The sequence below is a fragment of the Notamacropus eugenii genome, chromosome 1 (genome assembly GCF_028372415.1).
Source record: "Notamacropus eugenii isolate mMacEug1 chromosome 1, mMacEug1.pri_v2, whole genome shotgun sequence".
Lineage (NCBI taxonomy): Eukaryota > Metazoa > Chordata > Mammalia > Diprotodontia > Macropodidae > Notamacropus > Notamacropus eugenii.
In genome coordinates, this window is record NC_092872.1 from 380,904,802 (window position 1) to 381,193,159 (window position 288,358).

Consider the following 288,358-nt stretch of genomic DNA (forward strand, 5'->3'; position numbering starts at 1 on the left):
AAAGAATTTACATTATTGTTCAACTGCTTTATAGTGACCTCACATACCCTACTATTTAGTGTATTTATGACCACATCCATTTATGTATTGCATCAGATAATAAAGATTTCCATTCATACTGGCCTTCTCATCTTTTTTGATGATTGTTCATATCCTGCCATGAGTTGACCATAGATCCACTTAACAAAATGGGACCATATATGCTTCTTCTAGTCATGAGGATATCTGTGGAAGACATAAACTGTTCATTGGTTAAACCTCCTCATGCTGTTGCTATAAGATCAACTTGACATTTCCAATCTTTTATTTCCATGATGAGATCCTACTGCATAATTCCTTTTCTTAATATATTATAACTAGTTTATAATTGCTACCTACCTTTCCCTCTTCTTTTATTGATCCTGAATTTCAAAATTTTGTAGATTATGGTGTTCAGTGACTCATAGTCATAAAACTGTTGGAAGAATATTGGTGGTAAAAAGATGGATTTTTGTTTCAGGGGGTAGGTTGATCACTTAAAGAACTTGGAAATTTCCTTAGGACAATTTATTTTGCCCTTCTTTAGGTCAATCATGGGCACAACTATCTGTCTTTTTCAATTTTTGCTCAAGATCTATGCATGGGTGGGGGGGACACAAAACTAAGATGGCAGTGTAAAGGAAGGGCCTTACCTAAGATCCCCAAATTCCCTTTCAAGCAACATTAAAACAATGCCTCAAAATGAATTCTGAAGCAGCATAACCAAAATAAATGGTTGAGTGAAACCATTTCTCTAGCCCAAGACAACTTAGAAAGTCAGCAGGAAAGATCTATCTCATTAGAGTAAGTGTGAAGCTCAGTCTAGCACAGACTATACAGGCCAGGATAAACAACTGAATTGGTAGCAACTGTAGTTTCTGGATAGATGGTAAGGGGGTCAGACAATTGCTAAGGAGGAGGTTACAGGGAACCCTTTGCTGGCACTGGAAGCAGGATCCTGTTTCATTACCCTTATGTGGTTCTGGATCACAACCCCAGGGTGAGAAGGAACAATGGCAGGAGTAGGGACTGTGGACATAGTTATGGGGCAGAAAGATTGACTGTGGTCATTAATAGCCCAGAGCACACATCTGGAAAGCAGTGAGTACACTTCTCCTTAGATCATACCATCTTAGAATATCTAAAAATGTATAGACCTACAGAACTAGCTCTAAAATAGCTACATTAAAACCCTGAAGCTTTGGACAGTGCTCTTGCAACTTCAGGGGCAGAGTCTAACTTTAACATAAAGTTAAAAGTCAAGAAACATATTTTTATATATGTCTTTGTGTATGTGGATAAATATGTGGATATAAATATATCCATGTTAAATTGTACTCTCGAGGGGTGGGCAGGAGGAAGGAATGGGGAAAAAAACAACAAAGTAAAAAGTGTACAGTCCAGGACAAAGGAAAATCTACAAGAAAGCAAAAATGCACAGCTTCCAACACAATGTGTAGTATTTAATATATAAGCTTTTTTGAAATGAAAATTAATGATATACATTTTGAATCCTCCCTTACATTCTGCAGTGCACATGGCATTTTTCTCTTTTCTCATTTTATATTTAAGTTACAATGTATTTCTTTTTCTTTTCCTATTATGTATTTAAGTTTTCATATTCAAATGTAAAATAAAAAAAAGAAATGCACTAGAAAAACGAGCAAACCTCAAAAAAAGAACCTGACCACGGAAAGTTATTATGTTGACAGGGAAGATCAAAACACAAACTCAGAAGAAAACACCAAAGTGAAAGGAACTACATGCAAAGCCTCAAAGAAAAAAAAATGTGAATTGGTCTCAGGCTCAAAAAGAATACACTCAAAATTAAAAAATCAAATAAGAGAAGTAGAGGAAATATTAGGAAAAGAGATGAGAGTGATGAAAAAACCATTAAAAAAGAGTCAATAGCTTGGTAAAGGCACAAAAAATACTGAAGGAAACAACATTTTAAGAACAGACTAGGCCAACGGTAAAAGAAGCACAAAACTTCACTGAAAAGAATCTGTTAGAAAGCAGAATTGGTCAAATGGAAAAAAAAAAAGTCTATAAAAATTCACCAAAGGCAGGAATTCATTTTTTTTTTAAAAAGCAGGATGGGATAAAGGGAAAAAAGAGGTATAAAAATTTACAGAAGAAAAGAAGAATTAGCTGAATGGAAAAGGTTCACAAAAGCTCTCTGAAGAAAATAATTCCTTAAAAAATAGATTGAACAGGTGGAAGATATTGACTTTGTGAAAGATCAAGAAACAGTAAAATAAAATCAAAGGAGTAAAAAATATAGAAGGAAATATCAAATATCACTTTGGAAGAATCACTGAGTTGGAAAATAGATTGAATAGAGATAATTTAAGAACTATTGAACTGCCTGAAAACCATGACCATAGAAGAACCTAGACATAATTTTTCAAGAAATTATCAAGGAAAACTGCTCTGATGTTATAGAACCAGAAGGTAAAATGTAAATGGAAAGAATTCCCCCCCCCCTACGCCTCCTGAAAGAAATCCCCAAATGAAAACTACAAGGAATATCCCTTGTCGTCAAATTCCAGAATTCCAGAATTCCCAGATCAAGGACAAAATACTTCCAGAACTGAAAGAGGAATAATTCAAATATCATGGAACCACAGTTAGGATGACACAAGATTTAGCATTTTGGACATTAAAAGATTACAAGGCTTGAAATGTGACATTCTGGGGGACAAGGGAGCTAGTATTACAACCAAAAATTACTTACTCAGAAAAGGTAAGTATAATCCTTTAGGGGTAAAAATGGATATTGAATGAAATAGAGGACTTTCAAACATTCCTGATGAAAAGACCAGAGTTGAATAGAAAATCTGACTTTCAAATACAAGACTCAAGAGAAGCATAAAAAAGCAAACAGGAAAGAGAAATCGTAAGGTATTCAGCAAGGTTAAACTGTTCTTATTCCTGCATGGTAGGATGATAATTGTAAGAACTTTGCTATTATTAAGGCAGTCAGGTGTCAACATGGACAAAGGACATGAGTATGAGTTGACTATGATGGAATGATAGCAAAAAACCCAAAATTAATGAGTGGGAAAGAGAGATGCATTGGGAGAAGTGGGGTAAGAGGTAGTATGGGGCAAATTTTGTCATGTAAAAGAGGCACAAAAGAACTTTTGGAGTAGAAGGGAAGATGGAGGGACGTGGGCAACACTTAAACCATGCTGTCATCAAAAATTGGTTTAAAGAGGGATTAATACACACTCAGTTGGATATAGATATCTATCGTAGCCTACAGGTAAGTAGGAGGGGATGGTTGATAAGAAAAGTGGTGGAAGATATAAATAAAGGTAGACTGGGGAAAGTAGTGGTCAGAAAAGAAGGGGCAGGGTGAAGGGAGAGAGAGGGAGAGATAGAGATAGATGGATAGATAGAGAGAGACAGACAGACAGAGAGACAGACAGACAGACAGACAGCAAGAGACAGAGAGAAGAAGAAATAGACAAAAAAGCAGAATAGAGGGAAATACACAGTAATCATAACTATCAAGGTGAATTGGATGAATTCACCCATAAAATGGTAGTGGATAGCAGAGTAAATGACACAGTCTAGAAAAAAGGGTGATATAAGCAAATCAGGGGACCATGGAGTAGTTTATCTGTCAGATCTATGGAAAAGGGAGGAACTTTGGATCAAATGAGAGATGGCATGATAGAATTTAAAATGGGTAACTTTGAATACGTTAAATTTAAAAAGTTTTTGTTTGTTTTTTTTTTTTTACAAAAACAAAACCAATGATGCCAAGATTAGAAGAAAAGTGGAAAATTGTGGACATTTTTTACAGCAAGTTTCCCTGACAAAGGCTTCCTTTCTCAAATATATAGAGAACTAAGTAAAATTTATAAGAATACAAGCTATTCCCCTTTGATAAATGGTCAAAAGATGTTAATAGGCAGTTTTAAGAAGAAGAAGAAATCAAAGCTATCTATAGTTATATAAAAATATTTTCTAAATAATTGTTGATTAGAGAAATTCAAAATAAAACAGCTCGGAGGCAGCACATCACAAATATCAGATTGGTCAATATAACAGAAAAGGAAAAGGACAAATGTTAAATACGGGGAAAATGGGATACCAGTGCTGTTTGGTGGAGTTGTGAACTGATCCAACCCTTCTAGAGAGCTGTTTGGAACTATGCCCTAAGGGCTATAAAATTGTGCATACCTTTTGATACAGCAATACCACTATTAGGTCTGTATTCTAAAGAGATAAAAATAAAAAAGATGTATATGTGCAAAAAATATTTATGGCAGATACTTTGTGGTGGCAAAGAACTGGAAACTGAGGGGATGCCTATCAAAATGGTAATGGCTGAACAAGTTGAGGTATATGACTGTGATGGAATACTATTGTGTCATAAAAGATGAGAGCAGGATACTTTCAGAAAAACCTGGACTTCCATGAATTGATGAAGAATGGTATAAGCAGAACCAGGAGACCATTGTACACAGCAGCAGCAATATTGTATGATGACAAATGATAAATGGCTTAGCTATTCTCAGTAGTGCAATGATTCAAGATAATTCAGGAGATATTATGAGAAAAAATACTATCCACCTCCAGTGAAAGAACTGGTGGAGCCTAAAAGCAGATCAAAGCATAGTTTTCCTTTACCTTTCTTGTTTCTTTTTGTTCTGTGTTTTCTTTCACAACATGACTAATATAGAAATGTTTTTCATGACTATATATATATGTATCTATATCTATATCCATATATATATGAAACCTACATCAAATTGCTTACCTTTTCAATGAGATAAAGGAGAGGGGAAGAAAGAAGAGAATTTGGAAATTACATTAAAAAAACAAGTTAAAATTGTTTTTACATGTAACTTGAAAAAATAGACTATTAAAATTTTCTTTTTTTATATCTATGAATGAGACACACTATGGTACAGTAAGAAAGGTAGTATATCTAGAACCAGAGGAATGAGGATAAAGTCCCTTGTTTCCCACTCATAGTCTGTATGATCTTGGATAAATACCTTAACTTCTCTGGGCTTCAATTCCTGAAGATGAAAGAGTTGTATCGCATAGCTTCTAAAGCAGAGATAACCCTTTTTGTGTCATGGTCCTCTTTGAAAGTCTTGTGATGCCTTTGAACTCCTTAGAATAAAGTTTTTAAATGTATAAAATAAAATATATGATTAATCACAGAGGATGCCAATTATATGGAAATACAGTTCTGTCTATATATGTCTATATATGTGTATGTATATATTACTACATATAACTAATTTATACACATACACAAATATATACACAGACATACACACACGTGTGTGTGTATATATATATGTGTGTGTATATATATATATACATACACACACACATAATTATAACTACCCTTGTAGTAATGTCCCTTCTACTCTAATACTAGAATCTTTTAGAGTTATATGTAGTTATTGTAGGATATAATGGACTCCATGGCTGGTGTCTAACTTATCGTTTCAGCATTAATTCAACCATATCCTCATTCAGGAATTGTTTTCCAGCCAAACTGAACAACTTGCTATTTTTCAATCTCATCCCATTATTTCCACCCTTTATGGTTTGTGCATATCTTCCTAAGTGTGAAACTCTCACTCTTTCTCCACATCTCTGCCCATTGAAATTTTTCCTTTTCTTAAAGTCCTGTGCCAGGTGCAGCCTGGACCATATGGTTTTTCCTGTTCTTCCCAGCTAGAGGAGATCAGTCCCTATCCGATTGCTCATCTCTGTTGTTGTGTTGCTGCTGGCAGTGGTGGGAGGGGGGGAACGACTAATTTCTTCCCACATTATTAAATTAAAGTAGTGAAAGACCACACAAAAAACCCACACACTGGATATTCTTTCTATAAACATGCAAATTAAAATTTTGGTGCCCATAGATAAAACTCCATTAGTCATTCACTATTTGCTCTGGGTACTAACTAATAATGACAGTAGCAAAGCAAATGGTAAAATAACTGATAGGTTGATCATATCAAGGCACTTGCATGATAGCAGGGAAACCTTGTTAGAGTAACTGTGCTTCAGGATCATAATAAGTGGCATGTACAAAGATGCTGCCCTGGGAAAATGGCATGTGATTCTGGACAAGTCAATTAAGTTATTTGTCTCAGTTTCCTCTTCTGTCCCTATGCCAACGAGGAGGGCAGGTGTGGGTCAGTCACATCCTAAACCTGATTTGATAACAGTAATTTAGAGAAGTGATTTTTCAGTGCTTTCATTTGCCAAACCTCAAGATGGAAAAATGCAAGTTGGTACTATAATAATTAGTCCATAATTAAAATAATAGCCTACCTAGTCTGAGATCAGCTTCTGCCAGTAAATACCTTTATGATACTGGCTGAATTAATTCCCCTCTTTGGATCTCGTTTCCTATAAAATGTGGGAATGTAGAAATAATTTCTAAACTTCTTCCAACTCAAATATTCACTATCCTGTGTTCTAAAATCCTTTCCAGTTCTGACACTCTTCTATGTTCTGAGGTCCTCTCTAGCTCAGTTTGTCTAATGTAAGATTTCTTTTAGTTCCAGTGTACTAAGGTCCTTTCTAACTGTGACATTCTGTGATCTAAGGTCCGTTGAATCTGATATGAAGATAGATATTCCTCAGTATTTTCTGTCCCAAAGTGCTGTTTTGGAACTCTCTTCTTCAAGGACTAATATTGGTTGAATTTGATTGAATTTATAGATAAATTGGATCATTGGAGCATAGATCATATGCTTTGATTAGTGCCATTAAATTTCTCAAGGTACTCTTATGTTCCATTTTATCCTCATGATGATCATAGGAGAAAGAGTAGGGAAGGGATGATTGTTTTGCCCTTTTGATAGATGATGAAACTGAGGGCCATAATGGTTAATGACTTGTTTAAAGGTATACATATAGTGGATGACTAAACTAAGATCAAAATTCAGATCTCTTATTTCACAAGTTAGGTGCTTTGTAATCAGTCAATAAGCATTTGTTAAGCACCAACCAGTGCCAGAGAGTGTGAGAAGACTTTGGAATAAAAAAAAAAAAAACACAAGAAAAACAATACCTACCCTTATGAAATTTAGATTCTAAATGGAGAGAGAAGATATGAACATATGGTACATACAAAGCTCACATCAGAAGGGAAGGCACTATGAGACAAAGGCTTGAGAAAAGGCCTATAGATCATAATGCCTGAGCTGAGTATTGAAGGAAATCAAGGACTTCAAGAAGTATTGCTAAGGAGGGAAATAAAATAATTCCAGTCTTGGTAGATAACCAGAAGAAAGAAGAGGGGTAGGAAATGAAGTATCATGTGTAAGAAATGGCAAGAAGTCCAGTATTTCTAGACCAAAGAATGTGTGTATTCTCTCTAATAAATAGAGAGAATGGAGAACTAGGAAAAGTCCAGGATGTAGAGAACTTTGAATGCTCAAAAGAGGTATTTATATTTGATCTACAGGTAATAGGGAGCCACTGGAGGTTGTTGAGTAATAGGGGTACCATGGCCATACCTGGTCTTTTAGGAAAATCTCTTTGGTAGTTGTATGGAGCATATACACGATGGAGGAGAGACTTGAAACAAAGAGATTAAACTGGAGGTTGAACAGAGTATTGGGCCTAAGTTCAATTTGGGCCTCAGAGACTTATTAGGTATATGACCCTAGGCAAGTCACTTAGCCTTTTTCTGTTTTAGTTTCCTCATCTGTAAAATGGAGTTTAAAATAGCACCTCCTTTTCAGGGTTCATGTGAGAATCATATGAGATAACATTTGTAAAGTGCTTTGCAAATCTTAAAAAATTATATTATTGATAGTATTTAGCTATTATTATGATGAAAACCTAGACTATGGTGCTGCTTATGTAAGCAGAGACAAAAGGACAAATGTGAGAAATGTGGACAAAAATGTGACAATATTTGGCAGCTAATTGGCTATGTGACATGAGTGAGTGATTAATTAAGGATGTCACTGAGGTTAATAGGGTAGGTGACTAGAAGGATGATGGTACTGATGACAGTATTACTGATGACAATAATGCAATACTTCAGAAAAGGGGTGGATTTTGGAGAAACGATAATAAACGAGTTCTATTTTGGACACGTTGAGTTTGGGATGCCTGTGAGACATCTAGCTGGAAAGGTCTATTAGGTGATTGGTGATGTGGGACTAGAACTTGGGAGGGAGGCCAGGACTGGATAGATATAGATCTTCCTCTTGACTCCTAGGAAATAGATTATACCTGTTTGCCTACTCCTGACAAACAGGGCTTCTGAAGTAGATGAACTACAACTGAGGTGAACTGATTGTCTTTAGTTTCTTCCCTGATCTCACTGAGTACAGGCCATACTATATGGAACTCAAACTGCTTCCTATTTCCCTTGAATTCTCAAGCAGTGACATTTTACCTTCACAAAAATCAATGGGCTAGACACAGGACAAAGAGAGGGATCCCTATGTGTCTGGAAATCCTAAATGCTCCCTATTGTGATCCATTACCAAGCCCTATGGTGAGAATAAGAGAATGGGAATGAGAAATAAAGATCAGAACTGGTCAGCACAGGAAATCTCCTTTGACTGCTCCCTCCTCTTAGATGTTCTCCTTGACTCTTCCTTTCTCACCCCTTCTAGCTTATCAGTTGCTAAGAACATTTAATTCTACCTCTACAACATCTCTCATTACTCTCATAATCTTTTTAAAGTACCACAGACAGTAGTTAACATATGTAAATGCTTCACAAACCCTAAAGCACTGTGTACATGCTAGCTAGCTAGCTAGTGGTGGTAGTAGTAGTAGTAGCAGCAGCAGCAGCAGCAGCAGCAGCAGCAGCAGTAGTAATAGTAGTTGTAGTAGTTCAGACTCTCATCATCTCTTACCTGGAATACTGCAACAGCCTCCTCAATGTTATCCTGGCTTCCAGTCTCTCCCATCTCCACTCCATGCTTCATACCACTGCCAAATTGATATTCATAGAATACTGTCCTGACTATGTCACTTACTTGCTAAAGAAGCTTCAGTGGCACTCTATTTCTTCTAGGATAGGACAGAGCCTCCTTTTCCTAGCATATAAAGTTCTCATTGTCTTTTCCCAACCTGTCTTTCCAAACCTATTTCACTTTAATCTTTCTTATATAGTTAATATTCCAGCAAAACTGGCCTACTTGTTTTTCCCTTTCCCCTCCCCACTGCCAGAAGTGGAGGAGACATTAGAGATCATGCAGTCTTGCCCTGGGCAGCTAGGTGGTGCAGCGGATAGAGCATAAGTCCTGAAGTCAGAAAGACATATCTTTGTGAGTTCAAATCTGGCCTCAGACATTTGCCAGTTATGTTACCATGGACAAGTCACGTAACCCTTTCTGTGTCATCTTCTTCATCTGTAAGATGAGTTGGAGAAGAAAATGGCAAACCACTCCAGTATCTTTGCGAAGAAAACAAAAAAATAGGGTCACAAAGAGTTGGCCATGACTGAAACAACTGAACAAGAAGTCTAGTCCTATCTCTTTACAGCTGGAAAAAATGAGGCCTAGAGAAAGAGACATATCCAAAGTCACATAGGTAGTCAGTAGTGTAGGAGACACTAGAAACCAAGTCTTCTGCATGGTTCAGTGCTAATATTGTTGTCCAGTGAAGTTTCAAACACGTTTTTGCATAAGCTGTGCTCTATGTCCTCCATTTTGTAGAAATAAAGGCATAATTTCTACAGGAGGCCTTTCCTAATCTTCTCAATTATTGGTGTCACTTTGTCTCCCACACCCCTACAAATGACTTTATATTTACTCAGTATATATTTTGAATAGAGACAGTTTTCATATTTGTCTTTGCACTAGTACCTACCCCAAGAGTTCAATAAATATTGGTTGAATTTTGCTGTTGAAAGAACTAAACTGAAAGATCCAGGAAGATAATTTCTTCTAAAACACTATTAGGGGAAAAGAACATGTGGTGGGCAAGGCCAGGAGAATCTGTGAAAAGCCCAGAAAGTGGGGTCAAGTTTGCTCAAGATCATTTCTGTTACCTTCAGCAATTTTGTCTGGGATTCCTTCTGATTATTTTTTGAGAAATTTCCATATTTTAACTTGTATTTCAGCAGCCATTCTGTGGTTCCTTGCTCTTTTTTCTAACAAATTCTTCTCAGTTTAATGCAGCTCTCGTATTTTCTCTTCTAGAGAATCAACTTTCCCTTTTTCTTCCTCTCTCTGCACTCCTCAAGTTTAATTATACCCTACCCCAAGGAGATTTAATCAGATTTCTGCTCTACTTTCAAATTTTCCCCTCATTATATTAGATTCTGGTTCATATTTGATATTGGATGAGGACCTTTAATTAGGGACCTGAAATGAAACAAGAGTTGTGAGAGTTTTGCATTTTGGAAAGAGCAGTGGATTTGTATTTAGAGGAGTTGGGTTCAAATTCTCAGTCTGGTTCTTGGCAACCTGTGTAACCTTGGTCAAGGTCATAACCTCTTTGGACCCTTGTTTATGACTCTGTAACATGAGGGAGTTGAAGTAGATGACCAAGGAAAGAAGGAAACAAACATATAGTGTCTACTGTGTGCCAAGCAACGTGCTAAGTACTTCACAAATGTTATCTCATTTGATCCTCACAGTAGTCATGGGAGATAGATGCTATTATTAACCTTATTTTAGAGCTGAGAAAACTGAGGCAGGTGAAGGTTAAATGACTTACTCAAGGTCACACAGCTAGTAAGTGTCTGAGGATGAATTTGAACTCACGTCTCCCTGACAGACTCAATACTTTGTCAACGTTATGTCACCTAGCTACCATTCTAACTCTCAATTTATAACCCTATGAACTCACATTTCTCTAGTGATTTGGGATTAACAGTATTTTATACCCAATTTTTTTATTTTGATCCCCCAAACCTGTCAGAATAAAACAGTGCAAGACTTACCCTCCCTCTTTTAAGGACTAAGGAAACTAATCCTAAAAGGAGAAAATAGTTTATTTAAAGTTGCAAAGTTAATTAATGACAAAGTTGTAACTAGAATTTCTGGCACCTGGAACAAATTCATTTCAACTGGGGTGGGGTTCTTTGGAACAACCATATGATCATTCCTTTATATGGTTCAAGTAGACTGGAGAGAGAAATGATGGAAGTCAAGGTGTTTGAAAGGATCATGAGTTTCAGGGGGGGTGAGACTCTGTATACATTAGGTAGTTAACTTACTGGGGAGGAGGGAGAGTGAACTGGAGAACCAGACATGATAATAATAAGGATCTGCATAAGATGGGAGTAAATTTGACAGAATAGATCAGAAAATTCCAAGCTCTCAAGATTTCTCCCCACAAAAGAAATAAAATAGCACCTTAGGGCCAACAAAATATGGGTAAAATAAATAAGAATAGGAGCACAACAGGTATCTTCCTGGGACAATTTGAGAAGATCAGAAGAAAAATCTCAGGATGAGGTTTGGGACACCTCCAAGCTAAGGCCAGTTTTAACAACAAATCCCAAGTCACTTAAACAATAAATGGCACACTCTAGGTTTAGTTAGTTTGAGAGGTTGCCTCAGGCCCATCCACAGGAGTTTTCACCTGGGATAGTGAGGGGAGTTAGACATCTGAGCCAGGGAAGATTGAGGGAACCTCTGTTGACAAGGAATGACAGACCTAGTTCTGCTGGGTAGAGCAAGGAGAGTAAAAAGGAAAGAATACATGCCTGCCCAGTGAGTGCAGAAATAGGGAGGCAGAGTGACCCTGGCTGTAGGCACTTACAGAAGTTTGGAGCTTTGGCCTTGGTTTCAGGCTATAGAAAAGAACTGAAGTTCTGAGGCAAGCAGTGCCATCTCCCATACTCCAGGGCTGGAGGTGATTACAAAAATTAACCTATTACCACAAAACAATGTACAGGCAAAGGCTACAGAATCCAACCACAGAAAGCTATTATGGGAATGTAGAAGATTGGCGTTCATCTTCAGAGGAGAATATTGGAGTAAAGAAACCCCCTTCTATGCCAAAGAGTAATGTCAAATGGTCACCTGACCAAAAAGAATTCATAGAAGATATTAGAAAAGATTTTAAAAATCACATGACAGTGATGAAGGAAAAATGAAAAATAGAAAAGAATAATCCAAGAAAAAACAAGAAGATCATGGAAGGAAAATAAACCAATTAGAAAAGGAAATACAGAATCTTATGAAGAAAGTGACACCTTAAGAATTAGAATTGGTAAAAGGCAAAGCCAGCAAAATCATAAGAGATCAAAAAATAATTTAACAAAATATAAATAATGAAAAAGTAGAAACAATATTTTTAGAAAATAGATCAAGAAGGGAAAGCATAAAAATAATCAAACTAACTGAAAGCTATGATCAAAAAATAAACTTGATACAATATACAAAAAATAATTTTAAAAAATTGTCCTGAAGCATTAGAACAAGGGGGGGGGGGGAGTAGAAATAGAAAAAAATCCATTGATAACCACTTAATAGAATCCTATGGGGAAAACTCATAGGAATATTACAGTAAAATTCTGAAATCACCAGCTCAAGGATAAAATATTAAAAGGAACAAGGATAAAACAAATTAAATATGATGGTGACACAATTAGAATCACACAAGACCTAACAGTGAAGACATTAAAGGACTGAAGGTCTTGGAACACTATATATTGAAGAGGAAAAGAACTGGGGCTCTAACTTAAAATATCATGCCCAGCAAAGTGTAGTATAATCCTGAATGATAAAAAGGACATTTGATCAACTGTCAGATTTTCAAGACTTTGTTAAAAAAAAACAAACAAGCCTGAACTTAATAGAAGATTTGACATACAAGAGCCAAGAAAAACATAAAGTACATACCAAAGCCTGATTATGAGAGATTCAATAGGGACAGACTGCTTACTTTTTATATATGTAAAATGTATGTCTAAGATTCTTCTTAATAATTGGGTAGCTCATAAGAAAGGTTGGGGGTGAACCTGAGTATGATATGATTTTAAAAAGCAAAACCACTTAGGAACAACTAAAAAGAGTAAGTATACAAATGAGGTGCAAGAGAAAGAATCAATAGAGAGGAATTAGATAGAAGAGGAGGGCTGGTAGTTCTGGTAACCTATTTTCCTCAGAAATGGGTTTAAGAGGGAACAATACATGTATATTTAGAAGAGTATAAAATTCTTCTAAATTCAGACATAATAAAATGGTAAGAAGATAAAGAGGGAGAAGACTAGGGAGGGATCTTTAGAGGTAAGGTGAGGTAATAGGTTTTGGGGGCCTATAGAATGTTTAGATTTATGGGAATGGGAGAATAGGGGAGGATGCTTGGAGGGGGTAGGCAAGTAATAATAGGGTAAAGTAGCAGGTAGAAATGAAGCAAAGGAGGTAGGAGGCACAGGAAACAAAAGATAGGGACAAAAATAAAAAAAAAACCAATGATCAGGAGTAGAATTTGTTTGGGAAAATGTATATCTATATGAGTATGTATATATAAGTATGTATATGTATATAGCTATAGAGAAATATAGCTGCACTTAATTGGGTGAGGGAACAGGAAAAAGAACAAAGTAGTAAAGTGCACAGCAGAGAACAAAAGAAAAATTATAAGGAAGCAAAGAAAAGATGGACAGCTCTCAACACAATGTATAGTATTTATCGAACAAGCTTTCTTGAAAAAAATTTTGTTCACTTATTTTGAATACTCTCTTATATTCTGCTACTATGAGCATGGCATGCTTTTTTCCTTTTCTTACTAAAGATAAGAAAATAAAAAAAACAAGATAGGGTTAATTTTATTTTTTAAATTGTATTTATTTAATTTATTTTGAGATTTTGACATTCATTTCCAGAAAATTTTGAGTTCTAATTTTTCTCCCCATCTCTCCCCTCCCTCTACCCCATAATTACTTGCATTCTGATTACCTCTTCCCTCAATGTGCCCTCTCTTCTATCACACCCCACTCTTCCCTTATTGCCATCTTCTCTCTTTTCTTGTAGGGCAAGATAAAGTTCTGTACCCCATTCTGTACCCCATTGTGTATTTCTAATTTCCCAGTTATATGCAATAATAATTCTGAACATTCATTTACAATATTTTGAATTCCAACTTCTCTCCCTCCCTCCCTCCCTACCCATCCCCACTGAGAAGGCGAGCAATTCAATACAGGCTATATATGTGTCATTTTGCAAAAGACTTCCATAATAATCATGTTGTGCAATACTAACTATATTGCCCTCTATCTTACCCTGTCCCCCCTTTTTTATTCTCTCATTTGACTTTGTCCCTTCCCAAAAGTGTTTGCTTCTAATTATTCCCTTCTCTTTTCCCTCCCTTTTATCATCCCCTCACCCTACTTGTCCCCTCCTCCCCTACTTTCTTGTAATGTAAGATAGATTTTCATACCAAATTTAGTGAGCATGTTATTCCTTCCTTAAGCCATATGTGAAGAGGGTAAGTTTCACTTTTCCCCTCTCACCTTCTTCATTTTCTCCTCCATTGAAAAAGATTTCTCTTATCTCTTTTAAGAGTTATAGCCTGCCCCATTCCATTTCTCCCTTTCTCCTCCCAGTATTTTCCTCCCTTACCTCTTAATTTTTATTTTATTTTTTTATGGATATCATCTCTTCTGATTCAATTCAACCTGTACTTTCTGTCTATGTGTGTGTGTGTGTGTGTGTGTGTGTGTGTGTGTGTATAATCCCTCCACCTACCCAAATACTGAGAAAAGTCTCAAGAGTTACAAATATTATCTTTCCATGTAGGAATGTAAACAGTTGAGCTTTAGAAAGTCTTTTATGATTTCTCTTTCCTGTTTACCTTTTCATGCTTCTCTTGATTCTTGTGTTTGAAAGTCAATTTTTCTATTCAGTTCTGGTCATTTCATCCTGAATGCTTGAAAATCCTCTATTTCATTGAATGACCATTTAATCCCTTGAAGAATTATACTCAGTTTTGCTGGGTAGGTGACTCTTGGTTTTAATCTCAGTTCCTCTGACTTCTGGAACATCCTATTCCTAGCCCTTTGGTCCTTAATGTAGAAGCTGCCAGATCCTGCGTTAACCTGATTGTATTTCCACAATACTCAAATTGTTTCTTTCTAGCTGCTTGTAATATATTCTCCTTGACCTGGGAACTCTGAAATTTGGCCACAGTATTTCTAGAAGTTTCTCTTTTTGAGTCTCTTTCGGGAGGTGATCAGTGGATTCTTTCAATGTTTATTTTGCCCTCTGGTTCTAGAGTAGCAGGGCAATTTTCCTTGATAATTTCATGGAAGATAATGTCTAGGCTCTTTTTTTGATCATGGCTTTCAGGTAGTCCCATAATTTTTGAATTGTCTCTCTTGGATCTGTTTTCCAGGTCAGTTGTTTTTCCAATGAGATGTTCCACATTATCTTCTATTTTTTCAAACTTTTGGTTTTGTTTTCTAACTTCTTGGTTTATCTCATAGTCATTAGTTTCCCTGAACTTGATTCTCTGTTTTAAAGAAGTATTTTGTTCAGTGAGCTTTTGAACCTTCTTTCCCATTTGGCTAATTCTGCTTTTTAAAGCCTCGCTCTCCTCATTGGCTTTTTGGACTTCTTTGTCCAATTGAGTTAGTCTCTTTTTAAAACTGTTATTTTCCTCAGCATTTTTTTGGTGCTCCTTTAGCAGGCTGCTGACACGGTTTTCAAGCTCTCCTATGGCCTGAGCCCATTTCATATTCATTCTGGAGGTACTGGAGGAAGAGGCTTTGACTTCTTCTGACAGTGTGCCTTGTTCTTCCTCATCAGTAAAGATGGAAGGAGACAACTGTTCACCTAGAAAGTAACCTTCTACAATCTTATTTTTTCCCTTCTTTTGGGCATTTTCCTAGCCAGTTACTTGACTTTTGAATCCTTTTTGAAGAGGAGGGTCCTAGTGCTCCTCCTCCCCCCAGGACCATGCTTAGGGCTGAGATTCAGATAAGCAGCTCAACTCCCGCAGGGGTTTTGGGTGGGGGCAGGGCCACCACTGAGGGCTGAGGTTCAGATTAGTTGCTCCATTCTGCCAGAGGCTTTAAGCTGAGCTGCCTGGCCAATGGACCCAGGCTGCTTTCGTGTAGCAGCCTGCCGCCTGCTACTGGCTGCTGCCACCACCTGGGGCCAGTGCTGGGGGAGTCCTGTTCCCATCTCTCCCAGCTGGGCAAGCCCTCCCACACTGGCTTTTGGAGCTTTCTTTGTCCCGTGTGGGTTGAGGGATCTGGGACCCTCCCTGCTGGGAATTCTGCCCTGGAGATCTGATCAGGTCCTGTTCCTCCCAGTGCTGGGTAACCTGGGCTGGGTGCCACTCCACTCAGTGTCCCATAAGATAGACCTTTCCTGTCAGCCTTCCAGGTTATTCGTTGGAAACCTATTTAACTCTGTTGTTCTGTGACTTCTGCTGCTCTAGAATTTGTTGAGAATCATTTCTTACAGGTATTTCATGGGCTGTGGGGGAAGTGCTAGAGTATACGCATCTTTCCACTCCACCATCTTGGCTCCATTGATGGGGTTAATTTTAGAGAAGAGAGGTGGATAGCAGAAAGAAATCAAAATGAAAGAATGAATGATTCATTTATTATTCATTTAATGAGCAAAGGGGTATATAGCATGTTCAGGGAGGACTAATGTTTCTGGCATGAGGGCTTGCTGAGCCCTTTTTAAGGCTGCTCATCCACATTTGGTCCACCATTCTCCCAATCCTCACTCATGGTTCCAAGAAGCTATGGCACCAAGAATCTATGGCACCCACAGTGGCCATCCTCTGGTATAACTCTTAACAGATGAGGTAAACTGGGTTAAGGGTAATTGACAGATCTCAGATCCATTGGTGAGTTAGAGAAATGTCTACCCTAACTTCACAAAGACTTCACCTAGTGGAATAGGCAGATGAGAACAATTTGTTCAAAGGGCCATGAAGGCAGATGAAGCAGGTGCTCTGAAGTGCTTAGAGCTTGGTCAGACAGTGAAGATACCCAGGCCATTCACTGCACCTGAGCCATTGCTAGTCATCTTGACTTTTATCTTGCCACTGGACTTTAATGACTCTGGAGGAGAAAGTGAGGCTGACAACTTTGTGTAACTCTGCCTCACTTAAATCCAATTCATTGCAAGTCAAGACATTACCTTATGATGTTACTGGTCCTCTTCAAAACTAAGGACAAACAATACCATGCAAAGAACTGTGTTAAGTATTGGGGATGTAAACAGAAAAGTAAACAACCCTTGCTTTTAAAGAGCTTCTAATGCAGAGAGACAACACACATGGCAAGTTTCAATTGATGGTCAGATGGACCTCTAGTCCTTCTGGACAGTGATAAAGCAGACTTTTCTTGTATTTAATTTCCACTGAGAGAGTCATGTCAGTGTCTGTGTCTGATCTTGAACCACCTGACAGCACCAACTACTTTGGTGGCAAGAACTTTTCTTTCTGTGTCTTTCATAGATGCAGCTATAATGCCTTCAGTAACAGTTTGCTGGGTTCATTTCCACAGATATTGCTTCCACAGATGATGACTGTGAGGACTGGGTTGGAAGCAGGACTAGTGATCTGGGAGGTGTTAACCACTTTGAGGCTCTGTGTGGTTCAGGCTAACTTTGGTGGCATTTAGTTGGAAGCTGTCACTGATGAAGATGAAGAAGGTGAGACAATGTAATTTTACCATGGATTCTGGTCACTAGTAACAACCTCTGTTCTACTTAAGAAAACCTTCACCTTAGAAGAGTCATTGAATAATTTCAAGGTTCCACTCAATTGCTTGACCACAAGATTTCCCCTCTATCATCTCTGACCTCCATTTGAACACCTGTAGTATTGAGAAGATCAGTATTTAACTGGATTGATTTTCTGTGAGTTGTCCTGAAATTGAAAACTAGAGTGATGAAAGGACTGGTCCAAGGACACACTCCCTAACTGGAAATTTGTTTCTTCCTGGATGATTGTCATTCATCCATAAGCAGCAGAAATGATCACATTACCCACACCCTTCTTCTCTGGTTACCTGGAGACTCAACCTAAAAGGGCCTCCACCAGCATGAAAAGGTTTCAGAGGGTATTTGCAAATGTAAATAAATGACCAGGCACGAGACTCTAACTGATCCCAGTGGGTCATTTAAATGGAAATATTTTGTTAACCACAGTGGCAGTCAGAGGTAAGAAGTGTGGTGTTTGCTTCAAAGAGAAGCAACTTTATCACTTTTCCAGGCAGAATCAAAAGTGAGAGGCATTCAGCATGCAGCCAGTTCACTAATATTCACTTCAACCAAGATTTGTTAAGCCAGCTTCATTTGAACCAGCCTTGACTTAGCTGTTCAGGGAGGAGGGGGTATGTGGAATATTAATAGCCAAAGATGATGTTTACATATAATTTTATAGCTTCATAGCAGTTTCACACTTATTATTTGATTCTCTGGCACAACCACCCCATGAAATGAATATAACAATATCCCTATTTCAAAGACAAAGCAAGGTCAGACAGAGGAAGATTGTATTTAGTGGCAGAGCCTAGCCTTGAACTCCTCTGGTCTTCTAACTACGCAGGCCATTCCTGTCTTACATGGAGACCCATTTGTCTCTGTGTAAATGAATAACATGGTCCCTCAATGAGCTCTTAAAATCTAGGTAGGGAGATAAGGCTAACACATGAGAGGCATTGTGTAGTGGATTTAGAGACAGAAGATAGAGGTTTGAATTCTTAACTGTGCCACATACTACCTTTGAGACCTTGGGAAAATTCTTTCTGAGATTCAGTTTGGCTTCTCTGAAAATGAAGAGGCTGAACTACATCAGGGTTTCCAAACCCTTTGGGGCAGCTAGTTGGTACAATGAAAAGATGGCAGGCCTGGAGTTAGGAAGACCTGTGTTCAAACCTGACCTCTGATACTTATTAGCTATGTGATCCTGAGCAAATCAGTTAACAATTCTTTGCCTCAGTTTCCTTATCTGTAAAATGGAGATAATAATGGCACCTGCCTCTCAGAGTTGTTTCAAACATCAAATGAGAAGAGCTTAGCACAATACCTGGTGCAATGTAAGCCCTATATAAATGTTTGATATTAGCTGTCCCTTGACATTAAGCAAATCTTTGATCATCAAATGAGATAATATTTATACAGTATTTAGCATAATTCCTGCCATATAGTAGATGCTTAATAAATGTTCCTTCCTTTCCTTTTTCCTACTTTTTCCAATATGAAAGAAAATAGACTCTAGAGTTCACTATATATATGTATATATATATACATATATATACACACATATAACATGTAAAATTAAAATAAAGAGATTAGTTAATTTCAATAGACTAATATAGTTATTTACCAAATGCACACCAGAGTCCCTTGAAAAGCTTCCCATATCATCCCAGAGTATGTGAACTTTTTGTGTAGAACCCCTTATCTATAAGTTTCCTTCAAGCTCTAAATCCAATTTATTTCTATGGTATAAAGATATTTCAGCAAGGGAGCATGTGACAAGTGCTTCTGGATTCCTCTAATACATTCAAGTCTACAAATGTCTTTCTACACAGCAACCTTGTGAAGAATATGCATATTCAACGACTGGGTTGAATAATGAGTGAGAGTCATAGGAACCCAGGGGAATGAGAGGTCACTGTGACCTTGAAAGGCTCCCTGGAGGTGGTGGGAATTGGGCCATACATCAAAGAATAGGCTGGATTTGTATGGGTGGAATGGAGGAGTTAAGAGTAGGGCATGAGCTCTCTTCTGTTCCCATAGTCTGTCACTTCAGAACAGAGAATAGACTGTGGTCTCATCAGAGTATCAGTTTCTATAAGTACATTGTTAGAAGACTTGCCAAGCTCCTGACATTCCAGTATCTTTATGAATCAGATAGTTTCTTTTATCCCATCAAAAAAAAAAAACAAAAAAAAAAGACAAAATATAAGATCTGAGGAAGTTGAAATGACAGAGGGGCAGAGGACAAATAAATGAGAAATGAGGATTGCTGGAGGACTAAGGCAACCATGGCTTTTCTGCAGCTGTTTCCAGAGCCCTCCTCTCCTTATAGACAGACAGAAAGACACATACATATACCTACCCACAGAAATCTGTTAATTTCTCTAAGGAACCCTCATACTCATGAAGGGGATTCAGGTGATAGGATTTGTGTTCCCTGGACCAGTACTTGAGTTACTGACTCCTGTACCCCCTCACACATTAGATAGGCCTGGGTTGACCAGAAGACAGTCTCTTCAGAGGTGAAGATCTTGTGAGAACTAGGTCATATGCTCCCTGTATTCATGCACTTAGAAAATAATGAATTAATGAAGCCATTATACCTTCAACCCTGGATTTCTTCAAGCAGAAGCTGAGTGACCATGAGAAGGAATATTGTAAAGTGGATTTCTGACTGGATATAGGCTGAGCAAGGTAACTTCTGAGGTTCTATCGACTCCTCCAGGCCTTTGCACATAGTAGGTGCTTAATCAATATCTGTGGAACTATTGTTTGTGAAATTTTCTCTGCTACTTTTGATACAAAACAAAGGCACCATCCAACACCAATATTCAGATTCAGGGCTTGTTCAAATAGAAATCCTCCACTTGCCTCGAATTTATAACCTGGATGGTATTTTGCAACTAATAGCCATGCCTATTTCCCATTTTGGTTAATGTGTGTAATATTAATTCCAAAGCAAATGGAAATCAATAACATTGTGTTTTTCCCATTGTGAAAATGAATGTGGCAGCATTTAAGGGAATCTCTCCCATACACAATTTAATTAACAGAAATATGACCAGCTCAAATTGAGCCTGGCCAAGTAGATCATGTGGTAAATGAAAGAATAGCCCATTAGGTGGAAATAGTCAAATGTTTTTTTTTTTTAAATCTACCCTTTTACTCCAAGTTCTGATTTCTTTGGATGTCAATTAACTGGTAGCCCTGAAATCCTCCTTTCATAAGAATTTATGATTAACTTAATTCTCAGTGAAGATATTCCTGACTCAGGGAATCTAGTACTTAGAGATCTGGAGCCTAGCACATTAAAACTGGAAATTATCTTGGAACATAGAAGATGAAAATGTCAGATTTCTGCCTCAGAATTTTTCAGGCAGTTAAGAAACATTTAAGTGAATTAATGTCATTTAGTTAAAATCTCTTTTTTTTTTTTTTCAGAGGGGAAGGAAAGACAATTGGAGTTAAGTGCCTTGCCCAAGGTCATACAGCTAGTACTTGTCAAGTGTCTCAGGTCATATTTGAACTCAGGTCCTCATGATTCTAGGGCCAGTTCTCTATTCACTGTGCCACCTAGTGGCCCCCCGGATCTCTTATTTTACAGGTGGTGTGCCTGAGGTCCGGAAAGAAGAAGTGACTTTTCCAAAGTAACAATCAGTTTTAGAACTGGGCTCAGAATCAAGGTCTCTGGGTGCTTTATCTAGTCTCCTTTTCCTTCTCATAAGAAGTGGAAGATTAATCAATAAATTATTAATACTATTAATAAACTGAAACTAATACAGTCCCCTACTTCAGACAGAGGAAACATTGCCCTGTAATTAACCATGCTATTACTATTATGATTTTAAGAGAGATGGCAGTGACCATTTATAAAAAGGAATATTCCAATGCAAGGCAAGATGGGCTTGGGATGACCCAGAGAGTTCTTCCAGAAGCTTAAAGGGCTATAAATGCTTGCTATAGAGCCATGATTTCATTGATTTTATGAGGCACCAAGGTATAATGGATAGAGTTCTGTACTTGTAGTCAGGAAGACCTGAATTGAAACCCTGCCCCAGACACTTAGTAGCTGTGTGACCCTGTGCAAATGTCTTAACCTCATTGAGCTTCAGTTTTCCTGTCTACATAATGGTGATAGTAAGAGTGCTCATATGAGAGGCAGCATGACATAATGGATAGAAAACTAGCCCTGAAGGTAGGAAGAACTGGGTTCAAGCCTAGTTTCTGAGATATGCTAGCTGTGTAATCCTGAGCAAGTAATTTACGCTCTCATTGTTCCAGGCCTATGGTGTCAGACTCAGGCCTATGGTGTCAAACTCAAATAGAAATGTGGGCCACCCAACCATACATAAGGATCTATGCACTACATATATTAACTTAGTTTTAAAATGTGATATTATCTCCATCTTATTATATTTTTGTTTATTTGTCAAATTATAATTACATTTAAACTCGTTTAATTAAATTTCAATCTGGTTTGGGTTGACCTCAGATGTGTGGCAGGCTATATTACATTCATGGATCACATGTTTGACACCTTTCTGCTTTAGGCAACTATCCCAGGTGGGGAACCTGTGGCCTTGAAGCCACATGTAGCCTTCTAGATCCTCAAGGGACCCCTTTTATTGAGGGGATTTGTTCTGTGAAATTTGAATTCAGTTAAAGGGCCACACTTGAGGATCTTTTGTTCTGTAAAGTGTGGATTCAATTCAAAGGCTACTCTTGAGGACTTACAGAGAGTCATATGTGGCCTCAAGGCCACAGGTTCTCCACTCCTGAAAACCTGTCTGTGGCCTCACATTCCTCATATTTAAAGTGGATTAGATAGCCTATAAATTCTCCCAGCTTGAAACCCAAGATCATAGGTTACAAGAATCCAGGTAAGTGTGTGTGCGTGTGTGTGTGTGTGTGTGAAGTTCTTTAGAAATCTTAAAGTTTGATGAGTTGTTAATGATTACTTTCATTACTGACGTGACTATATTGCAATCCCTTTCTTACCCCACATCCTTTGTATTTCTTCTTTGTGTGTGTCCTTATATGCTCCAGAGAATATTCATCCAGATTATCTTCTCTTTCTTTTAATTATGAATACTGGAAAAGCATTAGACTGTTCATCTACTGTTCTTTACAATCTCTTCCTGGCCAGTCCAACTTCTTGTCTGGTAATAAATGTCCTTGCTGATGCCTTTTGTGCTGTTTATCACACAAAAGACATCATTGATGATATGCTGAAGTCTGCTTCCACCCACCGTGGGTCACTAATTTGTTCTTTGGGTCATCTGCAATTTTGATTTTTCTGAGATCATGGCATTCCAGGATTCAGTCACAGAGCATCACTGGGGAAATATTGGTATTACAAAGGGATTTTGGTGCTAGACAACAGCACAGGGGTCATTTATAACTTCTCAAGTGCATTCCAGTCTGATGTCTTCCTAATTAATTCAGGGCCCAAACCATTGTTCAAGATACATATGCTGATAAACTCATTCAATGGGCTGCCCGTCCAACAGCATGACAGCCAATGTGCATTTTTCCTTTACTTTGCTTTTCTGGTATGAATGGTCTAGTTTTTTTCAAATGTCTATGGATCTCATTAAATAGCACTCCAGGAGTGATGCTATCAGCCTAATGTCATTAGCAAGGAAAAATACCTGGAAAATAACACTCATGATATTTAGAACTTACAAAGGCACATTCTCATGACACTTGCTAATTAATCTTGTATACAAGATAACGATGATGATGGGGACAATGAAGACATTATTGTTACATTCAGTAAGTCTAGGTCTTATTTATTCTACCTTCACAATGTGTCTCACATCTATCTCCTTATGGTCAACATTACATTATGATTAAGGTGATAGGGGTGGGGAGCCTATGCCTTCAAGACCTCATGTAGCCCTCTAGGTCCTCAAGTGTGGCCCTAGGTTCAAGGATTCACACTTGAGAACCTAGAGGGCTACATGTGGCCTCAAGACTGCAGACTCACCCCTAGTTTAGCACCTTAACTCTTTGCAGGAATATTTCAAGAACCTCCTAACTGTCTTACATCAAGTTTTGCCTCAGCTTTCCATCTTTCATAAAGCTGCCTATGTTATATTCCTAAAGCACAATTTTGACCATGACAGTCCTCTATCCAAGGAACCCCAGTGGCTCCCCAAATCAACTGGGATAAAAATACAAATTCTTCTATTTGAATTTTAAAGCCCTTCACAGCAGGCATAGTGTGCATCACTCTCCTTCACACTCTACATTCCAGCCAAACTGAAATACTTGCTGTTTTCTATGTGGGTTATTCCATCTTCCATTCCTATGTACAAGCAGTCAGTCCCCTATGTCTATAATGCTCTCCCTCTCTATCTCTGTCTCATGGAATACCTGACTCCTTACAAGGTTCAAGGTTACCCCAGATACTAACTTCCTATAGGAAACATATTCTGATTTTCCCATTTGCTAATATTTTCCTCCTAGATCTCTCTCTCTCTCTCTCTCTGCCTCTGTCTCTCTCTGTGTCTCTGTCTCTCTGTCTCTCTTTCTGTCTCTTTCTGTGTCTCTTTCCTTCTCTCTCTCCCTCTTCTTCTCCTTCTCTCTTTCCCTCTCCCTCTTCCTCCCTCCCCCCTCCCAGAGAAGGTTTATAAATCCTAAGTGATCCTTAATGTCTAGCCCATTGCCTTGTACATTACAGGTATTTAATAATGTTTGTTACTAGCAGCAGCTAGTAGGCATAGTAGGAGATAGAGTGCTGTCCCTGGAGTTTAAATCCTTCCTCAGATACTTAGAACATTTGCAATTCTGGAAGTGTCATTTAACCTCTCCTGGCTTCAATTTTCTCATCTATAAAATAAGGACAACAATATGTCCTCACAACAGAGTTGCTGTGAGGACCAAGTGAAAAAAAATATATATATATATGGCAACAACTGTTGTTGTTTATTTTGTTTTTCATAGAACATCTCCCAGAATGCATACTTGATGAATATTTGTTGAATTAAATTGAATTTTCTCCAATATTAGATCAGAAGCTAACACACATCTCAGCTTTTGACCTGAGTTATGCTTCATCATCTTCATTTTTTCTCTCTTCTTTATCTATGGATGTCATAAAATCAGAAGGAATTTGGGGAAGTTGGCTAAGAATGAACAGAATGTACCTAGTACGTATCTTGCTTTGTGGCATCTCAGCACACTGTCCATCAGTTGTTGTCTCCCTTCACTTGATACTCTACAAGTTGCCTTCTTGGGTTCCCTCCTTGCTTTGTGCCCTGGAGAAGAATTAGGGGGTATTCCTCCAGTATTCCACCATTTAAAATCATCTTGGAATAGGAGCTGAATGTTCGTTAAGAAGAGGTCAAATGCTGATATTCAAGGGCTTAATTGTATCTCAGAATGAGGAACTTTAAAAATCTTGGGTGATAAATGTGATTCTTTGCTCATCTCCCTGGTCCTGCAGAAAAGAATCAAAGACCCGTCAATAATCATTTTGTTCTTTAAGATGTCCTAAAACTGGAAAAAAAATAGAGCACAAGACATTTTTTTGCATTTAGAAAATGCTCTTATTTTGCTTTAAATCTAGATCTATGATGCCATCTGAGTAGGATTTTCCTAGAGTAGTCTAGATCAACACCATTTTATCTGTCCCTAGACTGAGTGACTTGTCTGAAAACAGGAGGAGAATCCAGTACTTGTTCAGGCTCATGGAAATAGTAGGAATCAGAGACAGGACATGAACCAAGAGTCCAAATCTCTCTATCATCCTATTCTCTCTATCATCTCAGCCCTCTATCCACTATTCCAGACTGCTTTCCTATACCACAGTATGTCTATTTTTATTACAGTAGAAGGAGCAAGGCCATGTGATCAGGAATAATTTTTCCTCTGAGATCCTCAGGTTTCTTGCTTATAAAATGTGGATAATCTTAATTGCTCTGCTAACCTCCTAGGGCTTTTTGTGAGGAAAGCACTTTGCAAAACTTAAAGCACAATAGAAAAGGGTTACTCATTATTAATATTGCCTATCTAGGGATATTTAACTGGCTTCCATTATTTTAGCACAGCAACCCTAGAAAGCATAAAAAGCTTCCCTATGAACACCAACACAACAAGAGTCAATTGTGGTCTTGACTGAGTACACAGGTAGAAAAGGCAGTCTGGTAGAAGGGGCTGCTGGGAAAGACTCACCCTAGCCTTGAGATACATCTTCACTATGGTGCCTGAAATTCCACCAGGAGAGTTTTATTCCTTCTTTGGGGCATCCATGGGCTTCTGGTGAAGACATTAGAGATATCTAACAGCAAGTGCCCAAAGAGAAGATGGTTAAATGTTGGAGATTTACTTTACCTATCAAAATGTGGAGCTACATGATAAAAAAAAATGTATCAATCTGAGAGTTAAGAGATTTGGTTTTTATTTCAGGTCCACTATTTATTTCCTCTGTGCCTGACTGGGCAAGGAACATAACCATTCTAACCCTCTGATTCCTCATTTGCTAAATGAGTTCAGTTTTGGCAGGAGGCAGGGTAGAAAGGTTAATGAAAAAGCAAGCAGTAGCATGGGGGAGTCAAAGGACCTGAGTATGACAGAAAGAAAAAATGGTGGGAAGAGAGAGAGACAGAGAGAGAAAGAGACACACAGAGACAGAGAAACAGAGAGACAGAGACACAGACAGAAAAACAGAGAAACAAAGAGACAGATAGACACAGACAGAGACAGAGAAACAGAGAGACACAGAGAGATAGTCAGAGACAGAGACAGCCAGAGAGAGAGCCACAGAGACATGGAGACACACACAGAGACAAAGAGGCAGAGACAGACAAAATGAGAGAAAGAGATAATAGATAAATCATAAAACCTCCTTTTGCCCCAATTTTCTCATCTGTGAAATGAAAAGGTTGGATTAAAAGGCCTCCAAGGTCTCTCTTAAATCTATATAATTCTATGACTTGACCTCCAACATCCCTTAGAGCTCTAACAGTCAATGTTCTAATGTCTCTGCATTCTTGCATTCTGAGTACCCCTGTAGCTCTATTCTAAGGTTTTTTCCAGTTCAAGCATCTTATTTACTGAAGGTCTTTTCCTCCTCTGACATTCCCTGATCCAAAGTCCCCATGAGCTCTAAATTGCTATATGCTAAAGTCACTTTAAACGTGGTTATTCTCTGGCTTTACTTTTCAATTTTGCCTGGGACTAGGCCTATAACATTTACCATTCCAGAAATACATGAGAGCATTTGAGAAATCAATTAGAACCTTTCACCACTTCCTGGCACTTCATGAGCCTCCTTTGCCAGAAACACTGTCAGGATGGACTCCTGTAGTGTATTTAACACAATAAGGCAACACATTACTCTGATAAACAGGGCAGGTTGATTACCAGCAGCATGAGAGCGGGGGTGGTGTCAGAATCTTTGGTCCAGACTGAAATATTAGTCTTTAATAAAGGTGCCTGTCTCAGGGCCAAGGAAACAATTTGCCCATAGTTTTATTTGACTCTGTGCTGGCCAATTTTGTTGTTAATAATACCATGTAAACGTATAGTGCAATGTGTTTCAAATATCTTTTCCTTGCTTCTTTAGATCAACCTAACAACCCTAAGGGATTGTAGGGCAGGGATTCTTCTCCCCATTTTACAGATGGCAGCTGAGGTTCAGAGAGGGAGAACAATTTGCCCAAATTAAAAACCTGGAACCTAGGTCTCTTGGCTCCCTTTTATTGCTCTTCTGACCACACTGAGTTGACTCTCTAAATAACTTTGGCACCTCCTAGGCAAGAGGTTGATACACTTTACAACTCAGAAGGGCAAGGAGGCAGGTAAAGAGGCAGTGTAGGAGAGTTGACAGAGGGCTGGCTGATCTTAGAGGGAGAAGATCTGAATACTTGTCCTGATCCTGTGACTAATTAAACTGTCTGAGATCCAGCAAGTTATTTCCATTCTCTGACCCTTAGGGACTTCATTTACAAACTGAAATGTAATGCTGCTACATTATCTACCTCATAGGGTCATTTTAAAGGAATGCTTATTGTTCCAGAGCTGTGATTTCAGCAATGCAGAAGATGATAGGTGGCCATGCTCTTCTGATGCAAGATATGGATCCAGCAACCTACATGGAACTCATAGTTTTAGAGATGCCTTGACCACTAAATCCCATGACTTTCCCATGGTCAGAGGCTTGAATTAGGTCCAGGTCTTTCTGACTCTAAGGATGGTCTTCTGCTATGCTGCCTGTGAAGGAAAAAAATTGGATTAGATCTGTAATTCACTGACAGGAAATTCCTTGTATGTGAGGAAACTCCCTCTATGAATGAAGATTAGTAATAGCCCTATAGTTTCTGGGCATTACTTTGGGGCACTGAGAGGTTAAGGAACTTAGCCATTGTCATGCAGCCATGACTTAAACCAAAGTCATCTGACCTCTGAGGTCAGAACTCAATTAACTCTTCCACGCTGCTTAGAGTTTTTGAAATCTGAACTATATGAGGAGTCCTCTACTAAAGTCCACCACTAACACCTCATTGTGTTTTAGAGGTGATCCGAGGTTCTTTTTGTTTCTTTAAAAATTATTTTAAGAATTCTGAACTTAGCAGAGACCAAATAACATGAACCTTTCTAAATCCATAGTGGAACAGAAAAAGAAGCTTATACAGGAAACTGCAGGTCTCTCTTATGTACCCTTTAGGTTTATTTTTTAATATAATAAATTTAACTTGTAACTTCCAGAGTTGTCCTGCTTGGAGGTTGATCCTGGGTTCTTGATGATCTAATCAGTTCTAAGTGCTGGTAGGTCTCACTGGACTGGGAAGATTCTAAGTTTAGTCTCACTGATAGACTATTTTCTGAGGAGTGGTTGAACTCATTTTGGAACCAGAAGGTTCTTCATAAGCTGACAATATTTATTTTTGTTTTTGGCATCTTGTCAAGAGTATTAAGGAAAACCTTGGTCTGTGTTGGTCATATAGCACCCACATCAGTGTAGTCTTGAAACACTGAATCAATGGAGCTCTGAGAGACTATAGGAAGTTATACAACACAAATGGCATGTCTGTATTGGTTGTACTGGATCTGAAAAGTTGCTTTCCAGTTTTCAGGTCCCTTTTTAGATATGGACAAGGTGGTATCTCCTGCCCCACCCCAAATTGGGGAATGTCATTGCCTCTTCTAAGTATTCCATCAGAACATGTGATAAGGATAGAGAACTGTGTTCCTAATGGTTTTCAAAGCTCCATAGTCACATATGAGTGTTAGCTACTCATATCTTTTCTTCAGTGAATAACACTATTGCTTCAGTCAGGGAAGTCAAAGACTAGGTTGACAAATGAAGAGCACTTCAGAAGTCTAGGGGAATAGTCTCATCCAAAGGGAATTCCAGAAGTTGGAAATCAATAAACAATTTGAATTGATTCAGGAATCCTGAATCACCTCCTCCACCTATCCAGGAAAAAATGTCTAAAGGACTCTGGGTTCTATTCAGGCCTTCAAATATTAAAACAGTTATGAGGACCCTGGCTAGGATGGCTAGCTGTTCAAAGAGCTGAGCTCATTGTTGACCAAGCTTCAGATTCTCTACCCTCTCCTGCCTTGAAATAAAAGGCAGCCATGCTGTTGCATGATGTATGTTCCTATAATAACATCCCATGCCTCAAAGGCAGGATGAACATGTGACAGGAATTAGAGTAATTTCTGGGAAAGGGGGAAAATAACTCTGACAGTAGAAAGGGAAAGAAAGATAAGTTTCCAGAAAAAAGAAGATTTAATCAAAGAGCCAGACCAGTGTGTTACACAGATGACTGAAGGGTACCAATATCTAAGAGACTGAGATGGAAAGGTAGCTTGGGTACAGATCACAGTTTAAAGGCAAAAAAATGTGTTGTTTGTTTTTGAATAATTTTCCAATTACATGTAAAAACAATTTTAAACATTCATTTAAAAAATCGAGTTTCAAATTCAGTCCCACCCTCCTCAACCCCCTCATTGAAAAGATAATCAATTTGAAATAAATTACACATATGCAGTGATGCAAAACACATTTCCATATTGATCATGTTGTGACAGATCAAAACAATCCAAGAAAAATAAAGGGAAAAAAGGATTTGTTTTAATCTACATTTAGAGTTTATCAGTTCTTTCTCTGGAGTGGATAGCATTTTTCATCATATCTTCAGAATTATCTTGGATCATTGTATTGTTGAGAAAAGCTGTCATGCACAGTTGATCATCATACAATATTGCTGTTGCAGTATACAGTGTTCTCCTGGTTCTGCTCACAACACTGCATCAATTAATGTGAGTCCAAGTTTTTCTGGAAGCATCCTGTTTGTCATCTCTTATAGTACAATAACATTTCATCCCAATCATATGACACAGTTTGTTTAGCCATTCCCCATTTGAAGGTTATCCCCTCAACTTCTAGTGCTTTGCCACCACAAGAAGAACTACTCTAAATATTTTTTTACATATAGGTCTCTTTACTTTTTTTATGTTTTCAGGTTAAAGATCTAGTAATAGTATTAATGGGTAAAAAGGTATGCATGGTTTCATAGCCTTTTGGGTAGAGTTCCAAATTACTCTCTAGAATGTTTGATCAGTTCACAACTCCAATAACAGTGCTTTAGTGTTTCATTTTTCTTGTACCCCCTCCAACATTTGTCACTTTCCTTTTCTGTCATATTAATCAGATGGGTGTGATGTGGTATCTCAGAATTGTTGTAATTAGAATTTATTTTATCCGTAGTGATTTAGAGTATTTTTGTTAACTATAGATAACTTTGATTTCTTCTGAAAACTGTCTATGACCATTTATCAATAGGGGAATGACATGTATTCTTATAAATTTGACTCATTTCTTCATATATTTGAGAAATGAGGCTTTTATTCAAGGAATTTCTAAAGCCAAGGAAATTTGCTGAAGTTCAGGGCTTCTTAAACTTTTTCTGCTCCTGACCCCTTTCCTTTTCAGCAGTTCCTTGGCGTTGCATGGCCTGAAGGTATGCACAGTGCAAAATGAGCATGCTTTACATTTAGAATTAAGGCTACTATGAAGTTACCCAATGCAATATGAGCAAGCACCATCAGAAACCCCTCAGATTCCTCCCTACCCCACCCTGTATGGGTTGGCAACTCACAGGTTAAGAAGCACTAGGAAGGTAGGGGTCTGAAATGTACAGAGTATAGGGAGCTTGTGCTTTCCCCAGATGCTTTCCATTTGTTTCTCTCACCACATGTGTAAGAAAAGTTACCAAATTTTGCCATTTCTATCTCAACAATATCTTTTTGGTAGTTGCCCTTTTCTTTACTCAAACAACTGTCATCTTGGTTCAGGCCTTCATCATGTCTCACCTAGATTATTGCTATGGTCTCCCTAATTGGCCTCTCTGTCTCAATTCTCTTTTCAGATTATCCTCACACTGTTGCCAACATGATTTTTCTTAAGTTCAGATGTGACCCTGCCAAAATGAAAATTACTTATGGATAAGGATTGTCTCATTTGTTGTATTTATATCTAGCTCTAGAAGCTAACACAGTGCCTGGCACATGCAGGAGGCTTTTAATACATGATGGTTGATTGATTGACACAGATACCCTTGATCAGGAATTCAGGATGCCAAACACTTGTCTTTTGACTCCAGATAAGGGAGAAGTCTGTTATAGATAAGGAATTGGGGCTGGTTTCAAGAAGGAAGTAAGATTTGCGATGGGTCTTGAAGGATGGGTATATATCAACAGGTAGATTATAGAATTATAAAAGGATAGTTTTACACTGAGGATTTGGGAGGTCATCTAGTGCAACTTCCTCATTTTATAGATGAGTTAACTAAGGCCTAGAGAGGTTAGGTGATCAAGTGATCAAGGTCACAGAAGTGGTAGTTAGAGTTCTTTCCAGCACATCAAGCTTCCTGTCTAAGGAATGAGGTGGTATCTGACGATCCCTTTAGCTCCAGATTTATGATCTCATGATTCTAGTCCAATGTAGCTAGAGTATAGGGTTTGTGGATTTAGGAGGCAAAAGGGAAAAGGGAAGAAGCATATGACATAAGGCTGGAAATATATAGGTTAGAGCCAGATTATGAGATGCCTTGAAAGTTAGTTCAAGGAGTTTGAATTTTATTTCATGGTTAATTTATTCCATGTCAATTTCATTCCACTTTTTAACATAAATCCATCCTTCAAGACCCAACTCAGATGTTACTTCCTTCCTGAAGTCTTCACTCTGGCCACAACCTCATTCTCTTTTCACCATCCATACAATCTAGTGTCTGATTTCGTTGTTCTGCTAAAGCTCCTGTTTACAAAGTTACCAGTGATCTCTTAATTGCCAAATCCAATGACTTTTTCTTAGTTCTCATTCTTCTTAACCTCTCTGCAGCCTTTGTAGATTCTTCTTTTGTGCTTGGTATTCTCTTCTCTCTAGATTTTTCAGGACATTACTCTCCCCTAGTTCTCTTCCTATCTATTTGACTGTTCCTTTACAATCTTCTTTGTTGGTTCCTCATTCAGATTTCATTCTCTAACTATAGGAGGGGCAGCTAGATAGGGCAGTGGATAGAGTGCAGGGCTCAGAGTCAGGAAGACTCATCTTCATGACTTCAAATCTGACCTGAGACACTAACTAGCTGTGTGACATGGGCAAATCACTTAACCTTGTTTGCCTCTGTTCCTCATCTGTAAAGTGAGCTGGAGAAAGAAATGGTAAACCACTGTAGCATCCCTGCCAAGAAAAACCCAAAAGGGATCATGAAGAGTTGAACACAACTGAACAACAACAACAAAAACTATAGGTATCCCATGGTCTCCTTCCTAGACTATCTCTCTTCTGCTTCCATATTACTTCACTTGGTAATCTCATCAGCTCCCACAGATGTAATGATCATCTCTAAGCTGATAATTTTCAACTGACCATCTCCTCCTAACCTCCGTATTGCTATAGAGGGCAACATCATCCTCCCAGTGCCTCAGGCTTATGACCTAGGAGTCATGCTATACTCCCCACTGTCTCTCACTCCCCATATCCAATCTGTTGCTAAGGCCTGTTGATTTCACCTTTGTACACCTTTCAAATGAATCCCCTCTCTCTTCTGATACTGCCACCATACTAATGTAGACTCTCATCACCTAATGCCTGGACTATAGAAATAGTATGGTGAGGTGTATCTGCTTGTCTTGAGTCTCTCCCCAGTGCAATCCATCCTCCTTTTAGTCACCAAAGTTATCTTCCTAAAACATAGGTTCAATTCCATCACCGTTGGATCATCTTCTAAATCAAATGTAAAATCCGTTGTTTGACATTAAAATTCTTTTATAACTAACCCTCCTCCACCTTTCCAATCTTATACTTTACTACCTGACATGTGCTCTTCTATCCAGTGACATTGACCTCCTTGCTATTCCATAAGCAAGATACTCCATCTCTTAGCTCTCAATGTCTGAAATATTCTCCCTCCTCATTCCTTCCTCTCTCCTCCCTCCTTATCTACCCATCCTAGCTTTCTTCAAGTCCAAATGAAAATTCTGCCTTCTACAAGAAGCTCTCCCGCCTCCCTCTTAATTCTAGTACTTTACTCTTATAATTAATTCCTATATATAGCTGGCTTGTACATATTTGTTTACTTTGTGATTACAAGTTCCTTGAGGGCAGGAATTGTCTTTTGCTTCCTTTTGCACCTCCAGTATTTAGCACCTTGCTTGACAGGGGCAGCTAAGTGGTGCAGTAGATAGAGCACCAGTGCAGGAGTCAGGAGGACCTGAGTTCAAATCTCACCTCAGACACTTGACACTCACTAGCTATGTGACCTTGGGCAAGTCACTTAACCCTAATTGCCTCATCCTGGGTCATCTCCAGTCATCCTGAAGAATATCTGGTCACTGAATTCAGATGGCTCTGGAGGAGAAGTGAGGCTGGTGACCTGCACAGCCCTCCCTCACTCAAAACAAAGTCAAGTGCAAGTGATGTCATCATTTCTCTGATGGCGTGATCTTCTTCGGCAATGAAGCATGAATACATGCCTTGCCTGACACATAGTAAGTGCTCAATAAGTGGTTAACCCTTTCTGTGGTGATTTCTTTCTTTTCTTGAGTCAGCTTTTCTATATCTATAATACTTCATGAACAGCTAGAGCTGAAAATTCTTTCACCTGTGATAGGGCTGATAGAACAAAGGTACTAAGAAGATTTTGCAAAGTAAGGAGGGGTTGGCACAGGAGAGAGTCCCATGAGGCAGCTAGTGGTGCAGTGGATAGAGTGCTGGGTCTGGAATCAGGAAGACCTGAGTTCAAATCCTACCTCAAATAGTTACTAGCTGTATGACTCTGGGAAAACTATGTAACCTCTGTTTGCCTTGGTTTCCTTAACTATAAAATAAGGATTATAATAGCATGAGGTTTTTATAAGTATCAAATGAGGTAATATTTGTAAAAAAAATAAAACACTTAGACCATTGCCTGGAACTTAGTAGGTGCTATATAAATAGCAAATGAAGAAAAAGGTTGATGATAGCAGCAATTTATCAGCTCTGCATGCAGGGCTAACAGAGGAAGATGCCTATCCCAGAGTAAGATTTAGTTTCATCCTCATCAGCCTATGTTGGGAGAAAATTAGAGCCCTGGGAGTTGTGTGTCATCGCAAGAAGATCTTGGGTTTGGGTTTGTGGAACAGATTGGATTGAACTACATGGTATAAGCAGTCTAAGGATGGCAAAGTATGGGGCTGACAGTTTCTGGTACACTACAAAAAGAAAGTATGCTCCCCTGGAGAGGAAGTGCACCATGTCTCCTTATTATCACTGAACTAGGGATAAAGCTCTAGTGTTCCTGCCCTAGTTATAGCTCTAATTTTATGATTTCCAAATACTTCTCTCCCCCCCCTCCTCCCCGGCAATAGCTCTTTGAGAAAGGTACTGTAAGGCTTAGTCTCTAAATTATAGTTCCTACTTCTACACTCAGCCAGCTGAGTTTATAGCAATGGCTTTTTCCTAATTGGCTATTCTAATGAAATTAATAGTAGAAGTATTCATTAAATATTTTAATTGACTTATGTTTGTATTAAAGTCTTACTGTTAATTGGTTGGAACTTTCTAAAAGGCAGAAATATGATGCTTTGCTTTGTTGACAGGGAGAGAGACAGAGAGAGAGACACACACACAGACACACATACAGAGAAAGAGACAGAGATATATCAGTGTAATATAATAGAAAGTATTCTATCCTTGGAATTAAGACTTGAGTTTGACTCTCAGTTCTCCTGCTTACTATTTCTTGGAAGCTAGATGGTATAATGGTATAATGACTGAGGAATTTAAAAGACCTGAATTCACTTCCTGCCTCAGACCCTTATTAGCTATGTGATGCTGGGCAAGTCATTTAACTTCTGTCTACCACAGCTTCCTCCGCTGTGAAATGGGGATAATAATGGCACCTACCTCAAGTGTTTGTTTTGGGGATCAAATAAGTTAACTTACGTAAAAGTGCTTTACAAATCTTAATACAATATGGTATATAAATTCTAGTATTACTACTAACTATGTGACTTTTGAGGAAGTCATTTTCTCTCTGTTCACTTCTTTCAGTTTCCTATAAAACAGAGGCTTCAACTGTCTATCTTGTAGGTTGGTTCTAAAGATCAAATGTGTGTGAAGTACAGTGTAACTACAACATATCTGTGAGTTATTATTATTGCTGTTGTTATAATCATATTGGAAATTCCAAAGGGAACATTCTTCCTTGCTTGACTTGTAAAAATGGCTGTTCAGTAGCTGTCCCTTTAAGTGTAAGATCAAAGAAGAGTTTTCTCCCAAAGACAAGTCATTCCATCTCCATTATGTTCCATTTGGGCTCTGGTCCCTCAGCAACTCAGCTAACAGGAAGTGATGCACCTGGGGTCCAACCATGACCTAGTGCCCAATAACTGGGCCCTTTTCCCACTGCTCCTTGGTTAGCTTTCTAATTGCCTCTGACAGCTGTAATTAAAGTCTCTTGTAAGGAAGGGAGGGAAAGAAGCATTTCCGCAGTGCCAAGCTGTGGCTTATTAACATAATTGCTCCAATTTAAGATTGGCTGGGTCAGGGGAAGGAGAAGAGGGGAGAGTCTTTAGGGGGTCAAGAGAAGGAACAAGATAAAAGAGGAAGAGGAGAAGCAAGATGAAAAGGAAATGGAAAAGAAGAAAGAGGAGAATAGAGAGGAGAAAGAAAAAGAAGGAGCAAAAAGAAGAAGAGCAGAAAGTGGAAAAGGAAGAGGAAAGAATTTGGTTAAAGTAAGAGAGCAATCATTGGTTTGGGACTGGTACAAAATACTGATCCTCTGTCACTTATGACTGGGTTTATTTAATGTTAGAGATTGTCAAGTCTAATAAATTCACAAGAATGAGTCAACAGTCCACAGATCCTGCAAAGACACTTTCAAGTGGGGTGTAGTGGCACACGATTGGACTTCAGACTATTAGAGAGCCTGAAACTGGCACATCTCTTCAACTGAGAAATTCTGAGCTGCAGTGTGCTACTACAGATTGGAACTCTGCACTAAATTTGACCTTAACATAGTGAATCCTAGGGAATTGGGGAGGAGAGGCACACCAACTTGTCTTTAAAGAGGAGAACCAGTCTAGATAGTAGTGGAACACCTCAATTTCCTATGCTTATCAGTAGTGGTAGGATTATGCCAGTAAATGGCCAAAGCACTTTGAACATGGGGGAAGATGTGAGGTGGGGGAGGAGAAAGAGATACACATACAGAAAGAGAGAGAGACAGAGACAAACAGACACAGAGAAAAACAGAAAGACAGAGATAGAAAGAGGAATAAGGAAGGAAAGAAAGGAAGAGAGGAAAAAAGAAAGAGGGAGAGAAAAGTTAAGGGAAGAAAGTATGGGAGAAAGAGAAGGAAGGAAAGTGAGAAAGAGAAAGAATAAAGGAAAGTTAGGCAATTAATCAAATTGTTGTCTTCAATGAGCCTGTACTTTATGCAAGGCCCTTTATTTGTACCTGGGGTCAGAAACACAAGTTACAAACTACAGTCTTTGCCCTCAAGGAATTTACTGTCTAAAACCGCAGTATGTCAGAGTAGGAGAGGCCTCATCATCTAGTACAAGTCACACTTGAAGAAATAATCTTCTCTACACCATTAACTAGTAGTTATTCTGGCACCACTTGATGATTTCTAGAGACAGAGACTGCCCTTTTTCCCCATTCCACTTTTGGAGAAGATTGAGAAGTAATACATGCACTTATGGCTAGATAACTAACAATGTAAGTCAATAAGTGATAAGTGTCAACTTAGAGACCGTGTGGAATGATGAAAAATTCACAGAACTGACATTCAGGAGACTTGAGTCCTAGACCTTTGTGTTAATAACTATCTCTGTAACTGGGGAAATCCCTTCATTTTTGTGAATTTCAGTTTACTTCTCTGTTAGGTGGTAGGTTTGGATTGGGTTGTTGCTAAAGTCTGTTCTAACAGTTTTAATGGATTATATTCTAAGAACCATTCCGGCTTTAATATTTTACATTGCACAGTCCCTTTCTGCTTTAATATTCACAGATTGAGTGGTACAGTCAGTGTCTACTCACAATATGAGTTTGAAGGAGGGAATGACGCCTTAGCTTGTTTGTATAGTTGTGGTTTGTCCTTTTATCTCAGAGGACCATAACATTAGGATTTGATGCCATGACTTGCAAGTGAATTGGATTACAGTGAGGAAGGGCTGTGCAAAGTCACCAGGCTCACTTTCTTCTCTGTAGTCATTTGAGTCCAGTGGTCAGATATCTATTAGGATGACTGGAGCTGGCTCAGGAAGCAGTGGAACATGTTGGCCTTTTTCAGATAAGGTCTTTCCAGTTCTTGCTTTGACTGAGGCAACACCCATTCAAAGATTAGGGTTGCTTAAGAAGTGAGCCAAGGGATGGTCACTTTAATAAAAAAAAAAAAAATCAAACTGGGAGGGGAAGAAACTCAGGATTGTTTCTGGCCAAAAGAGAAACAATTACTATTTACATACACTCTGAGCCATCTGGCCCAAAAACATAACCTTCAAGTGGTTCTTTGGCAATTGTTGGTCAATCAATGAAAGCTAGAGTGAATTGAGTTTCTGCATAGTCTTTAAGAAAGAAATGGGAAAGCTTCTTAGAAGATGTGAACATTGAAAGGATTCTTGAAGGAAAGGAAAGATTTGAATATGAAGGAAAAATGATGGAGGGCATTCCAGGCATAGGAAATTGAAAAGGTGCAGAGGTGGTAAAAGTGAAAAAAAAAGTGTTCTAAGAACAGTCTAGCTAAAGTAAAGGGATTTATTTAAAGAATTCATGTGACATATGTTCCTTTGGGTTACTTGGAAGTATTTGTGTTCTCCAACCTATCTGCCTATCAGTTTGCTTGAGATTTAACTCTATTCAGTAAACGTTTACTAAATCTCTTTCTGCTATGAACAATACAACACTGGAAGAATATTAGTGCCAAAAAAGACTTTGAATCAGGAGGCAATTTGGTATTATTGAAAGAATGACACAATTTCCCAAAGGCTATCCAGCCTGCTTTCATCTTTCTCCTCTGTTCTGGGACCAGCTCACTGACCACTTACAGAACCCATCCAATTTTTGCATACTCATTGAAGAAACCAAATTTATGTTATAGTCTGAATGAAAAATGGTTTTTTATACATTTGTCTTTTTTTGTGTGGATTGTTAGGGTGAACTCTTAGGTGACAGTGTTTCTTAGTGAGGATACTAGGTTACACTGATTCCCTTCTACTCTGGCACTTAATCTTGTTCTAGTTCTAGAGGATGAAGCTGAAAATATAGCCACAACACTGGTCTATAGCCCTGCCCAGAGTTGTGAGCTGATTTTGAATGTTCTGAGGTGCAGAGGGCTATTATTACCTTCTATACCCTTTACATCTGAGAGAATAAAGGGACATGAATCCTTTTACTAATTTACCAGTCTATGACAAGCAGCTCCCATACTCCTTTGAATACCCTAATTATGAAGAATCTAAATAATGATAACACAAGGGTTAGTAGTAGTCCTTTGGTTTTAGGGGCTGTTTTGATGGAATAATGAGGGAGTACTGAATCTGAAGTCAGAAGACCTGGGTTCAAATCCTTGGTCTGTTACTACACAACCCTGAACAAATCCCTTAGTCCCTTGGGCCTCCATTTAATTATTTGTAAAACGAGGGTCATAGGATAGATGACCTCGGAGGTCAGCCCTAAATATGTGATCTGTGATCTTCCATGGTTCTATCTGCCTCTGTTTATTTACCCCCTATTTTCCTTCTCAGGGAAGGGTCCTACTCAGTTAATAAACATTTATTAAGTCCCTGCTATGTTCCAGGCATGGTTCTAGGTCTGGTCCATACAGCCGATGTCACATATGAAATTATGAAAATGCAAAGAAGTACAGGAAAAGAGTTATGAGCAACTTGATGAGGGAAAAGTTTTTTTCATGTACATGACCAGGACAAATAAAGGTTTCATGGAGAAGGTAGCACCTGAGTTTAGCTTTGAAGGAAGGTAATGACTTTGGTCAAGATGGCTGAGAGGAAGAGGTGTGTCCTGTTCGTTTCTGAAATGTGAGGAAGGGTGAGCAGAGGCATAGACATGAGAGTGGTCAAACAAGATCAGAAGGTGAACATTTGTCCAGTTTGGAATGTAGATTACTCCTTGAGTTTTGGTAAAAATAGTCAGGATCAGACAACTAAGTAAGACTTATAGAAGGCACTGGTTACTGGAATCAGCTCACTCCCATAGAGCCATGGAATGGATTATATATTTAGAGGTGGAATGGACCTTCAAGACTGGTTTTTTAAGGACACTAAGACCCTGTCACTTGCTCAAGGTCACACAGCTAGATTTGAATCCAGGTTCTCTTACGTTCAAATCCTTTGTATTTTCCATTCTATCACACAGGCCTCAAAAATATGAAGGTAGAAATATTTTCATTTTGGCTATAACTAGTGTGAAGGAGGGAAATGGAAGAAAGAACTATAGAATCTCAAAGTTAAAATGGAGTTTATTAGACTCTTTGTGTTTAAATTGGCTGATTTTACAGAGAAAGAAACAATAGAACTGACTTGCTCAATATCACACAGATAGTTGTGGCAATTGTAGAATTAAAATCCAAATCTGGATAGGAAACAGTCAAGACAAGATATCTGTGAAAAATGACCCCACCCAACCCCTCCTCCCCATGTCCCTAGTAAGCTTGGAATCTTCATTCTACTTGATATATCACCAAATAAGCCCCTCCTGGTCACAAAAAAAATAGGATATTCTGGGATTAAAACATACATTTATTTTAAAAAATAATTTGATTACAAATTGTCCCTCTTTTCACCTTACACCCTATATTTTGCAACCTGATTCTACTAGGGGGATAGATTAGAACCCGTATTATACACTAATATTTCTTTGACTCCATCAATGTAGAGATTTCCTCTCCAACACAAATTATAATCTTGCCACAACTGAATTTCAGATATTTGCTGTGGCTGAGAAATGTATGACCCCATAGTCAACCTGGTGACAAGTATCTCTGTCCTTAAGTAGCCTCAATCTTCTGATGACAAATTCATGACCTACTGATGAAACTACTTTCCAAGTCTTTTCAGATTGGACAAATCTGACAGGAGATTGAAGTTCCTTTGGCTTAGTTCTAGAGAACCTGAGTTCTCTCTGCCAATGTGAGGAACTGGACAAAGATTTTGGTGGTGCTGGTATTATTCCTAAAAAAAATAAATTAAAAAAAAATAAAATAAATGAGCAGTTCTGGCCTGACTGTTTAGCTAGGAGGTACCAATATTTACTCGGATTGTATCCAGGATGGAAACCCCAGCCTATAAATCTTAGGAGGACAGGATTCCTCTCGAGATAGAGGCTACAATAATGGGGACAACCTTTCTGGCAGTATTTTCCCACTTAGAGTTATAAAAGCCAAAACATGCCTAGGCAGGCATTTCAGAGTCCCTGGAACAAAAATGTTTGGTTCAACTCTAAAGATGGATGCCTTTAGAATTTGTTCACACTCAGTGAGCCCCAGCTTCCCCATCCTTCTTCTCTCCTCCTGTTTAGAGTCCCAGGGACACCCCCAATTAACATTTCTCCAGTGCTGAGGTCCTCCGCCCCTCCACCCCCGCCTAATCATGCTTCATGGAACAGTAACAAATTGTTTCCTTGGGAACACCCACACCCACGGTACCAGCTTCTCTCCTCTTTACACACCCCAACCCCCCATTCCAGCAACCAGGCCACTGTGCAGAAGATCAAGCCCTTCAACCTTCCCATCCCTCTTAACACACATGCACAGAAAACTCAGCTGGGAAGTCTTTACTGTAGAACAAAGGAGTTTGTTTTCAAACATGGAGGAGGGCGGGCTTCTCTTTAAGGAGCTCCTTGAGTTTGGAGTCCTCACTTGCAAGATATAGGGAGAACAGGGCCCTTACTGTGCTAACATGCACATAATAGCATGCTCAAGAGAATGTATAACATAGCACAGAAATGGTAAGATTTAGATTTGGAAGGGATCTAATCTAACCCCTTCATTCTACAGATGAAGGAACTGAGACCCAGATTGGGGAGGTGGGTGGCCTAGCATTATAAAGTTAGTGGCAGATGGGATTTCTAACTAGTTCAGTTTGTCACTTTTAGATTTCTACCATTGGTAGATCTATGTCTTCTCTCTCCTTTGAATGCAGGGCATGAGAATTGGTGGATAAAAGGTGGAGGCCACACACTGCGGCCATTGATAGAGTTTTTCCTTTGTACAATTTAGCCCAATGTGACTCTATCCCTCTGCTACTGAGCTGGTCAGGCAGGAGGTGAGGGGTAATCATATCTCAGGTAATATCACCTGATGGCTCTAGCATCAGAGATAAGAGGGACTATTACAGGCCTAAAGAATGACACAGTAGGAAGGTAGAAAGGTTAGAAAAAAGAGTGGCATTGTGGTATATATTAAAGGAATAAGGTCTGAGAGGCAACTGTTGGGAAGTAGAAAGGGCATTGGTCTCAGAGCCAGGTGACCTGGGTTCAAATGCCAGCTTTGACACTTATGAGTTCCATGTCCATGGGGAAGTCACTGTTTCTCAGTTTCCTCATTTGTAAAATGGATATGATTGCACTTGCATCATCTGCTTCATGGGATTGTGATGAGGAAAATTCTTAGTGAAACTTAAAGTGTTGAAGAAATCCCATCTCTCTCTGTCTCTCTTCCTCCCTCTCTCCTTCTTTTCTCCCTCTCTCCCTCTTTCCCTTTCTCCTTCTCTCCCTCTCTTTCTCTCACATATCTGTTACCACTGTTTTGTCATCATGGCAAGTCACTGAATCTCTGTAGATCTGGTTCCTCACCTATAAATGAGATAGTCTTTTGATCAGAGACTTCTAAAGGTAGAAGGGAGCTCAGAGGGTATTGAGTCCAACCCAGCCTGAGTGAGAATTTTCTCTATAATATTTCTGAAAATGGCCATCCAGTCTCTATGTAAAAGTGTCCAGTGATGGTTAATGCGCTACTTGAGGCAGAGGGAGAGGCGATGATAGACTAGTCTACTGGAGAGATCTAATTGTTAATGAAGTTTCCCAGACATTAAGCCTAAATCTGCCCCTGCAGCTCCCACTTTTTGCTCTATGGGGCCAAGTGTATCATGTATAATCCTGCATGCCAGGCTATCAAATGCCTGAAAACCAATGTATCCTGTTCCCGCTCCCCCCCCCCCAAGTCTTTTCTTCTCCAGGCTATAAACCCCCAATTCCTTCCATACTCATATACCATGAACTCCATTCTGGTCACCCTCCTCTGGATGCATTCTAATTCTCAACGTCTCTCCGAAGCAGTCAGGTGGTTATTGTTGTTGCTTAGTCACGTCAGGCAGATCCAACTCTTTGTGACCCTGTTTGGACTTTTCTTGACAAAGATGCTGGAGTAGTTTGTCATTTCCTTCTCTAAGCTACATGGTATGGTAGGACAAATGCCTGTAATATCTGGAAGATCTGAGTTTAAAAATGAACTTGGACACATGCTAGCTATGCAACCATAGGCAAGTTGCTTAACCTCTGCCTTAGTTTCCTCATCTGTAAAATGAGGATAATAATAGTATCTACCTCCCAGGGTTATGAGGATCAAATGAAATAATGCTTTTAAGTACTTTGTAAAACTTAAAGCACTATATAAGCGCTAACTTAAAAAAAGTGCTAAAGAAAAGACTTCAGATATAGTCTGATAAAGGCAGGGTGAAGAGAGCTTAATGTTTCTCCTTTTTAGGAAACATACCTGTATTAAAATAAATTTGGGGGAGAAGGAAGCAAATATTGAGTGGTACTACCTTTGTCCATTTTCATCCCATTTGGCCAGCACACAATAGAAATGATTTTCCTCTTGCCCTCAACATAATCAAAGAACCTCACCTTCGGGTTGTACTGATATTTCTTACATGACCATGACACACTTTCATATCCATCCTTTATTATCTACTTTTACTTCCAAGTCCATTTATTTGTCTTCTTAAAATTCAAGTTGATTAGTGAATTCCCTATGCATTTATATCTTCCTCTTTAGAAAGTTTACCCTCTATTATTTTCTCCATTAGCATTATTTGTTTTTAGATTCAACATCCTTGAGGGTTCTTATCTCTCCTTCTTTGACTTACCTCACAGAATAAATTTAGGCTACGTGATCCTACCTATCCTTTCTTTGAACTTGGACATATGTCCTGCTTTCCCCAGATCTAGGGTGTGTGATAAATAATACCTAACAAGCTTCTTCTTCTCTGTTATGGCCTCTAGTGCAAACTTGTCACTTCCTTCCATGGTTTCTATCATTCCTACTTCAGGGGCCAAAATCTCCTTCTTTAGATCTGAAAAAAATCCAGATAGACTTCATTTCATGACAGTGCATTCCATTGTTGGACAACCTCCTTGGATATTGGATCTATTTGTCTTAACCAGTAAAATCCATCTTCTTCACGAAGAAAATATCACTAGATTACTTGTCACTAGAAGTCTCAAAGCAGAGGCTGGATAATCATGTGTTAGGATATTATATCACTGTTTAAGCTTTAGGTAAGGTTAAACTCAATCAGATGCTGAAAAACTGAAGCTTTTCTGGAGGTGGGTGACTACGACAGGAGGATTTTAAACCACATTGTAAAAGGAACAGTTGAAAAAGCTAGGTATGTTTAGCCTAGAGAAGGAGTAAGTGGCACATGAGAATTATCTTTAAGCATTTGAAGGATTCTAATGTGAAAGATTTTCTGTGTGGCTCAAAAGGGCTGAAGTAGATCCAAGTAGAATGGGAGGGTCCGGGGAGAGAGGAATTCAAAGGAAAGAAATTTCAGGAAGAACTTTCTCATAATTAAAACTACCCCAAAGTAGAATTGTCTGCCTCTAGAGAAAAGGATAACCTAGCCTATCCTCCATCCCCACCCTGCAATCAAGAGAGGCAATTTGGTATAGTAGGATCAGAGTGTAGGTGTTCAGAGATCACAGGCCTCAGATGTTCAGGCACACCTCAGTGGGAGGAGCCAATGAGAATACTCTCCCAGAGTATGTCTTGAACACCCAGTACATGCTTTATCTTTGCCTATGACTGAGACATGGGAGAGCTGAATTGGGATCCAGGTTCTGTGTAACTTAGCTTTTCTAGCCCTTGCTTGCCAAATATGAAAATGTGAATAAAGATATTTGCTCAATGTTTCTCACAGGATTGTTGTGGGGGAAAAACACTTTATGAACCTTAATGCACAACAGAAATATAAGTTATTGTTATTTTTATTATAATTAATAATAATGACGAACGATAGATATTCCCTTGCCAGGGATATTCTAGAGAGAATTTCTGTTTCAATTCAGTTCAATTAAATAGTTATTTTCAATTTCTTTTGATTTTTTCAATGAACAAAATTTTTCTTCCTCCTTCCTATCTCCCTTATTATATAAAGAAAAATAAAAACCTTGTGAAAAGTATACATAGGCAAGAAGAATGACCATGTCCAAAAAGATGTCTCCATCTGTCACTTGAGTGCATTGCTTCTCTGCTAAGAGATAGGGATGATGCTTCATCATTGATCCTGGTCCTCTGGAATCATAGTTGGTCATTGCATTGATGAGAGTTATTAAGTTGTTTATTTCTACGAAATTATATTATTATATGTACCATTCTTCTCATTCCGTTCAATTTACTCTGCATTCATTCACACACGTCTTCCTAGGAAACAAGTATTTTATCAAGATTCCATTCCATGCAAGGCTGCTAGGTGGCAGAGTGGGTAGAGTTCTGGGCTTGGAGTCAGGACCTAGATCTGAATTCAAGTTCAGCCTCAGATACTAGCTGTGTGACCTTGGGTAATTCACTTAACCTCTGACTGCCTCAGTTTTCTCAACTATAAAATGAGAATAATAGTACCTACTTCACAGAGTTGTAATGATAAAATGAGATGTTTGTAAAGTTTTCAACACAGTACTTAGAATATAGTAGATGTTCAATAAATGCCTAGTCCCTCAACTCTCCCATGCTAAGTGCTTGGGAAAACAATTTTTCCAAATAACATATACCTTTCCCCCAAGGAGCAGGGAGGAATATGTATGCAGATGGGTATAACTGAAGAGACCAATGATGAGGATAATAACATCAGAGATTTAAAGCTGAAAGGGCATGTTAAAGATTATCTAGTCCAACCCCCACATTTTGAAACATGAGAGAACTGTAGAAAAGGTAGACTGAGGCCAACACTTTGGGAACATTTAAGGAGGATAACAACTTTTTAAACTGGGAAGGTTAGAATGAATAGAAGTTGGATCAAATGTCCACTGAAGTCCCTTTTTGCTTTGGAGGGTCTGTGACGACTTGTCTATGGAGCTGGTCCTTGAAAAAAGTAAGGAAATTTTTAGAGTGACAAGAGAGAGGACAAAGGAAATCAACTCAAATCTGCTCATCAGGAGAAAAGTGTTCAGAGACACAATTGAACAATCCAAACGGATTATTACAAGAAGGCTATAATTGAGTGTTCCTTACTACCTCATCCAGTAGCTCAGGTGGAAGGGGACAGTCCCTGCAATTAGTCGGGACCCAATTCAGAAGAGCAGAAAGGAAATCCTCTTTGACACAATGTGTAATTATTCAGTACTCAGGGATATTATTGTGGCAAATTGAAGCAAGAAGGATTCAGAAAAGGATTAGGTTCTTATATGAATAGTAACAGCATTTGCAGTTACGAGCTGGGATAACGATTACATGGCCAATTAATCCCCAGGCCTCCTGGTAGAAGCTGAGCACAAACCAGGGTCACAGGAAATGGATGGCCTGTGGCATAGAATTGTGTCAGCCAATTTTTCAGGTGAGTTCCATGTGTGTGTGTGTGTGTGTGTGTGTGTGTGTGTGTGTGTGTGTGTGTGTGACAGTTGGCCACTTCTAAAGCTTTGAAAAGAGGATTCTTTGAGAATCAGACCCCCATCTTGGGAACCTCTTTGGGTATGACTGTACACATGAGGTGGAATCTGCTATGGTCTGTGGGAGCTCTGGCTGTATTCCATCCTACCAATGGATTGTAATAAGATTATTTAATTCTTTTCTTCTTATTATATTAAGAGGCAGTGGAATGCAGGTGCTGGATCTGGTTCATTTTTATACCTAATGCTAATTGTAGCTCTGCACATTGTAGGTGCTCAAAAACAGTTTGTTGAATTGAACTAAATAGAACAGATTCCAAAGGAAAGAAATGAATTGATGCTTTTTCAGGCACCAGAACTGAGCCGATCAAAACCTTTATACTTAGCTCTAAATTTTCTGGCAGATAATCAAGAAGGAAAGCATAGGTTTCCCAGTTGTAATCTGACAGTTAAAAGCAGACAATTCATTTCTAAAGTCTCTCTCTGTCTCTCTCTGTCTCTCTCTCTCTCTCTCTCTCTCTCTCTCTCTCTCTTTCTCTCTCTTTCTTGACATCTGTCTCACTGTCTCTCTCTGTCTTTTGATCCCTATCTCTGTTTCTCTGCAGTATACAGCTCAAAAAGGAATTTTTCCTGTGGGTCTTTATATTGCAGACAATATGAATCACTGATTTTGAAGAAAAAGATGAGAAATTCTCTTGCTGAATCATCAAATATTAGAGCCAGACCAGACTTTAGAACCCAGAATGTCAAAACTGAAAGTTACTTCAGAATATAGAATATTAAGCATGGAAAGAATAGAAAGTGTATCAGAAATTAGGAGACATAGATTTGACTCCTTTCTCAGACATTCATTTGTTGTTTGATCATGTGCAAGTCATTTCACTTTTGAGAGCCTCAGTTTTCTCATCTATAAAATGGGGGTAATGATTCTTGTATTGCCTACCTCACTTGGTTGCTATGAGGAAAGTGCTTTGCAAAAACTGAAGTGCTAAAGAACTGAATTATTATCTTAAAATGTAAGAGCTTGGAGAAACTTTGTACTGTAGGACCTACAGTGTAGGTTATTTCTCCCTGGGTAAGAAGGGTGTTGATTCCAGTGTGAATTGATTTCTGAAAGAGCTATCACCAGTCCATTAATTAGTAAGCCTGAGCTAAGCCCCAATTATCCAATAAGGATCCAAAACTTACAAGATCTCTACCACTGACAAATATGCACTTCCATAGAGCATGTGAAACTTGTAATCGTTTGTTGCCTTTTAATGAATAGCTGCAGAGGTCATTCGAGGCAATCCCCTCTGATATCATTTAATTGTAAAAAGAACATCTTAAATGACTATTTAGTAATAGCAGCTAACAGTTTAAGTGATTATGTCCCTTACTTTTGGGAAAGAGCACAATGCAGGAATTTGCGTACAATGCCCTAGTTCAGAAAAGGATTGTGATTCCAAAAGTAGTAGAAAATTTGCCGAGATTGAAAACACTGGAATGTCCTGCCTTTGCTAAGCTTTATACATCATTGTGATAATTCTTCAGACAGTGCTTTATAGTAAACAGGTAGGAAGTAATTATCCAGCACTGCAATTTATAGCATGGATCTCTAACCTTATTTATTAAAGCTGGAGAGGCATCCTTTGAATTGAGAACTTGGTATGTAATTAGTATGTGATAACATTGTGTCCGTTAAATTGGAATAATAGCCATTTAATGGGACATTTCCTTTAATATGGAACCTCTTATCATGTCTGCCAAGAATACCTTTAATTTCTAAATCCTGTGGTGAGGATGCCTGTGCTGCAGACTAAGGGCCTATGAAGCCCAAATATGGCAGAAAAATCTTTTGACTTTAGAACCTAGGAGGGACCTAGCCAGGTTTCTGCCACTAAATCATTGTGTAACATTCACTTATACTTTCTGAATCTCACTTTCCTACTATGTAAAATAAGGAGGCTGATTCTGGAAAGAGGTTTGTTATTCTGCTAAAAAAAAAAAAAAAGTAATAAAACTATGTATACCTTTTGACCTAGAGATCTCACTGGTGGTCATAAACCCCAAGATCAAGGACAGAAGAAAAGGTTCATGTATATGTTAAAATATTCACAACAGCACTTTTTTGTAGTGCAAAGAACTGGAAACAATCGAGAAGTCCACAGATTAGGGAATGATTAAACAAATTGTGTCATAATTATAATGGAACATAACTACTCAATAAGAAACAATAGATATGGAAGCATTCAGAGAGGAACAGGAAAAACTGAGGCAGAGTGAAGTAGGCAGAACCAGAAAAACACTATACATAGTGACTCTATAGCTTTGTGAAAGTGAAAGAACAGCAAAATAAAACTGAATGCTATGTAATTATTATGACTTGACCCCCAAGAACAGATATGAAAATACATTTCATTCCTTTTGTTGCAGAAGGGGAAGACTATGGGTGTGAAACTGCCTATGCTGCCAGACTTAGTTTATGCAATGATTAATTTTGCTGAAAACATATTTTTAATTCTGTTGCAAGGGATAGCTCACTGGTTAGAGAAGAAGAAAGGAATACATTCAGAATTAAATTGATGTAAAAATAAGCACCATTAATAGATAAAACATTGGACTCAGAATCAGGAAGACCCAGATTCAAATCCTGGCTCAAGCACTTAGCTGTTATGACCCAAGGAATTTCATTTAACCTCTTTGAGTCTCAATTTCTTCATCTTCAAATGAGAAGTTTGGATGGACTCAATGTTCTTTATGCCCTCTCCAATTTCTAACTCTATAATCCTATGATTCTTTTAAATGAAATGACGGAGATGGACTAGGAGGTCTTGAAGGTCCGTTTCAGCTTTAAAATTCTTTGTTTTAGTGGTCCTTGCAGTTCTGATATTGTGGGCTGCCTGTTCTATGTTCCCTTCCAACACTGATATGCTATGATTATACCATTCAAGGCACTTGTGTTACCCACTCAAAGAGGCTGTTTTTGTGCCATTTTTACCTGACTACATGGTAGGTAGATGTTAGTTCTCCCATCAGTAGTGATTTGAAGTAAATTCTGACTTAAGTGGAAACTCCAAGAGACCAATTCTCCTATATACTTTCCCCACCTATAAAACAGAGTACTAAACATGAAAAATATAATGTGATGTGATCCAATGGTCAAGAGATTTAGGTTCTCAACTGGACTTTGACACCAGTAATAGCTCACCTTTATTATTAGAATTATTTTTCCCAACCTCTCTGTGAGGTAAACAGTGCAAAAGAGGAAATTAAGGCACAGTGCTTTGACCAAGGTCATATAGGTGGTAAATAGAAAAGCCTGGACTCAGTCTAGTTTTGCTTCGTTTTTGACTACTATACCTTACTTTTGTTTTCTTTTTGACAACTGTATCGACTTGTTGCTAAATATGCCATGCAAATAGCAGAAGTATAGAATTTAAAGCTGGAATCGATCAGAAAGATAATCTAAGTGTGTCAAGATTTAAAATAATAAACATATTTTAAATGAATATGATCTCATCCAAGTAGGTATTCTCTCCAAATGGGGCGATTATAATCTGTCTTACCAACCATTCAATAGTGATGGAATGGCAATGTACCTTTATTAATGCCAACACTGTGTTAGTCCTTGTCAATGTAAAGACAAAAAGGAAACACTCTCTGTCATCAAGAAGCTTTTATTCTGTCTGAGGAAATGAGCTCACATTTAAACATGTATATATATATATATATGAAAATGTATATGGAAAGGTGATTCCAGGGAGAGAAACTAGAAACTGAGGGTAGGGGAATAAGAAAAACCTTGTGCAGGAGTTAGTGCTTGAGCTGAGCTCTGAAGAAGTTAGAGATTTTTAGAGGTAGATGTGAGGAGGTAGTGCATTCCAGACACAGGGAACAAACTATACAAAGGTTTTTAGATGGGAGGTAGGAATGTGTCTGCCAGCTTCTGGTTAAGATGTCTGCATGAAAGGTTCTAAATGAATACTGATATATCTGAGCCTTTCTAGACAAAAACATGGGCTGATCTAGAGATCAATGTCTTCCAGTAGGTGGCATGTCAAGGAAACCAACTAAAGGTCAGCTCAAATCTGAGGACTTTCTAGGAAACCACACAGAAGTTAACACCATCTCCCTTGTGGAATCTCCAGGGGCAGAGACTAGGAGTTGAAGCCTAGGAAGAATAAAGGCACAAAACACTGACTCAAAGGAAAAAAAAACAGATTAGAATAATGGGACCATTCTGAAACCCATCCACTCTAAAGGTAAAGATCTGAAGCTAAGAAACACTGGTAGGTGACTGACTCCACAAAGAAGGAACAAGATCAATGTTGTGAGGGCCAGTATACACACAGAGAATAGATGGAACCTGCAGACCATGGTAGTAGGCATGATTTGGTATCTGTGGTGAATTTAGCTCCTAAGCCTAGGCCAAGACTGTGAAAGATAAGTTATTGGAAAAAGTGAATACCTGCCTCCAAGACACAACTTACCCAGTGACTACAGAGCAACAGCTTCCAAATGGTATTAGAAATAGAAATTAACTCCAGTAAAATACATTACTTCTCCAGGATTAAAATGCGAGATGGGGCTTTGACAGACCCTGAATCTAGTACAAAGTACTAATGTAAGAATTGAAATGATAGGATAAGCAAACAGACAAAAAACTGAAATAAAACACAATCCTGCTACAACGAAGAGATACTGCAGATCTAAAGAATTCTAAGGTGTAACTTCAAAATAATTACAAGGAAAACTTCAGGGGAAAAAAAGAATGTGTTGGCCACCATAACTCTAAGAATGTATGGAAGAAATGAAGGTAAAGTAGAAAGAACAGATTCTAAAAATGAAACTAATAAGTTAGAAAACAGCTTAAAGCAAAAAAAAAAGTAGACAACTTTATCCAATCAGCTGATATCTTGAAAAATGAAATAGAACAAAGCACTCAGTGAGGCAATGATAAATATTAGAAGAAAGTAAAAAAAGCTACAACCCTAAAATATTAGAACAAATGAGGTTTCTATCATATATGTACATAGATATAGATATAACGATGTGCATATTTGCGTATGTAAATATATTCCAAGTTAGTTATAAATATACATACATGCAAAAATGTGTTTATATGTGTGCAGATATGTGTATGTGTATGTATGTAGAAACAACTGACTTGGAAAATAGAAAAAAGAGAAAAAATTTCAAATTCTAATCCTAGAAAATCATGACTAAACCAAAAGCATGGATACCTAATTTTCAGAACTTGTTAAAGAATACTGTCTAGAACTATTAGAATCATAAAAGTGAAAAGAAAAAGAATCCACTGATCCACCTTCATAAGAGGTAATATTACCATGTTCATCCTGTTTTCAAAGAAGACCATGGCATCAGAGAAATGATGACATGACTTGTGCTAGACTTTGTTTTGAGTGAGGGTAGGCTGTGCAAAGCATAGATGGTATTCCAACTAATGAACTATGCAGAATGTACTGAGAAAAGGAACTTGATACTAGATGAAATAAAGAAGTTAGAACTGCCCCTACAGATCCTGCTGAACCCTTGTATCCAAGTTTGTCACACCTTCAGGGAGAATAGGAAGTTGACCAAACCACAGCTCAGATTAGAATTAGCAGCTCAAGGAATACATGTATTGATTGGAGTGATAGATTCTAATTATCTAGATGAAATTATTGTAATATTCCAAAATTTAGTGATGGACCCATACAGTTTTGTAAAAATGATAGAATAGTTCAAGTGATTGTTATTCCTTGTGAAATAAGACCACTTGTGAAAACTTACCCTCCTTCTAAAATAACTAACAGAGGAACTGAAGGATTGGGTTCTACTGATAGAATAAAATCAGGATCTAAAGTATGGGTAAAATTGAAGCTAGACAACATTGCAAAGGATGTGGAAATTATAGCACATGGAAAAGGTAATACCTTGTAACTGTTGTTTATTCAGGAGAGAATGATTACCAAATTGTACCCTTAACTCACATATTCTACCATGAATGAGGCTGTGATAGTGGGTTTATAGACTTCAGAACCACAGCTGACCCTATATCTACCCTGCTTCTGGTTATTGTTTCCTTGTTTTGTTTGTTTGTTTGTTTGTTTGTCTTTTCATCTGTTAAACTTGTTTGCTAGATTTGTTTCCTATAGGCTTGGTACCCTCCACCTGCAGATACCTGATCACTTAAGCCAGATGTCACCTCCTATCCATGATGGCGATGTGTCATCTCTGGACCTGAGGTTGACCAAACTCCAGATGCCAACTAAAGAACTGATCTCTCAAGTGAGACCTCTTGGGACAGGGACAGCTCTATATCCAATGTCAGCAGGAAGTAGTTGGGGAAGAAGAGACCTTTGCCCCTTACCTCAAGATTTTGGGCCCCTTTTGTTGAGGAGGAATGGTGGGGTGCTTGTACTACCAGTTGCCCCACTGACTTATGTAATGAATATGAAAAATATTGGGGCCAAATGTAATAGTAATTTAAATGGAAAGATCTTTCTCATTAATTAATAGGCCTATATAATCTGCTTAAATTGCCTGGAAGCCTGGGTCACATGTGGTGGGAGGAGCTTGCTGAAGAGGCAGAACAGGAGGGGGGAGCGGAACCGGGAGGAAGTGAGTGAGTGGGATCAAGTCAGAGGGGAAAAAGCACAGGCCAAGTGACACAGGCCCAATGGACACATTGTGATGATTCATAGGGAGAAGACCCTGGCTGAGGGAGGGGAGGTTTGAGACTGAAACACTGTGACAGTTTATAGTGAAGAGGTCCTGGCTGCGGGAGAGGAGGTTTGAGAATGGTTTTGCCCTCTGCTGTGATCCTGTTTATTAACTTCTTGGTCACCATGATGGATTTGACTTTCTGGTGTTTAAATAAGTGTTTTTCTTCTGCCTTCTATATGGAGAGTCTTTTATATTTTGCGACTGAAAACTACACTGACATATTCATAGTCACCATCAGTGCTGTGAATATTGCCTTGATGATACACTGTGCAAGACCTCCAACCTCATTTTCTCCTCTCTCACTATATGACTGAACCATCTTCTTTTCTAGTCATACCAATGTTCTTTCAGCAATGCCATATGACTATAAATCATGAAATGCAATAATCTCTAATGAATCAAAATCAGTCACCTCAAGGACAATGGAAAGACATGTATTGGACATAAATAGTTTGTATCATATCGACAATGATGGATTGTGGGGATCAAATGATATAAAAGATGTAAAGCTTATTTATCTCTTCAAAGGTATCTTTCATATTATTTCATCCTCATAATAAATCAATATATAAAACATTATTTGTGTAAAAATACAAAATTTTGTTTGAGGGTGCAGCTTAGAGACACTCAAAGTACGCTACAATTTCCTCAAAACAAGGAAACCCAAACTCTTCCATCTGTTCAATGCTAGGCCAATTCCTTCTCAATATGAAGTGTCTGTGTAAGACATGTGGGCTATCCATCCAGCTGCCTATCATAGCCATCCTTTACTTACTTGGCTTTTTCCATTCTTTGCATACGTAATTTATCCTAGGCTTATTTAGGCAGAACCCTTTTGAGTGCTTATGGATCTCATTTAAAAGGTTCTATGATGTTCTGAGACTTGCTAGAATGAATTGAATGCTCTTCATAATTAAGAACATCTGGAGGACATCATCTGTAAGGAAATCCTCTTATAATTATTCTCTGCAATGAACCTCCTCCTAGAAAGTGGTCATTTTTTTGTGTGTGTAAGCGTACGTCTCCATGTTTTATTTCTTTGTTGAAGTTAATAACTAGAAGAGTGTTAAACAGTCATCTCTGCTATGCCTATGTGTATATTATATTAGCTTTTAGGTAAATTGTATGGTTGGAAAAATATGATCTGCAATAATATGGTTTGCCCAAATTTACCCTTTCCTTTATTGTGTTTTCAACAGTGATCCATATGCAGGTTATTTATTGGGTAGTGATGAGAAAGTGGGCATATGGGTCAGTGATTACTAATATCATCTGCATCATTTATGGAGAACTAATACAGTTATGGTTCTTACTCCTCCAATTGAACATCTTTAACTTTTTTCAGTTTTCTAAGATTCCATCCTCAAATGCCCTTGAAATTGTGTCTTCTCCAATGTGGAACACCTCTGTGTATACCTGAGGCTTGTTTTTCTTCATTATTTCCTTTCCTGCTATTTCTACTTCCTCATGCAGAACATAGGAAACTATTTTTTTCATAAGAGAGGATTTAATATGGAATAATAAATTTCTATTTCAAGAAAGCCTACATAACAAATAGAATACATTGTTTTCAAAGGTGTCCAGTTTTCTTTGCTTCTTTGTTGGTTTTCTTTTGTTCTTTGCTGTGCATGTTTTACTTTATTTTTTCTCCCTCTTTCCCTCCCATCCTAAAGAAGACTACAATTAAGATATATAGATATCTACATATCTACAAGCAAATATATGTAAGTCTGTACCATGCTTATTTCCTCCTATATTTTTCTCTGAGGGTAGAATTTTTTCTTCACAAATCCAAGTCTCTCCATGTTTTTATAAAATCAACCAGCTCACCACTTCCTACACCACAGCAATATTCTAACTCAATTACATCCTATTTGAGAGAATGTTTCTGAAAATTCCTGCCCCCCCCCCACAATTTTCTGAATTCCTCCTATTCTGTGCTACGTGTGTTTTATTTACACAAGAAAATTTTAATTAAAAATAAACAAAATTATCCTTTTTACACTTTAACCCTGCTCTCACTTTATAATATAGTATAAGGTCTGATTTCTTTTTCTTTTTATTTTTTAATTAATTTATTTAAGTTTTCAACATTCATTTCCACAAAATTTTGAGTTCCAAATTTCCTCCCCATTTCTCCCATCCCCCACCCCAAAACTCCAAGCATTCTAATCAAATCTGCCTCCCTTCTAGCATTCCTCCCTTCCCTTATCTCCCCATCTTTTGTCCTGTAGGGCAAGAGAAATTTCTATACCCCATTACCTGTATTTCTTATTTCCTAGTTGTATGCAAGAACAATACTCAACAGTTGTTCCTAAAACTTTGAGTTCCAACTCCTCTTCCTTCTTCCTTCCCTAACCATTCTCATTGGGAAGGCAAGCAATTCAATGTAGGCCATATCTGTGTAGTTTTGCAAATGACTTCCATAATAGTAGTGTTGTATAAGACTAACTATATTTCAATCCATCCTATCCTGCCCCCCATTTCTTCTATTCACTCTTTTTACCTTGTCCCTCCCCAAAAGTGTTGACTTCTAATTGCTCCCTTCTCCCATTGCCCTCCCTTCCATCATCTGCCCCCCAACCCTGCTTGTCCCCTTCTCCCCTACTTTTCTGTATGGTAAGATAGGTTTTCATACCAAAATGAGTGTACATTTTATTCCTTCCTTTAGTCGAATGTGATGAGAGTAAGCTTCATGTTTTCTCTCTCACCTCTCCCCTTTTTTCCTCCACTGAAAAGTCTTTTACTTGCCTCTTTAATAAGAGATAATTTGCCCCATTCCATTTGTCCCTTTCTCCTCCCAATATGTTCCTCTCTCACTCCTTAATTTAATTTTTTAGATATGATCCCAACTTATTCAACTCACCCTGCACTCTGTGTGTGTGTGTGTGTATGTGTGTGTGTGCAATCCTACCAACTACCCAGATACTGAAAAAATTTTCAAGAGTTACAAATATTGTCTTTCCATGTAGGAATGTAAAGAGTTCAGCTTCAGTAAGTACCTTATGATTTCTCTTTCCTGTTTACATTTTCATGCTTCTCTTAATTCTTGTGTTTGAAAGTCAGATTTGCTTTTCAGCTCTGGTCTTTTCATCAAGAATGTTTGAAAGTCCTCAATTTCATTGAAAGACCATTTTTCCACTGAAGTATTATACTCAGTTTTGCTAGGTAGGTGATTCTTGGTTTTAGTCCTAGTTCCTTTGACTTCTGGAACATCATATTCCACACCTGTCGATCCCTTAATATAGAAGCTGTTAGATCTTGTGTTATCCTGATTGTATTTCCACAATACTTGAATTATTTCTTTCTAGCTGCTTGCAATATATTCTCCTTGACCAGGGAACTCTGGAATTTGGCCACAATGTTCCTAGGAGTTTCTCTTTTTGGATCTCTTTCAGGCGGTGATTGGTGGATTTCTTGAATACTTATTTTGCCCTCTGGTTCTAGAATCTCAGGGCAGTTTTCCTTGATAATTTCATGAAAGATGATGTCTAGGCTCTTTTTTTGATCATGGGTTTCAGGTAGTCCCATAATTTTTAAATTGTCTCTCCTGGATCTACTTTCAAGGTCAGTTGTTTTTCCAATAAGATATTTCACATTATTTTCCACTTTTTCATTCTTTTGGGTTTGTTTTGTGATTTCTTGGTTTCTCATAAAGTCATTAACCTCCATCTGTTCCATTCTCATTTTTAAAGAAGTATTTTCTTCAGTGAGCTTTTGAACCTCCTTTTCCATTTGGAAAATTCTACTTTTTAAAGCATTCTTGTCCTCATTGACTTTTTATATCTCCTTTTCCAATTGAGTTAGCCTATATTTTAAGTTGTTATTTTCTTTTTCTTTTATTTTTTAATTAATTTATTTAATTTTTAACATTCATTTTCACAAAATTTTGGGTTCCAAATTTTCTCCCCATTTGTCCCCTCCCCCCACCCCAAAACACTGAGCATTCTAATTGCCCCTATCACCAATCTGCTCTCTCTTCTATCATCCCTCCCTTCCTTTATCCACATCTTCTCTTTTGTCCTGTAGGGCCAGATAACTTTCTATACCCCATTACCTGTATTTCTTATTTCCTAGTAGCAAGAACAGTACTCAACAGTTGTTCCTAAAACTTTGAGTTCCAACTTCTCTTCATCCTTCCCTCCCCAACCATTCCCTTTGGGAAGGCAAGCAATTCAATATAGGCCATATCTGTGTAGTTTTGCAAATGACTTCCATAATAGTCGTGTTGTGTAGGACTAGCTATATTTCTCTCCATCCTATCCTGCCCCCCATTACTTCTATTCTCTCTTTTGATCCTGTCCCTCCCCAAGAGTGTTGACTTCAAATTGCTCCCTCCTCCCACTGCCCTCCCTTCCATCATCCCCCCACCATGTTTATCCCCTTCTCCCCAACTTTCCTGTATTGTAAGATAGGTTTTCATACCAAAATGAGTGTGCATTTTATTCCTTCCTTTAGTGGAATGTGATGAGAGTAAACTTCATGTTTTTCTCTCACCTCCCTTCTTTTTCCCTCCACTAAAAAGTCTTTTGCTTGCCTCTTTTATGAAAGATAATTTGCCCCATTCCATTTCTCCCTTTCTCCTCCCAATATATTTCTCTCTCACCCCTTAATTTCATTTTTTAAGATATGATCCCATCCTATTCAATTCACTCTGTGCTCTCTCTCTCTCTCTCTCTCTCTCTCTCTCTTTCTCTCTCTCTCTCTGTGCGTGTGTATGTGTTTGTAATCCCACGAACTACCCAGATACTGAAAAGTTTCAAGAGTTACAAATATTGTCTTTCCGTGTAGGAATGTAAACAATTTGACTTTAGTAAAGAACCTTATGACTTCTCTTTGCTGTTTACCTTTTCATGCTTCTCTTCATTCTTGTGTTTGAAAGTCAAATTTTCTTTTCAGCTCTGGTCTTTTTATCAAAAATGCTTGAAAGTCCTCTATTTCATTGAAAGACCATTTTTCCCTGAAGTATTATACTCAGTTTTGCTGGGTAGGTGATTCTTGGTTTTAGTCCTAGTTCCTTTGACTTCTGGAATATCCTATTCCACACCCTTCGATCCCTTAACGTAGAAGCTGCTAGATCTTGTGTTATCCTGATTGTATTTCCACAATACTTGAATTATTTCTTCCTAGATGCTTGCAATATTTTCTCCTTGACCTGGGAACTCTGGGAATTGGCCACAATGTTCCTAGGAGTTTCTCTTTTTGAATCTCTTTCAGGTGGTGATCGGTGGATTTCTTGAATACTTATTTTGCCCTCTGGTTCTAGAATCTCAGGGCAGTTTTCCTTGATAATTTCATGAAAGATGATGTCTAGGCTCTTTTTTTGATCATGGCTTTCAGGTAGTCCCATAATTTTTAAATTGTCTCTCCTGGATCTATTTTCCAGGTCAGTTGTTTTTCCAATGAGATATTTCACATTATCTTCCACTTTTTCATTCTTTTGGTTTTGTTTTGTGATTTCTTGGTTTCTCATAAAGTCATTAGCCTCTATCTGTTCCATTCTAATTTTGAAAGAGCTATTTTCTTCAGTGAGCTTTTGAACCTCCTTTTCCATTTGGCTGATTCTGCTTTTGAAAGCCTTCTTCTCCTCATTGGCTTTTTGAACCTCTTTTGCCAATTGAGGTAGCCTATTTTTCAAGGTGTTATTTTTTCTTCAGCATTTTTTTGGGTCTCCTTTAGCAAGGTGTTGACCTGCTTTTCATGCTTTTCTTGCATCACTTGACTTCTGAGTTTCCTTTCCACACCCACCTTGCCTCCAGATCTGCCCAGCCAGTGCTTGGGGTCTGAGATTCAAATGCTGCTTCCCAGCCTTAGAGCTTTGGTGGGGCAGGTCTGCTATTCAGTGTCAGATTAAGTTCAGTTGCTCAGGTAGGGGCAGGGCTGACACGTGGGGTTCAGTTCCCTCAGGGGGTTTACGTGGAGACCTTCAACAATGAATTCGAGCTCCTCCCTGCTTTGGGAGCCCCTATCCATTGCTGCCTCCACTGCTGCCTCCCAATGGGGTCTGAGTTATGGGGACACCCTGCTCGCCTCTCGGCCAGCCAAAAAGACCCTGTCACTGAGCTTTGGCACCTGTGGGTGGAGGTACCTGTCAGCTGCTGGAGATTCTGTCCCTGAAGCCTGCTCTGATCTGCTCCCCTCAGTGCCATGCAGCCAAGGCAGGGCTAGGCTCTGCTCTGGGTCCGGGGTGCAACAGACCTTTCGTGTCAGTTTTTCAGGTCTCTCTGGAACATAAATTTCCCCCACTCTGTTGTTCTGTGGCTTCTGCTGCTCCAGAATTTGTGGGGAGTTCTTCTTTACAGGTATTTTATGGGCTGTGGGTTAGGAGCTAAAGTATGTATATCTTTCTACTCCGCCATCTTGGCTCCTCCCCCCTAAAGGTGTTATTTTCTTCAGCATTTTTTTGGGTCTCCTTTAGCAAGGTGTTTACCCACTTTTCATGATTTTCTTGCATCACTCTGATTTTTCTTCTCAATTTTTCTTCCACTTATCTTACTTGATTTTCAAAATCCTTTTTGAGCTCTTCCATGGCCTGAGACCATTGAATGTTTATTTTTGATGTTAGGGATACAGAAGCCTTGACTTTTATGTCTTTCCCTGATGGTAAGCGTTGTTCTTCCTCATCTGAAAAGATGGGAGAAGATAATCTGTTCACCAAGAAAGTAACCTTCTATATTCTTATTTTTCCCCCCTGTTTTGGGCATTTTCCCAACCAGTCACTTGACTTTTGGGTCCTTTGTCAAGAGTAGGATATTCTCTGGGGGTCTGTAAGATCTCAGTTCCTCCAAGGTGGTACAATCAAGCATGTACACTTTTTTAGAGCAGAAATTTTTGTGCCCAGAATGTGAGTAATAGAGTTTCCTCTTCACAACCACTTAGCCTCCAGTTCTGCCAAGCCAGCAGTGGGGGCTGAGATTCAGATAAGCTGCATGGACAGGGCCACCATTCAGTGTGAGATAAAGATCAGCTGCTCAAATCCCCAAGGAACATTAAGTAGGGGCAGGACCTCTACACAGGGCTGAGGTAAGAATCAGCTGCTTAGTGCCCCCAGGGGTTTTATGATCCAACAATGGATGCGAGGTGCTGTGGAAGCTGCTGCTGCCTGCTGGATGTGGCCTCTGCAGCCTCTGCATGAGGGCAGAGCTATGAGAAGGCCCTTCTCCATTCTTGGTCAGTTGAAAAAACCCTGTCACTGACCTTTGGTGCTTGTGGGTTGAGAGATCTGCCAACCACTGCTACTGAGGCTGAAGATTCCACCCCCGAGGCCTGCTCTCATCCTCCTCCCAGAGCCCTGATACTCAGGTAGGCTCCCTTCCACATCCTGTGTGACAGAGTTTCCCATTGGTCTTTCAGGTCACCCTGGGCTGGAAATCTCCTCCACTTTGTTGTTCTGTGGCTTCTGCTTTGTTGAGAGTCTTTCTTTACAGGTATTTTTATGGGCTGTAGGGGGAGAGCTAATAGATGTGTGCCTTTCTACTCGACCATCTTGGCTCCGCCCCCTAAGGTCAGAACATAGGAAACTATTGTGGCAGTCTCACTTTCATTGATGGAAAATAAATAAAAGTTTATTATTAAAAATGTTTCATGAATGATATCATAGTGCTCATAATTTTCACCATCCTCTTGCATAGGTTTTTTTTTTTTTAAAGTAAATGAGTTTATCTTCTAAACCAGTGTTGTCCCTCATATTATGTGTATGCTTGGAAAGAAGGCTAAGTGCTTTCTGGCTGAAGCAATTTCTAGGTCTTTTCTGTTTTCATATTCTGAAAATTGCTTAATATCAGATAAGCTTCTCTAGTCTATGTCAATGTCTGAGGGCTGTTCTGCATTTTTCCTGTGTTATTCTGGCCAAATCTAGTAGCTGGCCTACTGCTGATGACTTCTCTGTACTTAGCTAGACTGATCCTTAGGCAGCAGACATAGCCTGTTGCTGGGATGGTACTTGAAGTCTTCACAATATAATAGAAACTACCAGAGCTTGTATAGCTGCCCTAAACTTTGAGAACCCAGGGTCATTTCTCTGCCACAATGAGTCATTAGAGAAAAGTTTTTTTTTTTTTTTTTTTTTTTTTTTTTTTTTTTTTTTGTGGATGAATGTGTTACCTAAGGCAACCAGTACAGTAATGCAGATGAACCTGGAGAAACCAGGAGGAATCCTGGGAAGAGTTTTATTTTCTTTATGAAGAATAAAGCACAGTGGAAGGAGCTAGCAGTTCTGGTATCATCTTGTGAGCTCCTCTTAAAATCTGAAAAATTCTAGGGAAAGATATAAAATCTGTTCTGAGTTGTGCCCATATAGGCCAGGGGTCTCTAAGTCAAACAGTCTCAAGCATGTTGGAACAACTTAGGGAGAGGAAACTGGCAAACCTTAACTTCAGAATTCCTTAAAACTATATAAATTTCAGTCTATAATGTTATAGAGATAAAAAAAAAAACTTAAGATATAATCCAATCCATATACTATATGTGAAATATAGTCACAGAAAGATTTTTGACTTTTTTAAGGTCTCCCAGGGCATAAATAGCAAGATAATGATTCTAACCTATACTTATAAACAACCATATATTTCTCCCTACATGCCTATATAGAAATGTATATATGTACGCAATACATGGATAGATATGTGCATACATGTATATGCATGTGTATTTATACCACACACATTTATACCTAAAATATGTGAATGTATAATGTATATGCTATATATATACCATGTATACTCATACTATAATACATGTATTATAACTCTCATAGATACATCATACACTTAGGTTAAGTGGTTCTCAGAGTATACTTGGTATAAATGCGATCTTTTGCCCAAAATGTTATCTCTAAAGATTAGCCTTCTTTGGAGCCTAAGATTCCCACATTAGTCCCTCCTTTGAACTAGAATATAGAAGACTTTTGTTAAAATGAAAATATGCTTTCTAGAAATGATGAAGGGAAAATCATTATCAATTTTTGATACCTTTGCTTGGGTTAGCTTATCAAATTAGATAAGCACTCATGTAGAAAAGAACAGGGCTTAGGTTCTAGTGGGGTAGATCTTTGGGCACCAAAGCAAAGGATACTCATTATTTCTAAGGAGAGAGCAACATAAAAGCACTGAGCCCCTTACCAAGGCATTTGACATCTATTACCTGTCCCTAACCACTTTATGAATTAAGCTCTAATTATTTTTATCACATTTTACAAATGAAGACTATGAAGCTCAGACAAGCTTTGGTGATGGTCATGAAACTAGTGAATAAGCATCTGACCCTGAACTCAAAGCCAGGGAGGAGAGAAATGAGGCTAAAACAGTAAAGATTGACTTCACTGTCCTTAAAATTGTACCCAGTTTTCTCTCTGCATGAACAAAGAAGCAATTGCATGCTAAGGATTACAGAACTCTTGGGGCACTCTGAAATTTGTCCCTGAGGGTCACACAGTCTCAAAAGGCACATGTAAGAGGCAGTTGTTTGGCCTGGAAAGTGATGGTCAAAGTTGTTACTGACCTATTCCTGCTCTGCCTGTACTAACTTTATACTGTAGGTCTATAACAAACAGTTAACTTGACAGCTGTTAGCCAGCCCATTAGCCACTTGAAAGAATTTTGCTTTCTACCCTGCAGTGGCTTCCTTTCTAATGCATCTTCTTCCCCTGGTGTGAGGCTGTCCCCCTGGGCTGAGGTGGAGTAAGTTCTCTCTCTTGCCTTTTCTGAGTATAAACTGTTTGATTTAGTAGCTCTCCCTGGTGTGCTCTCCCTGCTCTCCATGGTGCTGAAGACACTATTATAGCCTCCGGGCCATTCAGAGAGGTGCCTCAGAAGCCTGGAGCATTTGTCATCACTACATGGAAACCAAGAGAAAGTGAGTGACTTGTCATTCTGTACTCTAATGAGCTGCAGGGACAACTTGGGGCTCTAGTGCCAGAAAGCAATTAGGCAGAAAGAGTGGCAAGATGGCACTTCCAAAACTGGATGGTTCATTCAGAATGCCACCATTGCCAATCAGTAATCATCACCTGGTAGAGGACCCCAACCTTTGTCAGCATATCAGTGAGTGTTTGAGTTGGGGACCAGACTGGATGTGAGGTTATTTTTCTCAAGTTAATTACACCTGTGCAAATTTCTTTTCTCAACTACCAAACAATAAAAAAAATGTCTGTCAGCATCTACCTTTTGACAGAAAAACTAAACATGTAAGTTAGAATTTTGAAATAAAAAAGCAAATGATCATGGTGTAATAGAAAGAATATTGGACTTGATGGCACGGTTTGAGTCTTGCTTCTGTCACCTACTAGATGTGCGATTGTGGGTAGGTCATTTTAAATTTCCTTATCTGTAGGATGAGAGTATTGAACCATATCTCCAATGACTCCTTCTAGCTCTGAGATTATGTAGCTCATTGTGTACAGTGGCTCCTCTGTCAAGAAAATGGATTTTAAAGCCAGATGCAAAGAATTTTAGAATCAGTGGTAAGTTGTGGTAAGAATGCACACTGGTCTTATATTTTAGGAAAAGATCTGGGATCAAGTCCTGTTTCTAAAGCTTATTAGCTGATAAACTAGGGCAAATTCATTTATCTCTGTGAGCCTGTTCTCTCATCTATAAAATGGACATCATACTCCTGCTCTATTTACTTCAGAAAGTGAAGGAAACATTTTGTAGCTTTTCTAGTACTATATGTAGTCACCCTTGCTTTCAAAGGTTTCTGACAGCTTTGACAGTGTATGTCCTACGTTCTAAGGTCCTTGTCTGATTTGAAATTGCTTCAACCTTCTTTTGCCATACCTAAAAGCTCTATTTTTTATCAGTCATTTTTCCTTTGTTTCAGTCTCTTTTTTTCTTCTATTTTCCTTACTTTCTTAACAAAGGTTTGTGCTTAGGCTGAACTCTGTTCCCATATGCCTGAATAGTATGGGTAGGCCCTGCTTGATCCCAAGGTAAGTGTCTAAAATTGAACCCTGCCTTCATCAGTGATTCTCTTGACTCATCTGCTACCACAATTCAGGCTCAGGCTGCATGAATTCTGAGTTAGGCATAGGCTATTTGCTAGGTCAAATGAGGGCTGCTTGTATGTTCTTCTGGCCAATCTCTTTCTGTGGGGCTGAGGTGATTTGAATTTTGTTTTCTACCTCTCCCAGTTTATCTTTAATCCATCCTGTTAAAGGACTCTGAAATCTGTGTGTGTGTGTGTGTGTGTGTGTGCACGCACGTGTGTGTGTTTGCAATTCTAGACTGCATAAAAGAATTTAGAGTTGATTCTCTTTGGGTTTTTCATTTTTCTATTTTTTTTCTGGTACATTTTTAGTGCTTTACTGGGATGTCCGTGGCAAATTGGCCTCCTCTAGAACCTGATACACTATATTCTCACTCCACTGTTTTTAAATGAAAGAGTTCCCAATTTTTCCAGTCTTAAAGGCTGAAGTAACACTTCTACTTGCCAAGGCTAACCTTTCTTTTCATGCCTTTGATCCTATCTCCTCAGAAGCATGCTTATCTGGTATTCCTTCTGTCTCATATTTCATCTCTTTCTTTTTCTGTACTAATTCTTTCTTTTCTGCCTATGAAGATATTATGGTATCCTTTATGCATAAACTATTCTTTCCTCACCCTGGCATTTCCTCAAACACTTAACTTTCAACACATTTAAAATAAAACATCATTTTCTTCCCTCAACCTTCCCTTTTTCTGTTCTTACATATTTCAGTTGATGTCATCATCATATGTTTAGTCATATAGACTTGAAACATCACACACATTCTAAAGTAGTCCTTCTGTTTCTCAGGTACCACATTCTGAACATTCTACCTCCATGACATATTTTTTCTTTCTGTCTTCTCTCCACTCACATAAGCATTCTAGCTCAAGTCCTCATCACAATTCACTTGGGTTACTGTGCCTTCTAATTGGCCTCCTTCTCTCTGCAATCTATATTTCACACAGCCATCAAAGGGATTTTCCTAAAGTAGAAGTCTGATTTTATCATTCTGCTTCTCAAAAACCCTTCAGGGCCTTCCTACTGACTCCAGGACAAAACACAAACACTTTAGCCCAGCACTTGAAACCCTCCAAAATGTGACTCCACTTGACCTTTCCACTGTTATTTCTTATCATTTCTCTTCCTGCATACCATATCTGCTATGGTCCCTTTCTGTTTTAAATCTATGACACTATGATCTGTAGTATGTTGGTAAATTTCTGGTAAATTTCTAATAACTGGATCTCTGGAAAAAATAGTGCATCCAATACTTTTAAATTCAATCCATACTGGATGATTAGCTCTTCTCTGATCTTGACACACAACATCCTGTCTTACATTTCTGTACACTGTACCCCCATACCTTCAGTATAGATCGTAGGCACGGCTATGCTGGAGCCAACTTGTAGTGACTCACCAGAGACAACTATTAAATTTTCAGTGAGAGATATATACCTTAGATGTTGGCAAACTACAAATCAGCTCTGCATTTTTGTTTTGTTGATTATCTTGAGTTTAAAAAAAGTGATAAAGAAAATGTTAACAACACAGATAAAACTATAAAGTGTTGGATGCCAATTTCTCCCTGCCTATCCTCTAGAGATACAGTCATTAAATATTTACCAGACTGAAAAGGATCACAGAGTCCATTGAATATAGCTACCTCATTTTACAAGATAAGGAAACTGTGACCCAAAGAACTTAAATCATTTATTCAGGCCCCATAACTAGTAAGTGTGTAAGACAGGAATCAAATTCAAGTCTTCCTAAGTAAAAGTCAAATGATCAAGGCACTAATCCACCTACTCATCCATACATCAGAATCTTCATCATCCTTTAAAGCTCAATTTAGTTTGTTTCCTTTTTTTTTTTTTTGGTGGCATTGCCCAAGGATTTCAGGTAAAAAAGGTTTTCTTTATTCTTTAATATTCCTAGAGCCCCGTTTTCTGTGCTCCTTCTTTCATTAGTGTTCATTGGTGTATATATTGTATCTACTCATTCAAATGTCAAGTGCTAGAGAAAAAGGACCATTTGGTTTTTGTCCCGTTATTGTTGTCTAGTCATTTCAGTCATGGCTGACACTTTGTGACTCCATTTTGAGTTTCCTTGGCAAAGATGTTAGGGAGGTTTGACATTTCTTTCTCCAGTACATTTTACAGATAAGGAACTGCAGCAAACAGGGTTAACTTTTCCAGTTAGTAAGTATGTGAGTCAGGATTTGAACTCAGGAAATTCAGTCTTCTTGACTTCAGGCTCAACACTCTATTCATCCCACCATCTATTTTATGACTCATAGCTTAGAAATAGCAGGTGATGAACCACATTCTCTCTCTTTTAAAAAATATTATTTCATTTTTCCACAATTATGTGTCAAGACAATTTTTAGCATTCATTTTTACAAGCTTTTGAGTTCCACATTTTTCTCCTTCTCTCCCTGCCCTCCCTCTTCTGAAAATGATAGGCAATTTGATATAATTTAAATATGTGCAGTTATGTAAAACATGTTTCCATATTAATCGTACTGGTAAATAAGAAACAGATCAAAAGAAAAAATAACAAAAATAAAGTAAACAAAAAAGTATGCTTTGATCTGCATTCAGTATCCATCAATCCTTTATCTGAATGTGGATAGCATTTTCCATGATGAGTCCTTTGTACTTCTCTTGAATAACTGTGTTGCTGAGTAGAAAACAGTCATTCATAGTTGATCATCACACAATGTGTATATAGTGTTATTCTGGTTCTGCTTGTTTCACTTTTTATCAGTTTTTGTATCTTTTTTTGTCTTTTTTATTTTATTGTATTTATTTATTTTTAGATTTAGACATTCATTTCCATAGAATTTTGAGTTCCAATTTTTCTCCCCATCTCTCCCTTTCTCCCACCCCATAATACCTTGCATTCTGATTACCCCTTCCTTCAGTGTACCTTCTCTTCTATCACACCCCACCCTATCCTTATCGCCATCTTCTCTCTTTTCTTGTAGGGCAAGATAAATTTCTATACCCCATTACCTGTGTTTCTTGTTTCCCAGTTATATGCAATACTAATTCTCAAAATTCATTTCTAATACTTTGAATTCCAACTTCTCTCCCTCCCTCCCTCCCTACCCATCCTGAGTATGGGTATGGAGAATGCAAGCAATTCAATACAGGCTATATATGTATCATTTTGCAAAAGACTTCCATAATAGTCATGTTGTGTAAGACTATTTCCCTCCATTCTACCCTGACCCCCTTTTTAATTCTCTCATTTGACCTTGTCCCTTCCCAAAAGTGTTTACTTCTAGTTACTCCCTTCTCCCATTTGCCCTCCATTCTATCATCTCCCTCACCCCACTTGTCCCTTCCTCCCCTACTTTCCTGTAGTTTAAGACAGACTTTCATACCAAATTGAGTGAGCATGTTATTCCCTCCTTAAGCCATATGTGAAGAGAGTAAGCTTCACTTTTCCCCTCTTACCTTCTCCCTTTTCCCCTCCATTGAACAAGATTTTTCTTATGTCTTTTATGAGTTATAACCTGCCCTATTCCATTTCTCCCTTTCTCTTTCCAGTATTTTCCTCCTCACCCCTTAATTTTTTTATGGATATTATCTCTTCTGATTCAACTCAACCTGTACCCTCTGCCAATATGTGTGTGTGCATGTGTGTGTGTGTAATCCCTCCATCTACCCAAATACTGAGAAAAGTCTCAAGAGTTACAAATATTTTCTTTCCATGTAGGAATGTAAACAGTTCAGCTTTAGAAAATTTTTTATGATTTCTCTTTCTTGTTTACTTTTTCATGCTTCTCTTGATTTTTGTGTTTGAAAGTTAAATTTTCTATATAGTTCTGAATGCTTGAAAGTCCTCTATATCATGGAATGACCATTTATTCCCTTGAAGTATTGCACTCAGTTTTGCTGAGTAGGTGATTCTTGGTTTTAATCCCAGCTCCTTTGACTTCCGAAATAACCTATTCCAAAGCCTTTCGATCCTTTAATGTAGAAGCTGCCAGATCTTGTGTTATCCTGATTATATTTTGATAATACTCTAATTGTTTGTTTCTCTCTGCTTGCAATATTTTCTCCTTGACCCTGGAACTCTGAAATTTGGCCACAATATTCTTAGGAGTTTCTCTTTTCGAGTCTCTTTCAGGAGTTGACCAGTGGATTCTTTCAATATTTATTTTGCCTTCTGGTTCTAGAATATCAGGGCAGTTTTCCTTGATAATTTCATGGAAGAGGATGTCTAGGCTCTTTTTTTGATCATGGCTTTCAGGTAGTCCCATAATTTTTAAATTGTCTCTCCTGGATCTATTTTCCAGGTCAGTAGTTTTTCCAATGAGATGTTTCACATTATCTTCTATTTTTTCTAACTTTTGGTTTTGTTTTCTAACTTCTTATTTTATCTCATCATCATTAGATTTCCTGAACTTGATTCTCTCTTTTAAAGAAGAATTTTGTTCAGTGAGCTTTTGAACCTTCTTTTCCATTTGGCTAATTCTGCTTTTTAAAGCCTTCTTCTCCTCATTGGCTTTTTGGACCTCTTTTTCCAACTGAGTTAGCCTCTTTTTAAAGGTGTCATCTCCTCAGCATTTTTTTGGTTCTCCTTCAGCAGACTGCTGACACGTTTTTCAAGCTCTTCTATGGCCTGAGACCATTTCACATTTATTTTGGAGGTATTGGAAGCAAAGGCCTTGATTTCCTCTGACAGTATGCCTTGTTCTTCCTCATCTGAAAGGATGGAAGAAACACCTGTTCACCAAGAAAGTAAGCTTCTATGGTCTTACTTTCCCCCTTTTTTGGGTATTTTCCTAGTCAGTTACTTGACTTCTGAATCCTTTGTGAAGAGGAGGGTCCTAGTGCTCCTCCTCTCCCTAGTACCATACTCAAGCTAGTTTGTAGAAGTCTTCCCTGGTTTTTCTGAAATCTGCCTGTTCATCATCTCTTATTGCACAATAGTATTTCATTACATCCCTATGCTACTGTTTGTTTGGCCATTCTCCAGCTGATAGTCATTCCCTCAGTTTCCTGTATTTTGCCACTATGAAAAGGACTGCTATACATATTTTTGAGCATGCACATACTTTTCACTTTTGTGTGATCTCTTTGGGGCACAGACATATTAGTAGTATTGCTAGATCAAAGAATACACACAATTTAGTTACCCTTTGGCTATAGTTCCAAATTGCTCTCCAGAATGGTTGGATCAGGTCACAACTCTCCTCTACCAACAGTGCATTAGTGTCCCATTTTTCTCACATACTTTCCAACATTTATCATTTTCCTTTATTTTGTCATATTAGTCAATGTGATAGATATGAGGTGGTCCCTCCTAGTGGTTTTAATTTGCCTTTCTCTAATCAAAAGTAAAATAAGAGTACTCCTTCATATGTTCATAGATAGTTTTGATTTCTTCATTTGAAAACTACCTGTTTATATCCTTTGACTATTTGTCAATTGAGGAATGGCTTGTGTTCTTGTAAATTTGACTCACTTTTCTATATATTTCAGAAATGAGGCCTTTTATTAGTGACATTTGTTTTAAAGATTTTTCCCCAGATTTCGGCTTTCCTTCTAATCTTAGTTGAATTGGTTTTGCTCATGAAAAAGTTTTTTGTTATTTATTATAGTTAAAATGATCTATTTTGAATTTTATAATGCTCTCTATCTCCTGTTGGGTTATGGATTCATCCCTTCCCCATAGATCTTGCAGATAGACTATTCCTGGGTCTTCTACTTTGTGTATGTGTCAGCCTTTATGTCTAAATCATGTACCCATTTTGACCTTATGGTGTAAGGTGTATACCTTACTGTATATGGTATAAGATGTTGTTCTATACTGAGTTTTTGCCTTATTGTTTTCCCAGAAGTTTTTGTCAAATGGTGAGATCTTATTCCAAAAGCTATGGTCTTTGAGTTTATCAAACACTAGGTTACTATGATCATTGACTACTGTGTCTTATATACCTAACCTATTCCATTGATTCACCACACTATTTCTTAGCCAATATCAGCTAGTTTTGAAAATTACTGCTCTATAATGTAGTTTGAAGTATGATGATTCTAGACCACCTTCTTTTATATTTTTTTTCATGAATTCCCTTGATATTCCTGACTTTTGTTTATGAATTTTCTATATAGTTCTGGTCTTTTCATCATGAATGCTTGAAAGTCTTCTATGTCATGAAATGACCATTTATTCCTTTGAAATATTGTACTCAGTTCTAGTATATAAAGGCAGTTTTCTTTAATGATTTCTTGAAAGATGTTGTCCAGGTCTTCCTTTTGATTTTTTAATTAAGTTTTAGTTTTCAACATTTATTTTCTCAAAATTTTGAATTCCAAATTTTCTTCCCATTTCTCCCTTGCCCCCCCACCTTGAGATGACATGCATTCTGATTACCCCTTCCCCCAATTTGCCCTCTCTTCTATTATTCCCTCCCTTATGCCCTTCCCCTTCACTTTCTTGTAGGGCAAAATAGATTTCTATATCCCATTGCCCATTTGTCTCAATTCCCACTTGCAAGTAAAAACAATTTTTAACATTTAGTTTGGGTACCAAATTCTCCTCTCTTCTTCCCTCCCCAGCCATCCTCATTGAGAAGCCATGCAATTAAACATAGGTTATGCATGTGTAGTTATGCAAAACACTTCCATAATAGTCATATTGTGAAAGATAAACTATATTCCCTCCATTCTATCCCCCCACTTATTCTATTTTCTCCTTTGACCCTATCCCTTTTCTAAAGTGTTTTCTTCTGATTATCCCTCCCCTGATCTGTCCTCCCTTTTATCATATCCCCACCCACCCACCCCTTTCCTCCTACTCCTTATTTTTCTGTAGGGAAAGATACCCAACTGAGTGTATATATTAATCCCTTCTTAAGCCAAATTCGATGAGAGTAAGAATCACTCATTCCCTCTCACCCTCCTCCTCTTCCCCTCCATTGTGAAACCTTTTACTTGCCTCTTTTTTTTTTTTTAGCTAATTCACCTATTCTATCTCTCCCTTTCTCTTTCTCCCAATATATTCCTCTTTCACCATTTAATTTTATTTTTTCATATCATCCCTCCATATTCAACTCACCCTGTGCCTGCCATCCATCCATCCATCTATCTATCTATCTATCTATCTATCTATCTATCTATCTATCTATCTATCTATCTATCTGTCTGTCTGTCTGTCTGTCTGTCTGTCTGTCTGTCTGTCTGTCTGTCTGTCTGTCTATCTATCTATCTATCTATCTATCTATCTATCTATCTATCTATCTATCTTCCTCCAAATACCCTAATATTAAAATGGTCTCATGACTGACAAATATCTTTCCATGTAGGAATGTACACAGCTCAACTTTAATAAGTCCCTTATGATTTTTCTTTACTGTTTATCTTTTCAAGCTCCTCTTGATTCTTGTATTTGAAAGTCAAACTTTGTATTCAGCTCTACTCTTTTCACCAAGAATACTTAAAAGTCCTCTATTTCATTGAAAATCCATTTTTCCCCTGAAGTATTACACTCAGTTTTTCTAGGCAGGTGATACTTGATTTTAATCCTAGCTCCCCTGACCTCTGGAATATCATATTCCAAGCCCTTCAGTTCTGTAGAGCTAAAGCCTGTGTTATCCTGATTATCATTTCACAATACTCAAATTGTTTCTTTCCAGATACTTGCAATATTTTCTCTGTGGCATGGGAGTTCTGGAATTGGGTTACAATATTCCTAGGAATTTTCCTTTTCTGATCTTTTTTTTAATATTAATTTTATTTATTTTTACTGTTCTACAATCACTACCATATAACTTAGATTTTTTCCCCTACCTCACATACACCTACCCCCTCCCTCCCTGAGATGGCATACAATTCTCTGTAGGATTTACACATATATTCTTTTTTTATTATTATTAAACTTTTCACATTTATTTCCACACAATTTTGGGTTACAAATTTTCTCCCCTTTTTTCCCCCTCCCCCCCCCAGACCCAAGTTTTCTAATTGCCCCTATGACCTATCTGCTCTCTCCTCTATCCTCCCTCCCTGCCCTTGTCTCCGTCTTCTCTTTTGTCCTGTAGGGCCGGATAGCTTTCTTGACCCCTTAACCTGTATTTCTTGTTACCCAGTGGTAAGAACATTACATTTGGTCCTAACACTTTGAGTTCCAACTTCTTTAGCTCCCTCCCTCTCTACCCCTTCCCCTTGGAAGACAGGCAGTTCAACATAGGCCATATCTGTTTAGTTTTGCAAATGATTTGCATACTAGTTGTGTTGTATAAGACTAACTATATTTCCCTCCATCCTGTCCTGTCCCCCATTACTTCTATTTTCTTATGGTCCTTTCCCTCCCCATGAGTGTCGACCTCGTATTGCATTCTCTTCCCCATGCCCTCCCCTCCATCCTCCCCCCCAAACTGCTTGTGCCCCTGTCCCCCACTCTCCCGTATTATGAGATAGGTTTTCCTATCAGAATGAGTGTGCATTATATTCTTTCCTTTAGTGGAATGTGATGAGAGTAGATCTCATGTTTTTCTCTTGCCTCCCCTCTTTATCCCACCACTAATAAGTCTTTTGCTTGCCTCTTTTATGAGAGATTATTTGCCCCATATAACTTCTCCCTTTCTCCTCCCAATATTTCTCTCTCACTGCTTGATTTCATTTTTTTTTTTTTTTTAGTATATGATCCCATCCTCTTCAGTTCACTCTGTGCACTCTGTCTCTATGTATGTGTGCGTGTGTGCATGTGTGTGTGTGTACTCCCACCCAGTGCTCAGATACTGAAATGTTTCAAGAGTTACAAATATTGTCTTTCCATGTAGGAATGTAAACAGTTCAACTTTAGTAAGTCCCTTATGATTTCTCTTTGCTGTTCGCCTTTTCATGGTTCTCTTCATTCTTGTGTTAGAAAGTCAAATTTTCTTTCCAGCTCTGGTCTTTTCATCAGGAAAATTTGAAAGTCTTCTATTTCATTGAAAGACCATTTTTTCTCCTGAAGTATTATACTCAGTTTTGCTGGGTAGGTGATTTTTGGCTTCAGTCCTAGTTCTTTTGACTTCTGGAATATCCTATTCCATTCCCTTCTATCCCTCAATGTAGAAGGTGCCAGATCTTGTACTATCCTGATTGTATTTCCACAATACTTGAATTGTTTCTTTCTAGCTGCTTGCAATATTTTCTCCTTCACCTGGGAATTCTGGAATTTGGCCACAATGTTCCTAGGAGTTTCTCTTTTTGGATCTCTTTCATCGGTGTTCTGCGGATTCCTTGAATATTTATTTTGCCTTCTGGTTCTAGAATCTCAGGGCAGTTTTCCTTGATAATTTCATGGAAGATGATGTCTAGGCTCTTCTTTTGATCATGGTTTTCAGGTAGTCCCAGAATTTTTACATTGTCTCTCCTGATTCTATTTTCCAGGTCAGTTGTTTTTCCAATAAGATATTTCATATTATCTTCCATTTTTTGAATCTGCGCAGTATGTTCTGAGATATCTTTCTTTCTCGAAAAGTCCAAAGCTTCCATCTGTACCATTCCAGATTTGAGAGATCTATTTTCTTCAGTAAGCTTTTGAATCTCCTTTTCCATTTGGTTAATTCTGCTTTTGAAAGCATTCTTCTCCTCATTGGCCCCTTGCACCTCCCTTGCCAGCTGAGTTAGGCTAGTTCTCAAAGTGCCAATTTCTTCAAGATTTTTTTGGTTCTCCTTTAGCAGGGAGCTGATCTGTTTTTCATGCTTCTCCCTCATCCCTCTCATTTCCCCTCCCAGTCTTTCCTCTACCACTCTAACTTGATTTTCAAAATTCCTCTTGAGCTCTTCCATGGCCTGAGCCCATTGGGTGGGCTGGGACACAGAATCCTCGATTTCTGTGTCTTTGCCTGATGGCAAGCATTGTTCCTCCCCATCAGAAAGGAAGGGAGGAAGTTTTTTTTCTCCAATAAAGTACCCTTCAATAGTTTTATTTCTTTTCCCTTTTCTTGGCATTGTCTCCACCTAGTGGCCTGACCTCTGAATATTCTCCTCACACCCACCTCGCCTCCTGGTCCTCCCAGCCAGCATTTGGGGACTGAGATTCAGATGCTGCTTCCCACCTTAGGATTTTTGGCGGGGGCAGGGCTGCTATTCAGTGTGAGAATTAAGTTCAGGTGCTGAAGTCAGAGGCAGGGCCGCCTCTCTGGCTCAATTCCCTCAGGAGGTTTATGCACAGACCTTCCACAAAGGATCCAGGCTCCCGCCGGTTTGGGGAGCCCCCATCTGCAGCCGCCTCTCAGCCCCCACCTCCCGGGGGGGGGCCGAGCCATGGGGGCACCTCACTCCCCTCTCAACCCGCCAAAGAGACTCTCTCACCTACCCCATCAGTCACCTGTTGGTGGGGGGCCTGTGCAGCTGCTGAAGATCCTGCCTCCGGATGCCTCTCAGAACTGTGTCTCTCGGAGCCGTGGCCACCGTCGCCGCCGCAGGTCCGGGCTGGGCACCGTGTCTGCAGCGCGACGGACCTTTTGTGAGAGGTTTGCAGGTCCCTCTGTGGGTGGGGGGACCCGCGTGGCCGCTGGAGACTCCGTCCCGCAGCCGTCTCGGATCTCTTTCCCACGGTGTCACTGCCGCGGCAGGGTTGCTCTCCTATTCCCGCCCTGGTGCCCAGTCTCCGGCGCGAAGGACCCCCCGCGAGAGGTTTGCAGGTCTCTCCGGAACAGAAATCTCCCTCGCTCCAATATTCTGTGGTCTCTGGGTGCAGAATTCGCCCTGGGTTAGTCCCCTCTGCCGTTCTGTGGTTTGTGGGTTCGGAGCTATGTGTATGTGCGTCTTTCTACTTTGCCATCTTGGCTCCGCCCCTCCACATATATTCTTATTAAAAACATTTTCACTCTATTCATGCTGTGTAAAAGAACTAAAATGAATGGGAGAAATCATATAACAAAGCAAAACATAATACACACACAAAAAAATGATCTGCTACATTCTTCAATTGACTTTCATAGTTCTTTCTCTGGATGTGGATGGCATTTTCCCTTAGAAGATCACTGGGAATTTTTTTTAAGTCCTTGCATTGCTATGAAGTTCCCAAGTCTACCAGAAAAAGACTCTCACACACTGTGGTCGTTGCTATGCACAAAATTCTCCTGGTTCTGCTCCTTTCTCTCAGCATCAGATCATATAAGTCTTTCCAGGCCTCTGTGAAGTCTTCTTGTTAATCATTTCTTATAGCACAATAGTATTCCATTACATTCATATACCATAAATTATTCAGCCATTCCCCAATTGATGGGCATCTCCTTGATTTCCAGTTTTTAGCCACTACAAAGAGTGCTACTATAAATACTTTTTGTACATGTGGGACCCTTTCCCATTTTTATGATCTCTTGGGGATACAGGCCTAGAAGCGATATTGCTGGGTCAAAGGTTTGCACATTTTTGTAGCCCTTTGGGCATAGTTTCAAACTGCTGTCCAGAATGATTGGATGAGCTCACAGCTCCACCAACAATGTTAGTGTTCCAACACTCCCACATCCTCTGCAACATTTATCATCTTCTGTTCCATCATGTTTGCCAATCTGATAGGTGTGATGTTGTTTAGATTTGCATTTCAGAGTTGCTTGGATTTGCATCTCTCTACTCTAAAGTGATTTAGAGCATTTTTTTCATATTATTATAGATATCTTTAATTTCTTTCTCTGAAAATTGCCTGTTCATATCCTTTGACCATTTATCAATTGGGAAATGACTTGTATTGTACATTTAACTCATTTCTCTATATATTCTAGAAATGAGGCCTTTATCCCAGAGATTAGCTATAAAAATTCTTCCCCAATATACTGCATTCCTCCAAATTTTAGTTGCATTGGGTTTGATTGTGCAAGCTTTTCAGTTTAATGTAATCAAAATTATCCATCTTACCCTTCATAATACTTTCTATCTCTTCTTTAGTCAAAAATTCTTCCCTACTCCCTAAATCTGATAAATACACTATTCTTTGCTCCTCCAATTTGTCCATAATTTCAATCTTTATACCTGTATCATGGATCCTTTTGGACTTTATTCTTGTGTACAGTGTCAGGCCTAATTTCCACCATGCTGTTATCCAGTTCTCCCAGGAGTTTTTGTTGAACAATGAGTTCTTATCCCAGAAGCTGGGGTTCTTGGGTATATCAAACAGTAGATTTCTATATTCCTTGCCTACTGTGTCTTGAGTGCCTAGTATATTCCACTTGTCTACCCTTCTGTTTTTTAGCCAGTACCAAGAGGTTTTGATAATTGCTGCTTTATAATACAATTTGAGATGCGGTAGCACTAGGCCATCTTCCCTAGCATTTCTTTTCATTAGTCCTGTTGATATTCTGGACCTTTTGTTCTTCCAGATGAATTTTGATATTATTTTATCCAGCTCTAGAAAATAATTGTCTGATAGTTTAATTGGTATGGCACTAAATAAATAAATTAAAGTAGAATTGTCATTTTTATTATATTGGCTCAGCCTACGTAGGTCTGACTATATTTCTGTGAAAAGTGTCTTGTAATTCTGTTGATATAGTCCTTGGGTTTGTTTTGACAGGTAAACTCCCTAATATTTCATGGTGTCTATCCTAGCTTTAAAAGGGATTTCTCTTTCGAACTATGGCTGTTGGACTTTGTTAATAATATATAGGAATACAGAAGATATGTGCAGGTTTATTTTGTAACCTGCAACTTTGCCAAAGTTGTTTATTATTTGAAGTAGTTTTTTACTTGATTCTTTGGGATTCTCCAAGTATATTATCATATCATGTGTAAAGAGTGATAACGTGTTTTCTTTGCCTATTCTAATTCCTTCAATTTCTTTATCTTCTCTTATTGCTATAGCTAACATTTCTAGTACCATATTGAATAATAGTGGTGATAATGGACATCCTTGTTTCACTTCTGATCTTATTGGAAATGCATCTGTCTTATCTCCATTGCTTGAAATGTTTACTGAAGGTTTAGATAGATACTCTTTATTATTTTGTGGAAAGTTCACTTTATTCCTATGTTCTTCAGCGTTTTTAATAGGAACGGGTGTTGTATTTTGTCAAAAGCTTTTCCTGCATCTATAATCATGTGATTTCTGTTAGTTTTATTGTTGAAATGATCAATAATGCTAATAGTTTTCCTAATATTGAACCAGCCCTGCATTCCTGGTATGAATCCTACCTGATAATAATGTATTATTCTCATGATAAGCTGCTATATTCTTTTTGCTAAGATCTTATTTAAAAATTTTGTGTCTATATTCATTACAGAAATTGGTCTATCATTTTCTTTTCCTGTTTTATCTCTTCCTGGTTCAGGTATCAAAACCATATTTGTATCATAAAAAGAATTTGGGAGGACTAAAATTTTCAAAAATAGTCTATATAGTATTGGAATTAACTGTTCTTTAAATGTTTGATAGAATTCAGATGTAAATCCATCTGGCCCTGGAGATTTTTTCCTAGGGAGTTCACTGATGGCTTGTTTAATTTCTTTTTCTTAGATGGAGTTGTTTAAGTATTCAGCTTCCTCTTCTGTTAATCTGGGCAATTTGTATTTTTTAAATACTCATCCATCTCATTTAGATTGTCAAATTTATGAGAATAAAGTTGGGCAAAGTAATTTATTATTATTGTTTTAATTTTCTCCTCATTGTAGGTGAGTTCTTCCCTTTCATTTTTGATATTTGTAATTTGGTTTTCTTCTTTCTTTTTTAAAATCAAATTGACCAAAGGTTTATCAATTTTATTAGTTCTTTTCATAAAACCAATGATTGGTTTTATTTATTAATTCAATAGTTTTCTTAATTTCAATTTTATTAATCTCTCCTTTGGTTTTCAGTATTTCTAATTTGGTATTTACTTGGAGATTTTCAATTTGTTCTTTTTCTTGCTTTTTCAACTGCATGCCCAAGTCATTGATCTCTTCTTTCTCTATTTTATTTATGTAGGCATTCAAAGATATAAAACCTCCCCTAAAAACTGCTTTTGCAATATCCTATAAGGTTTGGTAGGTTGTGTCAATATTGTCATTGTCTTGAATGAAGTTGTTGATTGCTTCTCTTTTTTTTTTTTGTTTAACCCACTCCTTCTTTAGGATTAGATTATTTAGTTTCCAATTAATTTTTGGTTTCTCTTTCCATGGCATTTTATTACATATAAGTTTTATTGCATTATGATCTGAGAGGGATGTATCGACCATCTCTGCCTTTCTGCACTGGATTGTGATGTTTTTATGCCTTAGAACATGGTTAATTTTTGTATATGTCCGATGTACTGCTGAGAAAAAAGGTATATTCCTTTCTATTCCCATTCAATTTTCTCCAGAGATCTATCATAGCTACCTTATTCCCAGTTTTATTTACCTCCTTAACCTCTTTCTTGTTTATTTTGAGGTTAGATTTATCGAGTTCAGAGAAGGGGAGGTTGAGGTCCCCCACTAGTATAGTTTTGCTGTCTATTTCTTCCTTCAGTTCCCCCAACCTCTCCTTTAAGAATTTGGATGCTAGGAGGGCGGAGCCAAGATGGCGGAGTAGAAACACACAAATACGCTAGCTCTGAACCCACAGCCCATGAAATATCTGTAGTAAAGAGCTGCCAATAAATTCGGGAACAGGAGAAGCCACATAACAGCAGAGCGGATAAGATTTCTGTTCTAGAGGGACCTGAAAATCTCTCAGAAAAGGTCTGTCGTGCTGCGGACGCGGAGCCCAGCCCAGCCCAGCCCTGCCCTGGCCCCGGCACTGAGAGGAGAAGATCCGAGCGGACTTCAGGGATGGGATCTCCAGTGGCCACGGGGGTCCCTCCACCCACAGGTGACGGGGGTCAGTGAGAAGGTCTCTTTGGTGGGTCGAGAGGGGAGTGGGGTGCCCCCATACTCAGGCCCCCTCGGGAGGCAACAGCAGAGGCAGAAGCAGACCGGAGCTCCCCAAGCAGGCAGGAGCCCAGATCCATTGTTGAAGGTCTCTGCATAAACCCCCTGAGGGAAATGAGCCCATGAGGTGGCCCTGCCCCCACCTGAGCACCAGAACATAATCTCACACTGAATAGCAGCCCTGCCCCCGCCCAAAGCCCTGAGGCTGGGAAGCAGCATTTGAGCCTCAGACCCCAAGTGCTGGCTGGGAGGATCCGGAGGCGAGGTTGGTGTGAGGAAAATATTCAGAGTTCAAGTCACTGGCTGGGAAAATGCCAAGAAAAGGGAAAAAAACCAAGACTATAGAGGGTTACTTTCTTGGTGAGCAGGTTTCTCCTCCCCTCCCTTCTGATGAGGAAGAGAGGTGCTCACCATCAGGGGAAGACACAGAAGTCAGTGCTTCTACATCCCAGCCCACTCAATGGGCTCAGTTCTGGGAAAAGGCCATAAAGACCTCAAAAAATTTTCAAAATTATGTTAGAGAGGTGGAGGAAAAACTGGGAAGAGCAATAAGCAAAGTATGAACAACAGATCAGCTCCCTGCTAAAGGAAACCCAAAAAAATGCTGAAGAAAATGACACCCTGATAAATAGGCTAACTCAATTGGCAAAGGAGGTTCAAGAAGCCAATGAGGAGAAGAATGCTTTCAAAAGCAGAATTAGCCAAATGGAAAACGAGGTTCAAAAGCTCACTGAAGAAAATAGTTCTTTCAAAATTAGAATGGAAGAGATGGAGGCTAATGACTTTATGAGAAACCAAGAAATCACAAAACAAAACCAAAAGAATGAAAAAGTGGAAGATAATGTGAAATATCTCATTGGAAAAACAACTGACCTGGAAAATAGATCTAGGAGAGACAATTTAAAAATCATGGGCCTACCTGAAAACCATGATCAAAAAAAAGAGCCTAGACATCATCTTTCATGAAATTATCAAGGAAAACTGCCCTGATATTCTAGAACCAGAGGGCAAAATAAGTATTCAAGAAATCCACCGATCACCACCTGAAAAAGATCCAAAAAGAGAAACTCCTAGGATCATTGTGGCCAAATTCCAGAATTCCCAGGTGAAAGAGAAAATATTGCAAGCAGCTAGAAAGAAACAATTCAAGTATTGTGGGAATACAATCAGGATAACACAAGATCTAGCAGCCTCTACATTAAGGGATCGAAGGGCATGGAATAGGATATTCCAGAAGTCAAAGGAACTAGGACTAAAACCAAGAATCACCTACCCAGCAAAACTGAGTATAATACTTCAGGGGAAAAATTGGTCTTTTAATGAAATCGAGTACTTTCAAGCATTCTTGATGAAAAGACCAGAGCTGAAAAGAAAATTTGACTTTCAAACACAAGAATGAAGAGAAGCATGAAAAGGTAAATAGCAAAGAGAAGTCATAAGGGACTTATAAAAGTTGAACTGTTTACATCCCTACATGGAAAGACAATATTAGTAACTCTTGAAACTATTCAGTATCTGGGTACTTGGTGGGATTACACACACATACATGCACAAGCACACACTCATAGAGACAGAGTGCGCAGAGTGAATTGAATAGGATGGGATCATATCTTAAAAAAAATGAAATCAAGCAGTGAGAGAGAAATATATGGGAGGAGAAAGAGATAAATGGATTGGGGCAAATTATCTCTCATAAAAGAGGCAAGCACAAGATTTTTTTAGTTTGGGGAAAAAGAGGGGAGGTAAGAGAAAAACATGAAGTTTACTCTCATCACATTCCACTAAAGGAAGGAATAAAATGCACACTCATTTTGGTATGCAAACCTATCTTACAATACAGGAAGGTGGGGGATAAGGGGATAAACAGGGTGGGGCGGACGATGGAAGGGAGGGCATGAGGAGGAGGGTTCAATTTGAGGTCAACACTCATAGGAAGGGACAGGATCAAAAGAGAGAATAGAAGTAATTGGAAGCAGGATAGGATGGAGGGAAATACAGTTAGTCTTATACAACATGACTATTATGGAAGTCATTTGCAAAACTACACAGATTTGGCCTATATTGAATTGCTTGCCTTCCAAAGGGAGGGGGAGGGAGGGAGGAAAAGAAGTTGGAACTCAAAGTTTTAGGAATAACTGTCAAATACTGTTCTTGCCACTAGGAAATAAGAAATACAAGTAAAGGGGTATAGAAAGTTATTTGGCACAACAGGACAGAGGAGACGATGGAGACGAGGGCAGAGAGGAAGGATGGAGGAGAGAGTGGAGTGGTGATGGGGGCAATTGGAATGCTCGGTATTTTGGGGTGGGGGGAGGGGACAAGGGGGGAGAAAATTTGGAGCCCAAAAATTCTGTGAAAATGAATGTTAAAAGTGAAATAAATAAATTAATTAATTTAAAAAAAAGAATTTGGATGCTATACCACTTGGAGTATACATGTTTAGTAATGATATTGCTTCATTTTCTATGGTGCCTTTCAGCAGGATATAGTTTCCTTCCTAATCTCTTTTGATTAGATCTATTTTTGCTTTTGCTTTGTCTGAGATTAGGATTTCTACCTCTGCTTTTCTTACATCAACTGAAGCACAATATATTTTACTCCAGCCTTTGGCCTTTACCCTGTGTGTATCCTCCCATTTCAAATGTGTTTCTTGTAAACAGCATATTGTGGGATTATGGCTTTTAATTCATTCTGCTACCTGTCTCCATTTTATGGGAGAATTCATTCCATTCACATTCACAGTTATGATAAGAATCTGTGTCATTCCCTCCATCGTCTTTCTCACCATTTGTGCTTTTAGTTCTCCTGTCTCCCTTCTCCTCCTCAATAGTTCTCACTTTTCATCACCACCTCCTGCAGCGTTCCCTTCCTTATTTTAGCCCCAATCCCTTTTACTCCCTTTTACCCTTACTATTTCTTCCCTAATTTTTAGCTTCTCATCCCCTTTTCCCCTGTCTCCTCCTACTGCCTATAAAGCTAATTAGAATTGTATACTTAATTAAGTTTTATTGTTCCCTCCTTAAACCAAATCAGATGAGAGTATCTCTCAAACAATACTCATCTCCCTCCCCTCTTTCCCTCTAGTATAGTTTTGTACTTCTTCCTGTGATATAATTTACCATTTTCTGCTTCCTCCTTTTCACGCCTTCTGTTACAATCACTTCTCATGCTTAAATCATATTTTTATCATCACATCATTTACTTTATACTTGTTACCTCTATGTATATCCCTTTTATTTTTCATAACAGATGTATAGTTCTCAAGATTAACAAATATCATCTTCCCTTATAGGGAGGTAAACAGTTTGTCCTAATTGAGCAATAAGTTTTGGTTATTTTTTCCCCCTGTTTATCTTTTTATGCCTCTCTTGAGACTTGCATTTGAAGATCAAATTTTCTATTGAGTTCTGGTCTTTTTGTCAGGAAGGTCTGGAAATCCCTTACTTCGTTGATTTACCATCTCCTTGCCTGAAATGTTATGCTGAAATTTGCTGAGTAATTGATCCTTGGTTGTAGTCCCAGCTCCTTTGCTTTATGGAATATTGGATTGCAATTCCTTTAATATTGTAATGTAGAAGCTGCAAGGTATTGTGTGATTCTGATTGTACCTCCTCAATGTTTGAATGGTTTCTTTCTGGCAGTCTGTAGTATCTTCTCCTTCACTTGATAGTTCTGGAATTTGGCAACAATATTTCTTGGTGTTTTTAGTGTGGGATCCCTTTCAGGAGGTGAATGGTGGATTCTTTCGATGTCTATTTTGCTGTCTTGATCCAGCACTTCTGGGCAGTTTTCCTTGATGTTTTCCTGGCAGATATTGTCCAGACTCTTTTTTGTTTTTCATTGTGGTTTTCTGGTAGGCCAAAAATTCTTAAATTTTTATCTCCTGGATCTGTTTTCTAGGTCAGTTGTTTTTCCAATTAGATATTTTACATTTTCTTCTATCTTTTCATTCTTTAGATTTTGTTTGACTGATTCTTGATGTCTTATAGAGTCATTAGTTTCTACTTGCCCAATTTTAATTTTTGTTAAATTGCTTTCTTCAGTTAACTTTTGCATCTTCTTTTCCATCTGTCCAATTATTCCTTTTAAAGAATTATTTCTCCAGTTAGTTTTTGAACTTCATTTTCCATTTGTTCAATTTTCCTTTTTAAAGAGATATTGTCTTCATATAATTCTTTTTTCATGCTTTTAAAATTATTGGCCAGTTTCTCTTCTATTTCCTTCTTCAGCTGTTCCAGGATAGCTGTTTGTGTACATGAGAAATTCATAGTCCCTTCTGGAGTTTCAGATGGGAGTACAGTCTCACTACTGACCTCTTCGGTATTTATGTTTTGTTCCTTGTCCCCATAGAAGGATTCTATGATTTTTTTTCACCCTTGATTTGCTTTTTCTTGTTCATGATGGTTATTGTGCATTGTGGCTTCTGGTTCTTTCAGTTAGAAGGTACAGAACTTGATGTTGAGCTGACAGGTGTGAAAAAGCTAAGGGCAGGTGCCAATTTATCTTTTTGTTTTGTATTTCCCTGATCATCCCTGGGGCTAGCTTGTTAAGTGTGGGGGAAGGGGTGGTCTGGTCATGGGAGATCTCCTCAATTTAGCTAAGGCAAAGGCAAACTCAGTGTTGGTGGTCCTAGCTACCCTATTGTCTTTCCATTTTCTCTGGAATGCTGAGGTACACTTGGATCCTAGTGTGAGTTTCCACCCTTTCTGTGGCTCCTCTCCTAGGGCTGAGGCTCGCCTGGGTCCCAGTGCCAGTTTCCACCTCCCCTGGAGCTTCTCTCCTTTGAGTCTCCTTTGACAAGTTGTTGACTCATTTTTCATAATTTTCTTGTATCACTCTCACTTCTCTTCCCAATTTTTCCTCCACCTCTATTACTTGACTTTCAAAATTCTTTTTGAGTTGTTCCATGGCCTGATACCATTGCATATTTTTTTGGAGGCTTTAGATTTAAGAACCTTGACCTCGCTCTTTTCCTCTGTTTGCATATTTTGGTCTTCCTCTGATGGTATGCTCTGCTCTTCCTCACTTGAAAAGATGGAAGAAAATACCTTTTCACCAAGAAAGTAAACTTCTGTATTCTTGTTTTTCCCCCTTTGGGGTTTTTCCAGCCAGTTGCTTGACTTCTGACTCCTTTGTCAAGTGGAGGATATATTACTCCAGGCTTCAGAGGTTTTGTGCAGCTGTTCCAAGATATCTCTAAAGATCTATAAGTTCTCAGTTCCTCCAAAGTGGCATTGTCAAGGGAGAGGTGTTTACTCTTCTCCTGGCATATGCTCTGGTCTTTGCACAACTACAAGAATTCTTTTCTGCCCTGGAACTGCATGTAGTATTTTCTCTCCACAGCCACCATCAGCTTCACCACACCAGTGGTCCTCCTCACCCCAGGACTGCCCTTGTGGACTGATACCCAGATCACTTGCTCAATTCCCCCATGGTATGTAGGTCAAGAGCTCCAGAAGCAGCTGCAGCAGTGACTGCGCCACCCTGGGGCTGGGTTTGGGGCCCGACCATGCTTCCCTCTCACTCATGTGAAAGAGCTTTCTCACTGACCTTTGAAGCTCTCTTTCTTGTTCATGGGTTGAGAAATCTGAAAACCACAGAAGCTGCCTGTGATTCAGTGCTCTGAAGCCTGCTCTAATTCTGTCTGTGCTGGCATGGCCCACACTGGGCTGTGCTCCTCTCTCAGCCTAGGGCAATAGACCCTTCTGGCTGGCCTTTCAGGCTGTCTTGGGTTGGAAATTTGTTTCACCCTCTCATTTTGTGGCTTCTGCTGCTCTAGAAATTGTTTAGAGTCATGTTTTACATGTTTTTAAGAGCTTTTGTGGGGGAGCTTGAGCAAGTCCATGCTTCTACTCTGACATTTTGTCTCTACCCTCCCTCCTCCCCTACATGCTCCTCTTCCATCCAGATCCCACAGAATTTTCTTTTTTAGCATTTGTGTGTTGAGCAGTGTGAAAACTGTCACAGTTGCCAACGATTCAGTCCCCTGAGGCTTTCTCTGGCCCATCTGTGCTGGTACACACTACACTCTGCTCTCTGCCTGGTGCAATATACCTTTCCTGTCTACTTTTTAGGTTGTTTTGGGCTGGAGATTTTTTTCACTCAATCATTTTGGGGATTCTGAAGCTCTAAAAATTGTTTAGTGTAATTTTTTACAAGTATTTGGAGGTATTTGGGCAATATCTCAAACTGATTTTATTCCACCATCTTGGCTTTGCCCCTCTCTCATTTTGATTTTGGATTTCAGGTAGCCCAATGATTCTGACATTGTCTTACGCATCTATTTTCAGTTCAGTTATTTTCCAATGAGTTATTTTCACATTTTCTTCTATTTATTTTCATTTTAAAAATGTGTTTGAATTATTCTTGACATCTTATACAATCATTAGCTTCCACTTCCCCAATTCTAACTTTTAAGGAGTTGTTTTCCTCATTCAATTTTTGTATTTTAAGGAGTTGTTTTGTTTGGTATATTTTTGTATATCGTTTTCCATTTGGTCAATTATACTTTTACACATTTGTTTTCTTTTTCCAAGCTGCTGACTCTTTTTCTTCATATTTTTTTTTTTTGCATCACTCTCATTTGTTTTCTCCATTTTTATTCTACCTCTCTTATTTGATTTTTAAGCTTCTTTTTGAACTCTTCCATAAGTTCTTGCTGGGCTTGAGAGCATTTTCTGTTTTAATTTGGAGTTTTGCCCACATTTGTTTTGACATTGTTGTCCTCTTCTGAATTTGTGTCTCAATCTTCCCTGTCACCATAACATCTTTCTGTGGTCAGATTCTTTTTGTTGTTGATGTTTGCTTATCTTTTCTGTATCTTATCCTTTCTTTTTATACTTGAGCTTACTTTCAGGGATAGAATAGTTAGTATCTCAGGCTTCTTGTGCCTGGGTTTGCAGGCTCTAAATGTTTACCTGGTGCTGCACCAATGTTTCCTTGAGGCTCCTGGGGGGCTCCCCATGTCTGGTACTGGGCTGATGGTGTGGGATACAGAATGGCTGGCACTACTGGAGGATGTAGGGGTCTGGAAGCTTACTTAGTGATGAGTTTGGTTCCCAGTGCTGGTGTCTTGTCTCTGTTGAGGCTAGTGGAATGTTCCTTCATTGGCTTCTGCCTCTTTCCCTGAGCTGCACTGCCACACATAGAGTTCCTAGGGCTGTTTGCTGCCTAATTACCTGGGGCTACACTGGAGCAAGTGGTAGGGCCAAGTATTGGCAGCTATTTGTTTGCTCTGCTATGCTGGATTATATGTGGGTCCTGGTGCTGCTGTATGCTTTTTGTTTAGGCACCTTTAGCATGTACTGGTTTTCCTGGGGCTATGCTTTAGCACTTGGCATTTGGCAGCTGGACACTGCCTGTTTGCCCAGGGATACTCTGAAGCATGTGGAAGTTCTCAGAGCTGGTATCTACCTGTTCTCCTGGCTGTTCTGAGGCCCATGGTTGGTCCTGGTGTTGGCATTTGCCTGCCCCACTGTACTGGGGCTCTGAATCTTTTGCTGTTTTTGTGAGGCAAGTTTTGCTGCTGGCTTCCTGGGATGCTTCCTGTCCTAGACTGCACTTCCCATTTACTGGAGTGAGACAGACCTTTTTGGTGACCTTCCAAGTTTCTTGGGGTAAAAATTGTTTTATCCCATGTTTTTGGTGGTTCTGCTTTTCTAAGATTTGTTTGGGGGAGTTCTTTTTGGTTGTTTGGAGGTGGATATAGGAAAGTTATTGTGATTTTCTGCTTACTCAACCATCTTAGCTCCCAGAAGTCTCTCCAAATTCTATATCTTTTATGGGACCTTCCATCTCTGATAATCTATGATCTAGTGAAAGTATCTTCTACCTTTAGATTGCTATAAGACAAAATGAGTATTCTAAGAACCTTATATCTTCCATAGTTTTCAAAATACTACTAAGTGTATATTTAGTGACCAATAAATTCTTCTTGGTTTGTTGGCTAAAAATTTTAATAAATATTTCATGTGTAGATAATAAGAAACTCAGAGGTGGAAGTTATCTTAGAAATCACCTAGACTAACATGTACCTAATAAGGATTCCATATGCAATATTTTTTGACGAGTAGGCATCTACTTTCTGCTTAAAGATCTCCGATGATTAGGCAGCCTCTTCCACTTTTGGAAGCAATGAAAACATAGGCCTTATATGTTTTGTATAGAGTGCTCACTTTGAAAGCAAGAAGAGAGCTAGACCAAGCAAATTCTGAAAGATATGGGTTAAGCAAGAAGGAGGAGGGAAGGAAGAAGCAAAAAGGAAGGAGAGGTTCATTATGAATAATTCTCAGAATAGAATCACCAAACTTGCAGATTCAGTGCATCTGGGAAAGGAGAAGCTTGTGATAGGAAATAGCTATTTGCACCAAAGAGAAACTTAGTTTTCCTAGTTCATTGCCTGTGGAGACTTGGGTTTATATACTTCTAAGCAAATTCTGATTCTGAAAGATGAAAAGTCATTTTAGGGGGCAAAATGTCTATGCCCCCAGTGATAAAAGGTCTCCCTGAACTATAAGTCAACAATGGTATCTTCTTTAGGTATCCAAGGTATACAGCAGAGTCAAAGGATGACCCAAATGTGTGATAGGATCCTAGAATATGAGATGCTTTGAGTTAGAAGAGACCTTAGAAATTTTCTAGTTCAATCTCTCTCAGAGATAGAGATATCTTTTAGAAGAGTCATAGCTAGTTTTGTTAATTTAGATACCATAATTCATAAGTCAACATATTATATATTATTATATATTATACATATTATACTTCTCCTGCATGTTAGACCTAGGAAAACCCAAAGTCTGGATATAGAGTTAGATTTTGCTTGGTGTAATGAAGAAAGAGGACTGAGTTATAAATCCTGACTCTGCCAGGTTTGAGTCCTGGCTCTGCCCCAAACTATAGGACTATCAGCAAGTTCTTTTGTCTCTCTGGATCTCAGCTTCTAATTAAAACAATATTACTACATCATGTCTGTTGTACCTAGTAGTTTTAAAATCTGATTTTCTAACACTATTTTTTAACCTGTCTTCTACCTCTAATGCTCAATGTCCTTTTCCCAAATTCTCACTCAGTATTGAAGTCATGTTTTAAATGCTCTAACATTCTATCCAGAAAGAGGCAATGTGATACAGAATTCTGGATTTGGGGTCTGAGATTTCAAATTGTGTCTCTGCCACTTACTTCCTGTCTAATTTTGTGCAAGGTACTCTGCCTTGGTTTTCTGATCAGCAAAAGGAGGGGGTTAGACTAGATGATCTCTAAGGTTCCTTCTAGTTCTAAATCTATGATTCTTTGATCTTTTACAGCTCAACTATTTCATATATTTAAATATCTATCATATGTAACTACAGTAACTATAGTGCAGAAAAGACAGTTTCTCTGCTTCTTCTTCTTACCACTTCTAATTAAGTCATCATGCTGACCAAGGAGCATCATTCAGGAATGATGCTTCTGTTCATTGTGGGTATTAGGTTAGATCTCCTCCAACTTCTCTTTCCACTGTGAAAACACAGTTCACTGGAGATAGTTGAGTACAGCATTGCCAATCATTTTGAGGAATCTTTGTAGGAGACATTCTCTAGGGGGATAAGAGCTAGAATTGAGATCCAAGGCCATGGTCATGAGAGTGAGCTCCACATGCTTGGGTAGTGGCAGCAAGTGGTGGGACAACCAGTTATGAAATAGAAGCTAACACAACTGGGGGCCAGATAGGGACTCCTTCTGACAGGCTTTTGCATTAACCACATTCAATATTTTATGAGGAAAGCAATATCTCATGATATCTATAGATCCAGCATTCTTGTATTAATCATAGACCAGCTCTTTAGCTGTCTGACAGATCTCAGAGTGCTTGGGGCCACAAGGTGACATGTATGGTTGTTCAAAGTCACAACTATTTCCATTTTTTTCTCTTCATTTTCAAATTAAGTTTCTCCCTAAAGAGGCTATAAACTATTCTGGTTGAAGTGTCTGCCTTTCATCAGTTCCCCCTTGAGAAGGAAGAGCTGTCATCTCCTAGCAAGGATGACAGTAGAATTTAGGATATCTACTTCCCTTCTTGTTCCACAAAGAGTTTCCTAAAAGCAACCCAGTGATCTCCCACAAGAATCTTTTCCCAGTTTTCAGGAGTCTCCCGTGTAATCTTAGTGTTGATGAAATGACAATAGCTATATTTTCATTTCACTTACTCATTCATTAGAAAAAAGTATTGAGCACTTACCATGCACCAGATTCTTTTCTAGGAGCTGTTACTTAGAATCTTAGAATTGGGAGGGACCTCAGAAATTGATTTTCTATTCTAACCTGAACAAAAATTTCCCTGGAATTTCCTTGATAGGCATCCATCTTAGCTTCATTTGCATACTTTCAAACTTCAGGATGTTTTCAGGAAAATGATCAAACCCAACTCCTCCCTGAAGCAGTAATTCTCCCTTTCACCTACATCATACTCAATGTTCACCTAGTTATTTTCCTAAATACTTCCTGAACTCACTATCTCCCAAGGTAGTACATTCCTTTGTTGGCTATCTGCATTGGGAATCCAGGTCTACCTTCTTGTAAGTCCCAGTTCCTGGTCCTATATCTTCCCTCTGGTGTAAATAACAACAAGAACACCACCAATAATAATTACTACAATAACAATATATGGCATTTTAAAGATCATTAAAAATTTTAAAAATATATCATTTTATTTTTACAACAACCTGGAAAGTACGTTCCATGATTATTATCCTAATTTTAGAGATAAGGTAACTGATGTAGGCAGAGATTAAGTGACTTATGTAGGGTCAAACAATTAATAACAGGCAGGATTTGAACTTGCATTTTCCTGTGTCCAGGTTCTAGCCACTGTGCCACATAGCTTTCTAATGCATCTAATTATTGCCCTTCTACATAACATCCCTTCTGGCATTTGAAGTCATCCATTATGCTCCTCTCCAGTCTCCTATTATTTGGGGAGAAGTATTCCAAGTTTCTTCAATCATTGATCATGTGATGCTGTTTGCAATCCCTTCATGATGCTGGTAGATACGTAAGAATGTGTTCTAGCTTATTAATATCTCTCCTAAATGTGCTGTCCATAAGTGATTCAATTTTCTATATTGTGCTTATCTATAAGTTAAACAATGTCTTAAGATGTTTTAAAAAAACAAACAAACAGAAAATACTAGGTATAAAATGTATCTTTTATAAGTTCCTGTTGATTGATAATTTTGTTACATAGTAGGTAGAATTCTGAAGGTTTTAGGTAAGAATACCTGAGTACAAATACCACTCCAAATATTTATTAAATCTATAATTCTTTGATCTTTTATAGATCAACTATTTCATATATTTAAATATCTATCATATGTAACTACAGTAACTATAGTGCAGAAAAGATAGTTTCATGGTCAAGTTTCTGGACCTCAGTTTCCTCATCTGTAAAATGGGGATAACATTTGCAGTACCTCCATCACAGAGCTATTACTTAACAGATTTAAATGTGAGAATGTTTGTGAAGTACATTGAGAAAAGTGTTTCACATGTTAACAGTTGACCAAGTAAAGGCTCCAGAAATGGGTTTTGGGTCAATTCATAAATCACAGAGATTTTTGGATGGATTGGAATGCCTCATCTCTCAGGAAGACTGGAATTTTACCTTTGGGAAGAGTAGAAAGAAAATAGGAGTGACTGGATGATCACTCCATTGCTCCTTTATCTTCAGGATGAAATTTTAGATTCTGTCTAGTGATTACTTATATAATTATTTTTGAGAAGTCAAGGTTAAAAGAAACTTTCCCTGGGCATTCAATAGGTCATTGAGTGAATAGGCCCAGCCTAGACCTAAAGAGTAAAAGCTTAATTTTCCCATCAAACACTTAGCATACCCCAAGCAATTACAAATTGTGGACAAATAAAACAATCATAAATTTCTCAAAGCAGGTAGTGAAAGGTAATCAGGAAAGTCATGCAGATTAATTTAGGTAATAGAACACACAATAGTCATGGAGCTCTGTGATCTGGGAGCAAGATGAAATCTCAGTTCTACCAAGGACACATTGATTTCAATAGACCAAGTTTCCTCGGGATTTCTGGGGACTCTAGAGTTACTGGGAATCAAAAAAACATGTTGATGTGTTAAATCTTTCCCATATGCCTAAAGCTCTCAAGAGCCTTTTTGTCCACTTTTCAAAGTCTGTGCTTTCACTCTTCTCTCATTTTCTCTTTTCTTTCAAATCTTTCAAGGTCATTATGTCTCCAATATTTCTTCACCTAAACACAGGAAGGGGAGGAGGAAATGAGTATTTATTAAGCACCTGATATGTGCCAGGCACTATGTTAAACCTCATACTATCCTCACAACTTTGTAATATGGGTACTATTATTCCAATTTCATAGGTGAGGAAACTGAGGCAGACAAAGTTTAAATAACCTGCCCAGGGTTACAGAACTAGGAAGTGTCTGATACAGATTTTAACTTTGGACTTGATGTCCAGCACTTTGTCTATTGTGCTACTTTCCCAGCAGGAAAGAATAGATGTAACAGAAACAGAAACAACACAAGCACCATGTGTTTAAAGTCACACAGTGACCAGATGGGATAGGGGATCTCCTACTCAGAGGCTGGCAAAATTGACTCCTCTTCATTCAAACTGCTGAGACAAGAGAGAGAGACAATTTGACCAGTTAGTGACTTTTATATGTACACTTTGTTCTAGCTCAGCAGAAAACTAAGAGGCTTTTCTTCATCACAAAGTAAATGGATAGGATACAATCACAAAGTACCTACATATGTTCTAAAGTGGACTGAATAGTCCTCCCCCACTCCTATTCCATGTCTTCAAGAAATTTCAGAAGTAGGAACACCAAACATCGACAGAGTACATATTCTTTTTTAAAATTTTTAATGTTTATTTATTTATTTTTAGTTTTCAACATTCATTTCCACAAAATTTTGAGTTCCAAGTTTTCTCCTCATCTCTCCCCTCTGCGCACCCCAAGACACCATACATTATGATTACCCCTTTCTCCAATCTGCCCTCCCTTCTATCACACCCTTCCTTTCCCTTATCCTCATCTTCTCTCTTTTCTTGTAGGGCAAAATAGATTTCTATACCCCATTACCTGTATTTAGTATTTCCTAGTTGCATACAAAAACAATTTTAACATTCATTCCTAAAACTCTGAGTTCCAACTTCTTCCCTTCCTTCCTCTCCACCTATTCACACTGAGCAGGCAAGCAATTCAATGTAGGCTATATAAGTGTAGTTTTGCAAAAGACATCCATAATAGTCATGATGTGTAAGACTAACTATATTTGCCTCCATCCTATTCTCCCCCCATTTATTCTATTCTCTCTTTTGACCTTGTTCATCCCCAAAAGTGTTTAATTCTAATTACTCCCTCCTTCCGTTTGCCCCCCCTTCTATCATCCCCCACCCCACTTATTCCCTTCTCCTCTACTTTAATGTAGTTTAAAATAGATTTTCACACCAAATTGAGTGTGCATGTTATTCCATCCTTAAGTCAAATATGATGAGTGTAAGCTTCACTTTTTCCCTCTCACCTCTCCCCTTTTCCCCTCCATTGAAAAAACTTTTTATTCCTTCTTTTATGAGAGATAATTTACCCCATTCCATTTTCCCTTTCTTCTCCCAATATATTCCTCTCTCATCCCTTAATTTTGTTTTTTTTTTAGATATCATCCCTTCCTATTCAACTCACCTTGTGCACTCTGTCTATATGTGTGTGTGTGAATAATTCCTCCAACTACCTGAATACTGAGAAAAGTTTCAAGAGTTACAAATATTATTTTTCCATGTAGGAATGTAAACAGCACAATTTTATTTAGTCCCTTATCATTTCTCTTTCCTGTTTGCCTTTTCATTCTTCTCTTGATTCTTGTGTTTTCAAGTCAGATTTTCTATTCAGCTCTGGTCTTTTCATCAAGAATGCTTGAAAGTCCTCTATTTCACTGAATGACTGTTTTCCCCTGAAATATCATACTCAGTTTTTCTGGGTAGGTGATTCTTGGATTCCTTTGACTTCTGAAATATCACATTCCAAGCCCTTCAATCTCTTAATGTAGAAACTGCTAGATCTTGTGTTATCCTGATTGTATTTCTACAATACTCGAATTGTTTCTTTCTAGCTGCTTGCAACATATTCTCCTTGACCTGGGAACTCTCGAATTTTGCTACAATATTCCTAGGAATTTCTCTTTTCAGGATATCTTTCAGGAGATGATTGATGGATTCTTTCAATATTTATTTTACCCTCTGATTCTAGAATATCAGGGCAGTTTTCCTTGAAAATTTCATGAAAGATGTTTTTGATCATGGCTTTCAGGTAGTCCCATAATTTTTAAATTGTCTCTCCTGGATCTGTTTTCCAGGTTACTTGTTTTTCCAATGAGATATTTCACATTGTCTTCTAATTTTTCATTCTTTTGATTTTTCTTTGTAATTTATTGGTTTCTCATAAAGTCATTAGCTTCCATCTTCTCTGTTCTCATTTTTAAAGAACTGTTTTCTTCAGTGAGCTTTTGAACCTTCTTTTCCATTTGGCAAAATCTCCTTTTTAAAGCATTCTTCTCCTCATTGGCTTTTTGAACCTCTTTTTCCATTGAGTTAGCCTATTTTTAAAGCTGTTATTTTCTTCAGCAATTTTTTGGGTCTCCTTTAGCAAGCTGTTGACTCACTTTTCATGATTTTCTTGCATCATTCTGATTTCTCTTCCCAATTTTTCCTCCACCTCTCTTACTTGATTTTCAAAATCTTTTTTGAGCTCTTCCATGGCCTGAGACCATTGTATATTTATTTTGGGGGTTTTGGATGCATAAGCCTTGACTTTTAGGTCTTTTGCTGATGGTATGCATTGTTCTTCCTCATCTGAAAGAATGGAAGAAAATACTTGTTCATCAAGAAAGTAGCCTTCTATAGTCTTATTTTTTTTACCTTTTTTGGGGTATTTCCCCAACCAGTTCCTTGACTTTTGCATCCTTCTTTGAGAGTAGGGTATACGCTTGGGACCTGTATGTTCTCAGTTCCTCCAAAGTGGCACAATTAAAGGAGATGAGTTTACTCCTGTCTTGGTCTGAGCTCTGGTCTGGAAGCAACCACAAGTATTCTTTTCTGCCCAAGATCTGTGAGTAGAATTTTCTCTCCAGAGCCTCCATCAGCTCCACCATGCCAACCAGCATTCCTCCTCACTCCAGGGTGACCACTCAGGGCTGAGATTCAGATTAGCTGTGCCATTCCCCCAGGGGCTTTAGGCCAAAGGCTCCAAAAATTGATGCTGCTGCTGCAGTTGCTGCTGCTGGAGGGGCCAGAATGCATTCCCTTCTCACCCAGGTGAGAGAGCTTTCTCACTAACCTTTGAAGTTTTCTTTGACAGTTGTGGGTTGAGCAATCTGGGAACCACAGCTGCTGCTGGGGCTTGTGCCCCCTGTGGTCCTGTCCCTGCCACGCGATCAAAGCTAGTCTGTGCTTCACACCAGGTATGATAGACCTTTCCTGTTGGCCTTCCTGGATGCCTTGGGCTGGAAATCTCTTTCACTTGGGTGTTTTGTGGCTTCTGCTACTCCAGAATTTGTTTAAAGTCATTTTTTTTATTTAACTTTTAACATTTATTTTCACACAATTTTGGGTTACAAATTTTCTCCCCTTTTTTCCCCTCCCCCCCCAGACCCAAGCTTTCTAATTGCCCCTGTGACCTATCTTCTCTCTCCTCTATCCTCCCTCCCTGCCCTTGTCTCCGTCTTCTCTTTTGTCCTGTAGGGCCGGATAGCTTTCTTGACCCCTTAACCTCTATTTCTTGTTACCCAATGGTAAGAACATTACATTTGGTCCTAACACTTTGAGTTCCAACTTCTTTAGCTCCCTCCTTCTCCACCTCTTCCCCCTGGGAGACAGGCAGTTCAATATAGGCCATATCTGTTTAGATTTGCAAATGTTTTCCATACTAGTTGTGTTGTATAAGACTAACTATATTTCCCTCCATCCTGTCCTGTCCCCCATTACTTCTATTTTCTTATGGTCCTTTCCCTCCCCATGAGTGTCGACCTCGTATTGCATTCTCTTCCCCATGCCCTCCCCTCCATCCTCCCCCCCACACTGCTTGTGCCCCTGTCCCCCACTCTCCTGTATTATGAGATAGGTTTTCCTATCAAAATGAGTGTGCATTATATTCTTTCCTTTAGTGGAATGTGATGAGAGTAGACCTCATGTTTTTCTCTTGCCTCCCCTCTTTATCCCACCACTAATAAGTCTTTTGCTTGCCTCTTTTATGAGAGATAATTTGCCCCATATAACTTCTCCCTTTCTCCTCCCAATATTTCTCTCTCACTGCTTGATTTCATTTTTTTTAATATATGATCCCATCCTCTTCAATTCACTCTGTGCACTCTGTCTCTATGTATGTGTGCGTGTGTGCATGTGTGTGTGTGTGTGTACTCCCACCCAGTGCCCAGATATTGAAATGTTTCAAGAGTTATAAATATTGTCTTTCCATGTAGGAATGTAAACAGTTCAACTTTAGTAAGTCCCTTATGATTTCTCTTTGCTGTTCGCCTTTTCATGGTTCTCTTCATTCTTGTGTTAGAAAGTCAAATTTTCTTTCCAGCTCTGGTCTTTTCATCAGGAAAATTTGAAAGTCTTCTATTTCATTGAAAGGCCATTTTTTCTCTTGAAGTATTATACTCAGTTTTGATGGGTAGGTGATTCTTGGCTTCAGTCCTAGTTCTTTTGACTTCTGGAATATCCTATTCCATTCCCTTCTATCTCTCAATGTAGAGGGTGCCAGATCTTGTGCTATCCTGATTGTATTTCCACAATACTTGAATTGTTTCTTTCTAGCTGCTTGCAATATTTTCTCCTTCATCTGGGCATTCTGGAATTTGGCCACAATGTTCCTAGGAGTGTCTCTTTTTGGATCTCTTTCATGCGGTGTTCTGCGGATTCCTTGAATATTTATTTTGCCTTCTGGTTCTAGAATCTCAGGGCAGTTTTCCTTGATAATTTCATGGAAGATGATGTCTAGGCTCTTCTTTTGATCATGGTTTTCAGGTAGTCCCAGAATTTTTATATTGTCTCTCCTGATTCTATTTTCCAGGTCAGTTGTTTTTCCAATAAGATATTTCACGTTATCTTCCATTTTTCGAATCTGCGTGGTATGTTCTGAGATATCTGTCTTTCTTGAAAAGTCCTTAGCGTCCATCCGTATCATTCCAGTTTTGAAAGATCTATTTTCTTCAGTGAGCTTTTGAATCTCCTTTTCCATTTGGTTAATTCTGCTTTTGAAAGCATTCTTCTCCTCATTGGCCCCTTGCACCTCCCTTGCCAGCTGAGTTAGGCTAGTTCTCAAGGTGCCAATTTCTTCAAGATTTTTTTGGTTCTCCTTTAGCAGGGAGCTGATCTGCTTTTCATGCTTCTCCCTCATCCCTCTCATTTCCCCTCCCAGTCTTTCCTCTACCACTCTAACTTGATTTTCAAAATTCCTCTTGAGCTCTTCCATGGCCTGAGCCCATTGGGTGGGCTGGGACACAGAATCCTCGATTTCTGTGTCTTTGCCTGATGGCAAGCATTGTTACTCCCCATGAGAAAGGAAGGGAGGAGGTGTCTTTTCTCCGATAAAGTACCTTTCAATAGTTTTATTTCTTTTCCCTTTTCTTGGCATTTTCTCCAACCAGTGACCTGACCTCTGAATGTTCTCTTCACACCCACCTCGCCTCCTGGTCCTCCCAGCCAGCGTTTGGGGACTGAGATTCAAATGCTGCTTCCCACCTTAGGATTTTTGGCGGGGGCAGGGCTGTTATTCAGTGTTAAATTAAGTTCAGGTGCTGAGGTCAGGGGCAGGGCCGCCTCTCTGGATCAATTCCCTCAGGGGGTTTATGCACAGACCTTCCACAATGGATCCAGGCTCCCGCGCGCTTGGGGAGCCCCCGTCCACAGCTGCCTCTCAGCCCCCACTTCCCGGGGGGCCCGAGCCATGGGGGCACCCCACTCCCCTCTCAACCCGCCAAAGAGACTCTCTCACCCACCCCTGTCAGTCACCTGTTGGTGGGGGGGCCCCGTGCTGCTGCTGAAGCTCCCGCCTCCAGAGCCCTCTCAGATCTGTGCCTCTCAGAGCCACGACCGCTGCCGTCGCCGCTGCAGGTCCGGGCTGGGCGCCGCGTCTGCAGCGCGACGGGCCTTTTGTGAGAGGTTTGCAGGTCCCTCTGTGGGTGGGGGGACCCGCGTGGCCACTGGAGATCCCGTCCCCATAGCCCTCTCGGATCTTTTTCTCACGGTGTTGCTGCCACGGTAGGGCTGCTCTCTGCTTCCCGCCCCGGCGTCCAGTCCACGGCGCGAAGGACCCCCCGCGAGAGGTTTGCAGGTCTCTCCGGAACAGAATTCTCCCTCGCTCCAATATTCCGTGGTCTCTGGGTGCAGAATTCGCCCTGGGTTAGTCCCCTCTGCCGTTCTGTGGTTTGTGGGTTGGGAGCTATGTGTATGTGCGTTTTTCTACTTCGCCATCTTGGCTCCGCCTCCTAAAGTCATTTTTTTTTCTTTTTTTTTTTTTTTTTTAATTTTTTAATGTTTAACAATCACTGCCATACACTTGCTATTTTATCCCTCCCCACCCACCCCCCACTACCTCCCTCCCTCCCCACGACTGCTTACAATTCTGTATAGATTCTACATATACTTTCCTATTGAGTATATTTTCACTATAGTCATGCTATGTAGTCAGACTAAGATAAATGAAAGAATCCGTATAACAAATCAGAACATGATACAAAAACAGATACACATACACAAACATGATCTGCTACATTATGTGAGTGACTTCCATATTTCTCTCTCTGAGTGTGGAAGGCATTTTGCCTTGAGGTCCACCATTGGGATTTTTTTTTTTTTTTCAGAAGTTCTTGTGTTATTACAAAAATCTAAGTCTACCAGAAAAAACTCTCACACACTGTGGTTGTTGCTGTGCATAAAGTTCTCCTGGTTCTGCTCCTTTCACTCAGCATCAGGTCATATAAGTCCTTCCAGGCCTCTCTGAAGTCTTCTTGTTCATCATTTCTTATGGCACAATAGTGCTCCATTACATTCATATACCATAATTTATTCAGCCATTCCCCAATTGATGGACATCCCCTTGACTTCCAGTTTTTGGCAACTACATAGAGTGCTGCTATAAATATTTTTGTACATGTGGGACCCTTTCCCATTTTTATGATCTCTTGGGGATATAGTCCTAGTAGCGATATTGCTGGGTCAAAGGGTATGCACATTTTTGTAGCCCTTTGGGCATAGTTCCAAATTGCTCTCCAGAATGGTTGGATGTGCTCACAGCTCCACCAACAATGAATTAGTGTTCCAACTCTCCCACATCCTCTCCAGCATTTATCATTTTCTTGTTCTGTCATGTTTGCCAATCTTATAGGTGTGATGTGGTACCTCAGAGTTGTTTTGATTTGCATCTCTCTAACCAATAGTGATTTAGAGCATTTTTTCATATGATTATAGATAGCTTTAATTTCTTCCTCTGAAAATTGCCTGTTCATATCCTTTGACCATTTATCAATTGGGGAATGACTTGTATGATTATACATTTGGGTCAGTTCTCTATATATTCTAGAAATGAGGCCTTTATCCCCGAGCTTAGCTGTAAAAATTTTTTCCCAATTTACTACATCCCTCCGGATTTTGGTTGCATTGGGTTTGGTTGTGCAAAAACTTCTCAGTTTAATGTACTCAAAGTTATCCATTTTGCATTTCATAATGCATTCTATTTCTCCTTTAGTAAAGAATTCTTCCCTTCTCCATAGATCTGATAAATACACTATTCCTTGCTTCTCCAGTTTGTTCATGGTATCAATCTTTATACCTAAATCATGTACCCATTTGGACTTTATTCTTGTGTACGGTGTCAGGTATGGGTCTATGCCTAATTTCCGCCACACTGTTATCCAGTTTTCCCAGCAATTTTTGTCAAACAATGGGTTCTTATCCCAGAAGCTGGGGTCCTTGGGTTTATCAAACAGAAGGTTGCTATATTCCTTGCCTACTGCATCTTGAGTGCCAAGTCTATTCCACTTGTCTACCTCTCTGTTTCTTAGCCAATACCAAGTGGTTTTGATAATTGCTGCTTTATAGTACAGTTTAAGGTCTGGTAGCGCTAGGCCACCTTCCCAAGCATTTCTTTTCATTAGTCCCTTTAATATTCTGGACCTTTTGTTTTTCCAAATGAATTTTGATATTATTTTATCCAGCTCTAGAAAGTAATTGTCTGATAGTTTAATTGGTATGGCACTAAATAAGTATATTAATTTGGGTAGAATTGTCATTTTTATTATATTAGCACGGCCTACCCATGAGCAACTAATGTTTTTCCACTTACTTAAATCTGATTTTATTTGTGCAAAAAGTGTCTTGTAATTGTGTTCATATAGTCCCTGGGTTTGTTTTGGCAGGTAGACTCCTAAGTATTTTATACTGTCTACCCTAACTTTAAATGGGATTTCTCTTTCTATCTCTTGCTGTTGAACTTTGTTGCTAATATATAGGAATGCAGAGGATTTGTGTGGGTTTATTTTGTACCCTGCAACTTTGCCAAAGTTGTTTATTAATTCAAGTAATTTTTTACTTGAATCTCTGGGATTCTCTAGGTAAATCATCATATCATCTGCAAAGAGTGATAACTTAGTTTCTTCTTTGGCTATTCTAATTCCTTGAATATCTTTATCTTGTCTAATTGCTACAGCTAACATTTCTAGTACCATATTGAATAATAGTGGTGATAATGGACAACCTTGTTTCACCCCTGATCTTATTGGGAATGCATCTAACTTATCCCCATTGCATATAATGCTTGCTGAAGGTTTTAGATAGATACTGCTTATTATTTTATGGAAAGTTCCCTTTATTCCTACGTTCTCCAATGTTTTTAGTAGGAATGGATGTTGTATTTTGTCAAAAGCTTTTTCTGCATCTATTGAGATAATCATGTGGTTTTTGTTAGCTTTGTTGTTGATGTGGTCGATAATGCTAATAATTTTCCTAATATTGAACCAGCCCTGTAGTCCTGGTATGAATCCTACCTGATCATAATGTATTAATCTCGTGATAAGATGCTGTATTCGTTTTGCTAAAATCTTATTTAAAATTTTTACATCTATATTCATTAGGGAAATTGGTCTATAATTTTCTTTCTCTGTTTTGTCTCTTCCTGGTTTGGGTATCAAAACCATATTTGTATCATAGAAAGAATTTGGGAGGACTCCTTCTTCCCCAATTTTCAAGAATAGTGTATGTAGTATTGGAATTAACTGTTCTTTAAATGTTTGATAGAATTCACTTGTGAATCCATCTGGCCCTGGAGATTTTTTCCTAGGGAGTTCATTGATGGCTTGTTCAATTTCTTTTTCTGAGATGGGGTTGTTTAAGTATTCAACTTCCTCTTCTGTTAATCTGGGCAATTTGTATTTTTTAAAATATTCATCCATCTCGTTTAGATTGTCGAATTTGTGGGCATAAAGTTGGGCAAAGTAGTTTCTAATTATTGTTTTAATTTCCTCCTCATTGGAGGTGAGTTCACCCCTTTCATTTTTAATGTTAGTAATTTGGTTTTCTTCTTTCTTTTTTTTGATCAGATTAACCAAAGGTTTATCAATTTTATTAGTTTTTTCATAAAACCAACTATTGGTTTTATTTATTAATTCAATAGTTTTCTTTATTTCAATTTTATTAATCTCTCCTTTGGTTTTCAGTATTTCTAATTTGGTATTTACTTGGGGATTTTCAATTTGTTCTTTTTCTAGCTTTTTCAACTGCAAGCCTAAGTCATTGATCTCCTCTTTCTCTATTTTATTTATGTAAGCATTCAGAGATATAAAACTTCCCCTAATAACTGCTTTTGCAGTGTCCCATAAGTTTTGGTACGTTGTCTCACTATTGTCATTCTCTTGAATGAAGTTGTTGATTGTTTCTATGATTTCTTCTTTAACCCAATCCTTCTTTAGAATTAGATTATTTAGTTTCCAATTGATTTTTGGTTTCTCTTTCCATGGCCTTTTATTACATGTAATTTTTAAGGCATTATGATCTGAAAAGGATGCATTGATTATCTCTACCTTTCTGCACTGGATTGTGAGATTTTTATGTCCTAGTACATGGTCAATTTTTGTAAATGTTCCATGTACCGCTGAGAAAAAGGTATATTCCTTTCTATTCCCATTTAATTTTCTCCAAAGATCTATCATATCTACCTTATCCAGAGTTTTATTTACCTCCTTAACCTCTTTCTTGTTTATTTTGAGGTTGGATTTATCGAGTTCAGAGAGGGGGAGGTTGAGGTCCCCCACTAGTATAGTTTTGCTATCAATTTCTTCCTTCAACTCCCCCAACCTCTCCTCTAAGAATCTGGATGCTATACCACTTGGAGCATACATGTTTAGTAATGATATTGCTTCATTGTCTATGGTGCCTTTTAGTAGGATATAGTTTCCATCCTTATCCCTTTTGATTAGATCTATTTCTGCTTTTGCTTTGTCTGAGATTAGGATTGCTACTCCTGCCTTTCTTACATGAGCTGAAGCACAATATATTCTGCTCCATCCTTTGACCTTTATCCTATGTGTATCCCCCCGTTTCAAATGTGTTTCTTGTAAGCAGCATATTGTTGGATTATGGCTTTTAATCCATTCTGCTATCCGTCTCCGTTTTATGGGAGAGTTCATCCCATTCACATTCACAGTTATGATTACAATCTGTGTATTTCCCTCCACCCTCTTTCCCACCATTTGTGCTTTTAACTCTCCCGTCTCCCTTCCCCTCCTCAATAGTATTCACTTTTCTCCCCCTCCTCCTGCAGCCTTCCCCTCCTTCTTTTAGCCCCCCTCCCTTTTAGTCCCCTTTACTCTTATTGCTTCTTTCCTCCCTTTTAGCCACCCTCCCCTTTCTTCCCCCTTCCCCTCCTACTACCTATAGAGCTAGTTAGGATTATCTGCTTAAGGTTATTGTTCCCTCCTTTGAACAAATCAGATGAGAGTACCTCTCAAACAATGCTCATCTCCCTCCCCTCCTTCCCTCTACTATGGTTTTGTACTTCTTCCTGTGATATAATTTGCCATTTTCTGCTTCCCCCTTTCCACACCTCCTATTACATTCCCTTCTCATACTTAAATCATATTTTTGCCATGACATCATTTACTTTATGCCCGTTCCCTCTACATATATCCCTTTTATCATAATAGCTGCACAGTTCTCAAGATTAACAGGTATCATCTTCCCTTACAGGGAGGTAAACAGATTGCCCTAATTGAGTTGCAAGTTTTTGTTTTTGTTTTTTCCCCTCTGTTTACCTTTTTATGATTCTCTGGAGACCTGCATTTGAAGATCAAATTGTCTATTGAGTTCTGGTGTTTTGGTCAGGAAGCTCTGGAAATCCCTTATTTCGTTGAATGACTTTCTCCTTGCCTGAAATGTTATGCTGAACTTTGCTGGGTAGTTGATCCTCGGTTGGAGTCCCAACTCCTTTGCCTTATGGAATATTGGGTTCCAATTCTTTCGATCTTTTAATGTAGAAGCTGCAAGGTCCTGTGTGATCCTGACTGTGTGACCTTGATATTTAAATTGTTTCTTTCTGGCTGCTTGTAGTATTTTCTCCTTCACTTGATAGCTCTGGAATTTGGCAACTATATTTCTTGGGGTTTTGAGTTTGGGATCCCTTTCCGGTGGGGAACGGTGGATTCTTTCGATGACTATTTTGCCCTCTGAGTCTAGTACTTCTGGGCAGTTTTCCTTGATGATTTCCTGGAAGATATTGTCCAGACTCTTTTCTTCATCATGGGTTTCTGGCAGGCCAATAATTCTTAGATTTTCTCTCCTGGATCTATTTTCCAGGTCAGTTGTTTTTCCAATTAAATATTTTAGATTTTCTTCTATCTTTTCATTCTTTAGATTTTGTTTGACTGATTCTTGTTGCCTCATTGAGTCATTAGTTTCTACTTGCCCAATTCTAATCTTGATCGTATTGTTTTCTTCAGTTAGCTTTCGCATCTCCTTTTCCATCTGGCCAATTTTTCCCTTTAAGGAGCTATTTTCTCCATTTAATTTTTGTACTTCTTTTTCCATTCGACCGATTTTCCCAGTTAGGTTTTGGGTTTCCTTTTCCATCTGATCAATTTTCCCTATTAGGTTTTGAGTTTCCTTTTCCGTTTGATTAACTCTTCCTTTTAGGGAATTATTCTCTCCAGTTAATTTTTGAACTTCCTTTTCCATTTCTTCAATTTTCTTTTTCAGATTGATGTTCTCATCAGTGAATTCTTTTTTTATGGTTTTAAAATCATTGGCCAGTTTTTCTTTTATATCCTTCTTCAGACGTTCCAGGTAATCTAGTTGTGCTTGCGAGAAATTCATAGTCCCATCTGAGGTTTCAGATGGAAGTACAGTCTCAGCTTTGACCTCTTTAGTGTTTGTGTTTTGGTCCTTATCCCCATAGAAAGATTCTATGGTTTTTTCACTTTTCGTCTGCTTTTTCCGATTCATGATGTTGGCTGAGTGTTGTAGCTTTTGGTTCTTTCAGTCAGAAGATACAGATCTTTTAAGTTGAGTTGATGTTTGTCTAGGCTAAAAGCAGGCTTTTTTTTGTTGTTGTTGTTTCCCAGATCAACCCTGGGTTTAGCTTGATAGGTGTGTGGGAGGTGTGGTCTGGTCTCAGATATCTCCTCAGCTGGCCTGAGGCAAAGGCAAGGTCCGGGGGATGGTGATCCCAGCTTCCCTATTGTCTTCCCTTTTCCCCTGGAGGGCTGGGGCACGCCTAGAGGCTAATGCGTGTTCCCGCCCCTCCTGGGGCTCGTCTCCCGGGCTGCGGCTTGCTTGGGTCTCAGTGCGAATTTTTCTCTGCCCTGGGTCGTCTGTCCCTCCAGATAGCCTCCACCACGGTAGGAAGAATCCCCCTTTGCCACCTCTCCAGCCTCTGCTGTTATGAGACCACCCGCCCCCTTCTGCTGCTCCCACTGATCCAGGATCAATCTGGGGAAGAATTTTATGGTTCCCTCACGGTCATCGGGGGGGAGGGGAGAGCACTTACTGATCACTCCAGCATCCCAGCTCCTGGATGTTCAAGTAGTGACCCACTGAAGTCCTGTCTTTAGGCTGAAGATTTCAAAGGCTGTTGCGCTGATATCGTTGGCTTGGCCTGGCTTATCTCCTGCTCCGCTGGTCTCACCCGCCACTCTCGGGCCCCTCGGGTCGCCTCCACCCTGCCGCGCCGACCACGCTGCGCTGTGCGCCGGGGTCTTACCCCCGCGGAACAGATCCCTCCCATGGACCTTCCAGTCCAGCCTGGGCTCCGAATCTGTCAAAGTCCGTCTCCTACTGGATTCTACACCTCCAAAGTCTGGTCAGACTCTCCCCCCAGATATATCCAGAGGAGTTTTTCCAGGAGCTTAGGTGAGTCGTTGCTTTCACTCCGTCATCTTGGCTCCGCCCCCCTAAAGTCATTTTTTAACAGGGATTTTATGGGCTGGATGAAACTTCTACAGATCTGTCCTTCTACTCCACCATCTTGGCTGTGTCCAGTGCATATTTTCTTAAAACAGAGTTTTCAATGGCTAGTTGCCTATTACAACCATCCTCACCCCTACACCCACTCATATATGCATATATGAATGAAGAAAATATAATTTAAGCACTTTCTATGGAACAGTCACTATGCTAGGGGTGCAGATACAAAAGTGAAGATATTCTGTGTCCTCAAAGAACCTATATTTTAAGGGAAAAGACAGCATACGTAGTAGAGCTGTGACCAGAGGGAGATATTTGGACTTATAAATTCATAGAAATGGTGAGATCATAGAGAAATAGCTAGCTGAATTGGTAGAGATAAGTTTAAGACTATTTCATTGTTTTACATCTGAAGTATCAAACAGATGACTTGCAACTTTCCCAAGTGGGGCTCAAACCACACTAAAATGTAACTGAGAAATATTTTAAAAATAAATAAAAGCCAAGTATGATATCAGTTCAGTCATTTTTAAGTAGTGTGACCCCATTTGGGGTTTTCCTGGCAAAGATTCTGGAGTGGTTTTTCATTTCCTTCTCTAGTTCATTTTACAAATGAGGAACTATGGCAAACAGGGTTAAATGATTTGTCCAGGGTCACACAGCTAGTAAGTGCCAGAGACCAGATTTGAGCTCATGAAGATGAGGCTTCCTAATTCCAATTCCAGTCCTCTATCTAATGTGCCACTTAGATGCCCTCAATGCAACATAGACAATGTTAATTTGTGGTTTCTGAAACAACATGTAGTCTTCAAGGATCCTGATGTATGGTTTAGTGACGCCCATTTTCATTTGAATTTCACCCCACTGCTTTATATATGCTATGTGGTCCAGACCTATGATTTTTTAAAATTTTAATTTAATATCATATTTTTCCCAACTACATGTAAAATAATCGTCAACATTAATTTTTAAAATTGAATTCAAAATTCTCTCCCTCCCACACCCCCTCCACACATCATTGAAAAGGCAAGCAACTTGTCATAGGTTATACATGTACAGTCACACAAAACCTATTTCCATAATACTCATGTTGTGAAGAAAACACAGAACAAAAAGCAAGAACAAGAAAGCTTTAAGGGGGGCGGAGCCAAGATGGCGGAGTAGAAAGACGTACATACACATAGCTCCGAACCCACAACCCACAGAACGGGCTAGAGGGGACCAACTCACGGTGAATTCTGCACCCAGAGGCCACGGAATATTGGAGCGAGGGAGATTTCTGTTCCAGAGAGACCTGCAAACCTCTCGTGGGGGGTCCTTCGCGCTGCGGACTGGGCGCTGGGACTGAGAGCAGAGGGCAGCCCTGCAGCGGCCGCGACACCGTGAGGAAAAGATCCGAGCGGGCTACAGGGATGGGATCTCCAGCGGCCATGCAGGTCCCTCCACCCACAGAGGGACCTGCAAACCTCTCGCAAAAGGTCCGTCACGCTGCAGACGCAGAGCCCAGCCCAGACCTGCGGCGGCCGCGGCTCCGAGAGGTACAGATCTGAGCAGGCTTCACGGACGGGATCTCCAGCGGCCGCACAAGCCCCCCCACCCACAGGTGACGAGGGTTGGTGAGAGAGTCTCTTTGGCGGGTCAAGAGGCGAGTGGGGTGCCCCCATGGCTCGGGCCCCCCCGAGACATAGAAGCTGAGAGGCGGCTGCAGACAGGGGCTGCCCAAGCGGGCGGGAGCCTGGATCCATTGTGGAAGGTCTGTACATAAACCCCCTGAGGGAACTGATCTTGAGAGGCGGCCCTGCCCCAACCTGACCACCTGAACTTAATTCTCACACTGAATAGCAGCACTGCCCCTGCCAAAAGCCCTAAGGCGGGAAGCAGCATTTGAATCTCAGTCCCCAAACGCTGGCTGGGAGGACCAGGAGGTGAGGTGGGTGTGAGGAGAATATTCAGAGGTCAAGTCACTGGCTGGGGAGAATGCCCAGAAAAGGGAAAAGAAATAAAACTATTGAAGGCTATTTTCTTGGCGAACAGACATTTCCTCCTTTCCTTTCTGATGAGGAAGAACAATGCTTACCATCAGACAAAGACACAGAAATCAAGGATTCTGTGTCCCAGCCCACCCAATGGGCTCAGGCCATGGAAGAGCTCAAAAAGAATTTTGAAAATCAAGTTAGAAAGGTGGAGGAAAAACTGGGAAGAGAAATGAGAGGGATGAAAGAGAAGCATGAAAAGCAGATCAGCTCCCTGCTAAAAGAGAACCAAAAAAATGTTGAAGAAATTAATACCTTGAAAACTAGCCTAACTCAATTGGCAAAAGAGGTTCAAAAAGCCAATGAGGAGAAGAATGCTTTCAAAAGCAGAATTAGCCAAATGGAAAAGGAGATTCAAAAGCTCACTGAAGAAAATAGTTCTTTCAAAACTAGAATGGCACAGATGGATGCTAAGGACTTTATGAGAAAGACAAATATCACAGAACATAGCGAGAAGATTGGAAAAATGGAAGATAATGTGAAATATCTTATTGGAAAAACAACTGACCTGGATAATAGATTCAGGAGAGACAATGTAAAAATTCTGGGACTACCTGAAAATCATGATCAAAAGAAGAGCCTAGACATCATCTTCCATGAAATTATCAAGGAAAACTGCCCTGAGATTCTAGAACCAGAGGGCAAAATAAATATTTAAGGAATCCACAGAACACCGCATGAAAGAGATTGAAAAAGAGAAACTCTTAGGAACATTGTGGCCAAATTCCAGAATTCCCAGGTGAAAGAGAAAATATTGCAAGCAGCTAGAAAGAAACAATTCAAGTATTGTGGAAATACAATCAGGATAACACAAGATCTAGCACCCTCTACATTAAGGGATCGAAGGGCATGGAATAGGATATTCCAGAAGTCAAAGGAACTAGGACTAAAACCAAGAATCACCTACCCAGCAAAACTGAGTATAATACTTCAGGAGAAAAAATGGTCTTTCAATGAAATAGAGGATTTTCAGGTTTTCTTGATGAAAAGACCAGAGGTGAAAAGAAAATTTGACTTTCTAACACAAGAATGAAGAGAACCATGAAAAGGTGAACAGCAAAGAGAAGTCATAAGGGACTTACTAAAGTTGAACTGTTTACATTCCTACATGGAAAGACAATATTTGTAACTCTTGAAACATTTCAGTATCTGGGTACTGGGTGGGAGTGCACACACACACACATGCACACACGCACACATACATAGAGACAGAGTGCACAGAGTGAATTGAAGAGGATGGGATCATATCTTAAAAAAAATGAAATCAAGCAGTGAGAGAGAAATATTGGGAGGAGAAAGAGAGAAATTGAATGGGGCAAATTATCTCTCATAAAAGAGGCAAGCAAAAGACTTATTAGTGGAGGGATAAAGAGGGGAGGTGAGAGAAAAACATGAAGTTTACTCTCATCACATTCCACTAAAGGAAAGAACAAAATGCACACTCATGTTGACAGGAAAACCTATCTCACAATACAGGAGAGTAGGGGACAAGGGCACAAGCAGTGTGGGGGGGAGGATAGAGGGGAGGGCATGGGGAGGAGATTGCAATCCGAGGTTGACGCTCATGGGGAGGGAAAGGATCATAAGAGAATAGAAGTAATGGGGGACAGGATAGGATGGAGGGAAATATAGTCAGTCCTATACAACACAACTAGCATGGAAATCATTTGCAAAACTACACAGATTTGGCTTATATTGAATTGCTTGTCCTCCAAAGGGAAGTGGTGGAGAAGGAGGGAGCTAAAGAAGTTGGAACTCAAAGTGTTAGGATCAACTGTAATGTTCTTACCACTAGGAAATAAGAAATACAGGTTAAGGGGTAAAGAAAGCTATCTGGCCCTACAGGCCAAAAGAGAAGATGGAGACAAGGGCAGAGAGGGAGGATAGAAGAGAGAGGAGATTGGTCACAGGGGCAATTAGAATGCTTGGGTTTGGGGGGGGAGGGGATAAAAGGGGAGAAAATTTGTAACCCAGAATTCTGTGAAAATAAATGTTAGAAATTAAATAAAAAAAAAAAAAGAAAAGGTAGATGCTATGAAAGTACAGTGACTAGTCTTGACCCCAGAACAGAAATGTGCCTTCCTTTCCATGAAGAAGTTGGGGACTAGGGATACAAAATGTGGTATATGCTTTCAGAAATTGCTTCTGAATCAGTTTATTTTACTTAACCATTTTACCTTGCTCTCAGTGAAGGATCATTGTACAGAGAGATGGTGTGGTTGGTGGGAACTGGGGTATACCTGGAAATGACCACAATATGAAAACAGAAGACATTAATAAAACTTGAATTAGTAACAAAAAAAAAAAAAAAAAAGAAGCTTTAAAAAGGTGTGCTTTGATCTGTAGTCCAATTCCATCAGTTTTTTTCTCTGGGAATGGATAGCATTTTTCATGATAACTCCTTCAGCACTGTCTTGGATCATTGTATTTCTGAGAATAGCCAAGTCATTCACAGCTGATCATCTTACAATATTCTAAGTACTATGTACAGTGTTCTCCTGGTTTTACTAATTTTACTTTGTATTAGTTCATATCTATCTAGGCTTTTCTGAGAGCATCTAACTCATCATTTCTTATATCAAAATAGTATTCCATCACAATCATATACCACAAATTGTTCAGCCATTCCCCAGTTTATGGGCAATCCCTTAATTTCTAATTCTTTGTCCCCAGAAAAGAGCTACTTTAAATATTTGGATATAGTTCCAAATCACTCTACATAACGGTTGAATCAATTTACAACTCTACCAACAGTACATTAGTGTCTCAATTTTCCATATTTCCTCCAACATTCATCATTCTCCTTTTCTGTCCCATTAGCCAATCTATAGGTGTGAGGCAGTACCTAAGTATTGTTTTAGTTTTCATTTCTCTAATCAATTTAGAGCAATTTTTCATATGACTATAAATAGCTTTGATTCCTTCATCTGAAAACTGACTGTTCATATTTTTTATCATTTGTCTATTGTGTAATGCTCTTATTTTTATCAAATAGGCTCATTTCTCTACATATTTGAAAGATAAGACCTCTGTCAGAGAAATTTGGTTCAAAAATTTTTTCATAGTCATGATTGCCAACTGTATTTACCTCCATCCCATTTCCCCCTGTTTATTCTATTCTTTCTCTACTTTCAGCCTATCCCTCCTCAAAAGTATTTTACTTCTGACTCTTGCCTCACCTTGAATCTCACGGATTGGACAACAGGTCCCTGCCCAAGAACCACTTAATGGTTGTTTTTTCGATCCTTCTGTCTCAGAGTGAATGTAAATAGTAACTGTTTTCTTTTGGTCAGAAACCCTGAGGGTTTTCCCCTCCCAGTTTGATTTTTTTTTTAATGAAAAGGGCCCTTCCTTGAGTCATTTCTTAAAGAATTCATTGAATGGGATTTGCCTCACTCAAAGTGAGTACCTGACAGGACCTTAGCTTAAGAGGGGCAAGGTCTCCCACTGCATACTGGGTCTTCTTCAGTCCTCCTGATCATTATCAGACCACTGTACCCAGATGGCTCTAGAGGAGAAAGTGAGGATGGTGACTTTGCACAGGCCTCCTTACCTGAAATCAAAGTCAAGTGCAAGTTATGTAATCATCTCCCTGATGTCATGGTCCACTTTGAGAATGAAGAACAAACCACAACCCTCAGCTTGAGCATCATTCCTTCCCTTATCTCTGCCCCTTCCTAATTTCCTGCAGGATAAGGGTGATTTCTATATCCACTTGTGTGTGTGTGTGTGTGTTTGTGTGTGTATGTGTGTGTGTGTGTGTGAGAGAGTGTTATTACCTCTTTTGGACAATTCTGATGATAGCAAGGTTCAAGCATTCCCTGCCACCTCCCTCATTATCCCCTCCACTATAATAGCTCTTTCTTGCCTCTTATGGGAGATAAATTACTCCATTTTACCTCTCTTTTTTCCCTTTTTCCTAGTGCATTCCTCTTTGTCACCCCATGATTTTATTTTTAAAGGTATCATCCAATTGTATTCAACTCATACCTGTGCCCCTGTCTATATATACCTCTAACTGCCCTGGTAAAGAGAAACTTCTTATGAGTTACAAGAATCTTCTTCCCGTATAAGAATGTAAACAACTTATCCTTATTAAGCCTCTAATTATAATTTTTCCTGTTTATCTTTTAATGCTTCTCTTGAGTCTTATATTTAGAAGTCAAATTTTCTATTCAGCTCTAGTTTAGGAATGCTTGAAAATCCTCTATTTCATTGAATATCTGTTTTCCCTCTGCAGGATTATACTCAGTTTTTTTGGGTAGGGGATTCTTGGTTCTAATTCTAATTCCTTTGCCTTCCAGAATGTCATATTCTAAGCCCTGTGATCCTTCAGTGTAGAAACTGTTAAATCTTGTGTCATCCTGACTGTGGCTCCATGACACTTTAATTCTTTCCTTCTGGCTGTTTGCAATATTCTTCTTTTAAGTTTGGAGCTCTGAAGTTTGTCTATAATATTTTTGGGAGTTTGCCTTTTGGGATCTCTTCAGGAGATGATTGGCAGATTCTTTCAATTTCTATTTTGCTCTCTGATTCTAGAATATCAGGACAATTTTCCTTGATGATTTCTTGAAAGATGATGTTCCAGATTTTTCTGTAATCATGGCTTTCAGGCTAATAATTTTTAATTGATCTCTCCTGGGTCTGTTTTCTAGGTCAGTTGTTTGTCTAATATGGCATTTCACATTGTCTTCTATGTTTTCATTCTTTTGATTCTATTTTATTGTTTCTTGATGTCTCATAGTGCCAGTAGCCTCCACTTGCTCAATTCTAATTTTTAAGGAATTATTTTTTTTGGTGAAGTTTTGTACCTCTTTATCATTTCGCTTATTCTGGTCTTTAAGGTGTTATTTTCTTCAGTATTTTTTGGCCTCCTTTATCAGTCTATTGACTGGTTTTTGATGTTTTTCTTGCATCACTTTCATTTCTATTCCCAATAATTCCTCTACGTCTCTCACTTGATTTTTACAATCCTTTTTTGAGCTCCTCCATGGCCTAAGACCAATTCATATTTTTCTTGGAGGCTTTGAATGTAGAAATTTTGACTTGGCTGTCTTGTTCTGAGTGTATGTTTTGATCTTCCTTGTCACCATATTAACTTTGTGTAGTCAGAAAATTTTTTCTGTTGTTTTCTTATTTCCCTAACCAACTTCTTGACTTTCTACTTCCAGAGTGGAGGGCACATTGTCTCAAACTTCAGGAGTTTTGTATAACTGTTTTCAGTTATGTATAAGGTCAGATATTTATATTGTAAGTTTTCAGTTTTTCCAAGGTGGTATGATCTAAAAGAGGTGTATTTACTAGTCTTCTGACCTGTACTCTGGTCTATGACCTCAAGCACTTTTTTTCTGTCTAGGAACTATGATGAGGATCTCTGCTTCACTGCAGCCATAAGCTCTGATGTGCTAGGGCTTCTTCTCACCCTGGGACTGCCACCCAGAATTGTGACCTGGATCTGAGTATGGACAAAGCACCAGAGTTATACCTCCAGTACCTGCAAAGAAAATCGATGTAATCACTTTGTGACTAGTTTTTTGGCCCCCTTACCATATGTGGGCTGAGAGCTCCGGAAGCAACCTTAGCAGCTACTAATCCAGTCATTTCCAAGGCTTGCTCCTCATTTGTTGTGACCTTGTCTGTGCTGGTATGGCCTGCATTGGACTGTACTCCACTCTCACCCCAGTGCAACAGACCTTTCCTGCCTAACTTTTAAGTTGTCTTGAGTTGGAAAATTACTTTACCCTGTCTTTTTGTGTTTTGCCACTTCACGATTTACTTTAGGTCATTATTTAATGGTCTTTGGAGAACATATCTGTCATTTCATTGATTCCAGGAACAAATGAAGCCCTCTCTACAAATGTATGTAAGCAACTATTCTTCTACTTGCTGTCTTAGAGATTTGCTTGGGGACACTGAGAGATTAAATTACTTGCCCATAGTTATAAAGCCAGTAAGTGTCAAAGACTGGGTTTGAACTCATTTCTTTTTCTTTTTTTTTTTTTTATTTAACTTTTAACACTTATTTTCACAAAATTTTGGGTTACAAATTTTCTCCCCTTTTATCCCCTCCCCCCCCAAACCCAAGCATTCTAATTGCCCCTGTGACCAATCTCCTCTCTCTTCTATCCTCCCTCTCTGCCCTTGTCTCCGTCTTCTCTTTTGGCCTGTAGGGCCAGATAGCTTTCTTTACCCCTTAACCTGTATTTCTTATTTCCTAGTGGTAAGAACATTACAGTTGATCCTAACACTTTGAGTTCCAACTTCTTTAGCTCCCTCCTTCTCCACCCTTTCCCTTTGGAGGACAAGCAATTCAATATAGGCCAAATCTGTGTAGTTTTGCAAATGATTTCCATACTAGTTGTGTTGTATAGGACTAACTATATTTCCCTCCATCTTATCCTGTCCCCCATTACTTCTATTCTCTTATGAACCTTTCCCTCCCCATGAGTGTCAACCTCGGATTGCAATCTCCTCCCCATGCCCTCCCCTCTCTCCTCCCCCCCACACTGCTTGTGCCCTTGTCCCCCACTCTCCTGTATTGTGAGATAGGTTTTCCTATCAAAATGAGTGTGCATTTTGTTCTTTCCTTTAGTGGAATGTGATGAGAGTAGACCTCATGTTTTTCTTTCGCCTCCCCTCTTTATCCCTCCACTAATAAGTCTTTTGCTTGCCTCTTTTATGAGAGATAATTTGCCCCATTCCATTTCTCCCTTTCTCCTCCCAATATTTCTCTCTCACTGCTTGATTTCATATTTTTTTTAAGATATAATCCCATCCTGTTCAATTCACTCTGTGCACTCTGTCTCTACGTATGTGTGTGTGTGCGAATGTGTGTGTGTGTACTCCCACCCAGTACCCAGATACTGAAAAGTTTCAAGAGTTACAAATATTGTCTTTCCATGTAGGAATGTAAACAGTTCAACTTTAGTAAGTCCCTTATGACTTCTCTTTGCTGTTCACCTTTTCATGGTTCTCTTCATTCTTGTGTTAGAAAGTCAAATTTTCTTTTCACCTCTGGTCTTTTCATCAAGAAAACCTGAAAATCCTCTATTTCATTGAAAGACCATTTTTTCTCCTGAAGTATTATACTCAGTTTTGCTGGGTAGGTGATTCTTGGTTTTAGTCCTAGTTCCTTTGACTTCTGGAATATCCTATTCCATGCCCTTCGATCCCTTAATATAGAAGCTGCTAGATCTTGTGTTATCCTGATTGTATTTCCACAATACTTGAATTGTTTCTTTTTAGCTGCTTGCAATATTTTCTCCTTGACCTGGGAACTCTGGAATTTGGCCACAATGTTCCTAGGAGTTTCTCTTTTTCGATCTCTTTCATGCGGTGTTCTGTGGATTCCTTGAATATTTATTTTGCCCTCTGGTTCTAGAATCTCAGGGCAGTTTTCCTTCATAATTTCATGAAAGATGATGTCTAGGCTCTTCTTTTGATCATCGTTTTAAGGTAGTCCCAGAATTTTTACATTGTCTCTCCTGAATCTATTTTCCAGGTCAGTTGTTTTTCCAATAAGATATTTCACATTATCTTCCATTTTTCCAGTCTTCTCGCTATGTTTTGTGATATCTGTCTTTCTCATAAAGTCCTTAGCATCCATCTGTGCCATTCCAGTTTTGAAAGAACTATTTTCTTCAGTGAGCTTTTGAATCTCCTTTTCCATTTGGCTAATTCTGCTTTTGAAAGCATTCTTCTCCTCATTGGCTTTTTGAACCTCTTTTGCCAATTGAGTTAGGCTAGTTTTCAAGGTGTTAATTTCTTCAACATTTTTTTGGTTCTCCTTCAGCAGGGAGCTGATCTGCTTTTCATGCTTCTCTTTCATCCCTCTCATTTCTCTTCCCAGTTTTTCCTCCACCTTTCTAACTTGATTTTCAAAATTCTTTTTGAGCTCTTCCATATCCTGAGCCCATTGGGTGGGCTGGGACACAGAATCCTTGATTTCTGTGTCTTTGTCTGATGGTAAGCATTGTTCTTCCTCATCAGAAAGGAAGGGAGGAAATGTCTGTTCTCCCAGAAAGTAGCCATCAATAGTTTTATTTCTTTTCCCTTTTCTGGGCATTCTCCCCAGCCAGTGACTTGACCTCTGAATATTCTCCTCACACCCACCTCACCTCCTGGTCCTCTCAGCCAGCGTTTGGGGACTGGGATTCAAATGCTGCTTCCCGCCTTAGGGCTTTTGGCAGGGGCAGTGCTGCTATTCAGTGTGAGAATTAAGTTCAGGTGGTCAGGTTGGGGCAGGGCCGCCTCTCAAGATCAGTTCCCTCAGGGGGTTTATGTACAGACCTTCCACAATGGATCCAGGCTCCCGCCCGCTTGGTCAGCCCCTGTCTGCCGCCGCCTCTCAGCTTCTGTGTCTCGGGGGGGCCCGAGCCATGGGGGCACCCCACTCGCCTCTTGACCCGCCAAAGAGACTCTCTCACCGACCCTCGTCACCTGTGGGTGGAGGGGCTTGTTCTGCTGCTGGAGATCCCATCCCTGAAGCCTGCTCGGATCTGTACCTCTCGGAGCCGCGGCCGCCGCAGGTCTGGGCTGGGCTCCGCGTCTGCAGCATGACGGACCTTTTGCGAGAGGTTTGCAGGTCCCTCTGTGGGTGGAGGGACCTGCATGGCCACTGGAGATCCTGTCCCCTTAGCCCGCTCGGATCTTTTCCTCACGGTGTCGCGGCCTCTGCAGGGCTGCACTCAGCTCCCAGTCCCGGCGCCCAGTCCACAGCGTGAAGGACCCCCCACGAGAGGTTTGCAGGTCTCGCCGGAACAGAAATCTCCCTTGCTCCAATATTCTGTGGCCTCTGGGTGCAGAATTCACCGTGATTTGGTCCCCTCTAGCCGTTCTGTGGGTTGTGGGTTCGGAGTTATGTGTATGTGCGTCTTTCTACTCGGCCATCTTGGCTTCGCCCCCTGAACTCATTTCTGCCTAACTCTGAGGTCTGTTCTCTATTATGCTATACTGCCTCTCAGCAGCATGCCAATTATTATTATTGACAATAGTAAGTGTTGTGGACCAAATAGAAGTCTGGATGGAATTTTGAGAGCCACTCCTCTTTAAGACAATTTCTCACAGTTGGGGAAAAAGTGTTAAATTAAAATCAACTCAACAAAAAAATGAGTTTTTGTTACTTATTCAGAACTGAATTGAAAATACTTGGAATATGGAAGATCCAACAGAAATATGAAACTAACCTCTTGTCTAACTAAGGAGATGAAACATACCCTTGGAACTCTGCAAAACATTAAGTAATTAAATACAGGTATGATTGATAGAGATAAATCTATATGATTTCACAGATGGAAGATTAATTAATTTTAATTAATTAATTAATTTAATCAATTAATCAGAGAAACCTTAAGTAGAATTTAAACCTGATTTTGAAAGATGGATGAGATTTGGATAGGTGAGAAGCATATGGGAAAATCATAAAATTTACTGTATCATTAAAACTAGAAAGAACCTTAGAGATTGTCCAGAATGACCAACCTGCTCAATTTACAAAGTTCATAGAGGAAAAATAATTTGTCAAAGATCACAGAATTGGTCAGAGGCAGCATTGGGATTTGAACTCAGGTTTCCTAACTCTTTGTTCATTGTACTATTCTCCAACTTATGCTTTTTTTTCTGGTGGGAGGTGAGTTTCAGGGGATGAACTTCAAATACAAGAACTCTCATTGCTTGGTCACCTTAGAGCAATGAAATAGACTATAGTTTTCACCTTCAACTCACTTAATCTAATTCTAAAATGAGTTTTATTTAATGATCTTTAATGCAAGTAATTTTAAAACAACTTTCACCTGCCCTCCTAAGACCCTACTTGATCTATCAATAATGGAGTTTTAGAATCCTGATATTGTGCTTCAATACATCATCTTGAAGATGGGAATGGAATAGAGATGTTAAGACTGAAAAAAAATCAATAAAATAACAAAAAAAAATTAAATCAATGCAAGGTCTCAAGGTTGGACCTTGCATCCTTTGTGTTATGAGGTATGATTGTTTTGCTAGTACTTGTCAAGGCTAATCCTGTACTTTATCTCATGTGCCTAGGATCATGGGGCTCCTTTAGTGACCCCTGGTTTTCTATATGGCAATGAGGCCCTAGAGGGAAATAAGGTCTTTTCTTTGTGTTGTCCATTGAAGGGCCAGGTAGCTGAGCAGAATTCTGTCCATAGTGTTGATCGAACTTTCCTTGATTATTGGACAAAGAGATGGTGACCCTGCTGGGGCCTTCCTGCAAACACAAGTAAGAATTAGAGTGCAGGTACAAATAAGGCAATATCTAGAACCCTGCTGATGAGCCATGTAGCTGAAAAGGAGCTGGTGAGAGGCAGACAGTGTTTGAAGCTCAGATTTCAGAAGGACCATACTAGTAAATATAAGATATTAGTATAGATATTTCCATTTGCTACTCTCATTTCATCTATAGGAATGCGTTTTTAAGCCCAGCTGAGTAACAATGACTCCATTGTCCTTTATTTTCTTAAGAGTCCTCAGCTACATTCCTCATGGCAATGGCCTGGTTCACTTCATTCCTAAGGTTCTTTTGCTATTGTAATAGCTACTGGCTATCATCTGCTAAAAGGATGCATCCTAGAGGTGAGTGCATGAAGCTGGATGGCTTCTAGGATTGCAGTTAGTCTCAGAGTATCAGGTGAATGGTATTTCCAAGAGTACCTAGCAAATAAATGTGACTGTAGTGGAGACATGTCCAAAGAGCAAAATCTCAGACCATAAAATGATAAGCAAATAATCTGCAAAGATTTAAGGCACAGGAAATATAAACTGAGCAGTCATAGGTCAAAATCCAAGACAATAAGCAGATGGAAGTGTCTTCATTGAGCAGCTGGAGAGAAAAGTTAGGCATAGCATACCTTGCCCCAACTCCCCATAACAAAGTGGTACAATGGTTGTATTATCAGCAGCAAGGATACCAGTGAGTTGGAAGCCTATGTAAGAAAAGAGGCCTGGAGTGTGTTTGATATTTCAAGGTCTTGCGAGGACAGAAGCAGAAGGAGCTGAATAAATGACCCACTGCTATTCCTTCTGCATTCCTCTCCCACTAGAGAGACTTCATTTGCACTTGTTGGAAGGTTTGGTTGATCCCAGAGGGGCCACTTTCCCTTGTGAAAATATATATATATACCACAGGGACTAATGACACATGTTTCTAGTGAGCTCTCTGGTCTATGCTTTCACTTGAATTTCCATTGTGCTTTGACTAGCCCTTCTTTGATTTTTCAGTGTCTCGTACATCTCCCGATGGGCATGGGTCTGGTACTGCAGTGCTAGGTGAGCTAGCTGGTTTCTTTGCTTTGGCTGAAGGATGCAGAAATACCAGGGAAATGAAGCCACACTGAGACAAGATTGATTGAAGATAGAGATATTTGATGAGAATGTTTTCCTGGAGCAGATCATGACAGAGAATCTGCCAGAAGTTTGCAATACTGAGAATGGAAGACCCTTTGCTATGAAGTAACAAAATTCTTATGTGGAAGTCAGTATGCAAGAATTCTAGGCAGATTGAAAATGACAAGGTTCTGCAGAATCCCCAGTTTCTGATGGGACTTTTTTTTTTCATTTTTCATTTAATTTATTTATTTTTAGTTTTCAACATTCACTTCCATAAGTTTTCAATTTTCTTCCTCCTCTTTTCCTTCCTCCTCCCACAAGACAGCATGCAATCTGATGTAGGCACTACATATACATTCCTATTAAGCATATTTTCACATTAGTCATGTCTGACAGGACTTCTTCCAGTGAAACTGATGGTAGACTACTGAACCAGTCAGAGCAACAGGCCTTCTCTGCCCTACTCCTGTCTGTGTTGGAGACTTTGAATATGGATTCTTCAAATCCGATGCAGAGACATCATTTGTCCAAAGATGAGAGAATGAAACCAAAGGGACTCTTCAGCTAAACTGCGCTCACTTCCCAGTGATTCAGCTGCTAAAGAGGACTCTGGAGAGGAGATACTATTAGTATCACTTTAAAAGGACCTTCTGGGCTGAAAGTTCAGACCTTAGACAAATTCAGGCTAGGTTGGAACCTTATTTAGGGATCCAGTTGAAAGTTTGTATTAGCAAGCCATGTAGTGGACACTTTGGTAGAAAGAACTTCAGTCTGAGTGTACTGACTATCATGCTAGATTTTCTGACCTATGTAAGAGCTCAAACATGGGGAAATAATGAATCCCATTCTCCCACAGGGTCTTCTTCTAGACTTTGTATGCATATATTCATGGTGGGTTTACTGGAAACAAAACAAAAATAAAAACTTCCAAAACTCTGATGCAATCTTTTTTTTTTTAATTATCTGTTTTATTGAGAAGAAACATGGCACCAAAAATCTATTATCAATTCAGTTACAATTTTATGTGAATTTGCATTTTATTAACCTCAACAGGGTTTCCATATATTTTTGAAAATGTTTATTAATATCTTGTGCTCTTACCTCAGCTATATTTTCTACCATATCCCTATCTCCCTTTCCAAAAAGTCATCTCCTATAACAAACATTATTTTTTTTAATTTATTTATTTAACTTTTAACATTCATTTTAACAAAATTTTGGGTTACAAATTTTCTCCCCTTTTATCCCCTCCCCCTCCAAACACCAAGCATTCTAATTGCCCCTATGACCAATCTGCTCTCTCTTCTATCATCCCTCTCTGCCCTTGTCTCTGTCTTCTCTTTTGTCCTGTAGGGCCAGATAACTTTCTATACCCCTTTACCTATATTTCTTATTTTATAGTGGCAAAAACATTACTCGACAGTTGATCCTAACACTTTGAGTTCCAACTTCTATACCTCCCTCCCTCCCCACCCCTTCCCTTTGGAAGGCAAGCAATTCAATATAGGCCAAATCTGTGTAGTTTTGCAAATGACTTCCATAATAGTTGTGTTGTATAAGACTAACTATATTTCCCTCCATCCTATCCTGTCCCCCATTACTTTTATTCTCTTTTGATCCTATCCCTCCCCATGAGTGTCGACCTCAAATTGCTCCCTCCTCCCTATGCCCTCCCTTCCATCATCCCCCCCACCCTGCTTATCCCCTTATCCCCCACTTTCCTGTATTGTAAGATAGGTTTTCATACCAAAATGAGTGTGCATTTTATTCTTTCCTTTAGTGGAATGTGATGAGAGTAAACTTCATGTTTTTCTCTCACCTCCCCTCTTTATCCCTCCACTAATAAGTCTTTTGCTTGCCTCTTTTATGAGAGATAATTTGCCCCATTCCATTTCTCCCTTTCTCCTCCCAATATTTCTCTCTCACTGCTTGATTTCATTTTTTTAAGATATGATCCCATCCTCTTCAACTCACTCTGTGCACTCTGTCTCTATGTGTGTGTGTGTGTGTGTGTGTGTGTGTGCATGTGTGTGTGTATAATCCCACCCAGTATCCAGATACTGAAAAGTTTCAAGAGTTACAAATATTGCCTTTCCATGTAGGAATGTAAACAGTTCAACTTTAGTAAGTCCCTTATGACTTCTCTTTGCTGTTCACCTTTTCATGGTTCTCTTCATTCTTGTGTTTGAAAGTCAAATTTTCTTTTCAGCTCTGGTCTTTTCATCAAGAATGCTTGAAAGTCCTCTATTTCACTGAAAGACCATTTTTTCCCCTGAAGTATTATACTCAGTTTTGCTGGGTAGGTGATTCTTGGTTTTAGTCCTAGTTCCTTTGACTTCTGGAATATCCTATTCCATGCCCTTCGATCCCTTAATGTAGAAGCTGCTAGATCTTGTGTTATCCTGATTGTATTTCCACAATACTTGAATTGTTTCTTTCTAGCTGCTTGCAATATTTTCTCCTTGACCTGGGAACTCTGGAATTTGGCCACAATGTTCCTAGGAGTTTCTCTTTTTGGATCTCTTTCATGCGGTGTTCTGTGGATTCCTTGAATATTTATTTTGCCCTCTGATTCTAGAATCTCAGGGCAGTTTTCCTTGATAATTTCATGAAAGATGATGTCTAGGCTCTTTTTTTTGATCATGTCTTTCAGGTAGTCCCATAATTTTTAAATTGTCTCTCCTGGATCTATTTTCCAGGTCAACTCTGATGCAATCTTAAGATAGTGTTAACCTATTCCTGTAGTGACATCAAGCTCACTGACAAGTCTCTAATCCTTTTAGGGAGCCTGCAGTTACTCCCATGGTCTGAATGGAAAAAAAAACTGAAAAACTTATATTTCATCTCATTAGAAAATGATTTTAAAAATGATTAGACATAAAAATATATCTACTTCCTTGTTTTCTTCTATTTGTTTTTCCAGTTTTGCTACTATCACATTAATGGTAATAGTCAGAATGCATACACACATATACTTATTTACACCATTGGTATGACTTTTTATTTATTATTTATTATGACATAATAATGTTCTGTTATGTCCATACTGTACAATTTGTTCAGCTATTCCAAGGTCATTGGACATTGAAGTAATTTCTATTTCTTCACTATGACAAATAAAAGTGCTATGAATACTTCTATTTATTTTCCACCCAACTCAGCCTTAGGGTATAATTCTATTAGTGGGTTCATTGGGTCAAAGGCTATGAACAAATTTGCAACTCATTGGGATGTTTTCATATTGCTTTCCAAAAAGACTATACAAATTCATAACTCCACTAACACAGAAATAGAGTTCTTATCTCTTTATATATCCCTCATCAGTCCAGTATTTCTTTAAATTCCTGAGCTCTAATTTTGTGGTGCAATACCCTTTACTTATAGGCATGGTTGAAAAAATGGAATTGAAATGGTAAACATCACATTCTGCCCAAAAGCACCTCTAGATCTGGGGTGGGCTTGCCTCTGTTAAAGTGGGAAAAGTGAGATGGTAAATGCTGAGGCTCTTTTTCAATAAAGGAGATCTGTGATCACTCAGGAACTTTCTTTATTAAACTTTTGCACTGAAGCAGTTGAAGAGAGCACAGATCCTGGCCAATTTGAAATCTTGGTTTTCTAGTTCCTGTGCTGGTTGAAGAGCATCTCTCATGATTTGTATTCTAAATTGGAGATGGATTCTTTGGCTGAGTCACAAGTGGCATTGATTTTTTTTTTGTAGACAGCACATAGGATAGTGCTCTGTAATTCAGCTATCTATTTTAGCATTCATGCAGAATGCATTCACAGTCACCATCTAACCCATCCACAGCATCTCAAAACCTCTTCAATATCTCCTATATCTCTACATGTATGCTCCATTGGTATCTCAAAGTCAAGATGCCCAGAACAGAACTTATTATATTCTTCCCTAAATTATCCCTCCTCTAAATTTGCTATAATAACAAGGCACTTCTCCAGAAGGGGTTTACCTGAAAGTTAGCTTAGATTCAAGGTACATTGTAGGTTAACTCAAAACCATAAGTCACAAGCCCAATCCTACTCCTTGTCCCTCATTTCTGCTACAATATGCTTATTTTAGAAAGCCATTAAAGGACGTTTTTGCCTAAAACCAAAGACATTTAATTAGATAACACAGAAAACTAAATTGCAGCAAAGATTCATCACTTTAAATATATGCAGGTCATATTCTCCCAAAGGTTGCCTCACAACCAGTGGGAGAGAGGATACACGCAGGGAACATATGTGGTCTAAGAATATCAATAATTTCCATCCTATGTTGGTGTCTCTGTTGAAGCCCTTCTCTGCCTCCAATGTTGCTACTTACTACACCAAAAGAATCACAGTCAGTTTCTGATGGTTTCATTCAGTTGCAAACAGATATTTAGATGGCAGCATGCTATAGCTTTGGGGTATCAAACAAAAACAAAAATGGGGTCACTGAATCATATATATTGATCCCTGAGAGTATATATTGACTTAGAAAACTACATACTAATATTATCTATGGACTGTTGGAAGACCTAGGTTCAAATCCAGCCTCAGAGATTTACTAGGTCTGTGGTGCTGGGTAACCTCACTTTTCCTGTTTGCCTCAGTTTCCTCACCAGTAAAATGAACTGCAGAAGTAAACAATAAACCACTCCAGAATCTTTGTCAAGAAAACCCCAAATGGGGTTATGAAGAGTCCCATGACTGAATAACAATATGGTCCACTATATTTTTATTTATTTTGTTACATTATTTCCTAATTTCAGTTTTTCTTTTTTTTTAATTAATTAATTTATTTTTAGTGTTCAACAAACACTTCCACAAGATTTTAATTTCCAAATTTTCTCCCAATCTCTCTCCTCTACCCACACCAAGACAGTGTGCATTCTGATTACCACTTCCCTCAATCTGCCCTCCCTTCCATCACACCCTTCTCTTCTATCTTCATCCCTCTATTTTCTTATAGGGCAAGATAGATTTTTATACCCCATTGTATATCTTATTTCCCTGTCTCATGTAAGAACAATTTTTAACATTTGTTTTTTAAAACTTTGAGTTCCAAGTGCTCTTCCTTTGTCCCTCCCCACCCATCCCCACTGAGAAGGCAAGAAATTCAATATAGGTTGCACATGTGTAGCTATGCAAAACACTTCCATAACAGTTGTATTGTGAAAGACAAAATATTTTCCCCCCCATTCTACCCTGCCCCCAATTTATTCTGTTCTCTTTTGACCCTATCCCTCCTCGAAAGTGTTTACTTCTAATTGCTCCCTCCTCCTATTTGCCCTCCTTTCTATCATCCTCCCTACACTCCACTTCTCCCCTTCCTCCCTACTTTCCTGTAGTGTAAGATAGATTTTCATACCGAATTGAGTGTACATATTATTCCTTCCTTAAGTCAAATGCCATGAGAGTAAGATTGATTCTTTCCCTCTCACCTCCCCCCTCTTCCTCTCCAATGAAAAAGCTTTTCTTGTCTCTTTCATATAAGATTATTTGCCCCATTCTATTTCTCCCTTTCTCCTTCCAATATATTCTTCTCTCACCCCTTAATTTTATTTCTTTAGATATTATCCCTTCCTATTCAACTCACCCAGTGCTCTCTGTATATATGTATATAATTCCTCCAACTACTCTGACACTAGGAAAAGTCTCAAGAGTTACAAATATTATTTTTCCATGTAGGAATGCAAACAGTTCAACTTTAAAAAGTCCCTTATGATTTCTCTTTCCTGTTTACATTTCATGTTTCTCTTGATTCTTGTGTTTGAAAGACAAATTTTCTATTCAGCTCCGTTTGTTTCAACAAGAATGCTTGAAAGTTCTCTATTTACTTGAATGATCATTTTTTTCCCCTGAAGTATTATACTCAGTTTTGCTGGGTAGGTGATTCTTGGTTTTAATCCTAGCTTCTTTGACCTCTGTAATATCATATTCCAAGTCCTTTGATCCCTTCATGTGGAAGTTGCTAGATCTTGCGTTATCCCAATTATATTTCCACAATACTTGAATTGTTTCTTTCTGCTTGCTTACACTATTTTCTCCTTGATCTGGGAGCTCTGAAATTTAGCTACAATATTCCTAGGAGTTTTTCTTTTGGGATATCTGTCAGGAGGTGATCGGTGGATTCTTTCAATATCTGTTTTACCCTCTGATTCTAGACTGTCAGGGCAGTTTTCCTTGGTAATTTCTTGAGAGATGATTTCTAGGCTCTTTTTCTTGACCATGGCTTTCAGGAAGTCCAATAATTTTTATATTGTCTCTCCTGGATCTCTTTTCCAGGTCAACTGCTTTCCAATGAGATATTTCACATTGTCTGCTATGTTTTCATTCCTTTGGCTTTGTTTTATAATTCCTTGATTTTTCATAAAGTCATTAGCTTCCATCTGCTCCATTCTAATGTTTAAGAATTATTTTTTTCAGTGAGCTTTTGGATCTCCTTTTCCATCTGGCCAATTCTGCTTTTGGGGGCATTCTTCTACTCATTGGCTTTTTGGATCTCTTTTGCCATTTGGGTTAGTCTATTTTTTAAAGCGTTATTTTCTTCAACATTTGTTCCAGTACCTTTTAACAAGCAGTTGACTCATTTTCATGATTTTCTTGCATCTTTCTCATTTCTCTCCCTAATTTTTCCTGTGCTTCTCTTACTTGATTTTCAAAATCCTTTTTGAGCTCTTCTATGGCCTGAGACCAATTCATATTTTCCTTGGAGGCTTTGGATGTAGAAGCATTGATTTTGTTGTCTTCTTGTCTTTGTATACTTTGGTCTTCCTTACTACCAAAGGACAATTCTATATTCTGATTCTTTTTCTGAATTTTGCTCATTCTCCAAGCTATTTACTTGATTTTTGAGCTCTTTGACAAGGTAGTTCTCTGCTTCCATTGGGAATGGGGGGTGTACAGTCAGCCACTTGATCTCTCCACAATCTGTGGACCTAGAGCTCCAGAAACAGTCACTGCCACTACTGCTGCCTTTGTCCCTACTGCTGCTGCTGCAGGCTCCTCTACCCCCTCCACTGTCCTGAGGCTGTGACCTGACCACTCTACTCTCCCACACAGATCCCATAGGTTTTTTTCCACTGACCTTCCAATTTGTCCTCTGTGTTTTGGGGACATGAAGTCTGAAAACCACCACAGTTGCCTGAGATTCAGTTCCCCCAAGTTCTGTCCAAGTCTCATGTATGCTGGTATGACCCACACTGGACTGTGCTGTGCTCCCTGTGCTTCATTATAGACACTTCTGGGAGACCCTCCAGGCTGTTTTGGACTGGAGATTTGTTTCACTGAATCATTCTGTGGGTTCTGTGGCTCCACAGTTTATTTAGTATCATTTTTTACAGGTATTTGGCTGGATTTGGGAGGAGAACACTAGCAAATCCATGTTGTTAGGCCATCTTTTTGGCTCCCCCTGCACCCAATTACATTTTAATCTCGTTTGAGCTGTACTCAGAAATGTTTCAGTCTTATAGAACGTAGAACATTAGATTTGGAGTCAGAAAGACCTGACTTTGAATACCATTGAAAGTATTTTCTAACTGTGTGACCCTGAGGAAAACACTTGACCTCTGTGGATCTCAGTTTCCTCATCTGTAAAATCAGAGTATTTGAACTGATGACCTTTGATCTACCTTCTGCTTCTCCATGTATGATCTTGTAATATCCTGCTGAGCTGTGGTCCTGGGCTGAGTTGTGCTTTGCTGTCCTCCTGGTCTTCAGTTTTTATTTTGTCTCTCTCTTGATCTGATTCTTTCCATATACTTTTAGGATGATGTGGGGGTGGAGGAGGAGTATATTTAGCTCTTTTTGCTTATAACCCCAGAAGGAATTACACTTTTTTTTATAGATCCTAGCTAGCAATATCCAGACAGGTACCTAAAGAAATCCTTAACCATTTAAGCTGATTTTTAAGCTATTTTTTTTCTTGTTGCCACTGAGACAGTCTCAATCTAAATTCTTAATTTAATTATGATCCAACAATTCCTTTTAAATTCTCATTCACCTCTTGTTGGGGAGTGTTTGTCCCTAAAAGTCAACCCAGGGGCTCGATTTTGCAAAATTTCAAAGAAACTAGATGGAGTTCTGGTGAGCAGATTTTTTCAGCCTTCATCAAACCTCTTATCCCTGGGAACTACCTCAAGAGAAAGTCTGAAAAGGCCTATGTAGTGCAACTGGCAATCTTTTCCCCATTTACTACCAGTAACTTACTTCTATATTCCTTGTCTCTGCTAAGAGGACCACCATGTTTGTAGAGATGATTGTTTCCTTTCCTTCAACTCCATAATCAATTAATTTTTAAGTCTTCTAGATTCTATTAGCACATTTATCTCATCTGTACCATTCTTGCCTTCATTACTTTTTACATGAAACACTGTAGTAGCTTTCAATTTGGTTATTTAGTTTATTATCTCTTCTATTTCTAACCTATTCACCTACATAGCCAACAAAGTGATCTTCCTAAAGCACAAATCTGATTGTGTTACTCCTCTGCCCAAAATTTTACAGTGCCTCCCTATTGATTTTGGGATAAATATAAACTCAGTCTGACATTTAAAATCTTTTGAAACATGGCTATAATCTACCATTCCAGCCTTACTTCATATTAATGTCCTTCATGTATTCTATTTTCTAGCAAAACTGAATTAATAAATGTTTCCTCACTTGATATTCAGTTTTGTTATTGTTCAGGCATTTCCAACTCTGTGACCCCATTTAGGGTTTTCTTAGCAAGGATACATGAATAATTTGCCATTTTCTAATCCAGCTCATTTTATAGATGAGGAAACTGTGGCAGGCAGAGGTTGAGTGACTTGCCCAGGGTCTCACAGCTAGTAAATGTCTGAGGCTGGATTTGAACTTAATCCATGTCCACAGCTCTATCTACTGTGCCACCTAATTCCCCTTGGTATTTCATATTCCACTGTAATATCTTAGCACAGACTGCTTCTTATACCTAATCTACATTTCTTTCTTCTTAATTCTCAGAATCTTCCTCTTCATTCAAGGCTCAGCTCAGATGCCATTTCCCATGGGAAGCTTTTTCTTATCCCTCAGTGGTCACTGCTCTTTTTCTACCCTCTCAAATTACCTTTACTTACTTACCTCAGCACAAGTTATGTTTAACAGGAGAATGTAAGCTTCCTGAGATCAAGAATTATTTCAATTTTGTGTTCATATCTAAAGCTCTTATCAGAGTATCCTGAATGTAGTAGGTGTTTAATGAATATTTGTTATTGTTGTTGTTTACACTTATAGGCTGTTAGGATTCTGGAAAGCAGGTGTATCTCTATAGGTTTCAATTTCCTCATGTTTAAAATGACTGGATTAGCCTCAATCACCTCTAATGTCCTTTCCAGCTCTAAAATCAATGACTTGTAAAGTAGTCCATTTTGCTTTTAGATAATAATAATTGTTAGTTTGTCCTTGAAATTCAGGCAAATCTGCTTTTCTACACCTTCTACAGACTGGTCTCATTGTGTCCCTCTGGAACACAATGGAGAACCAAGGAGAACAGGTCAGCTCTTTCTTCCACTAAACAGCAAATCAGGCATATTAAGAAAATGATTTCATCCTTCTTGAAGTCTCCTCTGTTCTAGACAACACTCATCGCTGTAACTAATTCTCATAGCATATGGCTTGGCAGCAGGAGTTCAGATTTCAAAACATATAAGTCAGACCCAGTTGGACTGGAAAGCCTCAATTCTAAATTTCTAATTGAGGCCTCATTTCTAAAATATGTAGAGAAATGAGTCAAATTTATAAGAATACATGTCACTCTCCATTTGATAAATAGTCAAAGGATAGGAACAGGCAATTTTCAGAAAAAGAAATTAAAGCTATCTATAATCATATAAAAATGCTCTAAATCACTATTGATTAAAGAAATGCAAATCAAAACAACTCTGAGGTACCCTATCACACTTATCAAGATTGGCTAACATGACAAAACAGAAAAATTGTAAGTGTTGGAGAAGTTGATGGAAAAGTGGAACACTAATACATTGTTGGTGGAGTTATGAATTTATCCAACCATTCTGGAGAGCACGTTGGAATTATGCCCAAAGGGCTATGAGTTTATGCATTCCCTTTCACCCAGCAATGCCACTCCTAGGTCTGTATCCCAAAGAGATCATAAAAAGAGGAAAGGTATCCACATGTAAAAATATTTATAGCAGTTCTTTTTTGGGTAGCAAAGAACTGGAAATTGAGGGGATATCCATCAATTGGGGAATGGCTAAACAAGTTATGGTATATGAATGTAATGGAATACTATTACGCTACATGAAATGATGAGCAGGCAGATTTCAGAAAAGCCTGGAAAGACTTATATGAACTGATGCAGAGTGAAATAAGAAGAACCAGGACAGCATTGTACACAGTAACAGCCATACTGTGTGATGACTGACCTTGACAGACTTGGCCCTTCTCAGCAATGCAAAGATCTAAGACAACTCCAAAAAAAAAGTAATGGAAAATGCTATCCACATTCAGAGAAAGAACTTTGGAGTCTGAATGAGGAGGGAAACATACTATTTGCTCTCCTTTTTTTTGTTGTTGTTTTGTTTTTTCTTTCTTATTTTTCCTTCCTTTAGTTATAACACTTCTTTATATCCTGACTAATGTAAAAATACACTTAATATGAATGTATAAGTAGAGCCTATATCAAATTGCATGCCATTTTGGAGAGGGGGAAAGAGAAAGTGGGGGAGAAAATTCAAATCTCAAAATCTTATGGAAGTGATTGCTAAAAACTAAAAATAAATAAATTATTAAAAATAAATAAATTTCCAATCCTTCAAGAATCAAAGGATAAGATGTTCTAGTGGACAGTGTTATATTTGGAGTCACAAGACCTGGATTCATATTCTTTGCCATTTAATACCTGCATGACTTTGAACAAGTCATACTTCCTCTTTGTGCCTCAGCTTTCTTATTTATAAAATAAGGGGGTTGGAATAGATGATTTATAATACTCTTTCCACCCTTAGAACTACCACCTGAAGCTATGCTTTATCAAGCTATGTATCTCCCTCATTTTGCAGGGGAAAATACTGACACTCAACACACAAACACACACATGTACAGGCACACCTCTCTATATTATTGTGTATGTGTGTGGTGGGTGGAGTGACATGCACAGAATGACAAGTCTATAAGTAAATTTTCAGAATTGATTATGATTTGCTTTTTATTTATACATTGAACTTTCCTGGAATCAGCCTTTTTCATGGCAGTCTTCGGTGATCATTCAGGGAAGACATAGATCAATCAATCAAAAAATATTTATTACTACTACTAGCAGTAATAATAAATAACTCACATTTATGTAGGATCTTGGAATTCTAGTGCTAGGAGGGATGTCAGAAGTCATTTAGTCCAACTTCTATTTTGAGCATAAATCCTCTAAGCACCTTACAGTGGCAAAGCATTACATAGGGGAGAGAAGACAGGTTCTAGTCTTGAGACTCATCTGCTGTCTCACTGCATGACTCTGAAGTAAGTAACTTTCTAACTCTAAACATTTTTCTCATCTATAAAATGAGATTGAACCCTAATTTCTCATGATTCTGATGTTTTTTCATAGATAAGTAATAGCTAGATAGCATTTATATTGTACTTTAAGGTTTGTGAAGTGCTGTGGATTTTTGTTTTCATTTGAGAGAAATATAGAAAACGCGTTTGTTAAGCTAAGTAGCTCAGTGGATAGAGTTCTAGGCCTAGAGTCAGGAAGGCTCATCCTCCTGAGTTCAAATCTGGCCTCAGATATTCATAGCTGTGTGACCCTGGTCAAATCATTTAATTCTGTGTCAGTTCTTCAACTATAATGAGCTGGAAAAGGAAATGACACACCAGATCAATATTTTTACCAAGAAAACTCCAAAGGGGGTCACAAAGAGTTAAACACAACTGAAACAACTGAGCAACAAATGATGTTTATGGTCCTTTTCAATACGAGACCATGTTTCTAGTATCTCTTCCTCCGCTGACCTCTGTAACATTCATTGCTATATCTGACACTTACAAACCATGTTTAAGAGTGTTTGATATCTTCTCAAGTGTATGTGTCTAGACTGTAAGCCTACTGAGGGCAAAGACCGTATCATACTATTCTACAATCTGCTTTGTACCTAGAATGATGCCTTCTACGTTGTAGGGGTTCAATAGTGCAGCATGGTATCATTCAACTACCACTAGACTTAGAAATGGAAGATCTAGGTTCTAGTCAATAACTTTGACTTTCCCTATGGAACTGATCCTCAGGCATCTATCCTAAATTATTTTTTTCCTTAAATGCCAAATGTACCTCTTTTGCCTCATTTGAGATGCTTGAAAAGCATATTGACTCAAGTAGCATCATTCCCTCAGACGTACTGCCCCTTGGAACAATCCATAGGCCATTACTTGCTAGTGGTATGGCTTTGATCATGTCACTTGTGTAACTCTAGTAAAATGGGGGAGAATATTTTCCCTTCTATCTTTTGGGATTTTTATGTGGATGCAGTGATTTTATTCATATATATATTTTATAGGATGATGGCATGCTAAATAGAAAATGCTTTTGTTTCATTTCTTGTTGACTCTTATCTTCTCCACCTCCACATTGGCTGCCTTACCCCCACCGATGGGGCCTTCTCCCCTCTCACCGACTTTCTTTCCTGGTACCCCTTTAGATTTTCTCTTCCTCCATTAGAACACAAATTCCTTTAGAGTAGGAACCATCTTGTTTTAATATCACTAGCACTTAGCATAGTGCTTGGCACATAACAAGTACATGTTGTTGTTTGGTTCTTTCAGTTGTGTGCAATTCCTCATGACCCCATTTGGGATTTTCTTGGCAAAGATACTAGAGTGGTTTGACATTTCCTTCTCTATTTCATTTTACAGAGGAAGAAACAGAATTAAATGACTTACCCAGGGTTACACAGCTAGTAGGAGTCTGAGGCCAGATTTGAACTCAGGAAGATGGGTCTTCCTGATTCCAGGTCCAGCACTCTATTCACTGTGCTATTATCTAGCTTAACAAATGTTTCACCTATGTTACTCTTATGTGAGAAGACATGTCTATAACAATTCACATACCTTAAAGTGCTAAATAAGTTCTATCTGCTATTTATCTATGAAAGCACATTAGAATCATGAGAAATTGGAGATCACATTACCTTTATGATGATGAGAAAAATACCCAGAGATAGAAAGTTATTTAATTCAGAAATGATGAGATTCCTGACTCCAGGCCTGACACTATCCACTGTATCACATAGCTTTTACATGTCATAGGATTATAGAATTGAAATCTGGAAGGGATCTTAGAGATAAGCTGGTCCATTCTTATTATTTTATATGTCACCATTCCAATCATAGCTTGACCACTAACTATCCATGTGGCTTTGGACAATTAATTTAAATACTCTAAACTACAGTTTAGTAGTTTAGTGTAGTAGTAATTGCAAAGCTGTGGCCAGAGTTGAGAATAAGTCTCATTGCCCCTAGCTGGCTGAAGAGATAACAGCAGGCAGCTCAAATGCCTAGAAGGACTCTGTCCATGTAGAGAAGGGTCAGAGATGTAGGACACAGTGTGGTATAATGGAAAGAACACTGGATTTGCAAGTACAGTTACTAAAGTGATGCTGAAACACCAGTCTGACCATGTCACCCACTCCCCAAAAAACTCCAGTGGTTCCCTATTACCTCCAGGATCAGATATAATCTCTTTTATTTAACATTGAAAGTCACTCACCACCAGATTCAAATCTTCAATTCTAGCTTTATCATACATTAGAACTTCCACATACTGTGTGGTCCAGCCTAACAGGCTTTTCTGCTGTTTCTTGCATATAAACACTTTGCTTTGGCTATTTTCTGTGTTTAGAACGTGCTGCTTCCACATTTTTCCACTTCTTGGGATCTTCAGATTCTTTCCAGACTTTAGATTCCTTCTACAGAAGGCCTTCTCTGGTCCCTCAGATTCTAGTGCCTTCTCCACCAAAGTTATTATGCATGTATTTTGGCAGCTGGGTGGTAGAGTGGATAGAATGCTAAGCCTGAAGTCAGGAAGACCTGAATCCAGCCTCAGACACTTACTATGTGATCCTGGACATGTCATTTAATCTCTGTTTGCCTCAGTTTCAAATGAGATAATAATTGTGCTTAATACAGTGTCTGGCATGCAGTAAGTGCTATATAAATGTGAACTGTTTTTGTTGTTCAGATGTTTAAGTCATGTCTTATTCTTTGTGACCCCATTTGGGATTTTCTTGGTAAAGAGGCTGGAGTGGTTTGCCATTTTCTTCTTCACCTCATTTTATAGATGAGGAAATGAGGGTCAGTGACTTGGCCAGGGTCCCACAGCTATAAATGTCTGAGGCCAGATTTGAACTCATGTCTTTCAGACTTCAGGCCCAGCACTCTATCCACTGTGCCATGTAGCTACCTCCTATCTCTCTGTGTGCAAGTTGTGTTCACAATTAAAAGAGAAACTCTTTGAGGGCAGTGATTATTTTATTTTTTTCTTTTTATTCCCAATGCTCAGCACTTAGTAGGTAGACACTTAATAAGTGCTTGTTGATTAGATTGATTACTTGATAGATTAGATGATCTCTAAGGTCCCTTCCATCTCTCTCTATGTGATCCTATGTTCCTATCAACATTGTCCAACATCTGTCAGTGGAAACTTGTCTAAGACATAAATAGATGTCAGCCCTTCCCCCAGTCTGATGTTTGTCTTCTTTTCAGATGAGTTAAACTGGCAGTGAATTGGGAAAGAAAGTGTTCGCTGGCTCACAATTGTCCAACCTTTAGTTAATTGAACAAGTTTATGCTGTTGTCAGAAGCAATGGCGAAAGGAGGTAGCAGGAAATAAAGTACCAATGAAGATACTGTGTTAACAACCAAGCACCTGATGTGTGTAACTAATGAGTTTCTTTTTAAGAACAAGGACATATATGGATTTTAAAGGAGATTCCTGAAAAACTCATTAATCCAGAGAAGGTTAAGAAAGAAAAAGTTGAGGGATGTTTTGGGAGTCTTCTAAGTAACAAAGAGACTATGATGTCTGCCGGAAAATCATGGTCACATCATTGGTAGAATCTAATCTATCACAGAGCTTGAGTAAAGGACTGGAGGGATACCAGATTGTCTAATCTCTCCATTTTAAAAATGGATCAAGATGAGGGGAATGACTTATTTGACCAAGGTCACAGTCAGTTAATTGAAAAGACAAAACAGAATGAAGGTTTCTCTACTACCATCGATACTGAACAGGTATTTCATGTGAATGATTATGTTGACAGCTCTGAATTTCTGATAAGATGCTATCAACTGAAATCACCACAATAATATCAGTTTCATCTGGGATGAATTTTAATATGCAAGGTGGCAAGACATCTGAACACAGCTGATTACAGAGAAGACAGACATTTCATTCACTAATAACATTGTAGAATGTGTTCTCTAGCAGTTTTCATCATTGCATATGGTGTAGGTTTTTTCATTATATGGGGTATTCCTTAGATCTAAAGGGCTGACCCACATCCTTCTGTCCTTGCTGAGTCACAAGACACTGTAAAATTATATGATCATTTCAGGAAATGGGAACTCATATTCCGGCAGACAACTTTCAGCATATATTTGGTCAGGAATGTCATAGAATTATTGCTGTATATAGTATATTGTAATCCTGTCGAGTGTCCTTTCTAGGTAGGAACAAGGTCATTTATAACCTTGTATATTTTTGTCAGAGATTTAATTCAATTAAATAAACATTTCTTTGGCATTGTGCTAAGTTCAGGAGATTAAAGGACATAGATAAGAAAATTCCTGTCCTCAAGGAGTTTACATTTTACTGAAATCAAGAAATTAAACTGGGTTGGAGAATCAAATTAGAATAAAGATCCAGGTTTGTATTTACCTCAATAACTGTCTTCTTCTTGGGTCACCTTGGGTAAATCACATCCCTTTAATAAACCTCAATTTATTCATTTGTAAAGTGATGAGTTCCTTTCCTGCTCTGATATTCTGTGATTCCATACAGGAATGCAGCTTGAAGCAGCCACAATGGCATTTTAATTCAAGTCACATATAATACCTCCTAAAGCCTCTATGTATATGGGAAAGGGGCTAGTGTGTATTTGAGATTGACACGTGTCTATTTCAATCCAAGTTATGAGAGAGTCAGTAAGTATAGAGGAGTATCTATAGATTTGGACTGAACATCATGATAGTTTAGGGAATCATTAGAATAATGAAAGGTACCACAGTCTAAGATCAAAGCCAGAAATTCACCAGTTCTGATAAAATACCAGATCAAGCAACTAGACAGGAAAATACAGTCTGATTTTAGGAATACCCAGTTCCAAAAAAAAAAAAAAAAGAAACAAAACAAAACATATCAAAAGCCAGAGGATCTGCTAAGAGCTAGGTCAAGAAAATGAGAGAGAGAGAGGCAGACAGACAGACAGACAGACAGTCAGAGACAGAGAGACAGAGAACAGGAACAGTATGCTACTTTGCATTATGGAAAGAATACTGTATCTGGAGTGAGAAGTCCATATACCAGCCCCAACTGTTTCATATCTTTAAGATCTTAAGCAAGATATAGCCTCTCAAGTACTAATGCGCTATTGGCGGAGTTGTGAACTGATCCAGCAGTTCTGAGAGCAAATTGGAACTATGTCCAAAGTGACATCAAACTGTGCCTATTCTTTGATCCAGTGCTACCACTACTAGGTCTGTATCCTAAAGAGATAAAAACAGACAAATGAACAGGGAAAAGGACCTACCTGTATAAAAATATTAATAGCAACTCTTTTTGTGGTGACAAAGAATTGGAAATTGAGGGAATGCCCATCAATTGGGGAATGGTTAAACAAACTGTGGCTTATAAATGTAATGGAATACTATTGTGCCATAAGAAATGGTAAGCAGGCGTATTTCAGAAAAACCTGGAAAGACATGAAGCGAAGTGAGCAGAACCAGGAGAACATTGTACCTAGTATCAGCAACATTGTACAATGATTGGCTATGAATAACTTAGTTCTTCTCAGCAACACAATGATGCAAGACAGTTTCAAAGGACTCATGGTGAAAAATGCTGTCCACATACAAAGAAAAAATTAGTGGAGTGTGAATACAGATTGAAACATAATGTTTTCATTTTTTTTTCTTTTGGGGTATATCTTCTTTAACAATGTGACTAATATGGAATATGTTTTATGTCAATTACATGCATAACCAAATCAAATTGCTTGGGGGGAGGAGAAAAGAGAGAGAAGATTTGGAATGCAACATTTTAAACAATTAAAAATTGTCTTTTAGATGTAATTAGAAAAAGTCAAATATTATTAAAAAAGATTTAACTCCTCAGAGCTTTAGTTCACATGTGTAAAAGGTTGAACATAAGATAGATACTCTCTTAAATTTCTTCCAGTTCTGAGATTTGGAGAAAGAAAAAAGATAATCCTGTCATTTAAAGTCCAGTCAGTAGACCTTTCTGATGTTCCTCACACATGACATTTTAATTTGGCTATTCTCCATGCCTAGAATTTGTTCCTTCCACATTCTAGGGCCATTTCATAGGTAGAGTCCCTAACTCCTTCATTCATCTACAGACAAAGAAATTGTGGATTCATATGTGAATGTGATTCATTTTTGAGAAATTTAGGGCTGATTATTTTTGACTTTTTATCCCATGCCCCTGGCATAGAGCCTAGCTAGCATATAGCAAGCAACTAGTAAATCCTTGTTGATTGCTGTAAAAAACAGAAGGGAACACCATTCTGACCAATCCCCTAGGTATTAATTAGGTACTTTCTGTGTTCCAAGGCCTGTGCTAGGTACTGAGAATACAAAGAAAGATAGACATAGACTCTACTCTCAGGAAATTTATAATCTAGTGGGGGACGAGTTGTGTGAGATGGAAGCTATTCACACAAATAACCATAGTAGACAAAAGAGAGTAAGATAAGTACAATGAATAGGTGCAGACAAATTACTTTGAGAAATATGAGAAGAGAAATATCACTTTCAGCTTGGGAGAGGGAGGAAGGAGTGTTGGAAAAGTCTCCATTAATGAATTAGTGCCTATTCTGGATCTTGAAGGCCTAGAGCACTTGATCACTTAGATGGAGATGCCTTTCAGGGAAGGAGTCAGAAAAGACACCTGGGACTTGGGTCGACTTACTGGTGAAAGGAGAATCAATGGAGAACAGAATTGCCTTGGAGGCACAAACAAGAAGACCCTGAAAATCATGACTTATGCTTGACCAAAAGCCCCCAGGTGAGATCTGAGTAGGATGCATTTCATTCTGGCCTGGGTTCCAGATTCTTCATAGACTGCATGACAGGAAAGACCAGGAGGATTCAGAATTGGGAACCATACCAGGCTGAAAGATTGTGACTAGGGATCCAGTTCCTATGTCTGGGAGACATGAAATTACTATTATCCTTTGGATGGAGGTCAGAGTACAGCAACCTGCCAGATCTGAGGTAGGAGGCTCCAATTCTGTCCAGGCAGATTAAGAACTGTCATTTGGAGATATTCTTAGGATGTGGAAATCCCAGGAGCATTTCTAGCTGTGCCCATGAATGAGAAGTTGTATTAGACAAAGTATCATTCAGTCATTCAGTATTTATTAAATGTCTTCTTTTTGAAAGACACTATTCTGGGCACTGGGAACAATAAGAATTGCTTGCTCTGTGATGGTATATATGTTGTGAGAGGGACTAGCAGTCAGGCCACTAACTTTATTCCATATGTTTCCTCTACCCCTCACTATGCACATGGCAATGCAACTGAAGGAGTGCCAGTGCAAACCACAGGGACCAAGTGTCAGACCACTCCCCAAATGCACAGCTCTATTTGCATAATCCACAGTGAGTCGCTGTCTCCCCTAATTCCCTTCCAAATAGAGAGGCAACAAGGTACAATGGAAAGAGCACTGTATCTGAAGTCAGAGGATTTGAGTTCAAATTCTACCTCTGATCATAATTACCTATGAGACTGTGGGCAGTTAGTTTAATTCTCTGGAATTCAGTTTCCTTATCTACAAAATGAAGGGGTTAGAAACTAGGTGGCCTTGGATGTTCCTTCCCCCTCTTCATCTGATATCCTAAATGCTTTCTTGGCACAGGCCTGGGTTGGTTTGTCATTTCCTCCTCCAACTCATTTTACAGATGAGGAAACTGAGGGAAACAGTGACTTGTCCAGGGTCACATGACTAGTAAGTCTCTGAGGCTGAATTGGAACTCTTCCTCTTGACTCCAGATCTATCCACTGTGCCACCTCACTGGCCCTGGATTGGATATCACTGCATATCTTTCTATGATTCTATGATTTTTATAATTTCTTGAACACACTTAACACTACCACTGTGTCTCTTCCCATGTTTCCATATTCACAGGACCTCAGCAGCCTTCTGTTCCCCTCATTACCACATACACCAGCATTCTCCGTCCTGACACCTCTGAATATCTCCTACCACTCATATAATTGCAATCACTCAATCCCCTTGCCAGACTCTGGGAAATGACGGGAAGGAGCTTGTCTCTTAACAAGGGGCGACACTTGCTTTTTTTCTGTCTCTTTTCATCTGGGCAGCATCCCTGGATCTTAATAGTTTCAATCTGGCAGGAGAGTAAAAGCAGCAGTGGATTCCTGTGGTCTGGGCACAGAAGCATCAGTGTGTTCTAATAAAAGTGCTCACCTCTATAAGCCAGGAGACTTTGGACTCCCAAGTCCCTACTCCACTATTTAGTATCCATGTGACCTTGGGAAAGTCATGGAACTTTGGGGGTCTCAGTTAACCCATATGTACAAAATGGTGTCTGTGCAAGTGCTAGGCAAGTCTATATGAGACATTTTTGGGGGAAAGCTGCAGTTTCCTTAGAGAAAAAAAAAGGAATCAGGAGTAGTTTGTTCCTTCTTATAGCCTACTTACTCCTATCTGTCATTATTGTTTTCTCCAGGTTCCCCACTCTTCGTACCTAGAGGAAGAGGATCCCACAATATTCACTATGATAAATGAATAATTAAATGTCCTCTGGGACGTTATACATTCCTTCATGTCCCCGCCTGCCTTGTCATGTCCATGTTATTTCCTGGCAAGTTCCTCCCCAGGGCAGAGAGACAAATTGCTTTGGAAGAAAATATTCTTAACAAATCCAAGATAGGTGAAGTCAACATGGTCTGCCTTTGGTCTCCTTTCAGCATTCTGAGTCAGTGTTCTGGGAAAAATAAAGAAATTAACAGGAGCTGCATAGTTAATGGATTAAAGATGACATCTTGCTCAAACTATGGTCTGGGCCTCAGTTTCCTTGTCTTTGATATGGGGATTTTGTGAGAACTTGAGTCTCCTGACTCCTAGGTCAAGTAAGTGCACTTGCCAATACAACTTTCTGCCACCCTTATCCTCACAGCAATGGCAAACTGAGATCCAAAGAGATGAACAGATTCAGTATCGTTGGCTTTAGAGCTGGGAAGGAGCTTACAGATCATCTGACTCAGTGGTTCCATGCAGCAATTTGAGAACCTTTGGGGGCTTTACAACAACAATTCAAGGGAGCAAGCTTGGCACCTAGGTGATGCAGTGCATAGATCATTAGGCCCAGAGTCAGGAAGAACTGAATTCAAATCTAGCCTCAGACACTTACTTTCACAGAAAGTAAGGGAAATAACTTAACTTTGGTTGGTTTCTGTTTCCTCAACTGTGAAATGAGGATAACAATAGTACCTAGCTCTCAGAGTCATGAGGATCAAATAAAATAATATTTGTAAAATGCTTAGCACAGTACCTGGCACAGAGTACATCTTTCCTATTGCCGTTCCCTTTCTTAAGGGATGCAGGCTAAAATAATTTTAATGCAGTTCTTAAGTAGTAAATAATTGCTTATGAATATTAGAAGTACCATAGTAAATTACCCCTGGGGTTTAAAACACTCTTTTTTTGGTGCTGAGAAGAGCTTGAAGAACAAAAATCATTTGAAACCCATCTCATTTTAGAGGTGAGAAAACTGAAATCCATTTGGCTAAGTAACACTTGATATTATGTAGTTAATAAATACCAGAGTCAGGATTTGAACCAGGTCTTCTGATTCCAAATCCAATGTTCTTTCCATTACACTGTGCTACCTCTTCCAAGATCAGCTTGAATTAAGAATATTTTCTCCTCTCCACCTTCCTTCCCCAAATCCTTCCCTTTCTTCCCCCATGCCCATCCTAAACTATAGTGTCTGGGCACTGAGGCTAGAGAGAAAGAAGAATAAAGACAGGGATGGAATGATAGAGGGATTATAGATTTATAGCTGGAAGTCACCTTATAGTCTCTCAAGTGCACTCTCCCCCATGTTACCAATGAGGAAACCGAGGCCTGAAGAGGGGTAGAGACTTCTCTCAGGTCTTAGAGGTAGTAAATAACAATGCTATATTTGGACTTAGGTTCATTTGTTCCAAATCTAGTTGAGACTTGGGAGGGAGAAGTGACCTGAGGAGAGGAGAGGGGAGGAGAGAAGAGGAAAAGAGATGGGAAGGGAGAGGAGGGGAAGGAAGAGGGAAAGGAAGGGGAAAAGGAAGGAGAAAGGGAGAGAGAGAGGGGGAGAGCGATGGCATGAAGGTAATCATCAAAGCCAGGCAAATAATGACTTTGGATTCCTTGATTCTTTGGAAAATTCAGTCTCCCAGCAGGGAGGCGTGGGTGGATCTGGAGAGACTGCTTTTCAAACCTCTTTTTCCCTGGGAGGAGGTGGATTCCATCAAAAAGACCAAGGCTTCCCAGAGGGCCAAGCCTGGAACAGCAGGTTGAGCCTGGTAGGCTCAGGCTCTGATTTTGACTTCACCACCCACTCCAGCAACTGTGGAGGGGCCATTCTCCCTCCTCCCACTCCTCTTCTTGGCAGGCAGTGCCTCTTTTTTAATGCTAGAAACCTAATGAGGTCAGACAGTTCTACAGGACATGGGGATCATGGCAGAAGACAAGCCTGTTGCCACTAAATAGCAGGGTTTCTGATGTTTTAAATGTTTTAACTGTTAATTTTTGCATCATCCTTATAAAGTTCTTTACATACATAATTTCATTTGATTTTCATGATGAGAGGCAATATGTAGAATGCATATTGAACAGTACAATATATAAAATAAGTAGAAAGGAAACTTAGAGAAAATACACAAAGTTCAAATTCACATCACATACTATATCATCTTGGACAAGCTACTTCCCTTCCATGGGCCTCCGTTTCTGCCATTGCAATATAAAGGGATTCTAACACGCTCCCTGAAGATCCTTTCTTAACTTAACAAACATGCATGAATGTTTTCTCTGTACAAAGTTAACACTAAATAATTCTGACAAACCTGTCAGCCTGGAAATGGGAGGACATACTGATCGATAACTGCAGAACTCACAAGTTTATACGAGTAGCATCAATTTTCTTCTCTAACATATTAGTATAGAGGTTCTTTACCTTTTTATGTCATGGCCGCCTTTGACAATCTGGTGAAGTTTATCCATTTAAGAATAATGTTTTGTTCCCTATATTCATAGTTGAAAGAAATGCTAAATTTCACTTAGAGTTTTGTGAAAATGAAGATGCAATTTCATTCCCTATCCAAGTTCTCAGCTCCCATGATATCTATCCATAGGTCTTGCCTTGGGGTTCATGGGCCCCAGGTGCTAGTAGATGTCTCTGTCTGGTCTTGATTCTCTATATCCTACCTGCACCATGGTGTCTGATGCCTCTTCCTCCAGTCACCATGATTCATCTTGAAGATGATGCAGTCAAAGAATGGGGGCTTGATTTTGTTCTGACACTTAGCAGCTCTGTGACCTTCGGTTAAGTCCCTGGTGTTCCCTTTCACAGAAACATGCTGACTCTTTCACTGAGCTGTGATGAGAGTCAGTACTATGGTGCCATAGATAGAAAGATGAAGAGAGAAGCGAATCCCTGTTGTAACATATCTGGCAATGGGTGGGCTGGGCCTCTGCTTGAAGACCATCAAGAAAGGATAACCTATCAGCTCTCTGCTTTGGAACGGCTCTGTTTTTTTAGTTTTCTTAACATTGAACCTTCACTTAATCTCTTTGTAGCTTGTACCTCATTGGTCTTGGTTCTGCCTTCTCAGGCCAAATGGAAGGAAATCTAGCCCATTTTCCACATGACAGCCCTTCAGATACCTGCATACAGCTGTCATGGCCCATCTCCCAGTCTTCTCCTGTCCAAGACTAATACATGTAGTTCCTTCATTGGGTCAATACGTGACACAGACTCAAGATCTGATTAGATGAAAAAGTGAGAAGAACAAAATAATCAGAGATAATTGTAAACTTGGGAACAAGGGACACCAAATGTTAAGTATGAGATGGTCTGATTGACAGAAAAAGAGAAATATGAAAGAGGAACAGGTTTTGGGGAAAATGTATTCAGGTTGGTTCAAGATTTCACAGAAAGGTTTTCTTCCCTTCATACCCCAATGGAGAATGGAAACTAACTCTGAACCTTTTATTTTAGCCTCTGATTCCTTGTGTCTGAACATATATGAGTTTTGTTTTTCCCCACGATGGAGTAATCCTACATATTGTGAAAGATTAGTTATCTAAGGATGCATACCCCAGAAGCTCAATGATTTGAAGGGAAAGGAAAAGGGGATTGTCAGAAACATTATTGCACTGCCACAGGAATCAGACTCAAGTGGGAGAAGGACTCTAGATTCTAATGGGAGGGAAGGATGGGTGAATAGCAGCAAAGTGTTTATGGCTCAGGAATGAAACTACCACCTTTCAAAAGATGGAAAATGGCATGAAACATCTAATCAACTGTCATTGTCACAACACAAGTACATGTCCCTGCTTCCTGAAAGGTATGGCAGACAATGTGCTGGATGCCCAGTGGGAGCCCATCCATACTGCTGTAAACACATGGCTTACAGATGGTGGGTCAAGAGTGACATCTTCTTTCAAAGAGGAAAGCACTTTGAGGATTCTATTTGTGTGAACTTCTTCAAGTTAGTTGATTTTCCTCATCTATAAGATCGGTCTAATGATACAGTAATCTCTTGTACAGGTCTATTGTTAGGAAAGCACTTCAAAATGTTGCAGGAGTGTGAACTGTTGCTATTATTATAGACAGTGTAAGGAAAGAGAAAAGAATGGGGGCCTCCTCTAATCTGTATTGTGCATTCTGCCCCAAAGGAGGAGCACAATCTATTAAAGTTGGAATGAACTTTAAAACACAATAGATCCTAAGCACTGAAAGATCTTAAGGGTCAGTTAATCCAACTTCATTTTAGTGAGAAAGCTGAGGTCTTAGGTTGGGAGACAGGGTAGGAGGGTGGGAGGAGATTTAACTTGGCTAAGGTCTCACATCTTTTTAGTAGTAGAGTCAGTATTAGAATTCAGATGTCCTGATTTTACAGTTCTATATTCTTTCATCTATGATAGCTAACATATATCACTGATTATTGCAAAGCATATTACATGTACTATCTTATTTTATCCTCAGAAAAACTGTGAGATATGTGCTATTATTATCTACATTTTACAGACCAGGAAATTGAGCCCAAGAAGGGTTAAGTGTCTCAGGCTCATATAGCTAATTAGTGTCTGAGATGTAATTTGAACTGAGGAATCTTTGACACCAAATCCAGCTCTCATTCTGTGATGCCATGTTGTGTCCCATTACGTACTGCCCGGAATCCTAAGATTTTCTCAGAAGATGGAATATTTCTTTCCTGTTAATTCAACATAAGCTTCCCAGGAAGCATCAGTATGGTACAATGGATAAACCATTGTCTTTCAAGCCAGGAAGACTTGGGTTCAAGTTTTGCTTCTGTCATATATAGATAGCTTGTGACTTGGAACAAGTCACTCAATCTTCTAGTGTCCTAGGCAACTCTCTAAAATGTTAAATTAGAGAAAAGGTGCTGACATGCATTGGTAAAAAGAGATTACTTATCTAAAAGTTTCCAAAGAAATTACAATTCTTATTCCTCTCCTATTTCTAAGCTTCTTAAGTGCTTTGTTAAGAATTCCATCTACTTCTACCAGAATTCTCAGGTACCACTATTTCACCTAATAGTAATTCTCAATAATAACATTTCAGTTAATAATAATTCAACATGAAATATGCTGTTACATGTACAGAAATGATCATAGGGGTTGAAGAAATTGCCTTGTGAAACCATTATTCTTTGCTACACTCTTGAAAGGTAGTTGGAGGAAATATGTGTGGGGAGTCACCAAGATTTAGGTTGTTTGGGTGGTTGGTGTTTTTATTTTTTTGTCAATGAAAATCCAAAATAAACTTAGGAATGTGAAAAGGAAAAACAGAACTTCCAGCAGATGGGTCTTAGATCTGTTGCTTCCCTTCAGCTGAAGGCAAAAATACTTAAGTGAAATTGTTATATTTAGAGTCGGGGACCTCAGGTTGCAGAGACATCAGGGGCAGGCAGAAACTTGGGGGAGCATGGGGCAGAACAGCAAAAGATAACACTGAAAAAATAAGTCATTAGAGGGAAGGGTGAAATTCATTGGAAAGCCTGGCTTTTCTTTCCTTATCTTGACACCACAAGTACTTCAGGTCAACAGCCTTTCTCAGGTCTCTGTTTTTCAGATCCAAACACCTTTCATCTTGGTTATAGAATCACAGAATCATGCATATGGATTGTCAGAGCTCTAAGGGACTTAAGAACAAAAAATAAAATAAAATAAAAAGTCAGAGTGGGAAGAGACATTAGACTCTAAAATATGAGAATTGGAAGCAAGATTAGAAGATAAAATATAAGATGTCAGTAGAGTAAAGGACCTTAAGATAAAGTGAATACAATGTCCAAGGAACCTTAGCAAATAAAACAAAAAAAAGTATTAAAGATACAAAAGGGTTCTATATATAATATGTAACATTGGCATCCATAGTTATCTGCACCTGCAAAGAATTTTAGAAGGTGACCTCTCTCCTATGAGGCCAAGCTGGATCATTATAATTACCTAATCTTCAGCTTTTATCATTTTGTTGTTCTTATCATTCACCTTTTACCTTCTGTATACACACATATGCATATATGTATACATATATATATACACATATATATTATATACATATTATATACATAACTCTCTCCTCTCTCTCTCTCTCTCTTTATATATATATATATATATATATATATATATATATATATATATATATATATATATAAAGAGAGAGAGAGAGAGAGAGGAGAGAGAGAGGAGAGAGAGAGAGAGAGAGAGAGAGAGAGAGAGAGAGAGAGAGAGAGAGAGAGAGAGAGAGAGAGAGAGAGAGAGAGAGAGTGTTTTCCTGGAGTTTGGCTTATTCCACGTAAGCTTCTGTAAGTCTTCCCATGCTTCCACATAACCGTAGTTCATATTTAGTGTGCTTTAAATGTTTGTAAAGTATTTTACAAATAGTATGTCATTTTATATTCACATGGGTCCTGTGAACTAAATATTATTGTTAGACCCATTTTACAAGTTAAGAAACTAGGCCAAGAAAAGGTGATTGCCATACAGCAAGGAAGTATCTATGAAAAGTTTTAAAACTCACTTCTTCCTGACTCTAAATCCAACCGTTTCTTCACTATACCTACTAGTTATCCATTGTGTGCATCTTTTCTTACAGTGCAGTATATTTGAGTACCATAACTCATCTAGAAACTCCCTAAAAATCAATGGATACCTGTTTTGATTCCAGTTTTTCTATACTACCAAAATTTTTATCTTTTTGTCCTTTTTCTCCTTAGTGTATGTACCTAACAGTGGGATGTCTGAGTCAACAACTATGGGCATTTTTATTACTTTCTTAGCAAAATTCCAAATTATTTTTCAAGACTGCTGGGCCAATTCATATCTCCTCACAGAGTATATTTGTATGCTTGTTTTGTTTTTCTATAATCTCTATAACATTGAATATTACCATGTTTTGTCATAGCTGTCAATTTGCTGAGAATCATAAAAAAAACTTCAGGGTGGTTTTAATTTGCAATTTTCTTATCATTAGTTATTTGGACTATTCTTTCATATGTTTGCTAGCTGTAACTTCTTTTGAAATTTATTTTTTTGTATCATTCGACCACTTATTTATTTATTTATTATTTATTTAGGAATGTTAAACAAAGGACAAAGAACATGGGACACAGATAGAACAATGAACTTTAGGGGCCAGTCAATATATCTGGACTCAAGTGTCTTAACTTTGATAAATAATCTTTCCCTGGGCCATAATTTCCCTATCCACAAAATGAATGAAGTCAGTTGCTTCTCCCAGGAAGTATTCAAATGGAAGTTTGGACCTTTTGCCAGGATTGAAAAAAAAAAGAAATTAATAGTTGGGTTGTAGTTCAACTACTAAATGACCATTTAGGTCCCTTCATAATTCCAAGGCTCTTTCCATTTCTAATATTTTGTATTCTAAGATCCATCCTGCCAAATCTCTCAAAATACTGGTATAAATGACTCTAAACAAATTCTAGAACAGCAGAAGCCACATGATGACAGAGTGAAACAGATTTCCAGGCCAAGACAATCTGAAATTCTGACAGTAGGGGTCTATTGCACCATGTTCATAGTGGAGTGCAGCCCAGCGTGGGCCATACTGACACAACACTGCACTGGAGCAAACTTCAGGGCACTGAATCACTAGCAGCTGTAACTGTTGTCATTATTCCCAATCCACAAATGCAAAGATAACTTCAAAGGTCAGTGGGAAAATTCTTTTACCTGAATGAGAGAAGAACGTGGTGCAGCCCCAGGCCCAGCCCCAGCTCCAGGGCAGGGGCAGCCATTGCCACAGCAGAAGCTGCTTCTGGAGCTCTCAACCTCATACTGTGTGGGAATTAAGCAGCTGATCTGGGTCACAGTCCTGGGTGGAGGTCACAGGGGTGAGGAGGAGCTCTGATGTGGCAGGGCTGTTGGTGACAATAGAGAGGGAATCCTACTCACAGTTCCAGAGTAGAAAGATTGCTCATGGTTGTTCACAGATCAGAGTGCAGGCTAGGAGAGGAGCACACACTTCTTCTTTGATCATACCACTTTAGGAGAATTGAGAATTTACAGGTCCCTAGAGATATTTCTGAAAACAGCTGTACAAAACCCCTTTAACTTTAGGTTGTACACCCTCCACTTAACAAAAAGCTAAAAAGTCAATCAATTGACTGAGAAAATGACCAAAAAGGGGAAAATAATATTATAGGAAGTTACTTTCTTGGTGAAAAGGTATTGTCTTATGATGAGATAGATGAAAGCATGCAACTTGACAAAGAGAACAAGGTCAAGACTCCTACAACCAAAAACCTCCAAAACAAGCAAGAAATTGTCTCAGTGCATGGAAGAGCTGAAAAAGTATTTGAAAGTCAAGTAAGAGAAGTAGAGTACAAATTGGGAAGAGAAACTAGAGTGATGCAAGAAAATCATGAAAATGGGTCAATGACTTGCTAAAGGAGACCCCCCAAAATGATGAAGAGAATGCCTCAGAAAATAGATTAACCTAAATGGCAAAAAAAGGTTCAAAAAGCCAATGAGTTGAAGAATGACATAAAAAGCAGAATGGGTCAAACGAAAAAGCAGCTCCAAAAGCTCACTGAAGAGAATAATTCCTCAAAATTTAGAATGGAACAAATGGGAGCTAATGACTTCATGAGAAATTAAGAAATTGTAAAATATAAACCAAAAGAATGAAAAAAATAGAAGACAATGTGAAATATCTCATTAGAAAAACAATTGACCTGGAAAATAGATCCAGGAGAGATCATTTTAAAATTATTGTTCTATGTGAAAACTGTGATATAAAAAAAGAGGCTAGACATTATTTTTCAAGAAATTATCAAGGAAAACTGCTCTGATATTCTACAACCAGAGGTGAAAATAGAAATCTAAAAAATCCACTGATCAACTCGTAAAAGAGATCCCAAAAGGAAAACTCCTAGGAATATTGTATCCAAACTCCAGAGTTCCCAGGTCAAAAGAGGAAAAAAAAACAACCAGAAAGTATTGTGGAAACACAATCATGATAACACAGGAATTAGCAGCTTCTGCGCTAAAGGATAAGGAGGCTTGTAATATGGTATTCCAGAGATTAAAGGAGTCCCATAATTTTTAATTTGTCTCTCCTGGATATATTTTTCAGGTCAATTGTTTTTCCAATGAGATATTTCACATTGTCTTCAATTTGTTCATTCTTTTTGTTTTGTTTTGTAATTTCTTGGTTTCCTATAAAGTCATTAGCTTCCATCTACTCCATTCTAATTTTTAAAGCACTATTTTCTTTAGTAAGCTTTTGAATCTCCTTTTCCATTTGGTTAATTCTGCTTCTTAAAGCATTTTTCTCCTCATTTGCTTTTTGGACCTCTTTTGTCAATTGAGTTAATCTATTTTTAAAGGTGTTATTTTCTTCAACATTTTTTGGATCTCCTTTAGCAAGCTGTCATCTCACTTTTCATGGTTTTCTCTCATTTCTCTCCCCAATTTTTCCTCCACCACTCTTACTTGATTTTCAAAATCCCTTTTGGCCCTTCCATGGCCTGAGACCATTGCAAATTTATTTTGGGGGTTTTGGATGAAGAAGCCTTGATTTTGATGTCTTCCTCTAATGGTATGCTTTGTTCTTCCTCATCAGAAAGGAAGGAGGAAAAATACCTATTCACCAAGAAAGTAGCTTTTTATAGTCTTATTTTTCCCTTTTTTGTGTATTTTCCCAGCCAGTTGCTTGACTTTTGAGTCCTTTGTCAAATGCAGAGTATACTCTAGGGACCTGTAAGTTCTTAGTTCCTCCAAGGTGGCACAATCAAGGGAGAGGAGTTTACTCTTCTCCTGGCCTGCGCTCTGGTCTGGGAGCAACCATAAAGCTTTTCTGCCCAGGATCTGTGAGTAGGGTTCCCTCTCCACAATTGCCTCCAGCTCCACCAGGCCAGTGCTCCTCCTAACCCCAGGGCTACCACTTAGACTGAAATTCAGATCAGCCTCTTGTTCCCCCCAGGGGCTTTAGACTGAAGGCTCCAAAAATGGACCCTGCAGCCTCATGGGGCCAGCGTTATGGCTGGACTCTGCTTCCTTCTTACCCAGGTGAAAGAGCTTTCTCACTGATCTTTGAAGCTGTCAACTGAACTTTGAAGCTGTCTCAGAGAAGACTTCTTGAAGAAGGTAGACATACTTCATATAGACATATATGTATACCCCACCTTTAAAATTTTTTACTAATTTCCAAGATGTCTACTCTCTAATCTTTTCATTCAATTGAAACCATTTTCTCCAAGGTTACCAGTAAAAGCTTAATTGCCAAATTTATTGACCTCTTCATAATTCTCTGTCCTAAACTTCTCTGGAGTATCTGGCAGTGCTGATTACCTTTTTCTCTTGGATACATTTTCCTCTATGAGTTTTCATGACAGTGCTTTCTTTTTGTTTTCCTACTACCTATCCAAATGCTCCTTTTCAGTGTCCTTTGCTGATTCATCATCCATGGCATACCAGGAGTGTCCTGGAACCAGCTCAACCTAGCTCATTGCCTATTGGATATTTCCAACTGGGCATCCCACAGGCATTTCAAACTCAATATGTCCAAACAAAATTCACTGTATACCTCTCTCTCCAAACACAGTTTTTCTGAACTTTCATGTTACCATCAAGGACATCATCTTCCTTTCAGGTACTTAGATTTTTAATCCTTATGTTACCTTTGACTTCTCACTTTCACTCACCTCACATATTCATGTCTGTTTATTTCTATTTCCACAATCAATAGCACTCACATATGTCCCCTTCTCTTTACTCTTATAACCACCATGCTAGTTTTGGGTATTCTCTCTCTTCTGGTCTATTTTTCTCTCCCTTCCTCAAGGCTGTTCCTTTTCCAGTTCTATCCACTACACATACACCAAAGTGATTCTCCTAGCATACTTCTGATGTCACCCCTTTCTCACTTAACAAATTCCAGCGTATCGCTATTACCACTGTTGTTGTTGGTCCTTCATTTTTGAAGAGGACCAGTGATGTAACAGGGTAACATCTTGACTTGTAAGTAAATTGGACTTAAGTGAGGCAGAGTTGCACAAAGTCATCAGCCTCATTCTCTCTTCCAGAGTTATCAAAGTCCAGAGGCAGGACAAAGAAAAAGATGACTTCTCATACTCTACAATTCAGCCATATTGGATAATTTGATGTTCCTAATACACAAAACTCCATCTCCCCTCTCTGTACTTTTGCACTGACTGTCCCACATGTTTGGAACATATTGCCTATTTACCTTCAAATCCCAGAGTCTCTTATTTTATGTCATATTTATCTCAAACACTGTTTTCCATCTTCTTTGTGGATATCCCTCTCCCTCATCTGCTAATTTACCCCTTCCTTAAATGACCTTGGCTTCATTTTTAGATTAGACACACACATATGCATATGTGTATATATACACATATATGCTATCTATAGATAGCATATATACTATATATAGCATATATAACACATATATGTATATTATATCTATATTTCTATCTATCTATCTATACACCCTCCCCCCTTTCATACATACCTTCTCAACTTCTCATCTTCTGGAAGGTGCCCATGAGAGGAGATATCAGAAGCAACAAGGGTAAGAGGTTGAGAAGCTGAAGGATGCATTCTCCTATGTGATGAAGAGCACTGCCTTATTCTGTGGTTCATGTTTTGTTTCCCCATAATCATATGCTCCTACTTCCACCTCTATCTTAACTGGTACAATCTTATCTACTAAGGCATGAGCTTCTGTGACTAGCTAGAAGTCTTCAGTCAGAGGAGCCTTTTCTAGTTTTCCAGCCTGATGACTCAGGAGCTGGAGTTCAATGAGAAATCTATAGACTATTGGAGCCTTTTAAAAGCCTGCCTCTTGGAGTTCTTGATCAGTGTTGACAACTTCTGAGAAGGTCCTGAAGGAAGTGAATGATACTTGAAGGGAGGTACATTTGTTTTGGAAATAACCTTTGGCCTTAGGTGACTGGAAAACCTCCTAATCTATATGAGGTCAAGGCTCAACTCTCCCATTGTGGTCTATGAATTCCTATTTCTATAGGGTACAGTCATTGAAAGTCTCAAACCAGAACTGCAAAGGAAGAGTGTTTCCTCTTGGAGTTGGAACAAAAGGTTTCTAATGGAGTAAATCCTCTCTAACAGTGGGGTAGAAACTGTGTTGAGTTCCAGCTTCCCTCAGTCATGGGACCATATTAAACGTGTTCACTCTTGTTAAAAAAATGTCCTACCTTAACATCCAAAGAAGAGGATGAGGGCATCTTAGAAAGAATGACTCCAGGCTTGGGGGCTCAATAGCTGTTCTCTTATCATGAGAATCGCGGCAGCAACTATCCACATGGACAAAGATTTCAGAGACAGTTTCCCATATCTCTGTACCCCTCTTTGGTATTTTTGTCCTTCTGGGTGCACAATCCTTGCCAAATGATTCACTTGGCCCTTGGCCCTTCCCCTTTAGGAAAGACACAATAACCAAACCCTTCTAAATAAAAACAAGCAAAATATGGTTATGAATTTAACAGATTTAGGTAGAATTGGGAGGTTGTAAGAAAGCATATGAATAGGGATAGAGGGTCAGTTTAATTGGAATGTAGAGACAAGGCTAGGCAAGACACAAAGCCAGAAAGGTAGAGTGATCTCAAGTTGTTGAGGATCTGAATGCCAGGCAGAGGAATCTGAATTTACTAAGTGGGCAATAGAGGGCCAATGAATATTTCTGAAGAGAGTAAAACATACTTGTATAATAACAGTGGCAAAGGAGTAAATAATGGAGATATTTTCATCACCATGAAAAAGCAAGCACAAGTTATTCATATGACCGGGAAGGCTTTAAATGCTTTCCAAATCCCTCCCTATAGGCAGCTTCTTATTCTACCTATGCAGGAATCCTGGACAGAAATTGCATTAAGCCATCTTTCTAGTCTTGGTAAATTTTTTGGGGGGACACTGGAGCACTGCAGTTCCCTTAAAGGTAGAAAGGGAGAAGATTCAAATAAGGTGATGTGGGAAGCACTGAACTGTCAGAGACTGGTAAGAGTCTGCTGCAAGGGCACTGTGGAAGGGAGGCGAGATGCCAATCCACTTCAGAGGCCACAGCAGGATAGTCAGCAAGGGGAGGGAGAAAGATCCAAGCCAGATGCCTCACAGCTGGAAGTATAAATTTGAGTTATAGCAAGAGTACTGCAGTATAAATGCGAGTGGAAATTCCCCAATCTACTAACCATATGTAGGTACAAAGCCTGGTATAATTCATGGAGCACAGAACTAAGAATTAAGACACCAAGGTTCTAATCTCAGCTCTGACATAAACTCCATATGTGATATTGGCCAAGTTACCTCCCTTTGGGGAATGTTTCCCATCTATAAAATGTGGGAATTGAACTACATGTCCCTTAAGGTCACTCCAAATCTGGTGTTCTACATTCTAAGGACACTTGACTTTCCATCTCTATAGGTCTATAAAACAGTGTATCATGTACTAAGAAACTCATAGAATTTAAATTAATGGTAGCAAGGATTACTTGAGAACCATCTACAAAGAACCTAGTATAAATACACTCACATATGTGTGTGTGTGTGTGTGTGTGTGTGTGTATATATGTTCTATGTATATACGCATGTGTGTGTGTGTGTGTGTGTGTGTGTGTGGATAAAGAGATATAAATTTCCTAGACATAAGTTCTCAGAATAAGTTAGCAGCAAGAAGTGATAGAGTATTAACACTTCATAAAATTATCTTGAGGTGAAGGGTACTCCAGAAATTGTGTTTGTCTGGGTAGAACATTCACCAGTGCTGTTTAAGAAAGCCTCCTGGAAAGAAGTGAACTTATAATAAAAGCTAGCATTTATATATGGCTTTAAAGTTCCCAAAGTACTCTACAAATAATATCTCATTTTATCCTTACAATAACACTGAAGGTAGGTGCTACTATAATTATTCCCATTTTATAGCTAAGGGAACTAAGGTCAATAGAAGTTAGATGATTTACCCAGGGTCACACAGCTTATAAGGTGAACTCAGATCATCCTGACTAAAAGACCAGGATGCTATCCTCTGAACCAGCTGGATGCCTCAAGAAGCATTGAACTCTAAAGGGGAAATATACCTTTTATTCATTCAGCAATATTTATTAAGCTGAGCACTAGGGAATATACAACAATAAATAATGTACAAAAATTAACTTCAAGAAGCTTTCATAGATAGGAGACATGTACATGGAAAAATATAACACAAATCGGAAAGGGATATATATATATACATATATATATATATACGTATGTAAATATGCACATATACTCACCTATATATGTATACACACATATATTGAGTATGAAGTGCTATGTTATCAGAAAAGAAAGGAATTGTTCTGCTGAGATTGGGAAAGGCTTCATCTTGTAGGGATCATTTGATCTGGACTTAAAAGAAGGCATAGCAAATCAACAAGTTGGACCAGAGGGGGTGATGGAGCAGATATTTCAGGCATACAGAATAGTAAGAGTAAAAACTAGGAGACAGAAAAAAGTGAAGAGTTTGTTTTAGAATTGGTGAAAAATCAAGATAGGTACAAAGATTAAAGGTATAAGAAGAAAGAGTAGGAGCTAAGGTTGGGAAAAATCATAGAATGTCAAAGTGAGAACATATGACACAAAATACCAATGCCTTATTGTAATATATACCATTGATCACAATAGTTGGACTGTGACTTAGGATGTTTAATATTAAATACATCTAATGAAATTTCATTTTAAGGAAGAAACTAAGGATCAAAATGGCAGTGACTTGCCCAAAGTCAGTTAACTAGTTTGGGGGAAGTGGTATGCTGATAAATATTTAACAACTGGTTTTCCAGAAAAAATTGTGATGACATATTTTCAAGTTTGATATACATTATTAATATTTTCCCACTATTTTCTGTAGTCTTAACAATCAATAAGACAATAAAGACCTGATTTATAGTGTTTGATGGTTTTCAAGTTTTAAATGCTCATGCTGAAAAATTAACGATTGGGTCTTGCAAGCCAGTTTAATCTGGCCCCAGTACAATTATGGTTTGAGACCAGATTAAAAAAAATAAAATACATTTTATAGATAATAGGAACTAACTATTAAGAATTTTTGAGCAGAGGAGTATTGTAAAATTAGCAGACAGACAAAGAAAACACCAAATCAGGCTCTAATGAGTGATAGCAAATGAGAGATAGAAGGATGACCACCTTGTTTGTCCCACCTCCTGGGTACTCCCACACACCAACTAATATAATAATGCAAATGAAGTGCATTCATCCAGCCTTACATAGCTCACACAAGAGAATCTTTGATTCATAACCCAGAGATCATCATATTTACCATTAGAAGGGATATTAAAGACCAATTACTCCACCCCTCCCCCATTTTATACTTGAGGAAATTGAGGTCTATAGAGTTTAAGTACTTTTCAATACACTACACTGCTATCTCCTGAATCCTGGGAAATTCAAAGAGAAATAAATGGAGAGATTAACAACCAAAGCCAGGTCCCAAAGAGCAGAATTCTGTCTTTGGAAGGAATGATTTCCCAGTCTGCTGCCTATAAAAATGCTGACACTACTAGTTTTTCCAGACAATTTTTGCCAGAGGGTTTAAAGCATTCTAATTTCTAGAGGTCCCCAGGAGATTAGGTCAGCTGCAGAGAACTGTTGAGGTCAGCCTTTTTGTTTCATTCTCTACCCCTCCCCCATTTTATTTATTTATTTATGTCAATGAAAATGGAGGTAGCTGGAAGGACAATGGAATGCTTGCTTTCTAAAGCTGTTGTTCAATTGGGTGGGGAGGGTGGACTGAATCCCAGCACCTCTTAACATTTCCAGTTGTGTTATTTTTGAATATTGCCTCGCCTCCCTGCACCATCTTCAACAAATACTGCAAACTGAAATCATGAACTTTGACATTGAAACTAAAGAATTCCTATTTCCCCATGCCCAACTTCTTGGCAGACTACATTAGAGAGACAACTGCCAGAGCTGTTGATTATTCTAAACCAGCAGAGAAATGGGATACTGAGAATTCCAGGTGTCTCCTGCTGTTTGTTAAACAGAATCTTGTGTATCTGATTTTATGGAAAGATAATGGAGTTCTAGATTTAGAATAAAAAAACCTATGTGCAGATCCTAGCTCTGCTGTTCACTAACTACCTCACTTCAGGCAAGCCATTTCCATTCTGTAAGCCTCAGTTTCCTTTTCTATAAAATGAGGATAACCATATGCATCTTGCCTACTTTAGAAGGTTTTGGATCACATGAGACATGCTACTCAATTTCTGCTTCTATGGTCATTCACTCCTTCCTGCCACTGCCTAGTGCACAATTCTGACCATATCAATCCCTGCTCACATACTTTAATGACGCTCCATTTCCAACAGGGCAATTTTGAGAAATTCAACAAGCATTAAGCACCTGTTGTATGCAAAGATTTCCATTCAGAGCTCTGAGAGATATAAAGAAATGATACAACTTCTGCCTTATAGAACTTCAACTCTATTATACTCTAAGGGAGACCGACTAGGATCTTTGACCCAAGACCTCTGGGAATAATAGTACCCTTTCTCACTCTACTCCCCACCTCTTACTGATCTTGCTTTTAGGTTGACCCTCACAATCAGGAGGGAGAAATTTGAGTAGAAAAGTTTTCTGCTATCCTTACCATGCCAACACCAACTACTGACTAACTGTTACTGATGATAAAATAAGTCCAAGAGGTCCAGGAACAGTAATGACAACATAATGATTTGCTGGACTTCTGGCCTATCTCCTGAAGTCATCAGTCAGGGAAGCAACTGCTGTGGAGAGTTGGCCTTATAACAGACCCTACTTCAGCAGACAAAAGATATTGAAGATTTGGAAAAAGAAAATATTTAAAACAAAATCTTTAGTGCTATCAAATGGCTCAGTACGTCTGATGGTGAATAAATATTTATTAACCATTTAAAATATGGTAGGCACTGAGCTAAGTATTGGGGATATTTTCAAAACTGGGCAAAAAAATAGTGCCTTTTCCCAAGGAGGTGACAATATTATGGGGGAGAGTAAGCAAAAAAAAAATGTACAAGTACACTATATACAGGATAAATAGGAAATTTATGGGGAGTGCACTAGAATCAAAAAAGGATTTGACAAAGACAGCCTACAGAACATATCAGTTCATCTGGGACTGGAAGGAAGTCAGGGAAACTAGGAAGTGGAGGTGAGGAGGGAAAGCATTTCAGTCATGGGGGACATACCATGAGAATGCTTGGAACAAAGAGATGGAGAAGATGTTTTGTTTTGTTATCTTGAGGAATAGCAAGGAGGTCAATAGAACTGGATCTGAAGAGTTTTTGGTGGAATGTAAGTTGTAAGTAAACTGGAAAGATGGAAGGGATAGGCTGTGAAGGGCTTTGAACGTCAAATGATTTTGTATTTCATCCCAATTGTAATAGGGAGTCACTGGAGTTTATGGGGGAGGGTAAAGCATGATTAGACATATACTTCAGGAAAATTGCTTTGGCAATTGAATGGAAAATGGACAGGAATGGGGAGAGACTTGTGGCAAGCAGACCAATTAACAGCCTAATGCACTAGTCTAGGAGTGAGGAGATGAGTGACTATTACCAGGGAAATGGGAGTATCAGAGGAGAGAAGGGGACGTACATTGGAGATACTGTAAAGGTGAAATCAAGAGACTGGCAACAGATTGAACGTGGAAAGGTGCAGTGAGAAAAAGTGAGAAGAGGATCACATCTAGGTCACAAGCCTGGAGAACCAGGAGGATGGTTACGCCTTTCACAGTAATAGGAAAGTTTAGAAAGGGTGAAGGTTTTTGGAGAAAGCTAATGAATTCACTTTTGGATGGATTGAATCTAAAATGTCCACAGGATATCCAAGTCAAGATGTCTAATAGTCATTAGAAGATGTGAAAGATTATGAGATCAGCAGAGAGGCTTAGACAAATAGATTTGAAAAACATCGCCATAGAGATGATAATTGAATCCATGGAAGCCAATGAGATCACCAAGCCTTACAGATAGAGAAGAGAGAGGACCCAGGAGAAAGCCCTGTGGTACAGCCATAGTTAGTGGGTGTGCTCCGGATGAAGATCCAGCAAAGAAGACTGAAAAGGAGCAGTCAGAGCTTCAGAAGGAGTAGGAGGAGAACCAAGAGAGAGTAGTATCCTGAAAAATCTAGAGAGAAGAGATTATTGGAAAGAAGGGGATGATCAACAGTATCAAAGACCTCAGATAGGTCAAGAAGAATGAAGATTAAGAAAAAGTCATTGGATTTGGCACTTACAAGATTACTGGTAGCATTGGAGAGAGTGGTGTTGGTTGAATGATGAGACCAGAAGCCAGAATGTAGAGTTAAGAAGAGACTGAGAGGAAAGGAAATAGAGGAAATAGACTTTTTCTCAAGAAGTTGAGCCACAAAGGACATGAAAATTATGGGATGATAGTGAGGATGGAAGCATCAAGGAAGGGTTTTTTGAGCATGTTTGTAGGCAGTAATTTAGAGAACAAGTAGTCTTTTTCATTTACAATGTGGTGTGTGTGTGTGTGTGTGTGTGTGTGTGTGTGTGTGAAAGAAGACTGGAGAGGTAGCTTGGAGTCAAATTTCCTAACACTGAGTGAATATTTTACCCTTGACGCAACGAGGAGCCAGAGAAAAATTTTAAGCAGTGAATTGATCAAATCTCAGCAATAAGAAGATTCTTTCGGCAGTTCTATGAAGGAAAGTTCTTTGAGTTCCCACAAATACTATTGACATCGTTGTTGTTGTCATTGTGGCCATCACCATTATCATTATCTTCACGGCTGATTTGTTGTTCAATCATTTCAGTCATATCTGACTCTTCTTGCCCCATTTGGAGTTTTCTTGGCAAAAATACTAGAGTGATTTGCTTATCTAGCTCATTTTACAGATGAGGAGCCTGAGACAAACAGAACTAAGTGACTTGTCCAGGGTCTTATAGCTACTAAGTATCTGAGGATAGATATGAATTCAGGAAGATGAGTCTTCCTGACTCCAGACCTGGCACTCTATTCATTGCATCACATTTATATTTTAAGGTTTACAAATGGTTTTATGTACATTATCTCATTTGATTCTCATGAGACACTAAGATGTAGTAAAAGTTTTATCTTTTATTTTACAGATGAGTCAACTGGGGCTCAAAGAGGTGAAGAGGTTTGACCAAAGTCATACAGCCAATTAATGAAAGAGCTGGTTGAGCCTGGTCTCATGATCTTTCCCCATATCACACAGCAAGAGGTCAAAAGCCAGAGTGGAACTGAGTTCCTATTCCCTGGAATCACACAGATCCTGTTAATATTACATAATGGGAACTAAGGAGGATTCTACCCTAAAAACCATTGCTTTAACTTTGGTCCAAGCTCAGTATGGACACTTAAATGGTCTAAATTGGCCATATTTATCTCAAATATACACTCAGCTACCTTGGAGTCATATTGAAGCCATGGTGTTTTTGGTCTCAGGGGCAGAGATGATATCATCTTCATCTTTTGGATAAGGAAAGAGATTCAAAGAGATTGAAATATAAGAATGCTTTTAGCATCCCAAGAGACCATGTCAGTACCTTGCCTGACCTAAAAAAAAGAAGTGGGAAAATGTGTTAGGAAAGGTTATTCTCTCAAATCCTTTATAGATATCTGGTATGTATCTTTGAGCTAATGTTTAATATCATAAAAATTATTGCTGATTTTCCCCACTAATAGGGTGGAGAAATCTTAAGAATTTTTTTGTTTGTTTTGTTCTGAAAAAGAAAGCTGAAATGAAACAGAATTTGTACTAACAATAGTCATAGTGGCCCCAACTAGTATTTGTTATGGAGGGAATCTGATTAGTGGCAAATAATTGCAGCCAAGGGGAAAAAAAGAAAATGAAATTCAAAACAGAACAAAACATTATGAAGATGCACAACCAAATTCCTTCATCAGACAATTTTGCTAATTATTAACTATAGTAGTCATCATAAGATAGTTTTCTTCGTTTCTCAGGGAAAGACCCTAGTTTTAATTAAGTTGAAGGGAAGTGGAAAAAGTGTTGATCTGATCTAGTCAGAAGAGCCAGGTTTGGTTCTAGCTAGCTGTTTTTCTAAGGACCCATTATTAAACAGAGAGCCTCAGTTTTCTAATCTGCAAAACAGACACGAAGACTATCTCTACTGTCTACCTTACAGATAGATAAATTAATTTATTTAATATACAGATTAAATGAGAATGATGCACAAGTATATTATGTACTTGAAGTGCTACATAAATGTAAACTAAAGTTATATTGATAGTAAATTATGCTTACAAATGTTACAAAGCACTTTTTTTTTTTCTGATGGGGGTCTTCAAGTCAGATGTGACCTGGGACAAGAGTGACCTTTGCCATCAGTTTAGGGCAAATTGTCAGTAATGTTTTAGTATAACAGAGGGAGAGATACCCATAGAAGCTTAGATTTTCTCTGTTCTGAGATTTTGTCAATTTCTTTTGGTGAGTACATACTAGCAGGTGTTCTCACTCCCAAGATATTAATGGCCAAACTTTTGAAAATTTATATATGGTCTGTCAGCAGACTTTAGAAGCATCTGGAAGAAATCTTAGTGACCTTTCAGTCCAGTCTTCTCTTTCAAAAAGAGGAGGAAACTGAGGCATAGACAGAAAAAGGGAGTTTTTGACAGTCAGACAATGAGTTAGTGACTAATATGGGACTTGAATATAAATTTCCTGCTTCCCAGGCCAGTATTCTTATTCATCTCTCTGAGTCTTAACTTTGACAGGTCTTTTACACCATGTGCCCCACTCATTTGACTATGTAAGCTGTTATTTTTATTTTAAAAACCCACAATTCATTATTTTGTAGTTGTGCCTTTTCTCTACATACCTCTCTATCTCCCCCTCTGTCTTTTTGTATTTTTCTTTTTTTGCCTGCATCTATGTCTATACATATACATATCTGAACATACATAAACACATGTGTACCCACATACATCTATGTGTGTATACATTTATACGGAGAGAGACTGAGAGAAATGCTGAGAGCTTTAGTTTCCAGATAAATACTTCAGTGATTCATCAGTGTGTCTACTACTCCCTTCTCAAAGGCAACATGTAATCCTTACAGGCCTCAGTAAACAATCCTCATGGGCTCCTATGGCTTTAACAAAATCCTCTTCCTTCTTCTCCTTATCATGTTCATCATCATGATCATGACGGTCATCATCATGATCACCTGAGACTGGCTCCTTCATGTCAGGCCCCAGTCCATTACCATGCTTGGTGGAGTTTACCTGAGCATACACTCTGTTATCAGCTTTGAAGGTCAAGGACTATGATAAGGCATCAGAGGAGGATGTCAATGGCCTATATGTACATAATGGACAAGCAATGATTTTACTAGTTGTCACTCTATGAAATGCACAGAAGGACTTACAAGGTTAAATTTTAGCTATGATGGAGTTTTGGTTCCATAGAATCCTCAGGGGCCAGCAGAGGTCAGCAAATCCTGAGCTGGAGCAGCAGTGTGCAGAGCACTTGGCTGGTGAGGTGAGTGTCTGTGGGGACAAGGAGGTGTAAGAGAGAGAAACCCAACACACAGAAGGGCTGCTAGCACAGGTATACTCTTGATTTGGTCAGATAGATTAACCCCTAAGAAGGGGTTAATAATCTTACTTTATTCTAGTCTAGTCTAGTTTTCTCAGAAAAGGATTACTGATAATGGGAGCATGACTCCTACAGCATTCCCTAATCACCCTTCTCACAGGGGCCAGTGAGGAGGAGGGCAACTACCCCTGTGTCCTGATGTGGTCAATTAAGACAGATACAACTTAGGTTTCCCCTAAATCTCCTCAAGCCTCAATGGGGGCCATTTGAGGTACACACAACATCCAGTTTGTGCATTCAATCCTAAGGTTTCCCCTTCAGATTCCCCATTCATTGACCGTTGACCACCTGCTTTATAGGGCATCCGACAAAGCAGGCATATTGCCAGCAATAGGTGACCTCATCCCTCTATCTGACTGTGTAGCCACAGTGGATGCTTACATTATTTACCATTATATAACTCTGCACAAGTGTGGTGATGTTTTGAACCATCATTGTGGAAACTTGTATCTAATACCTGGGAATAAGAGATTGTTATGGCTATGGATTCTGAGAAATAACAAAAATTCCCTTTACACACACTAAAATCCACCTTACTTATACTAAAATTCATGTTACATACATGAGAGGATGCGGGTCACCAAGAGAGGGAAGCAGGAGTCTACATTTACTAATCTTACCAGACAGTCAGTATTTAGTCAAGGGTGATAGATTTCCACAAGCCAGGCAGGCAGTCTGACAGAGGACTAATCTGGAAGAGAAACAGACTGAGAACCAAAGCAAAGAATTAAGTGGATAAGCAATTATGTACTGTATTCTCAATGCAAGAGCCCCAAACCTGGAGCCAAAATGAAACTGGGATAGGGAGGGAGACCCAAAAACAAGAACCAAGATTGAGATGAAATTCCTTGCTGTTTTGATTCACTTGGACAAAGTGGCTGCCACAGCCTTCCTCAGGGCTTTAAACAAGGAAGAGCGGGAATATGATGCTTCTCAGTTGAATTTTAAGATCATATGATCAGGATGATAGGTATAGAACTGGAAGAGATTTTACAGATCATCTAACAATGCTTTTATGTTAAAGATGAGGAACGTGAGGCCCACAGAAATTAATTTGTTAAAGGTGACAGAGGCAACAGAGCAAGTATTTGAATCCAGGTCCTTTGACCACAAATCCAGCACTTTTTGAATTAAGCCACACTGTCACCTTTTAGTGAATCTTGGATCCCCACAAAGGCATCCTCACCAATCAGTTTCTCCAGTCTATGGCCTTGAAGCTGGTATTTCTCAGGAGCCCCTTAGTTCCAAACCCAGTGAAGAAGAAACAACAGTTAAATAAAACAAACGAAAACATAAACTTCCCATGAAAGGGTTGGAAAAGAACAAGACTCCCTGGATAGGACAGTGGCTTGCTACTTACTGGAAGCAAACAAATCACCCTTTGAACAACAGGTTATCTTTCCTAGGCTCAGCTGGTTCCCTTGTTAAACTTAGTATCAAGCAAATGAATTACAGATATTCCTCCTAACTCTTGTTGGCAGAATCCAGGGTGTTTACCATCTGCTCAGAAGCACAATCTGTGAGATTCCCCCAAGGCATCTCAAGGTAAAAATATCATAGGAAAGCCAAGCCTTGAGGCCATACAGTGTCTACACATATGCTTCCATGGAAAGGGGTTGCTCTACCTGGGAAGTCATTGTCTGCCTGTCAGCCCAGACATTCATTCCCCATTCAAATGCATCTCTCAAGAGCTTGACCAAAAGAAGGGGGTCATAGAATCTTAAATTCTGAAGGGGCCTCAAAGAATTCAATTGTCTTTTATGTGGATGAATTCTGTCACCAACAACTTGAAATAAAAGATCATATATCCACTGAGACACCCCAAGGGATGGAATTGTTCACTACTCGATCAAGGCAGCTCATTTAATTTTTAGACAGCCCCAATTCTACTGACAGGCATTTATTAACTATCTACTATGTGACAGGTGCTAGAGGTACAAAGATAAAAATATAATAGTCCATACTCTGAAGAAGGTTATATTCTATCAGGGAAAACAATACTTTAGTATACAATATATCAGTATATGCAAAATATGAATGAACTGAATATAAGATAATATTTTTTTGAAGGGGGTGGCATAAGGTACTAGAAAATGGTGAAAGAGAATCTGGAAAAGTCCTCATGTAAAAGATTGCCTATGAACTTCTTTCAATACTAACTATCTGTGTGACCCTGGGCAAGTCACTTAAGCTCAAATTCCTCATTTGTAAAATTAGAATAATAATGGCACCTACCTCACAGCACAGTTGTATGGACCAAATGACATAACATAATTAAAGTGCTTTGAAAGCTTTAAAGAACTATACTAATTCAAACTACTGCTGTTATTAAGGGAAATTAGATATTCTAACAGGCAGAAGTGAGAAGGATCAGTGCAGACAGAGAGATGGGAGAAGGGAGATCAAAGTTATTCATGAGCAAGAAGACTAGTTTGACTGGACCATAAAGCATGTGAAGAATAGTAATGTATGGAAAAATTGAAAAGGTAGGTAGGAACCAGAGGTTGTTCAGTTATTTCAGATCCTTTATGACCCCAACTGGGGTTTTCTTGGCAAAGATACTAGAAGGGTTTGCCATTTCCTTTTGTAGTGGATCGATTTTTTCAGACAATCAGAATAGACTTGCTCAGGGTCACTCACCTAGGAAATATCTGAGAGTGGATTTAATTTCAGGCCCATTGCTCTATCTATTGAATTACCAGCTGCCTCAGGAACAAGAGGTAGGAAAAATCTTTAATTTGTTGAAGAATTTACATTCTATTTTAAAGGCAATTGGAAATCACTGGAATTTGTTGAGAAAGAGAGGGACAAAGTCAAACCTGTATTTGGAGAAAACCACTTTGGTAGATTTGTAGAGGGGAGATTAGAAAGGGGCAAGACTGGGTAGAGGAAGTCCAATTAAAAATTATTGTGGGTTGGACTAAATGAGATTAAAAGCCTGAAGTGGGATACCAGACATTTGGCAAAATTGGCAAGACTTGGTGACTGATGGGATATGGGATGTGAAAAGAGAGGAATCAAGGATAACTCTAAACTTATGAATCTAGATGACTGAAAAGATGGTAATAATTTTGACAGAAAAAGGGGAATTTGGAAAATAGGTTAAGGGGTGGAGAGTAAAGTAATGAGTTCAGTTGTGGATATGCAGAGTTTGAGACTCTTACAGGCTATCCAATTTGAAATGGCTGATTGGCAAGATTCTGAGTTGGAACTTGGAAAAGGGAGTAGAGATGAATATGGCAAACTAGAGGTTATCTGAATAAAGATGGTAATTAGATCCATGAAAACTGATGAAGTCATTAAAGGAGATAACATAGAGATCAAAAGAGAGACCAGGACAGAACCTTCTTGGCTTACACCCATATTTAGGGTGTGGGACCATGAAAGATGACTAAGAAGTGATCAGAGAGTAGGAAGTGCATGAAGAGAGAAAAGTTAAGAAAATCCAAAGAGGAAAGAATATTTAGGAGGAAAAAGTGGTCAGCAATGTCAGATGAAGCAGAGGGCAAAAATGGTGGTGCATGAGAAAAGTACATTTGATAAAGAAATCAAGATAACATAGGGAACTCTGGAGACATCAATTTCAGTTGAATGATGAGGTGAGAATCCATATTGCAAAGAATTAAAGAGTAAGAAGAGTTGAAGTAAAGACAGATTTTTGTAGTAGTTTGGCTGTGAAAGGAAGGAGACATATAACATGATTACTTGTAGATAGGGCAGAAATAATATTTTTTAAGGATGAGGGAGAACTATACATGGTATTAGACAATAAGGAAGAAACTAGTAGTTAAGGGAAGATGGAAGGCTAGAGAAAGTAAAGGACGATGGTAGGTATCATTTTTTAAAATTTATATATTTTTTTCAGTTCTCAGCATTCATTTCCACAACAATTTGAATTCAAAATTTTCTCCCCATCTCTGCCCACCCCCACTCCAGGACAGCATGCATCCCATCAACCCCTTCCTCCAGTCTGTCCACCCTTCTATTACCCAGCTTTCTTCCGTCCCCCTTCCCTTCTATTTTCCTGTAGGGCAAAATAGATTTCTATACTCCATTGCCTGTATAGCTTAATTTCCACTTGCATGCTAAAACAATTTTTGACATTCATTCTTAAAGCTTTGAGTTCCATACTATTTCCCTCCCTCCCCACCCACCCTCATTGAGAAAACAAGAAATTCAATATAGGTCATACATGAGTAACAATGCAAAGCACTTCCATAATAGTTATGTTGTAAAAGACTAACCACATTTCCTTCTGTTCTGTCCTGCCCTCATTGTATTCCATTGACTTGTCCTTGACTTGTCTTCCCATAATAGTGTTTGCTTCTGATTATCCCTTTACCCAATTTGCTGTCTCTTCTATTATGTTCTCTCTCCTATTCCCTTCCCCCTTACCTTCCTGCAGGGTAAATATATATTTCCATATACAATGGATTATATGTTATTCCTCCTAAGCCAAATCCCAGGAGAGTAAGGCACACTTATTTCCTTTCATCTCACCCCTCTTCTCCTCCATTGTCAAAGCTCCTTCTTCCCTCTTTTATGTGAGATAATTGGCTACATTCTACCTCTCCCTTTATCTTACTCCTAGTACATTCCATTCAACAGTAAATTGTGTATTTTTCAGGTATTCTCCCTTCATATTCAGCTCACCCTGTGCCATCTGTCTATGTATACACGTACACACATATATGTACATACATATACACATACATATATACCCATGTATATATACATGTCTGCAGATATATAATATACACATGCATACATATCCATACATGCCTACATATATATTCCCCCTATCTATCCTAATACTTAAAAAGGTCTCATTAGTTACAAATAACATCTTTCAATGTAGGAATGTAAACAGTTCAACTTTAATGAGTTCCTTAAGCTTCTTTTTCCTGTTTACCTTTTCATGTTGTTCTTGATTCTTGTATTTGAAAATCAAATTTTCTATTCAGCTCTGGTGTTTTCAATAAGAATGCTTGGAACAAGAATATAAATCATTCCCCATTTGATAAATGGTCAAAGGATATGAACACACAGTTTTCAGAGGAAGAAATTAAAGCTATCTATAGTCATATGAAAAAATGTTCTGAATCACTACTGATTAGAGAGATGCAAATCAAAACAACTCTGAGATACCACATCACATCCATCAGGTTGGCTAATGTGACAAAAGAGGAACATGATAAATGTTGGAGAAGATGTGGGAGAGTTGGAACACTAATTCATTGTTGGTGGAGCTGAGAGCTGATCCAACCATCCTGGAGAGCAATTTGGAACTATGCCCAAAGGGCTACAAAAATGTACATACCCTTTGACCCAGCAATATTGATTCTAGAACTGTATCCCAAAGAGACCATAAAAATTGGAAAGGGTTCCACATGTACAAAAATATTTATAGCAGTTCTCTTTGTGATGGCCAAAAACTGGAAATCAAGGGGATGCCCATCAATTGGGGAATGGCTGAACAAGTTGTGATATATGAGTGTAATGGAATACCATTGTTCTATGAGAAATGATGAACAGGAAGACTTCAGAGAGACCTGGAAAGACTTATATGAATTGAGGCTGAGTGAAAGGAGAAGAACCAGGAGAACTTTGTACACAGCAACAACCACAGTGTGGGAGGAATTTTTCTGCTAGACTTAGTCCATTATAGCAATGCAAGGACCTAAAAAATTCCCAATGGACTTTTGAGGCAAATCGCCTTCCACATCCAGAGAAAGAACTATGGAATTGTATCACAGAATGAAGCAGAGTATTTTCTTTTGTGTTATGTTTTATTTTGTTTTGTCTTAAGTTTTCTCCCATTCATTTTAGTTCTTATACTCAACATGACTGTGGTGAAATTGTATTTAATAAGAATGTAAGTGTAGAACCTATAGAGATTGCAAGCCATCTCAGGGAGGAAGTGGGGAGGAAAGGGGGAAGGAAGGGAATGGAGGAGAAAAATCTAAGATAAATGGAAGTAATTATAGAACCCTGAAAAAAATAAAATAATTATTAAAAAACAAACAAACAAAAAAAACTTCTCTCCTAGATCTATTTTTCAGATCAGTTGTCTTTTCAATAAGATATTTCACAGTCTTCTATTTTTTTTATTCTTTTGGTTTTGTTTGATAATTTCTTGGTTTTTCATAAAGTCATTCTTAAAGTCAGTCTACTGCATTCCAAATTTTAAAGAACTATTTTCTTCAGTGAGCTTTTGAACCTCATTTTCCATTTGTCCATTCTGCTTTTTTAAAGCATTCTTCTCCTCACTGGCTTTTTGGACCTCTTTTGCCATTTGGATTAGTCTACTTTTAAAGGTGTTATTTTCTTCAGCATTTCTTTGAGTCTCCTTTAGTAAGCTGTTGACTCAATTTTCATGATTTTCTTGCATAGCTCATTTCTTTTCCCATTTTTTTTCCTTCACTTCTCTTACTTGATTTTCAAAATACTTTTTGAGCTCTTCCATGGCCTGAGACCATTACATGCTTTTTTTTGGAGGTTTTGATGTAGAAGCCTTGACTTTGATGTCTTTCTCTGATGTTATGCTTTGTTCTTCTTCACCCAAAAGAATGGAAGAAAATACCTTTCACCAAGAAAGTAATCTTCTATAGTCTTATTTTTCTCCATTTTGGGGGCATTTTCCCAGCCAGTTCTTTGACTTTTGAGTCTTTTTTCAAGTGGAGGGTATACTACCCTAGGTTTCAGAGGTTTTCTGTAGCTGTGTTCTGAGATATCTCTAGGGACCTGTAAGTTCTCAGTTCCTCCAAGGTGACACAATCAAGGGAGAGGAGTTTGTTTCTCTCCTATCCTGCACTGTGGTCTGTGAGTAACCACAAGCACTGTTTTCTGCCCTGGAACTTGGAGTAGGGTTCCCTCTCCAAAACCACCACCAACTCCACTACTCCAGCTCCAGTGTTCCCCCTCCTCCCAGGACCACCACTCAGGGCTGACATCCAGATCAGATGCTCGATTCCCCCAGGGTCTTTAAGATGAGGGCTCCAAAAGTGGACTCTGCTGTCACATTTTCAGTGACTGCTGCCACCCTGAAGCCAGGGCTGGGGCCAGACCATGCTCCCCTCTCACCCAGGTGAAAGAGCTTTTCCCCTGACCTTTGAAGTTGTCCCTCGCATCCATGGGTTAAGAAATGTGGGAACTGCAGCTGCTACCCATGATTCCACACCCTGAAACCTGCTTCAGTCCTGTAGGAGCTGTGTGACCCAGGTTGTGTTGTGCCCTGCTCTGAGCCTGATGCCATAGAACTTTCCTGTTGGCTTTTCAGGCTGTCTTGGGCTAGAAATTTGTTTCACTCAGTCATTTTTTTATCTTCTGCTGTTCTACAATTTGTTTAGAGTCATTTTTAACAGACATTTTATGGGCTTTGGGGGGAGAACTAGAGCAGGTCTGACCTTCTACTCTGCCATCTTGGCTCTGCCCCTAGTAGGGATCATTTACTGGAGGATATTGGAGGTGATGGAATCAAGAATATAAGTATAGGGATTGGGTTTCATTAAGAAAAGGGGCATCTTTTAGCAGATATTGGAATAAAGGAGGAGAAAATTGAGGATGATATCAAACAGTTTGTTGTTGTTGTTGTTGTTGTTGTTGTTGTTTTTGTGGTCATTGGGAGATTTATGGATGCAAAACCAGTGGGCCTGAGATTTACCAAGGAGCTAAACAAAGGCAATGGTATAGGAAAAGGACCAGACTTATATAGGATGATTTTAGGGTTTCCTTGTGGGGGTTGGAGATCTAGGGTAAGTCTTGCAAGATAAAGAAGTCTTGCAAGATGAAGGCACAGGGTGAGGACTATGAATGACACTAGATAAGGAAATTCCATTCCCCAGGATGAGGGGTGGGGACAAGGAATTATATGGTCCAGGATAAGGGGAAGTTGTGGTAAGGGGAGACTTTAGGGCACCAAGGGCTTCACAAAGTCAATCAATATTATTTTAACTCTTAGGGCACTGTTTCTATCCACATTATTTCCCCACTCAACCACTAGGTGGAGAATTCTTTCAGGGAAAAAGGGTGAAGGTCATTGTCTTCAGTAGCTGCTTCCTGCTGAACAGGGGCAATGAGGCCGCTTCAGGAGCCAGAATAGGTTGAGGGGTGATGAATGTGGGGTGCAGAATACAGTACCAACTGAATCAGGGTGGAGAGAGGCAAAGGACTGGGGTTCATCAACGGTAGGGGTTGGTGCCCTAAAAGTTGCTGTAGGTGAGAAGACGCAAATCAAACCAGGAGTTTAAACAAACACAGACCCAGTATAAGAGTGAGTAAAATGACTAATAATGGGATCATAATGAGGGGAAAGAAGGCGGAGAAACCATGACCCCAGGAGGAGGCAGGGAGACATATCAGGCTGGAGTGGATGTCTTGCATCCAAGAGGCTACCTATAATAACCTGTGAGTGCTCAAATGAAAAATTCCACGCAGGATCTTCAGAAAGTAGGGGGAGAGCTATGAAGAGTAAGCTAGTATCCTGGGCATGATGATGATACACCCAGCAATCATGTGCTCTGCCCACCCCACAGAGTTCCCTATTTGAATTAAGACATTAGACTTCTAGTCTTGAGGAAACAGGCCTAACCCTTGGCATAGGGAAGGAATCAGGAATCAGGTGGGCTGGAAATAGAAGTGGTTCAAGGTGGGGCCCAGAACACAAGTCCCAAAGATGAGGGGCTTCAATGCATAGTCTTCTTTGATTGCTTTTATGCCTAGTCATGCCCTGCATCTTATCTCACATCTCACATCCTGCTTCCTACTTACATCTTTGCCTCAGCCATGCTGTCTGCTTCACCATTCATCCAAATGCTTTTGGGAGAGGGACAAAAGCACTGTCCCTGCCTTTGGGGGAGGGAGAGGGGGAGTAAAATGAGACTGAAGTGGCATCAAGGGCAGAGGAGGAGAGTGTAGAACAGGTATCCTTGTTGCATGACCATATGCAGATGGACAGCATAGTCTAGGAGACACAAATCTGACAAAAAAGACAAAATATGCAGGCTCCAAATAGAAGGATCATTAAAAGTCATGTCAGAAAAGAGGAAAAACAAAGAAACCAAGAGCCCCCTGATATTATTATTTACTTTTGACATACAGGATTTTCTAATCTTGTTATTTTCTCAAAAGTTTCCACTCTGATTCCAATTCCTTTAGGATGATCAGATGGTATTGATGATACAACTCTATACATACAAATATAAGTAACAATGCTTTGCAGGTAGAAGCTTTCTACCCTTGAGCTTAATAGTTATACAGATGAATTTACTTATAAGATACTGACTTTTATTCCATGGTTACCATAAAAGACTTGGGAGGATCCATAAGTAATTAATTCCAAAACAGTGGATAGCAATACGTTGCTTATAATAGAAGATGTTTGTACCACAGAACACAGAACACACAGTATAAATAGGTATTAATTGCACAATAGTAACAAACTTTGAATGAAGTTGATTTTTCCTTTAATACAAAAATGTTCCATATTATCTCCCTCTAAGAAATTGTACTGAAATTCTTTTCATCAAACTGAAAATGTTTCTGATTTGGTTTCAGTAATTAATAGATTAGAAGGTAGGTCCCTTAATCAGTTGTACCAATACTCAATTATTTTAATATTCTTTTGAAACTTTTAAGTGCCTTATTCCATATAGACGTATATCTAGTAACAGGCAGCTGACTAGGCCAAATATCCTTTTACTAAGTTGTTTGAAAGTATAAAAAGGAATATAATCTTAGACTGAATAGCCCAGATCTTAAGCACACACTTTAATGTATTAACTCAGATGTATCCCAGCCTTAGTCTTTGGAATAAGGATTCAACATTGTATTTGTACGTTCATTTCACAAACTTCTTTTCCCTTTGTCTAATTATTTTCATATCATTCAGAAAGAATGTTCTCTTCCAGGAATTTAATCTTTCATATGGCTATGCAGGAATACTGATTTACCAACTGGGGTATAGAATAAATCCCATTCAGACTGACCACTTGTTTTGATTACAGAAATTTGCTGTAAAAAGGTAAAGCAAGGACATGAGTAGATAAAATATCACAGTTCTGCAAATATATAATATCAATTCCACCTCATAGCCAGACTCAGGGATACTCAGGTGGGAAACATTCCTTTTCAAAGGAACACAATGGGGAAACTGAGCCAGGAGGATCCCATCCTAGACAGAGGCTAGAATTGTCCTCTCAGCTGTTTCAGAGGAAGATCTCCACCTGTAATGGTCACATTTTCTCTGAGTAGCTTGTGGCATTTCTCTCAGATGGCGGATTGCTGATTATTGATGGATTTTTATGATCCATCAGATAACTCAAAGCATAGTCATTATCGTCCCAAGAGCTTTTACTTCAGATGGAAAGTTTCACTAATCAAAAATTTACCAGAACTCGTCTCGAATTTTAAATTTTTCCTGGTGCAAAAGCCAATTACTAGAGATCATTTCTATATATTTCCAAATTCTCACCACAAGTTCCTTCTTTAGGAACTCCATGACTACTCAGTAGGAATTCTACTATACAGAAGACTTTACATGGCCTTGATTACAATTTATGATTAAACGGTTTCAAAAATCCTGGTTTTAGTTAATAACCTCATAATCTGAGAGTATAATTCTTAATCTAACAAAATCTAGATTATAAGAGAAATTGTTTTTCTAATAACATAGGTAATACAAAATTCAGAAAGGAAATTCAGAAATACAACCATACTACAAGCATGTATTTAAAACTTGAAACAGAACCAATTAATTACCAGTCAGACAACTATAACTTGGTTGAATGAGCAAATCAAATCTGAATTCATAATTACTAGTGGTAACATTTTAATTTCTAAGGCTCAGTGCTTTTAGCACTTTAAAATAAAAGATTATTATCCATAAATTCACATTTTTGTTAACATAGGGGCAACTCTCAGAGAAGTCCTGCTGAGTCCTGCTGCAACAATCTGGTATCCAGTAGACCAGGAGAGAAGGATAATCCTGTAGACATGGGCATAGGGACAGGGAGTGTTGGGGTGCAGAGAGAAGGGAGCACTTGCAGTTTTCCCAGTTTCCTAGCAAAGAGAGAAATGAGGGAATTGGACTTATCCTTCCAGATAGGTTGGAAGGTGTGTTCAGGTCCATAACCTCCAACCGCTGGACCCAGAGCCTTCCAGTCTTGGCTGGAGAGGAGCTGGAGTTCCTTGTCTCTTTTACCTTTAAGACAGACTAGAAAATGCGTATCCCTCAGGGAGGGGAAGAGAAGGTTAGAGACAGAGAGAAAGCTTACATGTAGGCAGTAAATCAGGCACAGAGGCCCACAGGGCACAGAGACCCTGAAACCGGGGTTCAAGGACTCCCAAAGAAAACCAGGTGCAGAGGCCCACCTACTCACCTCTCTCAACATCCCACGGGGGAGGGGAAGGAACAACAGGATAAACCAAGGAGCTGGGGGAACAACACAGGGTAAAAAGTCTGCTCAAGCAGAGCAAGGTGCCTTTTCTTTAAGTTTTGGAGACCAAATTTCCTACTAATCTTACTAAATTTCTTACTAAGTTTAGAAACCCCCTTCACAACTTACTTTTCTAGATTATATTGAGGTCATGCTGTGTTACAATGGAACACCTGTCACTTTTCCTTAAGATCTCCTCCCCAAATACCTCTCCCAGCAGTCTCCAAGCAACCTCCCGCACTTTTCCCAGTGTCCCATGAAAAGGGGAGAAAATAATGTAGCTGACCCAGCACAAGGGTGTCCCTTTATATGAGGATCCTCAGTCCTACTGACCTCCCAGAAGTTGGAGGAGCTACAGATGCCACTGGCAGTGTCTGGGCACTCCAGGGGTCTCACTGCTAGGGAGACAGTGGGAACAGAAAGGTCTGGGGAAGAAAACGAAGAAAAGAGCACTTACCTCTTATTCTAGTGTCTAGGAGAAGATCATCGGAGTCCAATTATTTGAACTCCTGGGTTTCGGCACCGTTATGTTGAAGAGAGAGAGAGATGGGAGAGCTGATGCAAAATGTGAATGAATTCACTTAGACCTTCTCTGTAGCCATTGGGAGCTTTTTTGATGCAAAAGCAGCTGGCCTAAGATTTAGTAAGGAGCTAAACAAAGGCTGATATCAAGCAGTTTTCAGAGGTAGAAAAGAGAAGAGGAAGATCACAGCAAATTGTTGCTATTTTCCCAGTAAAATATGATGTGAGGTCCTCTTCTGAGGGAACTGGGAGAGGAAGGGTGTAAGAAGCTTGAGAAGTAGAAATTTGGAAGGCTTAAAATGTTGCTGTCATATTCAGCTTCTCAAATCTAGTCATTTCTGCCTCTATATCATCGCTTACAACTATCTTCTTTATACTCACACAGCCACCACCCTAGTTAGGTCCTTATCATTTCTCACTTGGTGTATTGTCATACCCTCCTTGCTGGCTTATCCACCTGATGCTTAAAAATCCCCTCATAGATAGTTGCCAAAGAGTTTCTCTTTAAATGCAGGTCTGACCATGCCATTCCTGATAGCTATTGTTGTTGTTTAGTCAATTTCAGTCATGATAACTAGGACGTATTATTAAACATTCTGCTCTTCCTCTCCTGTCTGCCTCCCCTTCTGCTTCCTTCTCCTTTCCAAAGGAAGGAAAATTTGGATGGCCAAAAGATGCCCAGTTGACTTGGTTTTACTAACTAGTTTCTTTCCCTTCCCTTCCCTTCCCTTCCCTTCCCTTCCCTTCCCTTCCCTTCCCTTCCCTTCCCTTCCCTTACCCGGTCCCTCCTAGCTTTACACTGATTATCAATAGTAACTGTTGCTGTTTCCCTCCCATCCTGATGTCTTTCTTTTTTTCTTACCCTCATTAAAGGGGCCATACCCTGACTACTTCTTAAACAGTCCTAGTCAATAAATGGACATTTCCTCACCCTAAGTGAGTACCTGCAAAGACCTTGGCCTAAAGTGACCAAGGTCTCCCAGTGCATCCTGGGCCATCTCCAGTCATCCTGATGAATATCTGGTCATTGGATTCAGATGGAGGTGAAGTGAGGTTGGTGACCTACACAGTCCCCCTTTACTAAAAACAAAGTCAAGTGCAAGTCATGTCATCATTTCTCTGATGGCATGGTCTTCTTCAGCAATGAAGGATGAACAAAAAGCTAGGACATATTATTAAGCACATAGAAGGTGCTTAATAAATGTTTATTGAATGGCTGAATACCCAGCAAATTCTAAAATTCTAATTGCCTCTACAGGAAAATAGAAACTCATTTGTTTGATGTTAAAAGCCCTTTACAACCTAGCCCCAAGTGACATTTCTAGTTCTATTCACACTGTAGTCATCCATGTTAGTAAAACTGTCCTTTTTATTGTTCCTCATACAAGTCACCCTATTTCCCATCTCAGCACCTTATACTGGCTGTCCAGTATAATTTGGATGTACTCAATAATCATCTATACCTCTTAAATTCTCTTGTTTTCTTTAGCATGTCTTTCAGCTGTTTACTCCCTCTTTTCATCACTGCCCTGTATCTCTTGTCTACTTTGTATATGATGACAAATGTACATATGTCCCTCAATGGAATGTAAGCCCTTTGAAATCAGTAATAGTTTTACTTTTGCCTTTGTGCCCTAGGTGTTTAGCATAGTTCTTAGTGCATAGAAGGGACTTAATAAATATTTGTTGGTTGATTAATTAAAACAGTTGCTACAGGAATGTGATAGAGGGTTAATTAGAGAGAAGAAAAATATTTCCTTGATGCAGTGAAGACTTAATTTAGATTAAGCAAAATAAATTTATATTGAATTCAGCTGTATGACTTCCTCCAGCTTAGGCTCAGGAAATTCACACATAGACAGTATTCTTTAGGTGAACTGATCAACTAAAGAATTAAGAAAGGGAAAGGAAGAAAATGATCCCCCATTACCCCAGTACAGGGGTGATGACCTAGGAAAGTAATCAGGGATAGGGACAATGCAGTTCAGAGCAAAGAAAAAGAATAGGATTAGGAAAAGGAAGGAAGGAAGAGAGATGGAAATATAAAAGATTGTGGTCAAGTGGAGGGATTTCAGAATGCCTGATCTTGTAAACGAAATGCTTATTGGTGATGGAAGGATCAAAGGCATATGACTGAGGTGAAGTGAATGATAAATGATAAAGAAATGAAAAATAATAATAATAAACAAGCAAACAAATTAATAAGTAAGTGAATGATAAATGGAAGTTAAGGAAACTGAAAAACTGGGAGTTGAGGACATTTGAAGGAATATCAACATCTATGCAAAAGTTTCCTAGTATAAGGGCAAGAGTTGAGAAGAAAAAGATCCAAACAGTGAACTTGAGAATGGAGGGTGAATAGCTTGAGTGCTAATAGATAACTGCCTCTGAATTTCATAATATATGAAGTACAACTTAAAGGAAAAATAAACATTTTTTTTGTTGAGTAATAATATTAGAAGTGGAGTCTAGAGGACAGACTTCCAGGAGCCAAGACAATGGAGTAAGCATTAAATTGTTATAATTCTCACAAATTCACCTAAAAACCATAAAATAGTACCCCCAAAACAAATCCTGGAACAGCAGAAGCAGTGAAAAGATGGAGTGAAATGAACTTTTAGACCAAGAAACTTGGAAGACTGTTAAGAAAAGTCTGTCCTACCTGAGTAAAAGGGAAGCACAACCTACAACAGGAAGTGTCCCAACAAGCCAACAGCAAGCCCTACCTTAGCAAACCAGTGGGAAACTCTGAGCCCCAGTGTGATGGAATGGGCAAATGCCAACAAGAGGACCAACCATGTGAATTAGCATAGTCAGGGGAACTGGCAGATTCCAGCAGCGTAGCCCCAGGCACACCAGGAATCGTCAACTTCTTAGACCTTCACGTGCTTCAGCACAGCTCCAGGGAAACAGGCAGCCTCCAGAGGCCAGATTGCCTGTGCTTCAGTGTAGCCCCAGGGCAATGGAGAAACACCTCACTGGGCATTAGCACCCTCCAGACACCAACACTAGGATCCCAGCTCAGCACTAGGTAAGCAATCATACCCCTAAGACCTCCATTAGTGCCAGCCACCTCCACTTCCACTCCAGCCCCTCAGTGCAACACTAGACACTAGGGTCCCCCATGGGCCTGAGGGCAACATCAGTGAAGCAGCAAGTGAAGAGTTGGGGCTTGTAGCCACTGGCATGAGAAGCCTGGCATTGCTCCTCACACACTGGGAACAGAGCTCAAATTAAAAGGGAAAAGGTAAAAAAAGAAGAGCAAACAACAAAAATACAAAAAAGAATCTGATCATAGAAAGCTATTATTGTGATAGGGAAGATCAAGACACAAACTCAAATGAGAACAATGTTGAAAAAGCACCTATGGGAAAAACCCCAAAGAAAAATGGGAAGTGGTCTTAAACCCAGAAAGAATTCATGAAGGAGTTGAAAAATTATATAGGACAAGTAGAAGAAAAATTGGAAAAAGAAATGAGTGATGCAAGAAAACTAAGAAAAAAAGAACTAACAGCTTGGAAAAAGAAAACAATTGCTTAAAAAGTAGAATTGGTCAAATGGAAAAGGAAATGGAAACATCCACTGAAGAAAACAACTGCTTAAAGAATGCAATTTGCCAAACAGAAAAGAAAGTACAAAAGCTAACTGAGGAAAACACCTTAAAAGTTAGAATTGTTGGGCAAGTGGAAGCTAATGACACTATGAGACATCATAAATCAATCAAATTCAAAAGAAAGAAAAATGGAATAAAATGTAAAATACCTCATGGGAAAAACAGCTGATCTGAAAAATAGATCCAGGAGAAATAATATCAGAATCACTGGACTACCTGAAAGTCTAATCAAAAGAAGAACCAGGATAGCATCTTTCAAGAAAAACTGCCCTGATATCCTGAAACCAGAGGGGAAAATAGGCATTGAAAGAATCCACTGATAGGAAAGGAACCCCAAAATAAAAACTCCAAAGAAACATTCTAACCAAATTTCAGAACAATCAGGTCAAGGAAATAATTGACCAGAAAGAAACAATTCAAATATCGGGGATTATGTGGGACTTAGCACCTGTAGCATTAAAGTATTGGATGTTATGGAACATGATATTCTAGAAGGCAAAGGAACTAGGACTGCAACCAAGAATCACTTACTAGAAAAATTAAGCATAATACATCAAGGGGAAAATGTTCATTCAATGAAATAGAATTTCAAGCTTTCATAAGGAGAAGATAAAAAGTAAATGAAAAATTTGATCTCCAATCTCAATATTTTACCTAAATAGGTAAAAAAGGGAAAAGAAATAAAACAGAACTAAACTGTTTATGGGAATATGATACTTGTCATTCTTAAAAAATTGTAACATTAATAGTACATTTAGAAGGAAATACATAAAGTAAATTTGAGGAAATGTATGAGAAATAGTGGACAAGAAAGAGGAGTACACTGGGTACAGAAGGAAGAGAGTAGAATGGGGTAAATTATTTCACATGAAGTGGTGGAAAACACCTATGACAGTGGAGGGGAAGATGAGAGAAAGGGTGATTAACATCACTTAAACCTTACTCTCATCAGTATTGGCTCAAAGAAGGAATTATATATATATATATGTGTGTGTAACAAACTCCTAACACCTCTTACTGTTTTTATCACAATGCTATCACAATACTGAATCCCTGGCTGCCTAAAGACTAAACCACCCCTATCCCACAGTTCACACTTCCAATTTTGGAAATGTACAAGGAATAGTGGATGAGAAATGTATACACACACACACACACACACACACATATAATTACTGGAACATAGGAATCCATCTTACCCAACAGGGAAGTTAGGAAGGAAGGAAATCAAGTAAAGGGAGAGGGTGAGGGTCTGACAGAAGGGAGAGCAGATCAGGGGAGGTAGAAGACAAAAGCAAAATGCTGGTTATTAGGGAAAGGGTGAAAGAAAAGAGAGGACAAACAAGAGGAAGAATAGGATGGAGGGAAATAAATAGGTAGTAATCATAACTGTGAATGTGAACAGGATGAACTCTCCCATAAAATAGAAGTAGATAGCAGAATGGACAACCTCTCAAAGACCCCACGTTTAGAGATAAGAACTCAGAGAGAATAGTTAAAAAGTTGGGCAAAGTTAGAGTGGGACATGATTGATGTAATGAAGAATGGGCATGACAAAACTGGAAGTGTGAACTGTGGGATAGGGGTGGTTTAGTCTTTAGGCAGCCAGGGATTCAGTATTGTGATAGCGTTGTGATAAAAACAGTAAGAGGTGTTAGGAATTTGCTAGTTATAGGGAATGAGACCAGGCAAAATGGTTATGAATCCTAGCTGGGCCAATGATGAAAGTAGATGAATGGAGTGATAAATGCCTGGGTTATTTACGAGGTGATGATTAAATTTTTCTTTTCAGTAGTGTCCAGACTAGCTCTATATCTAACTACAAATTAATGGGAGGTTTTTTTTCCTACTGATTTGAAATCTATCTCATTGGAATTTCATCCCCATTTATTCTGGTTCTACTGAGTTAGTGCAGATGGATAGGATTTCCAGCATCATTCAATTCAATAGACATCTGTTAAACACTCATAGTACACAATTTTCCATGCTAGATGCTGGGGGATATATAAGGATAATGGCCATTACCTCCAGGACCTTATTAAAATGAGGAAACAGAGATTCATGGAGTTGAAGTTACTTGTCCACAGTCACATGGCTACTAAGGATAACTGGAATTCCAGTTTTGGTTTGTGACTTGGGAATGAAGTGGAATGGGAAGGGATGAAACTCCAAATTTCATGCTTAATATACTACTGGAAGGAGAGATTTGGGATCCAGTTGAATTCTACTTTCTAGATAAATCTAGAAAATTTTGTATTTGACCAGTCTTTCATGATGGAAGTTTTGGTGTTCTATACGAAACTTTCTTCTTCCTAAGTCCCCTACCACAAACAAATCTAATAAAGAGTTAATAAGTATCTGCCTTCAAAAAAACTCTCATGTGTACCCCACCCCCTTATCTTTCTTCCCACTTTTACAATAATGAGGGTTCCTATTACTATGTGTTTGGACTATTTAATTAATCTCCAATCAGGATTTCCCTTTACAATTTATCTTTGTTTGCTTAATCTTCCTTGCTTAGAGATTTAGTTGTGTCACTGTTATACTCAAAACTCTTCAATAGTTTCTTGTTCCCTACCAAATAAAGTTTAAATTTCAAAATCTGATATTTAATGATTTTGTTGTCTAATGGCACTATACCTTTTCAGCCTTATCTCATATAGTTTTATGAACACCACTTGTAAATCTGTCTGGGTCCTGGTAATCTTCCCCCCTTTTATATATTCATTTATGGTTTCTTTAATTTCTCGTTCTGAGATTAGGTTATTGAATTTCCCCATTTTGTGTTCTCTTAATCTGAGAACTTTGTATTTTTAAAAAATTCATATATCCTATCACTTGGTGTAAAATTGAGAAAATTGTTTCTAATAATTTTCTTTATTTTCTATTCCTTGACTTGTTTTGAATTTGCCTTGTTTTCTCTTTCTTCATTTTAAAGTCAAATTGACAGAGGTGGAACCAAGATGACAGAGCAGCTAGCCACCCAACCCTCCATGACTCCTGCAAACAATCTTAGGAAATGTACCGCAGTGAATCCAGATCCAGAAATCCAAGAAAAAAAAATCACCATGGATCATTTTCCAACTGACATTGGCATAGGGAGAGAGACAAGGAAGTCTGCAGCCATTGAGGTAGGATCCAATCAGGAGTGCACCATATTTAACATTCCAGAGCAAGAGCAGGATGTACACCAGGATGAGAAGAGGTCCCAGACCAAGCAATAGGACTAAAACTTGTATAGGTTGGAGGAACAAGTATCAATTGGCAGCCCTATTATTCACCACCTAGTTCTAGGTCATAGAGTCAGGATGAGTACCTCTGTCTAGAGGTGGTGTTCCAGGTCAAGGATTAGCTTTGGACTCTAAGCTATGTACTTAACAAGGAGTAAATTCATTAGCATGCAGCAACTGTTTGTCTCTGTCCCCTGGAGTATGCATGGATCTCAGTTACAGCTTCTACCCCAGCCTGAAACCTATGGAGAAATAACCAGGGTAGGAATCCCAGATGAAAGGATTTCTGTCACCCTGGACCAGCAGAGCTTTCCAGTTGACAATTAGTGGCTGAGTCTAGGAACAGTGTATCAGAACTCCAAAGGTGAAACCATATATATGTTGCTTAGACCAAAACCCTGTTCAGGAATTTGTAGGGCTAAGGTGTGTGTGTAGGGGGAGAAGGGGTGGCAATTGAAAGCACTAAAAGTTTGCAGGCTTCTAGTCTGATTTGTCCCTAAGATCCTGGACTAACACAGCGCTCAATATTCAAGAAAGAAGCAGGTAGGCCAAGCCAGACATTCCCTGTAGAAGTGTAAAGAGACTGGCCTTGATATACAATCCAAAGTTAGAAAGGAGAATGGAAGGATTGGCATACAAAAAAGAATACCAACCTAAAAGGCCATTATGGTGACAGAAACACTCAAATCACAAAGAGAGGAGAAAATAACTCAAAAACATCTATAAGTAATGCTTCTTTTACTAGTTCAGCTAGAATTCCTTTGAAGAATGAAGCAAGAGTTAGAAAATGTTTTTACAAAGGAAATAGCTCAAGTGGGAAAATTGGAAACAAAATGAGAATTATAGAAGAATTGGAAAAAAAATTAACAGCATGCCATGAAGTCAAAAAGAAAGAAGAAGAAAGAAAGGAAAGAAAAAAAAGAAAACCTTACCCTAAACAATACACTCCCTGAAAACTTAGAATTGACTAAATGGAAGATAATGAATCCAAGATAACAAGAAATATTCAGTCAAAAGATTAAAAACATAGAAGAAAATGGCAGGAATATCATAGCAAAATCAACTAACATGGAAAACAGATCAAGGAGAGATAATTTAAAAATTAGTAGACTGCTTGCAGGCCATGATCAAAAAAATAAGTTTAGATATATTCTAAGAAGTCATAAGAGAAAACTGCCAGATCTCTTAGAAACAAAGAGCAAAGCAGAAATAGAAAGAATTCACTGTTCATTTGCTGAAAGAAATCACAAAAAATGAAAACTTCCAAGAACATTATAGCCAAATTCCAGAGGCTTCTGGTGACAGAAAGTATACTGCAAACAGCCAGATAGAAAGAAAGAATTCAAGTGCCAGGGAGGCATAGTCACAATCACACACAATTTAGTAGCCATCAATATCATATTTCAGAAGGCAAAGGATGTAGACTTACAACCAAGAATAACTTAGAAAAACTAAATATGATTCCACAGGAGAAGAAATTAATTTTTAATAAAATATGCTTCTAAGCATTCCTAATGAAAAGACCAGCGCGGCATAGAAACTTCGAAGTGCAAACACAAGAGTCAAGGGAAACAAAAAAAGGTTCACATTAGCAAACGATTTTAAGTGACTAAACATGCTTAGCTACTTACATTGTAATATGTGGATCTTCCCTGAATCCTATCATCAGGAGTAATAGAGGGAGTTTAAGTAGACAGGGGGCTTAAGAGAGACTCTGTTACATCTTGATCTAAAAGAAGAATGGAAAGGAGGAGAGGAATATACTGGGGGTGTGGAGGAAATGGGAGGCTGGGGGAAAATATTTCATATAATTAGGGTGTGCAAGTAGAAATCTATGCAATTGAGGAGAGAGGTATAGGGGAGTGGGTGACAACTGAATCTCACTCTCATCTAAAGTAATCAAAGGAGGTAAGAAAATACACAGACAGCTGCGTGAAAAATATATCTTTCATTAAATAGGGGAACAAGAGCCAGGGGAGAAGGAAGAGAGAGATTGAGAGGATGAGCATATTAAGGGAAGGATTAGTCCCAAGCAAAACAAACTCTAAGCATTACAGATAAATGTATAACATTGCTTTTTGTGTCAGCAAGGAATTGGAAACTAAGGGCATGCCTATCAATTGGGAAATGTCTAAACAAGTTGTGATATATAAATTTGATGGAATAGTAGTGTATTATAATTATAGCACATATAATTATATATGAAGCGGTGGTTTCAGAGAAATTTGGATTGACTTGTTTAAATTGTTTCATAGTGAAGTGAGTAGAATTAGAACAATTTATACCATAATATCAATATTACAAAAGACAAACCACTCTGAAGGATTAGGAACTCTGAGCAGTGTAATGGTTAATCATGATTTTAAAGGACTTGTGATAAAGCTATTATCTACTTCCTCATAAAGAGGTGAAGGACTTGGTGTATAATGAAACTGTTTCTCCTATGATATGGGCAATGTGGAAATTTGTTTTACTTGAGTATACAAATTTGTAATAGGCTCCCCATCCTCTTCATTAGTGTGTGGGGGGTTGATAATGAAAGAAATCACATTTCTGATGGTTGAAAAAAGTAAAATTTAATAAACAGTAAAAGAAAAAATAAAAATCAAATTATCTAGGGATTTGTTTCATTATTTTTCAAAAATGTCTCTAGTTTTATTTATCAATTAAGTAATTTTATTTTCAATTTTATCTATTATTTCATTTTGATTTCATTTTTTTTTTCTTATGATGTGTATATAATTTTTCTCCACTTTTGTTTAGTTGCTTTTAAATGTGTCAGGTTTTTTTAGGTTTTTTTGTTTTGTTTCAATTGTATGCTCACTTCATTTTCTGTTCTAAATTTACTTTGTTGATCATAATGTTTAGAAGTATAGAAATTCCCCTAGTGGTTGCTTTGGCTATCTCTCAAAAGTTTTCATATATTGTCTTTTGCCAGGCCTAGAGGCCTGTGTGGGCTACCCGAGTCTTCTTACCTCACCTCCGAGGTCTTCGGTTGGCCAAAACCGGATGCTCATATGAGAGAAAGGACGTTCCAGAGTCGAACAAGGGTTGAGCTTTATTTCAGGGTCTCGGTTACAAGTGCAGGGAGGTCTTCCTTAGGAGGAAGAGGGGGAGATTTCCAAAGGAGGCTAGGATCTTAAGGGATTGGAAGTAGAAGTACAAGCGGGGAGAGAGGGGGAGGGGAGAGAGGAAAGAAGAAAAGCGGAGCCTACTGTCCTCTTGGCTCCTCTTGTGCTAAGAGAGCTTTCAGGCTTCCTCAATCCTACTTAACCTTCAGCCGCATAGTTTGCATCTGAATACCGTGCTGTTAGGTAACTAGGTGTGCCCAGATCCGGGACAATCTCGAGGGCGGGGAGATCTCTCTCCCAACACGTTTGTCACCGGAAGAGGCGGAATTACTCGAGATAGCTCGGTTCACCTCGATTCCCTGCCGTTTCCTGGGGGGGTCTCGTGAGAGCTCTAAGATTTAGAAGCTCCCACCTTTACCCACCCGAGACTGTCCACACGGAATTGAGCTTCCAATCCCAACAGTCTTTTGGTCATTTTCTTTGATGAAATAAGTTACTTCAAGGATTTGTTCTTTGACTACACATTCTTTAGAATTATGTTATTTAGACTCTCAGTTTGAATCTTTGTTCAAATGCCCTTAATTGAGTATATTTTATTGTTATGATCAGTAAAGGATGTATTTAATATTTTTGATTTTTGCATTTGTTTATAAATATTTTATCTTCTAGTATATGATCAATTTTTGTAAATATGCTTTACAAAGCTGAGGAAAAACTGCATATACATATATGCATGCATACACAAATGCATGCATACATACATGTATACATACTCCTTTCTTATTCAATAATGAGTAGGCATCTAAGATTTTTTTTTTTTTAAATCCTATTCAGGTCCTTAATTTCATTATCTTTTGTTAAACTCATCTAGATCTCAGAAGGGTCCTTGAGTTCCCTAACTATTACAGTATGGTATTTATCTCTCCTAATAATTTTATTTACTTTAGTTTTAAATACTAAAATGATATTCTAGCTTTTATATTTTATTACCTGTGGTGTCTTTAAGCATACCATCTTTTCCCTACTTATCTCTTTTAGTCATGTCTATTTTTACTGTTTCCTTGCCTGAAATCATGATCATCATCCCTGCTTTTTTGAATTTTCCTAAGGTACACTAAATTCTGTTCCAACCCTTCATTTTAAATCTTTGTAAATCATTATGCTTCTTGGGTGGTTTCTTGTAAACAACATATTGTTGGCTGCTGCTTTCTTATCCACTCTGCTACCTTCCTGAGTTTTATGGATGAGTTCATCACATTCACCTTCATGGTTATGATTGTTAATTGTATTTTTCCCTCTAGCATACATTCATTTTTTTATACACCTTCCCACACTCCTATCTCTGACTTTACATAGAAGAAAAACATAAAGAAAAGGAATATTATTGACACAAGTTAACTAAAATTGGAGTGGTCTGATCTTTCTTCTCCCTCTCCTGTTTTTACCAAGACTATATATTTATATAATTTTCCCCTTCTTTTACTTCCTACTTTATGATCTTTCCTTTGAAGTTGAAGTTCATTTTGCTTATGTCTATATCCTCTTTCTTTTTAAAAATGTTTAATTTTTAGTTGGTGTTTTATTTTCCCCAAATTACGTGTAAAAACAATTTTTAACATTGTTTTTTAAATTTAAAGCTCCAAATTCTCTTCTTCCCTTCCTGTCTCCATTATTGAGAAGACAAATAATTTGCTTACCCTCTTTTTTATAACCCACTTTTTTTCTGCCTATCTTTGCCTGTTTTCCAGTTGCATGCAATGAATTTATATTGCAAACTCTATACCAGTGTATCCAGCCCTTCAGATGGGTGAGGTTCATGAGATGCCTGATTTGGGGGCCAACGTCTCCCAGTGCATTCTGCGCCATCTCCAGTCATCCTGGTGAATATCTGGTCAGTGGATTCAGATGGCTCTAGAGGAGAAGTGAGGCTGGTGACCTGCACAGCCCTCCCTCACCCAAAACAAAGTCAAGTGCAAGTCATGTCATCACTTCTCTGATGGCATGGTCTTCTTTGACAATGAAGGATGAACACAACACCTTCCTCCTACGTATAAGACATTCTGGCATATCCTAATTTTGAGAAATTGTAAATTTATCCTCTTTCTTTCTCATCCCTTCCCTAATGAATTGCTTATTTGCTCTCTCTTCATTTTCTTTTTAAAAATCAACACTACAGAGCAAAACCACTCCATGTTCTACATTTGCCTTTCTTTTCTCCCTCTATTTCCCTTGAAGACAGCTGTGACATTTTTTCTTATCTCCATATTTAAATATAAGCACTTTATCATCACTTATCACTTTCTAATTCAATGCATTTGCCTTTATATGTTCCTTTTGTTTCCTATTCAATTTTTATGTTGCAAAGATTCTACCTAATGCTGATATTTTCTTTATGAATAGTTGACAGTCTTCTAGTGTATTAGAGTTTCATTGTTTTGGTCTCTGTAATATTATAGTAATTTGAAAAGATTATTCTTGGTTATGACTTTTTTTTTTGCCTTTTGGTATATTGTATTTAAAGATTTCCTCACTTTAAGAGTGGATGCAGTATACTCTTTCATTATCTTCACTCTGATTCTTGGTACTTGAGATTATTCTTTCTGATTGTTTGTGGTACTTGTTGTTGTTGGAGTTTTTTTGATCTGGAAATTCTAGATTTTGGCTGTGACAACCTTCCTGGATGTATGCAATTTCAGTGTTCTTTGTGGAGATGTCCAGTGTATTCTTTCTATTTTCACGTTACCCTCTTATTCTTTTTAAATAAAGCTTCACTGATAAATTTTGTTTATGGACTGCCAAGATTTCTCCTATCTCCCCTCTCCTTCCTACTATAGAGCAATCATATTTGATGAATAATTATTTGAAGAAAAATAAAGAAAATGAGGAAGAAACGTAATCAAAATTGACAAATACATTGAAAAAGTATGAAAATATATGCAATATTCCTCACTATGGACCACTGATGGCTTTCTAATTTTTAAATGCACATTCACCTTATTAAAGTTTTCATTTTCTATTTTGTTAATGTATGCTTCCAGGGTTATAATTTTTTTAATCCCTTGACTACATTAGCTGAATTCTAGATATTATGATATAATGTTTAATCACTAAACTTATCTTTTCATATTTAATAATTGTTTCTCTTATTTGTTCTTTGATCCACACATTATTTAGAATTTCATTTAAGTTTCCATTGGTTCTGTGTCTTTTGTTTATGCTTCATGTACAGATTAATACTTTTTTGTATTATTCTCTATAAAGGACATGCTTAGCATTTTTTCTTTGTAAATTTATGTGCAATATCTCTGTGCTGTAAAGTGTGGTCAATTTTTGTAAAAGGTCTATGTGATGCTGAAAAATATGTATATTCTTTAGCAGTCTCCTTGAGAAGATGCCATAGATATTTAACTCTGTTTTTTCAAACAATTTGTTAAATTTTATATTTTTCCTATTGTTTACCTTTCTGTTAGATTTTTCCAAAAGGGAAAGAATGATGCTAAAAATATCATACAGTTGCTGTATCACCATCTCTGTCTTCCCATAACTGAGTTATTTTTTTCTTTTTATATTTAGATACTAAAAATTTTGGAGCATATAAGTTTAATATTAATAATGGTTTTTATCTAATCAGAATAATATACTTTTCTTATTTATATTTATTCATATTTTATACACAACCATATACAAATATCTATATAATGATATCTCTGTGTGTACACACACACACACACACATACACACACAGAAACACACACACACACAAATACACATTTGCTTTGTCTGGTACCATAATAACAATTCCTGCTTTTTTAAAATTCACCTAATGCATAATAAATTTTGTGGCAGGACTTAAATTTTAATCTGTGTTTGTCTTTTGATTTTTCACATGTATTTCTTTTTTTTTAAAATTATTTATTTATTTAACTTTTAACATTCATTTTCACAAAATTTTGGGTTCCACATTTTCTCCCCTTTTGTCCCCTCCCCCACTCCAAAACACCGAACATTCTAGTTGCCCCTATCACCAGTCTGACTCTCTTCTATCATCCCTCTCTGCCCTTGTCTCCATCTTCTCTTTTGTCCTATAGGGCCAAATAACTTTCTATACCCCTTTACCTGTATTTCTTATTTCCTAGTGGCAAGAACAGTACTCGACAGTTGTTCCTAAAACTTTGAGTTCCAACTTCTTTTTCTCCTTCCCTTCCCATCCCCTCCCTTTGGAAGGCAAGCAATTCAATATAGGCCAAATCTGTGTAGTTTTGCAAATGACTTCCATAGTAGTAGTGTTGTGTAAGAACTAATTGTATTTCCCTCCATCCTATCCTGTCCCCCATTACTTCTGTTCTCTTTTTTGATCCTGTCCCTCTCCATGAGTGTTGACCTCAAATTGCCCCCTCCTCCCCATGTTCTCCCTTCCATCATCCCCCCCACCCTGCTTATCCCCTTATCCCCCACTTTCCTGTATTGTAAGATAGGTTTTCATACCAAAATGAGTGTGTATTTTATTCCTTCCTTTAGTGGAATGTGATGAGAGTAAACTTCATGTTTTTCTCTCACCTCCTCTCTTTATCTCTCCACTAATGTCTTTTGCTTGCCTCTTTTATGAGAGATAATTTGCCCCATTACATTTCTCCCTTTCTCCTTCAGATATATTTCTCTTTCACGGCTTGATTTCATTTTTTTAAGATATGATCCCATCCTCTTCAATTCACTCTGTGCACTCTCTCTCTATGCACATGTATTTCTTTTAAGCAATAGATTGTGTGGCTTTGTTTTCTTATTCATTCTATTACTATTTTTCATTTTATTGAATTGTTTAATAATTTTAGTTTGAAGTAATCACTTGTTCTTGTTCAGTTTTATCTGACCCTTCATGACCCTGTGGGCCATAGCATTACTGTACATGAGGTTTTCTTGGCAAAGATAATGCAGTGATTTGCCATTTCCTTTTCTAGTGCATTAAAGCAAACAGAGATTAAGTGACTTGGCCAGGGTCTCAAAGCTAGTCAGTGTCTGAGTCTGGATTTGAACTCAGGCCTTTGTTACTACAGGCTCAAGACTTTATTCACTGAATCACCTATCTGCCTCTAAAAAATTATCATAGACTAGACTATCATAAATTTATATTTTCTTCCATTGGTCTCTGATATTTTAAAAATATGTGTGTGTGTGTGTGTGTGTGTCTGTGTGTGTGATTATGTGTGTATGTCTATTCTCCTGTTTTTTAAAGAAAGTACTTTATCTCTACATTTTTTTTTCTTGATTTACTTTAAGGCAACCCTATTTCCACAGGCTGCCTTTCTTTCACTCTCCACCCTTATCCCTCCCACTTTCCTTAGTTTCAAAGTTATTAATCTAAATATACTTTTTATTTTGTTCATTTATTTAGTGATTAATTATTCCCTTCTTATTTTTCTCTTAAATAAGTAAACAAAATTCTGGTCCTGTCTTTCCCTTAATTTTTAATTTTCTGTACCTTTTCTTTTTTAAAAAAATTTATTTATTTAACTTTTAACATTCATTTTCACAAAATTTTGGGTTCCAAACTTTCTCCCCATTTGTCCCCTCCCCTACCCCAAAACACCGAGCATTCTAATTGCCCCTATCACCAATCTGCCCTCTCTTCTAACATCCCTCACTTCCCTTGTCCTCATCTTTTCTTTTGTCCTGTACGGCCAGAAAACTTTCTGTACTCCATTACCTGTATTTCTTATTTATTGTAGCAAGAACAGTATTCGACAGTTGTTCCTAAAACTTTGAGTTCCAACTTCTCTTCATTCCTCCCTCCCCACCCATTCCCTTTGGGAAGGCAAACAATTCAATATAGGCCATATCTGTGTAGTTTTGCAAATGACTTCCATAGTACTTGTGTTGTGTAAGACTAACTATATCTCCCTCCATCCTATCCTGCTGCCCATTGCTTTTATTCTCTCTTTTGATGCTGTCCCTCCCCATGAGTGTTGACCTCAAATTGCTCCCTCCTCCCCATGCCCTCCCTTCCATCATCCCCCCCACCCTTCTTATCCCCTTCTCCCCAACTTTCCTGTATTGTAAGATAGGTTTTCATACCAAAATGAGTGTGCATTTTATTCCTTCCTGTAGTCGAATGTGATGAGTAAACTTCATATTTTTCTCTCACCTCCCTTCTTTTTCCCTCCACTAAAAGGTCTTTTGCTTGCCTCTTTTATGAGAGATAATTTGCCCCATTCCATTTCTCCCTTTCTCCTCCCAATATATTTCTCATTCACTGCTTAATTCCATTTTTTAAGATATGATTCCATCCTATTCAATTCACTCTGTGCTCTGTGTGTGTGTGTGTGCGCATGTGTGCATGTGCGTGTGTGTGTGTGTGTGTGTGTGTGTGTGTAATCCCACCCAGTACCCAGATACTGAATAGTTTCAAGAGTTACAAATATTGTATTTCCATGTAGGAATGTAAACAGTTCAACTTTTATAAGTCCCTTATGACTTCTCTTTGCTGTTTACCTTTTCATGCTTCCCTTCATTCTTGTGTTTGAAAGTCAAATTTTCTTTTCAGCTCTGGTCTTTTCATCAAGAATGCTTGAAAGTCCTCTATTTCATTGAAAGACCATTTTTTTCCCCTGAAGTATTATACTCAGTTTTGCTGGGTAGGTGATTCTTGGTTTTAGTCCTAGTTCCTTTGACTTCTGGAATATCCTATTCCATGCCCTTCTGTCCCTTAATGTAGAAGCTGCTAGATCTTGTGTTATCCTGATTGTATTTCCATAGTACTTGAATTGTTTCTTTCTAGCTGCTTGCAATATTTTCTCCTTGACCAGGGAACTCTGGAATTTGGCCACAATGTTCCTAGGAGTTTCTCTTTTTGGATTTCTTTCAGGTGGTGATTGGTGGATTTCTTGAATACTTATTTTGCCCTCTGGTTCTAGAATATCAGGGAAGTTTTCCTTGATAATTTTATGAAAAATGATGTCTAGGCTTTTTTTTTTTTTTGATCATGGTTTTCAGGTAGTCCCATAATTTTTAAATTGTCTCTCCTGGATCTATTTTCCAGGTCAGTTGTTTTTCCAGTGAGATATTTGACATTATCTTCCATTTTTTCATTCTTTTGGTTTTGTTTTGTGATTTCTTGGTTTCTCTTAAAGTCATTAGCCTCCATCTGTTCCATTCTCATTTTGAAAGAACTATTTTCTTCAGTGAGCTTTTGAACCTCCTTTTCCATTTGGTTAATTCTGCTTTTGAAAGCATTCTTCTCCTCATTGACTTTTTGAAGCTCTTTTGCCAATTGAGTTAGCCTATTTTTCAAGGTGTTATTTTCTTCAGCATTTTTTTGGGTCTCCTTTAGCAAGGTGTTGACCTGCTTTTCATGCTTTTCTTGTATCTCTCTCTTTTCTCTTCATAGTTTTTCCTCCACCTCTCTAACTTGATTTTCAAAATCCTTTTTGAGCTCTTCCATGGCCTGAGCCCATTGAGTATTTATTTTGGATGTTTGGGATATAGAAACCTTGACTTCTGTGTCTTTCCCTGATGGTAAGCATTGTTCTTCCTCATCTGAAAGGATGGGAGGAGATATATGTTCACCAAGAAAGTAACCTTCTATAGTCTTATGTTTTTTCCCTTTTCTGGGCATTTTCCCAGCCAGTTACTTGACCTCTGAGTTTCCTCTACACACCCACCTGGCTTCCACATCTACCCAGCTAGTGCTTAGGGGCTCAGATTCAAATGCTGCTTCCCAGCCTCAGGGCTTTCCGCAGAGGCGGGGCTGCTATTCAGTGTGAGATTATGTTCAGGTGCTCAGGTGGGGGCAGGTATGCCACACGGGGCTCAGTTCCCTCAGGGAGTTTATGCAGAGACCTTCAACAATGGATCTGAGCTCCTGCCTGCTTTGGGAGCCCCTGTCTGCTGCTGCTTCCTGACGGGGCCTGAGTTATGGAGACACCCCACTCCCCTCTCTGCATGCCAAAAAGACTCTCTCACTAACCTTTGGTGCCTGCAGGTGGAGGGACCTGCATGGCCGCTGGAGATTCTGTCCCTGAAGCCTGCTCGGATTTGCTCCTCTTGGGTGCCATGTGGTATACCTTTTCTTAAAAGGATCTTTTCCTTTTTTTATTCATTAATTCTCTTCCCTTTCTGTGCTTTGATTCATGACCCTTACACTTTTCATTCCTTCCTTAATCTCTGTGTTTTTTATTGAATTAAAACTTGTAGTATACTTATTTTGTATTCTTTCTTTTAAAGAATTTCTATTTTATTACCTTATAGATGTTGCTTTGTTCCTCGCCGCATACCTTTTTTTGTGCCTCACTCATGTAATTGTCAATTTCTGTAGTACAGAGAGTATAAAATTACTACACTTTGGTAGAAATTTCCCTATGACCTTGATAATGAAGCCCATTTACTATCCCCTGACCTCCTCATGATTATTTTCTTTTCCATTTGCCAGCAAATCTCCAACCCTTAATCCATGTATTGATTGCCCCCAAGAGATCAGATTCTACTTCTGATTCAGGATGCTGTTCATGGGTACATAATACACACTTGAAGGTATTGGTCTCTCTCTGCCTCAGGTCCCTACACATTATACTATTTATAAGGTCCTTATCTCCCATCACAGGATCTTTCCCTTCCCTGGGAAAGTCCTTCATTGGGATCTCCCCCCATCAGTAATTTGAAACCTTCTCTCTTTCCTCCCTATTTCAATGCCTCCCTTTGACACCTCACCCATTTTCCAATAGTTGATAGATTTAAGATGTTATTTTCCCTTCATTTAATCAATTGACTTGATTAGGGAATATCAGATATTCACCTCTATTTTTTTCCTTTCATGTCCTCTTTTATGTGCCTTCTAATTCTTGAATTTAGACCTATAAAACAACAAGAAATTGATTCACTTGCCAGCAGGGTTTTAGGAATTTAATCCATGTTGTTTCAGTCCTGTTCATCTACCCTCACTGCTTTTAATTTTCCACTTTTCTCTTTATCTCTCTGTGTACTTTTAAGTAGAAATTGCTTAGGGATCCATATGTTATTTTGTGGTAGCTGTTGTTTGTAATGACATAAGTGTCTTCCTCTTTCTACTTTTCCCTCTTTTTCTGGGGTAACATTTGGTTTCTTGTACTTTTCTGGGTAGCTATAATTATTTATCTTGGGTTTCTATTGTTTAGAGTGTTTGCAAAGCAAACAGTTTGCATATGTCTGTTTTACTTGTAGGAAGGTTTTAAGTGATTTTTAGTTCATTGACTTTGCTTCTCCAATGTTTATTGAATGTTCATGTCCTTTCATGGAGCATTTACTTTTATGAGGCTTACAAGAAAAATGTTACCTGAATTACACTTTGCTCTTTGGAATGTATTATTCCATTCTCTTCTGTGATTTCTGGATGGTACAGAATAATCTTGTGTTATTTAATTCCTTTATATATAAAGGTCTTCTGGTTACTTGAAGAATTTGGCATTTGTCATTAAAGTTAGTAAATGTAATAATAAGTGTTAGTGTTTACAGCAAAAGGCATTTTTTTTTCAATATGAGATGTATGATTTTTTTCCTACTGTCACTTTTTTCCTGTTTTCTGAATTTCTAGGCAATTTCTTGTATTATCTCTTGTGTTTTTTTGAATCCTTGAGTTGTATCTACATATTTTTGAGATCAATAGGTTTTCATGGTATAGAGATAATATTTTGGGTTTTATTTTTGTTTACATATTTTGAGACTAGGTATCCCTCTTTCAGCTAGGATGCAAATACAGAGGCTCCTCTTAGTTCTGTTCCTGCTATTGATCAGCATGGGCAGCTAATTGGTGCAGTGGATAGAATGCCAGGCCTGAAGTTTGAGATTCCTGACAAGTTGTTTCTTTCTTTCATTTCTTTGAAAATATTCATCATCATATATTGAAATTTTGTTTTTATTCTGCCAATTATTTCTATTATGAATGCCCTAATTTCTGCTTTTATCATTCTGTTTTCTCTCTTACTTCTTTGTGGAAAATAGTCTATGTCCCATGTTCTCTTGGAAATCCACAGGGATCTTGTCCCTCATGAGATGATCATTTAATTTCATTTGTCTTTCAGTATTTACTTACATATGTTTGGACTTATTTAAATATCTGGTTGTCTCATTAGCTTATTAGTTTCTGGGATTTTTTTTCTATTACCCTTTTGGGAAATTGACTTATTGGGTCATACTTTCTCTACTTTCTTGTATTTTAAGGTCCCATACAACTCTGTCTAACACTGTGTTCTATATTTTCAGGATCCTCCTAAAATAACATTTTGTATTCTAAGTTCTGATATATTTTTTCAGACTTGTGTATCACCAATCATGGCAGCACACATGAGAACTGCTGCTTTGAAAGATTTCAAGGGTCTAATCACACAGTATAATGAACTCTCTATTTATTCATCAATAAACTAAACATTGTTCAATAAAGTAAAGCATAACATTCATAGCAACATCCTTTAAAAATGTATCTGTTTATCTGTCTCTCTGTCTGTCTGTCTATCTATCTATCTATCTATCTATCTATCTATCTATCTATCTATCTATCTATCTATCTATCTATCTATTGGTCTGTCTGTCTGTCTGTCTGTCTATCTATCCATGTATATCCCATAACACTTAGTATGTCCCATGGCACATAGCATATATCATTACATTCAGTAGCATTTCCCAAAATGCTTGTTTACACAATCTGGACATCCCAGACTAGGGTCTTCCCTAACACAACACATTCTTAAGGGATAGCAGAAAATACCACATCATCCACCCCTAGGTCACAGTAAGAACATCACACTACACAGCATATATCATTGCATCCCCAAAATCAGGGGGTCTCAGGGTAGCATCTTTCCTAGAATGATGTGTCCTTAAGGGGTAGCAGAAAATATCACACTGCCCACCCCTAGGTCACAATAAGAACAATCTCTCCAATCAACACCTAGTGTCCAAGCAAAGTTCTCTTACATCCTAACTCAAGGTTGACTTTCAAGTCCCATGGCTCTTTCTCCGACTCTTGCTTGGGTTCACACATAGGCAGCTCTCCACTTCTGCTCCATTTTTCAGCTCACAGGGACTGCTCCACTCCAACCTCTCCTGGATCATGTCTGCTGCTTCTGCCTCTGGGAAAACAAAGTTCAACAGACCAACAATACTGACATATACTACCAACACTGTCTTTTGAATTCACCTCCAAAGTCCAGAGCCTCTGTGATAATAGCTAAGTTCACTTTAACCGCTCTCTTAAACTCAGCCTCCTTCCCATAGAGCCACACTATGGCTCTATTTGCTTGCAAGTCTGCTCTCAGAGGTCTCCTGTTAACACTCTTCTTCTCAATGCTGGCTCACCTTTTCAAAGCTGACTCTCTTCAATGTCTACTTTCTCAACACTTGCTTTCTTTACATACAGTTCTACTCAGGACCTGATTGACTAGAATCCACATGTATGCATGTGATTGGTTAGAGCCCACTTACATGTCTGATTGGCTAAAATTCAATCCAGAAAAACAGCAAAAGATCTTACTTTGTTTGCTGTTACAACTTCTAATTCTGAGATTATTTAGCTCCATGAATCCAGGAAATGCAAAGTAGAAATCAAGTATTGTCTCTGGACCCTGAATTTATAATCTCTCTTAAAATTTTGTGAATAGAACATGATAAAGTTCATGACAAAAACTATTTTATTATCCTTGAATTTCATTGAAGGTTGCTTAGTAAACATGAAATATGAATGTGTGATAAATTTTAGAATTTGGATAACTCTTCCCTAAAGTATGTTAAAGTTGAAAAAGCTAAATTTTTTAGGTAGCTTCCTTGACTTGACATTCTTTCTCTGAGCATGCTACTATCCCTCTTAAAATAAAGTGTTTCACAGGACATTTATCAAGTCTGACTTCATCGATAAGCCTTCCCTTTGACCTTGGCTGCTGTCCTTCCCTCTGGTTGAAGAGGGCAGAAAGTGGAGAGCTTTTTCTAAATCCCCCATTTAAAGAGATAGCTGAGCTCTTTTCGTTTTTCAATCTATCTATCTATCTTCAGCTTCTTTTTCTGTGTTGTTTTCCTCCAATTAGATTATTAGCTCCTAGAGAACAGGAACTGTCTTTTGCCTTTCTTTTGATCCCCAGTGTTTAGCACAGTGCCTGACACATAGTAGGCACATTTATTAAATGTTTTTGATCGACTGATTCCTGTAGCTCACACTGATATTAACTCCTCTAAACTCTTATATAATGGTATTTATTGTACATAATGTCAATTTAACTGAATCATATCCATTTTGATATTTCCAACATAAATGAAATTACAAGAATGAAGTAAGCTGTGAGAAATGGAAAAGATGACCCATAGCTTTTACTCACAGAGGAAAATAAAAGCATTGATTTTATCATGCATCCAAAGACATAAAGAAATAGTACTTGATGGGGGCACTCATTAGAGAATTCTAACCTTGCAGTATTCATGGTGAGCCTAAACAAATAGAGCACCAAGAAGATAATTAAAGTGTATGTGACAAGGCCTCCTTTGTAGGAGGAAGAAGATATTTTCCTTTCTTATTATGAATTTAACAAACATGAACATTTCAATATATGAAGAAGAAAAGAAGGGGATTGAAACCATGAACTTCCATTTGTGTGATCTTTTAAAAATTTAAAGTCAATTTCACACAGTAGTAACATAAATATACTTTTTGTTTGTTTTTCTTTCTGACTTTAAAAATGTATATTTTAAAATTTTTTATTGATACTCCATTTTTTTCATCTCTATCACTATCCACTAACTCCCTCTACCCCCAAATGAAAACACTCTCTTGTAACAAATAAGTATAGTTAAGCAAAAACAAGCAAAAACAGAGTAATATTATAAAGTACTTGAAAAGATTCTCCAAACAAAGTTAACATCTGTCTTGATTTTTGGCAACAGCAATCCCCAATCTCTAGAGATTACAAATTTCTAAAAATTATGATTTGTATATTTTTAACATCCATTTAAAAAATTAGTTCAGACTTTTCTCCCACCTTCCATTCTTCCTCCACCCACTGTGAAGGCAAAAAATGTGATCTCAATTATACATGAAAAATTAGGCAAAATATACTTCAATATTAGCCATGTTGCAAAAAAGCAAGAAAAACAAAGCTTGAAAATATAGTTCACTTTGAATTTAGACTCCATCATTGGTCTCTCTGGAAGTGGATAGCATTTGCCATCATCAGTCCTTTGGAACTGTCTTGAATCATTGTATTCATCAGAATTTCTAAGTAACTTACAATTGATCATTGTACAATATTGCTGTTACTGTGTACAGTGTTCTGGTTCTACTCATTTCACTATGCATCATCAGTTCATATAAGTTTTTCCAGTTTTATTTCCTGAAATATCCTACTGATCATTTCTTACAGTACAATACCATTGCATTACAATCATATGTCACAAGTTGTTCAGCCATTCCCCAACTGGTGGACATTCCTTCAATTTCCAATGCTTTGCCACCAAAAAAGAGCTGCTTTAAGTATTTTTGTAATATAGGTTCTATTTCTTTTTTTTTTTTATCTCTTTGGGATACAGACCTAGTAGTAAAGAATGTGTAAAGTTTTATAGCCCTTATGGCATGGTTCCAAATTGATCTTCAGGTTGGTTGGATCATCAATTCACAACTCCACCAGCAATATATTAGTGTTTCCATTTTCCCATATTCCCTCCAACATTTTTCTTTTCCTTTTCTGTCATATTTACCCACCTAATATGTGGGAGGCAATACCTCAGAGTTGTTTTAATTTGCATTTCTCTAATCAATAATAATTTTGATCACTTTTCATATCACTATAGATAGCTTTGATTTCTTACTGCCTGATCATATCCTTTGACCATTTACCAATTGGGGAGTGACTTGTATTCTTAAAAATTTATATTTATATATTTGAGAAATGAGGTGTTCATTAAAAAAAATTTGCCATAACTTTTCCCTAGTTTCCTGCTTTCCTTCTAATCTTGGCTGTATTGCTTCTATTTGCATAAAACCTTTTAAATTTAACATAATCATACTCATCCATTTTACATCCTGTAATGTTCTGTATCTTGTGTTTAGCTGTAAATTCTTCCCTCATCCAATGATAGGACAGATAAAATTTTCCACCATCCCCTGATTTGTTCATGAGATCACCTTTTCGGTCTAAATCTCTTACCCATTTTGACTTTGTCTTTTATGGTGTGAGATGCTGGCCTATACCATCATCTCACCAAGTTTGTTACAAAACAAGTTTCTGACAAAAACACCAAGTTTCTTCCAAACTGATTTCCAGTTTTCCCAGAAGGTTTTGTCAAATAGTGAGTTGTTGTCATTAAAGCTTGGATCTTTATATTTATCAAATACTTGATTATTATGGTCATTTACTATGGTATATTATATTCTTATTCTATACCACTGATCTGCTACTGTATTTCTTAGTCAGTTACAGACTGATTTGATGATTATCTTTTTCTAATACAGTCTGAGACCTGGTACTTCTAGGTCACCTTCCTTCACATTTTTTTTTCATTGATTCCTTTGATATTCTTGGCCTTTTCTTCTTCCAGATTAATTTTATTATTTTTTTCTATCTGGTCTCTGTAGTAGCAAGAGTTAGCCATAGCTTCTACCTCTAATATATATTGGCTTTGTGAGCCTAGACAAGTCACTTAACCTCTCTCAGTGTCTGTAAGATTCTTTTTTTAAAAAAAATTAATTTATTTGTTTTCAGTTTTCTACAATCACTTCCATATATCTTAAATTTTCCCTTCATCCTCCCCCACCTTCCCACCTCCCTCTCCCACTCCTCCTCAAGATAGTGTGCAATATTATATAGTTTCTACACATACATTCTTATTAAATACATTTTTACCTTAGTCATGTTGCATAGAAGAATGAAAATGAATGGAAGAAGCCATGAAACCAAAACAAAACAAAACAGAAGAGAAAATGGTCTGCTTCATTCTGTGATCCAATTCCATAGTTCTTTCTCTGGATGTGGAAGCATTTTGCTTCAAGTGTCCATTGGGAATTTTTTAGGTCCTTGTGTTGCTATGAAATGCTAAATGTACCAGAAAAATAATTCACACACTGTGGTTGTTGCTGTGTACAAAGTTCTCCTGGTTCTGCTCCTTTCACTCATTAGAAGTTCATAGGGGTTCTTGCAGGCCTCTCTGAAGTCTTCCTGTTCATCATTTCTTATAGCACAATAGTATTCCATTACATTCATATACCACAACTTATTCAGTCATTCCCCAATTTATGGGCATCCCCTCAATTTCCAGTTCTTGTCCACCACAAAAGAAAGCTGCTATAAATATTTTTGTACATGTGGGACCCTTTCTCATTTTTAGAATTTCTTTGGGTTATAGTCCTAGAAGCAATATTGCTGAATCAAACAGTATGCATCCATGAGTGGAAGAAAGGAATTTCTGAGGAAAAGAAGACAGGGTCACTTTGTTTCTAAAAGATTAAAGAAAGCTAGGACCTGGCTTGTCAGGCAGTCAGAATATAAGATATGCCATGCTTATTATGTATCAGGCACTGTGCTAAGCACTAGGGATAAAAAGAAATGCAAAAACGTAAACCCTCAAGGAGTTCATAATATGCAAAAAGCAATGTATTAGAGGTGCATATGTTACATATATGCATTCATGCATATGTATATGTTACATATAAATTTCTTTGTATATATATATATATATAATATTCACATATAGATCAAATGAAAAGAAGGTCATTATGGAAGAAATGGACTATCAATTAGTAAGACAAGGTAGGTGAGAGGAAGAACTAGAAAGGCCTTCTAAAGAAGATAAGATTTGAATCGAATTTTAAATAGAAGATAACCACTGGAAGTGAGGAGAGAGATAATTCCTGGGATGGGGGATTGTCATTCCAAACACTCAGAGACAGTAGCTGGAGGAAGTGTCATGTGTAAGGACTGACAAATAGGTTATCATAACATGCAATGGGAAATCAAATGTAAGACTAGAAAGTTAGAAAGCAGCCAGGTTATAAAGGGATCTGGACTTTATGAGTTGTTCACATGGTGTCTAACTGAGGGAAATGTGAAATATTTGACTATCAATCCCACCAAAGGTCTTTGCCTTCCTGCTGGAATGATGGAGTTTTACTTCCTGTATCTATTCATGTGTGCCTTTGAGTCCTGTCAGTCTTGTATTGTTTCTATTATGGAAGAAGAAAAAAGCTGTTTGGTAGTCAATAACCATACTGTAGATTGAGAAGACTTGTTGGATGGATTCCTGCTATTCACATTGAGGAAAACCCTAGGCATGAACCACCCCTAAGATTTGTTTTATAGATTTTCTTGGAGTTTTGTTCCAGGATGGGAGCATATGCAAGACAGAATCTGACCTTCCAGGACTGAACTTGGCAGAAAGATGAGAGAGAGAGAGAGAGAGAGAGAGAGAGAGAGAGAGAGAGAGAGAGAGAGAGAGAGACAGACAGACAGACAGACAGACAGACAGACAGACAGACAGAGACAGACAGGTAATCTTCCATATCAAAATTTCCCAGGATTGAACTCAGGTCTCTTTGAGCCCAGAGTCCCTTGTGGAGGTCCCCTGAGCCAAGAAGAAAAAGCTTCAAAGCAGTAAAAGACCCAGAGCAGGCCTCCTATGTACTGCACACATTGTTTTTGGAAATTCATTTGCAGAAACACAAAAACAGGGATCACATAAGAACTCACAAATTGAAAAATAAATAAATGAAAAGAAAATGAGGGGGAAAATTCTCAGGTATAGGTTTTGAGCTGCACTGACAAAAAAGGACACCCCTTCTGGCCCCCCCTTAGAGTGAGATCATGTAATCATCCAAGTGTAAAAGTATGTTGCTCACTTGGCATTTGACATTTGTTTTGTGTTGTTAGTGTATCTTTTCTTAGGTATATGATTCCTAAACCTAACTAGTTACTGTAAGCTTCTTGAGCATAGGGGTTACACCTTATATCTTTTGTATCACCTAAAGCTTTAGCACCAGAGCTATAAGGGTGTAATCAATAAATCACAAAATCATAGAATTGTTGGAGCTGGAAGAGACGTTAGAGATAAAATAGTTCAACGCTTTTTTTTTTTTTTTTTACAAATGAGAAAGGTGAAGACCTGAGAGGAGAAAATACCCAAGCTTTTCATAATTCGAATCTCAATCAGCGTATGGTTATATATTGTATATGGTTATAATATTCCTTAATGTTTTCATATGTGTTAAGTATTATCTCCTTAACTAGATTGGAGACTTACAGGGGAAACTATCGAGGTTTTAATGATTCATTTGTACTTCCTATGTTATTTATTATCCTATTCTAGAATCATGACATCAAATTGTAAAGCTGGGAACTACATCCAAGGTCATTCTTGACAAACAATCGTCCCAGTCTATGTTTTGAATACCTTCAGCAGATGGCCTTTGAAGATACCCATTTTAGCTTCCATGTAACTCTGATTAGTACAAAGTTTTTACTATTGACTATTTGTTTGGGGAGAAAAAATCCTGTGCTGAATGACTCGAACACCACATCAAACTGTGATCTTCCTGTTTTCCTATTTTCCTCACAAAGATTATGTATTTTTTTCAGGGAAGCTTTCTTAGTTTTTTTTTTTCTTTTCCAGAATTACTTCCCCTATCCTGAGGGACCACATGCATTTTTAATATCCTGAGTAAACATATTTGACATCTTTGAACAGTGGAGTAATTACAGGTGAGACCTCAAAATGCTAAAGGGAGAAAGGCTACCCAGTTAATTAACCCTGGACAATAACTGGTCTGGGTAAAGGTAGAAGGGGAAAGGTAATAGCTCTTCTGTGGTGGGGGAAGACGATTCATATCCCTGCCTCACAGGACTGTTGCCTCTGTCAGCTGCCACCATATGACTTCCCTTCTAGTTACACTATGCCATATTCTGAGTTTTCTTACAACTTTGGCATCTTATATTTTATGTTCCAAGGTCCCTTCCAGACCTAGGATTCTATTTGTATGTAATTCAAAGTCTAGTCCTTTAACAGCTAATACAAGTTTACTTTATCATATTATCCCTACATAAGAGCATATACTTAAGATAATGGAGCATAAACAACTCCTACATTTTAAGGGAGGAAGGAAGGTGAAATATGGGCTCAAATAAAACTTGAAAACAGAAAATGCTCTTAGGTAACAAGGACCACCCCTGTATATGCCTTTTGTCAGATTTATAGCCAAGGTCATGGGACATGATTTGCTCTGAATTTTAAGACACTGTTGCCTCCTCTCTACCTGTCATTTACATCAAATACAGAACGCAAGATGATGTTTTTTATACAACCATGGCAAATCTCAACAAGGCCATTTTTTTTTTTTGATTCAGAATCATTCTGGTTTGAACTTGTAATTATTTCAGGTAATTTATGGCTCTGGGAAACTTTTGTATGGGCTGTGTCATATTTCATGAAAACTCCATTAAACTAGAAGGAACTTAGGCTACATTTGTTATGATGCTACTGTTTACCAGAAAAAAGTTAGTTCACTGTCTTCTGATTCAGAGCCACTGAGGAAATGGGAAGTAGGTGCCCCCATCCCTGGATGCTACACATTGCTCCTTGAGTGGCCACTCTCCAGATTATGCTTCCTGGGATACAGGCTCCCCTATTTCATTGCCTTTGCTCTTCCTCCCAAAGGCAGCTTAAAACAAAGGGCAATGCTTAGAATTAGTGGTCAACAAGGGTCAAGACTTAGCATATGACTGCAGCTGGTAAGAATTCAAATTGTAACAGAAGTTAGAATTTAGTCTAGGGCCAGAGTCATGGCTGAACCAGTCCAAGGCCAAACAAAGTCAAATTGTGATCTACCTAAGAAGGGAATCCATGGCTTTTCTATCATTAGCATTGACAACTTGAGCTAACAAATTCTGGGTCTACATACACCCAACTCCTGTCCTAATGCCTTCTCTTAGAAAAAAAGGTAGCATGATAGAATGATAAGAGCATTGAATTTGGAGTCTGAAGTTATGGTTGAAAAATTCAGACTCTACCACTTAACTATCAGTATGATCTTGGGCTCAAGACTTGACTTTGTCTCCTCTACAATGAAAAAGTTGGATTAGATATTTGCTAAACTGCCTTTCAATGGTAAATGTAATTGTTAAACTTCTTTTTTTAAATTATCTTAACGTGTCTTTATTTTTTTTAAATTTAGCTTCTTTTTAATGTTTATTTATCTATTTTATGTTTTCAATATTCATTTCCACAAAATTTTGAGATCCAAATTTTTCCCCATCTCTCCACTACCAATACCCCAAAACACTGTGCATTCTGATTACCCCTTCCCCCAATCTGCCCTCCTTTCTAACATGCCTCCTTTCCTTTGTCCCCATCTTCTCTCTTGTCTTGTAGGGCAAGATAAATTTCTATACCCCATTACATGTATTTCTTATTTCCCAATTGTATTCAAAAACAATTCTAAACACTTGTTCCTAAAACTTTGATTTCCAACTTCTCTTCCTTCCTCCCTCCCCACCCATCCCCACTGAGAGGGCAAGCAATTCAATATAGGCTATATATGTGAAGCTTTGCAAACATCTTCTATTATAGTCATGTTGTGTAAGACTAACTATATTTCCCTCCATGCTATCCTGCCCCCCATTTATTCTATTCTCTCTTTTGACCTTGTACCTCCCCAAAAAGTTTACTTACAATTGCTCCTTCCTCCCATTTGCCTTCCCTTCCATTATCCCCTCCACCCCACTTATCCCCTTCTCCCCTAATTTCCTGTAGCGTGAGATAGATTTTCATACCAAATTGAGTGTGCATGTTATTCTTTCCTTAAGCCAAATGTGATGAGAGTTAAATTTCACTTTTTCCCACTAACCTCCCCCCTTTTCCCCTCCATTGAAAAAACTTTTTCTTCCTTCTTTTATGAGAGATAATTTGTCCTATTCCATTTCTCCCTTTCTTCTCCCAATACATTCCTCTCTCACCTCTTAATTTTATATTTTTAGATATGATCCCTTCCTATTCAACTCACTCTGTGTTTTGTGTGTGTGTGTGTGTGTGTGTGTGTGTGTGTGTGTGTGTATAATCCCTCCAACTACCCAAATAATGAGAAAAGTTTCAAGAGTTATAAATATTATCTTTGCATGTAGGAATGTAAACAATTTAGTAAGTCCCTTATGATTTTTCCTTCCTGTTTACCTTTTCATGCTTCTCTTGATTCTTATGTTTGAAAGTCAATTTTTCTGCTCAGCTCTGGTCTTCTCATCAAGAATTCTTGAAAGCTGTTTATTTCATTGAATAACCATTTTTTCCTCTGAAGTATTATACTCAGTTTTACTGGGTAGGTGATTCTTGGTTTTAATCCTAGTTCTTTGACTTCTGGAATATCATATTCCAAATCATTCAGTCTCTTAATGTAGAAGCTGCTAGACCTTCTGTTATCCTGATTGTATTTACACAATACTCTAGTTGTTTCTTTCTAGCTGCTTGCAATATTTTCTCCTTGACCTGGGAACTCTGGAATTTGGCTACAGTATTCCTAGGAGTTTCTGGTTTTGGATTGCTTTCAGGAGGTGATGGGTGGATTCTTTCAATATTTATTTTACCCTCTGTTTCCAGAATATCAGGGCAGTTTTCACTGATAATTTCATGAAAAATAATGTCTAGGCTCTTTTTTTGACCATGGCTTTCAGGTAGTCACATAATTTTTAAATTGTCTCTCCTGGATCTATTTTCCAGGACAGTTGTTTTTCCAATAAGATATTTCACATTATCTTTCATTTTTTTCATGTTTTTGCTTTTGTTTTGTAATTTCTTGGTTTCTCATAAAGTCATTAACTTCCATTTGCTCTCTTCTAATTTTTAAAGAACTATTTTCTTCAATAAGCTTTTGAACTTCCTTTTCCTTTGGGCTAATTCTGCTCTTTAAAGCATGCTTCTACTCATTGACTTTTTGAGCTTTTTTGCCAATTGAGTTAGCCTATTTTTCAAGGAGTTATTTTCTTCAGCATTTTTTAAGCTGTTGACTCACTTTTCATGATTTTCTTGCATTGCTCCTTTTTGAGCTCTTAAATGGCCTGAGATCATTGCAGATTTATTTTGGAGGTTTGAGTGAAGAAGCTTTGACTTTGATGTATTCTTCTGATGGTATGCTTTGTTCTTCCTGATCTGAAAGGATGGAGGAAAATACCTGTTTACTGAGAAAGTAGCCTTCTATAGTCCTATTTTTCCCTTTTTTTGGGTATTTTTCCATGCAGTTATTTGACTTTTGAGTCTTTTGTCAAGTTGAGGGCATACTCCAGCGACCCATAAATTCTCAGTTCCTCCAAGGTGGCACTGTCAAGAGAGAGGAGTTTACTCATCTTCCTGGCCTGTGCTCTGGTCTGGGAGCTACCAAAGCTTTTTTGCCCAGGATCTGCAAGTAGAATTCCCTTTGCAGAGCCTCCACCATGCCAGCCAGCACTCTTCCTCATCCCTGGGTTGCCACTCAGGGCTGAGACCCAGATCAGCTGCTCAGTTCCGCCAGGGGTAGGTAGAGGGCTCCAAGAATGGATGCTGCTGCTGCTGCAGCTGCTGCCACTGCTGCCTGGGGCTGGGGTTAGGCAGGGACCCTGCTCACTTCTCACTCATGTGAAAAAGCTTTCTCACTGAACTTTGAAGCTGTCTTTGGCATTTGAGGGATCTGTGAACTGCAGCTACTGCCAGAGATTCCATCCTCAAGGTTCTGTTCCTGCTGTTGCCATGTGACCAAGTCTGGGCTGGGCTTTGTGGGCTGCACTCCACTCTGCACCCTGTGCAACAGACCTTTCCTATTGGCCTTCTAGGCTACCTTGAGCTGGAAATCTCTTTTACTCTGTAGTTTTGTGGCTTTTGTTGCTCTAGAATTTGTTTAGAGTCATTTTTTACAAGTATTTTATCTACTGTGGGGGAAGAACTAGAGTATGCATGTCTTTCTACTCTGCCATCTTGGCTCTACCCCCTATTCTTAGACTTCTAACCTAATTTAAACAACTCTTGGCTACAACTCCCTGTTTTCCTTTCAGATCCAGTTGCCTGGACAAGCAGGGGTCCTCATTGGGAGACAGCAGGAAATGTGAAATGAAGAAAAACCACTTGGCTACACCCAGAATACCAGAGCTCAGCTCTCTGATGCATAGCTGTGAGCTGTTTCATCAATCTCCAGGAGAAAAAATGATTATTTTTCCTATAACACAAAGCTGCCAATCAGAGCCACATGAAAGGAAGGCCCAAGGATTTGTGAGGACAAAAGGTTAAGATAAACTGTTTAAGGCCTCAGCTGCCAGGGTCATTCTTGGAGGGTGTGGGGGTTTAGGGCAAACTTCACATTGTATTTTCCCTCAAATTTGATTTTCGTTAGTAATAAGAGTAACCTAGAAAATAAACAGTAGTCACAAGAGACCAACAGTCTAAAACGGTACATGTGAAAGAGGTGATGAGTAATTGTACCTCATTTGCTTCAGGTGTCTCTATAGGGTAATTGTAAGGTATAAGAGCCTGAGGTGTGGGGTGTTGACTTTTAGCATCAGTTAGAGAAAGGAGAGTTAGCTTCTCTCTTCCTCCCCTATCAGCTGCTTACCAGGATGAATGTCTGGATTCCAAAGGTACAGAATATTTTCCCAAAACTTTGGAACATGAACAGTAAGCCCAAAGGTGGAGACCTGTGGCCTCAAAGCCGCATGTGGCCTGGAGGCTGCAGATTCCCCACCCTTGGATAAATCAAAGTTACCACATGCAGTGGGAATGCAGGACTGAATTCTCATCTTCACTCTCTCACTAAAGTGCAACATGCCCTCAGGCAAACCTCTTTACTTCTCCATCATTTGTCATTCCTTCTTAGCCTGGTATTCCATTCTTCATTATGAGCAGCACATTCTACTTTGGGCAAGCTCCAACTGTTAAGGAGTTTTTACCTCATCATAATTCAATATTTCAAGAAACAGTGATTCTTTTTTATGTGGGTGGCTTCTCCTATGAACACATATTGAGATAACTCTATGACTAGTCTTGGTAGAGTTACTGTGGTTGAAAAAAATCATCACCCTCTATTGAGCTTTCTGGAAATTAGGGACGGTCACCTTTGGAGAATATGGTCAGTCACTGAGCATCTATTCAAAGCCTTTTTAGCCTTCAAGACCTGTCAAAACTTACCTGTCAAAACTTGTGTAACATTGCCTATGAGAAGCCAGAGTCATCTCCATGCTACCATAAGCACTGGTAAAACTTAGTGCATGATTTATTCCCTTTATATTTGGTTGAATGATACCTCCCTGAAACTTCTTACCAATGGCCTTAGCTCTGTTCTCCAGGGACAAGGAGAGCAGGTCTAATCCATATGACAACTTCCACATGACAACTCTTCAAATATGTGAAAATGGTCATTTTGTATCTAAGTCTTCACTTCTTCAAGCTAATCATTCCCAGTTACACTGACTAATCCTCATCTGATAAGATTCCCAATCCCCTTTATCCTATGTCCTCCTTTGGATGTGCTCCAGGTTGTCAACCTCTCTGTTAAAATGTGGCACTCAGAACTGAACACAATTCACCAGATGTAATAATGGTTCTTGCAAATGACTTGCATTCCAATCACTTCTCTCTTCTTGCATAATACAAAACAGCCATATGAAAACATCTCAAGTCTGCTGTAATTAATCATCAGCAATGGTAACCCATCCAGCTGAGGTGGACATCCTGCCCGTCAGTTGTGGTTTGTAGGTCATTCTTGAGAGCTGGAAGCCAAAGAAACCTGGCACTACAGCAAGCTTTGAATGCCTGAGCCTGGGATTAATTAGCCTGTGATCTGTGTCTCTAAATTCTTGTTTGTTAGTTGCACCTGATATTCATTAGGGACACTAGAAAAGCCATATGGCCCAATAGACAGAGTAGGGGCTGGCACATGTTGGCAGAATGTCTCTCTCCTGATGAGATCAGTATATGAATAAGGAAACTCTTTTGAAATAATGTCTAGATAGTTTCCAAAAGAGAAATTTAAACTACAGGGATACATTTTTAACCTAAATACCAAGAAAATAATACTGACACTAATAACAATAACAACAGCATTAACACAATTCTATAGCACAGTTTAGAAATTACTTTTTAAAAATATAATCCCCTAATGGAGCCATTATTAACCCTCCCTTTACAGATAAGGAAATTGAGGCTCAGATAGACTTGTCCAAGATCACATGACTAGCAGGTGTCAGATTCAAACTCACTCTTCATTCTGTTCCTCCTAGCTGCTACTCCTCTCAAAGTCACCTTTGAATCAAATTCAATCTCAAGAAACCCTTGTCTACATTAGCAAAACAAAGAATTAAACTAGTGTACTGGAATTTGAAGGTAAGAATTTGAAGGTAGGCCTTGCCATTTAGGAAGAAAAAGGAAGTCTCAGGTAGGAAAGAGTCTATTTCTTACTTAACTATTCACTTGAATCCATTTACAATGGAGTGAGGCAAGGAAAGGAGCTGGAAGTACTCAAAGAACTTAAAAGAAGAAAGGTGGTTGTTTCCTTCAATTCAGCACTTGGAGGAGTAAAATAGCAACTGATCTTTTTTGTTGTTGTTGTTAGTTAACATTTCCTAAGATGAGACCTGAGTCAATTTCACTGCAACTTCATCCCATTACTCTATTTTTTGTTTTTGTCCTCTAGAGCCAAGATGGAATTTGAGCAGTTATAAGCTTTCTTCAAAGGCTGACCTTATTACACTACTATTACAGTAGTGACATTGGGAGGTTCTAGAAATCTCATCGTCTACTTACCACTCACCTTCTAGACCTCCATAGCAGTTCATTTACTAATATTGAAACTCTCACCATCCATACTTTGGAGCAAATCATTAGAAATTCGAAATCATTTACGCAGAAGAAAAGAGAATTTTGGCTGTATGTGAATAAGAAAACAAATAACCTCTTTCTTTGGGGGAGAGGTGTAGAATGTCTTGCCACAGTCTGCCAACACTTCTAGACTAGAAAAATTTAAATAGTAGTCTGTGAATAAATTTCAGGGGTTCTCTGACTTGCATGGAAAAAAAAACAACTTTAGTTTCACTAACCTTTGGTTTCCTTTCTAATTCTAAGAATTCTGTTTTATACATTTAAAAAAAATATTCTGAAAATAGTGAAGTCAACAGTTTTGCCTAATTCTCCCTACCCACCCCTCCAAATAACTTCAAAAAGTGCATCAAACAAAATTCTAATCAGAATAACCAGCAAAAAGTCTCAGAGAATATTTTTTTCCATTCCAGGGCATCTTAGGAAGATAGAAAAATAGGTCTGTAGATACCTGGGTAGGAGTGGGCCCTGAGTGTGCCACTCACTATGGGCCTTGGATGCCATATTAGCAGCAGCAGTAGCAACAGTGACAGTTGCACTAGGAGTACCTAATGCCCAGACTAAGAGGACCAAAGATTATCAGAATGAGATTTCAGGTAGACCTCTATACTATCACTGGGTGCAAGATCAGGTTCCCTTTGGCACTTTCATCACTTAGTACCTAGTTTTGGCTAACAGTTCCAGGGGGGAAAATGTGTAGTTGTGTTCTCAAGAGAGCAGGGAACTTACCTGGGTAAAGACAAGAGCACAGACCAGGAGAGTAATGACTAGATCTCTCTCCAGGTCATACCACTTCTTTGGAAGCATCAAAAACTTCTAGGTTCCCAGATTTAGTGGAGAAAACAGCAGGATATAAAAACACGCAAATTAGGCCATTCCCTCTTGGTGAGGATTGAGGTGAGTAGAGCCTAAATAACATAAAGTCTAAATACAAGAAAGAGAGTAGAAAAATCAACCAACAACAATAAAAACAGAACCTGACCGTAAAGAGTTACTATGGTGACAGGGAAGCTCAAGACACAAACTCGGAAGACAATGACTTAAAAACATCCACAATCAAATCCTGAAAGGAAAAAAATGCAGATTGGACATAAGTGCAACAAGACTTCTTAAAGATCTAAAGAAAGAGATAAAAATAAGAGAACAAAATGATTTTTAAAATCACAATGGTAGAAGAAAATTTGAAAATAGAAATGAGATCCAGCAGCAAGAGATAGAAATAGAAATTCATTCTAAAACTACTATAGACAATATAAGATATTTGAGTCTACCTGCCAAGACAAACCCAGAAATTCTATGAACACAATTACAAGATAGTTTTTGTACAAATAAAGTCAGATTTAAACAATTGAAAAAATCCATTAATTGTTCATGAATAGGGAAAGCCAATATAATAAAAATGACAATTCTACATAAATAAATATTCTTATTCAGTGTCATACCAACCAAGCTACAAAAAAATATTTTATAGAACTAGAAAAAGTAATAAAATTCACCTAGAAGAACAAAAAGTCAAAAATATCAAGAGAATTAATGAAAAAAATGGAAAGGAAGGTGATCTATGAGTACCAGATCTCAAACCTTATTATAAAGCAGTAATCATCCAAACAATTTGGTACTAACTAGGAAATAAAGTGGTAGATCAGTAAAATAGATTAGGTACACAATAAGCAGTAGTAAGTTATCATAGTAATCTTTTCTTTGATAAATGCAAAGATCCATATTTTTGGGACAAGAACTCACTACTTGACAAAACATGCTGGGAAAACAATTTGGCAGAAACTAGGTATAGACCAATATCTCACATAGTAAACCAAGATAAGGTCAAAATGGGTACATGATTAAGACAAAGGACGATATTGTAAATGAATTAGGGGAGCATGGAATAGTTTACATATCAGATCTGTGGATAAGGGAAGAATTTATGACCAAATAAGAGACAGAGAGAATTTACAGGATGTAAAATAGATCATTTTGATTACATTAAATTTAAAAGATTTCACATAAACAAAACTAATGTATCCAATATTAGAAGGAAAGCAGGGAACTGGGGAAAATACATAGCAAGTTTCTCTGATAAAGAACTCATTTTTCAAATATATAGAGAATGGAGTCAAATTTTTAAGAATTTATTCCCCTGTAGAGATATTGCCTTATGGATCAATGCTCCAATGATATAAACAGGAAGTTTGAAGAAGGAATCAAACCTCTCTATAGTCACAGGAAAAAAAATGCTCTAAATCGCTATTGCTTAGAGAAATGCAAATTAAACAAGTCTGAAGTACCACCTGATACCTGTAAGACCGGAAAATATGTTAGAAAAGGAAAATGCCAAATATTGGAAGAACTGTAGGAGAATTGGGACAGTAAAACACTATTGGTGGAGTTGTGAACTGATCCAACCATTCTGGATGGGAATTTTGAACTATGCCCAAAGGACTATGCAGTTATGCATAACCATTGACCAGCAATACCACTACAAGCTCTGTATCCCAAAGAGATCTTTTTAAAGGAAAAGGACCTATATGTACACAAATATTTATAGCAGTTCTTTTTGTAGTGGCAAAGAATTGGAAATTGAGAAAATGTTTCCCATCAATTGGAGAAGGGCTGAACAAGTTGTGGCATATGATTGTGATGGAATTGTGCTGCATGAAATGATGTGCAGGATGCTTTCAGAAAATAAAACTCAGAAGACTTATATGAACTGATGCAGAATAATGTGAGCGGAACAGGAAAACACCGTATGCAGTAACAACAGTATGATACAATGATCAACTTTGAGTGACTTATCTATTTCCAGTAATACAAAGATCTAAGACAATTCTAAAGGACTTATGATGAAAACTGCTATCCACCTTCAGAGAAACGACTGATGGAATCTGAATACAGATCAAAGCATACTGCTATTTTATTCTCTTCATTTTTGTTTTTGTTTTTTTGGGGTATGTTTTCTTTCAGAACATGACAAAATTGGAAATATATTTTACATGGCTGCATATATGCAGTCATGCATATATATATATGACCTTTATCCAATTTATTGTCTTCTCAACAAAGAAGGAGGTGATGGAGGGTGGGAGAGAATTTAGAACTCAAAACTGTAAAAATTAATGAAGGTTAAAATTATTTTTACATGTAATTGGGAAAAATAAGTATTGAAATTCAAAAGAAGAAAAGAAATGAGAGTAATGCAAGAAAATTATGAAAAATTTTAATATCTTGCCAAAAGAGACACCAAAAATATGAAAGAAAAATAACTTCTTAAAAGCCAGAATTGGCTAAATTGTACAAAACTTCAAATTAAGATAATAACTTCTTTAAAGTTATAATTGGTCAAGTGGGATCTAATGATTCCATGAGACATAAAGAAACAATTAAACAAAACAAAGAACTAGAAAAAATAAAATGTGAAATACTCTATCTCATAGGGAAAACAACTGACACGAAAAACTGATCAAGGGGAGATAATTGAAGAATTATTGGACTACTGGAAAGCTATAGTGAGATATTTTTTCTAAAATGGGGCTTGCAGACTTCATCAGATTTCCAAAGGAATTCATGAAACATTGGAAGTTTGAGAACTCTTGCTTCATGTTAAGAACTCCATCTTCCTTTTTGACATCCCTACTTCGTTCTTTTTTGGAATTCATAAACATTTTCAAACCTAGACATTTCATTTCCCTCGATCAAGGTTCTTACTGAACATCTAATATCCAAATAGATACCCTCATAGGTAAGAGAACAATCAGATATACCTGAACAGGACTCCAACTCATAGTCCAATAAATCCATAGTCCTCATCTACCTCAGAGATACTCCTGTTTGTGGGCTGCCCTAGCCAGCCTAGAGTATGAATCACCTTACCATGTGATACTACTGTAGTGTGGCATCAGTCCATTGCTTTAATTTATTAGTGTGTTCTCAGTACCCTAGAGTAGAGCTGTGATAGTCATAACCTACCTTAGGGTGAAGGTGTTGGTTTGATATTCTAGTGAAAGTTCTCAAAAGTTTTCATGTCATCAAGGAGGCTGGATTCCAGTAATTTCCTGCTCTGCTTAGCAGTAATTAGGGATCTACAAAAGTCAAGTACACTAAAGCTTAGGAGAAAGTCTTTTTATTGTATCATTATTGAAATCTCTACCTCCTTCTATGGACCAAAGACCATTGTGCCCTAGATACAATAACCACTTTTATTGTATTTTATCTTCACATACTCCATATCCAGCCCAATTAGCTTTCTTATTGTTCATCACACAAGGTGCTCCATCTACTCTCCCTCAACCTTTTGAACAGGGTATTCCCCCATGCCTGGAATATTCTATCCCCACAAACTGCCCTTATCTCCTAAATCCTTAGGTTCCATCTCAACTCAACTCAAGTCCTACCTTATATAGGAAACCCTTCCTAACTGCCTGTGTCTTTCTCCTTCAAATTACCTTGTATTTATTTTCTATATGCTCTTCTATTTTAATTTTGTCTCCCTCCAATAGAATATAAGCTCCTGGGAGGAAAGCCCTTGCCTCTCTTTGTCTTTGGGTCCCTGTTGTTGGTCATAGTGCCTGGAACTTGATAGGTGTTTAATAAATGTTTATTTACTGATTCCTTTGCTGTGTCTGTCTCTTACCATGTTCTCATTTCTGAGTACCTCCTTGCAGTTCTTTAGTCTTATCTTGTTTGAATTAAAGTATACCACCTATTCTTTTAGCATTCACTGATACTTGTGAAACCTCCTTTAATTGATATGATAGACTAGTACAATCATTGTTCTCAAATATCTGAAATGGTATTGTTTTGGATGCTGGCCAATATAGCAAAATAATAGGAAGAAGTACAGCTAAATTCTTCCCCACAACTAGATCTGATCAGTAAATATAGAAAAGAAAATTGTAATGAGTAATTTTTCAGCCCAGGTTAGTATGAGGAGAGAGATAGATCTTCAGATTCTGAAGATAATCTTTAACCAGGAACAGCCGTACAGCATTCTTGAATAAAGGACTAAAGGTCCTCATGGCTATGCGCCAGAGGAAGCATGCACAAGGTCAAGCTGCTCTATACAGGAAGAGGTGTTTACTGGTGGCTCTGTTGCTCACTACCAGCTCCAGAGTGGGTTAGGAAAGAGTTCTGTGACTACTGGTAGCAATCCAGGATACTAAGTTGACACAGTCTTTATGCTTCAGAAGCAAACAACAGCTGTGTGGCTCAAACCTTAGGATTGGAGCAGTGCCTCAGTCCCTATCTTAATCCCAATATGAAGCTTGAAAAGAATTGCCAGGATGGAAATCCCATATCAAGGGGTAACCTGTAGTTTTATCACTGTACCTACATAATTTTCCAGGTGGCTAATAATGATTGAGGTGAGTAGTCAACTGGAATTCTAACTGGGGCAAAGCCCAGAGATGAGTTGCTCAGACCTAAAACCAGATCAAGAACTTGCAAAGCATAGACAAGGGAGCCAAAGATATTTTGCCCTAAATCAGAAAAATGCAAGCTCTGAAAGACTGCATGTCTCCAATCTTACTCTTACTAAGATTCTGAAATAATACAATATTCAATACCCAAAGAAAGCAGCAAGAAGACTTAATAGGACACAAGATCACTGAAGATTGCCCCTATGCAGGTTTAGAGAGCCTGGCCTTAAAATAAATTCTGAAGTCAGGAAGTAGAATGAAGAATGAGTAAACAAGTAAAACATAGTTGCACATAAAGAGACTTATGGTGGCAGACTCTTAATACACACATACAAAAAGAAGACGACTCCAAAAATATCCATAAGTAAAGCTTCCAAAAAGAATGCTGTTTGAGCATAAGAATTTTTGGAAAGCATGAAGTGAGTTTTTTAAAAATAAAATTATTAATTTTAAAATGAAATGAGAATGCTAGGGTGGGAAAAGGCGAAAAACAAGAGTTATGGGAGTAAGATTTGGAGACAGCATAAATAACATGAGGTGATACTCAAAACCTTGACCAAACAACAGACATCCATAAATCAGAATGAAGCAGATAAAAGCAAATGACTCCACGAAGCAAGTAGAAATAATAAAACAAAAATCCAAAGACTGAAAAAAAAAAAAAAAAAAACAAAAGAAAAATTTAAGGTATTTCATAGCAAAAACAACTGACCTGGAAAACAGATCAAGGAAAGATTTTTTAAAGAATCAATTGATTGTCTGAAATCTATCACCAAAATAGAGTCTAGAGATTAGACCACTTGAACTTAAAATTAATTCTATTAAACATTTAAAGAACCGATAGTTCTAATACTAAAGAAGCTGTCAACAAAAAAAGAAATGTACTCATCCCATCAATTTCATTCTTTTATACAAATATGGTCTTTCTTGACACTTAAACCAGGAAGAGTTAAAATAAAAATAATAAAAACCAAATTATAGACTAATATCCCTAGCAAATATAAATGCAAAATTTTTATTTGAAATTTTTGCAGGGAGATAACATCAGCATAGGACAAAGAGTATAAATTTTGACCAGCCTGGATTTATACCTGACATTCAGGACTGGTTCAATATTAGTAAAACTGTAGTCATAATTAACCATATTAATAAGAACATCAAAAACATATGAATATATACATAATATATATACACACATGCACACACATGTTATATATGTTATGTATACACATATGTGCCCATGATATATATGTATATGTGTGTATATATGTGTGTGTATGCACACACACACACACACATATATATATATATATATGCCCATGGTATATTACATACATCCATGACAAGACTGAGCATACATTCCTATTAAAACACTGGAATATGACAGTCAGAGATTATGGTTTGTGCTTAATTTTCCCAATATTATGCTTTAAACAACCTTAAAATATGTACTAAACTGAATTCGAAGTTTCACAACAAGTCATTTTAAGAGGACAGAAAGAGATCTATGGGCACCAGAGTGGGAACTAGGAGAAAACATGACATTATGAAAATAGAACTGGATGTGAACCTTCAAGGCAGCTGTGACAGTAGTGTGTGCAACAGAGGCAGCAAAAGCAACAGTGATTATAGCTTCAGTGGTGGCAGCAGTACTGGGAGTACACAGAATACATAGATGGTAAGAGGAATGAATATGCGGTCATAAGGAGATTCTGATGGGCCCCTGTGCTAACACTGGATTCATAACAGGATGTCATTTGGCAGTTCCTTAACCCATGATTCAGTTCTAGTTCATAGTTCCAGGGAGAAGAGAACTCTTCCCTGTTGTTATGTTCACAAGGAAACAAAGGCCTGACTTGGATAAGAGCCAAAGCACAGAGCAGGAGGGTGCTGACCAAAGCAATATACCACTTTGAAAACACTAAAAATTTATGTCCCTAGACTTAACTGTGAAAAAAGTAGGATACACACACATGTGGGCACACACACAGATACATGCACACACATGGACATATAAATATATGTATATGCCTATGTATGTGTATGTGTATATATGTATATGTTTATATGTACATATATGTGCTTATGCCAGTAACCCGTTCCCCCAAGATGAGAAAAGCCCAACTCCAACATAAAGTCCAAAGTTAAAAAATAAGCTAGAAAAAATGAACAAAGAACAACAACAAAAAACATGATAAACAGTTACTAAAACTCAAGACACAACTTCAAAAGAAGACAATGCCTTGAAAACATCTGTAAGAAAAGCTCCAAAGAAAAAAGCCAATTGGACATGAGACCAACAAAAATTTCCTAGAAGACATACGGAAAGAGATAATAAGTGTAAAAGAGAGATTTTATAAACTGAATGAGTTATATAGGAAAAACTTGGAGAAAATATTGAGAGCAATGTAAGAAAATTATGAAAAGGCAAATAACTGGTAAAAGAGGCAAAACAAGTACTGAAGAAGAGAATTTAAAAGCTAGAATAAGCCAAGTGGAAAAAGGGATTCAAAAGCTCAATGAAGAAAATACCTCTATAAAAATCAGAATGAGTCACGTGGATGCTAATGTCTCCATAAGACATCAAGAAACTATAAAACAAAGTCAAACAAATGAAAAAATAGAAAAAAATGTGTGAAACATCTCATAGAAAAAACAGCTAACATGAAAAATATATTGAGGGAAGATAATTTAAGAATTATTGGACTTCCTGAAAAATATGACTAAAAAAGAGCCTAGATATAATATTTCAAGAAATTATAAAAGGAAACTGCTCTAATGTCTTAGAACCAGAGGGCAGATTGTAAATTGAAAGAATCTAACAATTACTTCCTGAACTGATCATGTATTAGGGCACAAAACCTCAAAAGTAAATGCAGAAAAGAAGGAAACTTAAATGCACCCTTTTCATGTCACAATGCAATGAAATTACTTTCAATAAAGGGCCTTTGAAACATAAAGAATTAATTGGAAACTATATGACCTAGTCATAAGAAATTAGTGGGTTGTTGGGGGACAGTTCTGGACAGGGGTCCCCCGTGAGGACCGTGAGACGCCTGAGGGTCCGAACCTGCTTACGTGGCAGGCTAGCTGGTCTAGCAAGCCACGAGGTACTGGGATGGCCCTGGTAACAGGCTGGCTCCACCCACGGGGAGGCACTTGGGAGGAGCTCGCCTGCCCATGGGAGGTAGGGGGGAGGAGACAGGGGATAATAAAAGGGGATGACCATGAGAGCTGGAGAGGGAGAGAAACGGAATAAAGCTTGCTGGCTGCAACTCCTTTCGGGTGCTCTGCCTGTTTATTCCCCTTCCCCAACAGGGAGAGGGAATTCCCTCCCCCGAACCAGGAGGAGGGCCGGAGACGTCCGAGGACCGGAGATAGGTAAGTAGAAGGCGAAGGCCCGGGAGTCGCCCCGGGCAGTGGGTCAAAGAATAAATCATAGAAACAATCCATAATTTCATTAAAGATAATAATAACAATGAATTGGGCAGCTAGGTGGTGCAGTGGATAGAGCACCAGTGCAGGAGTCAGGAGGACCTGAGTTCAAATGTCACGTCAGACACTTGACATTCATTAGCTGTGTGACCTTGGGCAAGTCACTTAACCCCGATTGCCTCACACTTGGTCATCTCCAGTCATCCTGAGGAATATCTGGTCACTGAGTTCAGATGGCTCTGGAGGATAAGTGAGGCTGGTGATCTGTACAGCCTTCCCTCACTCAAAAAAACCAAACCAAAACAAAAAAAAGTCAAGTTCAAATCATGTTATTATTTCTCTGATGGCATAGTCTTCCTCAGCAATGAAGAATGAACACAATAACAATGAGGTAACATACCAAAATTTGTGGAATGTGTTCAAAGCCATATTTATGGAAAATTTTGAGTCTCTAAATGCTTACATCAATAAAAGAAAGAAGGAGCAGATCAATGAATTGAACATACAAATTTTAAAAAAATACCCTGGAATAGCAACAGACTAAAAACCCCAATTAAGCACCATAATAGAATTTCTGAAAATCAAAGAAGAGATTCCAATATTAATTCCAGTATTATATTCCAGTATTTGAAAAAAGTAGGAAAAGAAGTTCTATAAAATTCCTTCTCTGATAGAAACATGATTTTGATACTTAAAAACCAGAAAAAGAAAAAAAAAGAAAGAAAATGATCAATCTGTCTATTGAATATTGTTTAAAAAATTAAATGAAATATTAACAAGAAGACCACAGCGATATTTCACAAAATTCATACACTATCACCAAGCTGGTTTATACCTGGAATACAACACTGAGTCAAAATTAGGAAAAACATTTTGACCATATCAATAATAAAAGCAACAAAAAATTAATATGATTATGCCAATATTTAGAGAGAAAACTTTTGAGAAAATACAATACTTAATCCTTCAAAATATTAGAAAGTGTAGTAATAACTGGAGTTTCTTTAATATAATAAATAGTAGCTATCTAAAACCAAGATCAAGTAATATCTAAAATGGACATAAACTGCAAGCCATATCAGTAAGATCAGGGGTAAAGCAAGGATATTCATTATCCCTACTATTATTCAGAAGATGAAATTGTGGGAATAAACACAGGCAATGAGGAAATACAACTCCCTTTTTTGCAGATATGATGATATACTTGACAATGTTATAGTCAACCAGAAAGCTAGTCAAAATAATTAAAAACTTTCACAAAGTCGCAGAATACAAAACAAGCTCATACAAATCATCAACATTTCCGCATATTATCAACAAAACACAGCAGGAAAAGCTAGAAAGAGAAATTTCATTTAAAATAACTGCAGGCAGTATAAAATACTTGAGATTCTACCTGCCAAGACAAACCCAGAAATCAAATGAACACAGTTACAAAACAATCTTCACACACATAAAATATATGAATAATTGGAGAAATATAATTTGTTCTTATTTACATATGGCTAAATCAACATAATTAAAATGATAATACTGTTTAAATTAATTTATTGATTTAGTGCCTTATCAAACTACCAAAAAAATGATTTTAAGAGCTAGAAAAAATACGTAAAAATTTATCTAGAGGAACAAAATGTCAAGACTAGCAAAGTAATCAATGGGGTAAAAAAAATGTGAAAGCAGACCAAAAGTTTCAGATCTCAAAATAAATTACAAAATGGTAATGACCAAAATGATTTAGAATTGAATAAGCAATAAGGCGGTTGATCAATGGAAGAGATTAGGTTCATGATATATGGAAGCAAATGAGAACAGTGATTCACTATTTGATAAACAAACATACCAGCTATTGGGACAAGAATTCACCATTTTACAAATACTAATGGGAAAATTGGAAAATAATCTGGAAGAAATTAGGTATAAACTAATCTCACACTGTATACCAAGATAAAGTCAAAATGAAACTATGATTAAGACATAATGGTTGATATGATAAACATATTAGAGGTGGATGAAATAAATTACCTGACAGATCTACAGATAGGGAGACACTTCATGGCCAAATGAAATAGAAAGTTTCTGGGAGGCAAAAATGGAAAATTTTGATTTCTTGGAACTAAAACAATTTTGTACAAATAGAGCCACTGAAGAAAAAATCAGAAAAGAATCAGGAAAGTAGGGAAAATTCTTTTTGCAGTAAGTTTCCCTGATAAAGGTCTCATTTCTCAAATATATAGACAACTGAAGTAAATGTATAAAAATAGAAGCCATTTCATGAAGAGACAAAGGATATGAACAGACAGTTTTCAAAGGAAGAAATAGAAAATGCCAATAATAATAAGAAAAAATATTCTAGATCACTAGAAATGAACATTTAGACAATTTTGAGGTACCACATCATATTCATCAGATTAACTAAGATGACAGAAAAGTAAAATGACAAACACCAGAAAGGATATGGGAAAACAGGTACAATAATACATTGTTAGTGGAGTTGTGAACTAATTTAACCATTCTGTAGAATAATTTGAACTATGTTCAAAGAGCTATAAGACTGTGTGTACCATTTAACACAGCAAACTACTAGGCCTATACCCCCCAAAAAAGGACCAATATGCATATCAATATTTGTATCTGTGGTGACAAAAAATGGAAACTAAGGGGATGCCCATTTGCTGGGAAATGGTTAAACAAATTATAGTATTTGAATGTGATGGGATATTACTGTGCTTTAAGAAATGATGAAGGGGATGGTTTCAGAGAAACCTGGGAAATCTTATGTGAATTGATGCAAAGCAAAGTAAGGAGAACCAGAAAAAATGTACATAAATAAGAGGAATATTGTAAAGACAATCAACTGTGAAATACTTGGTAATTCTGATCAATGACCCGCCACAACTCCAACGCACTCATGATGCAAATTGTTGTCCCTCTCCAGGTAGAACACTGATGGTCTCAGAGTGCAGATGGAAGAATTTTTTTCCTTTATTTTTCTTGTTTTTTTCTTCCCCTCTTCAAAATATAGCCAATGCAGAAATAAGTTTTGCGTGACTGCATATGTATAATGGATATCCTATTTCTTCCATTCTCAAATGTAGACAATAAAGGAAAGGAAATAATTTCAAACCTAAAATAAAATAAAAAATAACAAAAAAGAAGTGCACTAGGAAGCATAAGAATAAAGAAATCTTTCCTCCAGTGTGATAAGTTGTATATCTACAAAACCAAGAACCAGCACTATTTCTGAAGGAAATAAATTAGACTTTTCCAACAAGATCCAGGATAGTACTAAGGAATCCATTCTCAACAATACTCTTCAATATAGTGCTAGAGATGCTATCTATTGAAATAAATAAAAAAGATTTTAAAAACTGAGAATATAAGGAAAAGATATAGAGGAAATAAAATTATCTCTTTTACAGATAATATGAGAGGTTAGTTAGATAGCCCTTGAGAGTCAATTTTAAAAATTTAAACAATTAACAATTTCAGCACAGTTGCAGAATATAACATAAAGCCTCATACTTCAACAATGTCTTCATTTTATCCATAAAATCTAGCAGGAAAATATTGAGTAATTCTATGTAAATTAATTATAAAACTTCCAGGTGACATGCATAACAAGATGGAGGACTAGACATTTTCTCTGATCTCTATGTCCTCTCAAGCCTCTCCAAAACAGAAATTAAGCATCAAATATAAAGCAATTTCTGCTGTCTCTATGATTTTGGGACCTGGAAGAGAAAAGGTTAAAAAATAAAACAAAATATGAACTGACACCTTTACTGAATTCATTCAGAACCCCTCCCCCATTTCCCATACTATTTACAGCAAACATGTACTTGATGATCCAAGAGCTCAATACATGAACTTTAAAAAAATTTCAGTCCCACCTTCTGGTCCTTTCTCCCTCTTTCCATTGCCTTGGAAATCCTGGCCCTAGGGTACAGACATTTGCTCTACAAGAAAACCCCAAGGAATCTTTTCAGAGTAAAAATATGTTATGAGTCACAACAAAAAAGGATGCTCTTAGGGATCTTAACAGACAGCCAGCTCTGTGCCAGATAACCATATAAGATTAGCACAACAAAGTTCATCCATTTCTGGAGGTCAGGAACCCCACACTATAAGTGCTACAAAATGCTGAACTTCCTGTGTAAGACAGTATACCATGTATGTGACAATGTTGAAAATCTATGTGTACATCACTAAGCCTGAAGTAAAGATCTCAGAATTCATTTGGGGCCATCTCTGTCCACTCAAAAGTCACTAGGGAAAAAGACCTCGACTGGCATAAATTGCCCACTGTGGGAGGAGGATGACATACTTGAAGACCTGGTCTCTAAGGAAACCACAAACAGAGAAAGAGTCTGGAAATAAACATTAGTGGAAAATAAGGGGTGGGAGGAGCTAAAATTGTCAAACTTTCAGGAAGAACAAAATTTAAAAATCTTGAACATAAAGATATAAATGAACAAGTATAACACTAACAACATAAGGAAATATGGCCTCCAAATATAATAAATGAATTTAGCAATCTATGAATTAGAAAACACAGGAAAAGATCCAAGACTCAAAGGAGTAGTAGAACATGAATGAGAAGAGAACATGAAACCAAAGCATATTCAACCTGAGTTATTCAAAAGAGAAATAAGAATTATGAGATGAGAATTTATAGCCTCCACAGCAATAATAATAATAATAACAATAATTGCCAGAATCGAAAAAACAAAACTAGAATCTATGATGGCAGTTCTCATCAAACAAACAAAAGAAAGAAAAATTGATTGGGAATGCAAATATAGAAAAGTGAAGAACCATCTAGAAGAAGAGAAGAAAAATCAATAATATTAAAAGAGAATATCCTCACTATGTAAATAAAACATAATGATCTTAAAGATGAAATGCATAGAGACAGCCTAAGCATCCTAATTCTCCCAGAAGAACATGACAGAATGAAAAACTTGATTACCATAATTCAAGAAATAATACCAGATACCTGTTTAGAACTTCTGAACCTGAAAATGGAATACAAATGGAAAGAATTCAGAGATTGTCTCCAGGAGAAGACCAAAAGTAAGGCTACAAACTCCAAGATAAATTGTGGTTGAACTTAAAAATTCAATTCAGAAACAACATGCTCTGCAAACAATCAGAAGAAAGACTTTCAAATTCAATGGGAAAGAAACTTGGATAGTACAAGACTACTCTGTAAGCACCAGAAAAGCCAGGAGGGACAGAATAACATGTTCCAAAATGCAATGGAGTTCCTGAAAAAATACATGCTGTCCTACCTTGTGAATCTAAGCTTCACAATGAAAAAAAGACATCCAATAATAAAGAGATAGTTGAAATATTTTTAGAAAGAAAACCAAATAGGAAGAGTATTTGCTTCTTAAACACCCCAGACCATAGACATGCAGGAGGAGTGAATAAATACAGCAGCCAAGAACAGCAATAGCAAAAGAGTGATGGACGAGAGATCAGTAAAAAACTTCTTTCTAAATGTACATAAGGAGTCAAAGGAGAAACAGAAGTCCAGTGGAGGACAAGTGAAGATACAGGACTTAGGCATCATGGTGGCACCCTGCAATCAGGGTGGAATAAATTCTTTCTGTGGGACCATAAGACAACATGGAGGTATATGAAAAGAGAGTAGAAAAGGGGATACGTGATGTGTCCAGGTCAAAAAAAGGAGTATTATTATTGAGGGTTAGGTGAACCCTGTGGTCTCAGTAAAAGAAGAGACTTCAGGGGAATGTGTGAAGGAAGAAAGAGTAGGGAAGGATTTTAAAAAGGGACAGAAAGAAAATAAGCCTTACTTTGGTGGTGGGAGGGACTGCCACTGATGAATGTTTTTATGGGTGAAAAGAAATGTTCCCTGAAGAGACATGGGAACCTTGGATGAGGTTTGGCCTGGTGATTTGGGAGTAGGGGGAATGGAATTCCTGGGGGGCAAATGGTACTTAAGAAAGTAGGAGGACATAGACCCAGGGAGAAGATTTTGAGACAAATAGGAGAAAAAAGTAACTGAAGGAGGGTAACTAGATATAGATTATAGATATAGATACAGATATGTACAGTGGTGACCTGTATAATCTGAGATGTAGTGGTGGAGGGCCCTACCATGGGACGGTGTCCCCTCTGACTTCTGAAAAACTTAGCATGGTTTTAGGAATGGAGTGCAATGGAAAATTGGAATCGATAAAGGTAAACTTGATAAGAGTGTGGAAGAAAATTTCTAGAGGAAAGAACTCAGAATGGATACCCTGGAAGTTTGGATGAGGAATACAAAGAAAAAAGAAAGACTAAGTAAGTATAGGGATCATGAATCAGAGGATGATCATCTAGAGTAGACAGAAAGAAGAAGAGTAATGAAGAGTAAGATAAATCCTTTCTGGAAAAAGATATAAAATGAAATAAAACTCAAGAACATGACTAGTTGAATGGGGAAGGAGAGGGTAATTTACTTGACTAATAGAAGTAAAAAAGGAGGGAAAATTATATAACCAGATAAAAGCAGGAGATACAAAGTAACTAATAAGCAAAACCCCAAAGGTAAAGGGATTAACAAATGAGAGGAGAGAATTGGGGTAAGGGAAAAAGAACCAGTAGAAATGTAACCCACCTTAAAAAGATTAATGTAAAGTAACTGAAGGAACACTGTCCTTTTTTACATCAGAAGGAAAAATTATAACTTGAAAAAATACTAAAATTGGAGAAAAATATAAATGTAACTCATGACTTTAAATGAGAATGGATTAAACAATCCAATAAAAAAAAGAGTGACAGCTTGGCTATGAAAACAAGCCCTACAATCTGTTGCTTACAAGAAACACTTTTAAAAAACAAAGACATACACAAAATAAAATTGAGAAGATGGAAAAAATTCCTATGCATCAAATGAATCCAAAAAAGCAGGAGTTGCCATCATGCTATCAGACAAAGCAAAAATAGAAATTACAAAAAAAGAGGAGGTAGGCAAAGAAACTTTGTTATGCTTAAAGAAACAATAGAAAGCAAACCAATAACAGTACTCAAACACTTCAAAATATCTGAGTATCCAAATATGTAAAGGAAATATTATATGAGTTTTGATAAGATGTAATGCAATAGAGGCAGGAGACTTCAACATTCCTATCTATTTTGGATAAATCTAATAGAAAAAATATGCAAAAGGGGACATATGGAACTCAACAGATCTCTGGAGAAACAAGAGTCAAAAGACTTATGTAATAAATGGGTCAAAAAAAGAATATTTACCAAATGGAACTTAAAAAAAAATTGACCATTTACTAGGGTACAGAGATATTTCACACAAATGTAAAAAGACAGAAATAGTTAATAATCTCCTACAGACCATAACATAATAAAGATAGCAATTGGTTGAAGGGTCACAAACAAAAGACACAGACCCAAATGGAGACTTAATAATAAAATATTAAATAACAAATGGGTTAAAATAAATCATGGAAAAATTAATAACCATGCAAAAGAAAATTATAAAGATGAATCAGCACACCAAAATTTCTGGGATGCAGTTAAAGAACTTCTACTACATTTTCTTAAAGTACCATAGACAATGAAGAAATATCAAAAAATACCAAAGAGCAAATTTTTCTGATAAAGGCTTCATTTTTCAAATATATAAGGGAATGGATCAAATTTATAAAAGTAAAAGCTGTTCTCCAATTGATAAATGGATAAAACAAGCAGTTTTCAGAAGAAGAAACCAAAGCTAAAACAACTCTGAGGTATCACCTCACACCCATCAGAAAGACTAACACTACCAAAAATAAATTGACAAATGCTGCAACGAATGTGGGAAAATAGCGACACTGATGCTCGGTTGTTGCAGTTGTGAATTGGTCCAACCATTCTGGAGAACAATTTGGAACCATGCCCCAAGGTCTATAAATCTGTGCACACCCTTTGACCCAACAACACCACTACAATGTCTGTATCCCATTGAGATCGAAGGAAAAAGGAAAAGGACCTACATGGACCTACTGTTTATAGTAGTTCTTTCTGTAGTGGTAAAGAAATAGAAATTGATGGGATGTCCATCAATTAGAGAATGGTTGATGTAGGTAATGCTATCATGACAAAAGAAATGGTGAGCAGGATATTTCAGAAAAAACAACCTAGAAAGACTTATATGGACTGATGCAGAATGAATTGAACAGAATCAGATCTATTATACACAATAATAGCAATGACCAACTGTGAAAGACTTAGGGCTCTGATTGATACAATGATCCAGGATAATTCTTAACGACTGTCAATAGAAAGGGCTGTCCTCTTCCAGAGACAGACCTGATGAACTCTGAGTGAAAATTGAAGTATGTTTTTTCACTTTTAAAATTGTTTTGCTTTTTTATTTCACAACATGGCGAATATTTTTCATGATTTCATATGTATGATATTACATATTACTCATTGCTATTACAATGATTGCCTTTTCAATGGGTAGGGAAGGAGCTGGAGGGAGGGAGGGAGTTTGGAACTCATTTTTTTTAAAAAAGGAATGTTAAAAATAAATAATACAAATTAAAAATTGAGAAAAAAATCACCCTAGCACAGTTCTTTTATCAGACAAATATACTCCAAATGCCTAAACGAGAGAAAGGTAAAAGAAAAAGAAATATTGTAGGCCAGTATCATTAATGAACATTGATTCAAAAATTTTTAACAAAATCATTTCAAAGAGTTTATAGTGATTTATCTAAATATTCATTCTTTATGACCTAGTGTGATTTATACCAGAGACAGATGGATTGTTCAGTATCAGGAAAACAATCAACCATATTAACCATATTTAAAGTTTTGAATGGTCAAAGGAAATCAAGAAGGAAGTTTTCAGAAGAACTATAAGCTATCAATAGCCATATAAAATTCTTTAAGTTACAAATAATTAGAGAACTGCAAATTAAAATAATTCTGAAATTCCACCTCATTCCCACCAGGCTGCAAAAGTTGCCTAAAAGAAAAAGGACAAATGTTGGAGGGGCACTGGGAAAATTGGTACATTAATGCACTGCTGGTACAGTTGTGAACTGGTTCAGTCATCCTGGAGAGCAATTTGTAACTATGCCCAAAAATATCCTCAGTGTACACCCTTTGTGCACATCCTTTTTGAATATCCTTTGACCCATTAATATCAATACTTGTTCTATACCCCAAATTGATCCAAGAGAGAAAAAAGGACCAATATATGCAAAAATATTTATATCAGCTTTTTGGAGGTGTCATTATAGGAAACTGCCCATCAACTGGGAAACTGTGGGAAAAGTTTTGGCCTATGATTGTGATGAAATATTATTGCATTATAAGAAGCAGCGAAAGGAATGGTTTCAGAAAAAAAGAAAACACCCTCGAAAAATTTATATTAAGTGATGAAGAGTGAAGTGAGCAGAAACTGCAGAACAATTTATTTTATAACAACAGTAATGTAAACTAAAACAATTTTGAAACACTGAGGAACTCTAATCAATGCAATAAGTAATCATAATTCCAGAGGACTCATGATGAGATACGTCATCTACCTTTTATCAGATGATGGGCTCAGAATCTCGACTGAGGCATATATTTTTATCATGTCCATTGAGGAAATTTGTTTTGCAGGAAATTTGTTTTGCTTGACTACAACATTGTGAAAGAGAGGCTTTGTTATTTTTCTTTCTTTATCAATGGGGGATTAGTTGGAGGGAGAGAAGGAAGATTTTAATTTTAAAAATTAATCTAAAAATTTGCTATTATTTTGAAAAAAAAATTGAATTTGATGTGTGTCCTCCATTGTCAAAAGATGGACCAATGGCAGGGAAATGTGTTTGGGATGCACTTTTGGGCTCAATATAAGTAAAAACTTCCTAACAATCAGAGCTGTTCAACAATTGGAATAATTGCTTTAGATTACAGTGAACTCCTTGTCATTTATGATATACAAGCAGATGTTGAAAATGCCTTTCCATTTCTACTGTATATGTCTTGAATTAATATGTACATAATTTTGTATGTTGACTCTCTCCCCCCACCCCATACTGAAAGCTACTTGACACAGGGACTGTGTTTTTGCCACTTTTTATTCTTAAAGTTTAGTATACAGTGTCCCCTTAATTAAATACTTGTTGACTGATATTTATTGGACATATTGTAGAGCATCTTCATATATCAGGTCATATTGCCTACATAACTTCTCAGGCTGAAGAATATTATTACAATTGTTAGAATGTGAGCTAGGGGAAACCTTAAAAACCACCTAATTCAATCCTCTCATTTTCTTGAGAGAGGAAATTGAGTCACACAAAGGTAGAGTGACTTGTCCAAGGTAATATAGTTACCTGATGGCAGGGACTGAGTTTGACTGAAATCTTAGTTACATAGCTCTCAGGAATCCAATTATATTTCCCTTGCACATTCTACCTTTGAATCCCTTTTCATAATAGATAATGTTTTAATCCCTTTAACAGAACTTGCTTTTTGACCCAGCATCTTCCTCCTTCACCCTCCCACACACGTACTAAGGTAGAAGTTGTTGTGGCCATGCAGGGCAGACAGGGAGAAGATGAAGCCCTCACCATAATCAACCTACTAAAGATTCTCTACTTCTATGTTGCCAAAATGGCTTGTAACATACCTTTAAATCTCTGGAAGATTTTTCAGGGGCTATACATTAAGGCCCAAGACATTTTAGGTGCTTAGTTCTTGATGCTTAAGTATCTTCCCCTCCTTTCTCTTCTTGTAGTTAATGAAAGTGCTTTCCATGGACCTCTCTTTGCCCCTACCAGCCTAGGGAATTAGACAGTTAGCTTTGACGGGCAAACCTTGAGTTCTCTGGGAGTTTATAGAGGGAAATTGTTCTTTAAAGAGGCCTTTTGTGAAGGAAGCAAGACAGGCTTCCCTTCAGTATGAGTGTACATTACCACTCTAGGTGCCAATTTGTTAACTACTATTCTGCAAGCTATGGACATCTGTCGAGACAGGCCAGTACAGTTTGCCCTTATGTGTTCTTTATTAGCATCAGTTACCCACTACCCCACCCCAAATCTGGAGAGCAGGGAAATGGAGAAAATTGAACTCAAACTGACTGCTGGGGAAAGACAGAATGATGTAGAAGGAGAATTTAGACTAGGAGGCAGAAAACCTGACTCTCAGCTCTGCTACTAACTAGGCATAGCTAAATGTCTCTTAGTATTTCAATGATCAATTTGCCCCATGGTAGCTATCTGGAATGGGTATTTAATAATGTTTTCATGGCCTCAGCTCCAGTCAGAACAATAGATCTCAGGGAAAGAGGTAGCCATAGGTTGAGTGATTAGGAGGAGGATGTGCTTTATCTTAACAGTACATTACTGTCTTGTTTCCAAAATGGCCTTTCCCTTAAGAAAGGGCAGTAGTGCCAAAATGAAGCTAGTCACTAAGTAACATAGGGTGTTTACACTGAAGATTATGACTGCGGCCTACTATCTGAAAGAGTACGTTAGGATCATATTAAAGAGAACATGGCAAAGAATTTGTTTTCTGATTGTAATTCAGTAGCAGAAAAAAAAATATACATACATACATATATATACGTTACACATTGAACTTCATCCAGATACCCACAGTCCTCAGAGACTGACTGTGGCTGACCCCTGATAAGCACACTTCAATGGTTTTCTCTCATTTGGAACAAACGACTACGAGGCTCAGTGCATGCTTATTAACCACTATCAGGAAGCCTAAAATTGTTGGTCACTGAGAGCAAGAAAGCAGAAACTAAAGCCCACAGTGAGAGTAAGGGATTTAGTGTCTCTCCCATTCAAAGATTTTCTTGTAGGCAATACAGAAAGGGAGAGTGATCATAATCCACTGGGTTAATAATCCTCAAACTAGAATTTATGTTGTGGCTTTGGAGATGAATGTATTGACAATGCACGTCTCCAAGGAAAAGGAGAAAGTCAGGTGAAACCTTCTAAATAATGGGGAGTCTTTCTTAACATGGATGGCTTTTTATTGCATGTCTATACTAGCGTTCCCCTATTGTGTGTGTCTTCCTAGGGGAAAGTTTCATATAATATACTGTATTGTAAATTACTTGACCTTTTAAACATTGAATCAATTATCCAAGGTTCCAGATGATGATAATGCAAGGTCAAAACTTGAGTAATACCTTTGTCTTTGACAATGCTCCTGTATTCTATTTTCTGAGTATGTTTGCTTCAGAGGTCATAGAGACCTGACAGTCAAAGGATAAGGCACTGTAAAAATGTTATTTATGCCTCTTCAACCATCATGATTTGAAATATCTTGGTGAGTTTTCTGACATTTTTATTCTGGTAAAAAAATAACCCACTATGATCACTCAGGTGTATGAAGGTATGTAGCCCTGATTTTTCAGATAATTTAAAACAAATTCTTAAGCTAGAGAATTTTTCTCATTCAGTTCATATAGTTATAGTGGGTTAGACATTTACTCCCAAAATATTTCTTCAATGAGCCAATATGGCATTAAGGTGATACTAGTTTCTCAAAAGTAATTGCAATAGAGTACAAGATCTTATTGCTTCTATCAAGCTAAGAATATTTCTATTTTTATTATTATTTAGAATTTATATAGCTCTTTCAGATTTACAATAAAATGCCACAATTTTATATGTATTATCCAGTTTGATCCTCACAACCACCCTGTGAGGTAGGTGATTTTATTAGTCTCATTTTTAAAATAGGGAAATTGAGGCTAATGGAAGTGAAATGACTTGCCCACAGTCAAATAAGGAAACTCTGAGGCAGGATTTGAACTTTGGTCTTCCTGATTCAAAGTTCAGTATTCTGTTCACCATTCTACTAAACTATCTTAAGGCAAATAGTATTGCATTTGAAATCAGGAGATGTGGGTTAAATTCTCAGATTTGCCAAATGATACCTATATAATCTTGGATATACAGTGACTTAATTTTTTTTTTTTTTGCTTTCAGTTTTCTCATGTATAACAATGAAGGAGTGGGAATAAATGTATTTTAAGTTCTTTTTTAAAGATTTATTTATTCATTTTCCTGTTACAGAAGCCAAGATGGTAATTACTATCTCCCTCCCCTTGCTGACCTTCTCCCTGGGAAAAACCCAGAACCATTGGGATCAGCTAAAGGGGTAAACAGACACTTAGCTCATGAGGCTAGGAAGATCGTTAAGGAGGGTTCTTTTTGCTGTGGCTGAGCGGGACCAGTGCAGGATCAGAGCTGGCCCAGATAGCCCCCAAGGAGAAGATCTTGAGTCCCAAGGGTGTGAAGCAAGCAACTGCCAACACCAGGACCCCAGGCATGCCTCAGCACCCAAGGGGAATCGGGAAGACACTAGCACAGGCAGATCACCAACATCTAAGCTTGCCTATGCTGTAGCTCAGCAGAGGATACCTCCTGTGATCAGACCATGCCTCCCCCATACTTAACAAGCTAGCTTCAGGGTAACGGCAGGGAAACTCAAAAAGACCTCACTTGGCCTCTGCTTTCCAACACCAGGCAGCTCAGCACCAAATAAACTGTAGCATTTAGCTTCTAGCTGAAAGAACCAGAGGCCACAACACACAAAGCCTCAAGTTTTAGGCACAAGAACTATGGGACAGAGCCCTCTATACCTGAGATGCAGAGATCTTTAAAAGTGAGAAAGAGGGTGATTATCATGAGTAAGAAGCTAAGCAGAAAAGAAAATAATGACAGAGCCAAGATGGTGGAGTAGAAAGATGCATATACTCTAGTGCTTCCCCCACAGTCCACAAAATACTTGTAAAAATGACTCTCAACAAAGTCTAGAGAAGCAGAAGCCACAGAACAACAGAGTGAAAGAGGTTTCCAGCCAAAGGTAACCTGGAGGATGACAGGAAAGGTCTATCTCATGGGATGCTGAGCCCTGGCAACATGGCACTGGGAGGAACAGGACTTGAACAGGTCTCCAGGACAGAGTTCCTAGAAGGGAAGGTCCCAGATACCTCAACCCACAAGTGACAAAGAAAGTTCCAAAGGTCAGTGGGGGAGGGTTTTCCCAGCTGGATGAGAGAGAACTGGGTTTCTCCTGCAATAGCCCCAGGTGATAGCAGAGGCTGTGGCAGCAGGCTACAGGCAGCTACAGAGGCTGGGAAGCAATCTGGATCCACTGTTCAGGCAGCTCAACTTAAGGCTTCTGGTGGTAGGAAGCAGCTGATCTCAACCCCAGCAGTCACTGATGGCCTCACCCCCACCAAAAGCCCAGGGGAACAGAACAGCTGAATCTATTCTCTTGACAAAGGATTCAGAAGTCAAGTAACTGGCTGGGAAATACCCCAAAAAGGGGAAAAAAGATAAGACCATAGAAGGTTACTTTCTTGGTGAACAGATGTCTCCTCCTATCTTTTCAGATGAGGAAGAACAAGGCATACTGTCACATGAAGTCAGGGCCCCTGCCTAAATTGGGCTCAGGCAATAGAAAAGCTTGAAAAATGAGTTAGCAGCTTGCTAAAGGAGAACCAAAAAAATATTGAGGAAAATAACACATTTAAAAAGAGGCTAACTCAATTGGAAAGAGGTCCAAAAAGCCAATGAGGAGAAGGAGGCTTTAAAAATCAGAATTAGCCAAATGGAGGAGAAAGTTCAAAAGCTCACTGAACAAAATAGTTCATTGAAAGACAGAACTGAGTTCAAGAAAATGAATGATTATGAGATAAACCAAGCAGTTAAACACCAAAACCAAAAGTTTGAAAATATAGAAGAAAATGAGAAACATTTCATTGGAAAAACAACTGACCTGGAAAATAGATCCAGGAGAAACATTTTAAAAATTATGGAACTACCTGAAAGCCATGATCCAAAAAAGAGCCTAGACATTATCCTCCATGAAATTATCAAGGAAAACTGTTCTGATATTCTAGAACCAGAGGGCAAAATAAATATTTAAAGAATCCTCTGATCACCTCCTAAAAGAGAACTGAAGAGAGAAACTCCTAGGAATATTGTTGCCAAATTTCAGAGTTCCCAAGTCAAGGAGAAAATACTGTAAACAGCTACAAAGAAACAATTCGAGTATCGTGGAAACACAATCAGGATAACAAAGGATCTGGCAGCTTCAACATTAAGGGATCAAAGGGCTTGGAATAGGATATTCCAGAAGTCAAAAGAACTAGGATTAAAACCAAGAATCACCTACCCAACAAAACTGAGTATAGTACTTCAAGGGAATAAATGGTCATTCAATGACATAGAGCACTTTCAAATATTCATGTTGAAAAGACCAGATCTGTATAGAAAATTTGACTTTCAAACACAAGAATCAAGAGAAGCTTGAAAAGGTAATCAGGAAAGAGAAATCATAAAAGACTTTCTAAAACTGAACTGTTTACATTCCTACATGGAAAGAAAATATTTGTAACTCTTGAGAATTTTCTCAGTATTTGGGTAGGTGGAGGGATTGTATACACACACACACACACACACACATTACAGGCTATGTTGAATCAGAAGAGATGATATCCACAAAATATACATATTATATATATATACATACATATATATGTATGTGTGTGTGTGTATACATATATATATATATATATATATATAATAAAGATTAAGGGGTGAGGGGGGAAAATAATGGGGGAAGAAAGGGAGAAATGGAATGGGGCAGGCTATAACTCATAAAAGAAATAAAGAAAAATCTTGTTCAATGGAGGAAGAAAGGGAGAAGGGGAGAGGGGAAAAGTGAAGCTACTCTCTCCATATATGGCTTAAGGAGGGAATAACATGCTCACTAAATTTGGTATGAAAATCTATCTTATACTATTGGAAAGTAGGGGAGAAGACAACAAGTAGGATGAGGGGAATGACAGAAGGGAGGGCAATGGGAGAAGGGAGTAACTAGAAATAAACACTTTTGGGAAGGGACAAGGTCAAATGAGGGAATAAAAAATTAAGGGGGGGACAGAGTAGGACAGAGGGCAGCATAATCAGTATTATACACCATGATTATTATGGAAGTCTTTTGCAAAATGACACATATATAGCCTGTATTGAATTGCTTGCCTTCTCAGTGGGGTTGGGTGGAGAGGGAAGGAGGGAAAGAAGGTAGAATTCAAAGTATTAGAAACAAATGTCAAGAATTATTATTGCATATAACCGGGAAATAAGAAACACAGGTAATGGGGTATAGACATTTATCTTGCCCTACAGGAATAGAGGGAAGGTGGGGATAAGGGAAGGGTGGGGTGTGATAGAAGAGAGGGCTAATTGAGGGAAGGGGTAATCAGAATGCAAGGTATTAGGGGTGGGAGGAGGGGAGAGATGGGGAGAAAAATTAGACTTGTTACAAAGTGATGTAAAAGCAATTAGTATTAAAACAATTGACTGAATTAATTACTGAGACTAAATCAGAGACATCTTTAGTTTGGGGAAATGAATTTTGGTCTAAGTCTCCTAGAGGCAGGTACCTTTGGGTAAAATTTGGGATTGATGAAAAAGTTAAGGTTTTAATGGTAAATTTGATTTTATGATTTTTATTTAAGCAGGAACTAGAACCAGTATAGAAAGGCATGTAAGCCACTCAAGACTTGCCTCAAAAGATATTCCTTAGCCAATGTGAAATTATAGTCATATCTGAAACCTGGTTATTGGAACTTGCTATTTTAAGATGCTATGGGATTACTAACTGACTGTTCTTCTGAGTCTAACTCCAGGTATGGATAGTAATGAAGGCAGTCTGAGCCTCCAATCCATGATGCCAGTAAGCCTGTGAGAGGCTGATATGAACTGAAAAAGGTGGTCTCATGGGAAGGGTGGGAGAGCTCTTGGGTCAGGAAGACCTGAGTTCAAATTTGTCTGTTCAGCCTGGGCTGAGGTAGGATTCTCCTGACTCAGCTTCTCCACTGACACCTGGCAGACTCTAAGCCTCACTGAATGCAAGTTGACAATCTACTCCTGCCTGGAACTGACATGAAGTTGGGGAGATATTGTTTCCCTGCAATGTCCCTTCTCTTAGTGGCAACTTGCTACAGTCAAAAGGTTTGTAAGCTTAATACCAGATCTATTAAATTATAGATTGTTGGTAGGGGAACATCCAAGGTCAGTCTAAAATTAAGCTATTAGGCTTAGGATTTTAGACCAACAACAATAAGTTAGGGTCCTTTAATTCATAGCAATAGTGTGGAGACAATTAGGTCAAGGGCTTATGAAGTTAGCATATGTAGTTATTATTTGTGTCTAGTTGGTTAATGTTAAAAAAAAATATTCATTTGTTTTCTATATTGTAAATGCTTTAAAAGAAATCTCACTTGACCAAAAGTTGGAATTGTGTTACGTGATATGAACTGTGTTAAAAATGAATATTTAAAATTAAAAAAAAGAAAAGAAAAGAACAGAATCTTTCTATGGGGTCAAGGACCAAAACATAAGTACAAAAGGGGTCAGCACTGAGACTGTACTCCCATATGAAACTTCAGAAGAGAATGTGAATTGATCTGAAGCACAAAAAGCCTTCTTGGAAGAGCTCAGGAAGTATTTAAAAAGCCAAATTAGAGAAATAAAAGAAAAACTGATGAATAACTAATAACAAAAATATGAAAATAGAAATCACAGAAGAATTTAAAAGGACAATTGGACAAATGGAAAAGGAAGTACAAAAATCTAACTGGAGAAAATAACTCCTTAAAAAGAGCAATTGGACAAATGTAAAAGGGGATGTAAAAGTTAACTGAAAAAAACAATTTGATAAAAATTAGGATTGGGTAAGTAGAAGCTAATGAATCTATGAGACATAAAGAAACAGTCAAACAGAATCTAAAGAATGAAAAGGTAGAAGAAAATGTAAAATATTTAATTGGAAAAACAACTGACCTGGAAAATAGATCCAGGAGAGAAAAATCTAAGGATCATTGGTCTACCAGAAAGCCACAATGAAAAAAAGAGCCTGGACAATATCATCCAAGATATCATTAAGGAAAATTGCCCAGAAGTCCTAGATTCAGAGGGCAAAATTGTCATTGAAAAAAATCCACCGTTCACCTCCTGAAAAGGACCCTAGGTAGAAACACCAGGAATATCGTTACCAAATTCCAAAACTATTAAGTGAAGTAGAAAATACTGCAGGCAGCTAGGAAGAAAAAATTCAAATATCGAGTAGGTACAGTCAGGATCACACAGGGACTTGCAGCTACTACATTAAAAGATTGAAGGAATTAGAACATGATATTCTGTAAGGCAAAGGAGCTGGGACTATAGACAAGGATTAATTACCCAGCAGAGTTGAGCATAATATTTCAGACAAGGAAATGGACATTCAAGGAAATAAGGGATTTCTAGACTTTTCTGATGAAAATGGCAGAACTCAATAGAAAATTTGATTTTCAAATGCAGGTCTCAAGAAAGGCATAAAAAGGTAAATGGAAAAAAAAAAAAGCAAACTTCTTACTCAGTATGGACAAAGTGTTTATATCCCTATAATAGAAGATGATACTTGTTAATCTTGAGAATTGTATATTTATTATGAAATACAAAAGGAATCTACCTAGATAGAGGGAGTGGGTATAAATTAAATGATGTGATGATAACAAATGTGATTTAAGGGTGAGAAGGGATTGTAATGGGAGAAGTAAAAAGAAGAAGGCAGTAAATAATAAATTTCATCACAAGAAGAGGCACAAAAATATATTACAGAGGGAAAGAGGGGAAGTAGACGAGCACTATTTGAGAGGTATTCTCATCTGATTGGATTCAAGGAGGGCACAACAAACTCAGATAAGTATAGAAATCTACTGCCTCTTTAGGCAGTGGGAGAGGAAGGGGGAAAGAAAAGGGAGGGGAGGCTGAAAAGGAGGGAAGAGGTAGTAAGGGAAAAGAGGAATAAAAGGGAGGGGGTCTGAAAGAAGGGATGGAAGACTGAGGGAGGCAGTGTTCAAAAATTTAAACTTTATTGGGGAGGGGAAGGGAGAAAGGAGATATAAAAGCATAAACAAGGAGAAAGTGGACGGAGGGAAAAACACAAGTAGTAATCATAACTATGAATGTAAATGGGATGAACTCTCCCATAAAACAGATGAATAGCAGAATGGATTAAAAACCATAATCCAACAATATGTTGCTTACAAAAAACACATTTGAAACTGAGGGAAACACACAGGGTAAAGGTAAAAGGTTGGAACAGAATATTTTGTTCTTCAGCTGAGATAAAAAAGCAGGGGTAGCAATCCTAATCTTAGGCAAAGCAAAAGAAGAAATAGATGTAATCAAAAGAGGTAAGGAAGGAAACTATATCCTGCTAAAAGGCACCATAGACAATGAAACAATTTCATCACTAAACATATGCTCCAAGTGCATCCAAATTCTTAGAGATGTTAAAGGATTTATAGGAAGAAATAGGTAGCAAAACTATACTAGTGGGGGACCTCAACTTCCCCCTCTCTGAACTTGATGAATCTAACCTCAAAATGAACAAGAAAGAAGTTGAGGAGATAAACAAAACTCTGGATAAGATAGATATGATAGATCTCTGGAGGAAACTAAATGGGGATAGAAAGGAACACACCTTTTTTTCTCAGCAGTACATGACATATATATAAAAAAGTAGGCCGTAAAAACCTCATAATCCAATGCAGAAAGGCAGGGACAGTCAATGCATCCTTCTCAGATTATAGTGCAATAAAAATTATATGTAATCCAAGTCTATGAAAATATAAACCAATAACTAATTGGAAACTAAACAATCTAATCCTAAAGAATGAGTGGGTTAGGCACCAAATTATAGAAACAATCAACAGTTTCATTCAAGAGAATGACAATAATGAGACAACCCACCAAATCTTATGGGACAATGCAAAAGCAGTTCTTAGGGGAAGTTTAACATCTTTGAATGGCTATAGGAATAAAACAGAGAAAGAGGAGGTCAATGAATTGGGAATGCAGCTAAAGAAGCTCGAAAAAGAACAAATTGAAAATCCCCAAGTACATACCAAATTAGAAATACTGAAAACCAAAGGAGATATTAATAAAATTGAAATTAAGACAACTATTGAAGTAATAAATAAAACCAAGTGTTGATTTTATGAAAAAAACAATAAAATTGATAAACCTTTGGTCAATTTGATTGAAAAAAAGAAAGAAGAAAACCAAATTACCAGTATCAAAAATGGAAAGGCTGAACTAACCTCCAATGAGGATGAAATTAAAACAATAATAAGAAATTACTTTGCCCAACTGCATGCCCATAAATTTAACAAACTAAATGAGATGAATGATTATTTTAAAAATATAAATTGCCCAGATGAACAGAAGAGGAAGTTGAGTACTTAAATAACCTCATCTCAGAAAAGGAAATTGAACAAGCCATCAATGAACTCCCTAGGAAAAACTCCCCAGGGCCAGATGGATTCACAAGTGAATTCTATCAAACATTTAAAGAACAATTAATTCCAATACTATATAAACTATTTGGAAAAATTGCCAAAAAAGGAATTCTACCAAATTCTTTTTATGATACAAATATGGTTTTGATGCCTAAATCAGGAAGAGAGAATTCAGTCAAATGTGCAAGAATACAAGTCATTCCTCAAATCACAAATGGTCAAAGGATATGAACAGAACATTTTCAGAGAAAAAAATTAAAGTTGTCTATAATCATATGAAAAAATGCTCTAAATAACTATTGATTAGAGAGATGCAAATTAAAACAACTCTGAGGTACCATATCACACCTATCAGACTGGCTAACATGACAAAAGAGGAAGATGATAAATGTTGGAGAGGATGTGGGAGGGTTGGAACCCTAATTTTCTGTTGGTGGAATTGTAAGCTAATCCAACAATTCTTGAGAATAATTTGGAACTGTGCCCAATGGGCTACAAAAATGTGCATACCCTTTGACCTAGCAATATAGCTTGTGGGACTCTATCCCAAAGAGATCATAGAAATGGAAAAGGGTCCCACATGCATAAAAATATTTATAGCAGCTCTATTTGTGGTGGCCAGACACTGGAAATCAAGGAGATGCCCATCAATTGGGAAATGAACAAGTTGTGGTATATGAATGTAATGGAATACTATTGTGTTATGAGAAACGATGAACAGGAAGACTTCAGAGAAGCCAGGAAAGATTTATAAAAACTGATGTTGAGTGAAAAAAAAAGAACTAGGAGAACCACAATGTGCAAGGAATTTTTCTGGTAGACTTAGTACTTCACTGAAATGCATAGACTTAAAAAATTTCCAGTGGACTCTTGAGGCCAAATGCCTTCCAAATCCAGAGAAAGAACTATGGAATTGGATCACAGATAGAAACAGATAATTTCTTTTGTATTATGTTTTGTTTTCTTTTGTTTTATGGTTTCTCCCATTCATTTTAATTCTTCTATGCAATATGCATTTAATAGGAATGTATGTGTAGAACCTATGTAAGATTGTATGCCAACTCAGGGAGGATGTAGAGAGGGAGGGGAAGTAAGGGGGAGGGGGAGGAACAAAATTCAAGATTTATGGAAGTGATTGTCAAACACTACACAAAATTCAATAAAAAAGATTTATTTATTGTTAGTTTTCAACATACATTTCCACAAGATTTTGAGTTTCAATTTTTTCCCCATCTCTCCCCTCTGTCCACCCCAAGACAGCATGCATTCTGATTACCTTTTCCTCCAATCTGCCCTCCCTTCAATTACACCCCTCCTTTCCCTTATCCCCATCTTCTCTTTTCTTGTAGGGCAAGATAGATTTCTATACCCCATTGCCTGTGCATCTTATTTCCCAATTGCATGTAAAAAATCATGTAGAGGAAGCCAATAAAAATATTGAAGAAACTCTAGTGCATTCCACTTGAGGATCAGCTAAAGAAACTGGACATATTTTGCCTGAAACAGACTCATGGGGAATAGGCCAACTCTCTTCAAGTATTTGGTGAGTTGTCATGTGAAAGAGTCTAGAATTGTTCTGAAACCAAGCGGGGAGAACTAGGAGCAATTGGTGGGAGTTATATGAAGTAAATTTATGCCTGGTGTAAGGAAAACCTTCTAACAAGCAAAGGTATCCAAAAGTGGAATGGACTAAATCAGAATTCCATGGGTTGCAAGCTTTCAAAAAGATGGATGGCTATTTGTATGGTGTTGTTGGGCAGTTAGGTGATGCAGTGGATAGAGACTCATCTTCTTGAGTTCAAATCTGGTCTCAGATACTAGTTGTGTGTCTCTGGGTGAGTCACTTCAATCCTGCTGGCCTCAATTTCCTCATCTGTAAAATGAGTTGGACAAAGAAGTGGCAAACCAATCTAGTATCTTTCCCAAGAAGATGGAATAAAAAAATGTCAAATATGACTGAAATGGTTGAACAACATGGTATTGTAATAATTGATATTTCTTTTTGGGTATGGGTTGAACTACACATCCAACAAAGGTGTCTTAAAATTCTAAAGTAGTTAAGATAGCTTGTCACTTAAAGAATAACAAAGAAAATTGTGATGGATATGAATAGACTAGCTTTGTTACCAATGAATTCACTGCATAAGTGAGGTTATTTAAAGGATATAGTCTAGGGGTATGGAACCTGTGGCCTTAAGGCCACATGTGGTCTTCTGGGTCCTTGTGTACAGCCTTCTGAGTCCAAGTTTCATAGAACAAATCATTTTATTAAGGGAATTTTTATGGGGTAGAGTATGGATTCAGTCAAAGGTTCACACATAAGGACCTATAGGGCGACATGTGGCCTTGAGGCTGCAGTTTCCACACCCTTGATATAATCAATTGTCAATAAACATTTATTAAATGTCTATTTACATTCCATGTACTGTACTAATGCAATAGAAGTCATGATGGTCTCTGATCTCAAGGAGTTCCCTTTCTAAAGGGAAAAGGCAGCACATAAAAAGAAGCTGAAGCAGGGGTGGGGACCCAATGAAATGGGTATGATGGTGACCTAAAGCCTAAGCAGAAAATTGTCTGAGGAGATAAAAGTTATAGAATAGATTTTATCTTTCAAAATGGTGTGTTTTCAGAGACCATGAAGTACAGGAAAGCAGCAACAGAACAAAGATGAGGCAAATTCCCTGGGCACCATCCTCAAATAGTAGAACATCTATTCTCCAATGTTTAGCCTCTATTCTCTTTAGTAATAGGGAGAAAGAGGTACTTTGGGTAGAGAATGATGAGGAAGTGTGAGCTTCAGAGTTGAGTTCATCTTGCAGTATGATGGATGAGTTTCTGGAGATCACAAAGTCCAGTAGAGCAGCTAGGTAGGAAATGGATATAGCCACAGACATGTACTGTCAGAACATTCTCTAGAGGAAGAAAACACCTCAGAAATCACCTAATTTTATGGATTAAGGAACTGAGACCCACAGAGGTCAAATTCCTTGCTCAAGGTCAGAATATAATTTTCAGAAACAGAATTTAAACTCCCCATCAGAGAGGACAATTGATGCACATTCTGAATATTTCTTTGGAACATACACAATGCCAAGTGACACACACAACATTCCCTAGCACATTGTATGAAACTGCTGAGGAGCTTTTATGAGAAGCCCAAAAAGCATAAAAAATCAAAAGGCATGGGTAGCTTCTGGTTTACTTCATTCAAAGAGTCACAGGTTTTCAGAATTGAAAGAGATTTTATAGATTAACCAGTCAAATTCCTACCTGAATAAGAATCTTATCTAAAACATAACCAGTAGGTACCCATCTACACTTTGAATGAAGATATTTAGTGAGAAAGAACCAAGAACCAAGTGAGATAGCCTACTCCAATTTTGCATAGTACTAATTGTTAGGATGATTTGTCTCTTGTGAACTTCTTCACATCTCCACTGGTCTTCTTCCATTGGTGCCCATGGTATTACATGCTGTGCAGCTCCATTGCATCACTGGGAGAATATTTGTGTGTGTATGTGTGTGTGTGTGTGTGTGTGTGTGTGTGTGTATAAGATTAGTTTCTTTCAAGAAGAAACCTGGGGTCATTAAAAGTACTGCTCAATTTTTCAAATTCCATCTACCCTATTCTCCCCCATTTAGTTCTAGATCCATCTCATTGTTCGTTTGCAATGTATATCAGCTTGGTAGGTCATTCATTCAACATCATAGCATAGTTTGCAGAACAGGTATACTTCATTCATATTCTAGATAATATGACTCACCTAATGATTGGAGACGAACAAGAATATCATTGGTTGGGGGAGATCTTAGTGATAAATTTCCCCAACCAATGCAGGACAGTACTTTCTCTGTGATTACTGTTTTTTAGAACATTGTCTGGAGCATAGAGAGGTTAAGTAATTTGGCCAGGTTCACAAAACAAGTATGTATAATAGATGGGACTTGAACCTAGATTTTACTGACACCAAGTGCAGTCACATCATGCCAGACTGCCTTTCTGATAGTGTTGAATAATTATGTATGTTGAGTTAGGAGGCTTTGATTGTATATGTGTACATGCATATGTATACCTTATATGCATATATGTATATATCTATTATATATACATGTGTGTGCATGTGTGTGTATGTATATACATATTGTATGTACATACACACACACACACACACACACCAGATGTAATCAGAATAAATTTACTCAGAAACAGGAACATCTGAAAGGACCTCACCATCTCTAGGGAATCCCTGTTTCATCTTTACTCTATACTGGATTCCTTCATTGAAATTAGAAAGCAATTTTGGTGAGCATGTTTCCTTGATTTATTCTTTACTTTTCATTTATAACCAGAGGATCATTACACAAAGTTTTCTATGTTGTTGCACCTTTCAAATAACCTTACATGATCTTAATGTATGCATGGTCAACACCTGGTTGGAAAGAAGCTTTGAAGGAAGCATTTTGTTCTAACAAATCAAGTGTTTGCTCCTCCCCACTTCAGTCAACAAACAATAAGTATAAAGGGATCTTTTATTCTCCCCACCTTTAATTACATTATGTGACTGTAGAGATGTGTTCTTCTTGGCGTATTGCTATAAAAGCCTGTCTATTCATCTCTCATGCCATCATCAAGGTGCCCTCAATGAAAGTACAGATGATTCTCATAAATATTTAATAGAACTGTGAAAATAGGCATTTGTGTTGGTAGTGACAGATATTTTTTTGATCTTTTTTTGGAAAGATAAAGAGGGAAACAATAACTTCTATGATTTCTCCTAGCTCTTGGTCTTCTCTCCTGTTCCAGATACCTTGAGACTCAATCCCTCTACACCCTCAGAGTCGTGAAATCTCTAGCAGAAACCTCCTCCATGTAGACTTGATTTATTCCCACTACTTTTCCCATCTTTGTTTACTTTAATATAATTTCTTTTTTCTCTTATATTGCATGGAAGACTTTTTAGAGTTCAAAGTGTTGAATCCACTCTCATTATACATGAAGGAAGCTTGTTAGAATGGCTAGGGTGTTGGACCCACAGTCAAGAAGACCTGAGTGCAAATTCTGCCGCAGATATGTACTAGCTATAGACCTCAAGCCAGGTCATTTAATCTATCTCACTATTAAATCCTTCATTTATAAAATGGAGATGATAATTACATCTGCCTCACAGAGTGAGTATAAGGATCAAAGGAGCTAATATATATACATATATATATATATATATATATATGTGTGTGTGTGTGTGTGTGTATGATATATATGTCTGTATATATATATATATATATGACTCTTTGCAATTATTATAATTAGCTTATTGTAAGAATGCAGAACAAAACCTAGTTGAATAGCGTACCTGTAATTTACCCTAACATTTTACTCTTTCAGGTAATAAAAGTAATTAAGCTTAGTATCCATTGAGTAAGAATAGTTAGAATAAACAGAAAGCAACCACATGGGAAGATTCCATCTCCAGGTAGCTGTGTACAAAGTAAATCCCCTGTGGACCAACCCAGTCTAAACCTTTATCTGGCAGCAGCCTCAGTCTTTCAATCAACAAGTTTTTATTCAATGTGTCAGTCACTGTGCGAAGTGCTAAGGTTACAAATACAAAAGTGAAAAAAATATTCCTTTCCTCAAAGAGCTTATATTCTGTCAGAGGAAACAGTATGTTCTCATATAAGATTATCCTGGATAAATGCAGAATAAATGAATAGTTTGGAGAGACTAGAGGCACTGACAACTGAAGAATAAGGAAAGAACCTACCATGGAAGGGAATATGAGCTGATATTTGAAGATAATTTGAGATTATAAGAGATGAAAGTGAGGATACCATTTCACACATGGAGGACTGGCAGCTTGTGAAGAGTCAGAAAGCTGAGAGATGGAATGTTGTATATAGGGAACAACAATAAGGGCAGTCTATATAAAACTTCATGTGTGACGGGGACTAATCTGTAAAAGCTTAGAAAGATAAGCTGTAACTGCCTGGGAAGGGAGGATCACATAGAAGACTGTTCTTTATTCTGAAAATAAGAGCTAACCACTGAACCTTCCTTATATTCTAAAAGCACACGTATGACCATGCCACTCCTCTGCTCAAAAAGTCTCTGTGACTCCTCATTGTCTTTAGGATAAAATAGTTGCTATTTAATAATTTTCACAGTCTGGTTCTAGTCATTCCAGGTTTATTTCACATTATTCTCTTTCAAATATGCTATTCTATAGTCAGACTCACCTGCTCACTCTTTCCTACACATGATATTACATTTCTCACATCATTTTTATGTTCTCTCGTCTCACCTTCACTTCTTGGGACCCCTAATACTCTGGAAAGTTCAACACTAGCTCTAATTCTTTCAAGAGAACTTTTCCAATTTTCCTATTGATGAGTGCCTCCTCTTCCCAAACTTCATTAAAAAAGAACATATCTTGGATTTGCTTATTTATGAGCCCCTGTTGTATCCCTCATAGAACATAACACCTTTGAGGGTAGGTACACTGTTTCATTCACATCTTCAGCATCCAGTACTTAGTGAGTGGTCTTTAATTCATTGACTGGTTCTTGAACAGAACAGTGAAACAGTGTAGGGTTAATGGAATATAAGCTCTTCCCTGTCCACTAATAGGCCTATGTGATGACATATGTTCCTTTTCTCCCTTGGGACATGGGCTATGTTCCTAGGTCTAAAGGTACACAGGTATTTCAATCATGGATATCTTGCTGCTTTGAACTCCAGTCCAGTTCACAGCTGCAACATATCCTGAGTCACAAAGCGCCCTGACTCAGCCAATTAGGCTGTGGGCCATGGGGCTTTCCATGCCTTTCCAATTAAATGCTGAGAGACTTAGATTTTCAAGCTTCTCTGAGCTAAACCAACCAGGTGCTGAGTCTTTGAAAACCATATATATTTTGTTGCTTGGAGGGAGAGCAACTGGCCGAGGGAGGAATTCGCCTAAGGGGACTTGCTTGCGGGGGGAGGGGGGTTATTTGCAGGAAGACTGGAAAAAAAGAATACTCAAGATATCTGTGCTCCCTGGATCAGTTATATGTGCAAATATTTTTGTGATTTATTTAAGTTTTGCCTTCTGGTATCTCAATAGTGGTGTTCTGAATAAATGTTTTGGTTTGATCTTAAATAAAGAGAGCTTATTATATCTTTGCAGTTCAACCCTGGAAATATGGATGTATATTCCTAGCAGCTGCTATGAATATTGCATTAGTGTTACACATGGTCACCCTATATATTTCTTGAAAGGATCTGGAATTCCATGGACTTAGGAGTACTATTTGACGGTACATCATTGTCCATCCAAGCCTTTTTATCCTGTTCCACTTTCATCCCCCACCTCTGCCAAGTTCACTACAAGGAGTCTATCCAATATGATAGAGGTCTTCCTCACTTTCTCCTGACAGTGAGAAGGCACAGGCTATCACCTCTTCTCACCATATCACTGGACTATCTTTTTTCTGTCATATACGTTTTTTGGTGTCATCCTTTACTCTTTTTTGTTGGTTTCACCATTGATAGTATGTGGTTGCCTGCTCATTTTCAATATGTATGCTTCCATTACCCTCTGCATGATGCACATCCTTTTTGGCATCTGTGAGTAAAATGTATTGTAGACGGAAGAGACTAACTTCAGAGAAATCAGTGAGACTATCACAAGGGCAAGATTGCAATAGTCAAGTGGTTGTGATGTGAATATTGAGAAGACTTATGGGATCTATAGAGCTCTAGAGCTGGAAGGGACATGAAAGGTGATCTAATTAAATCCTTTTTTCATATAGATAGCTGAAGTCAGGGAGATAAAGTGATTTTTCCAAGGTCAGGCATGTAGGGAGTGCCAGAAGCAGGACTGGAACTTGGGTCCTCTGACTCTAGAACCTATGCTCTTTCCATTGTGCAAGAGATGTTGAGATGGAATAAACACAACTTGACTAATCTTTGTACATGAGGATTGAGAAATAAGGTATTGTTGAGGATGACTTCAAGGTTAGGAACCTGTGTGACTGTAAGAATGTTGCTGTCCTGGTTAAAAAAAGGCATTTGTAGATAAGAGTGGGTTTAGGAGAAAAGGTGCCATTTTGAATATCTTGGATTTGAGATTCCAATGGACAAATAGGTAGAGATTTCAAGCAGACAGTTGGTGACATGGGACTAAATTTTAGGAAAGATAAGGGCTGGATATATAAATTTTAGAGTCATCTTTATGCAGATCACTGTTAAATCTATGGAAGCTGATGAGTTTATCAAGAGTGTGTAGAAAGAAAAGAGGAGGGAGTCCAAGGATGGGTCACACAATATTTTAAAGTATCTTTTAAAATATCTGTTGTTCTGAGATTTAAAGTCCCAACTTTTCTTAACTAAGTTTGTATTAAAAGGCTGATTTGGAGCTGTTTAGACCAGGCATATTTTGTGGTCCTTTCTCTGAGTGACAGGTACACTACTTATGGTTATACACACACAGTATATGTGTGTATGCATGTACACATACACATATGTGTGTATACACGCACATACACACATGCTAAGTGTGTATATACTATGTGTATGTGTGTTTATATGTATATATGAATATATATGCATATACTATGTGTATTTATATGTATATATGAATAACTATATATAGTTACATATGTATACATAATCAAATATTACACAGTTATATATTATTGTTTATTTTTTTTAGTCATGATTGACTCTTTGTGATCCCATGAACCATAGTATGTCAATACTATCTATCTTTTTTCTTGGCAAAAATGTTAGAGTGATTTGCCCTTTCCTTCTCCAGTAAATTAAGACAAATACAGGTTAAGTGACTTGCCCAGGATCACATGTCTAATAAATGTCTGAAGCCAGATTTGAATTCAGGTCTTCTTGACTTCAGGCCCAACACTCTATCCACTGAGTCATCTAGCTGTCTTTTAGCTGTAAATATGTACATGTGTATTATATAGACATGTATGTATACATACATATATATACATTTATTTGCACATATGTATATGTAGGTATGTGTGTGTGTATAAAATGACAGAACAGTTCAATTTTTCTTCAATTAATTGTCTTAGTTTCATCATTAAATCCTCTTGAAATGATCAGCATTATTTGGATCTTTTGCAAAGCTTTCTCTAATTTATCCTCTACAACACTTCTCACTGTTTTATGACATAATACTGTTCATAATCTCCCATCATTCTACTCAAAGATATTTTATAAATGAGTGTCTATTCTAAACTGAGATTGTCTTTAGCTGACATCTTTTCATATGGAAATAAAAATGAAATGTAGGTGGCTAAGGCAGTTTTGAGATTTTTTGGTCATCTCGTTGTGTCAATTCATTTCTTCCATTAAGCTTCCTTAGGAAGTAGAGATTGCCTCTGCTGATGTCTGCTTTTATGTATTCCCATTTTTGGAGGGCATAAATAGCTTGTTTAAATAGTTTACTTTGGCATTGTTTTCATTGCACATCTTATCTCCCTCTTATTTTTATTCTTTCTTCTAATTTGGTATTGATTTTGAGCTTTACTCTAACAAGTCAATGGTTTGATTGTACAAAGATAGCTAATGGTATCAATTTTGGCAACAGACTGTCTACTGTCTCAGATAAAGTGATTTATTTTTGTGACCTTATTCATGTTAGTTGCTATATCCAGACTTTCCAACTAATTTATTGAAGGAAAATATACACACTTATCTGTTACACACATATTTGTAGAACATATATATTTGTACACACATACAAGTGTGTAGATGTATATGTTTTATATATAAAGAGATATAGAGATAGATTTAACAAATATTTCTGTTGCTCAGTGGAAAGAGCACTGGACCTGAAGTCAGGAAGATTTGAGTTCAGATTCAGTTTCAGACACTAGCTGTGTAATTCTGGGCAAGTCACTTAACCTATGTTTCCTCCATTCAATTTCCTCCACAGAATAATGTAGATAATAATAACACCTATTTTGCAAGTTAGTTATGAAGATCAAATAAGATATATTTTTTAAAGCATTTAGCACAGTGCTTGACACAGGTGTTATATAAATGCTTATTCCTATCTCCCTTATCTTACAAGGCACTTACTATGTGCTAGGCATTGAGCTAAACACTGGGAATACAATTAGGTACAGGCTATTGTGTTTCACATTTATCCTATTTTATTATGTCCAATTGTGTGCGTTACGTAACCCCTGACTAAAAGGACTATTTGCATGATGCTACTCATTGGTGGATACTAATTTCTCAATGAGAATGATTACTCATTTGTAATTAAATAGTTACTATCCCTGAATGAGGGGCAGACAGTGTGGGAGAAAGTTAGAAAAGACAGAGATCCTGACTTTTTTTAGTTTCTAGCTTCTAAAGAGAAGATTTACTATTCTAGAGTCTCTTTAGGTCCTTGGGAAAAGAAATATTTGGAAAAATTTGACATGAAGAAGAGCTAGCAGTCTCCATAATGTCTCTATCCCCAGCTTGCTACATTTGAGACTTTGGAAAATTTCCCCTTGATTGAGCAAGCCTGCTTCTCTCTCTCTCTCCCTCTCTCTCAATACATACACACACGTGTGTATATGCACAGACATATGTGTGCATGTATATACACATATATGTATACACATGTATAGACACACATGTGTATAAACACATGTATATGCGCATGTGTGTACACGTGCATGTACACATAGATATGAATATGAGTAAATATAGATATGCACAAATGCATATGTATGTATAAGATTATAAAGCTGCAGATGATATAGATATAAATATAGAAATAGATATATAAATAAGCATACACAAGAGACAGCATGGTATAGTTGGCCTCAGAGAAAAGGATCTAGGATTGAATCTTGCTTCTGGGTCAGATTGGTTGTATTCATGACTTGGAACAGGCTTGTTTGCTTCTTTGTACTTTAAACAACTCATTAGGAGTATAAGTTGAAGAGAAGGTCCTGACCTATACTGGTAGCAGAAGTTTCCTCACCCAGAAGTTCTTTGTGTTAATTAAAGTATAACTTGATTTCTTTATTTTGAGAATTCTGTATCTGCCTAGTCATCTCTTATAACAGATGCTGATACATAAGCGAAACTATATTTGTTGTATTTTGTTTTTAATAAATGCTCATTGTGAGCACTACAATATAGGATGGTCAAATGTCCCACAAAATGTATGATAAAGCAATCTTTCATTGTGTTTTTTTTTTTCTTACTTTGCCTCTTCAAGGAAATCCTGGGATCCATTTCTCCATTTAATTATTACTTCTTTGAGTGTTCTGTTATCATTTATACCAAGAACAACAATATTCAGAGAATTCAGTTCTTTTGAGTAGTATGTCCACTTGTTGGTCACTTATCTAGGTTCTCACACTTAAAGGTCTAATACTTACATAATGCAAATAGATAATCTAAAATCTGTGTGGTTCCTTGTACCTAATATCTTCATTTCTAATACCTCAACCTTCTCACTTCAGAAGCAGAAGAGTTCCACAATGGGCTAATGTCTATTTTGAACTTTTCTTTCTTTGGTTTGCCAAAGTCAAAGAATGCATCACCCAGTGACCTGCCTACTAATGATGAACATCTCTGTATTTAGCCAGGTCAGTCTTCAGACACAGTTTGTTGCTGGGCTGTACACTAGGACAGGGTGGGGAATTCAAACTAAATGTGAAGTTTGGATTCAGTCAAAGAAAGGGCTGCACTTGGGGATCGAGAGGGCCGTATGTGGCCTTGAGGCTGCAGGTTCCCCACCCCTGTTCTAGGCCTTTCCAGAATGTTAGATCCACCAGAGTTTGTGTTGTACTTGCCTAACCTTCAAGAACCCAATCACCTATGTGCTGCATTAAGATATGAGATTAGAATCTTCTGAAGACCAAATAAATGCACGGCAAATCCATGGAAGACACCTAATTCTGAAAGTGCTGAGTGGTGGATTTTCAAGTGAGGGAAGGATATAAAAAATAAATAAATAAAAATTGTGGTTTGTATAATTACCCCCAAAAGAGAGTGGATCATTTAAGAGCAACTATCAACTCATTACCCAAGACTTTCTCATCACAATAACACCTACTTATAAAATGACGGCATCTTTCATGAAAATATGAGAAAGGATTAAGAATGCTTTAACAAATAAGAAATTCTGGGACTTTTCACTGACTGGCCCTATAACTAGAATTCTCTCTCTGCCTCCTGGTTCACCAGATAAAATATCACCTTCTTTAGGAAGCCTTTCTTCAGCCCTCTTAATTGTAGTCCTTTCCCTTTGTTGATTATTTCCAATTTATCTTGTATATGTCTTGTTAATACATAGCTGTTAAGATATTCTCTCTTCCCTTAAACTATGAGCATCTTTGGACTGGGGCTGTCTTTTGTCTTTGTATTGTTCATACATTGTAAGTACTTATTAAATGTTTATCGACTGACTGCCTGTCTATAGCCTACTACATCTTTATTTACTCATAATTGACTGAATGTGCAAAGTCTATTAGATGCTGCATTTTATTTTTTGTCAATTGTGTGCATACACACTGCACACAAGCATACTACACACATACACATACACACACACACATACACATACCATTTGATACAGTAAAAAAAAAAAAACCCTGCAAAACTATAAACTTGAAGACTTCTCCAACAAGATGTATCCCACTCATTTTAAGTTTCTGTAAGATTTCTTGAGAAACGCATAGTAGAGATTAGTAAAAAATAGCTTCGTTAACAAAAGCAAGTGAGGTACAAAATAGGGATATTTGCCAACCAGAAGCATTCAATATTGTCCTGGAGGAGATCCTATGAAGAGGGAAAGGGAAGAGAGGTTATCTATACATGGTGGAGTGTTCCAGCTGCCACTATTTGCAAATAAGAATTTGCTCATTGCATTTAAATGTCAAGAATGGCTGACATTTACATAGCATTTACAAGTTTATAAAGCACTTACATACATTGTCTCATTTTATTTCTTACAATGATCTTAGGTATTGTAGGAATTGGCATCCTCATTTTACAGATGTAGAAACTGAGACAGAGAAAGTGATTTACCAATCATTGCACAATAATAAGAAAAGGCAAACAAACCCAGATCTCTTCTGAATCCAAAACTAACGTTCTTAGTGTCACAAAGCCTTTTCATAGCACTCTTTAAATGGATTCCAGAACGTGCAAAGGACGTTCCATCCAGGACAAACCAAGTGAAGGACCACTACAGAAGTAGGTTTCACAACTTGCTTATACAAAGAGTAACATAAAAGATATTATGTGGAAAGTGTAGACTCTTAACTAGAGCAAGGACTAGTGATGTGGCAGAAAGAGAAAAACATTCTGTTACCTAGTAAAGATTTTAAAAGTCTTTTGGAAGACCTCTAGAGTTTTGGTGAGAATATATTTAAAGAATATATGGGGATGGTTGGGGGAAGGCAGCTAGGTCATGTAGTACCAGGCCTGGAGTTAAGAGGACCAGATTCAAATCCAGCCTCAGATACTTAGCTAGTTGTGTGACCTTGGGTAATTCATTTAACCCCAGTTACCTCTTAAAAACAAAAAGAATGTTTGAGAGAACACACACAATAGTAACATAAGAAGAGAAGACATGGCTAAGTTATTTTGCACTTTCGGAAGAAATACTGTTATTGAGATTTCAATGTTATCCGAACATTATTAGCTAGGTGTCATAGCAGATAGAGCTACAGTCTTGGAGTTAGGAAAAAAAAAATGAGTTCAAATCCAGCCTCAGTTGCTTCTTAGATGTGTGTGATTTTAGAAGTGTCAACCTTTGCCTCAGTATTTTCAACTGTAAAATGGGAATAATAATAGTACATACCTCACAAGGTTGTTGTGAGGAAACAAAGTGCTTAGCAAACCTTAAAGTATTATATAAGTGTTATTTCAATAAATTTACATGTATATTGAGTTGCAAATTTCTTTAAATGTTCATTGTTTTCCTTATGATAGATGCTGAAGTTTTTTTGACCGCAGTAAAAGGAATTCCGTTTGTTGTAGCTGTTTATTGCCTATGTTGCTAAGGATCATCAAGGCGTTCTTTTGAAGCTGGTAATCATTGGAGCGGATGTAATTGTCCCTTGGTGAATGAAATCACTGTATTAAATGTTGATGATATAATTAGAAAAGTAAGAAAGTTCCTATTCTTAAGATGTTCGCATTCTCACTGAGGGAGACACAGTACATAAAGGAGATTTCCATTGTAAGTAGAAAGTAGAAAGGCAGAGAGGACAATGCATCTCATCTAGTGTTATTTCTCTTAATAAAACCCTATGTTTTCATGGTTGAACCATTTAACAGCATGAAATGTCTTGCTGACCAAGAACTTTCTTTTCTGAGTCTGTATCAGACATGGCTGTTGAGGAGTCATGGCTGCAGCACCTTCAGGGACATAAGCCAAGTAACTTTTCCACAGGGTTTGCTACACTGGGCAGTGGTTGTGGGGAGAGCTGGACACAGAAGTAGCATGTGTTGGGGGAGGGATTGGATGTGTGTGTGTGGGAGGGGTTGTCCTAGTTGTCCCTCAGGTTCCTGGGATTACCTGAGGACCTGATGGCAATTGGTCAGCAGTTGATGTTGGAAATACCTGGAATGACAGGCCATCTCCACAGAATAAGGAGTGTAGAGGGAATGTTTTGAGCATTAGAAACTCTTGAGTCTGTGAAACAAAAAAAATTAGTGAGTGAGGTTACTATGTAGAAGCTGTGGCATTCTGAATCTCTAGAAGTTCTAGATTCTCTAGGTATCTCTCCCTAGAAGCATGGGTTCATTTCTAGGATTAGCCTGTGGAACTATGGAGAGAATGAGGAATAAAGCAGGTGCCTCCTGCTTGTGTTCATCTGCTAGTATTTACTGTACCATGGATCTTTGTGCTGGATTCCCAGCATAATGATTCTAAGATCTGGAGAGTGACCAGGGGCTGCCAGTGGCCTAGAGTTTAGAGAGTATTTGAGATTACTGATTGTGAAAGTATCATATGTGTCTTGTTATAAATTCCCTCTCTGTGTATGTGTGTGTGTGCATGTGTGTGCCTCTGTGTCTCTCCCTCCCTTCCTCCCCTTTGCTCCTGGGTCCTCTCCTTCTGATTGGCTGGTTTCACCCAATTTAAGGAGGATGCCCAGGACAACTCTAGCCATGACTTCATTCCTCTCCAGTTTATATTCCTGACTCTCCCAGACTTTCTTTACAATATTTATCATCTAAAACTATTTTTCCTAGAAGCTTATCCCATCGTTGTACTCCTTATTAAGGGCCCTCTATTCCTATAGCTTCTTTGTCCCATCAAGCATGACTAGGCCATGCTCTGACCATGTTTTCATTCCTCTCCAAGATGCACTCCTGACTCTCCTGAACTTTCTGTACAATATTCCTGTTTTGGGATACTTATATCTGTTGTCCTCTCTTTTATGTGATATTTTCTTACATTGGATTCTACAAGCAGGGGCTGTCTTTCCTTCTGTTTGTATCTCAGCACTTAGTAGCACAATGCCTGGCACATTAGCCACTGTTATGGTGGTCTCTTGACTGGGGGTCAGCAGGTAATAAAGACCCATAATAGAGTGGTGACAATCAGGAAATCAGAATATCACAGTGCAAAGATCTCTGGATATTTGGAGTCAGAGAACCTGAATTCAAATTCTGGCTCTGAGATGAACTTTCTAGGGCAAGTTAACTCATCTCACTGGGTCAGTTTCTTCATCTATAAAGTGAGGTAGTTGAATGAGATGATATCTAAGATTATTTCCATGATGGTGGTAGTGATGAAGAAGTAAAAAGAAAGAATGTATGTGAGATCTAGTGGAGATAAAAACAGCAGAACTTAGAAACAACAGAACTTGGAAATGTTGGATATGAGAGGTGAGGGAAAGGTTGGGGCTGTTTGAACAAGGTTCCTCCTCTGTGAAAGACAGACAGACAGACAGAGGCAGAAACAGAGAGAGAGAGAGAGAGAGAGAGAGAGACAGACAGACAGACAGACAGACAGACAGACAGAGAGACAGAGAGAGAGGCGGGGGGCGAGGGAGAGGGTGAGGGTGAGGGAGAGAGAAATAGATGATGTAAGGCCTCAGTCTCTTTATCTAAAGATTTAGGATGTTGAACTAGACCCCGAGCTCTTAATCTTGGAGGCCTCTTAAGGGGTTTGGGAATAGAGTTCTAGGAATTTATGAACTCACTTCTAACTGAAATGTGTCATTTTCCTTAATAATGAATTTGAAAAAGCTGCATTTTTCTGAGAAGGGGTTTATAGGCTTCACCAAACTGCCAGAAGGCATCCTCAACACACGCAAAAAGGTTAAAAATGCTTAATAGATGATTTTTGGGCCTCAGTACCCTGTTCTGAGATCCATTAAAGTTCTAACATTGTATAAGTTTGTTAGTAACAATAAACCAAGGTCTCAAGCCTGAGAGACAGGGGTAATGGTGGTTCCTTTACTGGATATGAAGTCAGAAGGACAAGAATATTTTGAAGATTCTGAGTTTGAGTTGCCACTGGGCCATCCTGGTGACAATACCCTTGAGGTGGTACTTCTGTGAAAGTACCTTTGTCTCCACATCATCCAGTGTGCCTTTTTTTTTAAACTAAGCTTTAGGCACATGGTAAAAACCAAACCACTAAAACTGGGCTGACTCAAAGAAGCTATTTTTACTCTTCATTGTTATGTAGTAGGTGCTGCTTCTAGTTGTTGCATGGTTTATTATTATTATTTTTTTTTAACTTGTATTAGTTCTGCCCTCAGGCTATGTCAGAGGAGATGAAATTTTAGAAATCTGAAAACAATGCAATGAGTGATAAAATAGTACTGAGAATATACATCAGTTCTGTAGATAGAAAAATTAGTTTCTTTCAGACACAATACCCTCAATTTTATTTTGCCCCAAGCCTTCAGTGACTCTCCAATGTCTATTGGATAAATTTTAAACTATTTAGCCAGGTATTAAAAGCCTTCCACAATTTAACTTTAACCTCTGTAGCCTGATTTCCCATTACTTCTAATACAGGAACCCTTCATTATTGTAGATCTCACCAGCTCCCTAAAAATTCCATACACAGTCCCACATCTGTATCATACCCACCCCTGCCCAACATCCTTTTTCTTGATCTCACTTTAGCCTGCCTGTTCTTTAAGATGGAGCTTGTCTTGTTCAGGAAACATTCCTTAACAACTCAAGCTACCAATGATCTCTTCTGCATCTGTGCTCAGGTATCTCTTTTGGCCTGTGCCTCCTTTCAGACTGGGTATTACTTCATGTGTATATTTCTTGCTTCTTCAATCATAAAGTGAACAACTTGAGAATAGAGGACCTGCCTTCTACCTTTGTGTCTTCTATAGCATTAGGCTCATACCTAATATGTATTCAGTCATTTTTGCTGATTGCACTATCAAGGTCCTAATTATTGAAATAGAAGTTCTACCTGTTTTTATGTGTTGATAAAATCATTAGCCTTAGAGTATGGAGACCTAGGTCTAACTTGTAGTTCTATTTTGGCCAATTAACATCCCCTCTCTGGACCTCAGTTTCCACATTTGCAAAACGGAAATAGTGATATTTACATTGGTCACCTCCCAGCATTGGAAAAGAGATAGGAGTGTGAGCTTGATTGTATAAGATAAAGTGACATGTGACATGCCAGATATCATCAGCAACCCATCTGGGCATAGTACAGGGGGGCATAGAAAATCATCTTTTGATGGCTGTCTTCTTAACTGCATTGATTTATTACTAGAGGTCAGTTACAAAGTTCGAAAGGCTCAGCTATATACTTATTCCCTCCCACATAGTCTATGATCCAGCTTTATTAGCCTATTTGATTTTCCTCATATATAATAGTCCCTCTTATACATCTGAACCTTTGTATTGCTTGTTTCCAATGACTGTAACGCTCTCCCCCATCACCTCTGTCTCTTAGGTCCCAAAACTTTCTTTAACACTCAACTCTCATTTTCTTCTGGAGGCTTTTCCCAGGTCCAACTTTTCCTACCCTAAGCATCTTCTAACTGCTAGGGACTTCCTTTCTGGGATTATCTTCCATTTATTTATGCGTACATATGTGTGTGTACATATTTGTGTGTGTGTATAACTATATGTAAATATACACATACATGTGTGTATATACATTTGTTGTTCAGTCATTTTTCAGTTGTATCTGACTCTTCATGACCTCATTTGGGGTTCTCTTGGCAAAGATAATGGAGTGATTTGCCATTTCCTTCCCCAGCTCATTTTCTAGATGAGGAAACTGAGGCAAACAGAGTTAAATGACTTGCCCAGGGTCATATAGCTAGTAAGTGTCTGAGGCTGGATTTGCACTTAGGGAGATGAGTTTTCCTGATTCTAGACCTGGTGCTCTATCCACTGTGCCATCTAGTTACCTCATACACACATATACACATATACATACACATATATACATATATGGACACATATATATGCATATATACATTTATTTATAAATATGTAGGTGCAAGTGTCAATGTGTATATATACACACATATATAAAAATATACGCACACACATACACTGGGCAGTCAGGTGGTGAGATTCATCTTCCTGAGCTTCCTCTCACACTAGCTTTGTGACGCTGGATAAATCAGTTAACCCTATTTGCCTCAGTCTCCTCATTTGTAAAATAAAATGAAGAAGGGAATGGAAAACTACTCTGTTATCTTTGTGAAGAAATCTCAAATGCGATCATAAAGAGTGAGACATGACTGAAAAAGAACTCAGCAATGATATATAATATGTATTCATATCTTGATGTATGTACAGGAATATTTGCATGTCTTTCCCATTAAAATGTGAGCTCTTTTAAGTCAGGGGCAGAGTTTTTTTCTTATTCTTTCTATTTTAGCCTTTAATAAAAACTTGTTGACTGACTGTGAGGTCAGTCACCTCTAGTGAGGTGGTCATTAGGATAGCTAACTCTGGATTTTTGCAGATATTCAGGATAAGGGAGTTATTGCATTTGTGAATATTAAGTTGGAAAGCTTGAAATCATGACCCTAATATCCCAGAGACTAAATAACAAGGTCCCTCCTAACAACAAACAAGTCATTGTTCATTCCTTTAGATCTGCAAAAGTAGACAAGAATTCCTATAAGTAAGAGTTACTCAGGGGCAGCTGGGTGGCACAGTGGAGAAAGTGCCAGTCATGGAAGTCAGGAATATTTATCTGTGTGACTTCAAATATGACCTGAGGCACTCACTAACTGTGTGACCTTGGGCAAGCCACTTAACCATATTTAACTCAGTTTCCTCATCTATAAAATGTGCTGGAGAAAGAAATGAAAAACTGTTGGGGGTGTAAGCTCAGTTCCATGTGGACAGTCTCGGGCGGGTAAAGGTGAGAGCTTCTAAACCTTAGAGTTCTCATGAGGCCCCCCAGGAAACAGCAGGGAATTGAGGAGTGAGATCTCATGTATTTCCGCCTCTTCCCGTGAGAACGTGATGGGAGAGAGCATCCCCGCCCTCGAGACTGGCCCGGATCTGGGCACACCTATTGTTATCTAACAGGCACGGTATTGAGGTGCAAACGATATGGCAGGAGAGCTTAAGTAGGGTCAGGAAAGCCCGAAGGCACTCTTAGCGCTGAGGGGCCCTTACAGGACAGAAGGCCCCTTTTCCTCTCTTCGCTCTTCCCTCCCCCCTCTCTCTCCACTTCCACTTCTGCTTTCATTCTCTTACTGTAAGATCTTGCCTCCTTGGGAGATTTCTCTCTTTCTCCTAAGGAAGAGTTCCCCCTGCACATGTAACCAGGACCCTGAATAAAGCCTAACCCTTGTTCGACTCCGGAAAGTCTCTTCTCTCATACGTTTATCCGGTTTGGCCAGCCGAAGACCTGCGATAGGTAAGGTAAGACTCAGGTAGCCCTCAGGCCTCTAGGCCTGGCAAAAAACCACTTCAGTATCTTTGCCAAGAAAACTCAAAATTGGGTCATGAAGCATCAGACATGACTCAAACAACTCAACAACAACAGCTATCAGATGTCATTCTGTTACTACCTTCTATGTGAATGAGAGAGTCTAGTGGGGTGGAAAGAAATGATAGTCCCCATCACCCCCTACTTCCCTGCCTTAATCAGAAGATGTCTTTAGAAGTGGTTCCAGTTATGTTGCTACATTGACAAACTGAAGAATATATACAGTATGGTGATCATAATGGGGAGGGAACATGAACACATGTCATTTGTGAATTGGTTGGAAGAATTTAGAATGTTTAAACTAGAATTATCTAAAACATTATCTTGAGGATGAAAAAGTATTTGCATTTTGCTTCTTTCACCCCCTCTCACGGTGGGAGAGACAGGGAAGTAAAACTAATGCTCTTGGCAAAAAGTTCCAGAAGTTAGATTTCAAGCTCAGTAATATAGTTAGAGCTGCCTAGCAATCAAATGGACTGCCTTGAAGAGTAGTGAGTTATCTGTCACTGGAAGTGTTCAAGCAGAGTTTGGGTGACCACATGTCAGAGAGATGTTATAGAGATTATTGTGTAAATCAGGGGCCTGAACTAGATGACCCTCGTGACTTCTTCCTCTCACATTTTATGATTCTGTGACAAGGTTCCCACTGCTGGAATTGTCAGGTATGGTTCTAATCTGCCCTTGTTTTATCCAACAGGGCATTCTCATCTTTTCTGGGGAACTTATAAATCAACCATGTTGCTCTCAGGCCCTGGAGCCCACCTAAAATTTAATCTTCCAACCTTGCATAGCTTTGGCCTCAGGATAGCCGAGGTAGATAAAAGCCTAAGGAAATCTTATTGAAGACATCTCACAGGCAGAAATCATAATGACATCAGCAACAATAAATTGCAGTTGCAAATAACAGGAATGTAGTCTCTGAGAAAAGGTTGGCTGTATCTGGAGAGAGGGCAACTTTCAGAGTCCATGTGAAATAAATATACAGCAGCTTATCTCTTTGAGAGCAGGGGACTATAAAAACACAATTGCCAGAACGAAAGAAAATTGAAGCCGATTGCCATGGTAACAAAAGTTACGCTGATGAAATAGAGGCACATAAAATCCATGTATGCTACATTAAAGACAGAGCAATCAGAAGTAAACAAGAGAGGCCTGTCATTGGCAGTCAATCCTCCCAGCCTGGGTGCTGCCCCTGGAGGGACTTACTAGAGACCCAGGGAAAATTAAGCCTGGTTTTCTTCCATTCCTTGCCTCCTGCACCATCAGGAAAAGCCCTTAGGATATAGACTACAGGAAGCTAAAGAAAGAGCTGGCCTATAGAACATAGAATGTCAGAACTAGAAGAACTCTAAGAATATAGAGTCTATTAGAGCCTGAAAGGGAACATGTAAAAAAAAAAAAAAACTTTCCTGATCTGCCACCTCCCCAAGTTGTTTGCTTTCTGCCTCTTACCCTCAACACAGACACCTTGAAATTGCTTTGTTTTTATTTTGAATCTCTTTTGTATTTACCTGTCTTTGTGCATGTTGTTTCTCTCTAGAGACTATTCCATTTTGGGCTTTGTAGCCCACCTTGGTGCCTGGAACACAGTAGGGAATTTAATAATTGCTTATTATATTATATTGTTATAAGTAATAATAATAATAATAATGATAATGATAATCTGGGGCAGCTAGGTAGTGCAGTGGATAGAGCACCAGTACAGGAGTTAGGAGGACCTGAGTTCAAATCTCACCTCAGACACTTGACACTCACTAGCTGTGTGACCTTGGGCAAGTCACTTAACCCCAATTGCCTCATCCTGGGTCATCTCCGGTCATCCTGATGAATATCTGGTCACTGGATTCAGATGTCTCTGGAGGGGAAGTGAGGCTGGTGAGCTGCACAGCACCCCCTCACTCAAAACAAAGTCAAGTACAAGTCATGTCATCATTTCTCCGATGGCATGGTCTTCTTCAACAACAAAGGACAAACACACAGACAAAATAATACTCTATAGTAATAGAAACTTTAGAATGTAGAACATAAAATGATCACACTGGAAGAGACCTTAATAATCATCTAGTCACCTTTTAATAGTTAAAGACACTGAAACCCAGTGAGAAAAAAAATAAATTGTCTAAGGTTTCATAGGAATTTAGTGGCAAATCCCTTGCTACAATAGAACCTTGGCATCTTATTTCCCAGTTCAGTAGTCTTTCTAGCATAACTCCCTGTCTTTGTCTCATCACCTGTTTATATAGAGAACATGAAAAATTTATGTTCTTGGCTTCATACTCTGTATCTGGTCTGCAAATTTGATGTGATTTTTAGATTTGAGAATCTATCACCTTGGTTACATTGAAATGCAAGAGAAACAACACGCTGGCTTGGTAAAGAGCCCTGAACTAAGCATCAGAAAACTTAGATTCTTGTCATCACTTGGTAGTAACTTGCTATGTGATCTTAGGTAAGTTACCTCTTCTCTCTGGACCACAGTTTCACTATTTGTATGTAAGGGAGATATGAATTTTTGCCAAGGCAGTAGGTATGCCATTAAAAGCCTCTAAGTCTTTCCCTTTGGAATATATCAAATGCCTTATCGAGGAGTAGGAGGACTTTAAGAGGTTGCAATCTACATGTTTACTGTGATGGAAGTAGGATAGGGAATGGTAGTTAGAAAAGCAAATGGAGAAGAATAAATATTTATTTCCAGCATCAAGAAGATGCAAAGACATTCATTCTTATCTGAATGCCCTTGAATGAGGAGACCTAAAGTGCTGTAAGCCCTCCATGAGAAAAGTATCATCGGGCTTTTATCTTCTCCACTGACACTACCATGATGTGATCATGATCATGAGGGAATGTTATTTTTGTCTCCGTTGTGTTTCTTCTTTCTTGTCTTTAGGTAAGGTACTAGAAACATCTATGACTTTGAGTGCTTTCAGAAGACAATGAACTGAACCATGCCAGATATAAGTAAGCCAGCTGAGTTCCTAAGGAATAATTTGCTTGAAGCAGTCCAGTGATAGCTGAAACATGGATTCAGACAGTGATTTTGCCATGTTTAGAAGTGAACTTGATTGAGTAAATGCATTATAGAAACTGATTTAAGCTTGGGTCCACTCTGCCTAGAAATTGAGGTAGCATAGAGAGAATGTAATCCAGGTGTGAGGGAGAGAGGTGATGCTTGTTCTGGGGGCAACATCCTTTCTTGCCCTGAAGATGTCTTCTCTGCATCTCCTCCTCTGGTAAATATCTTCCTCGCACCACCCTTTTAAGAAGGGCTTAAGCCAGTGCTCACTTTTCTCACTTCTACTTTTGACTTTCAGTACTATCCCTAATTGCCCCTTCACAAGGATCTTCCCCCCATCCCCTGCTTCCCCTTACACTTTCCAGTTCACTTTTATGTGTCATCTTTTCCCCTTGAAGTGTAAGCTCTTTGCGGGTAGGCACAATATTTCTATTTTTTCATATTTATGTTCACAGTGCATATCAAGGTGTTTATCATATAGTATGTATTTAAAAATTTATCTATCATCTATCTACCTTTCCATCAATCTGTTGATCTATATATTTGCCCATCTGTCCATCTTTTTAATATCTGTTCTTACAATATCTTCACAGTAAATATTCTTTATAAAAATGAAATGATGTTACTTGTTTAAATAACACAGGGGCCCTAATTACTGGTAATTGATATGGGACAGAACACACCAGAAATGTGGATTTCAGCCAGTGGCACTGGAAGAAGAAATACTTCTGGTCCTCAGGAATTAGAGTTCACCTTGCATAGGGTCCTGACCCATCAGTGAGATTGTGAGTTGGGATAAGGATCCTCAATGTGTGTAGCTGTCATAGTGACCATAACTAATTTCATCACCACTACAGATAGGATCACAATGTTGCTTTGGGTCTCTGAAAGAAAACCCAGTCATTTCCATTCTCTGTGTTCATGCTTTCCCTTCCTTTTTCAAGATATTTACCTTTAGTCCTACCCCAGTACCTAGCTACTCTCTTTGTCTCAGGAGATAAGCAAAAATGCTTCAAATTCCAGAAGTATACAAAGATCCAAGCCATCCTTTTCCTACTCTAGAGAAGGCAGTACACTCCTATAAATATATATATATATACACACATGTCTATACACACATACACATGTATACATGTCTATATGTGTATATGTATATATAGATATACATATGCACATCTATACCCATACACATATATCTATACATATACATATACATACACACTTATACGTATGTGTATATATATATATATATATTATATATATAATGCAGCTGTGTTAAGGGCTAAGCAGGGAGGTTTGGAGTAGTTGGTTGATTTTTACTTTTTGCCAGATATACTCAAAAATGTGGCATGTATGTAACAGGGCTTGGGCGGGGAGGAGGAATGTACATTAACATGTCTAGGGTCTTACCAAAATGGCTAATACAAAAAGAAAAAAAATGAAGGATGAGTTATATGTTCTCTTGGCCCTTTTGCTTAAACATAAGATTGAGCCTTTGGCCATATATTTACAAATCTGCAAGAAGGGTAATTTAGTAGAGATCAAAGGTATTGGTATAGTCCTGGGAAGAATATCCCATAAGCGTTACCATGGCAAGAGTAGAAGCATCTGAAATATTATTCATCATCCTGTAGGCATTGTTGTAAACAAATAGACTAAGGGTAAGACTCTGGTGAAGAGAACTGGTGTGTATATTGAGCATATTAAGCACTCTATGCACAAAGAGAGCTTTCTGATTAGCAGAGAGGAAAATGATCCAAAGCAAAAGGAGGCTGGATTCAAATGCAGTATCATTTTGCCCTACTCAGCGAAGCACATTTTGTGAGAACCACGCTGTTGGAACCAGTCCTCTATGAATTCATGCCAGTAACTGTAAAACAAATAATAAAGATTTTGGATTATGGAAAAAAAGAAAATCCAGAGGGCAATGCTGATTATGTGGTAAACAAATTGCTGGTACTATGAATAAGGAAGAGGTCAGGAATTTAATTCAGTTAGGAGCAAGGACTGGGAACCTTCTATCCAGAAGAGTGAGTCTGGAGGCCATAGAGTTGCCTGACTGGCCCTTTTGTGCACCAGCCTGGGCTGTGAGGTTCACCAGATACATGGGTTAAAATGTTGTGACAAGGCTCAATACATCTGGACAGAGGTAATCTTACTCTAAAAGAGGAATGACCCTATACTGGACAGCAGAGTGGGGAAGCAGCTGAGAGTGGAGCTTTGGCATATGATAGCCATGAGCAGCAGAAGTGGCAAAGCTAAGTCAGCAGATAGCAGCTTCTAAGATGGAGAGCAGTAAGGACGAAAACAGAGACATGATTTTCTAAGCCATAAGTGAAGTAGCTGTTAATGCAGAGGCAGATGAGCCACAACTAAATAATTCATAATTATAACTAAATAAAAATAATAAGTATTTATAGGGTGCTTTAAAGTTTTCAAAGCACTTTTAAAAGATCCTATTTTATCCTCACAATAACCCTGGGAGGTAGGTGCTATTACTATCCCCATTTTCCAGTTAAGGAAACTGAAACAGACTTGGAACTTGCTCAGAGTTCACAAGATAGTAAATATCTGAGGCTGCCCTGAACTCAGATCTTATTAACTTGAGGTGCAGTGCACTATCCATTGTACTACCCAATTATTCCTGGACAAAGCACATGAACTTGGGAAAAGAAGCCATGCTAATCAGGCAGTAGGAAAGTATTAGTCTTCACACAATGGCTAAACTAAAGCCTAAGCTCTCCCTTGCCTTGGAGTGTATGTTTTCCAGGTATTTTCTCAGGAAGGAAGTCATAAACCTTTTCCTATCAGCATCTGAGTCTATAGGAGATGGTATTCTTTATATAAGGGTGCTGTGCTTATTTTGCTTGACCTTTCCTTGTTGTTAGCTTTTCTATGCTATCCCAAGTAAATACTCTGCCTTGTAATTGATGCTTCTTTACTGGTTTATCAATCAACAAAGACTAGGTGCAATTTTAAGTTACCTAATAGCCCTATAATGACCTTATTAACCACAGGAAACCTCAAAGTGAATGGAACAATTTCCTATAGATGCATGCACCAGAAGGGTAAAAGGGTATTTGGGCTTCAAACTATCAATCTTGTGTCAGGACTGGAAGATTTATTGATCATGATATTTCATGATTCTGTCTCCTGAAAGCCAACTATGCCTCACTGCTTCTAGGGTCCATCTCCCTCAGCTCCTCAGAGTGACCCAAGAACTCCTTTGCTCCACCCCCAACATTTGATACTGTCAAGACTTGGAGGCTTGACACTGTATTTCAACTGCAACTGTACTTCATCTCCCTAGCTGCCATCTGTTGAAAGTCTTCTCCTCTTGTTGCTCTCCACAGATGTCATTTGCTGAAACTTCGCCCCATCATTGCTTCCTAAAGCAGCTCATACCCTCATGAAGTATCATCACTCTTTGAGAGTGAGACTACCTAGGCCAACATACCTCAGGACTAATCAACACATTTTTAATTCTTTTATCATTGAGCCTCAAAGCCTGCACACATAAAGAGGATAGAGGCAGCTGGGAATTTCCAGACTGACCCATCCTTGATTCTTATTAATTCTCTCAGAATATTAGGGGAGAGACAATAACCATTGAGTCAAGTGGTGAAAAAAGGTTGAAATTTAGTCCTACATACATTATAGAGATCTGTAGAGGTCTATTTGGGTAGAGTGGCAATCTGTGGGAATCTTTTGTCTCAGTTCTGTATTCTATTTGAACTTGTTGTTTGCAGAGGGGTGGTAGTGCCATGGTATCGCCGTGATTGCCTCTTTCACTGGTGACAAATATGCTCTAGATATTCTGCTTTTATGACCTACAAATATCCAGAAAATTGCCCACTAACCAGACTTCTTAGCTAATTATGCTATCTTTCTGTGGCCAAAACATCTGTATTAATAACTAAGTTAGAACTATTAAAATACTTTCATCTCCTCTTAGCTTCCATATGGTATCTCCTGTTGATTCTCTTTTGAGTCTAGGTATAAATATTCATACTCTTTTCTATTTGTTTTTCCAGGTCCAATAATGTCATATCACATTACACCCATGATTAGTATATGCAAATTTCACAAAATAACTTCAAAAAAGCATGAAAAAGGGACTGGAAAGGTTAAAAGTTGGAGACTTCTACTTGCATTCCTGTCATCATAGCAAAACTCACACACTCACCCATCACGTAAAATATGGAGTATTAATTGATTAAGCCATCTCATCCCTTCCTTCCAAAGGCTAACATACTCTTATTCTTTATTAGGTTTCAAAACTTTGTAACTCCGTAAAGAAATTGTCACATGCATACATACTCACATATGTGAATGTATATGTGTTTGTGTGTACAGCTTATCTGCATATATGAAGTATTCTCTTTATAGACTGTGAATGTGGTGAAAGCAGGGATGGTTTCATATCAAAACCTTGTACCTACTCTAGGACCTGTACGTGATGGGTACTTTGAGTGTAAAAGGAATGAATTCTTAATTGTAGATAAGAACTTTTAAAATTTATAACAGTTATAGGTAATATCTGTCAAAAAATTAATTTTAGTCTAGAAATCATGAAATGTCTATAGTATACAATGAAAATGAATGAAACTGACATCTAAAATTTCTATATTCATATGCTACTTATAAAGTCCTTTCCTCAAAACTGCCCAGTCAGGTGAGTAATGTAAGTATAGCTCACATCCAAACTTTGCTTTGTAATCCCATTGCTATGCCAAGTTTGGTATGAAGTAGTTTAGGCAATATTATATATATAAATCATGGTCTGAATGTTCATACCAGGCTATATTCTACAATATACCAGGTAGAAAGATGTCAAAAGAGTGTTTAAATAAATGATTACAAAATTAATAAAGGAAAATAATGAGGTAATAGAGTTATTCTTAGCTTACCACATACAAATTTGAGTAACCTAACATGCTGTAGAGAAACTATAATATCTTTTTTATCCTTGATTCTTATTAATTCTCTCAGAATATTAGGGGAGAGACAATAACCATTGAGTCAAGTGGTGAAAAAAGGTTGAAATTTAGTACTACATACATTATAGAGATCTGTAGAGGTCTATTTGGGTAGAGTGGCAATCTGTGGGAATCTTTTGTCTCAGTTCTGTATTCTATTTGAACTTGTTGTTTGCAGAGGGGTGGTAGTGCCATGGTATCGCCGTGATTGCCTCTTTCACTGGTGACAAATATGCTCTAGATATTCTGCTTTTATAACCTACAAATATCCAGAAAATTGCCCACTAACCAGACTTCTTAGCTAATTATGCTATCTTTCTGTGGCCAAAACAATTCATTTCCTGGGAAGTGAATTCCAGGAAATTTCTCCCAATTTGGGATATGCTCTGTCCCCTAAGCATCATTAGAAATGAAGTCCTAGAGAATGTTCTTCTAGGTCATGCTCAGGATGATTATAATAATTTTAATAGATAAGGCTACTAATGTAACTAAGATTAAGAGAGGTTAAATAATTTACCCCTAGTTAGATATAATACCCTTTCAGTTATATTGCATTGTCTCCCACAGGAAAGTGGCAAAGTTTTCTAGGCATGTCTACATTCTCTAATCCATGATTATCCTTAACCCATCCTCATCCCTGGTTGTCTTCATAATGTTCTCTGGAAGCTCCAAGTATGTCATTACCTGACTCCATGACCCTGTCAAACTTTCAAACATGCCCCTATTATATACTTCAGGATCTGGTTCTCTTATCACAGTAGTGGTTGATAATGAGTTAATCAGATCAATGAATTTCTACTAATGAGCTACTTTGCTAATGTGTTACTCCTTTGGAGTAACATAATGCCTTAACCCAATTAAAAGACAGAATCCTTAAGGAACTAAGTTAATGTAAGGATTTCAGGTCCTTTTGCAGGCTAGCTAGAGAAATACCAAATATATAAGCAGCATGTTCAACATATCAGATAGTCTCAAAGAGTTCCATCTGGGAATGTTCAATCTAAGATTACATACTGACCTTCACCCACCCATTCATTCACTCTACATTTATTATACACCTTTTATGTGTAAGGTCCCATTTAAGTCACTGGGGAAGAGGTGAAGATAAAAGAAAGGCCCTACCCTCAAGGACCTTAAAGGAAAGTGGGTAAAGTAAGACAGGTAGACAAAGCGCAATATAGTAAGAAGTTAGAACACAAATGTGGAAGAGAAATAGGAAAAAAAAAAAGATGTGGTTAGAATTCACAGAAAGGAAAGATCATTTCTGGCTCAGTGTATCAGCTTCATGGAGAAAATGGCAGATAAGCTGGGTCTTGAAAGATGATTGTAGATAAGGGAGGAAAAAGCATTCAGGTGTGGAGAATAGCATGAGCAAAGACAAAGAGCGTCGAAATCAAGACATATAATCAGAGGAGGATGAAATGCACAGTTTAACAAAAGCAAAAGAGTAGTTCATAGAAAAAAACAGTACAAATATAGTTTGTTCTCAAATCATAAAGGGGTGTGCATATTTGACTAAGTACTTTGGGTCTCATTGGGAAGGCATCAGGAAGTCCTTGGATGTTTCTGGGAAGGGAAAAGACATGATCATGAATCTAGTGGTACATATAGTATGTGTTGGAGTGGAAGGAGACCAGATATAGTGAGACCAGTTAGGAGGATATTATAATAATCCCAGGGATATTATGTCCCTCTCTCATAGAGGAAACATGTTTAATCAACAGCCATGTGATCTAAATGCAGCATCCCTGTTTAGCTACCTCATTAACACCATAAAACTATAATCCTCATCTCTAGTGCAATAACTAGGATTTCAAATTGTCTCTGAGCTGGCAAATGGGTTACAAGAAATGACTGGAGTCTCTCTAAGCAACCTAAGAATTAAATATTCGATGAATTAGGAAGCTCTAATGTCCCAATGAAAAGCTTAATATTAAAACTCAATTTCCTGTTTGGTGTATTTAATTTTATTCACCTTCATTCTAAAGACTGAGTGATAAAACATACTCACATTTGATGAAGATGAATTAAGATTTAAATACAAGAAAATGACTCAAGGCACATGTTAAATAAAACTTAAATGAGTTTTTAATTTGAACAAGGGAAAACTTGTTAAGGAAAACAGAAGTAAGATGTCCAGGTATTGTGCCTTTCGAGTACAGGATGCTTCACTCCCAAAATGAAGGTCTTTTATCATTTTGCACACAACCTGTCTTCCAAGACTGGAATACAGAAAGTTATGTAAAGACTTAACAATAAAACAAACTGGCTCTGAGTCCCATTTCTGTCTCTTACTTGCTGAGTAACTTGGTACAAATCTCTTCACCTCACTGGACCTCAGTTTCCTTATCTGTAAAACAGGAATAATATTTGCACTTCACATGACATTTGTGAGGAGAGAAGACTTAGGTGAGGCATGATAACCCTATTCAAATAATTTGAAAGATTGTCAAATGAAAGAGATATCAGACTTACTCTGCATAACCCCAGAAGGTAGATCCAAGGTTAGCCAGTGGATGCTACTGAGAGAGCTGGCTTTAATCCAACTTCACAACAAAGCTTTCCAGACATTGAATGGGTTATCCCAGTAGGGGGTTTACTCCCCATTCTTGGAGAACTTCAAATAGTGGCTAGATTTCTACTTTTCAGACATAATGAAGAATGGATCCCTGCTCAGATTAGATGAATTTTTATATTCCTTCCAGCTTTTAAGATTCTAAAGGGAAAGGTGCCAAAAAAGAACTCGAGTCTTTAAAAATCCCCTTCTTGTTCATCACATCTGAAAGATACTGATTCCAAACTTAAAGAAATTAAAGTGACAGTGGTGTTACTCACCATATCCTAAGTCCATGATTGTGACACTGAAATGATGAATTTTGATTCTGGAAAGGGAGAGCCCGAGATGGAATAAAATCAGGGTCTTTAAAATCCTGAATAGTATTGATGGGGAAATACAAACTAAAACTGGCCCTTAAAACTAGAGAATATGGAACTCATGGCAACATATAGAAAAATAAATTTGAACATAATACCCTGCCCAGGTGGACTGACTGCCCCCAAAGGACAACCCTGGTGGACAGAATCCATCTCAGACTTCTCTCAGTCAATCAGGATTATGTCTCCTTACATTTGCTGAAGACTGCACTTAGCATTCCAGAGTTGACCTTTAGCAGACCGCTAAACCCACAAAGGTGGGGTGTTACACTCAGAACTCATAAATAGATTTAGAGAGTCTAGAGATCTAAATTCCAGCTCTTCAGTACTGACTTAATTTCAATTCAGCAAGCATTTATTAAGCACCTACTTTGTCCAAGGCCTTATGTTGGGCAATGGGGATGCATAGAGGAAATGAAATAGTCCCTGACACTTCAGCATATCATATTCTATTGGGGGAAAACATGTACTAGAGAATTAAATTTTATACCTATAACTATTTATCTATCTACATACACATCTATATATACACATATACATATATATATACATATGCACACATATATAGTATATACATACAAATGTATGTATATACACATATATCTATATATTTTTTTACATATACATAGGTATATATGTGTATATATGTGTGTATGTGTATCTACATATGTATATGTAGATACACATACACACACATACCTATATGAAGGCATTTCTAGGAGTAAGGCATTAGCAACTGGTGGGGTGGAGATCAGGGTAGGATTCTTGTAGGCAGTGACCCTTGAGCTGACCTCAGAAGCTGTGGATTGCTTGATCTCTTGGTATTAGAGGCAGTAGAGAACAGTGGAATGGTCCCTGAAATTTTAATCAGAGGATGAGGATTCAAATCCCAGCTCTGCCACTTACAACCCACGTGACCTTGGGTGAATCACAACCATTTTGGAACTCAGTTTCCTCATTTATGAAATGAGAAGTGCTAGGTAAATGCCTTCCAGATCTACATACATGATCTTATGAGCCCTCAAACACTGGGGAGGGGGGTTAGCCTGGGGCAAAGTCGCTCCTGGCCACACTATCTTCAGCAACCAGGATCATAGAAACTTGCTCTATGACTAGAGAATTCCTTCCTTTCCTTTCACTGCTGCAACTACAGAATGAGGGGGTTGGATTAAATAATATCTAAGTTCTCTTCCAGCTCTAACAAGTTATGTTCTATGTTCCCAGGCCCCTTCTTTTTCTATGGGTTCTAAGGAACACAGCTCTAGCATTCTATGTCCAAAGACTAAAGGGCTCACAGACTTAGAGCTAGAGGGAGCTTGGAGGTCATCTAGTCTAACCCCCTCAGCTAATGGGTGAGGAAATTGTGGCCCAGAGAGGTCAGACGAATTTGCCCAAGGTCACACAGGTACCAAGTGTCAGGCCTTAGTTCTTCCTAGCTTTAACATTATTTGTTCCACGGTCTTAGGTCTATTCCAGGGGTTCTTAACCTTTCTTAAATCCCATTGGCAGTCTGGTAAAGTCTATAAACCTTTATTACAAAAGCTAGACAGTGCAATGGGCCTAGCCTGATGAAGGCCTGTGTTCAAATCCAGCCTCAGATATTTAGTCACAATGTGACATTAAACAAGTTACTTAACTTCTGTTTGACTTAGTTTTCTCAACTATAAAAAGGGGTTAATAATAGCACCTTCTCCCAGGATAGTTGTGAGGATTAAATGAGGTAAAATTTATAAAGTACTTAGCTTAGCACCTGGCACATTTGTTGTTGTTGTTGAGTCATTCAGTTGTGTCCAATTCTTTGTGACCTCACAGACCATAGACCAGCAGGGCCTTCTGTCCTCCACAAAGTATTCTCCATGGGGTTTGGTTGGCAAGGACACTGGAATGTTTTGCTATTTCTTTTTCAGTGGATCACCTTTTGTCAGAACTTTCCAGTCTGAGTTATCCAGTTATTTTGGATAATCTCATATGGCACAGCTCATAGTTTCATTGAACGACACAAGTCCCCCTGCCACAAGAAGGCAGTGAATCAGGAGGGGGCCTGGCATGTGCCATATAAATGATAGCCATCGTTGTCATCCTCAGAAAAATGCATTGCCTACACTCATAATTGAAAGAAATGCTAAGTTTTATTTAGAGGTCAGTGAAAGTAAAAATGTAACTTTCTTCCCTTCTAAGTATGTGGATCACTTGACATGGGCATCTGTGAAGTCCAGGTTAAGAATCAATGTTTTAAGAACACATTCAGCTCTGACAATCTATGATTCTGCAGGGAGAAACAGATAGAAGGAGGTATTTCAGATTTACATGGAAGCTTGGACATGGAGGTCTTGTAGAAGAACAATGACAGCTGTTTAGCCTTACAGAATATGCAGAATTATTTGTTAAGTTGCATACACATGTTTCCATTTCAGAGAAAGGAAATTAATATCTCAATCTCGGGCATCATAAAAGGTAGATGCACGATCATGCTTTGCTGAGAGCTTTTCTATCTTGGTAAAGTATGGCTTTCAACTCTGTAGCAGTATCTTTCCTCTTTGGTATCAGCAGAGATTTCTCTCTGCTCTGTTATGTCTTTGAGTTCATTTTTTTTATTCATAGAAGCAGACTGGAAGGAAATATATATTTATATACCAAAAGATGCATGTATATAAGCAAAGAAATGCAGATCAGATACATCATACATAAAGACAAACAACCAAACGTGCACGAACACATATAGATCCACAAAAAGAGACAGAGACATGCACTTGCACACACACACACACACACACACACACATGCACAAAGTTTTCTCTCCATGTTCTCATTGCACATACAAATTGAACCCATCTGTTATTTTAAGCACAGAAACCAGCCAAACATCTGATGCTGGGGAGACAACAGACAGTCCTGCTCAGTGCTAAGAAAATTTGTAAACCGAGGCCTCTCAGTGGGTGGTTAATTTGCTGTTTAAAGTCCTTTAGTACCATGCAATGCAGTCCAAGCAAGAAACAGGCGAATGTAGAAGAGAAATGTACTTTTCTGACTAAAAAATAGAGCCTGTTTGCTTAAATCTTCTGAGACGATCATTAATTGAGAGGAGGAAAATGGATACACCCATTAAAGGAGAGACGTTCTTGACTTTTCAACTTCCCTTTTTCTTATTTATTAGTATATTTTCACTCTAGGATAGGAATAGCAGTATCAATCACAACAGATAAATCATAACCATAATACCAATTGAAAATAATAACATCAACCAAATACCAATAATAAACTTTTAATTTCATATGAAACTTCACAGTTTACAAATTGCATCACTTGTCTCGTTTAATTCTTATGAAAACCTTAAAAGAAAGTACACATATGATTTCTACATTAAGCAACTGAAGTATGGTGAAGAAAAGCAGTTACGTGGCACAGTATATAGAATGTCGGGCTTGAATTCCAGAAGTCTCATCTTTGTGAGTCCAAATCTGGCCTCAGACACTTACTAGCTACGTGACCTTGGGCAAGCTACTTAACCCTCTTTGCCTTAGTTTTCTCAACTGTAAAATGGGCTGGCAAAGGAAATGGCAAACTCTCCTAGTATCTTTGCCAAGAAAACCTCAAATATGGTCACAAGGAATTGGACACGACTGAAAACAACTAAGGAGAAATGATTGGCTTAAATTTAGATATCTATTACATGTTTACCTCTTGCAGTCCTTTTTAGTAAACAATCTCCATTTGAAGACAGAAAAGGAAAATCAAAGGTTTTAACACATTTCTAAGATTATTGCTAGTTTTAAGTTGTCCCTTCTTTCCCTAGTCCTCTGTTCAATGTCAGCTTGACCCCACTGGCCCCTTTCATGTTTATGAATCCCAGGTCAGAGTCATTTCATTGTCACTCATTGACACCTGAAAGCTCATGGATTTCTGACACAAAGAAGCAACCTCCAAGTATGAGCCACAAAGTGGTATCATGAAAGGCCGAAAGAATAATAAGGTGTTGGGGCACCTAAGATCCATTTCTACCTCTGTTAATAATTTGCTGTCATTTCCCCTTTCCAGGATCAGTAAAATGAAGTGGCTAGACTATACTATCTGTTACCTAAAATTTGTGAACCCAGACCTCACTTTCAACTCTGAGATTCTAAATTCTATAATCTAAAGTCCTTTCCCATGTTAACATTCTATGTTTTAAGTTAGCTTTAACCCAAATTTCTCCCTGAAGAATAAACCTATATTTTGATGCCGATATTTTTGTGATGTTTCATGACATGAATCATAGAATAATGCCCCTAGCCTCTGAAGAATTAAAGTGGAGGGTCACCCAAAGAGTAATGGAAATGCACATGGTATACAAGAGTAGATTATAGCGAATCATTGATAGAGTACTTTCCAACCATTACCTTTCAATGCCACCAGGAAGTTTGCATCTCCAACCTCACTTAGAAATTTGTCTCCTATGCTTGGGATCCTGAGCTCTGACTTTTGAGCATTCATCTTATCTTGTCCCAACCCAGGTCTACCACACAGCTTCCAAGCCATCTCCTCTTCACACCTCACCCCCTCAACTGAAATTATCCTCAAAGGATCTGTGGAAGTCATTAGATCTAGAGTTAGCACATTAATTTTAATATGAAGGACTCTTTCTTGTAGAAGGACTGAGGTATCCTGATAGGCAACTGGTTTATATGCCCAGATCAACCCAGGAACTTGAATATTGGTGTACTACCACTGCTTCCACAACATCTACTTTCTTTGACTTCATGCCATGTTCAGAAGCTTCTTCCTGTTCCCCTGCCCCACTCTGAGCCAATAATAATGATAATAATAATAAATAATGACTACCTTTTTTGTTGCACTTTAAGGTTTACAATACTCCTCCCTTACAAGAACTATATCAAATAGGTAATGATAGTATTATTATCCCCACTGTACACATGAGGAAACTAAAGTTAACTTAATTAAACTAACTAGAGAGGTTAAGTGATTTGCCAAGGGTCATATAGCTATCAATTATCAGAATCAGCATTTAAACCTACTTTTCCTGCCACCTGATCCAGCTTTCTCTATTATGCCATCTTGCCTGTAAGAAGACTCCAAGCCCACCAAACTGTTCTGTTCTCATAGATTTTGAACTAAAGGAACCTTAGAGATAATTGAATGCAACCCATTAGAGATGAGGAAACTGAAGCTCTGAAACACTAGATGATTTATCCAGAGTCACATAGCTGGTAGGTGTCTGAGGTGGAATTCACACTGAGGTCTGAAAGATTGCAGGTCAAGAGCTCTATCCACTATGACATGCTGTCTCTGTGTCCTTGTACTGTTCCACATTATTATCAATGATTTGAATTACAACATAGATCATAGGGTTATTACATTTCTCTATGACATGAAGCTAGAAAGAATAGCTAATAGTTTGAATGACTGAACTGGGCTCTAAAAGATCAACAGACTGGAAAGGTGGGCTGAAGCTAGCAAGATGAAACTAGGTAGGGAAAGGCTTACTTTTGAGTTTAACTAGCAAATTAGCAATGCAATTACAAGCCAGGGAAGATAGTCAGACCTAACAGTTTACATGAAAAGGATAGAGGAGTTGTAGTAAATTACAAACTCATTGATGTTCAGTAGTGTGATTTGGCATCCAAATCAACTTCATATGATCTTATGTTGTGTTAACAGAAGTATGGTGTCCAAATAAGGGGAAAAAATGTGCTCTGCACTGGTCAGATTTATTGAGAATCACTAACTGAGAGAACATTCATTGACAGGATTTTCGGAATTCCATACTTTTTTGGGGGTGGGGAGGGTTATAAAACTGGAGCTGTCCAGTGGAAGCTACCAGGATAGGTAAATGGTGTCAAAACCATGACACCATTCATCAGAAAGAAGAAAAAAAATTACCAATATCAGAAATGAAAAGGGTGAACTCACCTCTATTGAGGAGGAAATTAAAACAATAATAAGAAATTACTTTACTCAACTGTATGCCCATAAATTCGACAATCTAAATGAGATGGATGATTATTTTAAAAGATACAAATTGCCCAGACTAACAGAAGAAGAAGTTGAATACCTAATGACCCCATCTCAGAAAAAGAAATTGAGCAAGCCATCAAAGAACTTCTTAGGAAAAAATCTCAAAGGCCAGATGGATTTACAAGTAAATTCTATGAAACATTTAAAGAATAGTCAACTTCAATATTACATAGACTGTTTGGGAAAATTGGGGAAGAAGGAGGCCTCCCAAATTCTTTTTATGATATGAATACTGTTTTGATACCTACACCAGGAAGAGCCAAAACAGAGAAAGAAAATTAAACACAAATTTCTCTAATGAATATAGATGCAAACATTTTTAAGAAGATTTTATCAAAAAGAATATAGCAACTAATCACGAGAATAATACATTATGATAAGGTAGGATTTATGCAGGGATTGTTCAGTATTAGAAACACTAATAACATTATTGACCATATCAACAACAAAACTAACAGAAACCACATGATTATTTTAATAGATGCAGAAAAAGTTTTTGACAAAATACAGCACCCATTCCTGTTGAAAACACTGGAAAACATAGGAATAAATGGAACTTTCCATAAAATAATAAGAAGTATCTACCTAAAACCTTTAGCAAGCATTATATGCAATGGGGATAAGCTAGATGCATCTCCAGTAAGATCAGAGGTGAAACAAGGATGTCCATTATTACCACTACTATTCAATGTGGTACTAGAAATGTTAGCTGTAGCAATAAGAGAAGAAAAAGAAACTGAAAGAATTAGAATAGGTAAAGAAGAAACTAAGTTATCACTCTTTGCAGATGATATGATGATATACTTAAAGAATTGCAGAGAATCAAATGAAAAACTACTTGAAAAAATAAACAACTTTGGGAAAGTTGCAGGTTACAAAATAAACCCACACAAACCTTCTCCATTTCTATATATTACTAACAAATCCCAACAGCAAGAGATAGAAAGAGAAATCCCATTTAAAGCTATGGTAGACACTATAAAATATTTGGGAGTCTACCTGCCCCCCAAAAAAACAAAACCAAACAACCCAGGAACTATATGAACACAAAAAACAATACAATTTTCACACAAATAAAGTGAGATCTAAGTAAGTGGAAGAATATCAGTTGCTCATGGGTGGGCTGAGCCAATATGATAAAAATGACAATTCTACCTAAATTAATTTACTTATTTATTGCAAAGCAAACAAATTATCAGATAATTATTTTGTAGAGCTATAAAAAGTAATATCAAAATTCATCTGGAAGAACAAGAAGTCCAGAATATCAAGGGAACTAATGAAAAGAAATGTTAGGAAAGGTGGCCTAGCTCTACCAGATCTCAAATTGCATTATAAAGCAGTAATTATCAAAACCACTTGGTGCTGGCTAAGAAACTGAAGGGTAGACCAGTGGAATATGTTAGGTACCCAAGACACAGTAGGCAATGAATATAGCAATCTCCTGTGATCAACCCAAGGACCCCAGCTTCTGGGATAAGAACTCACTGTTCGACAAACGTTGCTGGGAAAACTGGATAACAGTATGGCAGAAACTAGGCATAGACCAATGCCTGACACTGTATACAAGAATAAGGTCCAAATGAGTACATGATCTAGGTATAAGTACTGATACTATAAACAAGTTAGTGGACAAAGGAATAGTGTATTTATCAGATTTATGGGTAAGGGAAGAATTTTTGACTAAACAAGACACTGAAAGCATTATGAAATGCAAAATGGATAATTTTGATTACATTAAATTGAAAAGTTTTTCACAAACAAACCTAATGCACCCAAGATCAGGACAGAAGCAGAAAACTGGGAAAGAATTTTTGCAACTAGTGTCTGTGATAAAGGCCTCATCTGTAAAATATATAGAGAACTAAGTCAAATGTACAAGAATACAAGTCATTCCCCAGTTGATAGATGATCAAAGGATATGAGCAGGCAGTTTTCAGAGGAAGAACTCAAAGCTATCTATAGTCATATGAAAAAATATTTTAAATCACTATTGATTAGACAGATGGAAATCAAAACAACTCTGAGGTACCACATCATACCTATCAGATTGGCTAACATGACAAAACAGGATGATGATAAATGTTGAAGAAGATGTGGGAGAGTTAGAAAACTAATTCATTGTTGGTGGAGCTGTGAACTCATCCAACCATTCCAGAGAGCAATTTGGAACTCTGCCCAAAGGGCTACAGAAATGTGCATACCCTTTGACCCAGCGATATCGCTTCTAGAACTGTATCCCTAGGAGATCATAAAAATGGGAAAGGGTCTCACATGTACAAAAATATTTATAGCAGCACTCTTTGTGGTGGTCAAAAACTGGAAATCAAGGGGATGCCCATCAATTGGGGAATGGCTGAATAAATTGTGGTATACGAATGCAATGGAATACTATTGTGATGAACAGAAAGACTTCAGAGAGTCCTGGAAAGACTTATATGAACTGATGCTGAGCAAAAGGAGTGGAACCAGAAGAACTTTGTATACAGCAACAACCACAATGTGTGAGAATTTTTTCTGGTAGACTTAGAACTCCATTGCAACACAAGGATTTAAAAAATTCTTAATGGTCTCAAGGCAAAAATCTTGAGAAAGAACCGTGGAAATTGATTACACAATATAGAAGATCATTTTCTTTTGTATTATGTTTTGATTTGTTTTATGATTTCTCCAATTCACTTTAATTCTTCTATGCAATATAACTAATGTAAAAATGTATTTAATAGGAATGTATGTGTAGAACCTATATAAAATTGTATGCTGACTCAGGGAGGGAGGGAGGAGAGAGAGGGGAAGAGGAGGGAGGGAGGGGAAAAATCTAAGTTATATGGAAGTGATTGAAGAACACTGAAAACAAATAAAACAATAATAAAAATACTGAAGAACATATTCATAATTTAGGCAAGTATTAGAATAAATGGTCTCTGTAATCCCTTCTAATGCTATGTTGGAAATGGGCAGCAATGTAGGGTGGATAAGAGTGCTGAAGTTTGAGTCAGAAAAACAAGGTTGAGTTCTACTTTTGATACTTCTTGGGGTGTGAATCATGGACAAGTTGCTTAAACTCTGTGATCTTCAGTTTGTTCTGAGGTGAAATAGGCAAAATAATATCTATGGTATCAAGCTAAAAAGGTTTCCTTGAGGTTTGGATGAGATAATATATATTAAATGCTTTATGAATCTTAAAATACCAAAGAAATCTCAACTATTCAGTGTACAATTCTTTTTTTAAAAAATTACATATTTTGTTTTTACAATACTTTCATCTCTTGATACTTCCCTTCCACTTCCCTTTCTCAGAAAAAGCAGTTTAGTTCAATGCACTAACATATATACCAAATCTGATGGTAAAGTATATGCAATGTTCGACACCAAAAATCCCTCCTCAACTCAGCAAAGAAGATACAGGGCCATGATGGGTCATTATAATTACATAGTGATTTATGTTCCTAAGGTGGAGAAAGATAATGGAAAGAACACTGGCTCTGGCATCAGAGAACCTGGATTAAAATTCCATCTTTGGTACTCACTACTTGTATGACCTTGAACAAGTCACAATACCCTAGGACTCAAATATGTTATTCAGAATGAACAAGATCCTCTAGTTGCAGAATTACCAGGGCAGAGCTTAATTTCATCTGTAAATGAGTGATTGCATGGCCTCTGAGAGCCATTCAGGCACTAGATCTATAATCCTATGAATTTAAATCCATTATAATAGCAAGAAAGAGGCAATATGATCAGGGAGATCTCTGACTTCTAAGAGGCAGTGGATAGAGAATGAGAGAAATTAATTTTATACTGTAATAGTAATAACTAATTATTGATTTGTGAACCATTCATTCCCCTCTATTTCTATTAAGACAAAACTTCCTGAAAAATGTTGCTCAATCTCTGAGGGGCACTACTGAATAATAAGATTACTCATAGCCACATGATCTTTAAGTAGACTGGGTAAGAGCCCACTAGAATGAGAATCCTAATTTTGTTTTTTTCTCTTTTAAAAAAAATGAATTTATTTATTTTCAGTCTTCTACAATCACTTCCATAAGTCCTACATAGATTTTCTCCTCCTCTTTCCCCCTTTCCCCCCAAGATGGCATGCAATCTTATATGGGTTCTACACATACATTCTTATTAGCCAAATTTTTACATTAGTCATATTGCATAGAAGAATTAAAATGAATGGGAGAAACCATGAGAAAAACCAAACCAAATCAAACCAAAACATAACACAAGAGAAAACAGTCTTCTTCTTTTTGTGTTCTGATTCCATAGTTCTTTCTCTGGATTTGGATGACATTTTGTCTCAAGTCCTTTGGGAATGTTTTAGGTTCTTGCAATATTGTGAAGGGTTAAGTCTATCAGAAACAGTCCTAGCACAATGTGTGTATTACTGTGTATAATGTCCTCCTAATTCTTCTCATTTCACTCAGAATCAGTTAATATCAGTCTTTCCAGATTTTTCTGAAGTTCTACTATTCATCATTTCTTATAGCACAATGGTATTCCATTACATTCATATACCACAGCTTGTTCAGTCATTCCCCAATTGACGGGCATCCCCTTAATTTCCAGTTCTTGGCCACCATAAAGAGAACTGCTATTAATGTTTTTGTACAAGTGGGACCTTTTCCCACTTTTTAATGAACTTTTGGGGATACAGTCCTAGAAGCGATATTACTGACCACATTTTTGTAGCCTTTTGGACATAGTTCCAAATTGCTGTCCAGAATGGTTGGATCAACTCACACCTCCACCAACAATGAATTAGTTTTCCAACTCTCCCACAACTTCTTCACCATTTATCATCTTCCTATTTTGTCATGTTAGCCATTCTGATAGATATGATGTGGTACCTCAGAGTTGTTTTGATTTGCATCTCTCTAATCAATAGTGATTTAGAGAATTTTTTATATGACTATAGATAGCTTTAATTTCTTCCTCTGAAAACAGGAAGCCTAATTTCTGTTTAGAATATAAATAGAATCCAGTCTGGTTGAGCCTTTACCCTGGGGAACAAACCCCTGTCCTTGATCTCTTCCATTAGAAGTTAAGGTGACAACTCACAAAGGGGAAAACTAACAGGAGAGGCTTGGACGGAAATGTCTTCCTCTGCCCACATTGTTGGAGGCTGCTGTGTCTCATGATCAAGCCACATTCTCAGCAAGAGGAGCTGAAGATTTTGAGCCTATCTCATCATTAAATGTCCAACAATTAGGTGGATTGGGTTGAGTTTCACTTGTCAAGAGAGCTTCCTGTTGGAAGGCATTTCAGTCTCTCTTGGCATCTCTGGTTACTGAAACCACCAACCATCAATTTATTGATTATTAGTTGGCCTAATTAATAAATTTATTATTAATTACCTGGAAACTGTCTTGACCTGAGTTTGAATTGTGTTACTGGCATATACTAGCTATGTCACAGGGAAAATCACAATTTTTATGGCTTCCACACAAATCTCTGAAGTTATAAATTTCAAAGGATTATGATGTGCATTAGTTGGGAGGCGGGAAGAGTTTTTGCTCAAGGAGTTCCCAATGCTGATGAAACCACATGCCATAATGACTTCCTTTTCCCCCAAATATACTAAACAGTTATTCATTGGAATTTTTAAGGAAAGGGGTAATATTTATCTGCAGGTGATTCACAGAAAGGATTATTGAAAAGAAAGAGGTGATTTAAAAAAGTCAATAAGTATCATAGTGTAGTCAGAAGGGTTTCCAGGAGCCAGGAACCTTCAGCCTAGCCTTAGCTCTATCACTAAATAAATGAAAGAATTGGTTCATTTTTGTGATGTTTATTTCCTATTCTTTAAAATGGTGATGCTGCATTAGATGACCACTATCCTACTCCCATGCCTTTACACCAGCTGCCTCTCCAGAGTGCTTTCCCTCATCACCATCACTTCTTGGAATCCCTAGCTCCCTCTAAAGTTCAGGTCATGGGTCACCTCTAGCCCTTGACATTTTTTAGCCACTAGGAACCCACTCCTCCCAAATAATTTGCATTTGTCTCATACGAATTTTGTATTTATCCACATGTGCATATGTTGTTTTTTTCCTAGTGGATTATAAAGTCTTTAAGGACAGGGGCTTTTTAGTTTTTGTCTAGGTATCCCTGGCTCCTAACAGTGTGCTTTCTATATAATTATTGGAGCTTTGTGAAATATATTGAATTGAACCTAAGGTCCTTTCCAGTTCTGATATTCTATGTTCTACGTCCATGAGGAGTATAGAGAACTACGTTATTCCATAGTGATCAGATTTTAGACATTGTTTGAAATCATGTGCCCCACTAACAAATAATTTGGACTGTTCATGAAGCAGTCTAAGAATAATTAGAAACAAAAAACAAAAAACAAACAACTCCCACCCCCACAAGCCCTCTACTTGAAGTTTAGAGGATGGCATTTTGGCCTGAACTCTATTTCCTACTCTCTTGACCATCCCAAAAACAGCTCATGCAATTTTGGAGGTTGGAACACTATGAAAGTATGACTTGAAGACAGATCTACCAGTATGATTTTTCTGTTCAACCATAAAATGCAGCACAGCTGGATCAGATGTTCTTCTCTCTCTAGCCCCAGGCACTCCAGTAATTCATTTTATGTAAATGGAACTGAATGAATAGTGATAAGAAGTACATCTAGTCCTTTCTCTGACCCCAAGTGACTCCTTCATTCTTATAAAGCACAAAGGAAATAGAATATTATACCTGGGGTTCACAGAATATCAGTGCTGAAAGGGACATTAACACATAGAATACTAAACCAGGAAGGACCTTACCAGATGAAATATTAAAACTAGAAGAGACCTCAAAGATCATGTAGTCAGACCAGGCTTCTCCACTGCATCAAAATAATCTAATGACCCCTATATGTGGAGCTACAATTAGAGAGTTGCAGCTATTTCTGCACTTGGTTCCCAAAAAACAGGACTAGATATTGAGTAGATGTGTTAGGGGATTGTCAATAAGGTAAGTATAAAATCATATAGTGACAGACTAACATAATTTTGTGCTGAAAGGGACTTTCCAAAAATAGATGACAAAGATAAAAGCAAAACAGTTTGGGCACTCAAGAACTACAGTTCTATTTAAGGATATACAAATAAGTATAGTATCGGGCTATCTGAGTAGGAAAAGAATACACTAACAATTAGGAGGAGGTAGCACTTAAGTTGGATCTGGAAGCATGCTCAGGAGAACAAAAGCTGTGGGGTTAAGGAGGGAGTTTATTCCAGGCATTAGGGAGCATATACGAATAGATGGAAATAGGGGATACAGGACTGTGTTCAGGAAATAGCTAGTACTTCCATTTACTTGAAATGAAGAATTAGAGAAAAGGAGTAGTAAGTATGAGATAAGTTTGGAAAGGTAGGGAAGAACCAGATTATAGATGGTATTTTATCTAGGAGCAGTGATGAGCCATCTCCCCAAATCATAATGCCTTGGAAATGCTAAAAGTTGCAGACACCCAAGATCTAGTTACAAGAACTCAGGCTTTCTATTCTCCCCAAATCCTCCAGAGGTGGCCAAAGCCCACTTCTAACATAAAGTCTGAAGTCAGTATAAGCAAACAACAACAAAAACCAATAATCTGACCATAAAGATCTATGATGACAGGGAAGCTCAAGACACAACGCAGAAGACAACTTGAAAACGTCTACAAATAAGCCTCAAAGGGAAAAAAATGCATATTGGACACAAATCCAATATGAATTCATAGAAGAGCTAAAGAAAAAAGATAAAATAAAAGGAAAAATAATTTTCAAAATCAAATAAGAATAGTAAGGGGGAAATTCGTCAAAGAAACGAGAATTATGCAAGAAAATTGTGAAAAGAGAATTAACAGTTTGGTAAAAGAGGCACATAAATATACTTTTTAAAAATAGTTCCTTAAAAATCAGAATTAGCCAAATTAAAAAAAAAAAAGATACATAAAAGCTCACTGTAGAAAATAACCCCTTAAAAATTAGAATTGTTCTAGTGGAATCTAAGAGCTCCATTGAACATGAAGAAACAATAAAAGTTAAAAGACTGAAAAAATAGGAGAAAATGTGAAATATGGGAAAAACATCTGACCTGGAAAATATAGCGAGGGGAGATAAAAGTGCCCAGATATCGTATTTCAAGATATTATAAAGAAAAAGCAAATAGATGTCTTAGAACCAGAGGGCAAAGTTCAAATTGAAAGAATCCATTAGTCACCACCTAAAAGAAATCCCAAAAGGAAAATTCCCAGAAAATTCTTAACTGAAATCCAGAGCTCCCACGTCAAAGAAAAAAATATTGCAAGCAGTCAAAAAATGAATTAAATGCCATGGATTGTAAAGATCACACAAGATTTAGCAGCTACCACTATAAAGAAGTAAAGGCTAGGAATATGATTTTCCAGAAGGCAAAGAAGCTAGGAGTATAACCAAGAATATCCTACCCAGCAAACTGAGTAGTCCTTCAGGGAAAAAATGAATATATAATGAAATAGAGAGTTTTAATAATTTCTGATGAAAAGATCAGAGTTGAATAGATATTTTGACATTTAAACACAAGGCTTTAGAGAAGCATAGAAACGTAAACATAGGTAGAAAGAGAAGGAGCTAAGAGAAAAAGGAGGGATAATAAGAGGGAAGGTAGAAAGAGAGGCAATGATCAGAAACAAAATAGATTTTCAAGGAGGAAATGGTGAAAAAGAAGGATAAATAGAAGATAGTATGATGGAGGGATATACACATTAGTGAATATAAGTATGAATGTGAATGAGGTGAACTCATTCACAAAATGGAGGATAGCAGAATGGATTATAGACTAGAATTCAATAATATGCTGTTCACAAAAGATATATTTCAAAGAGACTCTCACAGAGAGTTAAAATAAGGGTATAGAGGAATATTTATTATAACTTAACTGAAGTAAAAAATAGGTAAGGGTAGCAACCATGATCTTAAACAAAGGAAAAACAAAAATTGACTTAATTAAAAGACATAATCAGGGAAACTACATTTTGCTGAAAGGTTTCATAAACGATTAGTTAGTATTAGTACTGAATATATATACATCAAATTGAAAAGTATCCACATTCTTGAAGTAAAAGTTAAAGGACTTATAAAAGGAAGTAGATAGTAAAATTATACTGGGGTGGGGGAGGCACCTCAATTGACTTCTCTCAGACCTAGATAAATCTAACCATAAAATAAGAAATAACTTGAGAAGATGAATAGAATTTTAGAAGAAGTTAAATATGATAGACTTCTGGAGTATGTTGAATGGGAATAGAAAGGATTATACCCCTTTCTTAGCTGTTTGTGGCTGTGTTGAAGCTTACTGGATGTAGACCTGTAAGAATGAGAGGAGTCAAGGATGATCACAAATTTAGGAAAGTAGGTGACTGATAAATTATTGGTCCTCTGAACGTAAATAGGAAAAATTGAGTTTGGGGGGAAATATGAATTCTGTTTTAGATCTGTTGAGTTTGAGATGATTATAGGACCTTATTCATGCTATATTCATCTATTCCATCAGTGAATTGATTATCCAGGCTCAATGCTAAGGAGAGAGGTTAGAGCTGAGTATATATATGTAATAGTCATCTGCAGAGAGACGATATTTGAAACCATGGAAGCAGATTCAATGATCAGGTGAAAGAGGGTAGAGAAAAAGGAGAATGTACTTCACAAAAGAAATCTAGAGGACACTGATAATAAGGAAGATGGATGATGATCCAATAAAAGAGACAGAATAGGAATGATCAGGTAGGTAGAAAAATCAAGAGCAATGTGCAATGCCATAAGTAAATTTTTGTTGATATGACCGATGCAGTTGAGTAGCTTCTACTGTGGGCATTTGACAGTATGGGATTATAAATGGTCAATCCATGGGGTGATCAAAAGTTCATAGTTGTAGCATAAAAAACAGAAATACAGGAGAACAAAGGAACCAAGGGAGAGTGGCAATGTAAATTTAAATTTGTTAATAGGATAGATATGAAGTGAGGAAAGTGAGGCCAGAGGTGATGCATTAAGAGAGCAATTAAGGATGATAGAACTGGACATAATGGTAAGGACTAAAAATAAATTTTGGAGGGATAACAATAAGAGAGGTAGAAGGACAGAAGATAATGATGAGAGAATTTCAGAGTTAAAAATAATGAAGGTAGTGCTGTTATGAATGATGGCAAACACTAAGGGAAGAATATCATCCTCTTTGTGGAAGAGACAGAGTAAAGAGATAGATCTTGGCTCTTTATTTCAAAGACACATGGAAAGACCTGTACAGATTAATAGAGAGTGAAGTGAGCAGAACCAGAAAGACAATTTATATTACAATATCAATGTCATAAAAATAAACAATTTTGAAAGACTTAAGAACTTTGCTCAACTAAATGATCAACCATGATTTCACAGGATGAATAAAGAATGCTGCCTACCTCATGACCGAGAAGGGAAGGACTAACATTTATAAAAAGATGCATTTTTGGACATGACTAATGTGAGACTGCTTTGCTTTGAATATATTTATGTGATACAGTGCTCCTGTCTCCTTCCTTCCTCCCTCCCTCCCTTCTTTCCTTCCTTCCTTCTTTCCTTCCTTCCTTTCTTCCTACCTTCCTTCCTTTCTTCTTTCTTTTTTCTTCCTTCCTTCTTTTCTTTTCTTTTTCAGCAAATGGGGAAAGTGAGAGGGAGAAATAAAACAAATGACTGATAACTGAAAAAATAATTGTCTAAAAAGATATAGGTCATGGGAATTTAAAATAAATTGGGAATATATTGAAATATATTGAAATCTCTAAATAAGAGGGTAGAGAATTGGGGATGAGAAGGAAGCTATGAATCAGGTACAGGAAAAGAAAGAAGAGCAACCTAGAGTCACAAAGATTTGTACTATTTGGTGCAGACCAAAGGATTGAATTTCAAAGCTGTTGAGTGATGATGGCCCCAGGGAAACTCTAGAAGTGGCAGTGGGTAATGAGGAGTATACTAAGTCTCCCTTCTGTTCCAGTGTGCTAGGGGCAAGGTGTTAGAGAAGGAGAAACCAGTACTAGAGAAGAAAACTCAGGTTCCAGGGTCTTTCAGAGGTTGCCCATTTTCCAAGGGCTTCAGAAGATGAAAAGAGTTTGAAGAGAAGAGATTTAGGACCAAGGGGACTTTGTTGACAATAGCAGTTTTCAAAAGGGCACAATGTAAAGGAAGGGTAGAGGAAGACAGGGACAGGAGAGGAATAATGTTGAGCTGAAGTGAATTTAAGAGTAAGATGAAAGGTGGATGGGTTATAAAAATTTTGCCTCCAGAGAGTAAGACTGAATTATAAAGAGAATTGGAATTATTAGCAGCACTAACAGAACTCTTGGAGGAAACATATTTAAAACATAAAGGCCATTAGTGGAAATCTAGTTGAACCACATCATTTTTTTTCAATATATAACGTATTTATTTTTCGGTTCTTCACATTCACTTCCACAAGAAATTGAATTCAAAATTTTCTCCCCATCTCTCCCCAACTCCCACTCTAGGACAGCATGCAACCCATCCACCTCTTCCTCTAGTTTGTCCTTCCTTCTATTACCCACCATTCTTCCATCCTCCTTCCCCTCTATTTTTCTGTAGGGCAAAATAGATTTCTATACTCCATTGCCTCTATAGCTTAATTTCCAATTACATGCTAAAACAGTTTTTAACATTCATTCTTAAAACTTTGAGTTCCACATTCTCTCCCTCCCTCCCCACTCACCCTCATTGAAAAAACAAGCAATTCAATACAGGTCATACATGTGTAACAATGCAAAGGACTTCCATAATAGTTCTGTTGAAAAAAACTAACCACATTTCCCTCTGTCCTATCCTGCCCTTCATGTACTCTGGTCTTTCACTTGACCTGTCCTCCCACAATAGAAGCCCAGACTGGGCTGCACTCAGCTCTGAGCCCAGTGCAATAGACCTTTCCTGTTGGCCTTCCAGGCTGTCTTGGGCTGGAAATCTTTTTCACTCTGTCATTTTGTGACTTCCACTGCTCTAGAATTTGTTTAGAGTCATTTTTACAGGTATTTTATAGGCTATGGGGGGAAGAGCTAAAGTAGTCCATCCTTCTACTCCACCATCTTGGCTCTGCCCCTTTGACCCCATCATTTTATGGATAAGAAATTGAGAATCAGAGTAGTTAAATGAATTGACTTCATCCTGCCCAATACACACATACACACACACACACACACACACACACACACACACACACATGCACGCATGCACGCAGGCACACTTCTTCTAAAGATACATAATAATGGGAACCCATACAAGGAAAGTGACCTCTCCAAGGTCAGACAACAAAGTAGTGGCAGAGCCAGGAAAGTGACCCTGGTCTTCTGATTCTCAGTCAAGACTTTTTGTTCCTCAGCTGCATCTACATTCTGCTTTTTTAGTCTTTTTTCTTAACCCCCTTTACAGCTGATGTTAAGGAAAACCACAAAAGCATTTGGAGTCATAACACTCCCAAGGTGTTTTCTCACCTCCTAATCCCAAATAAAAAAGAAAAAGAAAAGAAAAATAAATAGCACATTTACCCAAATGTTCCAACAAAGAGGGAGGCAAACATGAAATGAAACGGTTTCCTCTATGTGGGTCACAGAGTTTAACCAGTAATTAATGGTAAACCTACTTTATCCATCCCCAAGGTTTCTGAAGTAGGAGGGGCAGAATGTGTGTGATTTACTCAAACCCAATCAAGGGAAACCACAAGGAAAAAGGTTTAGGCTAAAAATAAATAAATACAATCTTAATGCTCAGAGCTGTCCAGATGTAGAGTTTTCTGAAGTTAGTGAATTTCCTGGAACTGGAAGTTTTCAACCTGGGGTTGGTTGGTTATTTATCAGAGATGCCTTAGAACACAGGTAACCCTGGAATTCCCAAGGGTCCATGGGTACATTTCAGGGTGTCTATAAATTTGGATTAGAAAAAAAATGATCTTTATTTTCACTCATCTTTAGTTTCCTTTGCAGTCCTATTTTATTTAATGTATTGAAGAACATTTTATCTAGTGTATTGAATAACATTCTTAACATACTGCGAAAGGTTTCTGCAACACATATACACATACACACACAGAAGATTTAGATCCTCTCTGCCTTAGAAAGTAGAATCCTGTAATGGTTGAACTGGAAGGCATATTAGATAATACATAATTCTTTATACTCATTTTTCAAATGAATAAATGGAATCCCACAGAGCAGAAGTGACAAAGCTGAGATCACAGTTAGTAGTGGCAAAACTGTGACTAGGACACCAACTTCAATCCAATTTAATTTGGTAAATATTTATTGATTGTCTACTATGTCCAAGTCCCTGTACTAGACATTATGGAAGTATTTTTTTTTAATTCACTCAAAAGTGAACCATGACCTCAGGGAGTTTATAGTCTAGAAATGGAAGGTAAGATATATGTTCAAGGCTTGGATAGACTCAGACTGGTTTAGTGGTTCAGTCTCAATATTAGAACAAAAGAAGACACTTATAGACCTCATAATATTGAACAAAAAATAATTAGAATATTATGGAAAGGATATTCAGGGAGAAAAAAAGTCTGGTTCAGATGGGCATAATTCTCTTTGCCTCCACATAGATAGACACTCAGAGGCAGGGTATATTGATTGGAAGGACCATAAGAGTCCATCAAAATTGATGGGCTGGTCTTCTTGGCTTCATCAAAGGTTACCCTTCACCCTTTAGAGCAATTAATTCTTAAGGGTGTTTTTCTTGCATTTATAGGGAGAAACTATTCTACCATTTATGATGTAGATGTTAGGACAGCTTGAATGAAAGTAACAGTAAAAGGCAGAAGAATGCATGTACTTTTTAAAAGAAGGAGAAACAAGGTTCTATTTGGATGGAAAGATTACATCTTGCTGGAAGAATCAAGGAGGAATTTTTATAGAAGACAGCATTTCATCTGAATCTTAAAGATTAAGAAGGATTTCAACTTCAGTAACATTTGTTACATGACTATTGGATTCAGAACATGATGCTAGGTACTTGGGGTGATCTCTAGTTTAACTAGGACAAAGTCTGACTTTATGGTGTTGTAACTTCCTTACTTGTTGGGGGGATGGGGTTAATGGATAAGATTGAGATATAAATAATTGTCATATAAACAATATGTTTTAAGTGTGATAGAGATATGAATAAAAAATGATGTTGTGTAAGGGAAGGATAATTATTGATCAAGAAAGGCTTCCCAGAGGAGGTATAATATTTGAGGAGATTAGAAGGTGGAGGCTTCCAGTCTTAGGGAGTGATATAATCAAAGTTTTAGAGTCAGGAAATCACAAGATAAGATGAGTAGATGATCAGGCTATTATGTCAAGCATAGGGAGAGTAGTCATTGGAGGCAGCATTGTGCTATGGGAAAAAGCATGGAATCTAGAGATCCTTGGTTCAAACTTTTCCTCTGATATTCCTCATTCAATCTTAGGCAAACTCATTTAACCAGCATCTCTGGGCCTATACTTTCCTTAACTATAAAATGAAAGGAATAAAACTAACTGTTCTCTGAAGATTCTTTCTAGCTCTCGATCTATGACTCTAATGTAAGAAGTATCAGATTGCAGAAGGCCTTGAGTGACACTCAATTGAGTTTGAACTTGGTAAGCAATAGGGAGCAATAGGGTTTTCAGATGTATATGCATGAGAAAGATCTTTCTGGTATCATGTGCAGGAAAGTTTTGGGGAATAACTGTGGAAATTTCTATAAGGAGGCTATTGAAAGAACCCAGGGTTATGAGAATATGTTATAGGGTGGTAGGTAGGGGAATGTTAAAAGAGAGGAGAGTGGTAGAAGCTTGGTAGATGATGTGGTAGAAGCGTTGGTAGCTCATTAAATGTAGGATCATAGATTTACATTTAGAAGGAACCTTCAAGAGAAAGAAGTCCAAACCCTTGTCATTTTACAAATGAGAAAACTGAGCACTTGAGAACTTAGGTGACTTGCCCAGGGTCACACAGCTCATAATTATCTGAGGGGAGATTCCTTCTCAACTTCAAGTCCAACACTTTCATACATATGAGAGGTAAGTTAGGGAGTGGAGGGGAGAAAAGAGACAAAGATAGTACCAAGCTTTTAAATATGAGGAGGATGGGGTGATGGTGGGTGGAGTTCCAGGTTGAGTGAACAGTTTGAATAATGGTATCTAGACTACAAAGCCTCTGTCTTGTTTCAAGAATGTCAATTTTGCCTCGCTTTGCTTTCCCTACCTCTAACTTGATGTCTCCTGCTCTCTAGGCCTTTGGTTTTCCTGAGCTCAACTCTCCTTTCCTCTTCCAGGTCCCCCTTTGTTTATATTTTCTTAGCCTCCTCCTGGTGGCCCTTAGGGGCTCTGTTCAAAAGCAGAAGGCAAATCACGGCACAGCCTCTGTAAGTGGAAATGAGGAACAGCCTTGCACAGAGATAAAATTATTCCCAGGCCATGGGGACTAACCTGGCAAACTGAAATGCCCACCAGACCACTTAGTCTACAATAATAATAGTGGCATCCTCCCTCCCCCCACCTCCCACATCAATTCTTCTCCTTCAGTCACTTAAAAATAGAATACTCATTTTTTAAACAAAGCTTTTCATATGAGGCTGGGGAAAGTCACTGGTGCCCCATTCCTCTGGGCTGCATGTCAGTAAGTCTGCCATTCCCCCACAGCACACATTAAGTAGGCTGTCAGGAAGATAATGGAGCAGTTACATTATCCCAGTGGTTTTGCATCGCCTGAGGCCCTGTTTTGAAGAGGCAAATCGCCTGCTGTTTTTTCTCACAATGCTGCACACGTGCACGTGCACACACACACACACACACACACACACACACAATGTGTTGGATGTGTTGTCCTTGGAAGTGGCCAAGAGAAGATAGAAGTGAAATGGATTTTCATAAGGGCATGCCTTGTGTCTCTGCTGGTCTCACCTTCCTCTTTCCTGACTGGTCCCCTAGATAATGTGCATTCTAATGGCATCTGCCTAAATCTGGGTGACTGAGACAGGGTGAAAAAGATTAGACTGGGAATCAGAGTTGCATTATTCCAATATTAGGCCTCAAAGTTAGCAAAAATAAATCTGTTAACAAGGATTCCTCTTCTCTTTGCAGTAGAGTTTTTTCATTTGATGATTCCATGTGTCTCTGGGCATAGCATGAAAGTTAGATACGTAGTTCATAACGTCAGAGATTTAGAATTGGAAAGACTATCATAGACGATCTAGTTCAACTCTCTGATTTTACAGATAAGGAAACTGAGGCCCAGAGAGATTAATTGATTTGTACCATACCACACAGGTAGTGTAATAGGTACATATTCTCTGACTCCACATCTTTTTCACTGCTCTTTCCATAGTAGTACACTACTTCCTCATCCTTACTTAGTTCTAGTCTAGAACCTGGAGCAGTTAACCTCAAGAGGATGTGGTAGTGGGAGGGGGGTGAGGCTAATTCAAATAGAGTTAAGTCAACAAGCACTTTAGCAGCTATTATGTGGCAGACAGGGTGTTTAACTGGGGATAATTAATAAAGGTAAAAAAGAGTCACTGTTTTTTCTCACTCTATTGTTTACTTGCTAAGTGACTTTGAGAAAGTGGTTGATCCCCTCAGAGA

The 288,358-nt window shown here is 38.0% G+C and overlaps 1 long non-coding RNA gene and 1 pseudogene across 2 annotated transcripts; both read left to right on the plus strand.

The window, feature by feature from the left end:
• The first annotated feature begins 59,812 nt into the window (after positions 1-59,812).
• On the plus strand, positions 59,813-203,267 carry LOC140526008 (uncharacterized). 2 transcript variants are annotated; one of them, XR_011974201.1, is made up of 4 exons: positions 59,813-60,022; positions 177,530-177,722; positions 198,497-198,585; positions 202,894-203,267. It is a non-coding gene; the product is annotated as an uncharacterized lncRNA (long non-coding RNA). The 2 variants fall into 2 exon arrangements; XR_011974203.1 differs by lacking the exon at positions 177,530-177,722.
• Positions 116,919-117,772, plus strand: LOC140529581 (non-homologous end-joining factor 1 pseudogene; annotated as a pseudogene).
• Positions 203,268-288,358: the final 85,091 nt, after the last annotated feature.